The sequence below is a fragment of the Cyprinodon tularosa genome, unplaced genomic scaffold (genome assembly GCF_016077235.1).
Source record: "Cyprinodon tularosa strain WSP-4 unplaced genomic scaffold, ASM1607723v1 ctg2, whole genome shotgun sequence".
Classification (NCBI taxonomy): domain Eukaryota; kingdom Metazoa; phylum Chordata; class Actinopteri; order Cyprinodontiformes; family Cyprinodontidae; genus Cyprinodon; species Cyprinodon tularosa.
Window position 1 is genome coordinate 2,619,911 of NW_024038733.1, and position 277,941 is coordinate 2,897,851.

Genomic DNA, 277,941 nt, shown 5'->3' on the forward strand with positions numbered 1-277,941 from the left:
ACAATAGCCCACTTATTCAGCCCCCTATCATCTCCTTCTCTCTCTCTCCTTGCTGTGGAGTAATGAAAGATTCTGCCCCTTCTTCAAAGAAGTGGAGTTTCCTTCAAAAACAGCTGAGTCAGAGGAGAAACCAGTGAAGGATGAAAAGAAGAGGAGAACAGTAGGGAAGCGAGTGTGGTAATGCAACGCTGCTGGTGTGAGGCCCGGTGGACCACAGTGATTGTGTTCATTCTCGTGCACACGGGAATCATTTTCAGGATCCAGAAATAGGGTCTTGGCTCTAACACACAAATAGCTACAACCTGGTAGGGTTTTAGGTTTCTGATCTGGCAGCATTTTACCTGAGCCTGAAGGGTTATTTTCAAATCACACGTCATACAAAAAAGGTCAGAATGGGATTTAGAGAAGAATTGTTGTTCTCATAGTTTTAATTCCACCTCGCTAAGAAAAAAAAAAAACATGACACTGACTGAAATTTCAAGACAGTTGGCTATTGTAACTGCTATTGTGGGTTCTAGCTGTATTTAGGAGTTGAAATTTGCAGCGGGAAAAATCAGCAAAAAAGTTACTATAAGAAATAACCTTGAGAGAGAAGATTTTCTAACAGTGTGACATCACCCAAATTTACGGAAGCAGATAAACTTCAAGCCAATTCAAAATAGCGTTATTAAAATCAAACAAAAATTGTTATAATTAATTCAGAAATAACCATTCTGACTGTTTGTTCCTCAATAAACCAATGACGCACATGGCACTATTACTCCATTATCAGTAAATATTTTCCCTACTTCCATACTTAAATGAAAATAAATAGATATGTAATGACAACAGTTTGTGAATTATTGGTTTTCAAACTTGCAACCACAATATGCTCAGCTTAGGTGTGAGATAAGTTCTTGCTCTAAGTTGTAGAGCAACTAACCTAGCTCTAAGGGGGGAGGGCCTAGTGATTAGGGCATAGAGCTTGAAATTCTGAGGACATGAGTTCAAAACCCACTTCCAAAGACTGCAACCCTGGCTCTCTGAGGAAGACCCTTAACCCCTGAGCGCCCGACGATGGCAATCCACTGCTCCTCAAGGGGATTGGTTAAATGCAGAGATACATTTCTCCAATGTGAGATCAATAAAGTTCAATTACGGTATTATTAAGTTTCAGCTTTCAAGAGAAACTACAATGCAGTAAGTCCTTGACTTAAAATCCAATATGGCTGCCGTAAATGTAAAACATTATGATGACCACATTGAGAATATAGATTGATGCTCTTCTGCCCTCATGAACTCATTTTGACTAAATAATTTCACTAAATGAACGTGTGAATAGATTTTTTTTTCATGTAAACTTCATTGTGTTTGAAAAGCTTTTGACCATTAATGGCTAATAATTCAGTCAATTAATGCAATCAACATTTTAGGGCAATAGTTCATCTGATGAGCCACAGAACCAAAGAGCCACTTGCAGATCTTCAGATGTAGCAGTTGAAAAACAATAATCCTATCTTAATATGAATAAAGCTAAAAGTGCTGCACTTTTTAAATTATTCTTAAAATTTTATTGTAAAGGTAGCATGTACCATAAACCACTTCTGTGCAAATACCAGTGGTGGAAAGTAACTAAGTACATTTACTTGATTGCTGTACTTAAGTTACTTTTTTTGAGTATCTTTACTTTACTTGAGGGATTTTTTGGGGGGAGTATTTATAACTTTCACACAACTACATTTCAGAGTCATATATTGTACTTTCTACTCCACTAAATTTCAAGGAAGCTGCTAGTTACTTGTTCCTTTTGGCTCAGCTTAGCTTTGTAATCCGCTGCTGTGGTTTTTTTTTCTTGAAATTAAGTTCCAACATGGCAGATAGCAGCCCTAAGGACTGAATTTGGACACCATTGTTTTAGAGATTTGCATCACATTCCACATATGTGAGAAACTCAGGGGAGATATTATTTGTAGTTTATACATTTTATCAAGGTGTTGCCATGTTGCCGAATTGTTGAGAAGAATGATTTTTTTGGTTTGTTTTTAAATAAGAAATAATCACCAGAATAGCAATCCTTCCTTTTTGGGGCATTTGTATGCAGAAGTTCTTTACAGGTGGAGGAGAATTTGTAGCAGAACGGTTCTACGCATCAATACATCAGGTGTTAACTAGGCTCTTTAAAATGACTCTGGCAATTACGCAGAAATGTACTGATATCAGAAAATTTACTATTATTTCTGAATACTTAAGTACTTTTAAATGCATGTACCTATGAATATTTAAGTATTTTCAATAGGGAGTACTTTAACATTTACTTGTAGTTGAGGAAGATTTGACTATGAGTACAATACCGTACCCTTTACTACTATAGAGTACTTTGTCCACCACTGGTAAATACATATCATCATAAGAAATTCATTAAGTATTACCCATGAATTAACCTACGGTAACAGCTATTTTGCAAAAAAAAATCATCAAATGCATATCTAAAAAACATTTCTACCACAACAGCTAAAGGTTGTTTTAAAGTACTAATAGTGACAGAGGAAGTTTCAAATCCATGGTGTTAGAAGAAGCGATCCATTTCTGCTTTTTCTAACCAAACATTTCTGCTGCTTTCCGCAGGGAAGGTGCGACAGCCAATTCTTGACTGGTACAATAAATGAAGTTTGCTTTTCAACAACCCTTAGCCAATTCAGAACAGCACAATTTTTTTTCAGTAACTGATCTCTGATATCTCTCCATTCCTGCCATTAGATCTCCTAATTAAAGATTCTCTGACTCCAGTCCTCTGATTCCCTCACTTCAGCATACCTAAGAGTTGAATGGATTATGTCCTCATGACGTCATCAAGTTACGCAGATGCCTGGTAATGAGCCATTCATTTGACTCCGTTATGTTGGAAAAGGGTTCCAGACCATAGCTCTAAAAGAATGGACTCCCTGGGAGAGTGTTGGCCTAGTGGTTAGAGAAGTGCACTTGTGCTCTCAGAAGGTTGCAAATACCCAGTTTGATTTCCACAGTCTACACTCTGGGTCCCTGAGCAAGACTCTGAGCAAGACTCCTGATTGCTCCCCAGGTGCTGCACAATGGCAGCCCACTGCTCCCCAAGGGGATGGGTTAAGATGCAGAAGTTAATCACTCCACTGTGAGATCAATAAAGTTCAATAATTTATTATTATTTATCATTCTACTTTACAGGTATTTGATCTTATTTGCATCAGCAAGGTAAACATTTACCTTCAACTTACACTTGGACTTTGACCTCACATTTCCATAGACTTGCTGCTCATGTCTGTGATGCTCTCTGACATCAGAAAGACGGACTCTTGCTGACTGGCTTATCTTACATTTTCTTGGCTGTATTTTAGGGAAATATTCTATTGCCTGAATATATACTACTGATTGGCTGGTGCCAACGTGTGCATCAGTTTCACTAAAGAGTTCTTATTTTGATTTCTATAAATAAAGTACGGACCCAAGACCAACTAGTTCTCCAGGACCAGGGTAGTCATTGGAGCTGCATCATTTGTTGCATATCAGTTTTGTGTTATGTTTTGCTTGACTCTACCTTCAGCCAAAAGAGCGAGAAACAGCACAACATTGACCATAAAACAAGGGATTGTTTGTAGATTCATTATTCATCAATGAACCACATCTACTTTAGAATGAAAAATTACTTGTCACATAGACACCAAATGTTGTTTTGTTTTGTTTTTGTTTTTGTTTTGTTTTTTACCAGGTATTGCTTTTGAGAAAGGTTTTGAAAGCGCAGTTCAAAGCTTCCTAAAAAATATTTAATGAATATGTGACTCAATTGATTTTTCCCAATTAGAAATCAAAGTAATTTAAACCACTGCACATGCAAATTCTAGAGCAAGACCTAACAACACCAGCTGGCAGTATCTTCGGTCTAAATAAATAATGTTGATGAACAGAATCACAAATAGCATTTGTGGGTTTAGTGGAAAATATGCTCTTGATGAATAAAAGAAGTTGAGAAGCGGTAACCTCTTGTTATCCCAATGCCAATCAAACTTGCTAATGTGGAACCTCTGGGTTTTTACAGTTTTTTGTACAGACTTGTCCTTTTGGCTGCATCCTTATTCAAGGTTGCCACAGCAAGTCAATACAACTTGCACACAGATTTCGCTTTTTTTCTTTAAGTAAGATTTCCTTCCCTATGTTAACAGGATTCAAACCCACTTTTTTCATAACAGAGTTGCTAACCAGACCTAATTAGATTCTTTCTTCTGGTCAACCTGGGAACAGACACTAGGAAGGAACCAGCTTATTCAGCTAGTGGCACGGATTGTCTCAGCAAGCACCAGCATGTGTAGACCTCAGAGATGTGAAAACCTCCATGAAAAAATAAAATGAAAAAGTGAGCCTTTAAGTCTGACTGCGTTCACACAGACTCCATCAGTTGAGCGTTTCTTTCTCTATTGCAAATATAAGTCATTCTAGTCAATGCTGTAATTTATACTGGCGCTGCAGCATGATGGAAAAACGACATAAACACACACATTTCTAAAGACCACGTGAGCCAGACAGTAAGAGTAAAGTAGATCCAGTGCCTGTAGTGTGGATTTCCACATGGCACAATTTGTTATCAGTGACTGAGCAACACATAACGTAGTCAGTGTGAAGGCAGTGTAAGCTAGTGTCCCCCTGGAATTTGATTTTTCCTTTTGACTCTCAGAACCTGTCTTTCTAAGATACTTTTACCAGAAAATTAGCTCCAAAAAAGGTGAAAGTGGAATATATTATGTGTCCTGAGGCTGACTCCTGCATTACAGCCAGGAAGGAAATGAGGGAGAAGGGGGAATCTCTGACAGTAGGGCAGGCTGGGGGTGTAGAATGAGGCTTGAGATGACTGGCGGAAAGGTCAGAGGTGCGTATGGGGAAATCAGTCTGTGTTTGACAGACTCTAGCTGTAGCTGACATGGAAAGCAGAGTCTCTGAGAGGTGACTGAAAGGCCAAGAGAAAGGCCGTGGTAATTTCTCAAGGGACGGATTTGTTTTCTCGCGGTTACATCACCCAAGCGAGAAATGTAAACATAAACATGCCGTTTTCGTTTTTTTTTTTTTTTTTTTACACACACACCGACACTCAGACTGACTGGGACATACACAAGCAAATAAAAGAACCCCTGTGAGGTCAGGTTGACTGTGTTGGGGCATCCTAAGCTTCACAGTCTCACTTGCTGTTACCACAACCACCACCAACCACTGTACTATACCATGCCCTGCCCCAGCCTTGTCTCCACTGGCGGCTGTCTGTCCTGACCTGCTGCTGCTTCTGGTTCCCTGTGGCAGTGGGGCATGTATGTGGGTGCTGTTCAGTTTGGGAAAGAGCCAGTGGCATCACGTTGGAACCTGCGGTCTTTTTCTCATCTACCTTCTCCCTCATCTTCCATACTGTTCTCGCTCAGTGTGTTTCTCCCCAGCCTGGGGGCTTTGGGGGCCTGTGGGTAGGGGACTTATTCCACCAGCCTGGAGCTTCTGTCAGAGGCTTGTTCCATTTTGCGTCATGGTGTTGACTAAGCGGACCCCACACTTAACTCCCATAGAGTTCTTGGGGTTGGGCGGCAGGGAAGCCGGCACTGGGTTAACGCAGCCCCGTGTTCAGCGTGGTAATCTGATGGTCGTGTTTATTTTATGTACCTCTCCTTTGATGGAGCAGAGAAAGTCTTTGGGCTTTTTGTTTCAGCATTTTCATTGCCAGGTCAGAGGTGCTCGCCGTGGTTAAGCTCAGGAAGAATAATATTTGCCCTTATATTCACTCCAAATAGGCATTTTTCCATATTAGTGTCAGGGATACTCTCCGGGTTACTGCCTTTCACTGATTCAACACGTTAAAAGTAGGGGGGTTAGGGGGAGCACCACACCTCAAAAGTATTGCTCCCTTGAGGAAATAGGAGTGCTTCAGCAGGTTGTCCCCAAGACCTGTTGCTACACCCCCCAAGTGAACACCGTCACGGTAAGGTTAGCCTTGAGAGAGAGCCCATGGCCATAAAAGTCCCAGTAGTGAAGGAAAACACAAGCATAAACACATGAAAACACTCTCCCTCCTGCTTGGCTGCCTCAGGCTCCACCTCAGCTGTAGGCCTTCCAACCTTCCCAGGGGTTCGCTTTGAAAAAAAAAAAGAAGAAAAAAAAAGAAAAACTCCGTCCTTTCTGCCCAGGCCTTTCACTACCTCAAATCAAAGCTCACACACCCACCTATGTGCCTTGTGTCAGCTGTTTCAGATGGGTCGAAAAGCCAAGAAACCGCACCGGGTCGTTATGCGAGGCTCTGACCAAAATATACAAAACAGAGGGAGTCTCCAGATTCACTGGATCCAGTTCTGAGCCTGGTTCCTTTCTGCACAAACACACTGTAAGGAGCAACTGGGTTCTCACACTCTGGCCCTCACCTCGTTGTTCCGCACTTACCGTTTATCCATTAAGCTTTACAACACTGACCTGACCCCTTTCCTTTGAAGATTAATTAAGAAATACTTTTGGGAAAAGGAAGCCCAGACTGTGGCTGGAAGAACTGTTTATCTGTCTCAATTTTGTTGTTATAATTGGCCAACTTTTACCCTGCGATAGTAATACTACAGGAATGAATCAATGTCATTCAAGATTAGACAGCCTGGAGAGCTTTATATGGATAATGTTTCATTTCCCTCTCAGTTGTTCATTATTTATGATCTGAACACAGAAGAGACTGTGCTCAAGCCAGATGTGAATAATAGTTGAACATTCACACACGGGTTGCATAAACAGAAACCAGAGTCCCATCAATGGTCTTCTCTTATCTGAAGGATAATGTTAAATCAAAAGACTTGCACAGGAAGGATTGATTGCCTCTTTCCCTCATCCATAATATCCCATAACACCCTTTCTGTTTTAAAACACTAAGCTATTTTATGGCCCTTGTTGTGACTGTGTGGTATGCATTTACTTCCATGTGAAGGAACCACTGATGTAATCTGGGAAAAACATGAAGGTTAGAAGAATCTTGGCATGTAATCCAATCTATCCTGTTGCAGTTTAGCTGACAGCTGACAGTTTGAAAAACCTCATGCCATCAGCCAGATAAATCTGTAGACTTAGACTGATAAGAATTTTATTCACCAATTAATGTCTGACTGCTTCATTCAAAACTAAATAAACCGTTCTGATTCAAACAAAGTTACAGCAGCTGGTAACACTGATACCTTGTAACTAGAAGGCTCTTGGCTTCAATTGCTGAGCCTGGTGTGTCTCGCATGGCGCGTGCATGTTTTCCTTGTGCCTGCTAGGATTCCCTCTAGGTATTCCAGTTCTCCCACAGTCCAAGATCCTGCCTGTGTTTGATGGTTAATTGGTTACTTTCTACCTCAGATGCGTTGTGTGTGTGTTTACACGCTTGTTTGCCACCCTGTGTCTATTGTATGCATTATCCTCATAAGATGTACGAGCTGTACCATGGTTCCCGCCAAATGACCACTGTAGACAGGCTCCAGCCTGTGATCCCAAAATTAACAATACAACAGAAGGGCAACCCCCTAAGGATGTATGAAAATACTTCTCTTTTTTATTTCTAAATATATAGTGAAGTAAAAATGTTTTTAGTACATTTTAAATTGTTTCCATTTATCATTTTAAATGTCTAATTAATTCCATAATGTGACACTAATTTATGTCCTTGTACTAGATAAATAAATAAATGTTACATATTTTCATGACATATTTATTAATTTCACATGACACTCACATTTATGTATTTTATTATATATTTTAGGTTTCCATATGCCTAAGGGGCCCCATCATGATGATTGTGAAATTATCTCTTGTCCCACCACTTGGTATATCACAGCCCTTCTGAGAGTCACAAACCTCACTTTGGGATACCCTGATCTCATAACATCACAGTTTTGGACAATTTACTGTAGGATCTAAAGTTACTGTTGGGGTTGAGGCTTTTTAAAACAAAACTGAAACGCTGGCTGGAAGAACACTGAACATTAAACCTTTTTATTTGTCTCTCTATATGTTATACGTTTTTTTATTTAGTGTTTATTTATTTATATATATTTTTTTATAATAATTAAAACCATTACTAGGGACAGGGCTTTGGCTATTAACCCCTGTGTATGCTGCATTAGATGCCTGAGGGTAACAATGTTGTATTGTAAATAAATAACCTATAACTTTGACCCTATGTAGATTTAAACCATTCAATCTTGGAAATGCATTTTTTCTTTTTTTAATCTAGAATTTTTTTAGACTTGTTTTTGTTGTATCTTCCTTCTACCTAGTTTAATTTGATTTTTAAAACTCTAACCCTTCCTGATAAGTCTATGTAAAGGTTTCCTCCGGAACTGTGTGGGCTAACCAGGAGACTCTAGACTAAAATCAGATTTGGTAGGTTACAACAGATTGGGAGCTAATCTGGATAAGGCAATGTTTTGGCAATGTTTTGTCCTGTGTAAATAAAGCTTGAAAGCTTACAGAGATGACACAGGGAAGAAGACAGCACAAAAAAAACAAGTCAGTGAGTCACAAAGTGGTACTGTCAGTCAAATCCAGGGATTCACCCATCAGCAATCTCCCTGAGTTGCATGTGCCCTCATGCGGCACAATGTCAATGTTAAGCTGATTAAAAGGGTTTCCTTTACTGTGATGTCTCCCTATATCTGTCCTGTCCCACAAAGTTCATTGAAACTCACCCTTGTTCACATTTTTATTTGCTATCTACTTTGTTTGATCCTACTTTACTGTAAGTCATCTCATGCCCTGTGAACAGGAAACATCCACCACTGTCCCACCTATCTACATCCAGTGATATCGACTGGTTCTCATGTATCATGAGTTCATCCACAGCATAAGTTTCCCTTACAAAGTTTATTGTTATAAAGCCAAACCTCTGTCTATCCAGACTTCCTTCTCCATCCCATTCTTTGTCGTCATCCCTCCTCCCACCCCCTAAATTTTCTATTTGTTCTAAGCTTTTTGTCCAGTCTATTAGAGGGAATTTCCTTCGTATCACTCACAGTGCCATTCCTTACATTCTTGGCATGTTTAGTGCCACTGCTGGGGGTCCAGCCAAATAGAAGGGTGTCTGTAAAGCAAGGCAGGCACTGAGAAGCACAGGCTTCATTCATATGTCTCCTAATGAGGAGCAACAACATGATTGATGAACAGAGAGAGGATGAAGTGCCAAGCTAGAAAACAAAAAGGCTAGACATAAAGAGAGAGCTGCCAGCAGCAGTGATCTGGTCACGCAAACCTTTGGACAAAAATAGAATGATCTAGATAGTTTTCATTTCTGAGCTCTTGAGTCACACAATTTTATTGATATAAGCACACATGTAACGCGTTCCAAAGCCTGGACAGAAGCACTTACGGCTAATTAAGAACAGCTGAGGTCAAAGTGCACCAAAACACCAAAAATAAGAATATGCAGATAAAAAAAAAAAAAAACGTTCATGTCATATCTTTTAGTCGAAGACTTCCGATGAAATAGGGGTTCTCGGACTGCATGATCTTGTGAGTTAACAGAGGTCAAGAAAATACAAACTCTGAGAAATTTTTGTCTAAGGAAGGGCAAGCAGATTATAAGATGGTCCCTAGACCTCTGAGGTGGAGAGGATGATGGTGGCTATGAGGAATGCACATAAACACATTACTTCCATATCTTTCTCTACTTTAAAGATAAGATTGTTTCTCCGAGAAGTATGAGAGACAGATAGTTCTCCAATTTTATAAACAGTTACAGTAACTGTTTTCATTCTGTAAGGGGATACAGAAAAAGAAAACAAACAAAGACACAATAGAATACAAGAAAATCCATCTTTCTCTAACTCTAACTAACTGCCTGTTACAATCTTAAAATCGATGAGTAAAAAAGTCAACCCAATCGCGGTATTTTGCTAACTCTGGTTTGGATCAAATATAGACCAATCCAGGCATGGGTTGATGCAGGGTTTAAAATGGGTGACAACAGTCAAAACGTAGGGCAAGAGAAAATTTAACAGAATTACTCAACAAGTAAAACATGGATAATAAAAAAATCTATCTGGCTTCTATAGTTACCTAATCGTTACAGGATCCTTCAGGGGGCGAGGCGCTAACCTGGGGGGCTAGTAGCTCCCTTCAAAAGTCATTGCTAAGAGGCTCAGTATATCAGAGATTGATCCCTTGCCCATCACAGAGACACTTACATATAGACAAGACAATAAACTGACTGTAAATAGACCTATGAACCACAGTACCTGGAGAGATATGCACACATGCACATGAGGAATAAACATATTCCTGCTCAGAACAAGAACAATGGGTTTAGTGTACTACATTTAAACAGCAACCGTGTGATGCTATCTTGTCAACACTGACCCAGGATTGTTTGTCTCACCTTCCCAAATCTACAGTCATGGAAAAAATCATAAGACCTCCGGTGTTGTTTTGTCATGTGTTCATTGTATTATCAAGGTAACAAAACTAAAAGTTAAAAGTCCCACAGAGACCTATTTTGGATCCCTACATTAGCCTGATTATGTGATGACCCCAGTGTTCTGGAAGACCCCCTGCCTTATTCTGTTAACAAAGAACTTAGCCAACAGTCCTAAATGACTATAGCCCTGTAGTTTTGATACCCAGCATCATGAAGGGTCTAAAGAGACGCCTGTTGACCTACCTGAATAAGTGAACAAGCAGCTATCAGGACCAGCTACAACTCCAGTACTGAAGTTGAGGCAGACCCCAGTCAAGAAGCCAGGAATGGCAAAATTCACCCCTGTGCCTTTTTCTCCAAAGGACTTTCAAACGCAGGAGGATAACATAGGTTAGTGACCACATTAAACTGACAGAGGGTGATTACAAACATGTTAGTCACTAACCTGGTCCTAAAATTCAGTCCGTGGCCAGAAGACGAGGTGGATACAGGCTTGACAGCTGCTGACAAGACGTGTCGAACGCTGCCCAGAGCGTTCCAGACAATGAAGTCCTAAAGACTACAGAACTCACAGGAGATCAGATCCAAGCAGATGAAGGAAGGCAGGAAGGCATTCCAGAGGGCAAAGCCAAAGCCAGTGTGGAAGAGGTTCACAGGAGTGCGGGCCAGAAGATCAGAGATCCGAAGAGGCACCAAAGGGAAAACCAGGTGTAGGGAAACAGGTAGAGTCCAGTAGGACAGACAGGTCCGGCAAACAGATCAGAACGGGAAAAGGCATGCTCAGAGGTCCAAAAGGTCAGGATCAGGCAAACAGGAAACACAATTACACGCTAGAAGACTCTTAGCGAGGGCTCAAATAATCTGCCACTTGTGACTGGAAGCAGGCAGGTCAAATGGAGACTGGACCAGGTGAAACGGTAAGCAGTGATGAGAAACTGGGCTGAGCTAGGCAGGTGAATGGACCAAATAATCAAGTACGTCATCAGTGCCAAGATCATAACAGACCTGTTGCAACAAGATAAGCAAGCCAAGCAATGGCCTTGGGCCCCAATACAATGGCTGGCCTAGTTATGAACTGAATCTAACAACAAACAGTGTAAGCCACATTTAAATTCAGTGACGGCCTTGGAATACACCTCAACGGGGCCCCTTCCACTTGCAACTATCTAATCAGCCAGTGGTATAGGCTCAAGGGCAGGTTTCATCGCAATACTTGTCCACTTCCATATATAGGATTTCAATTGTGATGACAGGGTGGGGGGTTCAGGCAGATCATAACGACGAATCGTCTTTAACAATGCACCTGCAAACATGAATTATCGATCGGGGAGCGATTCGTACCAATGTACGAATGGTTTAATTTAGCATCAGCCAGTCTGGCACTGCAACAACTTGCTAGCTAAGCGCAGCAATAATATGGCTACAGACATAGCTTTTAGCTTTTTTATTTGGTTTTCATGAAGGCAGGCTGCCTAATATTCAACAGTGCAACAGTATTACATTTTTCCGCCAAGAAGCTTTGGTGAAGTTCCTAACTCCTCCTCCTCCTCAGGATGCCTTGCTGATGATAGAGACATTTATTATTTAACATAAATATATATATATATATATATATATATATATATATATATATATATATATATATATATATATATATATATATATATATATATATATATATATATATATATATATATATATATATATATATATATATATCAGGGCTGTCAATTAATTGTTTGATTTGTGATTAATCACATAAGCAAAATTAATTGCGATTTATCTCAGTTTGTACTAGGAATCAAATGAACACAGAATTTCCTTTTTGACATTTTTTTGTTTTAAAAGTAACACTGCTTATTTTGACAGATTAAATAGAATATCTGAGCACTTTCTTATGCTACTTCAAAAAGAATAACATAATTAGAAAAACTTGATAAATTAACTATATGTTTTTTGTTTTACTTTTATAAACCTACAATTTGGTCCCCTTGCAGTTGGTATGAAAGGACAATCGGACTCTAAAGCTCATCAAACTAGAAGAGGTGGGGACGAGATTATTCCTTTAAATTTCTGTAACAACTGTACTCTGGTGCGATAATGCATCTATGTATTATGTGCAAAAATTACCTTCTCAATTGTCAGTATCTGGGCCAGATGAGGAGCTCACGATTTAATATATATATATATATATATATATATATATATATATATATATATATATATATATATATATATATATATATATATATATATATATATATATATATATATATATATATATATATATATATATATATATATATATATATATATATATATATATATCATAAACCAAATTAATAACATAATGGACAACAGTAAACATCCTCTTTTTGAGGCTGTTAAACAAAAGTGTAAGAGGCTTCTCCAAGTCTGCCAAAAGACAGACCACTAAAGAAGAACCTCCCTGACTGCAGTGATCAACATCTGGTTACAATTACAACATTTCTTTTCTTTTTGTTTAATAAAGTATTGTTGAATTTTTATTTTTTGCAAGTTGGTCCTACTGAATGTGTGTGGGCTAGTTTGTAACACTGTGTATAATAATGCTTGATGTTTTTGCTTCTTGTTTATTAAAGAATCAAATCAACCCATAAAGTCTTGATCAAGGTTTGGCTTTGTTAGATCTTTTCATTGCTCATAGGTATGATATAAATTAACCATCTTATCAATTTCCTTTTTTTCCAGTCTAATCAGGACAGAATATCTTTGTCTCTCATTGTCATGCCTTTCAATTTGAGATGCCGTCATTGAAGTAGCATTCACAGACAGGTCATTGTATAGAATAGCATACAGTGAACCTGCCTCTCGTTAAACGGAACAAACAGTTGTTGGGTAATTTCTTGGATTACAATTGGGAACCTCATGTTAGGAACCTAATTCAGTACCAGCGCAATGTACCCATAATCTTTTGTGTCTGTTCTGTTGCACCAAATAAAGCCACAAAATTCACTAGACGTCAGGGTGAACTCGAGGTCCACCTTTTCTGTGTCTGTTCGCAAAGCTGAGCCTTATGAGGAAGGAGCAAAGTCCCATTGAATCCCAAACATGCTCCCAGACTGCAGCAATCGTTTCCCCATACTTACATGTGCCACAACAAAACATTAAAAAAGTGACGGTGTACGGATATGAAATTTCCTCTCCAGTGTTTGCTCTCAGTTATGATGAAATTTACACACTGTATGGCTGACGTACAGGAAGCGGCCACTGGAATGAGTGAGCCCATGTGCTCTGTTATAGGTCATGTTATCTTCTATCACTGTTGTGGGGAGGTTGATTTATGATTGTCACTGTGTAATGAGCGCTAATTTAATGAATGTCTAGTGATGAGGGGGCCCGAAGTGCGTCAGCATTTAGAAAAACAGCCAGAACATGTCAGGTTAAAGGGGCCAGTGGGTTATAAATGGCTTTAAATGCTTAGGTGAACAGTCTGATAGGCGTAAGCATGTGTACAAGTTTTTTTGTTTGCCTTTTGTGTGAGCTAGCAGTTGTCGATCAATTGGCAGACGGGCATCCTCTCAACCCAGCTAAAGCGTGAGATCATGATATGTTGATAAAGTCACTCCATAGGGCAAACTGTGACATCAAACATTTTATTTCTTCCCGCTCTCATCACTTTTTCCCCTTTCGGCTCCTCTGTACCCTCTGTCCCTCCTTCAGCCACTCCCCTTTACTGATTTCCCACGTGTTTGTCAGCAACTCTGCTTCCATACAATAACACAACAACGGGTTCAGTGTGTAGCTGAGTAGACGCACGGCGCGCCGGCCAGTAGCACTCACCCCTGATAGAGAGCACATCACTAGCAGACACACGCAGACGGAGTAACTCACCGCAGAAATGTTGCAAGACAGACAAAGAGTCAGAGAAAGCTCGAATCTCTAGGGGAACTACTGAGTCTGCTGAGGAATGCACCAAATATAGCAGCTTGACTTTCACTCTTCATTACTGTAAGATACACAAAATGTTAAAGGGTAATCATTCTACTTTTGCACAGGATAGAAAACATCCATAGTCCTTGAACACATTTTTTGTCAAATTATAACCACAAGAATTTATGTTTTTTTTTTTTTTTTTTTTTTACTTGGAGTTTATGCAGCAGACCAGAGGAGTGGGAAAAAGTAGAAAGAAAATAAATGGAAAATATATGTTTATATTTACTTTTGTTTTACATTTGAAAAAAATAAGAAGTGTCGCATTTGTTTGCATTCACCCCTTTCTACCTCAATACCCCTAAATATGATCCTGTATACCAACTTCTTTACCCAATTAGAAAACACAGGCAGGTAAGGTAACTGAAGCATTAAAGGCTCTATTCAGATATTACAACAAAAAAAAACTAAATGCACAAAATAGATATTTTTATTTTGGAATAAAGTAATACCTGATAGTGTCTACTTAGTCCTTTGTAAGCCTGAAAATAATTTTTGAACTAGAATCAGCAGACTTAGTTATTGTTGTGAGCTATCTGAAAGCAGTACCATGGAACTATCAACAGTGTTGGATGTAAGGCAAGGCAAGTCAAGGCAAGTTTATTTATACAGGTGCTGGTCATAAAATTAGAATATCATGAAAAAGTAGATTGATTTCAGTAATTCCATTTAAAAAGTGAAAATTGTATATTATATTCATACATTACATACAAACTCATATATTTCAGATGTTTATTTTGTTTAATTTTGATGATTACAAATGACAACAAATGAAAATCTCAAATTCATCATATCAGAAAATTAGAATATTACTGAAGACCAATAAAAACAAAGGATTTATAGAAATGTTGGCCAACTGAAAAGTATGAACATGAAAAGTATGAGCATGTACAGCACTCAGTATTTAGTTGGGCCTCCTTTGGCCTGTATTACTGCAGCAATGCGGCGTGGCATGGAGTCGATCAGTCTGTGGCACTGCTCAGGTGTTATGATAGCCCAGGTTGCTCTAATAGTGGCTTTTAGCTCTTCTGAATTGTTGGGTCTGGTGTATTGCATCTTCTTCTTCACAATACCCCATAGATTTTCTATGGGGTTAAGGTCAGGAGAGTTTGCTGGCCAATTAAGAACAGGGATACCATGGTCCTTCAACCAGGTACTGGTAGCTTTGGCACTGTGTGCAGGTGCCAAGTCCTGTTGGAAAATGAAATCTGCATCTCCAAAAAGTTGGTCAGCTGCAGGAAGCATGAAGTGCTCTAAAACTTCCTGGTATGTGGCTGCGTTGACCCTGGACCTCAGAAAACACAATGGACCAACACCAGCAGATGACATGGCACCCCAAACCATCACTGACTGTGGAAACTTTACACTGGACTTCAAGCAACGTGGATGAAGTGCCTCTCTTCTTTTCCTCCAGACTCTGGGACCTTGATTTCCAAAGGAAATGCAAAATTTACTTTCATCAGAGAACATGACTTTGGACCACTCACCAGCAGTCCAGTCCTGTTTCTCTTTAGCCCAGGCAAGACGCTTCTGACGCTGTCTGTGGTTCAAGAGTGGCTTGACACAAGGAATGCGACAGCAGAAACCCATGTCTTTCATACGTCTGTGTGTGGTGGTTCTTGAAGCACTCACTCCAGCTGCAGTCCACTCTTTGTGAATCTCCCCCACATTTTTGAATGGGTTTTGTTTCACAATCCTCTCCAGGGTGCGGTTATCTCTCTTGCTTGTACACTTTTTTCGACCACATCTTTTCCTTCCCTTCGCCTCTCTATTAATGTGCTTGGACACTGAGCTCTGTGAACAGCCAGCCTCTTTAGCGATGACCTTTTGTGTCTTGCCCTCCTTGTGCAAGGTGTCGATGGTCGTCTTTTGGACAACTGTCAAGTCAGCAGTCTTCCCCATGATTGTGTAGCCTATAGAACTAGACTGAAAGACCATTTAAAGGCTTTTGCAGGTGGTTTGAGTTAATTAGCTGATTAGAGTGTGGCACCAGGGGCCATCAATTTTGAACCTTTTCACAATATTCTAATTTTCTGATATGATGAATTTGAGATTTTCATTTGTTGTCATTTGTAATCATCAAAATTAAACAAAATAAACATCTGAAATATATGAGTTTGTATGTAATGTATGAATATAATATACAAGTTTCACTTTTTAAATGGAATTACTGAAATCAATCTACTTTTTCATGATATTCTAATTTTATGACCAGCACCTGTATAGTAAGTTTCAGTCGCACAACAATTCAAAGTGCTGCACATGAGAAGCTAAAAAAAGGACATTGCAGTGGTGTGAAGGCAAATCAAATAATTAAGAATAAAACAAATAATGAAAATAAGGTAATTATTTAAAAAATTATAATAATAATTGATAAAACACTGAAAGGAAAAGCTGAACTGAAAACTTAACTAATCTTGTTTTGATACAGTCAAAAGCCACTCTTAACAAAGACGTTTTAAATCTCGATGTAAAGCAACTTGAGGTTTCAGCAGTTTTACACTTTTTTGTAAGTTTATTCCAAATCAGTGGAGCATAATAACTAAAACCTTCTTTTCCATGTTCGGTTCTGGTTCGGGGAATGCAGAGCATACTTATTCCAGAAGACCTGAGAGGTCTGGGTGGTTAATACAGTGACAAAAAGTCTGTAATGTGTTTAGTGCTAAGCCATTCAGTTATTTATAGACTAACAGAAGTATTTTAAAGTCTATTCCCTGAGATAGGTTGAGCCAGTGTAACAATTTTAGAAATGTGCTTCACTTTCTTAGCAGAAGTTTTAAGGATATATTTTAATATTTTAATTGCAAACACAAAATATATATTTAGAGAAATTAAAAAGTTAAATTAACCAAAATTAATGTACAATTATGTTTTGAATTAATCTGTATGAAATTGTATAAGATTGTCGAAATTACATGACACATGGACCAATAGTTCATAATAACTTGCCCTTTCATGGGGCGGTTAACAAACCAAGGGAGTAAGCGTGTCAAATGAATTATCATGGTTGGAATACTAGATCAATATTACCGTTCTAATGGTACTGATTGGAACCTGAACAATACTGAATATTATTTGCATTACATACTTTATAATCTTTTCAGTCATTATCGTTAAGATCTATTGCTATCACTGGCATTAGCATGTGTAATGCTAGATACATAAACACAGTAATTTCAATGTAACTGGAGCTGCAGAAATCCCAAACTGAGATAGAAAAATATTTTGAAAGGATATTAAATTGGCAAAAAGATGTCCAATGTTTGGAGAAGGCTATACAAAGAAGATTCTTTGGTGTTGCTTGTGAGAGACTATTTATGGAAAATCAGGATGAAAACACCACCCTCATGGTGACAGATAGAGGTGGCAGCATCATGCTGTGGGGATGCTCTTCTTCAGCATTAACAGGGAAAATGGTCTGAATTGACCTGAAGATGCAGGGTTATTCTGAAGAAGACATGAAGACATAATTGAGGTTACAAAAGTCTTAAGACTGGGAAAGAAGCTCACTTTCAAAAAGAAAAAGACCATAAAGATTCAGACAACGGTATATTAGAAAATATTAAATCAAAAATATTTATTTTTTGGAATGGTTCAATCTAAATCCAGTCTCAAATCTAATTTGAATCTGTGCTAAGACTTAAGATTGATGTTTAATTGGGAACTCTGTCCAATCTGACAGATCTTTGACTGTTTTGTTAAAAGCCACTGAGCAAACAGCCCTGACTCTAGGTGTGCAAAGATAGGACAGAATTCCTAGGAACAGTTTTGCAATTTACTTTTAAAGAGAAAGGAAAAATAAAAGGCTACATACTCTGACATGGGGAAAAGATAAGAAGAAAGAGGGATGCAGACAGGACGCTCAATGACAGGGGAGGAAAAAATGTTTAGAGCAACTGAGAAGGGTGCAGGAGTCGAGAACCAGAGGTCTGAGACTGGCCCGGCCTCTCCAGCGTATTAACACCAGTCTGAGATGGAGGGAGCATACAGGCTGGATGGAAATTGTGTTTGCACAGTAAAAAGTTCCTCTTGCGTGGGTAGCTTTCTTCCAGCCCTCTCCCTCGCTCCTCTTCTCTCTTCCTCTCATACTCCGTCTGTGACTTATGGCTTCAGACTTGTTCATTTAGAGGTTTCCCCCCGCTGGGAGAGCTGCTTGGAAGCAGTGAGAGTTCGAGGGGGAAAGTGAGCAGGTGAGAAACAGAGTCAGGGAGGGGTAGAGGGTTTCGGCTGCCTCTCGCCATCACATGTCTGTGCATACACTCATACACTGTGTTTTGTCACATACCATAGGCTTTGGCTTCCAAACAAAATGAACCTTGTAAATGTGAGCCTAATAGAGAGGCGATTTAAACATTTTTTTTAGCCTCATGCGCTCCCTTTCATCCCTATATCCTGCCCTTCACACGGCTTTGTGAGCTCAGCCAACAGAGGAAACCTGCAGTAATGATGCTGGTTAAGGTCCTCATTTAATAGTCTAATAAAAAGGCACAGAAACAGATGCACAACAGGCATATCTGTCTAAAGAGGCCTGAAAGAAGAAAGAGGCATTTGATTTGCAAGCCCCATCCATTTGGAGTCTTCTGATTAAAATACTTCCCAGAGGAGCAGAATACACTTTTAGAGGGTCTTCATTTAGAGGACATTATTCCTCATGTCGACTTGTGAGAAAGAGACAGTCAGAGACGTCACTTTATTACCCTGCAGCCCAGTCTTGTGTGTCACTATTTCTCCTTCACACCCCCAACCTAATAACACATTCACTTGCTCTCTGACGCAGGTTTGTGGGGGTAAGGGGTCAGGAGGGTTTGATCTCGGTGGACAGTGAGTTAATCTAATGTTACCATGGCAGCCTTCCTAAATCGGACACGCTGCTGCCTCCTGGGAGTGAGCTGTAGAAAATGAACCTGAAGCGGGGACCACAGAATGAGGGGAAGAAGACTCGAGGTTGTGGGGGTCACGGGGAAACTTTTAAGCATGCTGTTATAGCAGAGTAAATATTAACAGTAATAGCTCAGACCTTTGGTTTTCCCTTTGAGCTTAATCTCCGGATTTGTTTACTCAGGCCCTGCTGGAATTCCCTTGAGGAAATGAGGGTGCAACAAAAAATAAAAAATAAATAATGAAGCTGTTGCTACTGCTTCTCCCATAATCCCTTTCTCTAAGGCAGCGGTGCTGCGTCAAGGCCAACGCTTTCAATGTTTGCTCATGACACACTGAGGCAAGCAGAACATGAGACTAAAACCCTAAAATTCACCGGAACATTTTATCATCCACCTGGACGTGGAAATTAAGCCAAAGCAATAAACATTTATTGGAGCAGCATTACTTGAATGGACTGATTTGGTATTTGTTCATGTAATCAGACTGAGGCGGTAATCACACAAGAGCAAACTGTAGAAAAAAAAAAATTCCCGACATAACTAAATACATTTTCAGTGGATCTCTTCCTTGTCAGATAACTAATCAGTTAGGAGCTGCATTAATTTTGAAGCTAAATTGTTACATAATGTTAGGGACATTAACCTTAAGTGAGTCTCCTATGCAATTATAGAAGGTTATAGTAATTTAGTAAGTCCTCTGTCAGATAACCAGGAACCAGGATGTGGAATTCTCAGAAAGGTTGAAGAAATATCGTGCGTATGTCTTGAATCTGCTGTCATGGCTTTATTCTTTCAGGAGTCCAGACTTCCTGAGATCTTTTGAAGTGGTCATAAGTTAATTTAGGGTGAAAATGGTTTTCTTTGAACTTTGACCACATTTTTTTCTGATTTACAGTTCAACAGTGAACATTTCCAGAGCAATGTTTCCTTTTAACTCTCTTAACCCTGACCTTTGAATCATTACTATGACATTAAAAGGGCAGTTTTAGAGTGGATTTTACCACCAGCAGCGTATCACAAAGATGTACACCACTCCAATCTCTTCACACACAATTGAGAATATTAAATACCACACTGTTCGAGAGAAAAAAAGAAATGTTTAGCACAACTGAGACCTATTTACTTAGAGGCTTGACATACAATAAATGGACATGACCTCAGTTGGAGGAGGTCTGAAAACTGGTGTTAGACGAGTCAATATTTGTGAGTTAAGGAGAGCTAATCCGTTATAGAACAGTGGGTTAGGTTTTGCCCCGTGAATCTGCTAAAAACTCTATACAGTGTTGATCTGTGGTAGATGGCATATCTTTTCTATGTTGCATGAGGGACTAACTTGGTCAAAAATTCTGGAATGACAGAACAAGGTGTCCGTCAGGCTTATCCAAAGCGGGGTTGCAAGGGGTGCTGGACTGCTAGTGCCTATCCTGTCTCCGGGTGTCCACGGGTAAGAAGCGGGTTACAACCTGGACTGGTTGCCAATCCATCGCAGGGCAACACAGAGAACAACAGGACAAACAACCATTCACGCACACACCTAAGGAAAATTTAGAGAACACTCATGACTTTGGACTTTGAAGCCAGAGTACCTGCAAAGAACCCATGCATGCACAGGGAGAACATGCAAACTCCATGCAGAAAGACCCCGGGCCAGGGTTTGAGCCTGGAACTTTTTTGCTGCAAGGTAGTAGTGGTACCCACTGCGCCACTGAGCAGCCCATGGTTGTAACAGTCTGGGGAAAAAAATGGAAAGCATTGCAGGACTATACATCCTAGTTTGCATGGTCAAATTTACAATGAGAGTATCATGATCTTAGCACTGATGGCTGGATTTTCCTCTTTTCTCCCATTTACTTTGCTCCGCCCAGCGCTCATTGTCACTCATCAGATCCTCCGTTCCTGTTTTCTATTTAAGCTACCTGATCCCAGCCATTTGTGCTAGATTATTAGAGCTGAGTGTGAGAGTTTTCTAGCCTTCCTGAGAGTTTCTGATTACCTGATCCTGACTAGTTTCTGTCCCTGGACTTCTAAGTTTTGGTTGCCTCTGGTCTGCTCTGTTAGCCTGATCTGTTTATGGCCTGGATTCTGCCAGTTGACCACTTTGGATCTGTTTTCTGACCCCTGCTTGGAAATCCCTTCGGCGCATCTTCAGACTTCTAATGTTCTGGTCTGGAAACCTGTTACTGCTTCGGCTTTGCCTTCAGATTATCCCTCTGGTTTTTCTTGCTCCTCTGCATGCTCTGGCCTCTGCTCGTTATTACTCAGCTTCTCTCCTGGAACTCTGGAAGCGGCTTCCGCAGCAAGCTACAGAGAAACCATTCCTCTGGACTTCAGCTCTTCTTCTGGGCTCAGACTGAACTTTACCAGGTTAGTGACTCACATACTCATTATCGTTTGCCATATGAGTTCTGAAGTCACTAACATGAGTTCACATCTCTACAGAGTATCCAGTGAACCTGCCCCAGGTGACAAGCAGCCCCTTGCTTACTTTTTAATAAACGTGCATTTTGAAATCATCTTGATCTGACTGCTTGAACGCTGGGACCTACGTTCTGACCTTCTTATAGGGAGGTTGGAAAAAGTTGTCGTATCTTCGTGAATCTTCGTGAATGCCGGTGTACAGTCAACAAGTTGTAAGTTGATCTAGGAAAAGCTTAGAACCGTATCATTTGAGAAGGTTGCTGCAGGAGTCTGGGGCACCCGGAATGCTTTGAGCAGCGTCCCAAAGGCAAGAGCTGTGTCTACAATTACAAATGAATTCCCATTTTATTTTTGGTGTAACATGAAACCAGGTGTGCCCCTTATCCCGAATCCTCCTGTGGTACTCATGGGCAGGATCTCCTACCATAGATGTTGGGTGATTTGAATTTCAGAGTTTTATCTTAACTTTTTGTCAACAATGTGGTTCCATCTGCATCTTAGCATGTTAACTATCATTTTCGCGGAGTGTCTAAAATTTGCCCCTATCAGTCCTAAGCCGAAGTCTTCAACTAGGAATAAGCTGATTCAGTAGTCCAAAAAGGGTCAGTAAAGATGCTTCAGGTATAAAGCAGGATGTCTTTAGCTCTATTTAGCCAAGTTTATTTTAATAGATTTCGAAAAGACAAATAAATAAAAAATTAAGTAGCAGGGAAGGGTTACAAATTTTGTTTATAATCTAAACTGCTATTAAAAAAAAAAAAAAAAATTTATCCCTTGGTGCAAACAAATAAATACTTGTGATAAGGTTACCAGTGGACTAACTGGTTGCTAATGAACTGGTAACCCATTTATACTGAAGTTTTTGTTTCTTTAAGTAAGTTTTTTCTGGACTAACTTTGAGGATGCATGGCATGATATAATGACATAAAATGAGTAAAAAAGACTGGTAGAAGCACTGAAGAGAAACCTTTGATACCTCCTTAGAAAGCCTGGAGAAAAATTGATTAGTACTTTTTTAAAAGCCTAAAGGAAAGTCTGGCTTGTTGGAAGACAAACATAAAAAAGTCTGAGCTGGTTTAAGACTTTTATGCAGCCCTTCAACTAAAGCCAAGTGGTTGCTGTGTCAGAGCTAAGCAAAAACATAATTTATCTCTATAATGAGCCTCACTGCCTTGGTGGTAAAACTAGGCTTAACTTTTGGTTTCTTTTTGCAATATAAATCATGGATTATAAAAGAAACATGTATTTAACCCAGACACAATTTTGTCGACCATGTAATGCTACTAATTTATTTTCACTCACAAATTTAACTGAATAAGATTTTTTGAGATCTTTAGCTGAAACAGCACAGACAAATAATAATTTGTGTAAGTATTATTAACATATAGCGAAATGATGAAAAAGTGAGATGTTTTTATGCACTTGTTGCACATCCTCATTCATAGCAAAAAAGAAACCAGAGACCTCTAACTGTTTGCTGTTCTACCAGTAATTGAGACATGATTCAGAGTTTTGCTCAAATCTGAGGTTTGTTAAAGCAGAATGTGTGCATTAACATCCCAGTAATAGGTCTATGAAGAGAGTGAGGCACTCCAGAGATTTAATGTCTGTGTAATGATGTGTGAATACATGCCATGGCGCACAGGAAAGCCAGTGTAAGGCTAGTTGAGGGGAGCTTGTGTGAGTAAAGTTTGTCTGGGAGGGAGGCAGGCAGTGCAGGCCCTGTCACAGGTTCCCCCTTCCTCTCTGATGTCTTTGAGGTCGTAGTCTGAGTGTCTCACTCTGTTTTCTCCTCCAATGGTGGTTTACACAGATTGGTGATGTAATGGTTAGCATATGAAGGCCACACACAAACACACTCTCACACAAAGAAGCACACAAACATCGATGCTCACGCACATCATGCAAACGCTGCACCGCATACCCATAATTACACACATACACTGAATGCACACCCTTTTACACAAACCCTGGATTCCCCCTTTTCCGACAGCCATGCAACGCTATGCACCCTCTCTCACGTGCGCCAATAAACAAAAATGCATGATCTTTTTTTTTTTTTTTTTTTTTGCATGCTGAGAACCAGGCGCACACCATCCCCTGTTAAAAGGGCAGCCGCCTTGCTTCTCTAAAAGTGTGTGAACAACCAGAGCTGCTGGATGGGCCCAACATCAGACCCTTTGCTTCAGAACCACCCAGGAGACCCCCATCATGAGGCAATGAGGGAGAGTGACTAACTTCACTCTTTCTTTTCTTCTTCCCCCAGCTGTGTCTTCAAACACCCCTTTGATGTGGCAAATTAAAAAGAACGAGTGTGTCAATATCTCCCTACGTCCAACCACACTCATCACTTCCTCTCCTTCTGCTCCCACCCTCCGCCGTTTTTTCTCACCGAAGCATTGCCTTGAGAAAGCAGTGCATGACCCTTTTGCACCACAACTTAACCGCCCACTCTTGCCACTGTCCCTTCTTCGAACGGTGTTTGTTTGTCTGTGTAGGCCCGCCACTGGACTGGCAACTCCATGTGTATGTGCATGACTGTACGCACACAAAGCTTACCACCAATTATTTTCTAACCACAACATGAGTGTATGTCTGTGAATGAGGGGTCTCCTGATCCTACACCCAGACTTAAAAAAAAAAATGCTTTTCTTGTTTCTTTTTCTTCTTTTCGGTTCTTTTGTGTATATGTGCATGACTCGTTTGTGATATACGGCACAGTTTGTGTACAGTATGATGTGCTAAGTGTCCCTCTGTGATGACTGGAGACTCATTTTTGCCTCTATGCCACGCTTTACTGCACCTGACTGAGTGTTTCCAGGCTCCTTGCTAGACTTGAGAGGCAAACATGTTTTTTTTTCTTCTTTTTTGCATGTAGAAGGAAGATTGTTTTAGACATTTCTCTTAGGATACAGGTTTTATGGAATCATATAAGTGCATGTTTGAAACATGTGTGGCACATTGACCCCTAAGACCCTAAATGTGTGTGTGTATGTGTCTGGTCGCTCTCCGTTTCTGAGCAACACTGCTCAGAGGGCCCCTCCAGGCGTGGACAACACCTCGCTGCACGCTCTCCTATCCTCCCCTCACTCTTCCATCATCCCTAGGAGATAGATGTTGTAAAGCCTTCAGCGCTGTGGAAAATTCTAATATATTTCCCCTGTTCTGTCTTTTTTTGTCCGTCTTAAATGTTTCAGATCATCAAACAAATTTTATCATGAGAAAAAGATAAGTTCACACAAAAAGCTGTTTGAAAACTATGATTTGTTCCTGGTGGAAGATGCTGACAAGTGACACCAAATCATGAGTTAGCTGTGATTAAAAAAGCTCAGTTCAGATTCTTTAATCGCATCCAGGCTTCATCACCTAACCTGCTCAGTCAAGAAATAAAGTAAATTGGATATGTCTGACAGCATAAGGTAGGCTCAGAGATCCAAAAAAAAAAAAATTATGTATAATGCCCTGATCTATAAAGAAATTTAAGAACAGGTGAAAAACTGTTTTGTTTGCACCCATCAGTTTGGAAAGCGTAACAAATAGTTTTCTGACTCCAGGGATCCATAGGGGGAGCCTAGAAAAACTTGGAACAGTGGTAAAGAGAAGTTTCCTCCTCACCAAAGAGAATTGTGCTTGGGTCCTTGAAGTTCAACTCCCAAGGACTGCCACCCTGGGTCCCTGAGCAAGACCCTTAAGGCTGGTTTATGCTCAGAAAACAGGTCTGCGTGTGTCGCAATTAATGCAGATTATCTTGTTGTCTTATCTTGTTACATTAAGCATAAGAATTATGTATTTTTTTTTTAAAACAACAACAAACAAGCATCATAGTGGATGTGTTGCAGTCGGATGCCATTGTTGAGACTTATCAGACTTCATTGCTAAATAGATGAGAATATTTAGCCAATACTTTAACACTTGGTTCATCCAGAAGGAGAATAATTTATATTTTTAACCTTATTTCACCAAAAAATGTAATGCTATTGGAATTTTTAAAGTTTTTTTTTTTTTATTGATTTTGACACAAACAATTGTTTTTATTGATGGCTAAAAAAAAGAAAATATATATATTTTAAAAAGGCCTATCATTGTTTTGATTTGCTGACCTTACACAGACCATTCCCTTGCATTATCCCTCCATTGTGCAACTTTACTGTAAAGAGGCCTAACTTTCTCATTGCCAGTCATCTCAAAGACATGTATCAGCCTTAGGGGACAATTACTTCCCACACAATTCCAGGTTAGTTTAGATAGCTTAGAGAAATTCATCCTCATTAGACATTTTTTTTCTACTAATTATTTTTGATGCGCTAAAATGTGTAAGTATGGCAAATAATTTAAGAAATCTGTCAGTGCAGCAAATATAGGGCAGCGTGAAGCATAAGAAACAGAAAGGACAGGTAAACTGGAAAGGATACATGAGATAGGCTGATACACATGAAAACAATGGGCTTGTTTCTGCAGTGATAGAGAGGAGCGATTTGGAGATGGGAAGATAATAGAGGGGTAGATTAGGCTGGTGATTGGAGCAAGTAGCGGGATGCGACGGAGGAAGTGCTGTAGATAGGGACCGGGACAGGAGAAAGTGATAGAGGAAAGAAAGAGAGGGAGGAAAAAAAAAAAAAGAAAACAACGGAACAATTTTTTTTCTCAAGTTTCGCAAAAGGGAGACAGGCAGTAGGGAGGGGATAAGGAAATAGAGCCAGAGAGAGGAGGGAGAGGGAGGGGTTGTGTGTGTGGGGGTGTGTGTGTGAGAGTGTGTGTGTGTACGTGTGTGTGTTTTTTATGAATGAAGTGAGTCACTGCCGATGTGTCATAGGCCCGACGTCTTTATAAAGGAAGTTTTAAACAAGCCTAAACACTTCACTGCGCGCAAAAATTGGACTTACAACCATCGCATCCCTCTCTCTGCACTCCAAGTTGCCTCTTCTTTCTAAAATTTTCCCTCCTCTCTGCTCATCCGTCTCCCTGCACAGACTAACAGGGGCTCCTCTTAAACTTTTCTACAAAGTTTGACTTTATTTGTTGAATTCTTATTTTCCATCTCCGTCTGTGTCTGTGTGCGTGCGTCCTTGTGCGCACAGCTTATCCATTTGCGCACCGGTCCACTGACTCCTGACAACTTTTCAGAGAGCCCGGAGCACGTGACAGTCCCCGGACCTCCATTCATTTATTTATTATTTGTATATTTATTTATTTGCTTGTATTTTCTGCCTCTGGACCAGAATCAATATGAAATGTAAGTATTTGTTTTAGTTTTTATTTTTCCAAAATTTTGATGAAAATGCTTTTTTATTGTGTTATCAATTATGTATTATAAATAACTCTTAAAATACAAATTAATAAACATTAAAAGGTCTTCAGTCCTCGGGTTTATTCCATGCGTAAAAGTTGATTTTTTTTTTTTTTTTTTTTTTATCCTGGCTTGGATTCTTGTGGTTCACCTGTAATTATCGCGCAACATTCATCACTTAGTTGCCCTCTAATGCTTTAGTGCTACCTTGTATTTGAACTTGAAAGAAGCAGAAGGGGGGGGGGGGGGGGGGTGAATGAATGACTCTACTGTTAGACTTTGGCTCCGTCTTTCTAATTTACACCATCGAGCTCACCTACCTATCGAGTTACAGGTGTGACAATCGGCGGCATTCATAAGAAGTGATGGAGATATTCTGTGTCAAAGCTTTCTTGGTTTTTTTAATCATTTAATGATGCGCGTTCAAGCCTGTGAAAACAAGACTCTTGAGGACACCTCTTGCCAAGTCTGGGGCCATTGTTTATGTTACTGTGTCTTATCCACCCTCCTCCTCCTCAGAGCTGACAGCCGTGGCCTGAAGTCATTATCATTATGGTGAGATGACAGCGCCTATCCTCTAATTGCTTCCGTTTTTTTTTCCCCTGCACAGTGCTGCTCGACTCCTCATCTTCACTGCTCCTCTCACTACTATTGGCTCAGCTGCCTGTCTTCACTTCAGCTTCACCTGTACCTCACCGGCGCTCTGAGCTGGACAAACTGTCCAATCAGACCAGAAACCTCATGAAGCTCACCCAAGAGCTGCTGGTAAGAGGAGATGTTGGCATCCTCATCCTTGTACTTTTTTCCCACCATGTATCCCCAGAAAAAAAGGGTGTGCAATAAGTCCTATCACCCATATCAACTAAGTTACTGTTTAAAATACCCATCTATTCAGGTCTAAACTCTTCTATTTTGGTCTTTAAAGAGCAAATTCAAAAAATAAAATTCATTTTCCTATAAACTTAAGCAACACTATAGATACACACATTTTCATCACATTTCATCACTTGTGAACAATTTGCTTGTGCAGCAATTACAGAATGCATATTTGTTAAGCAGCAGGAATGTTTTTTTTTTTGGATGAATTTATTTAAAAGACTGTATAACATCTTGGAAATAAAGCAGGCTCTTCATAGTTTTGCAATCACATAAAGATAATTTTGACAACTCAAATACATTCATGTAATATTGCGATATAAAACAAGCACATGTTTTCTAAGCTCCACTCATCTCCTTATGCCCATTCTATCATTCGAGGAAAGGAGAGCTTGCATGAAAATCTGCAAATACTTGCAAAGGAAAACAAAACTATAGTTGTCAACTGAAACTTCCACTGTTTAAGAGTTTTAATTTCTTTGTGAAAATCACAAGTCCAGCGGCCACCTTGTACTTTTGGATAAAACTGACATTTTCCAACTGTAGTACTTATATCATTCACCGGATTGCATAGATATGTGAAGGGCTCTATAAAGCAGATGTTTGAGAAAAATATCAACATTTTTAAAACATGGTGGTCTTAGAAAGCTCTGAACCAATTTTTTTCTTTTGATACAATTTAGTACAATTTTAAAGACCTGCTTATGCAGAAATCTAAGATTGTGTGATGTTACTTTTGAGTAAAAGGCATTCCTGATAAAGGTGCAATTCAACCTATACTATCCAAGGAGCAAGATAGGGGTTTATGGTTTAGACATGAAATAGTTAAACATCTTTCCTTCATTTAAACTCCAAACAGCTGGTAATAGTCCTTTGGCAGATCCAACATCTCTATACTTAACTGATTTTCTTTTTGTTTAAGCCATAAATTACCACTACCTCTTACCCACTTACATTAGTCACTCTTAATATTTCTTTAGTGACTGTAAAATCATTGTCAGCAAGCTTGAAATGTTTTGTTTTTTTTCCCCTTAAAGTATTAAGCTCCTAGAGTTCAGAAGTTAAGATTAAATATGTATAGAATGAAAAGGATCAAATAGAATGTACAATTTGGAAGAGCTAAGTTAAAGTTTATACTTCAGGTTTAGGACAGTTTTGTTCTTTGGGTTGCCCTCCGGATGTGCAACTTAGCTTGCGTATGCCTGATCTATTACTGCTGGATCTTGGTGCTAATGTTGGGCAGCCCCTTGCATCATGTTGCATGCTTGAAACAGTGTTCAGCTGAAAAAAAGCCCTCGTGGGCCTTAAGCTGCTTTCTTTAATCACAGACTTGCAGCATGCTTAAATAATTTGACCGAGTGATCTCACTTTTAATCCACAAGTGGGACACAACCTCTTGCTGCAATCAGAATAAAGGAAGACTAGCAGTGTTGCAATAAGGTGTTAATAAAGATACAAATAGATTGAAAAAAACCTTAATGCCTGCTGATGCTTAATCAGGTTTGAGCTCCACTGTCTTTGAAGTGTGAACAGAGCAGGAGCAGTTTTCTCTTCAACAAAAGGTCCATATCATGTTTTTTTAATCTATGATTGTGGCCTAAATCGTGTTTGTTGACAGTCAAGTGGGTAGGGAAATCAGATCTGAGGCCAGAGTCAGCAGCTGGTGATTGTATATCAACGCTGTGTTTTAACAGGTGAAAAGAAAGCAGGATCTTATCTCTGGATCTCTGGTTGCGCTCCACTGATCCTAAAGCTATTTTTAAAATATGCAAATCTTTAAGCTCCTTTTGTTCAGGGGATAAAATTAAAAATAGCAACATACTCTCTCTAGTTTTGGCGATTAGATAGTTTTCAGATATGTCTGTTCCTTTGCTGTAAAACTACTCTTTAATAAAGGGTATTTGGGGGGAAGGGTTACATAAGATTTGTTAAAAATATATATATATATATATATTTATTCCGGAATTTGCTTTTTTTGTGAAATTCCGTAAAAGTAGGGCAAAGATAGGAGATAAATACAAGGAGAAATAAAGTTTCTCCAAAGAAGAGTTGCAGCTGATGTTTCTAGAGTTCAGCTCTAGATTTCCACTGGACCTATTTGTGTATGTTTGGGCATATTTAGTGGATGAGAACTGACTAATATACAATGTCTCTGTGAGGCTCAGTGTTTGCAAATTTGTGGCTGTAGGTACTGTTAGTAGTTGCTGTACTTGTGGTGTTTTGTTTTGTTTTTTGTTTTTGCTCCTAGTTCCTTACAGCAAAGTGGTTTGATAAAAATCAAAAGAAAGGTTTATCATATTCCCGTATTTGCATTCCGGAAGAAAAAAAAGGCTAGATGCTTGGTTCTGTTGTTAGGTGAGGTCATGTCGGTGGAGGGGAGAGAGAGCAAGAAAAAGTAAGGTCAGAAGGAGAGTTTAGAAGCTGAGAAAGCCAGGGGGTGAGAAAACACAAGATGAAAAGATCAGAGGGCTGACTGGATGATAAACCAGCGTTGTATGCGAGGGCATGATGTTGCTTTGTGCACCTGGTTTGACACAGAGGGAGACAAAACATGGCAAAGAAAACACAAGAGAACCCTTACGAAAGCCTTGATGGAGAGACATGAGGGACAATGAGGCACATTCATCCCTGCAAACATCAACACAAACAACTGCAGGAAAACAAGGGAAACACATCATAGCAGGTTAAGCATTAAGCACACTCAGCCTTGTTTATTCAAAACATTTCTCTGCACTCATCATCCTAATGTTGTTATGTTCCTCTGCTGATTAGAAAATGACTCATGCCACATCACTCATCTTTCTGAATTTGAATCAAGGCTGCATCTTGAATGCTAAAACCCTCTCTTAATGAGGCTCTTAAATACCTGCAGGCAGGGGTTTTATCTCCCTCTGCTGGTCACAATAAGCAAATCATCTGTTGGCTTAGAAAAAGTTTAGAACTAAACTGTAACTGGACATCAAGTGGCACTGCGTCATTCCATCTTTTTATAGCCGTGATCCGGGAGTTTCCCTACAGGCCTGTGTTGTCTGTCTCACTTGGAGTTTTCTTAGTCACCACGTTGTGTTGTTATCCTTGCTGCAGCCGAAAAACATCCTGTGGGTTCAGCTCATTTTCTCCTATTGTTGACATTTTTGGAGGGCTGAAAGTGTGCGAACTCACACTGACCTGTTTGACCCCGTCAGCGAGACCAGCTGCCTTAAGGAAACAAAGATCCAGCAGGGGATCAGGAGTAATGCTTTCCTTATGCCACACTGCATTGTGTGACTATATGTTAAATTGCACTGATTGCCAACGGCTTCCTTGTGTCCTATTATGTCTTTCAGAAGGAGCACGCGTTTGACTCAGACGTGGAGTCGCACAGGTTCAGATCTCTGCCCGAAATGAGCAACAGATCAGCCAATGACCTCAGTAATCTTGAGGTAATGCTCTGATAATTGGTTTGTACCAACGTAGGTGCATGCCTGTGTGGAGAAAGAATGGGAAAGAGGGCATGGCCTATCTTTACCAGTTACGTCTTGCCATGTCCATGCTTCCATACCTAAATTGATCAGTTTTTTGTTTTGTTTTTTCTTTTTCAGCTTAAGCCTACACTCTCTCAGCTCCACGCTGATCTGAAACTCTATGAGCACCACTTTGAGTGGCTCAACAGGGTTTCAAAAAAACACCAACACCCTGCTGTGCCCAAGCTGGTAGAGATGATCAAAGAAATGAGAACTCTCATTAATCTGCTGCACCGTCAGGTAAAAAGCTTGAGTTACTTTTGTGCTGTCTTAGTTTAGGTAAAATCACTTTTTAACACATTAGTGCTTTACTCAGTTATCTCTAATCAGGCATATATTTCACCCCAGATGTAACAAACCCAATAATCCATACATACAAAGTCAAAACAAACACATCAAGATATGAACATGTGATATGATATGAACTAATGGGAAATAGGACAATGTACTGAACAGACTGACTAAGATGTTTTCAATGCTTATTTAAAAGAGCTTTTTTTTTGGTAATTACAAAACAGACACATCACTGTGCTTTGATATTCAGTTCTTCACATAGAACCTTAAAGGAGAAGTTCGGTTTTTTACACTTTAAGCCCATTTTCTGTAGTGTCCAGGATGAAATCGAATGATCGACACCAAAAGTTTGACAATTGCTCCTGTCTCTGCTTTTTGGCTCATTTAGAATCACCCCCTGGCTGCTTTAGAATGGCTTGCATAGAGCATGTCCGATAATGTCCTTAAAACAACCTTAAACGTTCTTTTTTTAAAATATGCTACTCACCGGGTCGTCAGCGCTGTTCAATGACATTCCAAAAAAAGTTTCGTGAAGAAAAAACGTTCCTGTAGTGTTTTATTTAGCATTTTGTAAATCCCATTGAGTTCTGTAGGAATAGTCAATATTCCCCTGCCACCGGAAACTGAAATGGAGCCTGTTTACACAGTTGTAGTCTTTTCGCTTCACTCTGTGTACTCTGACGTCGAGAATCAAGAATCCACCTTTCGTATTCCATTTTCAGAGTTTTTTAAAGTGTTTAACAGAGACGTTAGCACCTCGACGTCGGAGTACGCAGAGTGAAGCGAAAAGACTACAACTGTGTAAACAGGCCCCATTTCCGTTTCCGGTGGCAGGGGAATATTGACTATTCCTACAGAACTCAATGGGATTTACAAAATGCTAAATAAAACACTACAGGAACGTTTTTTCTTCACGAAACTTTTTTTGGGACGTCATTGAACAGCGCTGACGACCCGGTGAGTAGCATATTTTAAAAAAAGAACGTTTAAGGTTGTTTTAAGGACATTATCGGACATGCTCTATGCAAGCCATTCTAAAGCAGCCAGGGGGTGATTCTAAATGAGCCAAAAAGCAGAGACAGGAGCAATTGTCAAACTTTTGGTGTCGATCATTCGATTTCATCCTGGACACTACAGAAAAGGGGCTTAAAGTGTAAAAAAACCGAACTTCTCCTTTAAAGATAACAAAGATTGTCCAGTATTTCACTGGCCTGTCTTAACATTTTGCATCAGTATTTACAGTAAATAAATACTTGCAAATACTGGCAAATATTATTTGCCCGGCTAATAATCCAGTTGATGAAACTTTTTCTGCTTCTCCGAGATGTAACCGAAACTCTCTTGTAAATTATGATTTGAATGATGCTCTACACCAAGGGTGTCAAAAGTGCATCCTGGGGGTAATTTCTGGCCCTTATATTAGTTTTGTGTGATCAAGAATAGCATAACTGTGGGCCAACAGCAAGTGGAGCAGATGCAGATGGTAGTTTAAGATACTCTATAATCTTATCTTCTATCTTTTTTTTTTTTTTTTTTAAAGAAAACCAATTAACATTTTTTTGGATAAATCTTATTTATAGATTTAGTTGTTTTAATTTATTGCTATGTGAGGATTACCTGAGCTGAAATGTATATTTTGTGCAAATTTCATTTCACCCTTTCCTTTAAAAGTATATACACAAAAAAAACAACAACAGCACATCGGTATTTTTTCTTATATGGTTTGATATTTCCCTCCACAGATGCAGAAAATCGAAGCACCAAAGCTGACTAACCCAACACCTTCCCTGCCTCCCCACCTTCCCTATCACTTTGATGTCCTGCAGTCCAGCCACGAGCTCCTCCAGCACTTCAAGCTCTTCTGCGACTGGGCATACAGAGCATTCCTTAGCCTCAAGCCCAAAGCTTCAGCAGTGCAATGATGATCCAAACAGCAGGCAGCTGCAGAACCAGCAGGGTTCATCCTCATTCAAACTGCAAACAGGGCCATGTCAGTGTACAATAAGGCTCAAATCAGTGCTGTGTGTGTGTGCGTCTGTGATGAAAAATGATAGCTGATAAGGATGTGGCCACACTGCAGCATGACCATCAAGATTCCCGTTAAAACAAACTGTCACACCACACAGATCATGTCAAGATTCTCCTGTCTCCCTCCTTATAGCCTTTTCTTTGTAACCATTGTTATTTATGTATTTATTTATTTATTGAATGTTAATAATTTATTTATTTTTTTTATTTATTTGATGGTCTAATGCATCTTTCTAGCCTGTATTTCCTTACTAACGTGAATTTATTCACCAATATTTTGTAGTCTCTCTTCAAATTAGCTTCTATCTATTTCGCAAACCGAAAAAAAAAAAAACTATAAAAGAAAAAAAAACAAAAAAATAAATAACAATAGCACTTTTTCAACCTGCAGCTCTTACATTCTTTTTTGTTTAAACTTTTTCAGTTTTTATTGCATTTGTGTATTTCTTCATCGAGTTGTATTTTAAGTAGATGTAGCATCTTCTACCTTACAGCGGCATTGAAATAAACATTTATGCAGATGATAATATTACCTCTACATAATGGTAAATATACTGCATGATATCTTACCAGCCGATGCCTTAACAAAAATCTTTTGCATCTATTTGAAAAAAAAAATAGTCCAATCATTAACCAAAGAGGCGAAATCTTGCCTTGAAACATGGACAGAGTTTCTATTTTCCAATGGTGACTTGTCATGTACCACAAAAGGAGGCGCCTGTATGAAACATTGTGGTAAAGTCATTTGAATGTGCCCTCTTGCTGAGCACTGATGGTCCTAATTAGAGTCTTTGCACAAACTTGTTGGGATTGGCCTCTTGGATGAGTAAGAAGGCTGATTTTGAACTTGTGCTTTGGGCTAGAATTTTTTATTTTTTTAAAGCACCCAAAGCCTTAAAATACTATGTATTGTGACACTATGTTCTGTACAGGTGTACATAAATGTACAAGAATGTAAATTGTTGTATACAAGTGCTAATGTGTATCATATTGTTTTCAATAAGATATTGGAGATTACCGGTTTTTATCACTATCATTCTTTATTCATTCCTATTCTAGTATTTGTTACAGTATTGACTATTTATTTAAGTGACTTGATGGAACTATTTATTTTGTGCTGCAGTGGAGCAAGTCTCCTTTCCCTTTTGTACTTTTATACAGTTTTTAATCTTATTTGCTTTATTGTACTATCTCGTTTAAGTTATTTCTGTCATATCAGATGCCTTCTCCACACACTGATTGGCCTCAATGTGAAACGTGCCTTGGTGAAATAAATGATAAAGAATGTGCACAGTGGCTTTGACTCATTGGTTTGCATGGCCTGCTTCGACACAAAAAAAGATAACTCATCATAGAGCAGAAAATATTTCAAAGCAAAGCAAAATTTCAGGGAAATGAAACATCAGTATCAAGCAATGGCATCGCTACTCATTGGAAAATAGGAAATTAGTATCCCAGACAAGGAAAACAGAGCAAGAAGTCAGAGATGAAAACAGGAAGCTGATAAACATAACAGCCAATCAGAAGACAACATTTTCATGTTGAGAATTTTCTATTTTTCAGTCACCAATATTGTTATCGCGATTTTCAAATCTTTCACCAAAGCAAATCTCACACTAAACACAGTTCCAATCCTTAGTTTGATTTGATTTTGTCAAAAAATGTTAAGAAATGAATGAGTCATTTTTTTTTAAATTGCCAGTGCCACACTTAGTTTTTATATCTACACCTCATCCCCCCACCCTCCTTTTGAAAGGTTGATGCAGAGAGTAATTTTGGACCGTTTTTCCTCGATATTCTTTCTAGAGCATCCAAAATTCTGGGATCTGCTCTCTTCTTTTCATCTCATCATGATAAATGATGCAAAGGAACCAGGCTTGTTGGTGGAAGAAAGACAATTCATATTGTCATATGGTGACTGTGCAGAATACTCACTAAAATAACATTAATATAGCATAAAACACTAAAATATGTGATGGTAGGCCAGAATACAATTATTTCTGGATTCCCCAGCCCCTCAACTCACTTGTGGCATAACATTTTGGGATTATAAACTAAGCAATTCCCAAACAGGCAACCACTCTGTGCTGCAGGTCTGACATTAAGCATTGAATTTTTTTTATTAGCTTTTTTGCATCCTTCTCATTCACCACTGACAATAAAATTACTTTCTGCATTAATACCAAGGATACACAGTATAACATGGATTAGAAGCTGGACTTTTATTGGCTTCCTAAACCTGCTAAATACTTTATTAAAATTTGATTATTTTTGTTTTGTTTTTTTCAAGATTTGCTATATATGGAAAATTTAATATTTTGCGTTTTAGCATTATTTTTTGCTTAAACTTTGTTAATGATAAGATTGAACTGGACTCCCACTCTACGGATGGATACGTGAGACCAGACTGCGACGCACGAACTACGTTTCCCATAATTCTCCGCGGTGAAGTAACAGTAAATAAAATTTTAATATAGTGTAGAAATGTGTATGAATATAATGAGTGGATTGATATCTGGAACCTGTCTTCTGGGAAATATTCTTTTTTTTTTTTCATGATGCTGCTAATATTATTTTTGTTTTAGAGCTCCTGGCCAATGGTAATCACCCGTCTTTTCACCAAAGTAGCCAATCAGCATAGCCCTTGTTGGAAAGCTGAGTCGGGTGGAGGATTGTGTTAGTTTGCGCTGTGTTTATTGTTAAGGTTGTGTGGATTAGCACTGGGATGCCCGATTTATATATATAACAGTCACACTTTAGCTTTAGGACGAGTTAAAGGGGTGCGGTATGTACCGGTTTAGTACGTATTGTTCTATTCACTAAGCAGTTTAACGTCGTTATTTTTTTTTTCTTCACGGGGAGCCAGATTAGCTTATAAAGCAGGCCACTCATTGCTGTTGTTGATACTGGTAAATGTTTTGTGTACGTGTGTTTTTGACCAGCAGCTGTGTAGGTTGTGCTAGTTCCATTTTATAATCGGTTAAAATCGATTTGTGTGTGCGTAGCTGGAATGTAAGAATCTGTAGAGCGGGAACCGACACGGAGCCGACGGCCCGGAGGAGGGAGGAAGATCAGGAAGGAGGACAGGCTGGGAGCTGAACAATTCAAACATCTGAAAACGACAGGCTCCAGAGTATCCGGTTTCCATGACAGCTGCAGTTTCTCGTTTCTAACACACGACTCTAGGAAATGTGATCATAAAGTCATGAATCCGCTCCCGACTTGATCTCCACTTGTGTCCGAGTTCCCCCCCATCATCTGTCACTGGTTCGATCCGCTTATGGCCAACTCTGTAGCGTTGGTGGTCCAAGCAGAACTCCTGCCGCCCCAGTCCGCTCCTCCCCTCTCCTCATTCCCATCCCTGCTGGGACCAGGAGAGGATGGGGAGGAGGACAGGGATGGAGGGCAGCTGGTGGATGGAAACAAGGGGGTAGTGGAAGGTGGAGAGGAGGTGGTTCTGGATGTTGTTGCTTCGTCTGGATCAGATCTACCTTCCGCTCAGCAGCCCGAGCAGTCAGAACATCCTTTCCAGTGTCTGGACTGTGGGAAGAGCTTCAGGTGGTCATCCAGGTTAACCCACCACCAACGCAGCCACAACAATGAGAGACCATACCGCTGCAACCTCTGCCCCAAGGCCTTTAAAGGCTCCTCTGCTCTTCTCTACCACCAGCGGTACGGCTCCTCAAAGTTTTGCTGGCGTTTAAAATATTTCTGTTTACCAAACCAACTTGACGAAGAATAGTTCTGAAAGGATCTAAAAAGTGTGGATTGCATCTGTGCTTTGTAAAATGACCTTTTTACTGTAATCGCAGTCTTTTTGGAATATTATTCTACCAGCTCCATGCATCTAGAGCCGGAAATTTCTTCTTTTTGAAATAGTTTAAGTTTTGTCAGAATAGCTAGAGAGCACTTGTTATCACATATTAGTTACAATCCATGCTTTAATCTAAAGCATTTTATTGCAGGTCTAGTTTTTAGTCATACCAAAGTATGCAGGAGATTTGACCCCAGGTGTAAGACTCTTTCAGCATCTTTATTAGCTCCATTCATCTTCCCTTAATAAATGTTTTCCCACAGCATGATGCTGCAACTACCATGATTCACCCCCCTGGACACTGTGTTCAGTAGTCACATTTAGCCCTATAGACCAAAAAGTAACGTTTTGCTCTGATCTAAATGGAGCTTTTTCCCCTTATCCAAGCAGAGCACTCTTCTGCAACATGTTGACTTTTAAAAAGTTGCACTGGTTTTAATGTAGGGGTATGATTAAGTTGATACCTATGCATAGCAGATTTTTTTAAAACTTATCTTCTATTTATTAGTAAATTAGAAGAGACTGTAATGTGTTTGATTCACATTCATGCTTATCTATGCTGTAGTTCTAAACAGTTTGACTTGTTTTGAAGGTCTCACTCAGGAGAGAAGCCTTATAAATGTGAGGACTGTGGCAAAGCCTTCAAACGCTCCTCTCTTCTCCAGGTAGGAACATTTTCACTAAAAAGGATTTTTAGATGCAAGAATAATTGCAAAGTTTCACAGCGTCTTTCTGCTCACAGGTCCATCGGAGTATTCACACCGGAGTTCGGGCCTTCTTATGTCCTTACTGCCCGCTAACTTTCAAATGGAGCTCTCACTACCAGTATCATCTGCGGCAGCACACTGGGGAATGCCCATACCCGTGTGACATCTGTCCCAAAGCGTTCAAGAACTCAAGCAGCCTGCGGCGACACAAGAACGTCCATCTCGGCCTAAAGCCTTACACGTGTTCAGTGTGTAGCAAGTGCTTTACTCAGTCCACGAACCTGCGGCAGCACATGAGAATACACACAGGAGAGAGGCCGTATGTCTGCGGCGACTGCGGTCGACGCTTCACGCATTCGTCGAACCTGGCTTTGCACAAGAACTCTCATAATAACGCAGGAGTCAAAGAGGGCAAGAGGGGAGAGGGCCGAGAGAAGGGGAATGAGGTAGTGGAGGTGGTGGTTGGGGCGGAAGAAGTGACATCAACCATGTTGACAGACATGGTGGGTTTCGTGAGCCAGGAGGGAACTGACGGAGTCGGAATGGAAGAAGTGTTCCTGACAACTACCTCCTCTGGTCAGAATCCGAGCCTTCTCCCGCAGCTCACCCTGGCGCCTTCTGGGGAGGACGTGTGCACATCCAGGGCCATTGGGACAGAGGTTCATCTGAGCACCGACAGCGGGGCCAGTGTGCTGTTGTACAGCTGCGGCAGCTGCAGCCACACGTTTGGCACTCGAACGGACCTGGAGCAGCACCAGGCCATCCACATGGTTACTAGTGAACAGGACTCAGCCGGCGAGGCGGGGCATGGGGCTGGGATGGTGGTCGGAGATGGACTTGTGGGAGCTGGACACCTGCTGGCTGACTTTGAAGAGGTAGTGGAGACCACCACTGTGGCTGAAAGTGGACATACGACCGAGGTGCTCCTTGGTTTGGCAGAAAGGGTCGATGGCAGTAACGCTGTAAGTGGGGGAAAAACAAACTCTTCCACTTTGCAACACACATGTCATGTGCACAACAGTTTTTTTCCAGTTACAAGTGCAAGACTGAAACGTATATCATTAGGATTTTATATTATAGAAACAAAGTGCATACTTTGGTTTAGAAAAATGATACAAGACTTTAACTTTATAGAGCAATTCATAAAAATATGGATTGCAGTGTTATATGGAAGAAAAACATCTCATTGGAATCTGCCTTTTTTTTAACACCGAATTTTAAACACTGAATTTTTTTAGACATTGAATTCCTTACATGCAATTTTTATCTGGAAAAAATTCACCTGCAAAAAATTCAGCTGCAAAAATTCCGCTGAGCGCAGATGTTTTGTCACTTGACCAAATGAGCTAATTTCATTTGCTAGAAGCTCCTCGACTCTATCGAGTGTAGATTGCTTTGGCTTGAGTTCACCAGAAGGTCAACACTTTTGCGGCTGAATTTTTGCTGCTGAATTTTTTTCTGGTGAATTTTTACCAGATAAAAATTGCGTGTAAGGAATTCAATGTCTAAAAAAAGTCAGTTTTTAAAATTTGGTGTTAAAAAAATTCAGTGTTTAAAATTCGGTGTTAAAAAAAAAAGGCAGATTTCAATGAGGCTGTTTTTCTTCTATAGTGTTAGTTGTGAAAGATTAGTTTTACTTTATACATTGCATTTTATAGCTTGTGATCATGTCCCTATTTATGGACTTTAGAAGGACATTGCTTTACTTATAGGTATTGCAGTAAAGGGTGTGGATGAAGATGCATGCCAGCACTTTAGATTTTTAGTCATAAAATACTTCCAACTACTATTCCAACTATTTTACATAAGTTGATTTCAGACTCTATGCTGTTAGTTTACTGGATATTGATCTACAGACTTAAGTCGTTCAGTTCAGGTTGATATGTGTTTCTTTGTATGATTTCCTTTGGTATGTCTGCAGAATGTGAGCACAACCCAGGCCCAGTTTGACCTGCTGCAGAGCTTCACAGAGGTGACTCAGAGCTCAGAGGCTGTGCAGCCAGAGGCCAGAACCACATGGGCAGGGTTGTCATGTGGCTACTGCAGTAAGACCTTCAAGACCAGTGCAGGCCTCAATAGACATGTGTCACTGGTGAGAAGGACAGTTATAGCTGTCATTGTTGAACAGTTGGTCAGAAGCCAAGACCAACATTTATCTGTCTTTAAATAAACTTTATCTGCTTGTTTTTTTTTTTCTGCTGTTATTCCTCCAGATGCACCCTCTTCCATCGCAGTCACGCTCCCAGTTCAGCTGCTCCGCCTGTGACCGCTCTTTCCCTCTGCTCTCATCACTCCTCACCCACCAGCACTCCCACACCCCAGAGCAACGCCTCCTGGCCGAAGCGGAGGCAGAGATAGTGTGTCCTCCATCCCTTTCCCTGTCTCTGCCTCTACCCTCCTCCCCCAGCCAGGCTGACAAGCAACATGAGGACCAGAGGGAGATCCATGTCAACATCATCACAGTCGAAGAGGAGACGGAGGAGCACCAGCCCAAACCCGCTAAAGCCCCTAAAAAGGCAGGATCTGGCAAGAGTCTTCCTGCTGGAGGTAGATTTCGTTTCTGTAGAAGCTATTGACAGTTGTTGTGTTAGAAAACACCCCTGCACTAATAATCTCTTTACTCCCTCAAAAACCTTTGTAGAGAGGCCCTACCGCTGTTCGGATTGTGGAAAGGCCTTTAAAGGTTCCTCAGGACTGAAGTACCACATGCGGGATCACACCGGAGAAAGGCCGTATCGCTGCACTGAGTGTGGAAAGAGCTTCAAGAGATCCTCTCTGCTCTCAATCCATCAACGAGTAAGTCTCTTTGTTCGGTCCCCTCAACTTTGCCTAAAAATGACAAAAATAAAGCAAGTTATAGTATTTTCTCTGTTTTTCCTGCTTAATTTTCATAGAACCACAACAATAGAATGGCAGTATGATTTTTATAATATAATGCATTTGTAGGCTCATTTTATAACACACAAGGTCAAAAACAAAGGCATAAACCAACTTGGTGTCAGAAATTAAGAACTGAAAGTGCTCTTTGAATATGAGACCTAAATATATATATTTTTTTTAACAGTGTCCTCTCTGGCAATGTGGCAATAAGAATAATTGTCTTGATGCCAAAAAGAGCCCAACAGATTTTACTTTCACAAGTGTAGCAGTATGGCAATTGCCATATAGCTCCACTTGTTTCATGCATATAAATTGCTTTATTATAATTATGCAGGGAGTTTTACAGTTTATATGGACACTGCAATGTAAATAGAGCAGAAAAACAGAAGAACAAAAGGAAAAAAGAAAGAGAAAAGCTGAAAGAAAGAAGAGAAAGGATGAATATGAGACATAAATAAATAAGAGACCAAAAGGAGAGTTAACAAATTTACAAGGCTGTCGTAGGGAGAAGTCCAGTTTAAAATTAAGGGTCATGAGGTGAGATCAAACATAGCCAGCGAGTCAATGTTTAGCAGGAATTATATTTCGAAATCAGAATGTTTTGGGGGGGTTGTCTTTAGGCTGTAAGTTAAATCTTATTTTTGAAATAAGCTTGTTTAAGTCTTGTCGGCATAAGGTTATAAATACCATTACGTTTTGTGGTGGTGCTTTAGATATTGCCTCAAATCTGTGTTGTTGTTTATTTTTTGTTTTGCTTTGCTGGCTCTGGAGCTCTGACCAAATTTAACACTGCAGATGCTGCTTGCAACAGCTGTAACATCCTTCATGAAGTGGCTACACACCTGACTGTTCCCCTCTGCCAGTGAAATATATATATATATATATATATATATATATATATATATATATATATATATATATATATATATATATATATATATATATATATATAAAATGTATTTTGCCAATTAGATTTCAATTCTGCAGAGTAGCATTTAGAAATTAAAACAAGTGCATGCATACAGCTTGAAGTGATAACACACTTGCTAATGGGAGATGTTTTGTATCTGATTAATTTTTAAAAGACTCATTCACAAAAACACATCAAGAAATATAAGTTTGTCATATTTACAAGCATCTCAGAAGTTCCCTCCTCCACTGAACACATTGAACTAAACTAGATTTAAGTAGCAGTGATGCAGCTTTTAAAACATCCAAACAGGATTACAACTAAATACGTAAGTTGGAACCTTTTAAATATGAGTTTAATGAAAACATTAACTTCTGAATTTATGTGCCCCAGTACAGCGTGCATGTCATTACCGGTAATCTTTAACTGGAGAGTAGAGACTCTTAAAAATTGTCTTTAGCTGACAGTCATCCACCTTGAGCAGCAACGTAGACTATATCTAGAATTCCTCAAGTAGAAAAGTTTTATTTTCACCTGGTTTAGTTTCGTCAAAAATCTTCTTTAAGGAACCTTTTGCTATCCCATTATTAACCGATTAAACGAGAAAATAATCGACAGCTTGATCGATTTGCAAAATAATTGTTACTTGCAGCCCTAGACACAATATAATAATCTATTTTCCTTTAAAAAAAAACAAAAAAGCGAATATTTACATCAAAATAGCCCATATAAAACTTGTCTGCTCTCCTTAATGCATCATTATAGCATGTTTCCACGAGGATGTATGTTGTCACGGGGTATTAGTTTTAGTTTTACAATTTCCCAGCTTACCATCAATTAAACTGAATACATTGTTTTTATAAACAACATGTTTATTAAAACAATTTCATGAGATATATCGCGATATATTTGCGCGCATCTAGGTGATCGTAAAGCCATATGTTCGGAAAAGAAGCATGAGGTGGAGAAAAAAGCTACAGAATTGGAAAATACGAATTTTAAAAACAGTGGCTGGAAAACGAGGAGGACATGGCTGCAACCTGTCGACGGTAAAGATGACAAAGGTTTTTACCATGTTTTATTTATTTTTATATATATACACTATATTGCCAAAAGTATTTGCTCACCTGCCTTGACTCACATATGAGCTTAAGTGACATCCCGTTCCTAATCCATAGGGTTCAATATGACGTCGGTCCACCCTTTGCAGCTAGAACAGCTTCAACTCTTCTGGGAAGGCTGTCCACAAGGTTTAGGAGTGTGTTTATGGGAATTTTTGACCATTCTTCCAGAAGCGCATTTGTGAGGTCGCACACTGATGTTGGACGAGAAGGCCTGGCTCTCAGTCTCCGCTCTAATTCATCCCAAAGGTGTTCTATCGGGTTGAGGTCAGGACTCTGTGCAGGCCAGTCAAGTTCATCCACACCAGACTCTGTCATCCATGTCTTTATGGACCTTGCTTTGTGCACTGGTGCACAGTCATGTTGGAAGAGGAAGGGGCCAGCTCCAAACTGTTCCCACAAAGTTGGGAGCATGGAATTGTCCAAAATGTCTTGGGATGCTGAAGCATTCAGAGTTCCTTTCACTGGAACTAAGGGGCCAAGCCCAGCTCCTGAAAAACAACCCCACACCATAATCCCCCCTCCACCAAACTTTACACTTGGCACAATGCAGTCAGACAAGTACCGTTCTCCTGGCAACCGCCAAACCCAGACCCGTCCATCAGATTGCCAGATGGAGAAGCGCGATTCGTCACTCCAGAGAACGCGTCTCCACTGCTCTAGAGTCCAGTGGCGGCGTGCTTTACACCACCGCATCCGACGCTTTGCATTGCACTTGGTGATGTATGGCTTGGATGCAGCTACTCGACCATGGAAACCCATTCCATGAAGCTCTCTGCGCACTGTTCTTGAGCTAATCTGAAGGCCACATGAAGTTTGGAGGTCTGTAGTGATTGACTCGCAGAAAGTTGGCAACCTCTTCGCACTATGCGCATCCGCTGACCCCGCTCCGTCAGTTTACGTGGCCTACCACTTCGTGGCTGAGTTGCTGTCGTTCCCAAACACTTCCATTTTCTTATAATACAGCTGACAGTTGACTGTGGAATATTTAGGAGCGAGGAAATTTCACGACTGGATTTGTTGCACAGGTGGCATCCTATCACAGTTCCACGCTGGAATTCACTGAGCTCCTGAGAGCGACCCATTCTTTCACAAATGTTTGTAAAAACAGTCTGCATGCCTAGGTGCTTGAATTTATACACCTGTGGCCATGGAAGTGATTGGAACACCTGATTCCAATAATTTGGATGGGTGAGCAAATACTTTTGGCAATATAGTGTATATATATATATATATATATATATATATATATATATATATATATATATATATATATATATATATATATATATATATATATATATATTAGTCGTGGGTACTTGTAGATGGCATTAAAATTGTTTCTAATAGCATTAAAAGAGCATTAGTTATTACATTTTAAATTATTATATTTTAATATTAAATCCTGTACTATATACATACAAACTGTCCTTTTTTTATTATCCTCTAAACATAACAAAACAGATGAAAAATGAAGACTCTCATTCACACTAGAATGTTAGGAAAAACACAGTTTGTTTCCCATCAGACACAAATGCACATTAAACCCAACTATTAGTAAATGTCACAAAATATAATGAACTGTACTGTTCTTATATCAAAAACATATCTCCTGTTATTCCATTTGAACCCTTTTTCAGGTGCACACAGGGGTAAGGGCGTTCCAGTGTCCTCACTGCCCCCTCACCTTCAAATGGAGCTCCCACTACCAGTACCACCTGCGGCAGCACACTGGGGAAAGACCGTATGTATGTAAAGAGTGTGGCAAGTCCTTCAAGAACACCAGCTGCCTGCGGAGGCACAGTCAGATGCACTCTGGGCTCCGGCCTCATACGTGCTCCATCTGCTCCAAGTCTTTCTCCCAGACGTCAAATCTCAAACAGGTCAGTTCACCCAGTATGGAGTTATAAACAGGGATATGCAAAGGTTTTCATGCACCTTGAACCTTTTCACATTTGATCTTTGTTACAACCGTAATCCCCAGTTTATTGTTATGTGATACACCAACGTACATTTTCACAGACACTGTGCCCAGTTATTAGGGAAGAAAGAATTTTGGCCATAAAGCTCTTTGTTTTGTTCTTTATTTAGTTTTTTGCTTGTTTCTAAACTGCAAGCTGTTCTTGTTTTGTTTACAATCATTAGATGCCTTCTATTCTCCAGGCAACAGATGTAAATGAGGAGATGTAACTGAAACTGGATAGAAAAAGGGGGAAAAAAGTCTGCTCCCCTCTTAAAGCTGCCGATATATTGGAATGTGAACACAAAAATATCAAATGTTTTGTTGCCTGTAATTAGGTGTCTCAAATATCATGTGGGAGAGAAAAAAATAAAAAATAAATTAGCTGGCAACACAATTATGAAGCCACCAGGAACAAACGCAACTCTGAGTCCTGTTATTCCATAGCTTCAGCCATGCTGTAGTTCTCAGAACTACCAGGTGTTCAATGATCAAGGTGGCCTTAGTTAGGCAAGCTGAAACCTCACTACACTGAACAAGATGCATACCTTTAAATGAAATAAATTACTAGAGGACAGGTTTTCCAAATGTTTCATTATTTGTTTAAATGTTGGTCAGGAAAAGAGCGAAGAGATGAACTTTGATTCACGCTCCAGCAAAGTGGAGGTTGGGTAGAAAGACTTGCTAGATGGGCTTAAAATCCACTCCTGAACTCACTCTTTGGTTATAGAAGACACAAGGAAAAATAAATCTTTCAAGAACTTGGTTTTCAAGTGATTCATGCATTACATGCATCAAGAAAATAGGAGTACTATGACTCGATGAATGGGGATGCCAGCAGCTCTCTCTGGTTTCTACAAAGGCTTTAAAATTATATTATGGCTCCCTGTTGGGATATGATATTTTATGTATTTATTTCATACTTTTTGTTTACTCTATTTGTTTGTAAGCAAAGTGCTTTTGCGTATATTTGCCATAAGATCAAGCGACTGTAGCTACAATATTGTGCATGCAGTGAGTAAATGAGGAAGCAATGGAGCCACGCTTGTTGGCAATACGCAGCAGAGGGTGTAAGAGAAAGAAGGAAAAGTCCTGGATCCAGTTTGAGAGAGCGCATCCTGAGGGTTGAGTTGAGCTGAAAAAAATGTTATGAACGTTGATGTTCACTGAAATGGAAGTATAAGCAGTGAAAGCATTCGGATTTCATTGCCGACTTGATGGCTGCGGGAGAAGTTACTGCCAGCAGGTGGTGACGTAAAACTGTTTATATCCGCTGATCCTGTCTGGGGCAAAAAATTATTTTTGGGCTCAAAAAGGACTAAGTAAACATTACCAGGAATAAAGGTTAGTGCGTGTATTCTTGTATTTAATTTATTTCTTTTTTTAGAGTCAGTACAGGTTTAGGCACCTTTAAAGATGAAATTGATGAAATGTCACCTTTCCTCATCAACGATGTTGACAACCAGTGGGCTGTCTTTGAATGGCAGATTTATGGTAAAAGATCAGCTCACCTACTACTTAAAAGAAAAATTGAGAATTGAGCGACAACTCAATGAGATGCTGTTAGTGAAGAGAATAACAGATGTATCAGAGACTTTTTTTGTATTTAAAAACTGCAAATTTTGCTCATTTTAAGTAGCTTTTTTTCTAATTACAAAAATGAACAAGAAAGAGTTACAAGTTTTTCTGTTTCTTTTATTACATAAATATATATGTATAGTGATTTTCCTAAGAAATTCAAAACCTCATTTTAATTTACCCAAATAATCAGGTCTTTGGTTTTATTCATATTTAAGATTTACTTGGAGCACTTTTGTTGTTTAATACTCCAAGGAGTCTTTAAAAAATTACAGCCATCCTACCATTTAGTTAAAAACGTAGCACCGTGAGTTTGAACATGGTTTAATAATCTGGGTTATGTCTCTAGCAGCTTTTCACATTTAGAAACTCACATCTTTCATTTCTGCAAAGCAGTTTAACCTCACATAGACTGCATGGATAAGCATTAGTTTGGCAAGTATAGTCACATATGCTCAATGGTTGCTTTGTTTTCAGAGAGAAAAACAGCTCTAATCCTAGAAGGTATCAGCAATATAACTGCTGTTCCAATACTAAAATAACTCTGGTTATAAAGAGATAAAATGTGAAAAAGTTCAGTGTTTTGAACTTTGAGGAACTGCAGATTCTCAGTTATCGAAGCCAAATGTTCTCACTCATCCTAATTACTTTTATGTTCTTCCTTTTTATTATTCCTCTTGGAGCAGCATGAAAGAACGCATTCTGGCGAGAGACCGTTCCAGTGCACACACTGCAGTAAAAGCTTTACACACTCCTCCAACCTGCAGCTCCATCTCCGAACGCACTCCACACGCAAGGACTACAAATGCCCGTTCTGCTCCAAAGCGTTTGTCATGCACTCTTATTTGCAGAGACACATTCGAACCCACGGTAACAGCGTTTCCCTCCCTTGCCCCGGAGGCAGAGGTAAGGACGGCGTGGCTGTGAAGGCCAGCGTGGGCGGAGTCACAACCACCACCACCCTGCTCAATCCCATCACCCTGGAAACCACAGGAAACAACGGCAGCCTGATCGTGTCCCAGCCAGCACTTAACATCCCCCCTAACACCTCCCAGAACTACTTCATGATTCAGACGACGAACGGCCTGCAACTCATCCCTCTGTCGCCTCCTGCTCCTGCTCCTCCCCCTCCTCCTCCTCCACCTCCTCCATCTCAGTCACAAAACTTTCTCCTCCTTCAGTGTCCCGCCACTAATGGCAGCCAGTCCAGGCTGATTCTCCTCCCCACAGCAAACAACCCTCCACCACCTCCAGATCCGCAGTCCTTTCATATCCTTCAAACCGTACAAGCATTCCAGCCCGTCCTTGGCCAAACACAGACTCGGATCCCCCAGTTTCAAACCATATCCCAGCAACAGCAGCACGCCAATATCATTATTACAAACACTACTCCCTCTCAGGTTGCCAATGAGAACCACAGCATCTCGGCCCTGCTGACCAAGCCCATTTTAGGGAAGAGCACACGGACGGCGCGGGGCCGGCGTGGCCGCAAGCCATCGGCTGCTCTGAAGAAAACCACAGCAGCTCCCATAAATCTGAGGGTAGGCGCTGCTGCTCAAGTGGCAAACTCTAACACTGCAGGCGACACTCGTATTACTGCTGATAACACTAATGCAGGCTCGGAGCTGTCCAGCTCTGCTGCCAAAACGCTTGCATCCTCCCCCGCTGTAGCCCTCAAAGCAGCCTCCTCAGAACCACTGCCAAACAGCTCGAACGCAACCGTTTCACTTTCTGCTACCCCTGAAGACATTCCTCCTTCATCTATGAATCAGAACGGTAAAGAGGAAGCTATGGCGGGGAAAGAGTTTCTGCTGTGCTTTGAAAACACAGAGCAACCGAAGGATGGGCTGAATGTAAAGGAGGGTGGGGAGCCGTACGTGTTACAGTTTGAAGGAAGTCCATCAGGGGGGGCGGGAGATCAAGGGATCGATGTAGAGAGGAAGTCTATTGTGTTGCAGTTTAATACAGGCCGACAAGATGAAGGTGAAAAGGGGGGAAATAAGGAGGGGGTTATGACACTTCTGCATGAATGGGGAGAGGGAAAGCACGGTGGGAGTCAGGCAGTTGGGGAGGGGAGTCAGGGGGAGTCGTATGTCCTTCATTTTCACACCGAAGCTCAGGAAAGTTCTCCACCAGGCGCCGCCTTCAACCAAGGACAACACAACGGTCTTGAGCTTTCCTGCGCAGCAACCCAAGCCTTCGTCCCCATCGACGGACAGGAGGTGGTGTTCGACCAGATGGAGCCAGAGGCCGAGCAGAGCGTGCAGATGATAGCGCTGATCGATGGCGAAGAGGAAATGATGGGAGAAGGCGGGGCAGCCTGCAATGCCGCGGCTGAGGACGAGGAAGGGATGAAGAGCATATTCCAGCTGGAAAACGGAGACGAGATCGTTATAATCGAGGTCAGCACCAGCCAGCTGAGAGGTGAGGAGGGGGAGATCTCCCCTAGCAGCCACGTGAAAGGGGAAGGCGTAACGGCCAACATGAAGGAAAAGTCCGCAAAAGAAAACACCTCAGAAGGACAAACACCCGAAGACTCAATAAAAAACTGCACTATATCAAACTCTGGGGAGCTAAAGTTCTCTGAGTGATGATGAGGTCAGTGAGAAGGTGAATGAGCCACTATGTGGGCTGTTTGGTAGCACTTTAGTCATTGGAGGTCTGGAAGTGAGAACGGACATGCAGTTCAAGAATTGTTGTGTGTAATGCCATGGTGCCGCTTTCTAGAAATGTTATACATTTAAATAGGCTAAATCATGGACTTTCTGTTATTCCTAAATGCTTTAGTTAAATTATACTGTCACCGGCAGTTTGTTTAAGTAGGATTTTTGTTAAGTGATGTACATGGGACACTTTCCTCGCAGTGTTAATAGCAAATAGTAACTAATTAATAATAAATTTGTTAATATATTTTGTTTGACTTATTGAACAACAAAAGGAGGACATTATGTTCATGTACAAGTTGACATGAAAAGTGGAGGAGTGGCATGAAAATGTCACTTTATTACTCAAGTTTTTAGATTTTATATTATGATAACTCTGAATTCCCAGTGGCTTTCGAATGCAACGTTGTTTTCCATCTTAAGTAAGGTCTGAAAATGCATGTTTTACATGATTTCAATTGCTATTCAAATTTGTTCTGACTGCAGTTAATAACTGGTAAATCAGCATCACAAGATTTTCCTACAATAAAATTATGTCTTTAGTCATCCCTCATTTCTTCATTTTTTTTTTTTTCATTTTTTTAGGATTTTATTGTGAATGTCAGAAACTAAAGTGCTAAATAGTACAACTAAAGTGAACGAGACAGTTTGAAAAAAAATAGCAGCAGGAAAAAAAACACGTCTTAAATACTTTTTTTTTTAACTAACAAAGATGATGATGATGATTTCTTTAGAAAGGTGAATTTTAAATCATTCTAGATCTGACACATAAAATTTCCAGCTCTTTATTTTTGAAAACTTTGAAATTGACATTTGTTTTGCTATTCCTACATATATTTTATTCATACTGGTCCTCTCTTCAGTATGATTACAAGCACACAGTTAAACTAGCTTAATAAGAGAGGTTACATTTCGTGATATTTAAATGTATCTAATAATTACTTCAAGTGACACTTCAGAAATCAAAACATATTTGTTTTTCTTAAAGAATAAAAAAGAATGATGCAAAATAGGCAGGTTTATGTCCACCCATAGCCAAACCAAACCCCTAAACTCTAACCATAAGCACTAGCCCTCTGTTTGTGTGTCCCATTCAGGGTTGGCCACATTAAGTGCTGTCCCAAACCAACAAGTGGGTAGGGCGAGTGGACCATTCAGCCCTTAAACGGAGAGCAGGGCCGTAACCATGATTTTTGAAATACTAAGGTCAAATATTGCGATAAATCTTACTTGACAAAAAAAACATCCTTATATGGTTTTAAAATATATTTTGGAAATGTGAATATAGAGAATTAAATCACAAGCCCATCAAGGAGGTGTATATGAAAATTTTTATGTTGCTGTTTATACACCCCACCTTCAATCAAAGCAGGAGTGTGACTTAAGTGGGAGTGACCATTGATAGTTAAGGTGTAGAGCTCAGGCAGCGGTTTGGGATTGGGTCCTGCAGTGGATCAACATGAAGACATGGTTCCTGAAATCATCACTGCTTGTGGAAAGTGTAGAATGGACCTCAAGTAATTTTAATTTGATCTTACTCCAAACCAGAGTTACTCTCCTCCCAGACTCTGAAACCTTGATTTTTAGATGTAAAGTTAACTTTTATCAGAAATGCCTGAGCAAAATCCAGTCCTTCTGAGCTCTTTCGTTTCTCTGAAAGTGTTTCAGGAATGGGATGTATACCATGGTACAAGCACCATGGGAACTGTTTTCGGTCCTTGATTTATCTTTTTTTCTTTTATTCAAGCTACAATTCACACTTTCTGTTTTTGTGAATCCCCATCAAGACCACTGTTCAAGAGTCCTCCCAAAGTTTTTATTCCTGCTGTTTCTGTCTTTTCTTTTTGCTGCCAAACTTTTTTCCATCTACTCAACTTTTTGTTGGGATGTTTGAATTAAGCACTTTGTAAACAGAATGCTTTAGCAGTGACCTTCTCTGGCTTACCCTCTTTTAGATACGAGTCAGTTTCTGTCTGTTTGATACATTTCTATTCAGCAGGCTAAAATGTTAGCAATAATATTTATGTTTAGTCCAGGGAACTAGGAGTTTTCGTGAGGTTATACACATTAAAATGAACAGAAATAAATGTATATAAAATTTCAAAATTAATTCGTTTTCTGTCAGAAAGTGTAGTAGCTTTCTTTCAGCCTTCACACTGGATGTGTGCAGCAGCAGACAGAGGAGGGGCAGAGTCTACAAAACTGACCTCCAAACGTAGGAAAGGAATAAGGTAAAGTTTCTGTCCTGAAAACGTTCATAATGAACCAGCATAACATCTGTACAGGAGAGGATTAGTGCCACTGAAAAAATAAAAGTTAACTGATTTTTAATATTTCAGTTTAATATGGGAAAAAAAAGTCAGAATTCTGATTTTTGTTCTCGGATTCTGAGAAAAAAGCCAGAATTCTGCAATTAAAGTCAGAATTCTGAGGAAAAAATAATTCTGAGATTAAAGTCAGAATTCTGATTTTTTCTTATACTGAAATAAATTTTAAAAATAGGTAATTTTATTTTTGCAGTGGCCCTAGTCCTCTTCTGTACATTTGCATTATACGAATTACTTTTTTATATTACTTTTTTATATTATGTTAAGTTTTAGTCCTGAAGATTAAATCAAAGGCTTTAAATTATCTTAACATTAAATGTGATTGTAATACATTATTTCCAGTCTGCTTTATCTAATATTTATAGCCAAGTGTAACGGGTACCGTTTTCAACGGTCTCCCGTATTCCCAGAAGCATCTGCGCACTGCGTACCCTAACGTACGCAAATGGCGTAAATAAACATAGATATGACTTGAACAGAATCGTAAAAACACTAAAGGGCTGTATTCAGAAAAGCGCTCTTTGCGTAAGCAGAGGCAGTTTGGTCATTCATCGAGCACTACACGGACTGTTTATTAAAAGAGGCACATTCGGTGTTTATTGACGGAATCTGGGTAGAATTGGAGGCGCATCGTGCAGAAGGTAAGCAGAGCTTTGGGGACAGAGTTACAGACGAGCTTTACGTTAGCGGCAGCGTTACGGAATAACCATATATGGGTTTGAACCAGCTCATTTAGCCCCCTTGATAGCCGAGGGAAGCTAAAAGCTGCACTAATTCATGATGAAAACACATTAATGGTACCAAATAGATGTAGATAATCCTGCATAATCCCCTTCTCTTCTTTGTTTGAGGATATATAAATTGTGATGCTGTAAATGTTTTCCATACTGTGCAATAACTCAGACTAAAATACTTATTTGAAACTCAATAATTTAAAGTAGAAATGGATAATTGTGTTAACTAGTTAAAATAAAAACAAAACTAAAACTGCAGGTAATAAATGCAAATCACAGTATCATTTTAGTCTTTCCATGTGCATGCTCTTTTTTCATGTCTAAATGTCTTACAGGCTGTCTGCACGTTGTGCATCACACTGCACAGGTAGAAACGGTGGTGCCATCTGCCTGCTGTCAAAACACAAAGAAAGATGGTGAGACTGGAGCTGGACCAGGTGGTGATGAGGAGAATGAAGGAGGATGACATTGAAACGATCAAAGCCCTCGTCAAGGTTAGTTCATTTGCTTTTGTTTATTTATTTTTTTGTATGTTTTCTGTATATATATTTTTTTAACCTAAATCTGTTTCTCTCTAGGAAGGCTGCGAGGGCACAGAGAACCGTCTCATCCTACACATCCTCACACGTCCTCTCTGCCTTTTCATCCTGGCCGTTTTCTCCTCGATCCTGCGGTGTCTCGTCCACTCGTTTATCCTAGCACTTGCTATCCCTGTGTTCCTACTTATCGTTTTTCTAAAGATCACTATGCCACGGTCAACGGGGGTCCTGGGCAGCAGCCGGCCCTACTGGGACTACGTGGGCAGCAGCTACAGAGGCCAACAGGATGAGACACTACAGAATCCTTACTGCAGGATCAGCGGAAAAACACAAGGCACAAAAAAGGTGCTTGTTGCTGTAAAAATATAATTTTACCTGTGTGTGTGTGTGTGTGTGTGTGTGTGTGTGTGTGTGTGTGTGTGTGTGTGTGTGTGTGTGTGTGTGTGTGTGTGTGTGTGTATATATATATATATATATATATATATATATATATATATATATATATATATATATATATAGTTGAATAAGCTCCTCTTGGAAGTGCTTAAAAAACAAGCAGACCAAAGGACTTTTATGGTATGAATACAAAGGAAAGCTATTATCAGATTGAAACAATTTCAGATATTCTCTTCTTTATTTGGCTCATGGATTGTGAGGAAATATGTAGACAAAGCTATATTTTGGGGCTGTTAAACATTTGTAATGGGCAGTTATTAAATTGAGCTAATCTGTCGACATAGAGGAGATTGTTTGTGCTGTAAAAACTACAGATGGCTGTAAAATACATTCACTTAGCAGAGAAACCCGGCTTCAGTTGTTTTGTTAGTTTTTATTAGGATATCATAGGCATCTAACAACTTGTTTTTTGTCCAGCAAAGGCGAAGAATTGGATCTAAAGACAAAGACAAGGAGATCTCATCAGAGAAGATCCCCGCAGAGAGAGAGCAAGCAGCAGGTCAGGTGTGGGTCGCAGACTGCGAGGGGGAGATAGTGGGCTGCATCTTCCGTGAAAGCGAGATGCGGCCGGGCGTCAGGAGGATCTGTAGGCTTGTGACGGGCTGCTGGTATCGCAGAGAGGGCTTGGCTCGACTGTTGGTCCAGAGTCTTGAGCTGAAGGAGAGGGAGGCTGGCGTACATAGGGTGTATGCACACGTCCCCTACCCATCTAAAGTGGGGGAAGCCTTCTTTAGAAAAGTTGGGTATCGGCAACTGGGGGAGGCAGCTGATGAGGAAGAAGACGAAGAGATGAAGAAAGAGACTCCAGAGAGAGGTTTCATGGGGTACCCTCTCACTAAGGTGTTCTACAAAGATTTGTGATGTTGGTAAAGATTCTCAGTCATCCAGGTCATAGTCATTCCAAAAAAAGTTAAAAGTAATTCCACCAGACTTTGTTTCCAAGTTTGAAGACATTTCGCCTCGAATCCAGGAAGCTTTTTCAATACAAAATGTCAGGAATAGCACCGAGTGAGAGGATTTATAGAGTAACTCAACAAAGCCTTGTTTGAGCCTTGTTGAAAACATGCAAATTGGAATGGACGAACGGGTCAACCCCAATGAAATGGGGGTTGTTTGGCTTGTTTTGTTAGCCTGTAATGCACCATAATCATCTAAGTCTCTGAAAGGGGGGTTGTTAAAGTGGGCTTGTTGGCCTGGCTGAATAGGCGAGGTCCTCCGCTCTCCTGTACAGGTGCTGGGGCTGCGATGATAGCGGGAAGGGATTAACTCACGATGTATGTGCTGCCGGATGCTCTGATCTGATCTACCTGCTCACGCTGCACTCTAAAATCCACATCTGTCTCAGCCCCAGAGATAGATGGGACTACTGGGACTCGTCTATCCGGAAGCCAAAGCAGTACAAGAGGAATATGAAGCTTACTAGGGTGAAACGCGCTGCCTTGGCAGTTTTGCAATTTTGTGCTGAAAGCCCTAAAAAGAAAAGGCGGCGACGTATTTGGACAAAGACATGGTTGAGCAAATATGGCTACTACGGTCTGTCAATTTTACAGAAAGAACTTTAAAGCCCTGCTTCTGAGTTTTCATCTGAGAGGAAGAAGAAGAGTCCTTGTTTGCGCATGCCCACTGAGCGATTTGCCGACAACTTTTTTCTTTCTTAACATAGATGGCTTCCTTCATGCCCCTCTCCAACAAAGCCTTGTTTTCAAAACAAAAACAAGGCTTTTTTGAGCTACTGTATGAATCCTCGAACTCAACGCTATTCCTGACTTTTTGTATTAAAAAAGCTTCCTGGATGAGAAGCGTAACATCTTCAAACTCGGAAACAAAGTCCAGTGGATTGTTTTTACATTTTTTTTGGAAAGACTTGTGATTGATGACTGAATGAAGGCAATTAATGTCAAGTTTACTTGTTAACGCTAAGGATATTCATTTACTGTCTAAGTTATTTGATTTTTTAATGATGCAACTGTTTCTCTTTATTTATTCATCTACCACAGACCTTATTAAGTTTAAGACGTTATGTACTGCTACACGTTTGATCAAATAAATTATTCCTATTTCTTAAACTTGTATCCTTGTGTCTGTATAGAGTGTAACGATGAAACATAAAGCATTTGTGTGACTTGAAACTGTAAAGATGTGTAGGTGTTTGTACAGATACTGTAGAGGAAGTATGTGTGGTTTATGTGAATGTGCAGAATTCATCTTTTATCTTGGCGCTTCTCGTCTGATACTGCTCACCTTCACGTACACAAATTGTGACTATGCAATAACAGCAGATGCTCCCTTTTCATTTATAGGTCTTAATATAGGTCTGGTTATAGGTCTGGTTTTGAATTATCCTTCTTAATCTTGTTAATGGTATTCAATGTGGTGGCAGCATCATGCTGTAGAGATGCTGTTCTTAAGCTAACGGAGACAAGCTAATCTGAGTAGGTAAGAGGATGAGGGAGCTAAATCAAACCAATCCTGGAAGGATGCAACAGACTTGAGATTGAGGAGCATATAAATGAGTTTGAGCCAATTTGCAGAAAAGAAAATGATTTTAATATCTGTACATACAAACCTATTAGAAACACACCCAAAAGTTAAACATTCAGGGGGGTTTAATATAAATGCAAGTGCATACTTTTCTATCATCAATTTGTAAAAAAAATTTACCTTTACCTCACAATCGTGGATTGCAATATGCTGGTTTATGAGACACACACACACACACAAAAATATTTCAATTCATTAGAGCTAATTGTAACGTAAGGAAAACAGTTAAAAGTTCAAGAGTTATGAATACTTTTGCAAAGCAATTAGAATCTGACCTTATTTTAATTGCGAATGGATTTTTGCTGAAGCCCTTGATTTTTCAAAGATGTATTAAAGCTTACAAAAATATACATAAGATCTCCTATTAAAGAATAAGTGTGGTTTGAAAGTGCCTGTCAGTTTTGTGAGAGTGAAAATGCAAACCCACCCCACCCCCCGCCTGAGGCTAACCTTAATATGGTTAGCAGCCCTCATGCTTTTCTCATTGCGAATCTACCTTCCTGCTAACCGCACACAATGTCAATGCAGCATCAGTGCACCACCATTTAACACCACAGGATGTTTGTACAATGCAGACATGTATAAGAAGGTGGAATGTAACACCTGGTGTGGAGACAAAAATAGGTTTGAAGTGAAATGCAAACTCATGCATGCTCCATCATGCCTAAAAGGTCCCTAATTATGCTTAATTTACTTTATAAACATAAACAAGTAAGTCATATGTGTCCTGAAGCCTGTGTATTATGTTCACTAATGAAAAAAAAACCTTTCACCTCTATAATTACCTCTGCACTTCTTAGCAAATGTGTGCTGAAAATGCTCTGCCTGAAAAGCATACCTTTGTCATTAGGGAAATGTAATTAGGGGAAAAAAGGTTTCCAAAGTGTTCTGTAGCAGCCCATTGGTCAGCTCCGACCATCATCTTCTCTATTATTCCGTGCTCCTAGGCTTTCTTTAGAAACTTTAGGATCTTTAGGAACTCTGACTGGTGGTGGGTTGATGGGCGTGGTATTTGGGAGGATAGGGGCTCCTTATAACTGTTGTTATCTCAGAATTAACCTTTTAATGAGCATTTTAATGTCAAGCAGCTTAAGTGTTTCTTACAGCTCCCATTTGCCATCATGACCTGCTGCAAAAGGGATTTATGGATGACACCAGCTTCTGGCAACGCTTCTAAAGAATCCTAATTCTCCCTGCATGCGTAAAGGCATTCAGTCCCTTGGTGTTCTTTGGCTTGTAAGCTTAAACCAAATTTTTGCACACCAGAGATTCTCAATAAGGTTCAAGTCAACCGAATTGAACCCTACGTCATGACGTCATGACCGCTGTGCTTTTGTCTAGAATTGGTCTTTGAACCCAGCCTTCGTAGATCATTGTCCTGTTTGGGGATCCAGTGACTCCAGAGGTTGTTCTGTGACATTTTCTCCAGATTGGGTTTATTTCCAAATGTTCTCTGTGCGAGAAAAAAAAAGACACACCATGCTTCACTATACAGCAATTATGTTGTTATTCTCTGTCCTGTTCCTCTGCTTGCAGGCATACAGCTGAGAAGATCAACTTTTATTTCAGAACCCCGTGGAACCACATCCCAAAACCTGGATGGCTTATTTTGATAGCTGTAAATTCAAGCTGAATTATTCAGCTTCTGGGTAGTGGTCCCATTCTGGTATTTTAAGGCGTATATCTCTTCATGTTGTACCTTACTATGAAAACTCAAACACTACTGACCCCTGCCAGCAGGTATTGCTGCATAAGTTCTATAGTTAGCTGAGACTGTTTGACAAAGTCTTTAGTTACTGATTACTTCCTCTTTCTGCTACCACAGTTTAACCACAGTTCCTCCAACTTAAAACTTGAACGCTACACCTTTAAATCTCTCTTAAATCCCTTTTTTTGCAAGGAAATCATGTATTTACTGAACTGTCTTGACATTACGACATCCAATTAAACATTACCACTACATTTAAGGTCTTTTTAACTGATCCATGAAGCCATTGGTTCTGGGCTGAATAATTCTGAGGTGCAGCAATTATAGAAGATGGGATTTGGTGTTGATTAAGATTAAATTAAATTGTTCTTGAACAATTTATGTATTGCAAACCCCTGAGCATTTTTTACATTTTTTTTTTACCAATTTGTATTCGAGGGTTGACTAATTTTAGTTGCAATTATAACCCATTTATTTGTTATATATCTGCTGTTTTTAGCTTTTTGATACTTCTTGTTGTTTCCTCATTTATTTTCAAACTGCAGACACCTGTAAGCTGTGCCTCTACCCGCCTGATCTGTAGCTATTATTGTTGTCAGGAAACAGATGTGAGTTCACACACTGGAAAGAAAGTCTGTTTGTAACTGTGGTCAAATGCGTCTGCACGGTATGGCTGTGTGTGTGCGTGTGTAGGTGTGTGTGTGGTTGTGTGTGCATGCAGGGTGTGGGCGGGTGGGTTTCGGAAACTATGACTTGGCATTTCTTACACTCGCTTTCTCCTCTTCTCAATTCAGGTTAATGCATATGTCTAGCCATCCTGGAGCACTCCTGAAAAAAAAAGTGCATGAGTGGGGTTGGAGGTGCACGCGAGCGTTCACGTGTGACAGAGAGATGACCTTGGTCCATTGCGGTGGACCTCAGAGCTGGGTGGGAAGTGGGTTTACATCCAGTCTGGCATTAAATGAGCTCCTTGAAGTTGAAAAGGTACCAATGCACACAAGTTTAATGTGCGGAAACATTAGGAAACATGCATCGTCAGAGTAATGCAATAAGATGTGAGGTCGCTGAGAGCAGGCAGACGCACATGCATGAATCATTCTAAATTTGGGGGCACCACACAATCGCTGGATAAATTGGATAAATTTGTTCCAGATGATGTATAACATATAGACAGTGTTAATGACATGCCCGCACAGATGAGCTCCAAAAACAGCCACCCTGGGAAACGGTGAATTCCCCAAACCACAGAGTGCACAAGAGGGTGAGGGGAGTCATGGGAAAGCGGGATGCCAGCATGCTGTGCCAACGAGTGAATGAAGGGCTAAGGATCTAAAACAGACTGAGCATAAGAAACACAAGAGCAATAATAGACAGTGTAGTACTGGGCTGGTGAAAACATTTGAAGGTTCAAAGGCAATTTGCAGCTGGTCAGCTGGACGAATGGCCGGTGCAGCAGACACGCAGGATGAGGAGGGCTGATTACAACCCTGCTACTCGGCCTGACACAGTTTGGGAAAACCCAGATCAGTCTGGGGAGACTTGTGTGTGTGTGTGTGTGTCAGGGGTTGCAAGCTAGGTGGAAAATTTTAATGGCAGGAGGGCTAAGTTACAGATCAAGGTGAGGATTTTTCTTTTTTTTTTCCCTCTCTGTGATCTAGGAAAACCTTAGGGTGGAAGTCAGTGGCCGGGGTTTGGAAAATTTTTCAGGGAGTTGGCTCATTTTCTGACATTTGTAAGAAACCAGAGTCTACAAAAAACGTCAAACACTCTTCCAACGTGTGGTCTCAGGGATTATTCAATAAAATCTGGAATGTGTCCGAATGAAATTCTTTTTATCTTGCAGTATAAACAAGATGTGTATGGTAAAAGGTTTATTTCTTTTAGAGATATTATTTAAAAAAAAAATAGAATCTTTATATTGTTTAGATTATTAACATTTTCAAAGGGTTTTTTTCATGCAAAGTTTTAAGATTGAAGCTCATAACTGCTGGAACCCAGAATCCAAATTCTCAAAAGATTCGAAAATTACAGAAGAACAATTAAAATGTTTTATTGTAAGTACAGGAATTTGGTCGGCTCTAAACTATATCCATTCTCTCAACAGTCTATGCATCAATACTTGATCAAGGCTTCTAATACATTAATATCTAAACCACAGCAGAGTGATAAGGATGCACTGAGTACATGGCTCTGTTTCAGTGTAAAGAGGCCAAGGTGATAGTGGCCTTCAGCTTATCTGTAAAAATGGCTCTGGTGTTTCTCGACTTCATCATCACAAAACCCAACAGATTTTCTATGGAGGATATAGAAAATATCAAACTTGTCATAAAATAGTCAGTAGAACAGGTACTGGTAGCTTTGACAGTGTGAGGATATATTAAGCCCCGTTTGCATCAGACTGGTCGTATCATCTTGGCTTGCGCTGCATATTTCCTTTTTACTTCCACAACATTTTCCATCAATGAGTTTGGATAAAATAATCATAGGACAACCAGCTTTTTTAGCAGTGACTTTATATGGCTTATCCTATTTATCCTAAAAACTGTGGGAACCTTGATGCTCAATGCCGGCAGCCTTCTACATGATTGCATCTGCTAGAATATGGCCATTTATAAAAAAAAAAATCGTATTGGTCTTAAGTATTAACAAATCAATAAAGTCTTTTGGACACACATTAGATGAAGATGCCACATAAACTAACATGCTTCTTTAAAATAAATGAATTAAAGCTACAATTACTTAATAGATGTCTGATTTCTCAGTAAGGCACTGGTATGTAACCATTTCTTCTGTATCACATCCCCCCAAACTTACTTTGAAAAATGTCTCCAACCAACCAGAGGCCGCCTTTGCTTTATGCAGGATGTTTATGTTTGGAGGTATAGGTTCTCAGTTCCCTCCTTTTAACCCCCTCAGTGCACACACACACACCAACACACACACTTTCACTCTTTCTCATTTACCTCCATTTAATACCCACGCCTGACAAGTGACAAAGCAAAGCGCGGCTTTTGAAATGATTACAAAGCTAGACAGGTGAGCAAAATAAACGAATTCTTTTTTTTATACTTTGCATTTTTATCTCGGTTTCGTCATTTAGCGTTTGCACACATTTAAAGGGAAAAATAATTGAGGAGATTTTAATACTTTTTCAATGCATTTATGACAAGATCACACTTTGATGCTGATTTTCTGATTCTTAAATAGAGCACAATCAAGGTTTCAGTATTAATAATTGCTAAACAACTGTCTTGGTTTCACTAAAAGTTGTGAAACTGAGAGTAAGAAAAAGTGTTCTTAGTGAATCTTAGCTGTTGTCTCATTGCCCATCACACATATTTAGTTAACCACAGATTTTACATGCCTGCCTTGCTTTAGCTTCTTAGATTAAAGCTTGAATAAGAAACTACTCTCAGTGATTCATTATGGTCCAGATCTTGCAGTGGATTGTACTGTAATAACATTTCTGTAAATTACTGTAACGTTTTTTTTTTTTTTTTTTTTTTTTAATGACATGATGAGTCATTTATATAAGAAAATCTTTTTTGGTGTTAATCCTGACAGGCATTGCATCAGGTAAAAAAAGCAGATTTTCTTCCTATTTTTCGTAGGGCACTGTTACCCAAAAAAAAGTTCATCTATCATTACAAAAACATGCGCTGGGCAAGAGGTCGGTGTGAGACATATCTCTGCTTTGTGGTGAAGAGGCGAGTGGGCCCAGACTCCATATCCTTTGACTTTGGACATCTCCGCAACCGCAATGGCTGCCATGTGGAGGTAAGAAAGGGAAGATGTTGTTCAGGTGTATTGCAAAATGAAGCAGTTGGGTATCCAGGGCTGGACCCATTCATCAGCAAGATGTGAAACAATAAATCAAACTTTTATCACCGCAGCATAATCTCAAATTGAAATATTTCTCCAGAGTTCTACAACATTTATTTAAAATGTCATATTTTTTCAATGTTTAAGATATTCTACCTTTGCAAAAACCAAAAGTTCTGAAAAACAGGTCCACAGCTACAAGCCAAACCAACTTTATTTATAAAGCACTTTAAAAACAACAGATAAGGACCAAACTGCTGAAATATAGGAATGTGTGGTTAAAATACATAAAATAAGAAATAATAAAAGAGTTAAAAGCATAAAGGAATATTTACAGTTGCACTCAAGCATAGCGGCCATAGATAATGATGATCATTTTGTCAGATTTGATTATACAACAGGGTTGAAATTGATTAACTAAAAACCTGACATATTTATACCTGACATGTCATTTATACATTATGTTCATAATAATATAACGTGTTTATGTTTGTGATGGTAGGAGGGAACATTTTCTTTTTGCTTTGAATGTATGAGTAAGAAAGTTAAGTAAGTTACCCAGTAGGGTAAGTTTAGCTGGATTTAGTGGCTATTTTCTTGCAGCCATTACTTCACTTAAAAAGATGAAAACACATCTGGTTTATTTTTAAGTGTATGTTCCCTTGTCTTTCCTATTCTGCCAAGATGCTACAAGAAACAGGCCTCTAGGTCCAATAGCGTATCTTTAGGTAGATGTAAAGTTAGTATTTTGATTCAACATATCCAGCCATACAGGTGCTGGTCATAAAATTAGAATATCATGAAAAAGTAGATTGATTTCAGTAATTCCATTTAAAAAGTGAAACTTGTATATTATATTCATACATTACATACAAACTCATATATTTCAGATGTTTATTTTGTTTAATTTTGATGATTACAAATGACAACAAATGAAAATCTCAAATTCATCATATCAGAAAATTAGAATATTGTGAAAAGGTTCAAAATTGATGGCCCCTGGTGCCACACTCTAATCAGCTAATTAACTCAAACCACCTGCAAAAGCCTTTAAATGGTCTTTCAGTCTAGTTCTATAGGCTACACAATCATGGGGAAGACTGCTGACTTGACAGTTGTCCAAAAGACGACCATCGACACCTTGCACAAGGAGGGCAAGACACAAAAGGTCATCGCTAAAGAGGCTGGCTGTTCACAGAGCTCAGTGTCCAAGCACATTAATAGAGAGGCGAAGGGAAGGAAAAGATGTGGTCGAAAAAAGTGTACAAGCAAGAGAGATAACCGCACCCTGGAGAGGATTGTGAAACAAAACCCATTCAAAAATGTGGGGGAGATTCACAAAGAGTGGACTGCAGCTGGAGTGAGTGCTTCAAGAACCACCACACACAGACGTATGAAAGACATGGGTTTCTGCTGTCGCATTCCTTGTGTCAAGCCACTCTTGAACCACAGACAGCGTCAGAAGCGTCTTGCCTGGGCTAAAGAGAAACAGGACTGGACTGCTGGTGAGTGGTCCAAAGTCATGTTCTCTGATGAAAGTAAATTTTGCATTTCCTTTGGAAATCAAGGTCCCAGAGTTTGGAGGAAAAGAAGAGAGGCACTTCATCCACGTTGCTTGAAGTCCAGTGTAAAGTTTCCACAGTCAGTGATGGTTTGGGGTGCCATGTCATCTGCTGGTGTTGGTCCATTGTGTTTTCTGAGGTCCAGGGTCAACGCAGCCACATACCAGGAAGTTTTAGAGCACTTCATGCTTCCTGCAGCTGACCAACTTTTTGGAGATGCAGATTTCATTTTCCAACAGGACTTGGCACCTGCACACAGTGCCAAAGCTACCAGTACCTGGTTGAAGGACCATGGTATCCCTGTTCTTAATTGGCCAGCAAACTCTCCTGACCTTAACCCCATAGAAAATCTATGGGGTATTGTGAAGAAGAAGATGCAATACACCAGACCCAACAATTCAGAAGAGCTAAAAGCCACTATTAGAGCAACCTGGGCTATCATAACACCTGAGCAGTGCCACAGACTGATCGACTCCATGCCACGCCGCATTGCTGCAGTAATACAGGCCAAAGGAGGCCCAACTAAATACTGAGTGCTGTACATGCTCATACTTTTCATGTTCATACTTTTCAGTTGGCCAACATTTCTATAAATCCTTTGTTTTTATTGGTCTTCAGTAATATTCTAATTTTCTGATATGATGAATTTGAGATTTTCATTTGTTGTCATTTGTAATCATCAGAATTAAACAAAATAAACATCTGAAATATATGAGTTTGTATGTAATGTATGAATATAATATACAAGTTTCACTTTTTAAATGGAATTACTGAAATCAATCTACTTTTTCATGATATTCTAATTTTATGACCAGCACCTGTACATGCAGCTGTGGACAAGAACTTGGAAGACAGGCAGCTTTCACTGAATGGATGCCAGAGCCTACTCTCCAACCTTCCTTGGGCTATAATATTTCGTCTTTTTATAAGCACCTATATTACCTTTCATTTTAATAGAAAACTGTATTCTTAAACAAAAAAAATGTTTTTACTTAAGTCAATACAGAAATGATAAAAGACAAGTAGAGGCTTACATTTGTACTTCTATGTACTTCTTTCGCCCATTCCTGTGAGCACACAGGTCCCCATTCTCCATCTCTCTGCTTGAAAGTCACAGTGCAAACTTTTAAATTCATTCTGGGTCTGAATCTTTTGGCTGAATTACCTCCTCAGCATGCAGGATATTTCTACACAGTCTTCTTAACCATCTTATGACTTATTTCAGGTATGCTGGACCAAGAACACCTCTAAAAGTTCTAGTTTAGGAACTGGAACTGCCCATCCCACATGGCACTGAACGCGCATTCACATTGTGTCTGCATTTAGAGGCCTGTGTGAGGGATGTAGAAGTAAAAAAAATGAGCTGCTAATATAACAATAAATATTTATCATTTTGATTTTCTCATTCTTTACAAAAGATTAGTGTCAACCTATAGATAAACAAACGTCTGTCTGCTTTTTGACGGCCTTTTAATGTTTTTAAATTACAACCACTCTCACGCTGCATCAACACTGCAGCCAATGTTGAAGGCTCAGTAGACAGGTCAGCTTGAGGCAGGGATACCAAGTTTTTGATGGGTAGAGAAATAAATTAGCAGATGATAAATGTGTTGGCAAATAAAAACAAAACAGTAAGATTGTGAGCTAATTATATATGCAAATTATCTTTGTAAATCAGAACAATCTAATACCATTAGTGTTTTTTTGACTGCATCACATTTTTCTTCTTTCTTTTTAAAGAAGTTAATGTATAGTCTCTTTTATGACACAAAAAAGGATTGTGTCAGGCAGCAGTTATTTTATACATTTGTTTCGAAGAATTATTTCAAGGTGGTGACAGAGAAAATGGCTCAAGTTAAGCTTGATTATGTCAAATTGAATATGCTCTAAAAGTTGAGAACATTTTAAAATTTGCTTTAGTAAAATGTATGAATAATATTATTTTGTTCCAAATTGCAATGACAATGTGACCGCAATCAGCTGCAGACGCTACATGAAAGAAAAGCTATGTAGCGGTTAATTGTTTTAATTTATTGTAAGAATGAAAAGGCTTAAAGCTTTGTTTTTAAGATAGTTTGTTGAATTACAGAATGTAGGAATAGGCCTCCATTAACAAAAATAAATTAAAACTGCATTTATGGGGGGACTGGTCACCTTTATTATAAATAATGTAACTGTTGAATTATCTTTTTTTATTCCACTGTGTTTCTGCAGGTGTTGTTTCTACGCTACCTGGGAACTTTGTGCCCCGGCCTGTGGGGTTATGGAGTCACCGGTGAGAAAAAAGTCAGCTACTCCATCACCTGGTTTTGCTCCTGGTCTCCCTGTGCAAACTGCTCCTTCCGACTCGCTCAGTTCCTCAACCAGACCCCAAACCTGCGCCTCAGAATCTTTGTGTCCCGGCTTTATTTCTGCGACTTGGAGGACAGCCGTGAAAGAGAGGGTTTGAGAACACTGAAAAAAGCTGGCGTGCACATCACAGTCATGAGTTACAAAGGTGAGGGATAATTTCAGAGAAACGTGGAAAAATATTTGACTCTACATTTCATGTCATCATATCTATTCTTGGGATAATTTTTTTGTCGCAAAACTCCTTCAGATTACTTCTATTGCTGGCAGACCTTTGTTGCCCGGAATCAAAGCAAGTTCAAGGCTTGGGATGGGCTGCATCAAAACTACATCCGCCTATCAAGGAAACTCAACCGCATTCTTCAGGTTCTACTTTAACACACAGTGTCTATAACTAACAAATCCACATATAAAGTTTAAACTTTAATGCTCTGTTCTTATTTCACAGCCCTGTGAGACAGAAGATTTAAGAGATGCCTTCAGGCTTCTTGGACTGTAAAGTATTTCCCTGAGCCCCTCTGGTACTTTCAGAACCTAAGAATTAGACGTCAGTGTTGGTCTATCACTACAGAAAACTGCAAAACTGAGAACTGAAAAAAACTGAGAAAAAAAAATGCTTTAACGATGTAGCAAGGCTGATGTCGGGTAGCTTCTGCTTGCTTTTTCTATGGCTAAATGAAAATGTAAAAATAAAATAATAACAAACAAAAAAAAAGAGGCAGTTGTGTGTTTGCTGCTCTGCACCTATCTTGGTCTTATTTTTCAATCAATTCCTGCAAAGGTTTTACCTTTTATTTGGTCCAGGATGATTCAAAATACGAAATATTAAATATGTACCATAGATAAATTAGAATAAACAGTTATGGTTGTGTTTGCAATAACAAGGTCATGTTTTCTTCTTTTTTTATTTCAGAGCAGCACCAACAGGAATAAGAAGCTGTTTTGATTGAATCTAAAACTCCAACAAGAAAACTTTAAAGTGTGACCTAGTCAAAGTTTTTAAATAAAAAAAAAATGGTATTCACTGATTTAAAATGAAAAATCAAATCAAAAAATCAAAATCAGAATCAAAAAATGTTCAGGCTTTTGTCTCTTTTACAGTGATTTAAAAAGCTTCACTGCCATCTGATGTTTCTGCTACGGCTCATAACATCAGCTTTTCACAGAAAGCTAAGTTGGTCTGAATAACATATTTCTGTCCTTAAAATGAACTCCATTCGTCTTCTGCTTGTCCCTAAGAGGCATGTTAGGAACAGTGCCTATCTCTGGCAGTCTAGTGAAAAAATGTGGTTTACACCCTGGACAGGTCACCATTCAATCACAGGGCAACAGAAAGACACACAACCATGCACACACATTCTCACAGCTAATTAAGAGACACCAATTAACGCAACAGACATGTTTTTGGACTGTGGGAGGAAGTTGAAGTACCCGAACGGAACCCACCCATATAAAAGGAGAGCATGCCTTCCCCATGCAGAAAAACCCTGGGCAAAGAATTGGATTCAGAACCTTCTTACTGCATGACAACACAGATACAATCCTCACTACTGTGTAGCCTATTAAATCAAATAATTGTTTAAAAACAGTCCTTTGTGTTTAATCAGGTTAGTTTGCTGTATATAAAGGTTATTTTGGAATATGGAACTCTTTAATTTTAAAAGCGGCATAGAATTAATTACTATTGCTCCTTTTAATCAGTTCCTAATAACCAGAGGTGGTTCTACAGGTGCTGGTCATAAAATTAGAATATCATGAAAAAGTAGATTGATTTCAGTAATTCCATTTAAAAAGTGAAACTTGTATATTATATTCATACATTACATACAAACTCATATATTTCAGATGTTTATTTTGTTTAATTTTGATGATTACAAATGACAACAAATGAAAATCTCAAATTCATCATATCAGAAAATTAGAATATTGTGAAAAGGTTCAAAATTGATGGCCCCTGGTGCCACACTCTAATCAGCTAATTAACTCAAACCACCTGCAAAAGCCTTTAAATGGTCTTTCAGTCTAGTTCTATAGGCTACACAATCATGGGGAAGACTGCTGACTTGACAGTTGTCCAAAAGACGACCATCGACACCTTGCACAAGGAGGGCAAGACACAAAAGGTCATCGCTAAAGAGGCTGGCTGTTCACAGAGCTCAGTGTCCAAGCACATTAATAGAGAGGCGAAGGGAAGGAAAAGATGTGGTCGAAAAAAGTGTACAAGCAAGAGAGATAACCGCACCCTGGAGAGGATTGTGAAACAAAACCCATTCAAAAATGTGGGGGAGATTCACAAAGAGTGGACTGCAGCTGGAGTGAGTGCTTCAAGAACCACCACACACAGACGTATGAAAGACATGGGTTTCTGCTGTCGCATTCCTTGTGTCAAGCCACTCTTGAACCACAGACAGCGTCAGAAGCGTCTTGCCTGGGCTAAAGAGAAACAGGACTGGACTGCTGGTGAGTGGTCCAAAGTCATGTTCTCTGATGAAAGTAAATTTTGCATTTCCTTTGGAAATCAAGGTCCCAGAGTCTGGAGGAAAAGAAGAGAGGCACTTCATCCACGTTGCTTGAAGTCCAGTGTAAAGTTTCCACAGTCAGTGATGGTTTGGGGTGCCATGTCATCTGCTGGTGTTGGTCCATTGTGTTTTCTGAGGTCCAGGGTCAACGCAGCCACATACCAGGAAGTTTTAGAGCACTTCATGCTTCCTGCAGCTGACCAACTTTTTGGAGATGCAGATTTCATTTTCCAACAGGACTTGGCACCTGCACACAGTGCCAAAGCTACCAGTACCTGGTTGAAGGACCATGGTATCCCTGTTCTTAATTGGCCAGCAAACTCTCCTGACCTTAACCCCATAGAAAATCTATGGGGTATTGTGAAGAAGAAGATGCAATACACCAGACCCAACAATTCAGAAGAGCTAAAAGCCACTATTAGAGCAACCTGGGCTATCATAACACCTGAGCAGTGCCACAGACTGATCGACTCCATGCCACGCCGCATTGCTGCAGTAATACAGGCCAAAGGAGGCCCAACTAAATACTGAGTGCTGTACATGCTCATACTTTTCATGTTCATACTTTTCAGTTGGCCAACATTTCTATAAATCCTTTGTTTTTATTGGTCTTCAGTAATATTCTAATTTTCTGATATGATGAATTTGAGATTTTCATTTGTTGTCATTTGTAATCATCAAAATTAAACAAAATAAACATCTGAAATATATGAGTTTGTATGTAATGTATGAATATAATATACAAGTTTCACTTTTTAAATGGAATTACTGAAATCAATCTACTTTTTCATGATATTCTAATTTTATGACCAGCACCTGTAGATCAACTTTACCCGGGGGCCCTGGCTGGAGTCAGTGATTTTTCATGGGGGCACAGAATATTTTACCTTGCAGCTAAGATGAATTGTCATGAGATTTATGAATTCACAAACTCCTGAAAATATATCTTACCAGAAGCCAACTGATTCAGTAACCTCATAGGAGAAATGTTTACGACCAATGAAACGCAGTGACAAGTATGGCTTCAATGCATCATCAAGAAGTCGCTTCAGCCTAAATAGCCTCTATTTCTTTATGAAAAATGAGCAAAAGGATGTGATTTTTGCCTTTATGGATGGGAGGATGTTTGCACGTTCCTCCCACCTGGATTTGGTAAGGGTTTGATTTATCTGTTACAGCTGCTACTGCTGATATGATTGGCTTAATGACAGAGATGGCAAAAGTACTCACTTTCCGTACTTGAGTAAAAGTACAGTTACTTGTGTTAAAAAATACTCTGGTAAAAGTGGAAGTACTGATTAAACTTCTTTACTCAAGTAAAAGTAACAAAGTACAGGCTTGTAAATTTACTTAAAGTATAAAAGTAAAAGTAGAAACCACTTTTTTCATGCCGTTGCCTACATTTTAAATGGATGTCTGCCAATAGGACTAGATCTCCGTTGTGTTCATTTTCAATCATCTCGTCGTCCATGCTACTATGCTAACGCCACCGCCACCAAGCTGCAATGATTTGCCGGGAATGAATACCGCCGAATCTGTCGATTCATCTTGTAGTGGTGCGTCAAATGCAACGTAGATTCCCATCCAATTAGATTGAATTTAGTATTGATGATGTTACGGCCCTGGGCCTTGTGGGCTGTAACAATGACGTGAAAAATAATAATGGTAACTCCATTGAAATGATTCAAAACTAAAGTAACGAGCCAATTTTTAAAAATGTAAGGAGTAGAAAGTTCAGATATTTGTGTAAAAATGTAAGGAGTAGAGTGTAAAAAGTCACCATAAAAATAAGTAGTAAAGTAAAGTAAAAAAAGTAAAAAGAAAAAGTATGCTTACTCAAAAATAATATGAGGTGTATTTTTTTTTTAAATACACAACAGTTATGTTTGAATTACAATAATCTTTATAGATATTAAATACATGCTTTCTTTATTATAAATTTTTAGTAGGTATACTTTATGAATTTTTAAATACATGAACCTGATGATTATGTATTTTGAATAAACAGCTTCATTATACAAATGAGAATGCATCACGTAAGATCTTTTGAAAGGTTTGTGTTAAAATTATCTGACACAAATAAATGGGAATTTGTTATGTAATAAAAATGATGTACATATTCAAATTTGGGTTTGTAAGTTTGTTTTTTTATAGTAGACGTTGTTGTAATGTTAGTTATTTTGTATTTTGAACCAAATTGGTGAGTGTGTTTATTTTCCTTTCTTGTGTTATTTTGTCATTAATCTTATTCTTAAAAAAAAAAAAAGTAAAGTGCGTATTTATGAATTAATATTTTGCTCTTTCCGGTGACATCATTTTGCCCATCTTTGCAGACCGTGCTACGGTGGCAGAGCGCAGGGTCGCCTTAAATTGCTGTGCGCAGCTACACCGGATATTACGTGTACGCCGCCGTTAACTCTGAACGGACAACCGCCGTCACCGCCAGCACAACAACCACCACCGGGACGAACCGTGTAACAGTCAAGATGGCGTCCGAGGGTCAGCTTGACTACGAGTCAGTTCTGTGCATTAAACCCGAAGTGAACGTTTACCGTATCCCACCGAGAGCATCCAACCGGGCTGTCAGGTGAGCTGCGAGGGGGAAGAGATGTGGCTGCAGGCCCAGCATCCGTCAGCTGTGGGGAGCTGAACAGAGTAACGGGATTATTATGGAGGTCATAGCTAGTCCGCTGGTTCTTTTTGTAGTTATATGTATACAAGGTCATAACCGACCCATAACTATTAAAACCTAAGATGGGAAAACATCTTATCTTTGCACTGGGGACTGATTTATGTTAAATCAGTTAAATGTTATAGTGTTTTGCCAATATTTGATTTATTTGGGGAGTATAATTGTCTGTCTGACCAAATCAATAAATCATTGTGGAGATCTGGTTCAAGGGCAATTCCCAGGGCATCCTAATGCCACTGATTTAGTGTAAGATGGTCCAAATGAAATAAAGGTGGACATAATTTTATTTTTCGGCTTTAATGACTGGCAGCTAGGTTATTTACCGCTTATTTATGTAGCTGGTGTGGAAACAAACCCCAAACAGCTGCTTCAGAGTCCCATCATCCCTGGTAAACATTTACAAGTATATGTATGGGGACTCCTGACGATCTGTGCCTATCTGCATCTTACAACTGTGTGTATCTCAGGGCTGCTGATTGGAAGCTGGATGCCCCTGATTGGACGGGACGCATGCGCGTGACGGCTCGAGGAAAAGTAGCCTATGTGAAATTGGAGGACAAAGTGTCCGGTGAGAAAAGCAGACAGGACAGCGCTGATGTTTACTGCCACAGCTGTAAATCACTTCACTACTCCACTGTGTATAGTCTCCTGCTTTGCCACCCGCTCTTGGTTACTCATCTTATCCAAGGTTACACAGACTGTGACCAGGCAGGCGGTTTATGCTGAAATACAAAAAAAAGCTTCATCTTCGAATATATGTCTCTTTCTTTTAGTTCGCTCTAAAGGTCAGACCCCTAGAAATGAGCATTTGGTAGCCTCATATCCCTAACGTTCTGTTTGGATTTCTATACATTTGTTTGGACTGTAAATCTTAAATCAGCAAAAAGTAGATCGCAATTGTGAAGTGGAGGGAAACAGATTCTGTGCTTTTTACCAGGTCTATTTTTTTTTAAACAGCTCAGACCCAAAGCGACTGTTAACATTTTTCAAGCTGACAAAAAACTACATCTAGCTCTTTGATCTAAGGAAATCTATTGAAACACTGACTGTATATTTGTAGTTCTTTAATCTTTGTCTCAGATCTTTTGGATCCTGTCATGTCTTTTGGTCCGTCTATCTTTCCCTGATCTTTGGTCCATTTCATCGTTCATGCAGAAGAAGTTCATCTCCATGGTATGATATTACTGTCAACATGGGAATGATGTTTTCAGAGAGATGCTTGCATCTTGACCAAATAGTCCTTCGTTTTGTCTTTTTCATATCAGAGCACATTCTATTTCATGCTTTCTGCATCCTCAGCATTATTCCAGATGGGACAGATTGGTGGAATGGAAAACATATAGTTGTTCTGTCCGCTGATTCTGCCATCTGAGCGGTAAATCAGTCCAGCTCCTCCAGAGTTACCACGGGCCTCTTGGCTGCTTCTCTGGTTACTGTCAGTTTCAGTGTTCACGTCTTGGTAGGTTTGCGATGGTGCCACACTTTTTCCATTTTCAGATGGTGGACAGAAGGGTGCATCAAAGCTCGGAGTTTTGTTTTATAACCTAACCCTGCTTTAAACATCATATGTTTCTCCCTGACCTCTGTGCCGTGTTTCCTTGTCCTCATGCTGCTGTTTATTTACCCATGTTGCCTAACAAACCTCTGAGGCCTTCACAAAACAGATTGATTTATACTTAGATTACATTACAAACAGATGGACTTTCTTTTCTGATTAAGCCAGTTTGTTGCTGCAGATTTGCGTCGTTTTTTGTTTCATGACGCATTTTTCATTTTCTTATTTTGTATCGACATCTTCCTCTATGATAGTACTCTACTTTGTCTTTATCCCATGCATCCTAATCAAAGTCTATAAGGTTGTGGTGATAATAGGAAAAAATTTAGAAAATCGATCAAAAGTGTATGAATACTCTTCCAAATATAGTTCAGTTGCTCTCTTGTTGTTTGTATCCCATTTCAGTTGGGCTTGACATCCTGACATGTTTTTATTATGACCGTGCAGGGGAGCTGTTTGCTCAAGCACCAGTGGAGGAATACCCTGGCATTGCAGTAGAGACAGTCAGTGACTCAAGCCGTTACTTTGTGCTTCGGATTCAGGATGACAACGGTGAGTAAACTGTTTATCGCACGTCTATAAATATTTGAACCATCTTATAATTTTAGAAAACAAGGTCTATGAACTCAGTCGGTGTGGATTTGTACAACACTGCATTCTCCTAAGTTGGTGTGCAGTGTTCTGGAACAACACGGGAAGCAAAACAAGGGGAAAACAAAAGCAACATTTCTGCAAACCTAGATATTAAGGACATCTCCTGTCCATCTGGCTCCCCTCAGTTTTTTTTTTTTTTTTACTCTTGCAAGGCTATTCCAAAACATTAGCTTTTATATTTTTATTTTAGACAGGGGCTTTTCTTTTGTTGATTCCGATGAATGCTTAGTCTCATTGTAATGCTAGTAAATTAAACCCATTAGCTTTCTACCAAGCACATTACCGGTTTGGTTGGGTCCAACGGTTCTGGATCAACAGTGAATCAACACAAAAACAGATATTTTATCTTTTTATTTAGATCACAGTCTGAAGGAAAGTAACCCCACAGCATGATGCTGCATCCACTGTTCCACTGGCACCACACAGTCTGTTGTAGGTGTTTGGTGCTTGTCTTTTTTGGGGAAAACATTACACCCATAGGTGGAACATATGTTTCTGTAGCTCATTCAATGTTGTCGTAAGTCTTATGGAAGTCATCCAAACCAAATTACTGTTTTTTTCTTTCTTGAAATATGTAAATTTTCTGTGACAATTCTTTCTTTATATGCTATGCTGTGGAAGAGATTTTATTTCTTTTAACTCTTCTCCTGCAAGCATGTAGAAACATGGAATTTTCCAATAAACCTACTCAGCTTAACTCTACTAATCAGATTCCCCTTGTTTAATTAGACGTCAGTACTCAAAACAGACTGATATTCAAAAGATGCTTCAGCAAAGTATTTACCCAAATTTATAAGCAAGTAACTGGTGAATAAATAAAAAGAGAAAGAAAAGTATTTGGTGATTTAATTTATACAAGATGTGAAGTGTAAGAGAAATCTAAGTCGAGGACAGCACCTGTTAGTTGACTTCCTGTTTCTGCTCGCTAAAGCATTGCAAGTTCAGTGAGGCCCTCCATCCTCACCATGTCTGTCTGAGATAGACTTGAACTACAGTTACCATGGATAGAATCTCATCATACTAAATGATACAAATCCAACATTTTAAAGGTTTATATTAAACATTGAGGGTAAATCTCAGATAAATGTAAAATTTGGGGGGAAAAAAGGCTTTAAATACTTAACCCTGAAAATTAGCATGTGCTCACATTTTATATTTGATGTAATTTCCTACATTTCTGTTTGTTTTGGTGTTCTATGCTTAACGTTTTTATCTACCTTTATATGCTGGAAGGCCGCAGTGCTTTCATAGGCATCGGGTTTGGAGACCGAGGTGATTCATTCGACTTCAATGTGGCGCTTCAGGATCACTTTAAGTAAGCAGCAGCTCAGCAATGTGGAACTGTAACCATTTCAGCTATGAATGATTACTTTTTAGTGATGTTATTTTTCTGTCTTTTTTTTTTGTCTATTTTTAGGTGGGTAAAACAAGAAAAGGAGTTTACCAAACAGGCTCAGGCTCCAGACTCTGCTCCTAAACTAGATCTAGGCTTCAAAGAGGGACAAACCATTACTTTAAACATTGGGGTACCTTCACTTTTTTGCGTTATGATTAAGTTTGAAATGTCCAAACTTTGTTTACAGTGGTGTGTTTTTTTGATGTTTTGTTTTGCATTACTTTTCAAAAAAGTGATGCTTTATAAATAGGTTTCCATCTAAAACTCAAATGGGTTTCTTGTTTATCTTTGGAGGCTTTTGAAATCCATACTGCTACGAACGTACATTAACACCATCCATGAATCATGTCATTATCTAGCAATCGAAGAAAAAGGACCGGTCTCGTCCGCAGAGTTCAGGTGGCCTTGGTTTCCTTCCCCCTCCACCTGGAGGCAAGCTTGCCCCGCCACCTTCATCCAGAACTACCAACCTTAACACGCAGCCAGCAGCAGGGGGAGCCGACACTGGTGGGTATTTATTCTCCTAATGCGTGACAACTCAGAGAGGCAATCCTGAAGGGCCTTTAGTTATCAAAAATTTCATGTACGACAATCTCAAAATGGTTCCTTGTGTTTCTTTGTAGTTTTGTTCAACAAATTTTTAATAATTAGGGGAAAACATCCTGACAGGATGTTGCACATCGTCCTTCATAATTACTGGCACCTCATATTAAAACTTATGTAAAGCATTTGGATTTTATACTAGTAGTAAAATTTCTCACTGGAAAAAAAACTGTACTTTAAGTACTTTTTTCAGTAGGGTAAAAATGTCAATCTTGGCTAATACTTACTTTAACAAAAGCTTCGGACACCTATTCTCATCCCCAAACAATCCTTCAAAATCAATATACCTAAACAAGATTTTTTATTCTTTCTTTTATATCTTTAAGTGATCGGGATTTATTTCAGGAGAATATTAACAGTGATTATAAATAGGCTATATTTACAATCTGAGTAAATGTTTTAATTCAGTTTAGTTTATTTATATAGCCCAATTCACAATATATGTCATCTCAAGACACTTTACAGAGACAATTCAACCAGGTCATACAGTCAGATTGGTTCAAAGTTTTCGAGTTTTCTAAGGAAAACCAGCTGATTGCATGGACTCATTTACTCGAAAGCAATCCATCACATCAAGCATGCTTGTAGTGACATTGGAGAGGAAACTCCCTTTTGACAGAAAGAAACCTCCAGCAGATCCAGGCTCTTTGTGAGCGGCCATCTGCCGAGGCCGACTGGGTTTCAAGGAGACAGAAGCAGAGATACAAAAGGCAACTGTTTACCGCGCATCTCCAGCTCCAACATCTAAAAACAAAGGTGTTGAAGGCAGCTGCATAGCTAATATGTCTTTCCAGGATGGTGTCACAGCCAAACAGAAACAGAGCGTATGAAGCTACTATGAGAAAAAGAGACACCATAACGTTACAGATTGAACTAACAAATACTGCAGAGTGGGAGAATAGAGATGGAATGATGAAAAGGGGTCCCTATGTCCTCCAGCAGTCTAAGCCTATAGCAGCATAGTGATAGAGATACCTCAGGATAACCTGAGCCACTCTTAACTTTAGGTTTTATCAAAAATAGAAGTTTTAAGCCTCCCCTAAAAGTAGACGGGTGTCTGCATCACGGACTAAAACAGGTAATTTATTCCACAGGAGAGGAGCCTAATAAATAAAAGATCTGCCTCCCATTCTACTTAGAAATACTAGGAACCACTAATAAACCTGCAGATTGAGAGCAAAGTGCTCTGTTAGGGATGTAAGGAATGATCAGATACCTTTTACATTTCTTTAGAACTCTGGCTGCAACATCTTGGATCAGCTAAAGGCTTTTAACTACAGTTTGCAGACTTTGTGATTGTAAAGAATTACAATAGTCCAGCCTTGAAGTAACAAATGCATGGACTAGTTTCTCAACATCACTCCTGGATATTTTAAAGCTTTAAATATCTAAAACTGCAACATCTAAAGCTCTTTGCAGGAGAACACCAGTAAAGAGTCTCACCTTGGGGGGTCATATACAGGTGCTGGTCATAAAATTAGAATATCATGAAAAAGTAGATTGATTTCAGTAATTCCATTTAAAAAGTGAAACTTGTATATTATATTCATACATTACATACAAACTCATATATTTCAGATGTTTATTTTGTTTAATTTTGATGATTACAAATGACAACAAATGAAAATCTCAAATTCATCATATCAGAAAATTAGAATATTGTGAAAAGGTTCAAAATTGATGGCCCCTGGTGCCACACTCTAATCAGCTAATTAACTCAAACCACCTGCAAAAGCCTTTAAATGGTCTTTCAGTCTAGTTCTATAGGCTACACAATCATGGGGAAGACTGCTGACTTGACAGTTGTCCAAAAGACGACCATCGACACCTTGCACAAGGAGGGCAAGACACAAAAGGTCATCGCTAAAGAGGCTGGCTGTTCACAGAGCTCAGTGTCCAAGCACATTAATAGAGAGGCGAAGGGAAGGAAAAGATGTGGTCGAAAAAAGTGTACAAGCAAGAGAGATAACCGCACCCTGGAGAGGATTGTGAAACAAAACCCATTCAAAAATGTGGGGGAGATTCACAAAGAGTGGACTGCAGCTGGAGTGAGTGCTTCAAGAACCACCACACACAGACGTATGAAAGAGATGGGTTTCTGCTGTCGCATTCCTTGTGTCAAGCCACTCTTGAACCACAGACAGCGTCAGAAGCGTCTTGCCTGGGCTAAAGAGAAACAGGACTGGACTGCTGGTGAGTGGTCCAAAGTCATGTTCTCTGATGAAAGTAAATTTTGCATTTCCTTTGGAAATCAAGGTCCCAGAGTCTGGAGGAAAAGAAGAGAGGCACTTCATCCATGTTGCTTGAAGTCCAGTGTAAAGTTTCCACAGTCAGTGATGGTTTGGGGTGCCATGTCATCTGCTGGTGTTGGTCCATTGTGTTTTCTGAGGTCCAGGGTCAACGCAGCCACATACCAGGAAGTTTTAGAGCACTTCATGCTTCCTGCAGCTGACCAACTTTTTGGAGATGCAGATTTCATTTTCCAACAGGACTTGGCACCTGCACACAGTGCCAAAGCTACCAGTACCTGGTTGAAGGACCATGGTATCCCTGTTCTTAATTGGCCAGCAAACTCTCCTGACCTTAACCCCATAGAAAATCTATGGGGTATTGTGAAGAAGAAGATGCAATACACCAGACCCAACAATTCAGAAGAGCTAAAAGCCACTATTAGAGCAACCTGGGCTATCATAACACCTGAGCAGTGCCACAGACTGATCGACTCCATGCCACGCCGCATTGCTGCAGTAATACAGGCCAAAGGAGGCCCAACTAAATACTGAGTGCTGTACATGCTCATACTTTTCATGTTCATACTTTTCAGTTGGCCAACATTTCTATAAATCCTTTGTTTTTATTGGTCTTCAGTAATATTCTAATTTTCTGATATGATGAATTTGAGATTTTCATTTGTTGTCATTTGTAATCATCAAAATTAAACAAAATAAACATCTGAAATATATGAGTTTGTATGTAATGTATGAATATAATATACAAGTTTCACTTTTTAAATGGAATTACTGAAATCAATCTACTTTTTCATGATATTCTAATTTTATGACCAGCACCTGTATTTGTAACAGCCTTTAAGAACTGTCTACAGGTGCACTTTGTTCTTGTGGGGTTAAAACATTTTTTCTCTCCTACCATCGCAAATGTAAATGTGTAGAGTTTACAATACTCTTCCAGGGCTTTAAATAGAGTTGCATGCTTTTGACGGAAGTGATACAGGGTAAACTCAGCCACATTAATGGTCTCCATTGTGTCTGGTATAAAAACTACCTGTAAAAAAGAATCTCATCCATACTCTCAGGTTCAGTGGAGGAAATGTGATGCCACTTAATTTCAATTAAAGATCAAGAAAATGGAACATTGTTGGGTCCTTCTGTAGGTAATGATGCAAATGAACACAGATATGTCTCACAAAGAATCAGTCTTCTGACATGGCTGTTAAAGCTACCATATCTAAATCCTAGAGAAAGTGAGTATCTTTAGACACAATATTAAGAGGATCAAACAATCCTCTCTATGAATGTTCTAACATGATCAAATGTCAAATATTGACAGGAAGGACGCTAATAGGTGTTTAACTCTGGTGACCTTGTAGCTTAGGTCTGGGTTCTGCAACCTGCAGCTCCAGACCAACATGTTGATCTTTGACTACTTTGCAGTTGGTCCTGGCAAATATGACCCCAATAATTATAGAAACAAAGGATTGTTTAAAATAAAATTTACCCTCAGAACTAAATAAAAATTATATTTCACCATGGTTCCTTAAGCTAATTCAATATTCTACAACTTAAGCATTTGATATGGGGTGTAACTAGTTTTTGATAATTTACCATGATAGAAAAAATACTCACTTGACCCAAAAAAGAAACACCTTTAGATCTTTTTTAACCTGTTCTAAAGATGACATTATAACATTAATTTTAAAGTAAACAACTCCTTTCATGAATAAAATGTTTTAAGGTTTGTGAAATTATCTAATTATACTTTTTCCCAATAGATCCCGGTGCTTCTGACAGATTTTCTTTAAAGGGGACAGGGACAAAAAAGGCCCACTGGCTTTAGAGGTTACCTTCCTCTGGCTGTAGAGGAAAGTTGGGCCTCTCTCTACAGTCAATTAGATCTGAATGTCGTCACATTGGAGGGTTTTCCAACCCTATAGTGGATGTGTTGGAGCAGCTTTGCTCCAGAAAAACAAAATTAAACTCAAATTTCCTCTGTTACTTAATCAAACGTTTTAACTGCTGCAGCACTTATAAAGAAAACAAGATGACATAGAGTCAGAAAATAGGGGAAAGGTTGGGTGACCAGGGAGGAGAAACAAAAATACTTCTTTATCATGCTGATTTATTTTCACCAGTCTATAAATGTGTTTAAATCAAAGTCAGGATCTTAAGGCTTTTCACAAATCTTGTCACCACATTTGCCATTTATGTTCAGTTCACCTCACTTAAAAGTGATTAAATATGCCTCATAAATCGTCTAATACTTCAGTATTTTACAGCTTGCAGCTCTGTTTCCACATTGTGAAGCAGAGGTATATGGGAGTGATTATATAAATGGGTGTAGCACTTCAAAATACAGCCTGATATAAAAACTTTCTTTTCTTTTCTTGTTTTGCTTCATTTCCTGTGGAGCACTTGCACCTACAGCCTTCAGTACCATAGAAACGGTAAAGGCTGACCCACAGGAGGATCAACCAAAAAAGACTGATGTGTGAATGAATAAATAACAAAATGTTTGGAATCTAAATTTAATAAGTAGTGTCGTCTCTCACATGTGTTCAGGTCTTTTGAAGCACAGCTGCATCGGTACCAAAATCACAGTTTCGAGGCCAAGCTTTATTCTCTGGTTTTGATGTGCCAAGATTTAAAGATGCCTCTCCTTAGAGAAATCTGCAGCCATCTGAATGTAATTAAAGTGAATGGAATTTTGGTTTTGGTACTCGAGACATTTGAAATATTCAACAGAACCCGGAGGACCTTTTCCTTATCAAAGATTTCCGTGCTGCAGAAAACAGCTTCTAATATGGTGTGCGGTTGCTTTTTTTTTTCCAGCATAAAGTGGAAAGTGCAGGGACTCATAGCTTCTAAGCTCCAAAGTTGGATTAATCTTTGTTGTGTTTGGGTGGTGGCTAGGATCTTAAAAGCTATGCACATTAACAAGTAAAAACCCTAACCCATTGAGGGAAGTGGTTTAGATATAGAAAAAGTGTTCATACCCATTAAACTTTCACTTAAACTTTTTATGTAAAAAGAACCTGTCAATGTATTTTAGAGCCATGTAATAGACTAATAAAAACTACCTGATATTTGTTTAACCTGATTTTCAACATTTCTGTCACAAAAGGAAATCTATAGTGTGCATTTCTATTTAGCCCAGAGTCAATACTTTTCTAGACGCCTTTTAAGGCCTTCACAGAACCTCATCTCCAATGTTAGTTCAAATAATAAGATGTTGCTGGTGGTTGTAATAGGAAAAAGTTAAATGTTTTTATTATTTAGTTTAAAAAAAACACTTTTTAAATATAATTTCTTTCCCCAATTTGTTCCTTCTTTGCCACTGGCCTACAGGACAACAGATGAAAACTAGCCTTTGGCTAACTCTGAAATGTTACAGGTGTGCTGTTGTGCTGGATTGATGTAAATAAGCATAAAATAAGGCAGAAAATCTGCTTATTTTTGGAGCTAATGTCCATTTTTTTGTTTCTTTCATATCCCCAGGTTGCTTGCTAGATCTTGACTCCAGTAACTCCAACTCAGTGTCTCCATCCAACCCGACGTCGACAGCCAACAATGACCTGTGGGGAGACTTTGACTCTGTGACCCAGAAGTGAGGAGTTGTCCGTCCTGCTCTTCGCTTTTTTTTTTTTTTTTTTACTGTAAAATTATGCAGCACTTTTTGCAAGTTGGTTTTCCCCAGCCTGGGGTCCTGTATCTCTCCCTGCCAAGCAGGGTAACCTTCCCTTGTTTGGTTCGCTCCTGAATTCCTCGCTGCAGTCTTAAGCAGGCCATTTAAATAGATTTTTCTGGTTGATATAGATTTTACCCCCTGTTACTTCCAGTAGTTTTTTTTTTTTTTGCTTTTTAGTAAAGATAATAGGAATATCAAGGAAGGCATATCGACATCTAATTACCTGAAGTAACCTTGTATATGGAGAATTTTTCTTTAAACTTTATATTGCCAGTATTGTAGTTGTCATTGGTGGTTTTGCTTTAATGTATTGTAGCTTGATTCTTTTCCAGGTCTCCAGCCGTGGGACGGAATATATGCACTGAATAACAGCTGACTCTTTCTGTGTAGTTATTGATTCATAAAAATGTGCATCCAATGGAGGGATCTTCTAAGGTTGGATTGAGATTATTGAAAAGTTTATCACAGAATGGATTCGCTTGAGAGAACTCTGTCAAGCCGCTGCTGATTTACGGTGTGGTCTTTGTATCCTGCGCTCCCCGCTCCGCTCTTGCGGCCGTGCAGCTGTTAAACACCAACTCCAGTGGGGATGCGTTGTTTTAGCTATAAATCAAGATGCAGGGGAAGTGCTGGGTGGGAGGGGGTGTTAGGAAAAGGAACAGAGGCAATGTATACTCTTATTTTCACCCTCGAGGGGAAAGAGATTATTTTTCAATGTTATGTCATTTCCATTAAGCACAGCTGGTGAAGCTGTGACTTTCAAGTCATGACCTCTCTAAAGTTCGTCAACAGGTCTGATTCTGACCAGTTTAGTCAGTACAGGGAAGGAGTTACTACAGAGGGTTCATTCTATTTAAATGTAAAGGTATTTATGCAGGGCTGCAGGGAAAACAGCATAAAGAACCAAGCTAATATGTCTTTAGCAGTGTTTGGTTGTGAAACTGAGCTGGACTATGTTTCTCTGATATCACAAGTATTGTGTCTGATGTGCAATGACAAGTGGCGTGGTGATGGGCGTACACCGGAGCGCACCATAAATGTGTCTAAATTATATGTATTTATCATAAATGTTACTTGTTGTTTAAACTGTAAAGTGTATAAAAAGAATATGCAAAGGAGTAAAATAAAAAACAGAAATAAAAGCCATTATAACCACAGCATTTTTTTCTTAAGTGAACAAATCCAAGTGTTTGTTTTTTTTAAGTGTGTGATTTATTGCTTAAACTTTTGTTCATATGACTGGATTGTCAGTAAGTAACTTTACAGTCACAAGTTTTACTTAGTTTTATCTAACATAAAATGACTCAAGCAGTTGCAGGCCCATTACTACAGTACTTTCAAAGGAATATAAACTACAGAAACCCCAAAAGACTCATTAAAAGCATCTCTAGCATTCACAGAAAATGAAAAGGTTCATACATGAATAAATGATTCATACACGATTGAGCACTCATGACTGTACGAGAGACAGGAAAGAGAGACTGGGAAGAAAAAAAAAAAAGGATCCCAGCCACTGAGCACTGCATTTATAGTTTTGTGACCCTCCCTGGATGCATAATCCTCGCTGACAGAGAAAGTCACCTATCTGAGCTCCATCAGGCCTTGTTTGTCCAGGTTTTGGGGTTGTTTCGACGACTGCGGCAGCGCTTTCCAGAAGAAGACCTTGCAATACGTCTGGGCCACCCAGACAACTCTCTGCACAGTTCAGCTGTTAAAAAACAAACAGACAGGGTTTTATATACTGGACACTATTATGTCAAATAATACATGGAAGTGGAAATCTAAATCAGTCTTTTGTTTTTCTTTAAGTGCATTCTTTTCTTAAATTGAGGAAGTAACTGAGACACTTTGCCAATGGAACAAGACAATTTACATTTAAAATAAGAAAAAACAGCTGCATTGTCTTATTTCAAGTCCATATTATCTAATTATCTTATTTTAAGAGTAAAAAAACTCATTCCATTGGCAAATCGTCTAATTTACCTTCTCAAATTAAGGGTTCATACACTTAAAGTCATTTTTTTTATTTCTTGTCTTTAAAAGTTGCAGAATTTGTTTTTAGTGTTTTCCAGGTCTGGAAAATAATCTTTTTAAGAATTTAGGCTTAATTCCCTAACAGGTTAACAGTTATTTACTGTTTTTTGTTTCTTCTCTAATATTCTTCCTTTTTCTTGCTTTTTACTTGTTAGAATGTTAAATTAAAAATACTTTAAATGAAGATTGTCTTACCTTTCAGATATTCCTCCTCATGGCACACTGTCCTCATGCAGATCTCATTGTTGATCACATATATGCGTGGAAGGCTATCTCAGCATCATAATTAAACATAAACACAGTGTTTAGTTTGAAAAGTGTCTGACAGCTTTGACAGTATCTGGGAATTGTATGCATAATTTCCAATATAGTTTTACAATGAATAAAATCTTCAGAGCAAAGCTAAACATTGCCCTGTGATCTAGCATTTTAAGCAACACTCACTAGCCACTTCATTAAGTACACCTTTTCAAACGCTTGTTTACACAAATCAGGAAATAAATGCATTTAGGAATCTAGAAATGGTAAATATTTAAGTGACTTTAAATGTGGTAGTTGGTGGCAGAGAGGCTGTATGCAGTACTTTAGAAACTGCGGATCTACTGGGATTTTCACAAAAATCAACTTGGTGTCAGTTGTATTGTATTGACATACATCCTACTAGTGTCAGAGTGGAATGGATGGACTGGTTCCTGATGATTATGATACAACATATGTGCAAATAACCGCTTACTGAAACCAAGCTGAGGAGAGAACTGTCTCTGAATGTGAAACATATCAAAGCAGGAAGCTTATTGACAGCAGAAGAATATGAAACTGAGGGGACGATCCATGCTGTTTGTCTCTTCAACATGCTTATGGTAAAACTGGAAAAGGTGTAATCAGCTTGCTGGTGATGGTATAATGATATGGGAGATATTTTCTTGGCACAGTAAAGGCTCTTCAGCTCTAACGAGGCGTCATTTAAACACCACAGCCTGCCTGAGTTTAACTCCAATTTCCATTTTCATTACAAATCCTTTACATTGTAGGAGAATGCACTGTGAGTCCAAACTTAAATCACATCCAACTGGTTGTTTTGGACGTGTTAAAAGAGTGCAGAAGTTATAGGATACATCTAGTTGCAGTTATAATGGTAAACTGGGTCACCCCTGAGACTGATACAGAACCAAAGGAAATGCTCTCAGGAAAAATATGTTTTTTTTTTCCAGTTTCCTGCAAACAGTGTGGCCATAAATTAAATGTAAATATGTCAAGCTAATGGTTCCTATAAATTCATAAAAAGCCAAAACATTATTTCAGTACAATAGAAAACTTTTAGACCACAATATCTTTAAGTTTATCTTCCACACTGCTAGGCCTTCTTATAATCTCTAAGTGTCTTAATAAAGGGCTCTCCATACTTTAAACAAGGGCATATAACGTTTTATTTCAGCTTTGGCTGCCTTTTTCACTTTTATTTCCAAAGGTCAGTCAAAAACAAAGCGCCAATACATAAACTGAGTCTATCAAGCTCATTGATACAGAAAAAAAGTATGTGTATGTGTCAAACTGTTATATTTAGTACTTTTCTTGAATCAAACAGGAATCAATTTTAGTGAAAGACCTTGGGTAGCTTTATCCAGACTCAGATTAGAAGCATTTGTCTAATAAACACTTCAGAGATCCGATTTATTTACTACAAGAAAAAAAAGAGAGAAATGCACCTACAGGCTGAGAATAACACCTTGATGTACCTTTAGAAAACTGAGAAATATCAATTGAGACTGCTTTATAAGATTGCATGAACATCTGGGTGCCTGGAACCCATATATAAAGATATTAGTGAGGACTAAAGCAACTTTGAGAACTTCTTGAAATGAAACTGTTGCCAAAAGGGGAATTTTAGATCACCTGTAGAGACAAAGTCTGCCAAGACATGTCTTGATGGGTCTGTGTACTGAGTACATCCTGGTGCAAGGATACATCTCCTCCCTGCAATCTGTGCGAAAATAAATAAAATCAGACTAAAAAGGACAACAGCATGTCTAAAGGTAAGGCAGTGTGGGCTAGGATTTTTAATATTTAAAATAATCAATGTAATTTCTAAGAGAATGAAGAAACATGGGATTAGAGAAGTTCATGAAAACAATAGAAACATAGAAGTAATATATAAGATAAAAAAAAACACATAATCCAAATTAATCATGGGTAAATAGCAGACATGTGAGCATAAATTATTTAACTGAGAGCAAAACCAACGTTGAATTCTTTACAGCATTTACTGGAAATTTTAGACAAAAACTGAAAAATGTGGTCTGCAAAATTATTCAGACCCCTTGAGTTAATACTTTGTTGCGCCACCCTGTGCTGTGATTACGGCTGCAAGTCGCTTCAGCTATGTCTGCATCAGTTTTGCACATCAAAGACTGACATTTTGCCCATTCTTCCTTGCAAAAGAGCTGTAGCTCAGTCAGGTTGGATGGAGAGTTTCAGTCTTGATTAGACTTTGACTTGGCCAGTCTAATACCTGGATATGTTTATTTGTGAACCATCCCATTGTAGATTTTACTTTGTTTTGGATCATTGTCTTGTTAGAAGACAAATCTCCATCCCAGTCTCAAGTCTTTTGCGGACTCCAACAGGTTTCCTTCCAGAGTTGTCCTGTATTTGGCTCCATCCATCTTCCCATCAGTTTTAACCATCTTCCCTGTCCCTGCTGAAGAAAAGCAGGCCTAAACCATGATGCTGCCACCACCATGTTTGGCAGCGGGGATGGTGTTTTTAGGGTGATGAGCTGTGTTGCTTTTACTCCAAACCAAACGTTTTGCATTGTTGCCAAAAAGTTTGATTTTGGTTTCATCTGACCAGAGCACCTTCTTCCACATGTTTGCTGTGTCTCCAGATGGCTTGTGGCAAACTTTAAGCAAGACTTTTTAATGGATATCTTTAAGTATGTCTTTCTTCCATAAAGGCCAGATTTGTGCAATATACCACTGATTATTGTCCTATAGACAGAGTCTCCCACCTCAGCTGTAGATCTCTGACATTCATCCAGAGGGTTTATGGGGCTCTTTGCTGCATCTCTGATCATTCTTCTCCTGGTTTGAGCTGAAAGTTTGGAGTGATGTCCAGGTCTTTATAGATTTGCAGCAGGCTGATACGCCCTCCATTTCAATATTATGGCTTGCACAGTACTCCTTGGGATGGTAAAACCTTGGAAATCTTTTTGTATCCAAATCTGACTTTTAAACTTCTCCACACCTGTCTGCTGTGTTCCTTATTCTTCATGATGCTCTCTGTGCTTTTATCAGACCTATGATACTATCACAGAGCAGGTGCATTAATACATAGGTGAATTCCATTTATCAGATCCCACCTAAACTTCTGGATAGTTTGCTGCACTTAAACTAAAGGGGACGATTCAATTTGCATGCTGCCCTTCCTCAGATATATTTTTTTTTTTTTAAGTTTAAAATATCTAATTATATTTCGTTCCAGTTCATGATTGTGTCTCACTTGTTGATTCTTCCCCAAAAAATAGCAATTTTATATATTTATGTCTGAAGCCTGAAATGTGGCAAAAGGTTGAAATTTCCAAGGAGGCAGAATACTTTTGCACGGTACTCTATATAAGCCTTAATTTTTCTGTACAATAAACCCTTAATGCTGGCTTACTTTTTAAATATACCTTATAACAGACTGTGGATGTTTATGTCTGAGTCCATAAGATCAATTTGGTTTCTGGAAGCCCTATTAGTAGTTAATTTCACTAAATGTGATGGTTGATCTGTAATTATGCATTTTTGTGGCCAGTTACAAAAAGCTTAACAAAGTTCTGACCCATCGCTTTTTCATATATGGTCATGGTGTATGTACGAGATTTGGTTCATGATGGGGACATTAGTATCATAAATTAGAATCATAAATTATGATACAGTAAATTAATGTAAGAACTGTAAATATACAGTCATATGTTTTTATTACTATTTTTTATGTATTTATTACTGTTATAAAGGCTGCTATTTAAAAAAAATGTCTTTTTGTTTACACTTGTGTATACAAAATGACATATAAATTAAATAAATCTAAGTATATGTGAAGAGATGTAATATTTCAAAGTATAAACTATATTGACGTGTTATAATGTTGATATTTAATGCAAGCGTCCCAAGAATAAAGCCCTGAGGAGCTTCACACAACATTTTTATGTATACAGATGCAAAATTTCTTCATATCACATTTACCTCTGTACAAGGCACTTTCAATAGTTTATTTCATAGCATGTGTATTTAGCTATGGGTAAATTTATCAGTGACAAGGAAGAAATAGTAAGCACTAGAGTCTGGGCCTTGTAATCAGGTGACCAGGCTTATTTGCAGAACCAGAGGTCCTTAAAAAACACCTTGTTCAGTTTACGAATCAGTATGTTGTTAGTTTCAAACCACTGAGGTTTGGTTTGCTCCTGAGAACTTTTATCTCTACAGTCTTGGTGATGTTGAAAATATGACTAGATGCCACTGAAGAGATATTTTTAAATCAAATGTGTCAATTTGATGGTAAACTGGCTTTCAAACAGTCTTTTTGATAAGTAATAGGTTTGATTTTGGCTCAAAAATACTTATTTTTAAGACATCAGGTTTAAGCTTCCCTAAAGAAGAGATCAGAGGCCCAACCTTCAATCACTTACTAGATGGTAACGCGGTACTCTCAAGTGGTTCTGAAAACAAGGAAAGAAAACATGTTTAGACATTGAAAACATCCTACAGCTGAGAGATTTTACTTGTCTGGATCAAGAGTGTGACTTATGAGGAAAAGGTCATTACCGGTCTGCTGGGCTTGGACTACAGCTGTAAGTGCTGTGGAACAGAAACCAAAGGAGGGAAATGTTTCACAGGATGCGAAAACAAACACGCGTCGACTCAGCCGTTATTAAACAGGATGATTAGTGTGTTCGTTTTGGCAGAATTTACCGTGGAAAACGCAGAGGAGCAGGACCACTGGGAAGCTGCCCATTCCTTAAACTTGTGAGAGGTGAGCTTTACAAGCTGGAGGAAGAGGAAAAGTGTCAGGATGATTTCACATGGTGGAACTACTCAATATCCTCACTATGATGTTTATGTTTCCTCCAATTCCAGTCTTGTGTGAATGCTCCCCACATTCTGAGCCACGGTAATGTTTTCCTTGAAGGCTTTCCTTTGGCAAAAAACACAGATGTGCTGCAGAGAGCCATGTTTTTGGAAGTTATCATAGCTGTAAAAGTGCCTGATGTCATTTTCCTACATTTATTTAATCTGGTATTTATTTGAGGCTTGTAAACAGCCTGATAAAGTAGCAGTGGAGCAGCTAAAGAAAACACCTCACCTCTTTAAATGTATTTTTCCTTCTTTGCTTGACTCCTCGATCTGCTTTCCTCCCTCCCTCCTCTCTCGTCTAGCATCATTCCATGTGCAATGTGTCAGAGGAACTTTTGAGTCCAAGTTGTGAGTCTTCTCAGAAGAATGTGATATTTTTTTTCTTTCGTGTGCCCTGTTTGAGCGCCCCACCACCCCTCCTCTTCTACAGTCTCACATTCTTTCCCAGCTTCCTTTCTTTTCAGAAAACATGTCACTGCTTCCCAACTTTACTGTCGTTACTCGCCAATCTCAGCAGGACATTTTTTAAACTCATTTCTCTGCAGCATTTTGGCTTTTGTAGAACCCTATTTTTCATTTTTGCATTTTTGAGCATTGCAATTGATCATACATAGCACAGCTTAAATGTCTGCGATAAAGGGTACAAGACAAGCCTTCTCCTAATACTGTTTTGCTCCTAAAAAAAACAGATGGATAATTCTTCCAGTCAATGTTTTCGGTAATCTGATGATGCTGCTGAGTGGGTTTTTCCTGCATAATGTGAAAGATATTTTTGTGGAAAAATAGTTAACTCGTACTCACAACTTTTGCTGTCCTCCACAACTGCTTTCTGTTTTTATGGATCTTTTGTCTTCTCCACTCTCCCCTCCTTCCATCTCCTTCACCCTCCTCCTCTTCAGTTTCTCCTCCTACTCCTTCACATCAAAAGAATCAACTTTTCATATTTTTTTGCACCACAGTCTCATTATAACTTAAAGCTTTGAGTTTTTTCATCTTTATATGGTTCCAGAAACTTTTGGAAACTTTAATGGTTGCAGAGAAATGAATATTGATTTTACTTATCTAAAAATCATCACGTCCTGGTAAAAATAAAATGTTACTAATTTCTCACATCCCTCAAAAATATATTATATGACATATTAAGCCTATTTTTTATTTCATTTTTTTACGCCTTCTGCTTTAGGCCAATTATAATTAGCAAATTTGCAAAATGCAGATTTTTTTAAGGTAAATTAATCATGGACTTTTCAGATTTAAAGAGTCCAATCTAAATGAAGCATTCAATTTCTCAGTTTTTGGGAGAACAAGGTTTAACTAGAAATTGTTTTAGATGCTGTGGATGTGCTTTTAGTATTTTACAGCGCGTGGAACAGCTGAGGTGGAATGAAGGCATGGAATCTGAGATTAATTAACAGAGGAATTAACTTTAAACATAAGAAAAGATCAACAGAGATCTAAAAGAAATACATCAGAAAAAGTGCAAAAAGAATAAAGACAAAGACCATTCATTCCTTCTGATAACTCAATGCTACCACATGCATGTTTTTAGCTGGTTTTGTTGATCTCAAGATGTAACAATATATATATTATGGCAAAACGGGAAATCTAGCTTCATCACAACACAAGACATCTCTGAAAGTAAAGGTCTATATTACTCTGTGTTTGCAAACTTTGAGAAATGTCTTAGTTCTTGCTCAGTGTAAAAGGACTGAAACTGTTTGAGCGGAAACAAATGCTCAGATCTACAACAGACATATTTTCCTATGATTCTTAGCTGGAGATTTTTTTTTTTTTTTATTCTAAATCTTTAGCTCATTATTCTGCTGCAGAATAAAAATTGAAAGGTTCTGTCACCAAAAGCTTAAACATTATCCTTGGCACCATCCAGTATTGTATATCCAGCTGTATGTGGATCTTTTTCATTAACTACTCACCATTCTGTAAACCCAATTGATTCTTTTGTACGGTAAATTATATATTGTGTGCACCTCTTCAGTTACAGTACACCAGGGGCTGAATTTGTTTTTAAAGGTATGCTGTAAAAGAAATATGTGTCAGATAATGAACAATGATTTGTTTAAAAATTAATGAAAGAAAAAATATTCAGAGAAAGATAAATTCCAAATACTTGGCAGAGCATCTGGTCTAAGTTTGTGGTACTTTGCACGAACAGCAGGTGGAGCAATGCACACAGATATCAGATTTTTACTTTTAGCACTTGACTGTTTAATTTTGCTAAGCTATAAAGGAAAAGGAAAGATAAAACAGGCTTTCGCACAATTAGCAGCTCTTTAAGACAGAAAGATCTGTTTTTTGCATCACCAAAGTTTTTCCTTAAATTCTTTTTTTATTTTTAACTACTAAAACACCAATGTGCTAGTTAACATATTAAGCTAATTTAAGGTGTGTTTGGAAAGTTTACATATTCAGAAGTTTCTGTGACTCTATTTTCAATCTTGTTTGTACTGGTAAAAATATCTGAATCTTGTCACAATCTGTAATTTATTTCGATATTTCCAATGATCATCTGAACCTCCTCTGTGGATATAACTCTTTATCCACAGCATATCAGGGCCACAATGTGGTTAGAACACAAGCTGAATTAATCAAAAAATGGGTCAGCCTGCCGTCAGCATAAGCCCCTCTAAGCATCAGGCAGGAGGACTCTTTATCAGTGCAAACTGAGCATCTGCATAATATGTATCCGAGTAAGACATTAATATTATTATTTATTGGCTTCAATCTATTAGTGTCACTTGAATAAATTTAATTACAATTTAGATTTTTTAACATCTAAAACAATTTGGGAAGCTCGTGTGAAGATCAAATGGCGAGGTCACGTTTTTCACTTAAATCCATGCATGTCTGCACAAAATGGAAAAAAAAATTAAAATAAATCAAGTTTGCCTGAGTTATAAACATGTAAAAGATAAAAGGAAAAAATTTGAAAGAAACATTTGATTAAAATCCTGCAAACATTTAACTTATAACTAAAACCTTTTGTTTCCAACTGTGCCACCAAGCTTTCAATCATTGAAATGATTGGGAAACCTTGTTGAGTGCACCATAGTTCAAGAACACATGCAATTGTTAGAGAAACAATATTTTCCCTTCTTCTCTGTGGGGTGCATTTTTGTGTTTATACAGGAGTTAGCTCAAGAACTTTAAGCAGCAAAGACCTTTTTTATTAATATTATTTTAGTCTCAGTGGAATAATTTTAAACACCCTCATTCATTTCTGTTGAAGGATCGGCATGTTGCTTACTAAAACACTCCGGCGGAAATGATACTGTGATATAGTTCATTTCAAGACTGTTTCTGATCCATCATAAGCCGCGATAAGTTTCTCTGTCACCAGCTCATGCCTTCTGGAATGTCCTCATCGTGAGTGTACAAATAAAAGGAAACCTCAGAGCCCTGATAGTGGTACAGACATTTCAATTTTAATCTCAGCGCTTAGAGAAATTTTTACTACCACTTAAAAATGTTCACATATTGTCACATAGCATTGTATTTCATGAGGATTTTATCAGATGTTCATAAACAAAATAGTTCAGAATTGTGAAATGAAAGGAGATTATACTAAAAAAGTTTTCAAAAAAGATCAGGCTCAGTAAGACTATAAATTGCATCTTTAAAGGTCAACTATCAAGTCCAAAAATAATAATTTTAACACACAAATATGTTTTGATCTAAACCATGTCATGTAGCTCAGGATGAATGTTTCATTCTCCTCCAGGAAAGTAAACCTTCACCTCGGTCTCACATTTTTTTTACAACCTCCATATTCCCCATATTTTCTTGAAGGTTTTTTTTCCAGGATAGGGCATCATCTTAGCTTCCCCCATCCCTGCTGAAAAAAGGAATCTACACAGCATGTTCTATCCGCCTCCATAAATCTCCACATGGAATGGTGTGGAGAGATGTGCCATGATAGTTTTTTAACCACTCATGAGGTTTTGCGTGTTAATTTTCTTCCTATTGACTAGAACATCTACATGTTTGAGGTTTTCTTTACAAAGCAAACTGCAAATGAAACTTATTGCTGCAAATTATATGAAGAGTTTAAAACTCATCTGAGAAAGGCCTCTTTTCAAACCATTGTGAATAAATGACTATGTCTATCAATTATATGTTGAAACAAGCTTTTAAGGTGACGATTCATGAAGTGATGAAAGTTAAAGACCACAGTTTATGATCTTTTGTCTCAGGGTCCTCTCATTTTGAAACACTGCTTTTCGCTGGGACAATTACAGGTGCAGTGGAGGGAAACCTGATCTGACTGGCTTCAGAGGACTCCACCAATATAAATATTGCCACACATACCCCTAAAGCCTGGGACAAAATCGCTGTCACTGGCTCCTGTTCTCTAGCTGGTTGGCTTAAGAGGGACACACTCATCATTCCCCCTTGACATATTGGGGCCACGCTGACTGTGGGGAGAGCGCCTGTTGGGGGGCTCTAACAAGGTCGAATGGGTGAGGCCGATGACAGCTTGACGGATTGGGGCAAACTAAGCAAAAGAGAGGTGCCAGGAGGAGTAGATGGCTTAAACATCCTGGTCTGGTCACGGTGCCTCTGCGTGAGAAATTAAAGGAACTGAGATGAGCTAAAGAAATAAAACAGTAAATGAGGCAGGTAATATAGCTAGGATAGATAAAACAAACATGCCAGACTGTAAAAAGGTGATAATTTCCCCCACTTGTTTATTAGTTGGATGGTATTTCAGGTTGCATGCCAGCTCTGCATACATCTTAGCCTGCCTCATATTCGCCCTGACACTATTCACTTCCTCCTCTTCTCTTCCACAGCCCTTACATCCAGTTCAGTTTAATGTAGTGCTGAGTTACACAGAACTTTAAATTAACCTGAGAACTAATCACCTCTACTTTTAACCAGTAATTAGCATTTTTCAGCTGTCTGTTTCTCTAGTTTTGTATTGTGACAGATTGGGGACCTATAAAGTATGAAACAAATAACTCTTGATGGCTCTGGTGTTGCCTGCTTTCAGAGTTGAGTTTCATACATCTGCTAAAATCTTGTTTTGCTGCGTTGATGAGCCATCAATCTGACTCCAGTATCAGTATCTGTGTTGCAGTGCCATTCTCAAGAAGGATTATGTTATTAGATTTCTGCCGAAACATCTGTTCCCTTCAGCATCATTTTCAATCTAGTTTTATTTGTATCTTCCATAGCCTACTACTGTGTTGAACTTCTAAATTTCACATAGGACTGTCATTTATATCATCCAAACTATTATGAATTACATGTTGCATTTAAAGCTTAAGAGTTGAGCTTTAAATGCAACATCTAAAGTGTTCCTAGTGGCAAGAGTCTTGCTGACATTACAAATGTAAATGCAAGTGTCTTGGATGTCCAGTTAGGATAGTGTGTCCAACATATTTACAGACTTGAAAGCACATCTGAATGTAAACCGAGCCACGTTTCCCCAACATGGGATTTCAATGTGAGCTCCAGAAGTCCACGTGCCGAGCTGTCCTTGTTTCTCATCATTCCTGCGACTCGCTGTCCTTTCTGGAGTCCAGCAGATTTGCACCTTGATCAGCATCTTAGCGCTGGCTCTCTGCAGTCTCTGATGTCTGCAGCATGTGTTTCCACTTGTCAGGCCATGCTCCTCCTTTTACTCCACGGCTGAGCGTCACACGAGCCACTTTCTGTCTCTGTTTTCCCACAAAACAAGGCGTCCATTACAGAGGCCATTAATAAGGAAGGTGTATCCCTCAACTTTGTCATGTTACATACTTAAATGTAAATTTGTTTTATAAAGTTATGAGATAGACCAACCCCCATTAATAAATTGATTATCTCTAAAAAAAATAAAAAAATAAAACAGTGTATTTAATTGCCTTCAGTTGTTATTAAACACATTTGATCTATGCCCAATTTTACCTTTGTACAAAGTCAGTTGTCCGTTGATGAGATTTGACAGAACAAGTGTGAATAAACATGATCATGAAACCAGCAAAAAAAAAATAATCAAACCAAAAAGGTTAGGAGGAATCTTGTTGAGAGGTTTAAATCAAGGCTGTTATAGAACATCATTGCAAACTTGTCACATTCTGGTGTTTCAGTTAAAACTGCAGATAAAAGCTCATGATCAGCACATTGAGTATTTGTTAAAAGTCTGAGGCTGGTAAAATATAACAACGGATGGGGAAATATGAGGATAAACTGAAGATCAGATGAGGATTGACAACAACCTGCAGGCTTAAGTAATAAGGAAAACAGGTGCCTGCTGCAGAACATATGAGGAACCACGGATGCATAGAATGAATTAGCAGAAGGCTCTGTTTGGGGGAGAAATTATTAAACTGGGATAAACCAGGAAAACAGAAGAAAGCCAATCCAGCAATATAAAAATAATGACCTGAAAAAGTTAGGACAAAATCAACTAAATAGACTAAGAATACCAAAGAGAAATAAACATCAACAAAAAAACATCTTAAAAAGGCAGCAAGCTCCCATGAGGACCAGGATTTGAACTCCATTACAGTCTCCAGTGGCTGTTTGAAAGATGGATATCGATGAGGTAATGAATCGAATTGTGGTGAAAACAATGTAATATGATGTTGTTGAAAATAAAAAACGTTTAACTTTGGTTTTGTACCATATTCCTGCACCGCTGCCACCTTCCCCCTCCTATCTCACCCGACTCTTCAGCGACTGATGTGCTGGCGAGTTTAGAGCCTTTAAACAGATAAATATAATATTATATTAGATACTTTCACAGTAAAGACGCTTAAAGATCTCAGTAGGAAGGTGCCGCATTGCCTGAATGTCAACCCTGCACGATTTGCACAAATATACAGTGTCTAGATAGTGAGCTAGATATATCTCAGTATGCTTTGCCAGAGCTCTCCTCGCAAAGCATCATGGGATTTGTTGTGGCGGTGAAAAAATAAAAAAGATGGCACCATGTAGGCAGCTGTAGTCATGTGACCAACTAGGAGCGGAAAGTAGTTATTATCTGTCCAAAAGGCTAGGTAACTGATTTCACTATATAGACCCAGCTTTATAGTGAATGAGGGGTGGACGAAGACTTTCGGACACAGTCTCAGTTGCATCGACTTCTGTCTGAATGGGGAAAGTGGGAAGTGATGTATGCCTTACAGCACTCTTCACATTTATGGTGGTCTTATGTGGCAGAGTTACTGCCACCCTCCTCAATGTTGCTTAGTGCCGGTCAAAATGATAAAGGCCCCCTCAGGCCATGACAGAGGTGTCATTCAACTAGTTGTAAGTCAACATATAATGACTGAAGTTATGAAAATATTTAATGAGGGTTAAAAATTACCTAGTGTTGGTTTACATGATGCAACATACATGCAGCGGAAGGTGGATTTACAATATTAACTTAGATGGTGATTTATAAATGCATCTTAAAACATTTTGATTGTTGTAGAATAAAACATATTTAAACAACGATGCTGTATTATGCTGTACTTGATGTTTATCATGTTAAATTTTATACCTTAAAAGCCAAGGTTGTAAAATGATCACAGGATGTTATCTCACTGGACAAAATATTTATTTATTCTGTGCCAAGAACAATGGTGCACAGCTTGAAGGAATGAGATGATGGTTATGAGCATAAAGTAGGTCAGAGGGTAAAGTGAAAGAAACCAAAGAAATCTACTTGGAAAAACAAGAAGGAACAAAAAAAAAGGAATATATACAGAAAACTTGAGATTAAAACTAAAAAGAAGTTAAATGATTTAACAGCGATTAGAGTAATCTGCTGCTAGTATTCAGGCACTTGGCACTTGGCGCCAAGAAAGCCAGCTTCAAGGATTTGGAGGCCTCCAATGTGCAGATAGTCAGAGAAGTGATGATGTGCACACCGTGTGAATGAACGGTCCGGAGATCTATATATAAATCCATCTGGAGTGGCCCTTACCAGGGGTTAGCAGAGACCACTGGCATACACACTGCATATTAACAGTTGCTACCAACAGGGATCCACTCCAAATTGAAATGGCGATATTGTTCACATTACAAAGTGGAAATTAGGGCCAAATTTCATTCTGTTCCTTCTAAAGAAGGTCTAAGCCCTTATTCCATTTGGTGCCCAAATCATATGCATGTTCAGTGAAAGCCAATATTGAAGCATGACAAATGTAGGATTAGCAATAGTACAGGTAATTCCTTTACTGAGTCAAAAGTTTGGGTTTCAAATAGCCTGTTTGTTTTATTCATATTTTGATTAAATATGAAAAAATGTCATTAATAAAGGCAGGACAAGAGGACAAGAGGTTGAATAAACTGAAATGTGTTTCACCTCTTTTGTACAGGTAGTGTGAATCATGTTTGCAACATGCAGATTTGGATGGAGAGCATGATGGTAATACTATCACATTATATTGTTGACTCCAATTTTAGATGTGCCTCCCCTGTTGAGCTGCACCTGTTGCTTTATCAAATCCAATATTACATCAATGTCTGCTGATGTGCTCCTCTGGGGTTGGTAGATTTGAGCTATTTATGTTTAATCCATATCTAAAAACAGCAATTTGGTTAATTTTATGTGGGCTCATAGAAGCATTTGCCTGTAGCAAGAGGGTCCCAAGTTCAAATCCCAATTAAGGCTTCGCAGCTTGACCTATGCCCTTCCCTGCATCCAAGGAGTCTAAATTATCATACAGTTTTACTTACAAAATATGCTCCTGATTTGTCTTGTGAAATATCTAAACCATCAGACTCTCTGATTTTGTCAGACTAAAACCAACTAGTTTCATACACTTTATTGGGATTTTATGTTCAAAACTGAACAGAAAGTAATGCTGAAAAGTCAAATTCACAGGATTTTAAACTGTTACAAAATATTCTATGTGCATAAAAAAGGTTTGAGGCTCATTTAAATTCAGAACCGTATGCTCCAGTAGCCCATTTAAATTTGGTTTTAAATTAGTTTTTTGATGGATTTAGTTTTTAAAGGGGCATAGCCATGTTATGTGACATCTTTTAAGTATATTCGCTGATAGCTTGTTTTAGTCCAAGATCCAGTGTAAAAAAAAAAAAAACAAAGGTTTCAAGTCCTAAAAAGCATTCAGAAAACAGAAGGTTTGGTGTTTACATAAAAGTATAGAGAGGATGTTCTTTTTCTGGGTGGATCATCAAAATAAGTGGTCCTCCTCTTTGTCAATCATTCTGGTTATGCATTCACGTAAGGCCGTCCTATTTGCTCGTACCCATTTTCACCTAACCCTATGCCGAGAAATATCTGGCTGCCGAGAATTACCTCCCCTCTCGCACACTGATGAGAAAACTGATTGAAATATGAATGAAAGGGGAACCTTTAAACATATTCTCAATGTTTTCATAGTTCTTATGCATGGATGCCCTAAAATCTTAGAGTTTTGGTGGAGAAGGTTGTTCACTTTAAAGATTGTGTTACCTGAGCAATGGATCTTCGAAGCTCTTCAAAAGCCAATCTCTCCCTTCTGGCTTCTTTTTTTTAAATAATGTAATGGTGCAAAGTTAAACAAAATATCTAAAATGTGTCATGATCTTGTCGAAGATGACTGGCCTGATTACTCATTTAATTCACCTGCCTAGCTCCATCCAGTTCTCATACTCTTCTTCTGATCCACCTGCTTCAGCCTCTATTTAACCAGACTTCGGCCAGTCATGTGTGCCAGATTACTCAAGCCTTTGGTGAGAGTTCTCTAGTGTACCCGAGTGTTTCTGATGCCTGATCCCGGCCTATTCTGCCTCTGGACTTCTGAGCCTACATGTCCCCGTTCTTATCTATATTTCTGACCTATCCTCAGACTCCTACTGGATTCTGCCTGTGTACCGAACCTGGAACTGATTCCTGACACCGTCCTGGATTTCCCTCCAGTACCTCTTCAAATTTCGGATCTCCTGGCTCTGAATCCTAAACACGTTCTCGACATCTGCTTTGGCTTCGCCCTCTGAATTATCATGCCTTCAGCCATCTGCTCGGTTCTGATCTCCTGCCTGTTCTCTGACCTCTGGGACTTCAGTGTCCGGGACTCTCTGAACGGCACCCGCATTGTCATGTTGACAGCTGACTGGCTGAATCAACCTTGTTCTCAGGGAATGGACTGAACTGCAAGACCAGTTTAATGTATCACACATTCATTATCATCTTCCGTCACTACCCTGTGTTCTTCTATTGCAGAGGTTCCTGCCTTAAGCTGGCATACACTGTACAATTTTTTGCCCTTTTCGGACCAATTCTCCAGTCATAAGAGAATTTTTCAATCGGACAGACTTTCAGCCTGATTATGCGTCGTGTGTCAGTATACAGGGGCTAACGATGGGCGATCAGCCACTCACGACCACCTCCTGATCAGGAATCATGGAGTCGGAAGAAATCAAACGTGTTTGAAATTCAGTCGGTCGTCATGGACAAATTGCTCAGTGCGCATGCGCAAACACAGATTTTTCTTCTTCCTTTCAGATGGAAAAAACAGAAGCATGGTGGGGGTGCGAATGAAATGGAGTTCCTTCTGTAAAATTGACAGACCGTAGTGGCCACGTCTGCTTAGCCATGTCTTTGTCCAAATACGTTGTTGCCTTTTCTTTTGGGCTTTCTTTGGGCACACAAAATTTCACAAATTGCCAAGGCAGCTCGTTTCACTCTAGTAAGCTTTATATTTCTCTTCTACTCGTTTAGCTTCCGGATAGATGAGTCTGAGTAGTGCAATCTCACTGCTGAGCTGAGTCTGACATGGTTTTTAGACGCACAGTGTGAGCAGGTAGATCGCATCAGACTGTCGGGTCGCACAGTGTGAGAACATACATCGTGAGCTGTGAACTTTTAGACACTGAGGTTTTGTCGTACAGTGTGAGCTGTAGCTGCGTGCAACGATCGTAAAATCGTACAGTGTATTCCCGGCTTTAGACGCCGATGCTGTTCTCTACAATTCTGTCTTAAATAAAACATTTTGTGAAACCTAACTGTCAAACTGCCTTAAAAACTTGGCCCGTTTGTTCTGAGCCTGACAAAATGTGGTTGTTTATGATGAGTAGAACATGAAGGATTACAGAGATTCATTTTGGCTCACCTCATTGAATGTTAGTAAGCAGGACAAATGAACTGTTCAGACCTCAAATTTTTCATAATTTATTCGCCATGGCACACTAAAACTCACCAACATATGTATATAAAACAATGAAAGTGAAACCTTGAAGGATATTTACAGACATGTAAAAAGCAGAACCTTATACATTTGAGTTGCAGCAATATCTACAAAATAGAAAATAAAGCTTATCTCTCTCCTCTTCCCTCTCTGAGCAGCTCCTCCTCCACACCTCCTCTTTCTCTTACTTTCCTGGCCTCCTTCTCAGCCTCCATTTCCCTCCTCTGTTCTTCTCTTGCTGTCTCCATGAGCCAAGGCCCTCCCAGGTAGCTCAAGATCTCCTCTGGGCTTGCTCTGTGTTTGGGAGTGGGGTGTAGGAGCTCCTTTAATAGAGTCATCACTAGCGGGCTGAGGCCCTCAAATTGTGAGGGAGGAGGGTTGCTTCTTTGCTTTTGCTCCATGATTTGATAACTATCAGCCTCCTCTTCAACATATTGTGCTTTGTCCTCTTTTTCAGCCTCATGGTCAAACCACTCCTTGTATTTGCGGTAGCCAGGGTCATCGTGCGTGCTCTCTTCCCAGGGGAAGCAACCAGTCAGCAGGCAGTAGATGAGCACGCCAAGGGCCCAGCTGTCAATACTGGGCTGCACTGTTATCCAGATGTCCTCAATCTCCATCTCCTCCTCGATCCCCTCCTGCAGCCTCCTCTCCATCTCCTTCTCTACCTTCTTGGCAGCCTCCACCTCGGGGGTGCAGAAAGGAGACTCGTACCACACCCCTCGGACCGTGGTGCCAACAGCCCGTGTGAGGCCGAAGTCACCCAGTTTGACCCATCGACAGGAGCTGTCACAGAGGAAGATGTTCTCGGGCTTGATATCACGATGGACGAAGCCTAGGGAGTGGAGGTGTGTGACAGCTCCACTCAGCTGGGACATCACCCTCTGGACGCAGTTCTCATTCACCCCAACCTAAACCAGACAGAGTGTCCTGATCAGTGCATATAGAAACAGTCCTTTAATAAGCCTGGGGCCACAATCCTCACATTTTATATAACTATATGGTTTATAGATAACTATATGATTTATTTATAGAAGATGAAAAATTTCCCTGTACAAAAAAAAATAAAATATAAGCTTTGTTTGTACTCCCAATATTTATTAACAGAAACCAAAGATCTAGGAATTTCCATATAGACAAGTTTCTGTGTATATTTAACAAAAAAGTTCTTTACAAAACTGTCTAAATCAGTGCTAATGAGCACTTCTCCTTTCTATTTTGATTTATTTGATAAGGACAACTATATACATTTTAAATTTCATATAATATGGCACTTATGGCTGTCCTTAAAGAACGTATAAATCAAATTTGCATTTTTACTTTGTTGGGATCAAGAGTGACCATCATTTGCTTCACACCTATTTTCTTTGAGTTGAGATGATCAGATTGGTGATTATGGCCTTTGGAGTCTTGGTCCATACGTGTTCAGTGGTAGAATTTGTATAGCTATTGGTACAAGCGAAAACACACTGTTGTGTACTCCAATCAATAGTATCCAAAAATGCGAAGTGCTTTGTGATGCAACCACGTATTTTCCATGTGGTCAACCTAAGGAGTACCTGTTTATTCGTGCTGTTAAATCAACATCTTAATATTACACATGTATGAGGGGAAATGATTATCTCGACAAAGGAGAAGTACTCAATAACTTTAGACAGATATATCAAAAATATTTAACAGAAAGAGGATTTTTGTTTTCATAGAAAATGTTTTGGGTCTTAGGCTTGAATTCATTACAGTACAATAAACATTACAAAAAAAATCTTGATTTCTCACAACAAGTTTTGTTGGAGCTCTTCAGCGCGGTTTTTCTGATTATCAAACTGCGTCACTAAAAAAGTTTGTGACGCACTTGGAAATCGCTGCTGAGCTTCAAACTCACCTTATGCAGGCTGCACAAGGTCTTATCAGCTGTCTGCTGTGTTACTGGCAGAGGCACAAACACAGAAATAGGTGTACTGGGGGCTGTTATCAACTTTGTCTCAAGTTTAAACTTGCAGAATAAAGAGCTCAGAGCAAGTGGATCAGCCGAGAAACCGCTATGACCCCTACAGGCAGCTGCTGCTTCACATCTTTTGCCATGTAGATGTCATTAAGCAGTTTTATTGTCCGGTAGAGATCAATTACTCTGCCTCTGTGTATTTTCATGGAGACATTTAAAGCAACAGCAATGAAAACCAGAGATTTGAGGCTTCAGACTTACCTCTGACACAACAACGCTGTAAAGATCACCGTACAGACAGGCTTGCTGGGCGAAGACATAGTAGGACGGTGTGGAGAAGAAGATGCCGAGGGCCCTCGTCAGAGAAGGATGGGTGCAGTAAGCGAGGGAGAGGTTGTATTCCCGCAGGAAAGAGGTGAGTAAGGTGGACTTTCGAGGAAAGAACTTCAGAGCCATTGGAGTTCCTAATGGGAATTAGAGGAACATTAAAGGTTTTGGGTTGAAGTGAACTATTTAAAACCTATCATCTTTCATGGGCTGCAAGTGCTGCCCGTGACTGACACAGTTAACAACTTTAATCCCCTCTTGGACCGACTTTTGCTTCACAGCTTTGCTCCAGCTGCTGAAACTCTATCCTGGAGAATGTATCAAAGCTCTTCATTACAGTGACAGAAGCAGTAAAGGTTAAATGAGCTCCTGCAAAAGCCGAACACACACATTTAGTGTCTTGATTAGAGAAGAAGAACTTGAGATGCACCCTATAGTTTACACTTTTTATAAGTTGTGACCCACATATTTAAGTTGTGCACTGACCTCTCTTCCTGTGCAATGCCAACATGACCTTTCCATACGATCCCTCTCCCAGGAGCTTCAGCACCTTGAAATGGTTCGACACCTTCAGGGTGGGCAGGGACTGCGCTGACAGGAAGCATAGCTCGTCGAGTTCCTTGGCTGCCTCAGCCTACGTGGTTTCGTGCAAACAGACACACAAATTCAGATTTTGTGTCAGTGCTTTGGGCATCAGGCTTTCATTCTGTAGCATCAAGAGAAAGTAGATCTGCACTCTGACTAGCATATGATGATAGATAACTTAAGAAATATTAAGTGTGACTGTAAGGCTGCACTTTCAGGGGTGTCACCTGAACCTACAACATGACAGGATCTGAAAAATATAAGTCTAATGTATCTAATTTATTGCAAATTAGAATTGCATTAATTTCTCTGGTTGCAGTCTTATACTGATAGCTGGAAAAAGGATCCCAATTTAGCATTTGGCAAAGATTACTGGAACATGTTGCTTTTTTATGGCTTTCTGCTAATCTGGCTTGATCTTCTCTGATGTTTACAGTAAATAGAACTAATTCCTGACATGTCTGATCGGGACAATTAGACCATTTGGCACCGTCATTCATCAGTCTTTGTCTATGATGTCCTGTCCCCAATGATTTCCTTTGAAGTAGAGCACCCATGACATAAACCGGCAAACTATGATGGGTGTCAACAGTTAGACATCCAGCTTAACACAAACGATGAGGCGATCAAAGATGAACAGCATATTTTAACTTGTGACCTTTTACATGTTGTGTAACTAAGCGACAAATCTGAAATAAACTGCTGCGAATATAGCTACTGAAATTATTATTGTCCAGGTATCATTCTGTAAATCCTCCTTTAGATTAATCAGAGCAATAAAGGCAGATGGATTAGAAGATCAGATGATAATACAAAGAACCTCAAAGGTGTAAACACATCCGATTTCTAAGAAACATCTCAAAGAATAACTTGCTCTCTGTAAAGGAAAAAAAAATTTCTAAGATTTCCATATTTTGTCATGTAAGAACCATGCATTTATGTGTGGACTTTGACTAGACCATTCTAACACAAAAACTGCTACGATCTATATCATCTAAAAATAGATCTACTGGTTTGTTTGTGGTTATTGACCTGTTGGAGGGAGAACTTATGGCCTTATCTCAATATTTCCCTTCCTGTAATTAGGTTTGTTCATCAGACATACATTTTCATCCAGTTAGAGAGAGATGCTCAACAGAAATTTTGATATGATCAAAGGAATCACTAGGTCAGAAAAACAGAACTTTTATCTCTTTGTCGAGGTAAAAAGAAAAGCGCATTTATGCAAATAAATACTGGTATGTAAAAATTGTATGTATGTATGTAAATGAAATCATGATCAAACTGAAACACATTCTCGAGTGAATCGATTTTAGACCTTATCAAACTGTTAACAAGAACTGCAGCTGTCTACTCATCAAATTTGTCATACATTTGATATCTCCCATATGACAACAACAACAAAAAAATACTATACTTAGTTTTTTCGTTTTTCTTTCCTTTATTGTCTAGTTGGATGACTTATGGCTTTGTTATTTGAATCAGTGCAGAATCCGTATGAAGATTTCCCAGGAGAACTTTAGCTATGATCATTTATCAGATGCTTATTTTTCTGTAACCTTTGTCTCCAATTAACAGGTGCTGAATGGTTCTAATACTATTCTTGATAGAGCTTATACATTTAACATTTAAAGAAATGTTAAATGCTTTAAAGAAACAGACACTTCTTCTCACACTCTTCCAAATGTTTAAATTACAGTAGTATTAATTCATAGCTTTTTTTCCTTTTCCCCATTCTGATCATGTTCCATGGTTATCTATTATCATTAGGGGATTATCGTATTCATTATTTATGTTCTTTTGCATATTTGAAATAAATGTTTTAAATAAAAAGTAAGCATATAACACCTGAGCTATTGGAATACCTGGATGAATAAAGCACATCTGCTTCAAACCCTTTTTTTTTTTGCAGTTAATAGCACTTTGTAAACATATGCAGCTTCAGCTCTATTCGCATTTAAAAATATGCACATAAGACAAAATATCAAAACATTATGGATATGCATACATTATGAAAAATGTTAAATATTTTGCATTAGTATTAATTAAAGACTGTTAGTGTCAGGTTGCTATTTAACTCAATAGGCAATCTTAAATACTCACTGTCATTTTCGGTTTTGCTGGAGGGTCTCTGTTCAGTTTGTCTTGACTGTTTTCATCATCGATTCGAAACTTTTCTATCTTCTCTGTTCAATGCTGTTTATGAGAAGAACATTTGCTGCTAAACTGACATTTAAACTGGAATTTAAGGTTGTAATTCAGGCTTTGCTCCGTTGATCCAGACAGCTGCTTTGCAGAAACGCTCTTAGATGTTTATGGAAACCCAGACATTGGCTATGTGCATCCTCCCTGGGGACACAAACACACTAAACTCTCCCTCCCTCTCTCCCACTTTCTCCTCTCTCTCTCTCTCTCTCTCTCTCTCTCTCTCTCTCTCTCTCTCTCTCTCTCTCTCTCTCTCTCTCTCTCTCTCTCTCTCTCTCTCTCTCTCTCTCTCTCTCTTTTCCCATCCTAGTGCCAAGACTCACCCCGCGTCTGTTATTCTGGCAAAGACGCGCGAATCAGCTGCAAGGTATTTCAAACCTTTCCCTCACAGTCCATTCGAACCACCCCCCACCTCACCAATCTCACCCCCCCACCCCAAAATGTGCATCAGTTTGTCCGTGGTCTTAAGCACCCTCTCCTTTATTTTCCTCCTGTTCAGCTGTCACTCATTTTGAACCTCTGCTCTCCTACTTAGCTTCCACGTCTCTTTACCAACTTCTCAGTGTGTTAAAGTTAAACTACCCCTGCTGCCTAGAATTCCTCTTTTAATCAACAGGTATGCTGGAATGGTTGGAATAGGCCATCAAACTGTTTATTTGATCCCCTAATAATTACAGGGATTACAATATAAAATGACAACCTTTTCAACAATTGCTGCACATAGAAACGGGTACTTGAGGAACGATGACCACAACATAGAACTCATGCACTAACCCTTTTTTTAATGAACACAATCTCTGCTCTCCTTTCTACAAGTAGAACTTAAATACACTTTTTTCAAAAAAAAAAGTCTCAAAATCCTCATGCATTGATCAAAGTTTCATGACTGTCTCAAAATCCCAAAAGCAACTTTGAACACGACTCATCAAATTCATGGGCATGGCTAGAATAGAATAGAATAAAATAGAATAGAATAAAATAGAATAGAATAGAATAGAAAATCCCTTTATTGTCCCAAATCGGTAAATTATAGTGTTACAGCAGCAATGGTTAAAGTAGAAGTGCTCACACAATGTGCACCGAAGAAAAGTGAAGGAAAAATAACAGATAGGAAAATAAAACAGAGCATTGTACTGTAGAGTGTTCTACAATATAATACTCTGTATTTGGAGAATAAAAATCAGTAACAGCTGTGGACATGTTTACAGTAATGGGTATGTGAAAAATAGCAGCAACAGAGATGATGAAATGACAGCAGCATGTTATCTTACTGACTAAGACAGAAACTGGGCAAAAATCAGCATGAATTTAACAACGTATTGAGGTTGTTGGGAACAGCAATGGTTATAAAGTCTTACAGCTGCTGGGAGGAAGGATCTGTGAGGATGCTCCCTGGTGCATTCGTCTGTCACTTTCCAGTTCAGCAACAGCTTCATGCATAAGGTGGTAGACATTATCCAACAGAGATGTTGGAAATGTCAATGGAGGCCACATTGGCGTGTATGGATGAATAGTGCATAGTTGTTGTCTTTTTTGTTTTGCTGTTACCACATGTTCTGTAAACTTCATTTTTACTATGCACAGCACTATGTACAACTTTTTGTTGGTTTGATGTAGTTTTCTGTGGGGAAAATAAGAGGTAAACTAGGGTAAACTGTTTGGCATAGTCTAAGTTTGCAGGTATAAAAATATGATGTAAAACATGTTGCAATATATTTATGTACTATTTGTAAAAACTGTAACACTTTAGAGAAACAGGCCTAATGTAGTGTTTTCTGTTCACCATTGTGTCGCACTGAGCTCATTAGGGATTAAATTGTTCTGATAACTGTTTATTCATTTGATTTCTGCTGTGTGTCATTTCAAACAAAATGGGATTCTGGGAGGATTTCATATTGTTTTGAAAGTGAAGTTTGATTTGTCAAAAGAATTGAAGGGTTTTGAAGATTTTACGTATTTTTTTTAATGGCGTGTAGAGCTCTTAGAACATGAGGCATGTTTTGCTTTAGAATTAAAAAGTACCTTTTTAAATCAATAATATAAAATAGATCAGAACACGAAGTCAAAGGAAACAACAATAAACATTTATATGATTATATCCATTTATTTCTCTGTCACTGTGCTTCTTGAAAATCAAATCAAAGCAAATCAGATCAACTCAGGATAGTTTTGAATTATAAACGACAAAATGCAAGCACAAGTATTTCCCAATAATTCATCCAGCAGGAGCATCTGTTGTAAGTCAATAACTGGATGCAATCAACTGGATTTCATTGATGGAAACTTTTAACCAACCTGACTGTATTTTCCCTGTAAAGTTATTTGAGATGACAAATTGTAAATTGATGTAAATTATACATGTGTACATTTTTATGATCTCTTTCTCTAATCTTTTCTTCACCTTTGTACATTTTGCCATAAATTTTGTTTGCTTTTATTACATTTTCTCTGCATTTTATTGCTTGTCATCACAGACTGACATTTCTAACAGCTGAAGCTGTAAAACCCAGCTTGAAACTCCGCTGCCACTGCATTCCCACTTGTTAGTACTAGCTGCAGCTCCTATTGCTTTAACACCCTCCTCTTCTTTCCATCTACCCCAGTATAGGTCAGTTATACATACATGCTACAGCACTATTATTGCCTCCAGCTTGACGTCTGTATATTATGTAACCCAAATACAGGCTGTTATCACAAGAGGCTGTCTCTGCTCTGGTTTCTAACAGCATGTCTGTGTGTGTGCATGTTCTTGCTTGCACTGTAGGGCCTTTTGGCCCCTGTTGTGACAACCAGCTTTTACTGCTCCAAAACTAAACCCTATCTTTCCCAAATAATACAAGCTGACCCGAACACAGATGCTTTCATTCATGAATTCTGACACTTGTACTAATTATATCAGTATATAGACTGTGCGCAGATGGGTAATGAGGCACAGAGGGATTTCCACATTTCCCTGAAGAATAGTCTTTGTTGTCTTTAATAGAAGGTTACATAATCGGCAGTTTGTTATACTTTTGTAACACAAGTGTTGCAGAATGTAATGCACGCAATGGTTTTGAGTGCTTCCCATAATGTAATAACGTTTAAAGACACCATCCCAATTTCCATTATTAAGCAAATCAAAGAGCCATAGAACTTGGTCACAGTATCTTCAGAGAAGGTCTTACCATTACCATTGTAGGTATGCTTTCTTTACTGTTGTTGATATGGTGTAAAATTTTTACCATTGTTGGCATAAATCACTACTGGAATTATAGAAAACAAGAGTTACTATGTGATCACTTATCTACTCGGGTAACACAATTGTGATTTTGCTTATTTGTTCTCAGTACCAAAAACATTATTATTGTTTTTAACTGCATTCCTCATACAATTTTGTGTTATAAATAGGGTTGCACTGATACCACAACTGGCCGGGGCCTAAAGCAGGACTAAAATGGTGATATCGGTATTGGAGAGTACCAAGAAATAGGACACTGATACCATTTTGAGAGCCAAAAGTTTATTCAACTATTGTCACCCATTCCAGGTAGGGATTAAAAAGTTCTACTTTGTATTAGTCTTTTTCCTGTTTCACAAAGGTAGGCAGCAGCTTGACAAATCCATGATGGCAATTATTTTACATCCAAGTGGTATGCAGTTCTTCATATATACACAAACACGTCACTTTCAAACAGATGGTATCGGTATCGGCTGATCCTGCACAGCCAGGTATTGGGTATCGGTATCAGGGCAAAAAAAATGGCATCGGCGCGACACTAGTTATAAGCTGCTGTTAAATTAAGGGAAAAAAAACAAGTAGCTGGAAATAGATATGTTTACCATGAATGAGCATCAACATGGGATTATAATACGTTTTCTTCATCCCACCCCCTTTCAGGCCTTGCATTTTTTGGCATTCACTTGTGTGTTCCAACATATGTAATTGCCTGAAATACAATAAAAAAAAAAAAAAAGTAGAGTTCAACTGTCATAAAGAGTTTAGAACTATCAAGGTTATCATCCAACAGAAACTGGCTCAAAATGTGGCATGCAGTTGATCAAAATAAGGATCAAACAGACAGAAAATCCTCCCATACACTTAGCTTCTCCTAGCTGCCCTCTGGGAAGAGGCTTTGCAGCATTCGATGCAGGTTCCATCAGATTCCCAAACAGCTTCTTCCCCACCACCATCAGCCAGCTGAACTGTTGAAAGAAACTTTACATCATATCACAGACTCTGCATCACAATGATATAACAACAAACCAAAACACTGGTTTACAGCCCATGTATTTAATGCTCTGAACTTACATATCAATGTGTTTTTTTGCATCATGTTTTTCTCCCACACTGTTTCCATATGATCACTTTAGGATTATGCACTTTAGGAAATGGAAATGTCATGAAAGCTGTAAAAAACGAAATTTTGTTTTGTATTATATAAATGACAATAAAAGTTTAAGTCTAAAACCAGTACCACATTTGTACAATTTGTACATTGTCAGGAATCCAGTTTTTGTGGGTTGTTTCTGTGTTTCCTTTTCTCCTCCACCAGGTGGTGCCCCGTCCTCATTGGGCCTCCCTGCACACCTGCAGCTCGTTGCCTCATTACATGAGGACTCTTACCCCCGGCTCACACCGACTCCGGTCTTACCGGTGCGGTGCGGTGGGTGCGGCGCTGCAGTGATTCCAAGTCATTAAAAAGACGTAAACCTCTCTCACCGGCTGCTGAGCTGTCCAGCTGCGGTTAACGAGACTCTCCGGCGCTGCAGAAAATTCAGCAAGAAAGCTATATATCCTTATTTAGGCTGTGTTATCGCGTGAAGTTACGTGAACTCAAGTGAACTTCTGTTAAATCTCCAGACCTGTTGCCGGAGCCGCAGAGCCGCACCGCACCGTAGTCAAAAGGGCAGTGTGAGAGGGGGTGTGCGGGAGTTGCGGTCTCCGTCGGCTCGGTAACTGCACCGGAGCCAGTGTGAGCAAGGGGTAAAGCTGCTGACTGCCGCTACCTTCCCCAAACTGTTTGCCAGCTTGGGTAAGTCATCCTGCAAACTGGATGTTTGGGACCTTCACTCCCCTGGAAGGATCAACTGAGCCTCAAACTGAGCTGGGAGTTTAAACTGGAGGTTTGGATCCACTTTTGCCCAAGAGGTCGTTTGAGTTTCACACCGAGCAAGGGATTCATCTGCACCACAGTCCGTTCAAGTTCCGCAGGAAATCTGAGTGGCAGTCAGCTTCTCCGTTCACCAGGGAACAACCGCAGCCTGAGTAAACCCTGTCCGCCCACCATCAAACAAGACAGTCACTGGAACATCACACACAGACTGGATTCAATAAAATACACCTTTTTCTGGAAACGTGAGTCTGCAACCTATTCCTCCTCTTCAAGTCAAAGAATCTGATTTTCCACTGAGCCTGAACTAACTGCAGTGTCTTCCCCTCACCTTTCAGTTCCGGTTGAGCAGTGTTCAGAGCAGCACTGAACTAATCTCATCATACTAAATAAACCCGTAAAACTTTTCCCTGGTCTCTCTGTTTGGTCTTCTGCATTTGGGTCTGATCTTTAATTAAATCATGACATACATAAATACAAGAAATGAAAACCAGAGAAAAAAAAAGATGCATACAGTTTCTTAATCTTAGAAAGAAAATTAGACTAAACTTTTCCCTATAGATTAGTTAGAATAAAGAAAATTGTATATATTGCTGGTAAAATTACTATTGAACTTGTCACCATTTTTCATAGTAAACATATTTCTAAAGTTTCTACTGGCATGACATACACCAGGTGATGGCAACTCAAATAATGCAAACACTGAAATCAGAACAAGTTACGTAATCTGTAATAGTATGAAATGACAAAGGGAAAAGTACTGATCACACATAGAAGGTGGATTGAACCAAAGTCTGGTTATGAATATTATTAATTTCAAGTTTCAGCACTTTTGACTGTTTCAGTACTAATTTCTCAGATTAGATGGAATTCTGTCTCTGAAGCGACTCCTTTCATACAGGAGAGGCAGAGAGTAAGAAGGGAATACCTTACAGTGCCTCTGTGACAAAGCTGAAGAGGACTTGTCAAAATGATTGCATTGTCTGTGTCTGAAACAGAATTGAATCTGATTTACAGTTATTTGCCTGTCAAGGCACGCTGCATTTCTTTGCAAGAATAAGCATTCAGCATTAACAACTTTAACAAACAGAATTGCTGGATAAAAATAGAGTCTGTAGTCCAGATGTAGACCAGCTGTCCATGTTGTTTTTGTTGCAGGGCTTACAGTGAATGACTATTCTGAGGAATCAGGCTCTTCTGGTTTCATCTAAAAATCTAAGTAACTGAACACTGCCTCTTTCTGGATGGATTTAGCTATTGCGTTTCTCATCACAACCCTGAGATGAGTTATCCAGGATATTTTGGTTGGATTTTAATTATATTTTCAACAACACAACAGATCTTTGTGATTTGGTTCTACATACACATATTTAGTTTGCGGAAGAAAACACTGAGGATGTTCTGTTTTTTAAGGGGCTTTCTTTCTGCATTTATGACAAGAGTTTGTTTAAACAGTAGCTCAAATTAAATAATGTATAACTTGTAAGTACAGGCGACTCACTAGCTTTGAACCACGAAGTTCTTTCAGACCTGAAACATAACATAATGAAAAGTCTTGTATCAGAAACTTAAGTTTGATGTATTTCTTTATTGAACTTAAGAAACTTAAAAACAAAAGATGAATTCTTAACTTCATCATACGACTGTGATGCTCCTAAGGCTCGCAGCTTCTGCTCTGTACTTCTTCATGTGTCCTGACAGTTCTACATCAAACCAAAAGCCCATCAAAATGCACCACAGTATCTAAATAAACATCTATATAACTAAATACATTCCTATATTACTAAATATGAATAAAATACTTCTTACATTCTTATATTGACTAAAATTCTGCAGACATTAAAATGGCTCTAACATAACTGTAATACACTTAAATAATTTCAAAGATTCTTTATTTTAATATGTTTGTTTTTTCAAACAGACATGTTATATTTTATGGCAACGATATCATTTACCACACAAAATATTTTCTAGAAAATTAAGTTCTGCAAAACCCAATTAAGGTCACCATGGTGAAGTATTTGACTTTTCAGTTATAATCAGTCAAGATAGAGCAACCAATTTTCATAACAGCTGTTTAAAGGTTAACAAATGAATCACAGATTGCCTTAAAGCTACAGTGTGTAATAATTACAGGGATATACAGTCAGAAATGTAACATATTATACATAACTATGTTATTTTATCATCAACTACGAGCTCAGCCTCTTAACCTTAATATTTGCGTTGCCTTAGAATTTGTTATTTATAATTACATAGGAGCGGGTCTCGCAACCATGGAGGCAGACATCTTTGCGCTACGGCAGCGCAGAGCCAACAAACTAGCGATTGCGAGATCGCCAAAATGTCACAACGATGTAGAAAAAATAACGGGTATATTTATTATCTTAAGTCTACATGAAATCTATACCCTACACAGACTAATGAAATACTATCTGTAAAATTATCTATGTAAACAAACCTCATCACTTGAGAAGGTAGGGGATGCGGACGTCGTGGAAGACATTTTGTCCCGTAACGCTCGCCGTACTGTTGGGGGGGAGGAGCGGTGGGGGTGAGATGTTCATGTTGCTGCAGTATGACCGCTAGATGTCGCTAAAAGTTACACACTGTAGCTTTAAATGAAAAAAAATAATAATAATAAAAAAAAACATTTGTCTCAGTTACAGCATCAAACATTATTGAAAAAAATAAAAATCAAACAGGTTATCGCAGCAATCACATTTACGACTCCTTCGTAGCAATCTAAACTTTAGTTTTTATTTTTAACATAATGGGTTTTCCTGTATTTTGCAATTTTATTGCATGATTAATGCAAAGCCTACCAAAAGCACAGGCTTCATTGTTTCTTGTGCACATCCACATTCAACTACATCACATTATGAGCTGGAGGTGCCACAGTTTAGCAGTGAGGATAGGGTATCCAGACTTAAGATTTCTTATCAGTCATACCTCACGAAGCTGGATGGAGAAAGCAGAGGTAAAACCAAGGCAAAAATATCAAGACAAAACTTGAAAAGCGCCTCAGAGAAGAAAAAGAGAAATTGTGTAAATGCCTGGACCTCTGTGGTGCCAGTGATCATCAGAGCACTATGGACAGCAACCCTGAAACTGAGAAAGTGGGTTCAGCTGGTTTCAGGAATAACCTTTAAAATCCTCATCCAGACAAAAAAGCAAACTCTAGGAACATATGCAGTACGGCATAGAACCAGAAATCTTGCGGCCCAATGTAGGACAAGGGCAGAGCATATAAAGTACCTGTACAAAGCATTTGTCCACTTCATATTTTCTTCTTTCTTCTTCTGACTTTGTTTTATTTTTTTATCACATGTAAAATGTGTTACATCATCCAGCAAATTTTAATATAAGACAAAGATAACATGAGTTTTGCTTTGATCATTCACTGTCTGAAAGCTGCACAAAATGAAATTTCGTTTTGTATACACTCTGTATACAAAATGACAATAAAGGTTCTCTAAGTCTAAGAGTTGACTCAATACATTTAGAAAATTGCATTCTGAGATCCGTAATAACCAAAATATTTACAGGAAATGTTATTTCAGGTCTTAAACTTTAACCTGATTTCGAATAATAATAGAGAAGTTACAGGGCTGGGCTTGCATCATCGCTGGTGTCAAAGGGATAAAATGAGCCACGGTTGACATTTCCAGTGGGCTCTCATCCCTCAGTGATATTAGTAAAACATGTGTCATGCTAAGTTAAATTCAATTCAGTTTATTTATATAGCGTTAATTTACAACATGTCATCTCAATGCACTTTACAATTCAACCAGATCAACCAATCAAATTAATTTGAAGTTTTCTATCTGAGGAAAACCAGTTGACTGCATCAACTCGAAGGCAATCCTTACACCTAGCATGCGTGTAGCGAAAGTGGAGAAGAAAAACTCCCTTTTAACAGGAAGAAACCTCCAGCAGAACCAGGCTCAGTGTGAGCGGTCATCTGCAAAGGCTGACTGGTTGGTGTCTATCTGATACGGTATGTCATTATTTGGTGTATAGTCCTTATGTTAAAAGTGTGCCTACAGGTGCCCGTAATATCATCAAAGACCCCTCACACCCCCACCATGGACTGTTGTCCCTGCTGCCCTCTGGAAAGAGGTTCCGCAGCATCCGCTGCAGATCCACCAGGTTCTGCAACAGCTTCTTCCCCACTGCCATCAGACTGTTGAACCTTTGATCCACAAACCTAACTCTGCACCTATTGCACATTATCGGGCATCAATGCTGCTGAACGTTTAACTTTTAGCCCTTTAATTGTTCATCTCATTTCTATTCTCAATAACGCATTTTTTGCACAAATGCCTATATGCACTGAACCACTGCAACTTGCACACTGTCTCTTATCCTCTGCACTGTTCACACTTTGACCACTGCTGCACTTTTTGTATAACTCGTGCCATTTGAAATATCAATGCAACGTTCATAAGCTGTATGTAACGCAATTTCGTTCTGTATGCACTCTGTGCATACAAAATGACAAATAAAGAAGTCTAAGTCTAAGTCTAAGGTTCTTTCGGCCACAGTAATATATACGTGTTTCACTTTATCAAACTTTGCCGTCAAGAAGTGTAACTGTATTATCTGTTGTCTATTTTGGCTGTCCTGTATTTTCCATTTTCTCCTAACCTGTGACTTAGTGAAGATGATAACTTTTATCCTGACTGCCAGGGACAGAGCTACACTGCAAAAACGATCTAGGAATAAGTAAAAAATTTCTTAAATTAAGTGTATTCACCCTTAATTTGAGCAGGTAAATGAGATAGTTTGCCAATGGAATGAGCAATTTTACTCTTGAAATAAGATAATTAGATAAAATGCACTTGAAATAAGACAATGCAATTGTGTTTTCTTATTTTAAGTGTAAATTCTCTTGTTCCATTGGCAAAATGTCTCTTTTACCTCCTCAATTCAAGAACAAATGCACTTATTTTAATAAAAAATGACTTAGCTAGATTTAAATTTTTTGCAGTGTAGGGGTGGCCATGGCCACCCTTAGCCAATCATTGGCCACCCCTGTGGCCACCCCTACCATTTTTTTCTCTCAAGTCGAATACTCAAAACAATTTAATTTTATATTTATTAACAATTACTTGACAAATAAAAACACTGTGGTTGAATATGCACATCAATATACCAACATTAGAGATTATTAGTACAGAATTCATGCTCTTTCAGAACTAGATTTTGTGTTATATGCCATAAAGAGAAAATTATGTGTCTCTGCAAGTCATCGAAGAGTCTTCAGTGAAATCATAGATACTTTAAACCAGGGGTTCTTAACCTTTTCGACCTTGAGGCCCAATTTTTATAGTACAAAGTGGCCCGGGGACCATTATATATTGACACTGTACAGTTTGATTTGTATTCAATAATAAACCAAATCCACTTATTGCTTAACAAGCAAAAAAATTGTCTAATAAAATGACATGATGAAAGGGGATCATCACAAAAACTTTTATTAAACGTTTACATAATTCGTGGACCAAATCAAGCTATGATAAAAAAAAAAAAATTCAAGGATCAATTCAGGCTTTTTAATCATAATAAAAAAAGACCAATAGTAGGATTTTTACTTTAAATTAATAAAATAAATTATATATAAGTATAAATAAATCATGAAATTGATAAAAAGGGGGTGATAAAATAAATGCATTCAAATAATATAAATCTATAAATATAAATAAACTAAATGAAATTAAAGTGCAAATGAAACTATAGCCTTATAATCTGCAAAGCCATTGTAAAATTGCTTCAGCAGTCTCCATTTTTGCATGGCAGAACCAGAAGAATCTTTATATCTGTGACAAATGAACAATGACACAAATAATAACAATTAACAATAATACAACTCCCTTTTATCTTCACCTCTTAATGAGACACTTGGGCCTGCCTCTGAGACATAATCAGATCCAGTCTGGGTGGAATCGGAGAAAGGCTCACTCTCAGAGTAGCCTCCAGAGTTGCTCTGAGTCTGTTTCGGGCTTTGGTCTTAGTTGTGGCCACAATGGAGAATCCTGATTCACACAGGTTACGTAGTTGTGAATGGGAGAAGGAGTTGGAGCATTACCGCCACCGCATGGTCGAAAGCTGCACGCAGTCCCACGGCCCTTGCGGCCCACAGGTGCAAAACTGAAAGATTTTTGCGGCCCACAAGGGCCCAACTTTGGGCCGCGGCCTTATGGTTAAGAATCACTGCTTTAAACAACTATTTTAATAAAAACCTATTACATTATCAATTTATGTAGATATTAGTACTTGTAAATATCAATTTAATGCAGAAGGATATTGATAAAAGTAGGTAAGTAATGACGATGGAAAAGATGTCTGCTCCAGAACTCAAACCTGAAAGAATTTTATCCAATATACCTTTTATCTAGACAGATGTTTAAATATATGTATCTATTAGTTAGCAAAGGCTGTAGGAAACTATAGTTTGTCTTTATTTAGAAATATGGACGTTGTGCTTGTTCCTGTTGGAACTTGAGATTATTAGAGTATATAAAATAAAAAAATAAAAAAAAACTGTGTAGATTGATCCTGAGGTTCTGGTGCCTATCCACTTTTGCCCCCCCCCCTCAGTATACATTGGTTATTTCCTGGCCACCCTTATAAAATGTTTCTGGCTATGCCTCTGCCGACTGCTTCAACTAATCTGACTTTTGAGGTATATGTTAGAATCAATATATTGTATTATGGGTAGAAAAAAAAATCTATCTATAATTACATCAGAAACATACATGTTTATTATATTTAAAATCCTAGGTATAAATAAAGATATTCCTAACCAAATTTATTTATTTAAGCTCATTCATTCTTTTCTAACAAAACTGCTTTTAAGCTCCTCATATTAAAAAAGAGAACAAAAACTAAATGAAAAAAATTACAAATGGGTTTTTTTCGTCCTTCAAAGATTAATATTATTTGCAAACCTAGTTAAAATACGTTCAATCATTTTAAAGAGTTTAACAGTCGCGTGTTTCACGGTTATAATGTTACGTTACAATCGTTTAATTTGAAGGTGTCCTTTCTTTTCCTTTGCTTTGTCTGTTTTTTTTAAATGACACTAAATTATTCATGAGCCCCACTACCGTCGCAGGCGAACCCAGCGACAGGAGGCGCGGTCTTTCCTGTAGGCGAGAACGGAAGCGGAAATTCGGCCATCTCCTCGTACACTCTGGCTTCAACAGGGTCAGTACATACTTTATTTATGGATTTATTGTGCTGTGTTGCGAACAGTCCGCGTGGTGTTGTGTTTTGGGTAAAAATAGTCATCACTATCTTAAACCCGGACGTGTTTCTGCCATCTAAAACCCGTTCAGAGAAGCAGTTAAGCTGCCAAATGTATACTAGCATTCGAGGCTAGCTAGATAGCTAGCAGCCACTGATTTCTTCATCAGTCAAACTGACAGGTAACCTTAACCCTTGTAACTAGAGGGGAATAATTCAGTCTCATGAATGAGATTCCTATTGTTGTTCTATGCTACGTTGCCTACTTATTAGGACATTTTCTGTTCCGTCTTGTAAATTGTGTTTCACTTAAAAAGCTAGTGTATGGTAAGAAACTGCTAGTGTACAGTTTCGGTTAGCTTTGGGGAAAGAGTTGCTTGCTTCGGCTATCGTTAGGGTGGTTTCTTTAACTTTCTCCTATCAGTTGAAGACTCTTTAGGTGCAGTGATTGTCGTTTAATGCGAGTTTATGACCGTGGAGTACATGCTTGTTGCCAGGTCTTGCTAAAATGATCAGCTGTTTTACTGATAGCTAACATTTCGTTAGCCTCCCAACTTGATAGGTGTGACAGGAGCAAGTGCAGTTGAATGACTGGGCGACCAACGGTTGCTTCCCTTATCTCCGAGTAAGTTTAATGGGTGGGGGGGTGCTATGATAGGTGATATATTGGTGTTGAGGCAAGAACACTTTTTAGGCTTAACTTTAATGCGTGGCTTTTTAAATATTATAAATTAAATGTTTCTAGAAATATCGGTTTTTCTAGGCATTATTACATAATCATAACTAACCTCAATTTTGCAGTATTATTCAAAGGAAATATTTCTGTAATAGGGATGGATGTCCTCAAAATTAACAATTAGGGCAGTACAACATGCACAAGATTGAGCATCAATGTAGTGTCAGATAAGGTTGAAATCAAAACTTATGAGGAGTGATGAGGGGGGGAATATTCTTTATTAACCTACAGTGGGAACATTGAGCTATGCTAGTAGCATAGTTGCATGCAAAGAAAAGCTTGCAGAATTATACACAGACAGAAATATAAAAAGAGAAGATTAGAGACCATACAACAAGAGCGACTTTGCTTTGCAGCCTTCCAAAAAAATAAAATACCTGGGCTGTAGACAAGGCAATATTTAATATGTTGTTGTTTTTTTTTTTTTTTTGTTTATTTATTTATCAATTTTTTTTTTTTTTTACCTGTGGTTGAAAAGTATCTTAGTGACATTTGTTAATTGTTGAAGATCAGTAAAAACCACATTGGCACATCGCTGGTTTAAGTATTTCCCTTGCATTTAAGGTCACTGTGGAAGTAATGTATCGGATGATGCTTTGGATCAGAACTGAGGTGTTTTGTCAGTAGATAATGCAACTGTTACACTTTGTTAAGATGGAAATCCTGTATTTGAGTTATTACCATCTATTTGCATGGGCCACTAATAAATTTGACATCTATGTTTGCAGTGAACCTTAAGTCAACATTTACACTTGATTTTTATTGCAAATTATGTTGTCATAGCAACATTAAGTAATATTACCCCATATCTTATGCTTCCTATATATCATGCAGCCTTTTTAACATTGTACCAACTATATACAGCATTCTATAGAGTAAAGATCTGTTAATATTAGTTTTTAATGGCCAGTACCAGATGTTTAAAAGGAAAGAATAAAACAACAGATTAATTATTTTCTATTGTTAATTTTATTTCTTCTAAGCTTGTCCACATTATTTTCCTCATGCTGTATTTTACCTACGAGAAACTAGAAGTGGAATTCAAGATGGCGGCCCGGTGAAGACCAGATTGGCAAATTTTGAACATTTGAGTGAAGTTTCCCTGGGAAAATTGGGGCATACCAAAAGCTGTAAATCCCAAAAAGAGGGTCTACAATTTCTAATATTTTTAGTAAATGGTGCACATTGTACACAATGTATCTAAAACCCTTCCTGGCAGCAAATAACTTGTTATTATAAAATTTGAGTATCTACCAAATATCAACAGCTGCACAGAGGAAGGATTTTACTTTGATTAAAATTGATAAAATGCACATAGTCACCATGCTATTCATTTGTGATTTATTTAACTAATTTTAGTATAACTATCTTGATTTTTTAATTTGAAAACAGGGATAAACGATAGCTTACTTGTTCAGAAGAGAGTAAATGTTTTGTTTTGTTTTGTTTTTTCTTTTTCCTATTTTAGGAGACTAAAACACAGAGGCTGTGATCATTTAGTATATGTGGTGAGAGTGGTTAATTTCCTGTTTTTTGGTTCTCCATTTTCTATTTTAAATCAAATTATGTGCTTAGCATTAGTTTATTTTCAACTGTATTATCTGAAATGAAACGTCTTTTGCAAAGTAATCACTACGGAGTGCAAGTACTGTAGGAATTATTAGCGGAGTCTTAAAAAAATCTGTAGCTTTGAATTTGGAAATGTGCAGGGACCTTGCTGGGATGATGTTTTGACATGCAATTTGTGTTGAGAGTTTTCTGTAAAATATTGTAAATATTTTTCTGTCAACAAAACCTCAATATCAACTGACCAGGATACTGCTTCTCTTTAATACCACCAGAATCAAGAACTGCTTTTTACCAGAAGTGGAAGGGACTGCTTTCACTTTCCTTAGAGCATCTCCAGGCTATAGAAATATTAGCTATAGTAATATTTACCTTTGAAGGCAAACAAAACAAAGAACAGCGTTTTGAATGATTGAAAATACAGATGTAAGTTAGACTAGATAAACCAGATGCAGAAACCAGTTCTCACTATAAATCCAGTCAGAAAAATGAGTTGGTTTCCTCTTACTATGGATTGTTTTTTATAAAGAATTAGGCAAAGGTCATACTTTCAAATGTGTACCTTAGTTGAGTCCTCTGTGGATCAGTTAAGGACCTATAGATAACCTAACAATAACACAGCAGGCTACTATTCAAAGGGCTCCGTCATGCATTTGTAAGGTTCTGATGACCTGGTTTCAGAACTGATTTTGACGAGATTAGAAACTAGACTCCATCCTTTGAGACTTTAAAGCACTTATTGGAAACAAGCCTGTTTATGTTGCTCACTGAACATCTGTATAAGTAATGTACCACCTTATAAATCAACCAAATTTGACTTTTTTTTTTTTTTTTTTTGAGCTCCGTTTCTTTTGGAGTTAAGACTTTAATTTACACAAAAAGAAAAAAATTGATTTAGAGGGTCTGCTGTTAATGCAGCATATTGAGGCAGAGCATGGCTGTTTTTTATTCTTGTATTTACCTGTATCTCTATTGAAAACCCATTCATTTATGTTGTAATTTCCTGTCTGAATAGAGTTAGTAGATGTGAAATAAAGGGGTGTGTATGCTCTGGTTGAGAGCTCAGTGCTTAAGTGTAGTTGATGTAATCTGATAGTTACTGAAGGTGTCCGGGACAGTGCTGACGTCTGACTGGGACACAAAGGACATGTTATGTCTCTTATTATGGATTAAAATGCGTATATTAACTTTGTTATAGAGCTTCAAGAGTCTCTAAACTGATTTTACAGCAATGTTTTTATGTCTAGTTATGTAGGGTGCTCTTAAATTTTGATTTATTTGATTTCCTACTTTGTATGCAGCAAGCAGAATTTAAGACTAAACCATGTATCTGATAGGATATTTCTTACTCCAAAAGCCAAACTTACAAACCTATTTAACTACAGATAATATGAAGGTTTTTTTGAGAAAGTAGTAGGTCTAAACATCCTCTTGCTATCTGTTAGTGAGATTTTGTAGAGCTTAGTCTTCATGTGTTTTGGTTCATTTGTGTCAGAGTGCAGCAAAATAACAAGGTTTTCCTGGAATATGAAGGAAGAGAAAGAACAGCTTTGTACTTTGGTTACCTGGCAATGCTTGCCTGCATAATTATAAGACGATGTTCATTAAATTACTAGATTGAAGAGGGTAGAGGGAGCAGCTGAAGACACTATTTGTTTTATCCTTACACAGCGTTACTAAAAACATTCCTGAAGATATTCTGAATATATTGCAAGGAAAATTAAGACTAAAAGAGAGACTTAAGAAGGTCTTTTCATTTATTGTAGTTTTCCCACTGTTCTTTCTCTCCCTGTTTGATGAGAATCTGCAGATAGTGCCAATGCAAGGATGCACCTGGTCAGCACCAATTGTTCAGCTTTTCTTGAAAGCAATATTGTATAAACAATGTTCAGGAGTTGGTGTGTGATGGGCCATTATGCTGCAGATATAACTCATTTTGTCTCATTAAACCATCAGCAGGATAAAAGCTGTGATTATTATGATCAATATAAAAGTTTTCACCCGTTTGGCAAATAGTAAAAGAACATTATTTGAACCACTTGGAAATTTCTCTCCTTTTTATCAAATTCCAACCAAATCTCTTTTGTAACAAGGTAACACAAAGCACTGCAGCGTTTCCGCGGGTCATTAAAAGTCATTAGATTATAATTTTTTTAATTAAGGCCTTAATTGGCATTAAAAATCATTAAATGTGATTATTGTGACATTAAAAATGCTTTATTAAAAAAAAACATTTATAAAAACAAATTCGTAAGATATATCAGATATAAGTGGTTCAGTATGTTTGCGTGGAACTGCTTCCGGCTGACCGTAAAGTTGTATATTTGGAAAAGAAGCTCAAGGCGGAGAAAAAGCTAGAGAATAGGAAAATGCAAATTTCTACAAAGTGGCTGGGAAAAGAGGAATTCAGGACATGGTTGCAGCCTGTATACTGTAAAGATGAGGAAGGATTGTGCCGTGTTTATATATATATCTATATAGATATATATCTATATAGATATATATATATATATATCTATATAGATATATATATATATATATATCTATATATATATATATACACTATATTGCCAAAAGTATTTGCTCACCTGCCTTGACTCACATATGAGCTTAAGTGACATCCCGTTCCTAATCCATAGGGTTCAATATGACGTCGGTCCACCCTTTGCAGCTAGAACAGCTTCAACTCTTCTGGGAAGGCTGTCCACAAGGTTTAGGAGTGTGTTTATGGGAATTTTTGACCATTCTTCCAGAAGCGCATTTGTGAGGTTGCACACTGATGTTGGACGAGAAGGCCTGGCTCTCAGTCTCCGCTCTAATTCATCCCAAAGGTGTTCTATCGGGTTGAGGTCAGGACTCTGTGCAGGCCAGTCAAGTTCATCCACACCAGACTCTGTCATCCATGTCTTTATGGACCTTGCTTTGTGCACTGGTGCACAGTCATGTTGGAAGAGGAAGGGGCCAGCTCCAAACTGTTCCCACAAAGTTGGGAGCATGGAATTGTCCAAAATGTCTTGGGATGCTGAAGCATTCAGAGTTCCTTTCACTGGAACTAAGGGGCCAAGCCCAGCTCCTGAAAAACAACCCCACACCATAATCCCCCCTCCAACAAACTTTACACTTGGCACAATGCAGTCAGACAAGTACCGTTCTCCTAGCAACCGCCAAACCCAGACCCGTCCATCAGATTGCCAGATGGAGAAGCGCGATTCGTCACTCCAGAGAACGCGTCTCCACTGCTCTAGAGTCCAGTGGCGGCGTGCTTTACACCACCGCATCCGACGCTTTGCATTGCACTTGGTGATGTATGGCTTGGATGCAGCTGCTCGACCATGGAAACCCATTCCATGAAGCTCTCTGCGCACTGTTCTTGAGCTACATGAAGTTTGGAGGTCTGTAGTGATTGACTCTGCAGAAAGTTGGCGACCTCTTCGCACTATGCGCGTCAGCATCCGCTGACCCCGCTCCGTCAGTTTACGTGGCCTACCACTTCGTGGCTGAGTTGCTGTCGTTCCCAAACACTTCCATTTTCTTATAATACAGCTGACAGTTGACTGTGGAATATTTAGGAGCGAGGAAATTTCACGACTGGATTTGTTGCACAGGTGGCATCCTATCACAGTTCCACGCTGGAATTCACTGAGCTCCTGAGAGCGACCCATTCTTTCACAAATGTTTGTAAAAACAGTCTGCATGCCTAGGTGCTTGAATTTATACACCTGTGGCCATGGAAGTGATTGGAACACCTGATTCCAATAATTTGGATGGGTGAGCAAATACTTTTGGCAATATAGTGTATATATATATATATATATAGAGAGAGATATATATATATATATATAGAGAGAGAGATATATAGATATATATATATATAGATAGGCTATATGATAGTCATGGGTACTTCTTGAAGTCATTAAAATTATTTCAAAGAGCATTAAAAAGTATTAAATTAGAATTACTCATTCCTGTATAAACCCTGCAATGCATAGTGAAAGTGAATGGCAAAGGAAATTTCTTTTCAGAATTTGTTTTTAAATGAAAACGTAGTTTAGTGTAGGTACCATATGTTTTCAGTCCCATTTACCAATAAACTCTTAAATGAAATCCTCTAACTAATTGGCGTGACGCCACCTATCAGTTAGTCATAGAGGCTCACCAGCAACTGACCAATCAGTGATCTCTCCATGTCCTGGGAAGGAGCGAGTCTCCCCTGCAGGAGGGCACTCCGACAACATTACCAGGATTTTGTATTAGAAAGAGTAGCAGACACAGGAATTCTGTTTATATATTATGTAATAAAGGCTTAATGTTGTCAGATCAGAGACACATTAGCCAAAATATTTGGAGGGTGGAACACATTTAATTCTGCTTCAGAAAGAAGTCGTTCAAAATTTTTAATATCAACAGCATGAGCAGCTCAACAGGAGGGTTATTAACGGCAAGTATCAGTTGTTCATCTGTATGAAGATAAACAATTCTTCAGCTTTTGTCATCATAACATTGTTTGCTTATGTTAAGCTCCATTGTGTAGTTAATTGCGAACATGTGGGGTAATTTACTATATGGAAAGCAAAGCAAATACTGACATAGTCTGATTATATATGTGATCAAAACATGTTTTATTTTCACCCTCCTCTTGTTTATGCACTATATTCACTCCCCTGCTTTTGTAAATGTAAAAGGGGTTGGACACAACTTCACTCAGAACCAATTTGACCGCATTCATTATTATTCCGTCTTTGTTTATGGAAAGTGTTTGCTTTGGAATACCTTTATTGACTTGATGTGGAAAGAAAATGCCAATTGCCTTAATGTTTTCTTATCAGACAATAGGCCTTATTAAAGGTATCTGGGGACATTGTGCTTCGTTCTGGATCTGTAAAAACTAGTTTGTGGTAGTTTGGTTTTCACTAGCTTGTATTTCCATTAAGGTGCAGCAATTCCTAAGTTGGTGTCACGTCAATTCTTTATGATTTACCCATTTATAAAAAAGATCCCAACTGGATGTATTTAATCTCAGCGCAAATGGAGATGTCCTGTGGAGGCTCTGACGCTTAGTAGGATACATTAGTAAATTAATGTCTTGATTAAAAAAAGAGGTGGTCCCCAGATAAATTAGGGATTACCATTTAAACTGGTTATAGAATAATATACCAAGCTCAAAGAGCATTGTTTCCCCTCTATTCTGATGGAGGAAGGTTTGTAACACAGCTTTAAATTTATGAAGCCCTAATAATCTCTACTGCAAGTATAACAGGGGAGGGGAGAAAAAAAAATCAACCAAAGGAACTTCAGTAAATTTCTGATCTACACTGAAAATATTGTGTGTGGCAAAAAAAAAACTATAACTGTGCACATAGTGGTAGAAGCATCATGCTGGGGGAAGGACTCGATTTTTCCAATGACAGAATACTTGTCAGTTATAATGAGAAAAGTGGACGAACAAAATATTGAGCAAGTCAGGAAAACTATCCATTAGCAGATGGGGAAATATTGACAATGGGAGCAAGGATTACCTCACTGCAAGAGAGCAACCATTAATGTACAGTTAGACCAGAAGAATGGTTTAGATCCAAGCATCGTTGTAGGTTACAATAACCCTGTCAAAACTAGATCTAAACCGTATTGAGTAGCTGTAGTATTGTTTGAAAGCTCTTTCTGATTTATTCAGCCTTTTTATTCTGACGGGGCATACGTTTTCTGCAATAAACAAACTGAAATTTTATTGTATAGCTTTGAAAAAACGCCAATCAGTCTGGCTCTTTGTGCAAATGTATGCTGCTCTTTACAATTTATGCTTATAAAAATATTTAATCTTGAATCATTTTTAACAGTTCTGCACCACTTGTCAATCCCTTCACTATTAATTACCTACAATCCCAGAAGAATACATCCTCTTGTTTTCTGGTTTCCATTTCTCTGTCTAAATGTGCTCTCTTCCTTGAGGTACATTGGTTTCTGGCCATTTGCAGGGGATGCAGTGATAAGGAGTATTATTACCTGTTGTTAAATAAATAGATACATGGACTTGGCAACAGCGTTCAAAGTTCAGATACAGGTGCTGGTCATAAAATTAGAATATCATGAAAAAGTAGATTGATTTCAGTAATTCCATTTAAAAAGTGAAACTTGTATATTATATTCATACATTACATACAAACTCATATATTTCAGATGTTTATTTTGTTTAATTTTGATGATTACAAATGACAACAAATGAAAATCTCAAATTCATCATATCAGAAAATTAGAATATTACTGAAGACCAATAAAAACAAAGGATTTATAGAAATGTTGGCCAACTGAAAAGTATGAACATGAAAAGTATGAGCATGTACAGCACTCAGTATTTAGTTGGGCCTCCTTTGGCCTGTATTACTGCAGCAATGCGGCGTGGCATGGAGTCGATCAGTCTGTGGCACTGCTCAGGTGTTATGATAGCCCAGGTTGCTCTAATAGTGGCTTTTAGCTCTTCTGAATTGTTGGGTCTGGTGTATTGCATCTTCTTCTTCACAATACCCCATAGATTTTCTATGGGGTTAAGGTCAGGAGAGTTTGCTGGCCAATTAAGAACAGGGATACCATGGTCCTTCAACCAGGTACTGGTAGCTTTGGCACTGTGTGCAGGTGCCAAGTCCTGTTGGAAAATGAAATCTGCATCTCCAAAAAGTTGGTCAGATGCAGGAAGCATGAAGTGCTCTAAAACTTCCTGGTATGTGGCTGTGTTGACCCTGGACCTCAGAAAACACAATGGACCAACACCAGCAGATGACATGGCACCCCAAACCATCACTGACTGTGGAAACTTTACACTGGACTTCAAGCAACGTGGATGAAGTGCCTCTCTTCTTTTCCTCCAGACTCTGGGACCTTGATTTCCAAAGGAAATGCAAAATTTACTTTCATCAGAGAACATGACTTTGGACCACTCACCAGCAGTCCAGTCCTGTTTCTCTTTAGCCCAGGCAAGACGCTTCTGACGCTGTCTGTGGTTCAAGAGTGGCTTGACACAAGGAATGCGACAGCAGAAACCTATGTCTTTCATACGTCTGTGTGTGGTGGTTCTTGAAGCACTCACTCCAGCTGCAGTCCACTCTTTGTGAATCTCCCCCACATTTTTGAATGGGGTTTGTTTCACAATCCTCTCCAGGGTGCGGTTATCTCTCTTGCTTGTACACTTTTTTCGACCACATCTTTTCCTTCCCTTCGCCTCTCTATTAATGTGCTTGGACACTGAGCTCTGTGAACAGCCAGCCTCTTTAGCGATGACCTTTTGTGTCTTGCCCTCCTTGTGCAAGGTGTCGATGGTCGTCTTTTGGACAACTGTCAAGTCAGCAGTCTTCCCCATGATTGTGTAGCCTATAGAACTAGACTGAAAGACCATTTAAAGGCTTTTGCAGGTGGTTTGAGTTAATTAGCTGATTAGAGTGTGGCACCAGGGGCCATCAATTTTGAACCTTTTCACAATATTCTAATTTTCTGATATGATGAATTTGAGATTTTCATTTGTTGTCATTTGTAATCATCAAAATTAAACAAAATAAACATCTGAAATATATGAGTTTGTATGTAATGTATGAATATAATATACAAGTTTCACTTTTTAAATGGAATTACTGAAATCAATCTACTTTTTCATGATATTCTAATTTTATGACCAGCACCTGTACTTATCAGACTGACTGAAGCCCACAGTGTTATGTAGTTATATAGTTTTACTACATAACACTGTACAAGGAGTGAACAACTACACCTCTAAATACTTTTAATCCCTTACAGATTGAATCTATCTACAGTTAAAAAATATATTGTATACCAGTTTTAATGGCTATACAGTTAATTGAGCTCTGAATGCCTATGTAGCTTTCATAAATATCTCTAACCTGGTCTGAAGTACCTGGTTTATGAATGGTGGGGTAAATTGGAACACCCAACCACCAGGTGGCAATGTAATGGTTTTAATTATTGGTATGTGTGGAATATGTAGAAATAGGCATTGAATTTATACAGCTGTGTGGAGATTTCTAGCAAAAATCATGGTAATGTATTTTCTTTTGATTTGCTTTCCCTACTGAAATATAATTAGCTTGTTTTATGTTTTTTCTCAAATAGTCAATAGTTGAGAGAAATCTGTAAGCAACTACTTCAGTAAATGTTATCTCTCCGTGTCAGTTTCCACTTCATGTTAACTGAAACCTTGTGACTTTCCTGTTTGTGTGGCTGACAATTAAGACATTTATCTCCTCATCTGAAACAGAATATAAGAAATCCTTCTTTCTCTGTTGACCATGTGGGGGTCAGGAACACATCATGTGATATTTCAAGCTGACTATGTGCTTTGTATTCTTAAGTGGGTATTTTAAGGTGGTTTTAATACTGTTTGTCCTGTGTATATATCTAGGGTCTTTTTGTTTTTTTTAAACTTTTTTTGTTCTCCATCTCTTTCTGCAGTTTCCATCGTCCACCGTCTTTGGTTCTCAGACCAAATGTTGCCACGGGAAGAAAAAGATAAACCGAGACAAAACTCTCCATGAATGAGTGGTGGACGAGGTTAAGAAACAGAGGTTTACCAAGAGGAACACCCTTTCTTTCATACTTGAGTAACAGATGTATGTCGCCGTTTGTTATGTTAACGTCATAAACTAAAAGAAAGTCTAATACAAATCTCTACTTTTCTTTGAATATGCCCATCTGAAGTTCTGCCCATGTCCCTACCTCTTTCACTTGTTTAAGTTTCCTTTATATTTTAAATCCTGGATGTATCTGTGCAGATTGATCCAGAAGTCTGCGGCTAGAAAGTTGCCATGTCGACCTCTTCGCTGCGGCGACAAGTAAAGAACATCGTCCACAACTATTCAGAGGCTGAAATCAAGGTTATACTCTTCTCATTTTTTTTTTGTGTATATTTTTTTTATACTGCATATAATATAAATACAAAATTCATGGATCAGACATTTGAGTGAAGGTCGCTAAAGATTTACCTCCTATTGTTCTGTTTTTCAGGTTAGAGAGGCAACGTCCAATGACCCATGGGGCCCCAGCAGCTCTCTCATGTCAGAGATAGCAGATCTGACCTACAATGTTGTGGCTTTCTCAGAAATCATGAGCATGGTTTGGAAACGACTGAACGACCATGGAAAGAACTGGAGACATGTTTACAAGGTATGTAGCTTTTGCTTAGTTTGAGCAATACTGTCCAGGTGGCTACGGTTCAGAAGTGTTTGAAATCAAGTCTCTCTGCCATTGGATATGCAAGGGTTAAACCAAATCCCTTGACTAGTGTCATATTGTCAGAGACTGACAGTATTCTGTCCACCTATCAATTGATTGTTGTGTGAGTTATGCCCGTAGCCCCTCGCAAACTGAGCTATATCATTACTCTATTGACCATCCTTAGAGATAGGTGCATAAATGGTGCGCTCTGTTTCAGTTGTATGGGCCTGTTGAAAAGTGAAAACACTAAAGACCAGAACACACCAGTTGCGTAGGACTTTAATCTCCCAATTCAATTTTTTTCCCATGTCACACAGAGAGGCTGCTTTTTTTATATTTTATTTTATTTTTTCTTATTTTATTCTTACTTGCTTTGATTCTGTTTTATTTTCCTATATTTTAATCATGTAAAGCACTTTGCATTGTCTTTGTACTGAATTGTGCTATACAAATACATTTGCCTTGGCTTGCCTTACAACAAGGCAGGGTGGGCAGATCTGCGCAATTTTTTTTTCACTTTGGTCTCTGTGCTACACAAATTAAAACAATTTCCCACGTTTGACTTGGACAGATTAAGAAAAGTCATAAAAAAAATAAAAAAAACACACTGGCGCATTATATAAATGAAACCAAGTCTGTGCAGCATCTCATATCAGATTACATAGAGAATGTTCATATGGCTATATTAAAATAGCCTGGGTGCCATTCCGAACTTAGTCCCGCCCACAACGTTTGAGGTCGGGAAGTTCGGTCTGGCATTGCTCAACAGTAGCGCGAGTATGCTAGCACAATATCTGGCGGGCCAATCAAATTGTCAGGGCGGGCTTTATACGATGATGGACAGATGATCAACAGTAACATAATCAACCACGTGACCAAAGCGCGCTTGGGTGACAACAACAATGGCTGCCGCTGGAGAGTTGAGGTGTGTAGATTCTGCTATTAGGTCTGTTCTAGAAGATATTGACAGCAAATTAATTTTAAAAGAGGAACAGAGAAACGCGATCAAGGCTCATCTTCTTATTATAGGTGTGCAACTGCACGCTTTGATTTTTGTTGACAACAACTATGCGTCGCTTAACATACGTCACGCACTCCGTTGCTCTTATTGGTTGCAGGTCTATCCAATTGAGTGCAGAGGCATTTTTTTCCCGGGTTCGTTCAAAACACGCCCCATAATCGCAGCTCTATGGAGCAGTATCAGACTCATATTCTGACTAGAATTGAGTAGGACTACGTCAGGGTAATATTAAAACAGGGTTCCTGTGGATCCTTAAAGTCTTAAAAGGTATTGAATTCTTCAATATAAAACAAAGGTCTTAATTGGTATTAAAATGTCTTAAATCAGTATTTCATAGGCCTTGAAACTATTAATATATAAAACATCAAAATAATTAACAATAATTTTTTTTTTTTACATGAACGGAATGGCTCGTTTTAACCATTATTAGTTTCATGCCATTAGTGGAAAAAATAAAAAGGATGTTGCGACCGGACCTTAGGATGATGCGCCACTAACATTTTAACATTTTCTGCATGGCTAAAGCCGAGCATGCGATTTATTTATTTATTTTTTCAATCGTTCTACGCAGCTGCAGCTCACACTGCTCAAACTGTAAGACGAAACCCTGCGGTTTCGTCTTACAGTGTGAGTTCACAGTTGAGTTCACAGTTCCACAGTGAGATGGAGCTACTCTGACACGTCTATCCGAAAGCCAAGTAGTAAAGAGGAATATCAAGCTCATTAGAGTTAACCGTGGTGCCTTGGCAATTTGTGCGCTGAAAGACCTGAGAAGAAAATGCGGCGACGTATTTGGACAAAGACTTGGCTGAGCAAAAGTGGCTACTACGGTCTGTCAATTTTACAGAAAGAACTCCATTTCACCCACACCCCGGCCATGCTTCAGTGTTTTCATCTGAAAGGAGGACGAAGAAGAAGAATCCTGGTTTGCGCTTGCCCACTGAGTGATTTGCCCACGACGGTTGACTGAAAATCAAAAACGTTTGATTTGCTCCCGACCTCACGATTCTTGATCGGGAGGTGGTCGTGAGAGGCTGGTTGCCCCTCGTAACCCCTTGTACACTACACGACATATGATCAGGCTGAAAAATCGCATTGTGTAAGCCTGTCTTAAACCAGCTCCACTGAATGTATATGAGGCACGGTGTATTTTGTGCAAGAAATCATTTAAGCTCAACACAACAGGAGTCAATGCAGTGAAGTCACACATGCAAAGCGTGAAACAAAGCGTCAAACTCAAGTTACAGAGAAGCAGCAGTTATTTCTCCATTCTGTTCAACCCTTCTCTCTGCAATGCCTCACAGCCATCTCAGACATTATCAACAGCACGAGAGGCACCAGTTCTCTGGATAATGTTTGGTGGTACGCCTACAATAAGATGGTGATACAATGAGAGCAGGGGTATTGTGGACTTTTAGTAGGGAACAAAACAAAACAATTCAGATCAGTAGTTGTTAAAAATATGTCTTTATTTGAGCGTTTTTACTTTTATTTCCATAAGAAATTTTTTTCAAAATTTGAAAAATTTCTACTGGGCCTGAAAGTAATGGTTTATGTTAAAATAAACATTTTGGGTAAATCTGTCACAACGAGGTTTTTCTTGTGTATTGTGGAGTTGGTCTTAACTTTTTATTTGAAGTGGCATTGAAAAGTCTTAAAAAGTCTGGAATCTAACATCTACTTCACAGCAACAAACACAGCAGGAAGCCCCCCCCCCCCCCCCCCCCCCCCCCCCTGCGTAAAATCGGTTTGAATGTGATCATCCCCATTAACTTTCAATGAGCTCTAAACTTTCACTTGTTTGTACTGATCTGATCTACTTTGGGTTTGTCACAGGAAGCTATATAAACAGCTCTCGAAATGTGTTTTTGTTTGTCCAAAGGATTAAATGAAACAACTTTGGTACAATCAGCTCTGTTTTCTTCCTTTTTACCAAAGGTTTGGCTCGCTCCTGCTCTGTTAAAGCCTCAATCAACATCTCTTTGTTTTAAACACCTAATTGTATTATAGCATTTCATCTTTTCTCACCAAACATTACAGCTTTTTAGTCATGGGGTAGAATAGATTAAAATGCTCCTATTTGTCCCTCAGTGGGGGATTTCATTTGTGTGACTATATGGGAGAACAACAAAAGAGCATGCAGGTGCACATAAAAAATAAGACATAAAAATGGAATGTAAAATAGACTGAATGTTGAGTGATGTTAAATTCACATGGTAAGAAAACTATGGTTATAAAGAAAATGTAAATTTACCAAAATGTACAAGTTAATATCAAAATGTCAAAATTTGCATAGCATGCTTTTGCATATTTGTAATATACTTAATACTTGAATTAAATTATATGGAAACCTGTGCAAAGCAGGACTGGATACTTTTAGGTTCATTGGGATCCTATAATATAATGTTTTGTTTCTTTAAAGGTATATTGAAGGATTTTCTAGATTTTTTTTAAAAGACTCGCCCTCTCCACTTAAAAAAAAAAAATGTGCACATGCACAACCCTGTATCCGCTCCCAGGAAGGAATGCCTATTAAACACATGCAAGAGCATGCACAAGCCAATTTCTCCTCATGCACACTCTGTTTGCTCATACAGCTTACTTTCCAAAAGACCTTCAATTTTCCCACTATGTCAGACTCGCCACCAGTAAGTGAAAATGGGGACAAGCACATAGGGCGGCCTTACAGAAACATATTACCAGGATGATTGACAATTAGGAGGACCACTTATTATGATGATCCACCCAAAAAAAGAACATCCTCCACTATACCTTTAAGAATTTAGAATATAGCTTTGGCAAAATATGATGGTACTTTCTACTGTCATACTTTTGTTTTTTTTTATTTATTGAAGATACCATTTGGATGTCCTCAAATGCCTTCACCTTTAAACATAAAGTTTATCAAATATGCTTTTTCCTCCTGATGTATCTTAATTTTGGCTTTCCACTTTTTTCTAACTTACCAAAAAGTGTTTAGAGATATGAGGTATTATCTGAGAATAAAGCACCTGTTTTAGTTTCTACTCGTTCTCTTTCTGGAGAAAGTTCATCAGGTGATCTTAATGGCTTTTTTTTTATCATCTGTCAGGCTATGACTCTTATGGAGTATCTGATCAAGACGGGTTCAGAGCGTGTCGCCCAGCAGTGTCGAGAAAACATTTATGCAGTCCAGACCCTGAAGGATTTCCAGTACATAGACCGGGACGGCAAAGACCAGGTAACCAAACAAGACCGTGTTTTTTGTTTTGTTTTTCCAAACCTGAAAAGAAAGTTGACATGTTTGACCAATTTGATGTCCTTTTGTTGAATGTAGGCAAACATTGACTTGCCTCTTGATTCATTAAAGGACAATTTGCATTAAAGTGTTTCTGACCTCTTACACAACCTGATACAGCCAGATGTTGGTAATAAATTATTTAGTGAAGTTAATGAGTTATTACACTAACAACACAGTTTACAGTGTCGCCAATGTACTAAGCAAAAGGTCTCTACCTGCCCACCATTTATGTAGTTTTTTTTTTTTTACAATAGTAACAGACGAACACAGTTGATTGCATAACTGTGAGGTACGAGGAAGAACATCAGTGGTCTTCAAATTGTTTAACTTATATTCATGTACAATGGATTTGTAAATATGACAACTTCCCTCTGACAAAAACGTGAATTCAAGATTGGACCATTAAATTTGGATGCATGACAAATGCATATTTTGATTAATTTAATTTGACTTAATGAAAATCCTACGTTTATTTTGGACAGAACTTTGACGTTGGCATTTCACTAAATACTATACTCTGATCTGAACCATTAGGTGAATATTTAGGGTGGTTATGCTGCTAAAATAAGAACCTGTGCCCCAGTCTTATAGTTTTAAAAGCATCTCACTGGTTTTCCTCCATGACTGCCTAGTTTGTAGCTCAAGACATGAACCCTTACAGTCTTCCTGTCCTAGGCAAGAAAAGTCTCAAAATGTTATTAATCTATGTTTTGTGCTTGCATGACTATTGTCCAATTTACCTGAAAAACACTGTGTAAAATTATTTAAAACCTGTCATATTTTTTTTACTCTTTTTTGCGTCCAGGGTCTGAATGTAAGGGAGAAGGCTAAACAGCTGGTGACCTTGTTAAAAGATGAAGAAAAACTCAGAGAAGAGAGGATCCATGCCCTTAAAACCAAAGAGAAAATGGCACAGACCACCAGTGGTGAGATAACTGAGAACAGACGCCGATACGTCCGTCTCAGAACAGGGGTTTGTTTTATTCATGATTAGTTGTCTGTGCTGCAGCCTCCTCAGCCCCCTCAGCACCCAGCCTAGGGGGCAGCATATCTATGGGCTCGCATTCTGGAGATCCTGACCAGGCATGGCCTCAAAGCACTGGAGAGGAAGACCTACAGCTTCAGTTGGCATTGGCCATGAGTAAAGAAGAGGCAGAGCAGGTAAATGAATGGATCCATCCTGGCCAGAAGGGGTACTTTATGTTGTGCTTTTTTTTTGGTTCCGGTCACATTTAAGGATGAGCAGTATTCACAGAGGAATATTAAGGATCTTATTTCCTTTAACAGTATACATAGCTTTGCTCTCACTATTTAACTGCTGACCTCCCTCAGACTAACGCGGACCCTCTGGAGGATGCAGAGCTTCGCTATGCTATCACTCTCAGCAAAGAGATGCAACAACAGGTCAGGGGGTAGAGAATGAGTGGAAGGCCAATCATCAACTATTTGTCTTTCTGTCATCAAAAATTTTGACTCAAAACTAAATACTGATTAATTGATGCTAATATGATTTTTGGCATTTTCCTGCCTGAATATTTTTCAATCAGACCATTATAATTCTAGTGAGGTGATTGAGTTTGCATTTTATTGCTGTTTCTTTTAAATTGCTTGGACTCACAGAACACATGAAGATACCTGATTTCATCCATCAAATGCATTCAGTGCTGTGTGATTGAACCTTAAATATTGTCCCTTTTATTGCTTTTTTTTGTTACACTTAAATGTTTCAAACAAATTTTAAATTAGACTCAAATAAATGGAAAATCCAGTTTCAAATTTATGTTAAAGATTAGCAATGGGAGAAGGCAAAAAAACACCATCCTGGCCCTATGAGGAAAAGTAAACGCCTCGAAAGCCAATAAAAGTTTTTGCCTCAGTATATGCAGCGAGATGGGCCTTTGTTATTTTGATCACCACTAGCTTTAACCTTAGAACTGTTTTTATTGTGCTGAATTCTGACCTTAACTTAAGCGATTTAGGCCTGCAGTGTTTTAGATGTTGTTCAGGGTTATTTTCAATACTCCTGAATGAGGAGACTGGTTACCCCCCCAGAAGATATCTGGGAGTTTTGTTTCTTACTGTTTTAAAATTCTAACAAGGATTGACAACTTACAGATTAACATAATTTGGTCTACTTCGTGTTGTTAGACAGATTCACTTAAAGTGACTTCCTGACCTTTCTAATGGACAGGCTTTATTAAGGCCTAGATGTAGCTCGTCCTATTGAAGTTAAAATGGTGATTAATCACTTAATTCATATTCCAAAAAAGAGAAGAGGCGTATATTTACACAAAATACCTGACTGGTGTGGATAGAATATTTTGCTCTTTAACTGTTTAAAATTGTGTCCTGTTTTTACTGCTTCAATGTTAAAATAAACTCGATCTGAAACATTTAAATGTGACAAACAAGAGGAAATCTCTGAAGGACAAACTTCTTTTCACAGCTCTGCATATCAAATATCGACTTTTAAATCATTGATCAACAGTGATCAAAGTAATAAATGTGCATGACAGACACAAATGATATAACCTATGAGTGGGTTTTAAGTTGATTACTCTTTCTTCCCTCTTGCCCTCTGTGACAGCATGTATCTAACTGTTGGACTGATTTGAAACAAAGCTTATGTCTCGCTACACTTTTTCTAGGTTGTTAATTTCTCTTTGAGTTTGTTTTTTTTGTGCAACAACAATGTCTGATCTCTTAGAGTGGGTAAAGTATAAAGATACTCCAATGGATTTATAAAAGCCTTACATTGCTTTTTGAGATATTTACATTATTAAGGGTATTTCTTGGTTTCACTGATATTCAGCCAACCATGTAATGCAGTGGCTGGAAAGATGGCATTAGGTAGAAATGTATCTAGATTGTTATTGAATGATAATGGTTACATTTTCACGTTTTTCTTCTGTGAGCTGATAGCCTGAATCTTTTAGACTCTACTTTGTACAGTCAGTCCCTGACCAAGTGCAGCACAAGTATAATGATGGTGAAAAATATCCACTGTGAGATTAATAAAGTCTATCTTATCCTATAACTGTACTGAAGTTGACATATTCTTATAAAACTAGCTGCATCTAATAAGATGTCTAAAATAGTCTGTAGATTACTTCTGCGTCTTAATCGTTTTTATGATTTTGATGCTCATGAGATGGAGGCACCATTGGGTTGTTTGCTTAGGATTTCTTTACATAAGTTCAAATTTCTTTTTTTCAATTTTTTTTTATTGTAAACTGATCTGTTATTTGATCTGATTTGTTATTTCAGTTTCTAACATTAGCCTGTGATTGGCAGGAGGAGAGGCTTCGGAGAGGTGATGACCTGAGACTGCAGATGGCCATAGAGGAGAGCAAGAGGGAGAAACCAAAACCAGAAGAGGTCTGAGTTAACATGGCGATATGCTGCTAAGTATAGTTTTAACCTGAGTTGAATCAATTCATGATATTAGCTGTGATTTATTAATTATAATTCATAGCATAGTTATTACCTGGAGTATTCCGAAGAGTGCGTTTATGTATATCTCAAAGGTTTGTTAAAATCATCAGTGAACAAACTGCTATATAAAGAGCAAGAAACACAGCAGACAAATCAGGGATAACATTGTAGAGATATTTAGTGCTGGCTAACATTGTAAAACAATATCACACACTTTTACACACATCAGTGGTCTGCTAGGTCTATTTTATCAGGAGGAAAGCACAACTAGAAACCACAAACACATTCTAGGTAAGCTAAATTGAAAAGGGCAAAGGTTTTAATCTAAGAAGCGACCTAGAGGCCCATGATGACTCTGAAGAACTTCAGGAGATTCACAGCTCTTGTGGGAAAACACTTAGGCAGGTCTTAGCTATCTAATTGTTTCATAACAACTAGAAGAAGTACAAAATCTGCTGTCAAATCAAAGGTCAGAAGTTGCCAAACTCTGTGTAGTTCATACATTTTTGATACCTTATACTTTTTAAAAATAATCATCATCAAATCTTGTTTAGCCTAAAGGGCCTTATTCCGAGTTGGTTGTTAGGTTGGACAAAACTACTGAGATAAACTTGTTGTAAGCCACATTTTCAGCATTAACCTGAGCAACATAGTAATAATAATACCACTAATCTATTTTCTTTTTGTTGTTCAGGGTTCTCTAATGGAGCTGAGTGCAGTGGACCCCTGGGGAGCTCCAGCTAATGCCACTGTGAGCTCTGCTGGCCCTTCACCGCCTCTCACACTTTCCGGCCCCTCAGCCTCTGGTCCATGGGGTGCAGCTCCCACAGATCCATGGGGAGTAGCTTCACCCACATCCCCTACAAGCACTGACCCCTGGGGTGGAGGAGCTGCACCCTCTATAGCTCCACCTCCTGACCCCTGGGGGGAGTCGTCCCATAAAGTTAACAACGTCGACCCCTGGGGAAACTCAGGTAAGCTGCCGCAGCTCTAGTTTGTTGTCAGATCTGCTCAGTAGTTGAACAGATGGACGTCAAACCGTCAAACAGAAGTCTGTTTCTTGCTGAAAGAGGATGTGAATACCCAAGACCTTTGCTTATTGTCATTCGAAACTCTATGATCTCTTTTCAAAACCGTGTGTATTGGCATCCAGTCATGTCATTATCTTGTCATCTATCTAAGGGTAAATTCAGCCACAGGAACCATTTCCAAGGACCAATGTCTTTATGTGGTGTCCTTCCCTCTGCCTCTTATTTAATCTGCGTGGGAACATCAAGTTAAACAGTCCATTGAGGTGTAGTCAGTTTTAAGACTGTGTTGAAGCCTCAGGGTGGGACTTTAAGGTGGAGGGGTCCTAAACATTTCTAATTGGTTAAATTGTCTCAGCATTTGGTTTCTTACTTTCTGCCTCAGGCATCTCAATTACAGGTTATAATGTCTCTTAATGGGAAGTCTTCCAAAACATTTTTATCCAAAGGAAACATTGTAAATGCAAATGACCAATCCATTAATGTAACTTCAATCTGCTTGGGAGACAAATCTCAGTAGCTTTAGATTAAGAGAATAAAAACATTAAATCGGACAAAGGTATTCCTTGGAAGTTAGGATTCCGAAGCTCACGTGAAATAACTTAAAACTCGGATAGTTATAACCTGTAATAGATTTAATGCCAAACCTATAAAAAGTAGACTTGCACCAATCAGGATTTTTGGGGCAATCAAAGAAAATCGATATCTGCTGATGGACGATAGCAACATTAAATCCATAAATTCTTCAACTGCTGTCTCGGGTACATTGACATTTTTATTTTTAGGAATCAAAATTATAGGAGATTAGAAAATATCATGAATGGACCACTGTTTTAGTAAAGGAGGCAGCGGAGACAAGCTTTCACACCAAAAATGAAAGATGGAGAAGATAATGTTGATAAATCATGAATCAGGAATCCTCTTAACAGGTTTTAGGTGGCTTATAAAAACAGGGTTCGTACGGGTGCTGGAAATCCTTGAAAACGCTTAAATTTTGACGTTGTGTTTTTGAGGTTTGAAAAGTGCTTATATTTTGGATGATATGCTAGAAAATGCTTGAAATTCTAACTATTTCTTTCGCAACAAATACCTATCTAACTGAATCGTGTGTTTATTAAATGGAGAAATAAAATGTTGGAGAGCACGAAAATGAAACCTGCTCGCTTATGTGTGACTGCGATCTGCCACTCTATTTCCATGTGTGACTCCGTCCCCATGAAACCACTACTGCACCGTGCCGGGAGGTTGTCGTTTCAATGAATGTTGGCTGGAAGATGCAAAATACAAATTATGGATTAAACGGGAACAACCCCCACGAGTTGCCTCTTGTAAAGTCTGCAAAAAAGATGTGCAGCTTTTCACAATGGGCGAGTCTGCGCTGTCGAGTCACATGAAGGGCAAGTCATAGACTTTTAAGTAAGCCAACTGAAGTAGCCTAGTAAACGTTAACGTTAGCGCCTATTTGTTTACGCTAGTAACTGCTAGCTAGGAATTCACAGGCTAAGTTACTGAGTGACTGAGAGTACGGTGTGATAATGTAATGTTAGTATTGCAGTGTTTCCCGCAGCACTATCTTGGCTCCAAACTCACGCTACCGCCTCGCTAATGTTCCAAAAATTTTAATTCATTGCCAGGCCCAGACCTTAAAACAGCATTGATAACTCTACGGCTGATAATACTGAATTGCGATACCCTCTGGTTGGTTATATTACTACGCCATGGCAGAGGAGTAATTTTGTTTGATCATCCTAGGAGAAGTGTGGGGGGGGGGGGGGGGGGGGGGGGGGACGTGTTCATCGTCTTCATCGTGGAAAAAGAGCGGGGATCTAGGTGAAAAAAGGGTCCCAGCGTTCTCAGGCACCTTGCTCCTCTAGCTGGTCCATCTTCACGAGTTGTTTTCCGCAATCGCAGTCATACAAACAAAACAAGCCGGTAAGGTACCAAACAGGAGATACGGGTAGAGTAGAGCGGATGTAGTGCTCCCTCTCCATGTTCTCACCCTGAATGGACCAAGCGTAGGAGGAAGATGTGTCTGCTAAAAAGAAAATTCATCAACAGCACGACTGTTCTTAACGACTGGCTGGTCACTGGTCAGGGCTATCACATAATAATCGGCCGATTTCCGAGCTCTGCAAGTTTACTGAAAATTTAAATGCTCCTTTTAGCAAAAAGATTAACTGATTTAATTTGATAGATTTATAGCAGTTGTTGTTCATCTTACGCAGCTTTTATCCAGGTTTTTGTTATTTATCAAGACTTGCATGCAGTCATGGTCTATATATAAATATAGCTCAGAATCATCAGCCTAAAAATTGATATAAGATAATAAAAATGTAGCCATATTAGAAGCTTCGTTGTTTTGCCCACTGAAGCTAACCTTTCTAAATGACTGTAGTTTGTTCCAATGCTGCTCTGTGCAGCATGTAGTCCCATGGTTATGTGGAGGACTAACTCTTCTAAGCTGAACGTTTGTCCAATTTACCCTGGATGTTAGGCCTGTGTTGAATTTTGATGTTCAGGGTATATTTGGTTGAACGGCCCCTACATGCTTTCATTTTGTGTGAAGGAAAGAAGGCATGCTAAATCCTTCCTCCATCTGTGTCTAAACCAGGGATTTTTATCCTCTTGTTTCCGTTCAGGGCTGTTTGTCTCTCACATTGTCTCTTCTGTTGCCCTTTTCCATTTTTGGCTTTGTAAAAATTTGAGGTTTCTTCCAGCCATCTCTCCCTCACCTCTACAGAGCTTCTATGGAGTTAAATTGTCATGATAAGCAGCAGCAAGAACAGCTGACCTCCTCTTCCTTATTCAGGAAGTTTGTAGGATCGGAGAGGTTAGGGAGAGAGCAGTGCTTCTGTTTGAACCCAGCTCAGCTTTCATCTCCCTCCATGCTGTGTTCTACCATCAAGGTGTTGCGTTAACCCAACCCTCCCCTGCATCTCCTCTCCTCCCCTTCCCTGTAGCTGTGACCCCACCCAGTGCCGACCCCTGGGGCTCCCCTGTGCCACCCAGCACATCCTCCTCCGGGGGACCGGTGGACCCCTGGGCAAGGGATGGGCCTGCCTCTGACCCTATCACCTCTGACATCTGGAGTGGCACCGCCAAACACACTAATGGCACAGGTACATTCACAACTAAACCTACATTCATCCACAAACACTCAGGTACTGATTCCAGTTTTCCAGATTTTACATCACCCAACATTTGTCTCACATTTCATCAACTTTTGTGTGTAAGTCTCCAGCTTGCTTTTTTGTTATGTGTCCCATTCACACACTCCCCTCTTCACCTTCTCTCTCTCAGGGGATCCGGAGAGAAGAGGCTCTTCAACAACAGGATGCGACGGCACAGGCTCTCCGGTTCCCTTTGACTTGTCGTCACTCGGCTCTTCACTTCCTGTTCGTAAAACTCCAGAGTCCTTCCTCGGCCCCAACGCAGCGCTCGTCGATCTGGATTCCTTGGTGTCGTCTAAACCCAAACCGAAACAGCCGCCGCCTCCTTCCATCTCGTCGTCTTCATCAAACAACCCCTTTCTTCAGAACACAGGTGAGATATCATTTGCACTACAGGCACATCTAAAGAATACTGAGGAAGTTCACGGCATCCAGCTCAGCTCTGCAGCAAATACACACCCATTGTACTCAGGGGTTAGTGGCCACTGTCCAGCAAAATTCAACATTATTCTATTTTAGCCAGATACAGTTAATTTACAGAAATAAAACTGCACCAATAGGAAAGGGAATGATTACTAGATTTGTATTTTAAATGATTTGTTTAAGACAGACTACAGTTCATTAAAAACTTCACTATATTAACATTAAACATAACATCCATGAACATAGAGAACAACTAAGGTAAAGAAACGGGAGAAACCCAAAGAGTTTACATAAAATATAAAACCTACTGTTTGGATCATTTTAGAAGCTGAGGTTCTAAATGAGCAAAATAAGATAAATGACCTAAAGATATTCTTAGACATTAAGTAACAGACAACTAGATAAAAAGTTTCTCAATGTGAATCCAGGATAATAATTGAGGACCAATCTCACCTTCCAGACACACGTTCTAGTTCAGTCTGATGTCATGATCGCTGCTCAGATCATGACAGAGTTTGCATCTGTGCTAAAAATGTCAGATTTCTGAGTTGCATATTGTCGAAAGGAAGCCCAATCAACAGGTTTTTAAAAATAAGAAACATAGCTATTTATGAATTCAGCATGTGTTCCTTATTAGTGATATCTTTGCATACCTTTTAGATTTAATGTAATTTTTGAGTAAAGCAGATATGCACTTTAGGTTTTAATTAATGTATTTATTAAATAAGTTTTTAGGGCTTGTTTGTTTATTTTCTTTCTTTAAGAGACTTTTTCTATGAGTGAACTGTAGATAAAGATGAGATTTTATTATTGTAGGATAAAAAGTATTTTACTTATTTTTTTGCCCAAGCAGACATATAAGAATATAAGAGAAGACTGTTTTATATCTGAAGTATACCCCTATTCTGTCAGCTCCTTCATTAATAATTAACTTCATTTCTGTTAACTACATTAATTTTAAGAATTGAGAATTTCTTAGACTAAAGAGATTTAACCGACCAATGTTATTTTTTTGTTTTTGTCTAAGGCTCGTCTCCTGCACCTGGCATGGCAGTGACCCCAGGCAGCACTATTTCCAGCAGGGGAGTTTCACCAACACCAGTCTCTTCAAACCCCTTCGGTGTGGCCCCACCCATGACCTCCATCTCCCCCCAGCCCTCGTCTTTAGGCCTGAGCAGCCTGCGTACTAGTCCTGTGCCTCCCAATCCTATGCTGGGCATGGTCCAACCAGGAATGGGCCTGGGGCCAATGAGTGTAGGGATGGGGGCTCCTGGGATGGGGCTGGGCATGATGCAGGCCAGCCCGATGGGTATGCCCTTCAGCGGGCTCTCTCCAATGGGACCCCCGGTCCCTACTCTTCTGGGATCCGGAGCCATGCCACCCCCTCAGCAGATTTTGGGGGGGCCCACAGGAGCAGGGGGAATGATGGGAGCAGGAGGATCTATTGGAGGTGGAGGGACGACGGGAGCGAGCACCAACCCGTTCCTGCTTTGAGAAAGCGTCACCACTATTTTGCTCACCTTTCTGCCTCAGCTGTCGGACCTGCTTCCCCCTTTCATTCACCACCCTCCCCCACTCCTCAACACTTTGTGTCCAAAAAGAAAAATGTCTACCTTAAAAAGAACAAAAATCTAGATTAATTTTCCTTCAAACCTGTCATTTCATTTCAAATCAACTTTCCACTTTTTTGTTCTTTTCATTTCAAATGTTTGTTAATTTGAGATATTTATTTTCAGTCTGCTTCTGTTCTGCATTTCCTGTTTCTGTCCAGTCCTGTGTAGAGATGGCGAGAGCAGCGTCACTCTCTACTCCTCATACTATTGCACACGAGGGGGGGGTTGAAGGAAGAGGCCACACAGCAACTAACGAACTGTACAGAAAAACTGTCGTACTCGGCCCTTCCTCTTCCCTCTGCTTCTAGAACGAAGACAAACACTGAATCACTCAATCAGAACAAGTGCATAAAGTATGATTTTCTTTTTTTTTTTTTTTAAGGAACTCCCAGCCTGATTCACAGCCTGAAAATCCTGCATTAACATTTCGGTCACAATGTGGTCAAACCGTTTCAACAAGTTCACTTTTAACTTAATGTTGAGTGTAATTTATTTTATTTTTTTCCAATAGCTGGGAACAAATAAACAAGGAAGCTCATGCAATGATGCCATCTAAATCAGATGCTTATTTTTTTTCCCCCTACTGTTGTAGAAAACTTTTTAAAGAAAAAAAAAAGAAAGCTCTGACATTTGTTGGTCGTTTAGCAGGAACAAAAAAAAAAAAACTTGAATGTGTGCGTTTGCGGCTTTGTGCGAATGAGAACGCAGATGCGTATTTATCAGCGTGCAGACGCCTGGTTGTGTTTGTTTCAGTACTTAGTCCTTTTTCTCCTTGTGTCCGATCTCATTTCAGGGACTCGATGTAAAAAAAAAAAATAAACATTTCTTAAATTATCACCAGTGATGATATGTAAGGTTGTATTTTAAATGAGGTGTTTTATGGGTCATGTGATTTCTTTCTGCCAATCTTTCTTGTTGATCACCTATTTCATCTGAGATACCTGGAATTCAGGTGTCTCAAAGCAAACACTGTCCTCATGTTTAACACCCAATCTTATTTTTTTTCTTTGTAAAGAGATCAGCAGATGCTTCTTGAAAGAGACAATTATTTCATTGAGTGAAAGGAGACAACAGGGACATGAACACGTGCTCCATACTGCTCTTTTAATTTAGCTGAATGAATTTATTTTATATCAAGAGAAGTATCTTTTATTGGGTAAGTTTGACTTTTGTGTGGTGTCAACTGTGAACATTCACATTTGAAAAGAAAAATGGAGAGAAAAAAATCTAAAGAAATTTATGAAATAAAACGAAAACAAGGAATGTGTGCGACTCTTTCATGATTTATGTATATTGGAGAAAAAAGGTTTGGTAACGGCGTACATCTTGCCAGTTACCAACAATGATACGCTATAGAATGAATATTACGGCCTTAAGATTTAAAAAGATAGACATCAAACTCTTAAGATTCAGTCATTAATGAGGAACCTGATCCCAGACACGCTGTCAGAGAAACAGGAAGTGAAGTTTTCTCTGAAATATTAGATTTTTTTTTTTGTGCTCCAAACAAGGAAGCGGGTCTCAAAGTATGAGGGAATCCCAGTCGAAGTCGTCCTGGAACTCCTCACTGTTGCTGTGCAGATTCTTCAGCGGAGGACGCTGCCGCGGCGTTGCAGGCTGAGGCTGGATCCCTGCTCAGACAAAAAAAACAAACATTAAGTTTTAGACCAAAATGGAAGTGGGAGATATTTTGTAAAATATTTTCGGAGTAACTTCTCCTTTTGAATTGTATAAGCTGCCAGTTAAAAAAAAAAAAAACTAGAAGCCAAATTTGAAATCTGAATGACCCAACTTAAACACATGCTGATAAAGTCTATTTGATTCTGTTCAATAAATATTATTTACAGCTAATACAAAACTCATGCAGTTTATCAGAAAAGTTTTCATAGAAATCTTTCATGAAAGAAACAACTTCATGCAAAATGTTACGGAGCTAATGGCTGTCGTACCCAACCATGGCCTCTATAAAAAGGGTTGTTTAAGGATATGTAAAGGAAAGCTCTCTGTTTATATCTTTAAGCTTTTGTCTTCCCGTTTCTTTCTTGAGCAGAGATCACTCGCTTTTACAGAATGGTATTCTTACTCAGACCAGAGATTGCACGGATAGAATGGACCATCAGGCTCGCCGTTATCAGCAGCCCCAAATAACGGTTAAAGAAGCATTTTATACAAGTCCAGTATCACATCAAACATGATTTTACACGAGGAGACTTCAACAGTTCCAACAATATCAATAATATAGTGTTCTTGGATCAAGGACAATGCTCCCATTCCATTCCCAAATCTATGCTACGTACATAATGATAACTTTATCTTGACGGAAAAAGCTGTCCTAATAAAATAAACTGCTTGGGAAAACAGTCTTCACACTTAATAGGCAGGTAATATTAGGGTTTAACAAGCACATACATAGATCATTATAAAAAGTTAAGTCAGAAGGAAATCATATAAACAGCTGCACACAGAAATAAAAGCATAGTTATCGTTTGTGCAACATTGGAGTTTGCATAGCTGGGTAAGAGATATTATCCTAAGTGTAGTGTGTCCATTCTTTGCATATTTATAACAATATTTGGCCGGTCACAGACTAACTTCCCTTAATTACTAAACCGTGTGTTTTTCCTTGAAGATGGAGAAACTATAGATTCCTGATAGCAGCTGGGACATAAAGAAATACTTAGCCAAAACACTGACGACATAGAAACATCTTTTTCATAAATTGAAAGAAAGAACTTATATTATAAATGGGGAAGATTTTTATGAAACAAAAATTTTATTCTATAAAAAAAAGAATGTAAAACATAAAAAGCTAAAGACATTTACCTTTATAATGTAAATAAGTTTATTAAAAAGTAAGATGTTAAAAATAAATGTTTAAATGATTGAAATAAAGCAGTTTGATGCCAAAGGAGGACAATTTAGTGAGTGATTTACAGCAATTACACATTGAGGACAAAAGGTAATAAAGGATGAATATAAAGCATTACGTTGCCCCTAAAGTCGATTTAAAATGCCTGTCACTCACCAGCTGCATTTGCAGGGTTCGTCAGATGTGGCCTCTGTTGGCCGGTTCCCTGCATAGGTGGGGGCCTCCGGGGCAGCTGTGTTCCATTGGTGGGAGGGAGAGCGGTAGGGTAGGGAAGGGGAGAGGGGTGAGTGAGGCTGGTGAGGGTGGGGGGTGGGTTGGATGTCAGCGGCGATGGCTGGAGGGAATGAGGGGCTCCGAGGGTAACTGGAGAGTTCTGTCCAGGGCTAATCATGCCTTTCTGGGAAAAAAAGCGGTTCAGAGAATCGCAGAGGGACGTGAAGAGCCCTGGATCGAGGGCCCAGTCGCAGAGCTCGGCCTGCTTCATGCTCTCCAGCAGGTCTGAGAAAGAAAATAAAGGTACTTTTGTTAAACACATGCTGGTGGTGAAATTACTAAGGAAACAATCTTTAATAAAAACTAAAACATTTATACAAAATCTAAGAATTGGATTTACTGTTTATGAAAGAAATGTCCTAAAGGGATCCTTCATACAGATGAAAAAAAAAATAAAAAATCACATATCCTGCTAGATTTCAACAAAACCATTTACTTCCTCTTCTGCTTTCTAAAAATAGGAAACCTATATGGGTGAAGAACGTGACTAATACTCTGAAATGTGTAAATCCAATTTGAACTATTTAGGCACTTTTGATGTAAATAATATGCAGAACAGATGGCATGATTTGTAAAATCATTCCAACCCACAACTAAACATTAATTATGAAGCCAAAGGTAAAGCAACACCATCCAATAGAATCAGATATTTGGAAAAATCAACTGAAATTACTGAGCTGCCAAGTCATTTCAAATCTTTGACATACATTGTAAATATTTCACACATCCATCATAATAATATGGAATAGTATAAAAAGTTTGTTTTATTTCAACCATTCCATCCAAAATGTATCCAGAAATTTGATCCAACTGAGAGGATTTCCATGTAGTGTACAGAATATTTCCAGAGCTGCATTGCATCAGTGAGAATTAATTTCGGTTTCTTTCATATCGTCCTGTAAATACAGCACAGATTCTCTAAGGATTTAGCTGAGGCCAGTCCAGCCCAGTGATGGAGCCTGACGCGTGACATGTGGACATGTTCCAAGTCTGTCTATTCAAATTAAATCAGAATCTTCATACAGACTGTATGTAAGTAGTTTTGTTCTAATATGTTGCTAAAAGCGCTATACTGACTCTGGAGTTGACAAAAAATGCAGAGGACCAACGCCAGCAGATCATATGGTTCCCTTAATCATCAGTGACTGTGGAAACTTTACCGTGGACCTCAAGCTACACAGGTTGCCCTTCAACAGACCCCAGGACTTTGATTTCCAAATAAAGTAAAAACAGTTCAGTTTCTTCTTTCTGTAGCCCAAATAAAACACCTCTGATTTTGTGGCTTGATGCAGGGAAAGAATCAGTTTGGTGCCTTCTCAATCCATTCTATAATTATTGTTGTTTGTCCAGCACTTTTTTTTCCACTATTGTTTTTCCTTCCACCAACCTTTACATTAGTATACCTGTATACTAATGTATACCTGGTATACTGTGGTGTTTTAGGAGCAAATACTAATTTAAAAATCTTCTTCATTATTTAACTTACCTGTGAAAGATGTTCAATGAGTGTCTCATGAACTAGTTTCCCTTTTTTTTACGGTTTTTTAGGTGTAAGCTATTATCATCATAATGAACAAAATGAAGATGATGCAGGGTGTGATTATTACTAATATGTAAAATATGTATTTTAATTACGCTTTAATTTATGTGAGGGTGTTGTGTCTGTCGTTTATAATACATTTGATTTCAAATATCCAAAAACTTCTGTTATATGGAAGGGTTTTTGTAAATTTAGAATATTTGGTGAAGTAACCCTTTTTTTTTAAGCAGACAGATGAGCAGCACAGACCTGGGTGACTAGAGAGGTCTATGTTTGCCCAGTCTAGATTGGTGGCAATGCGGAAGCTCTCCTTCAGTGAATCTGGGTTACTGAACCAATCGGCGGGCACCGCTGCAAGGGGAGAAGCGAGGGAAGATTTAAAAAGGGAAGATACTCTCTGGTTTTGTCATGTTCATCAAGTAGAGCATTTCTGGGTCAAGATATTGGAGTGAGACTCACTGAGTTGTGAAATGCGCTCTGACTCTGCAGGGTGTGGAGCTTGCACAGCTGCTGCACCTGCTACAGTTGGTGGACCTGCAACAGGCGGTGCACCTGCAACAGGTGGTTGAGCAGCAACAGGTCGTGGACCTGCTGCAGGTGGTGCAGACAGTGCAGATGGGGGGTGAGGGGAGAACGGTGGCAGCGTTGGAGTGTGTAGAGGTGTAGTGTCATTACTTGGACCAAGAGGAAGAGCACCGTCCGCTTCAGGGAAAAGAAAACAAAATTATTCCTCAGAGACTCTCACAGGTTTTATGTTTGTGCAACAGGCCTGCAAACTTACAGATGGAGCCTCCCCTCTCGCGCATCGTCTTGAAGAGGGACTTAAATGAAGCATACAGATCTGGTATGTTCAAATCCTCAAAGGAGAAGCGCAGATGAGGATCAGTGGAGTGCCCTGAAGCAGCGGTAGGGGGGGCAACAGTTGTGCAGGAGGAGCTGGGACCAGACAATGTGGAAACGTTTGTCGAGTTGGAAGTGCAGGAAAAAGTGGAAACAGGTAGAGGATTTGAGCTGGCAGGAAAGGACATGGCAGTGCTGGAATAGGAGGGAGGAGCTGTAGCAGCTGCAGGAAGGGAAAAGGTGGAGCTAGGTGGGTGAGGAGGAGGAAAAGAGTTGATGGATGACATGGGGGCCGCTGGCGGGAGCTCAGCTGATTGGGAGACAGATAGATGAGAGGCAGGGAGAACAGAGACATGGGCTGACATGTAGGGTGACGGTTGCTGTGAAGACGAACATGAAACTTTTATGTAACACCTGCCGAACTTGGCTGTAATATGAGAAGAGGTAGCGTGAGCGTACCTTGTGTGGGGGAGGTGATGGGGGCTGCTGGATTGGTCCAACCGGAGAGGTATTAAACTGCAAGTCCTGATGGGAAGCAGGCTGGTGGCAGGGAGAGGGTCCGCTCACCATCGCTGTCTTTACAGGTGGAGGAACCTGTAAGAGCGCAGGATCAAATCATAGTCTCTAAGAAGAGGGAATCCCAGAGGAATGCAGCATTGCAGCTTTATGCACAGAAAGAAAACGACAAACACAACAACAGTTGAGTTCAGTCGGTGCTCACCTCCTGCTACACCCACGCTCTGAATTCAGAGCACAAAGAGGTGACTAATCCCTAAAACCTGTTCACTAGCACATAGTCTTTCCCACAGAAGCAAGCACAGAAAATGATATGAAACCTCATGAAATGTTCCGGTAGTAAAGCATACTTAAAAAGGAGGAAAAGGCATTTGAATTAAATATATAGTTGTAGTTGTTTTATCATCTGGGATTAACTCATCCAAAAAACCCAAAACTATTTTCCCCCTTTTTATGGTTAAAATGAACCCATAGATTAGAGACATTTGGAGGATTATGAGAATTCCCCAAGTGTGTCACAGTGGGAGATCCCAGAAAAACCACATCAGGCGTTCAGATCAGATACCGGGTCCACTCAGGACCGGTACAGCGGCTTCACCCCGACCTTCTCCCAGATGATGGAGCTCACCACCATCTCTCAGACTGAACCCTGCCATCTCTATCTCCTCTCATCCACTTGCATCCCTGACCCATATCTCAGGCCCATAATGTAGGTGCGGGCCAGAACAGACACAGACCAGTAAATTGAGAGCTTTGGTAACTTTGCAAACTGCAGCAGCACCAGATTCCCTGCAGATGAATCCCCCAATCTGTAAACAGCTGCTACATCCAACCAGTACATGAAACACCGTGCTGGGTTAAGGCAGCTCTCCACTGAGCACTTAGTCATTGAGACTTTAAAAAATACAACAACAAAAAAATCTCTTGCCTAAAGTGAAAAACTGAATGAGTCTTTCTTTAATTGGTTAGGTGAATCAACAAAACTAGAAATGAACAACTCTATAATCAGTGATCATCGGGATTTCCCAAGGAAATCGGTGTGACTCTTTGGACAATCAGGTAAAAATATTTGTTAAATGTCCCTTTTCTTCATCTTTTGATTCCAACCAAATCTTTTAAAGTGGTCTTAATCCGTAGTTCTAGCATAAAATATTCTCCAGTGTTGTCTCCTCAAAATTCAGCAAAATAAAAAGAAAGCAAATAACCCCTTCCTGTCCAACACAACATCTTTATTCATTCTTCATTTTTTGCTTTATCTGAATACCTGTGCAGCTTCCCCACAGATAGACAGACTCAGATTGAGCTAAAACAGTAGAAACATGAAAAGACCTAATGAAGCACAGAGAGCAGAGAGAGAACACCTTAAATCATGACAGAAAAAAAAATAAAAAACAGTATATATATATATATATAGGATGGTTTGTTTGTTTTTTTGTAAACAATATATAAACAATAGGTCTGCATAACTTGTGATTCAATATCTATTATTTTAACACTATTCCAGGTATTGGTTAAAGAAAAATACCTTATAAGTGTTTTGTGTGGGCCTCCAAAAAGTGTTAACTCATTTAATCAGTGGAGGAAGCTTTATATCACATCCCAATAAAAAAATACTTTACAAAAATCATCCCCCTGTAATTGACTTCGGCAAGAATTAATTAGAACCCTACATGCTTAAGCTCCTCTTCCTCCTCATCCTCAGGGTAGGGGCGCTTTGGTGCTCTAGTGGGACTCATAGATTCTGGAGGTCCATCCATTGTCCAATAGGAGCCCTATAATAAATACAGAAATTTGGTCTTTTTCTTCATTTTTTTTTATAACATGTATTCTATCTGTATGATGCATTTTCAATCAGAAGCATTAGGCAACAACATCAAAGTGTAGAAGTAGCCCACCTTGCCAGGGTCGTTCTGTGGCCGAGGAACTTTCCTGAAGCATTTGTTCAGGGACAGATTGTGTCTGATGGAGTTCTGTTAAGATTAAAATCAGGTTATGTCTAATACAGTTATTACAAAGTTATACCTCAGTATGATGTTGTTGGTACAGCTTGCCTTCCATCCTCGGCCTGCCCTGCTGTAGTAAGGGAAAGTGTTGCTTATCCAGGTGTAGATGTCATTTAAGCTCAGCTTCCTCTCTGGTGCAGCTGCTATCGCCATGGCTATGAGGGTGGCGTAGCTGTGGGGGGGTTTTCCTTTACAGCTTGATGGAGAGGGGCTCTGCACTGACGGTACAAAGTCCCCCCTCTCCCTCCCTTTGTCTCTCTTTTTCTCCCCTCCTCTCTCTTTCCCAGAACGCAGGCTGCTGATTCCTAGATTGGGCAGCCAGTCAATGCTGGTGAGACTGGAGTTCAAGTCAGAAGACATCTTTTTTTTTTCTTATTTCCTCTTCTGCCCAGGATCTGGAGAAGCAGAACATAAAGTAATGGATCAACATGCTCTATAAAGTCTTTTGCAAAGTGACTAGGCTCTGAGGAAATTCTCGTCGGCCGTAACAGACTTGAGTGCTCTGTTCATATACTTCCAGCCAGCTTCTCTTACAAAATAGTTTAGCTCATACTCAGCACACACTCTGCTGTTCCAGGAACTTTCCATCAACAAGCAAAGACATGGAAGAAAGACGCCAACATGCAAGTATGCCACCTCCAACCCTGCTTGTTTTGTTTAAAGGAAGCAGGCTGACTTTTCTCACCTTTCTGTGGTCAGTCGAGGCCCAGGGCCTTGAAAAGTTAAATATTTTATGCTGTCATCAGCTGTGCACGTCTGCTGTCAAACTTTCACCTTCCCTCCACCTTCAGATCTCTCTCCTCAGCACGGCGTTGGCGCCCAGGCATCCGATCCCACCTTCAGTTTATCAAAGTTTTTTGTAACTTTATGGAAATATACACAAAATACTAATCGGAGAGCTTCCTTTTTCTCTTTCTCTGTCCTTCCCCTCCCTTTCTGACTTCACCAGAAAGACGTCACTCCCTCCTCCCACGGTGTGAGCTCACTCTCTGCTCCCGCCTCTGGGAGAAAGTCCAACCTCCAAGGCCCTGTCAGGTTTGCATTGCAAAGAAACACGTGAATTTTCCACCACACTAAGTCAACATATCTCATCTCTATGCATGTTGGGGGGGTTGGGGAGAACAAGGCGAACAGAAAACCACAGGAGTCAAGTTTATAGGTAAAAGTCGTGCTTTATTAGAGCCACTGTGGTGAGAGCGGAGGGCTTATACAGTGTAGCACAATGACAGGAGGCAATCTCTCTACAGAGCACTGAAGAAGGAGAGGAGGCCGGTGTCAGGAGATGGCTGGGACAGGAGCTTCTGGATCTGTCAACAAAAATCAGCAGTTGTTGGTTAAACAGTCAGATATTCAGCAGGGGGTCAAATCCAGTCCTTGGGGCCCGGGGTCCTGCAACTTTTGGAAGTCTACCTCCAGCAAACCTGAATCCAAGTGTGTGGGCAAGTTCTTCCTGCTCAGAAACTATTTCAAAACATGATACAAGACCGTAAGGACCAGAGTTTGACACATGTGGTCTAAAGACACACCAAAAGTGATTATACTTTTAAATGGCATACGATTTAAATATACAAAAAAGCTTGGTAAAATCCAATAGTTTTAGGGGTTTACTTGTCAGGGGATGATAAAAAGATCAGGCCTCTTAACCTGGTTGTAAAACAATCAAATCATCAACCTTGAGTGTAAATGACAAACAAAAAACACCAAATATATCATATATCATTTATGATGCACTGTAAAAACATATTCCTTCCATATATATCAGTCACTTTTAGCAACAATTAATAGATGTACTTTTCTGTAGGATATTTATCAGTTTTTTTTAGTTTCTTCTGGAAAAATCTAATTCTGTTTAAATAACGTTTCGTTGCTTTAACCAGTTTTTAGCTGCCAGAGCAATGACCTGTCATTCGACTCTAGAATAAACCAGCCGCTCATGGTTGAACCCATAACTGCCCAGGTTGTGTGTTTGCAATACATTCCATGATCACGTCGCCGCCATACCTGCAGCTTTTTGCTAATATTCTGTTAGGATTTTTTCAAAAACACCAATTTGAAAAATGGCCAAAAAATACACTTTGGTCACACCTGCCAACAAAAGATGTGAGTTTTCATTGGCCTTCTTTAAGAGAGATGCTTTTTTCAAGTCATGCTTGTTTCAATTTTTTCAAATGTGCCGTCCTAAACTCTAACAACATACATGCTTTACAAGGCCTATAGGTCTGAAATAAGACTCCTCAGAAGAAATCTCCCTGTTATTAATGTTTTCTACCCCAACTAAAGTTTTCCACAGTTAAATCTCACTATGGGCATTGAACTGAATGGCCATGCAACCCTTCAAATGTAGCAACTGTTCTTACAGGTCGTGCTGATGCCTTTCCATCTTGGCACTTTTTAACATACCTTCTTTCTCCACATAACCAATTTTTGGAAAATTACTTTGTTTTTTCACCAATCCACCCTTTGAGCGTCTGTACCTCAGAGTGACATCAGTTCATCACTTTTTTGATCATAGGCGTTTCCTCATAACTGATAAACTAACTAACAGCTATGCAACCAGCTGCTAACTTTTACTCTTGCTATATTTGTTGTGAAACATCATGATTTTACAACATTTAGCCCAGCTTGTATCTCGTCGTCCTTTAAATTAAGTTCACCTCCCAGAGAGGATTACTGAAATAAAAGTTTTTTTTTTTAAAGCACTATATTTCATTTGTATTTATTTAAATCATGAAACTAAAGGGGAGAGGAAACCAATTAATTAGATTTGATGGCGGGAAAGAAAGCAAAAAATAAATATGGTAGATTAGATTTCTGAGCCATACAGCCCAGTCCGATTAGAAGATGGATGCTACTTACTACAATCCAATAAGAGTAAAAGCAGCTGGGGTCTCACCTGTGTCTTTTAAACTTGATTAATTTGAATCTCTAGTCTACAGTTATGCAGTTTATCTTATATTTCTTTCATGACTTAACATTTAAACACCCTTAAAAGCCCTACACTCACCAATTTAAATTATTTTTTCAGAGATCCTGTAGTACAAACTTAACATAAATCTGCCCTTTCTGGTGAAAATCAAAACTCACAGTTTACTGTATTTTCCTCTACATGGAAGTCAAAACATTTGTTTAGGAGTTGAGAAAGCTTCCTGGAGAGGTGGCGAAACGTCTTCAAATCTTGGAAACCAAGTCCAGTGGATATTTTCGAAATTTACGGAAATTTGTTTAGATTATTTTTGTTTAGTCTTAGACATTTGATTTTCACTGGTGTGTTGTTGTTTTTTTTTTTAAATGGACTTTATACCAACTATCCCCATTCATTTAATTTATAGTTCTACACCCAGATATGTGAATTAAATGTGTAGAATATTGAGGATGTCATTTGTTTTTAAATGTGTTAGAGGAATGAATTATACGTTGACAAGGCAACAGAGAGCAGAAGAAACCAGGACCTCCTTAAAGTTGGGGTGTTTGGCATCTTGAACGAGCTGCAGGAGGACGGCCTCTGTGGTGGTAAGGTAAGCTCCACTTTGCTTCAGTCGGGACAAAGCAAACAGCCGGTCTGTCTGGCTGAGAAGTGAAACATGAAAATTTTACAGTAAACTGTGAATATACAGACTATAACTGGAATAAAGTAAAATAGATGTATACCTTCTGGAGGACACAGCATCAGCCACAATGTGAACCTCCATTCCCTTCTCAAGAAGGTCATATGTTGTACACTGAGCAAAAAAGAAAGGATGGAAGAATTACTCATCTTTACTCTGACTAAAGTGAAAACAGGTCTAAAATTGGCAGACCAAATTTGACATAAAAACAAAAATATGATTTACCGCGATGCAGGCATGTGCCTCTATCCCACACAGAATGGCTTGCTTAGGGCTCCCGAGGGCCTGCAACTCCTTCTGCACTTCCTCTATCATCATAGTGAATGAGGTTTTAGCATGAGCGGTCAGACCCTCGGCCCCAAGCTCCGGCACAGTGGGTCCCAAACCTTTAGGGTACTGCTCTGTCAAAATGGCCGGGATTCCCAGAATACGACCGGCCTGCAGACGCAGACTGAGTTTAGACACGACAAGTGACTACCACTTCACAGCTAAACTGCTGATAGATTAGGAATAACCTGAAGGACTCTGGCTGCGTTGCTGACAATGTTGGTGAACTGGAAGATGTTGGGTCTGAACTTTTCCTGCATGTCACACAGGAAGAGAACAGCATCCTTGGTGGAGAGCCTGCCGATGTTCGCCACTGCAACGAGCACATCAAGGTCCCACTGAGACAATACTTTGTAAAAACACCTTTTCCCTCAACTACACTTATATCTTATTTAGGTCTGGAATGTGAATAGGCCATTTTACATCAATTTATGCTAAACGATCTAAAGCTAATCGACAGAGCGCCAGATTAGTATCATGCAAGTTTGCACTAATTTACACAGTATGAATTAACCAAAAATGTATATACTGTTAAAAAATTTCTACATTTTTCTTACGTTTATATTAAAAATGTCCTCAAAATCTAAACTATTCCGTTGTAACTCATGCTGTGTGCGCCTAGAGGAGCACAAACATCCAGTTTCAAGTCTTTTACAGCTCGTAACACTTTTGTTTATAGAATTTACTATATTTTCTTCCATTAGTTAATTCACTTATCCTGATCCTGCTAATGAGAAACAATCCTCCATGAGACTACGACCACCATATTTTTCAAAATTAGGGGGTTTCACAACCTTCTCCACACATCCATACCTGAACTGCCTGCTTTGTTCCACAGTTTTTGTGTTATTTTGAAGAAATTCATGAATCTTAAAAAAAAAAAACACTCTTTTCTGGTTTGGGAGGATTTTGGTTTGCAAAATCAATTTCTAAAAGTCATATCAAATTGTCTAGTTTCGATATGGCAACAAGTGCAAATAATTAGGGATAATTTACAAATTGATTAATCTCTACATTCTTTTTTTCTATTAATTGAATAATAAACAGACAAAGCTTCCTTAAAGAAGACTTTTTTTTTTTTTTTAATTAAACCAGGTGAAACTAAAACCTTTCCACTTGAGGAGTTCTGATTAGAGCATAGTGACAGATCAAGAGTATTTTTTTTTATCTTAAATGTAAAATGTTTATATATTTTTAGGTTTTGGTAGAACTGCTCCAACTTGGTTGTTCTGTCAGCAAAGGCTGGTTTTAGAAGCTCCAGTTAAAGATGAATTGATTACTAAATTATTTAACAATTATTTCAATAATCGATAAATGACAATGAATCCGATTAATCGTTCACGCCTAAAAATAATCAATACAATTTCAAGGTACTTTCTCTAACACATTCAGGTTTTGAAAGATATTACCACAAACATAAGAGGAACGCAAGGTCGAACTTCATAATCTGAACAAATTAACCATGAAATAACTGCACATTCTTGCTCTGGTAAAGTAAATGAATATAACTTTAGGTTTTCTCCGTGTCTGTGCAACCCCCCCACACACACACAAAAAAGAAACAAAAAGCAGCTAGTTTGCAGAAGTTGTTTATCAAAAGTAACGTAACTTACTGTTGTCCAGATGTGAGCAGGAGGAATGGGTGACAGGTTCAAGGGGACAATATGAACATCAACTACCAGGTTAAAGAGTTATTTCCCATGTGACGCGTCCTGGAGAGAAATGTTTACTTATTAGTTGCAAGTCAAACATGGGGAAACGACTGGGTAAAAACAGCAGAAAACACTAACCGAACAATGGAAAAAGTTTTTTTTTTACTAAAAACAAAGACAGTACATTAAGATAGTAAGCTGGAAGCTCGGAATTATTTTGCCCGGAATAAGAGTCTTTATAAACCCCGCCTTCCAAAGAACATTAGCCAATCAAATTGCGCGTTGCATACACCTACGTCTCTTTGCTCCAATAGCAGGACGGTTTGTTCTTAAGTCGGTTTTTAGCTTTAGTGAGTGGAAGGCAGTGAGCTTTTCAGCTAAAGATGTCTGACAATGCAGAGTCTCCAACAGAGACACAAAAAGAAGAGCTACAGTCACCGTCAGAAATTTCCGCGACTAGTGAAGAGAAGAAAAAAAGTAAGAGAGCGTCATATTGCTGACTTGTTTTTGACATCTTGGGCTAATGCTAAAGGAAGTATCTTTGGGGTGGTTGTAAATCGACAGTGATTTTGACCAATATGATGCACCGCTGCTGCTGTTGGGCCAATCGTACTCTTCAAAGAAGTCACGTGATATGAGTTCAGGAAGAAAGCTAATGCTATTGCTAAAAACTGAAAACGCAAAACAATCACTTTTATTTGTTAAAAAAGTGTACTTTAAATCGATTTATTTATAGGTTCATATATATATATATATATATATATATATATATTTCTGAAGTGAATATTATGTTTCCTCCTCTATTTACATGGTGAAAAGTGACACAATGATAACAAATGCTTCACAAGTCTGTATTGAAACATATGAGTTTTTTACAATATACATACAAAATACTAAAAATGTATAGGAAGTGGAGACAACGACAATACATGCACTTCACATTATCTCAACAGATGGCTGCAGCACTGACTAATGATCTGTGCCTGTGCCAATACAAAAAAGTACACTTAACAGCCAAACATATCGGCTGTTCAATCTACTGGTCTGCCTCCAAATAATACCTTTTAAATGCCTTTAAATTGTGCCTCAATTCATGTTTTTAGGTCATTTATGTTTTAGGTAATCAGTTATAGACCATATATTAGATTAACCCAAAAATATTTGTTCCCTCTGGATTTCAGGGGTTAACCTGAATAAAGTTGCCTCAGATGCAACCTTGGAGTTTCCAAACTGAACTATTGTTCTGTAAACTTTTTTCAAATAATCTTTAGTGAGCGGAGGAAGTGTTTTTTCTTATTGTTTTCCAAATTACCTGCTCCACCTAATCTTATTACCTTCCACTGAGAAGTTTTATTGTAAACATGCTGATCGTCAAATAAATATAAACGCTCAGGCTCTTGGTTTATTAATTTATATTGCTGTTAGATCAGACTTCAGTCTACAGTTTCTTTCTTGTCACTTGTAGATATTAATAAGGGGTTTTGTAATTTATTATATTTATTTTGCTGCATAAATACATCAAATAGTAGAAATTAAAATGATTCCAATGATTTAAATATTATGAGAATATTGGGATGAGTTGTTAACTTCTGATTGCTAGACATGTGAATGATAAATGTGCTTCTGTAAATATTTGTCTCCTTTACACCACTGTAAAGAAGTTGACTTTCACCCCACGAATAGAGAATGGGTGTCCACTTTTAAGTCTCTTGCCTAAGCATAGAGAAAATCACTGGCCACCAAAGACCTGTAACACATTCTTAGTGTGTACCTGGTGAATGTGGAAAGATGGCAGCCAACGAAGGAGACGAGATAGATGATTATTGTAATTTTCTGTAAGGCTGTAGAATTACACCAATTTACTGAAGGTATGCTCTTCAAAAGACAACTTTCCACTTTTACAGGGACCTCTGGCATAGATGTGGGGGAAAAGAAAGAACAACTTTTGATTTGATTATCTTATGCTCCACTAACATCATGTAACTGAAGAGCTGTTTTGTGTTTTCTTTTATTTTCCCCTGAGTGCTATAAGTAAAACAAAAAATTCTTGAAATTTGAATTCTACAATTTATGATCACAGTATCTCTGGGAGGTAAAATCAATATGTCATAAAGGCCCCTTCTTTGTGAAATACAAAGAACCTGACGTTAAAGGGTTTCTCTTTGCAAGTCAGTTAATGGCAGCAGAAAGAGGCTTGCATAAGCTTGTACATATCTAAAGGCAGAGCAATGCGGGGAACAAGTGTTTTAAAGAAGTGAAACTTTGACAGAGAGGTCCACAAACACTTCCAAAAACTTTGCAGCTTTATGCAACTTTAATAAAATATTAATTTATCTTCTTTCCATCTTGGTCAAACAACACACTCAAAAGATGTTGATGGTCTTATTTGTAATTTTTGAAAATGTTCTCCCTGGTTTCCTTAATTGAAAAAATGAGTAATAGGTGTCTAAGGCCACTTTGAAAATGAAGAAATATACCTTTTGATCGTTTCACCACATCCACTGGAGATGAAGTTGCACATCAATTGATGTTGCTTTAGAAAAGTCCTGCTTGTGTGTGAAGATGGTAAAGGCTTAAGCAGTGACTCTACTCCATATTCCTAAACACGGCACACCAATGCTGGAGTCCTAGCTCGCTGCATGTCCTTCTCTTCTTTCTCTCAATCCCAATTCCTTTCTGCCTACTTAAAAAAAAGAGAATAAAAATAAAGGCCATTAGTGCCTAAAAACTCTTTATAGGAGCATTAAGCAATAGTTTTCTTATTTTGGATCGTAAGAACTCAAAAATGTAATTTTTTGATTCAGTTTTTCTGTCAGAAAAGCAGTTAATGGTCATAATGTTTAATGTGTGCATAAAAACAGAGGCGGTATATCTGTTGGTTCTAAAGTCATGATCTATGTGGTGTTGAAATTAAGTTATTCTCCTCTTTTTTTCTTGTGATTTAATGAAATTTTCTCAGTGCTTTTCACAGGAAGATAGTGTGGTAATAGGAGCTGTTTTCAATTTTTGTTTTTTCTTTTTCCCATTTTTTGCAGTTGATGTATTGCTGAAGGCTGTGGGAGACGCTCCTATAATGAAGACAAAGAAGTGGGCAGTGGACAGAGGGAGGACAGTGCAGTCTCTGGCTCAGTTCATTTCTCGCTTCCTCAAACTCGATGCCAATGAACAACTGGTGAGGACACATTTTCATCAATAGATTTGGAATATCAATGTTAACGAATTGACCACCTCTGTTTTGTGAAGTCCCGCCTGAGGGCCGTCTGCTTTATTTTTCAGTTTATTTATGTCCACCAGTCGTTTGCACCATCACCAGATCAAGAAGTGGGTGTCCTCTTTGATGTGAGTTTATGAACAATTAAACTTTATCTTTAATGTTTTTTGTTTTAAGTGGGGCCTTTTTTCTTTAACTTTTTTTAATAGTTTTTATATAAATCAAACAAACATTTTACACGGTCAAATACTTAATTGTAGTTCTGAAGATCATTACAGCATCAAAAAATAATTTTACTCTATTGAGATTCTTTTTCTGTCATAGCGGTTTGGTTTTTGGGAGGAAACTACTCAAACAATGACAAAACCATGTATTTGCAGCTTCCGATAGTGTAAATATTTACTTTCCTATAAGGAACTTCCAGCCCTCTAGTGTTAAAACATACAGGCACAATGCTTCCTGCATTTCACTTCACTTGCATGATATGACCAGCAGAGGGCGCATGAAGAGGCAACCCAATTGAACCAAAGCTTTAAATCCTTCGAGTCTGTGCTTCATTAGGTGACAGAAAACACACAGGAAATGCTGATTGTTCCTTTTAGCTTCACATATTTTCTTCTCATAGATTCTTTACTTTTCACCTGCCTGCCATTGTTGAATGTTAAAAATATATTTTTCTCTCTCTTTCTCTCCCAGTGTTTCGGCAGCGATGGGAAGCTCGTTCTACATTACTGTAAATCTCAAGCCTGGGGTTAATTGACTTAATGTTTAATGAATTTCTTTAACAAAATGTCTTTTGCTTTTTGTATGCTTCTCATTCTGCCATTTTTTGTCTTTAAGTTTGCGTGTACATTCACTGTAAATAAATGATTGTAAATGTCTGTTTTTTTGTTATTTCCTGCAGAATTGAACGTTGATTCTTCTCATTCGGTTTGAGGCTTTCAGCGCAATATAAAACTATTTGCACTCCATAGTTTTCCTCTGGTTTTGCTTTAGTGTCACTGAAATATTTCAGGTCATTATACAAATTTTAACATGAGAAATATTTTACAACCGTATATAAAATGCAAGAAGCTGTTTTTAAACTGGGATTCCATTTATCAGGGGCTCTTTGAAAAAAGATAATAAATATTGTATATAAATCTAACTATATATTAACTTGCTGTGATAAATCATGAATTAAATTATGTATTGGTTTCTGTTTTTGGAAAACAGTGTTTAATTTTCTACTGTCAGATGTGCAGTTTGAAGGATCATCAAAAAAAAAAAAAGTTCTTGACAACAGGAAATAGATTATAGACCTGTTTGTGCTCAAATACCCTCTGCTGTGGCTAAATTAAAACCATGTTTTCACCAAGAAAAAAAAAAAACATTTATTGCATGTGCTTAACAGCTGTTGTTCCTGACAACTTTACATGACCAGGTATTAGTTTAGGTTGCAGTTGCTTTTGTAGTTTTTCTGCTATTGAAAATCATTTCATGTTCTTAAACTCCCCAAGCCATTGCCCCCCTCAACTCCGACCTGCACTGTCGGTCACTTTACACCTGTTTTGCACTATTACCCCCCCCCCCCACACACACACACACACACACACAATCTGTGCCAGTACTGTTTACATGTCCTTTTCCTTTTAATATATTTATATATTTTTTTTTATTTTTCATTTTTTTATTTTTTTTATTTTACGGTAGCTGATATGGAAGTCCCAAAATCTCATTGTATCCGTTGCAGAATATAATGACAAAGGCTTTTTGACTTTGACTTTAAACTAAAACACAAGATATCTATCAGGCGGGAACATTTTGTTTTCACTTTACTGTAAATTAAAACTTTCATTTGTGAATCTGAAGCACCTCTGAGGTTGAACCGATATGAAGAGAGGGGGCACCATAGCAACAGATGGACACGGAGGGATTATATAAGTCAGGAAGCGTATGTGACATAAATTCACAAGAAAGAGAGTAGATTGGCATGGAGGCAGATGCTCTGTCTCTCCTCCAGTTCACATCTCTGTCCACCCACTGGGCAGGAGGCTTAACAGGAGAGCACAGTGGAGCTGGGGAGGTAAGGATCACTGATGGTCCGAAGGAAAACAACTGAGGCTGTAAATGAAGAATGTGACAGGCTGTTCACCGTGGAGGATTTAAGTTTAAATTCCTAAGGAGCTTTTTGATGAACTCTTTAATGGGAAGGATCAAAGAAGTGACGGATTAAGTTTTTTTCTTTTTTTTATTCCACAATATTTTGTATAAAGTACTCAAAAAGATTTGGGGTAAGTATAAGTAAGACATCTTTCAAAATAACATGTCTTAATTATCTTTCAAAATGGTGGGGTATTTAAATATTGCATGCAAAAAAAAAATACAAGAGCAATGTGCCTACAATAAAACAAAAAAAATTATCTATTAGTCTTCTCTTAGATACATAGCAAAGCTTAACTTTGCATGCAACGCTGCAGAGAATTTACTTGCAGCCATTAATTGCAAAGCAGAATTTGATGCAATTTTAAGACAAAATTGCAAAAATGTATTTTGTTTCAAGTTTGTTACTCTTACCTATTGCTCAAGTCTTTAAAAATAACAGGAACCCTTTTTTGTTAGGTTTTAGCTGCTTCTTATCAATAAATCACAAAGTGAAGGTTAGCTTCTATAAATACATAACTTTTGCCTGACAATTGTTCAGTCATTTGGCTTAGCATGTTGTTTTATTTCTAAAATGCCTAGCTTCAGTTAAACTTCTGCTTTCTGTTGCAGGCATGTTAATAACCCTTAAATCTTTGTAGCTTTTGTCATGTACCAGCCACAAACATCTGCATATTTTCTTGGGATGTTATGCAACAAACAAACACAAAGTTGTGCAATTATTGTTAAGAGGAAGAAAAAGGAAAGCTTTGTTCAGTGTGGCATTAATATATTTTCGATTCCTTATTTGTTGAACTCCATTTTTTATAGTAGAAATTAGATTAGATTAGATTAGATTAGATGAGCTTTATTGATCTCACAGCGGAGAAATTCACTTGTCACATATTGGCATAGAAGTCAAAGAAGGTGCAAACAAGGAGGAAAAAGGTGCATTAAGAATAAACAATAAACAATATATATACAGTATATCCAGGTATATACAGTATATCAAGATAAATAGGATTAAGGTGCAAGTGTACATGTATCGCACACAATGAAAAACAAAATAGAAATTAGAAATAAAAAATCATTTATATTGTCTCTCTTCTAGCATTTGAACAGCTTATACATCGAGATTGGATCTAGCAGGAGTTTTTAAGTCGTCTTCCATGTGCTCAGGTGGATATAGGTGTACACTTTGACTCCTATGTCTTGTATTTATCTCCATCCATCTTCCCATCAACTCTGAGCAGCTTCCCAAGTGTAGTGCTTTGCAGGGTTCTTCTATGTGCTCCCGTCTCCCCTCGCTAGCTTTGGGGAAACTGAAGCAGGGACTTGTTTCATCTTTCTTCAAACAATTCCTCAATATTCCCACATTTCCACAGATGCAAGATTTGTGAGACATGATTCACATTGATGTCAGACAATTCTCTCAGCTGGGATGGTTTTCTCTGATGCTTCTTCTGTGCTGTCTGTTACAAAAAAGCCAGCAAAACATCGGTGTTACATAAAAAGAATAAAATAAAAAGGAAACTTACAAAAAATATAGAAATATTGTACTACTTATAGCATTTATTGATGCATTGTTTTATGTTACATGCTGGGACCCTGCTACAATAGAGCATTATTAAGTGCTTAAGTGTTTCATTGGACTGCTTTTTTACACAGCATAACCAGATCATAGACGATTAACTGATGCTAAATGTAACTTTTCTTTTACTATTTTCTTCCTTTTCAGGAACTGTGGACTGACAGGGAGGCCCTGCTTGAGAGACAACGGGGTTAAACTGTTAAGCACTCTTAAATAAAACTAACCGAGAGAATAAAGCTGATTTCTTAGGATTATAGGGCAAAGGGGCATTTAAATCTGTGCGTCATCTATAGAGTCACTAAAACGTCAATATTTGGTGTGGTCCTAAAAATCCAACTAGAGCCACCTAAGGATGCACAATGATATTAGCCAGGGCTGAGTCACTTTGCAAAAGCTTCTTATGAACCATTAAAGGAGTTGCTGTTGTTTTTGCTAAGATAGTGCCTGAAAGAGCATTCATCAAGGATAGATGTTGCCACAAGCCTACTTAGCTTGTGGAATGTATTACGTAATGTTAAATTCCCCTTTGCCTTTCTCATGTTGCCCAGTTACTGATCTAATACCACCTCAGACAGAAGTTAAGATTAGGGGATTTCTGGAGTTATCAGTTCCCCAAAACTCCAATGAAAAAAATTATATTTCTCTGTCTATGCGTCAGCCTCACAGCCTCTCGTTCTACTTGTGATTCTATTTAGTAAATCCCAGTCCCTCTCCTGGCTCAGTTTATTCTTCTGCTACATTAGATTTATCATTGCTTCCTGTTTAAAGCTGGGAGACTAACTCTTCAAAATCACACCAAAGCATCTGCCCCAATCTAAATGATTCTTCCATCACTCCACTTATTCCCTGTCTCCTGCTTGCCTTAAACCCCTCTGTGTTGTATCCCACCACCCCTGCCTCCCTCCTCTGTCTCGTGGCCATGCTCGAGCGTCTGTCCCGCCGTTCGCGATCCGTTCTCTCCCTGACATTAACCTCTTTGGCTCTGACCCTCTCCATCCTGGCTCTCTGCACCTCATACTGGTGTGAGGGCACTCACAAGGTGGTCAAGCCTCTCTGCCTGTCACCTGTCAAAATGAAGAACTGTGGTCAGAACAACAGTGAGCCTTACACAACAGGTATGCTGTTTTCGTACATGCTTTTTTTATTTTTGTGTTGATCATTTCAGTGTGTGCTGCATTTTTTTTATAGAGCTAGAAGATTTTATGGAGCTTTAATGTGCTGCTTATAAAAAACTGGTTCCAGTCCCCGTGTTTGCTTCTGAATGTTTCAACTTAATTTTCTTTCACACTAATGAAAAAGCTTGTGTTGGATTATTGGAACCTAGTGAGAAATGGGTCATCCAATTGTAAAATGATACCAAAATGGCATCCAATTCTTTATTTTGGAACAATTACCTCTGAGATAGCCGAATGACCTTCTCACATTACCAACCATAATTCTTGCTAGATGCTATGGACATTTTACCTAAATAGTGGTGGAAGTATATATAGTCTGTGTATCTGAGAATAATTTAGACCCAATGTGCATTAGAGAATTTTTACAATGTATTTAAACTTGTTTTCTCCATTACCAAAATTATCATGGATTGTGAACGACTTCTTTGATGACGTATGTAAACCTTTTGCAGCATTCGGAAAATGAAACGTTTAAAATGTAAAATAATACGTTATATAAAGTAGTTATTAATTATTCTTACAACTACTGATACGTAGTTTCATAAGAACTTCAAAAACTATATTCAATATAAAACCACTGGTAAATACTAACTTTATTGGTTCAAAGTGTGGATGTTAAAAGCAGGTCAAAACTAAAGTTGTCTCAAATGAGTTAACTAAAAACATAACAGTGTATAATTAAAAGTGAAGAATGATGAGTTTCTTTATTTTCCTTGAAGCAAACAGACTTGTTCACTGATTTTTTGTTTTTGGCCTAATATTTTTTAGGCTATTCACTGGTAACTGGGCTGCACAGTGGTGCAGCTTGTAGCAGTGTTGCCTTGCACAGGAAGTTTCTGGGTTTGATCCCTGGCCCAGGGTCTTTCTGCAGGCAGTTTGCATGGTCTCTCTGTGCATGCATGGGTTTTGTCTGGGTACTCTGGCTTCCTCCCACAGTCTAAAAACATGACTATTAATTGACATCTCTAAATTTCATTAGGTGTGTTAAGTTACATCTTTGACTTTTAAAGTACAGTGGAGGACTTTCGCATTTTTTGAAAAGACCCGCCCATGCACATGCACAACCCTGCACCTGCTCCCTAATGTACGCCTATTAAACGCATGTAGAATATGCACATACAAGCTTGGTTTCCAAAACAAGATTTGCACATTTCCAGTATGTCTGACTCACCACCGGTAAGTGAAAGTGGGGATGAGCACGTAGGACAGCCTTACGTAAACATATCACCAGAATGATGACAATTGGGAGAACCACTTATTTTGATTTTCCACCCGGGAAAAAAAACATCCTCCACTATACCTTTAAATGACATCACATCCAACTTCTGAGGTTTGCTTACTCAGTGACTTGGTGATCACAGTAAACTGAAATTTCATATTGCATATTAAGAATGGGCAAAAAAATATGGAAACTCTCCAAACATTTCTGTTTCTGAATGGAGATGAGAGGTTCAGAAGGGAACCTCCAACATCTCTCTCCCCATCACACTCCTATGCTCAACCCTGTGTAGAAATTGACAATTCTTGTTTTTAATCTCTGCTGTCAGAGGATGAGTTCCTGGGTGGAATTAACCAGGGTTTAGTATTAATCTCTGAGGTGTGATGATGCTCTCTAAACACTTATTTTTCCACTGAGGACTTTGTATTTAAGCCTGATCCACAATGAGATTACTTTGATCACTACTTGTTTTATTTGTATAGAGAGATCTGACTTTATTGACGCACACTGTTATGAAAACGGCTTTAAAAAAGCTACTGGGATATTGAAAAATTTACTGACTTACTGACATACGAATGCATTATTCAGAGTGATGCATGTATAATTGCAAAAGGTACATATATTTTGAGGTGTATATTTGTTATTCTGACAGAAGAGCTATGAGGGGTTTGTGGGACTTTGGGTGTTGAATGGGTCTTGAGAAGCCTTACAACTATTCCCGGGTGTAATCCTGATGAGAGTGTTTAGGTATTTGTGAGTGCCAGGAATGTTTTAAGGGCAAGCCGCTCAGACAAGCAAAGCACAAACTGTGTCTTCATCCTATCTACATCATTCAATTGTTGTAGATGTGCTCCTTTATGACTGCTTGGTAGCGCTTGGTTTGAAAACCTTAAGGTCTTGCCTTTGCTATTAGCAGATGCATTGGTTCTGCTAGCATCTTCAAGTGGCCTAAAGTACTGTAAGTTTACAGAAAAGGTACAAAATCCTCTAAGTCTGTCATTGAGTCAGAGGTCATACCTGAATGGCAAAAATGTGATCTGCTCTATTAGGGTTGGAGGTAAATCTCTACCTCAAGCAAATTAGTTCAGGTATCTTGGTGTTTTGTTCAAGAGTGATGATATGATGGAATATGAAATAAAAAGATGGACTAGGGCCTTAGCTGAAGCAATGCAGGATTTAATCCCATCTATGGTGGCTAAGAAAGGGAGTCCCAAAGAAAAGTTCATGATTAACTGGTCTGTCTAGATTCAGATCTCACAAATTTCTTCAGTACCAGCAGTGGTCTTGGAAAACTTTTAGATTTGCCAGATTTCCCTTGACAACGTGTCTTAGAGGAAATAATTGTCTGGATTTCCCCCCTTGGATAGACGGAGGACAATTGATGGATGGATGTGTTGATTGCTATAGCACAATGTCAGTTTAATCCAACAGTTAACTTTCCTCATACATTTGCTTTTTATCTATTCAGTTAACTAAGATCAAAATCACAATGCCCTTATTTCATTGTACACCTGCTTGCTGACATACACCTGAAAAGTTAGGAGTATCATGTTCAATTTTCCATGAGTTGAAAAGGTATCATATCTGTTGACAAGGTTCAAATATAAGCCTAAAATGCTAATCCTCACTTATTTTCTGTCAAACAGAGAGCCCCACGCAAAACCCTTTCAACCGCACACTGTCTCCAGACAGAAGAGAAGAGCTAGCCAAGATCAGACAAAGGCAGCTGGCCAATGCAGTACACTACATCTGGGAGACAGGAGAGGACAAGTTTGCCTTCAGATACTTCCATACTGGCTTCTGGGAAAGCTGTGAGAAGCAGAATGATGGTGAGACCAAGATTAACCCCTTCAGCCGGTCATAATGGCGGTCATAAAAAGGGAAAATATATTATAGATATTAGCTGTTGAAAATCTCAATGTCTTACGTCTGAATCGTACATTTTGGCAGGAGAGGTATGTCGCAGTTTCATCGACTTAACTCCAGGGGAAACACAAGGTGAGTTGTGTAATAGAAATTTCTTTCATGTAATCTCCACAGCTTTATCTAATCCTTCTTTACAATGATCATATATGTTTCCACATATTTCAGGAGTTCTTTGGCTGTCGGTCATTTCTGAGTTTACATATATTGGCCTGCTGGGGATGGGCTTCCTACTGATGTGCCTGGAGGTTATGTGCTCCCATAAAGAGATGCACGCACTAAAAATCAATGCCTTCGCTGCAATTTGTACTGTGCTGTCAGGTGAGCTTATGGTTTAACTTAAGGTGCCAAAAACATTTGTCTTGGAATAAATTTGTCTTTTGTTAACGGAAGATTACTTCAACCTGAAAATGAAAAAAAAAACAACCTTTAATTTCTGTTTTTGTATTTAGTGTCCAAAATAATAATCGGTTGCTAAAATCTAATCAAGCAATCGACAAAAAAACACAGTAATTGGCACCTTTACTATTCCAAACAATGTGAAGCATTTTTTTTATACTTTGCTTTTTTAGTTTCTAAAAAAAAATTTAATCTTGAGCTGAATATATAATGAGGTTCACACAATAATACGACGCATTTCTCTCACTTTAAAGTGGGAAAGACAAGAGATTAATTTAATAGATCTTTTGATAGTCATAGAGCAGGAAAGGGCTTCAAGAAAATAGCTACATTCATGTTTGCTAATATTGCCAGTCAGAGTATTAATAGAAATGTTGAAACTTCTGAAGCGGTGGCAAACAATCGTGGAAAATGTCTCACATTTATCTTACTATTAAGGCAATGATGGTGCAGGAGATAAAATAATCTCTAAAGTTCCTCTTGGTCTTAGGGTCACCAAGTCCTCATGTCCATTTGGAACTTTCACTGTGCCAAATTCATTATCAGGTTAAACCCTTAGTTATCATACAATCAGGACCCTAGTTTGTTAAAACCATCTGTTCTGACAGCATAAAAATCATGAGATTTAGTTAAGTTATTGAGTCATTGCTGAGATATTTCAAATGCAGGTGGATGGATCCTGTAACCATGGCATACAGGTGTTTATGTTAGAGCTTGTGACCCACATGCAGAGGAATTTTATTGACTTTCCATTGGTGCCTGGGTGGTCAAATCGTGCAGACTACAGTGTTGATTGTATACTAACACAATACCAGATTATTATTCTATTGCCTCCTGTCTCGCTGCACCAAAAAAGTGAAAGGCAGATATGCAATTAGTAAGGGATATAAGACTGACATTTTCTGCAACTACGTGGGTGTTGTGTTAAAAAACAAATGTAGCAAAAGCTCCTCATATTCAATGTTAAATATGGTGTAAGTTCTGTGATGCTGTGGGCCTTTTTCTCTACTAAAGGAAAACTAATAATCTTTGTTTTTAATTCAAGGTCATAGTACCGCCACTAAGGATGATTTCCTATACAATATAGTATTTTGCATATCTTGGGTGCTTCTGGGTGCAAATGACATTTTTCTCTTTTTTCTCTAGGTCTTCTTGGGATGGTAGCACATATGATGTTCACTACAGTATTTCAGATGACAGTCATTGTGGGCCCTAAAGACTGGAGGCCTCAGTCCTGGGACTACGGCTGGTCGTTTGCGTATGTCACTACTTAAAAACAGAATTGAAACAAAAATTTATCGAACACTCGAAAGTTTTTCTTTTCTCCTTACTGTTCAAACTGTACTTTTTCAGCCTTGCCTGGGTATCCTTTAGTTGCTGCATGGGGGCTGCTGTTGTCACACTCAATTCTTACACAAAGACCATCATTGAGATCCGTCGCAGGCAAAGACTCCGCTTGGACGAAGCAAGAGCCGCCGCTCGGGCCCCACCCTACGACGAGGTGGTTCCAGGAGGAGGGCTGTACTCAGTTAGCGGCCTGCTACACTGTCCAGATGGGATGATTGACGTGGCGTGGGCGCCGAATGGCAGTGTGGTTGGAGTGGGAAACGGGGATGTACCGACACTGGTTCTAGTGGGAGGCTGTGGCCCAGAGGGGTGTGAGGACTGTGAGCGAGAGAGAGACAAGATGGGGGAGGCCATGGATCGAATTGATTCACCCTGTTAGAAGGACAAGTTATGCACACAAACTAAAAGGGCTAAAACAAACTGCATCATTACAGTGATAAGGGAAGCTGGCGTGTTTTGACTTGCTGTTCTATTGCTGGTGAAGATTCTCAGTCATCCAGATCATAGTCATTCAAAAAGTTAAAAACAAACCACTGGACTTTTTTTTCCAAGTTTGAAGATGTTTCGTTTCCCATCCAGAAAGCTTTCTCAATGTCAAATGTCTGGAGTAGCGTTGAGCTCCAGGCTTTATAGAGTAATCTAACAAAAGCCTTTTGTTCTCTTAGAAAGCAGATATCTGAGTCAAAGGTAGAAACAGAAGTTAAGTGCAGGGGTTATTTTAAGATAATGACTACTTTCAAAACAAAGGGCATGCTAGGCTTCTTGCATTATCATTTGCACTCAGAAGCACCACTTCTATCAGTCTGCATCAACCTATGATATGAGCTAAGTGATTAGCTTATCACACAGGGACAGATTGAGAGCGTACAGCTGCAGTAGACTTCTCTCAGTTCCTGAGGATTTACCTGCCTCAAAGACATGCTTGATAAGTTGTTAAGTTTGGTTAACAAACAAAGCTAGGATGCTGCTTCAGAGGCAAGAACTGAAAAGGGGAAGTAATGCAATATCATGCAGCTCTAAGCTGTTTTAAGGAGTTTTTTTTCGACATATTCAAAACTAATTCCTTGCAGACTTAAAATCAACCAGTATGAGTCACCAAACTTGCAAACTGAAAATGAGTACCACTCTGTTAACACGTCCTAATGTGGAAGACTTTAATGCACACATTGGTCAAACTTGCAAACCAATCTGCATGTTTTATGCTTCTGTGCCTAAAATAGCAAAGCAAATGTATATTTCTACATGTAAAATGCACAAATACCTAACTTTGTCATTTATACTTTTAAGATATCAATTTTATGTCAAGCTTTTATTGTTCTCATACAGACTATCTAATAATTAATCTGCTTGGATATTAAATGTTTCATTTTCCAAGTCTGCTTTATGTGGTTATGACAAACCTGTGAGGAAATAATGAACTTTTACACCAAAAAAGCTACCAAATACAGTTTCTGTGTGAAGATAAGCAGACAGGCCCGCAGAGATAAAATGATTACAGAGGTTTTGGAAAAGTCTGCTCTCATGTTGAACAGAAGATTATGTGTAAACCATTAATCCTGAGTTGGATGGAACGGAGGAGGAGCAGAGAGGAGACATGCCGAAGGGACCGAATGGAGCGAGTCGTTGGGGGTCAGAATGAAGGTTGGAAAGACATTTTGGCACACCTTCAGAAGGAGACTGTGTGGATTTTAGCCTCAGTTTCACCATAGCGTCACATGCAGGAAGATTTATGGGTGTGTGCTTGCCATTCAACAAAAGATTATATAGGCATTAATTCACAAAGCTAGATAAAATGACCTAAATGTACCTTTAATATCTGTAGGTTACACTTTTGAGATAATCCAGGATTAACTGCTGGGGATTATACAATTGAAAACAAAAAAAAAAATAAAATAAATAGGAAAAAACTAAAGCGCCATTTTTGTCAGTCACAAGAGTAATAGTATAAAGTAAGTTCTGGGTCAAAAAGGAAATTAAAGGGACAGATAGATAAATTGATTTCCAAACAACAGATGTATGAGAAAACCTTTAATTTATTGTTCAGTGAATAAAGCACAACACATAGGAGCTAAAACCTCAATTAAGGTATTTAAAGTCTGTAAAAAAGTGATAATAAGCTAAGGTTTTTTTGAGTTTCTAATAAGTTATTCTGCAGACCCCAATTTTAAAACACAAATTTACCAATTATACAAGATAACTAATGCATACTGCTATTTTTTACTGCATTAGTTCATGTGTAGGTTTGATATTTGTTTGGGCTGTTCTATAACTTTTTTCTACGGGATTCTATTATGTTAAAATGTATTCACAAACAGTTAAACAACAAGAAAAAAAATTAAAAATGGCTTTAAAGTTACAGTGGAGACAAAACAGAAACTTGTATTTACACAGACGGAAGAATGAAGTTAACGGCAACGTCTGATACGAGGAGGAGAAAGTAGGTGGTGTAGAGGAGCTCCAGGAAGGTCAGAAAGGGAGAAAAGGTAAAGTAGGAGAGACTTCAGTGTTTAACAGGTTCGTACTGGATGAGACGCATTGCATTCTCGTTTTCAATCACTCCCTTGATGAACTCTCCTTCAGCCAGTCGCTCTGAGGTGGACGAGAAAAAAGAGGAAGAAAACAGTGAAAGAGATAAATCCCCTCTTATCTGTTGTAATCGTGAGAGAGACAGTTGCAACAACGATAGCATTAGTTACGGTTTGGCACGACAAAAGGTTTAAGGTTTATAGTTTAAGTGTGGATGTAATCCATGTAGCTTTACATCTGATTTTCTTTACTAATTATATATTGAAATATTCTGCTTTACATGAGTTTAAGGAAGAAATTACAGCCAGTAATGTCTTTAAGGTTATATTTATTTATTTATTTTTTTTAATGCAAAATAATTCTTCCAGTAAGCTGAACAACATTTTTTTTTCTTGTAAAAGACATTCCTTTATTGCACATGAAAGGGCCCCATTAAATATCAGGTACTCTTTTAAAATGGAAAAATGGCACAAAAATAAGTGTTTTATTTTAGTACAATATAAATATTTATATTTTAGTTATGTGTTATGATCCAAAATAGGAAAAAAAATGTAACTTTAAAAAAATCTAATGTAAAGTCTGAAATACTTTCTGCAAAAAAAAAATGAAAATATTTAATATAAATGTATTAGAAAAATTATGTGCTTCGTTTTTAAATCTTAAAAGATAAGATAAAATTTCCACATGAACTAGACATAAAAGTAATTTAATTTATCTGAAACATCTATTATTATTCAAAGAACGGATTCTGTGCACAGTCTATCTTTTCAGATTTATAAAGAATAATTTTAAAACACTGTAAATATATATTAAAATGTGTAACCAAATATATTTTAATACTTTCTATTATTTACTTTGACTGTAGCTATTTCCTAAAAAAAAATGTATATAACATTAACAAATTCATCATGTTTTTTTTTTTTACATAAATATTTTATAGATTTTAAAGTAAAAGTGTATCATACAAAACTTTTTTTGTTGTTTTTTGTTTATAAAGTAACATAAAAACTGATATTCTACTGTTGCCTTAATCAAACATTTACTGGTTCAAAACATTATGTTTGCCACTCTAGAAGATTTGGTCATAGTTCATAAAAATGTAAAGATTTAAGCCTTGGTTTCAGCTTTGATATATTACCTATTCATAGCAAAATAGAAGAATTAAAACTCAACCTATTCCTAAAACTATTTGCAATTCTTCTTCATTCATCGTTGGTTTTTACTTTATTTTATTTTCAGCTATGTGAATCTAGATAACATTACAATTTCGGTAAGCATTTTATATCTTGAAATAATTATGATTATAACAAATATTTTTCCTGAAAAGGAAAACAGAAAAAATGTAACAAAACAGCTGTGTGACAGCTACTCGAGTTAATTATGCTAAATATAGATTTTATTTTCTCATAGAACAACCCTTGTAAATAGACACTTGAACATTTGTGTTACTTTAACTTAGAGGAAATTAATCAAATAAAAATTTTCCATTCTGACCTGGTCATCAGATATATATATGTTTAATGTTGATCAAAACAGGATTACTCTTATTTTAAGGTAACAAATGTGTCCAAATGCAGAGCAAAACCTTTGAAAGCTGAGGTAATAAAGCATAGAGACATGTGGGGTGCTCTCACTCTGGTCGTCAGAGTGCATGTGGCCACGCTCACCATTGTCTTTCTTGTTGAAATACGCCCACAGCTTGTTAGCTCTCTTCTCGGGTGTATTCTCATCCTCCGGTAGCATCTTCTGCTCCTCCTCAGGGATCAGCTTAAATATGGCCTAAGAGGGGGGTTGGGTGGAAAAACAAAAACAACACAGGATGAAAATGCTGCCACATTCTTTCTTAGCTTTACTGGACATGTTAAAAGCACAGAAATTAACTAAGCAAGAAGCATTTAACAGTGAAAGCTTTGAAGGAGCATCTAATCAAACCAGTTAGACCATCAAACTCTTGCTGGTTTAAAGTCCAAATTTTCTTTAATATCATCACCAGTCTATTTACAGCAGATTTATGGAACATTTTTATAGAAATTGTAAAATTTTCAGATTGTGTTGAAATTATGACTTGGTCCCCAATTTAACAGTGCACTCTAGTCAAGTTGCAATGAGTCAGGCTGAAAGGGGGCTGAAAATGGCTAAAACTCTGTTTACTTCAGGTTCAGTCCCATAAGTGTGTGTCCCACTTAGAGAGGATGCACTCGTCTCCAACATTTAAGACACCTAGATTAACATGGATTAAAGCCAAGACTCAAGCTGCAAGCCAAAGAACCACGAAGTCGACTCTTTCTCTTACTGCGCTTTACATCACTCTTGTTCCACTGATCTTGTGGTCTGTATAGTGCAAATGCTGTAGCTAGACTATACATAATCTAATTATCTCCATCTAGATAACAAGGTTGTGAGGATGCAGTCATTTATAAACATAGAACGAAGCGGTGCCAAAGCTGCTTATCAACCTCGAATGAAGCCTGATGTATATGTCAGATACTTTGCAAAGCTAAGGCCTTAGTTTCATCTTTAAATTCATCTATGCTAAATCCAGATTTAAAAATCAAAGTGTATGTAAAATGGAGGATAGTCTCCAACAATTGACATGTATTTTTTCAATTTAAGAAAGACTTGAAAATAATCTGTTGTCAAAGGCTATTTCTTTGTTTTGTTAGTGCTTTCTTTAAGGCTAGTTGAGTCTTGTGACTGTAAAAAAATACAAAAATTTCACATAAAGACTGTAAACATAACCTTATGTTGGACTAAGGCCAGTTGGCCAGAAGAGAAATCCCATTACAATTCAAGCTGGATTCTCGGCTGATCTTCCTAAACCTCTTACAAATCTTTATCATTTGTCTTAAAACAGAATATGCGGCCTTCATAAGACTGATTCTATCAAAACAATGCACAGTATTTAGCTTTGTAATGCAGAGTCCGACACCTTTCTAGTAAAAGATTAGACCAAAGTTGACTGATAGTCTCCTTATGAGGGATAGAGCTCAAAAACACTCCCTTCTCTTCTGACCGACTCTGCCCCTCATGTCTGACGGCTAAACCAATAATCACAGAGATTTTTGCAGGAGATCAAAATGACAGGCTAATTGAAATGGCAATCAGGGCTGAGACCTACATACAACGACAAGGGTCTCTAATTTCCATTTAAAGACAGCAACAGTTGAAATGATCTAAAAAGAAGATGAGAGAAAAGCAGTAATTTGAACCATATGATGCAGCAATAACAAGTTTAGATTTAATAAGCACAACATGAAAAAATGTTAATCTCATAAGCCTCACAAGACAAATGCTTGACCGTGGGGTTGGATTACATCTTGCCAGTTAATCTTTATATGTCACGATTTGTCATGAAAAAGACAATCTGTTCAAATCTATCTATATGCCTTCATATAGTTGCTACATTGGAAACAGTAACAGCTATATGTAGGAATATATAGTTGTTACTCAAACAACTTAGAACTCCTGGATGACATTTATTTGACAACCAATAAGAGAGAACATTAAAAAGGCGGTGATGCTTTGCTCTAGCTGAAACACTGGTCATATTTAGATGATTCCAGTTTTCCTAGAATAATAACGCTTAAACCTTTGACGTTGGTGTTTTCCAGAACCCCCCTCACCTGGCAGATTTCCTTAACCTCTGTCTTGTTGATGTACCCGTTTTTGTCCACGTCGAACAAAGAGAAAGCCCACTCCAGCTTCCTGGTGGTCTTCCCGCTGGAGGTCATGTGCAAGGCAATGATATACTCCTTGAAGTCCAACGTGCCATCATCGTTGGTGTCGAAGGAGCGGAACACATGCCGCGCGTAGCTCTTGGCGTCAGCCTCAGGGAAGAACCGAGCATAGATTTCCTCAAACTCTTCTGGTGAGATTCTCCCCGTGGGACACTGCTTCTGAAAATTCTCGTACCACTGGCAGATTTCCATCTCTGTGAATTTTGTGGTTAGCTTCAGGTCCTCCAGGATCTCCTTCGATATCGCGCTGCTGGTGGTATTTCCCATGGCAGTTGCTTTTAGACGCTTGGTAGGTTTATGTGCTTGAGACTTCCGTCCTAGATAGTTGTTCTTCCCTGTTCCAAGAAGCTATCAAAAATATTTGTGATCACTGGTTTGGTTTCCTTGAAGCCAAATGCCCAACAGAGGCCTAAAAGACACTGTAGATATGCCATGGTGTTAGAATAAAAAAACAGGGATTATTTGCAATCTCTCAACATTTTAAATAGCACTACAGAGTTGATCAATGCTGTACTGGAAATCTTACCTGGGGTTTGTGTGAGTAGCAGATAATGGCTGAAGAACCGACTGTCTGGACTGTTGAACAGTAAGAGGTAAGGATGGTAGAGGGAAACACCCCTAGAGGAGGTGACTAGGTTAATTCTGTTAATGAGGGATTTAAAGTGGATGAGTGTTTGACCAAAGTGAACCCACTATCCTAATGATCTCTGTTAGATCTGGAAATCTAGAAGGATCTACACTGAAAAAAAATAATGCAACCATTTTTATGCATTTACTTAATAATATTTAGTTACTTTAAGCAGGGAAGGACATAAAACAATTGTGTTAAAGTAACTGAGTATGATTAAGTAGATCCCAAAAGCGGTTGCATTATTTTTTTCAGTGTATAACATCCAGGGAACTTTAATGTGATGCCATGTTTTTTTAAACTTAACAGCGCAAAGTATCGTCTCAATCTTGCAAAGACATTGAGGGTATTGTCATGCCTTTTACATAATATAATTAACAGATTTAGAAAATCAGAAGGAACTTAATGTATAGAGGACAAGGTTTAAATAAAACAGTCCTTAATAGTTGTTTATTTCTTTCGACTTAATAGCAGGTTCTATAGCAACATAGCAGCCAAAAGAAAATGAACATATACTGGGATTCCAACCCAGCCTGGGTGCCTTCTTAATTATTCACATCACCTGCCCCATATACATGGGCATTTTCACTTTTTCCCTCCTTTACTTATTTCTTTAGCTCAGGAACACTTCAGAAAATGTAGTTTGGTTGGTTGAGTTTTAATACATCTAAATGTTTTTAAAGTTTAAACTTTGCAAAGCGAATGCAGCTTCCCTGTAAATTGCTAGTTGCATATTGAAAAACAGTGCTGAGGTCTAATAAACAATCAATTATTTCAATTTCCAAAATCCGCTTTGTTCTGTTCAGGCACCCAGTAATGCCAGGTGCCTATTTTGACTGCAGTTAAACTCAACTCCATCATATAAACACTTACTCCAACAACCAGTTTTACATAGAAAGGTTTGGGTTGATATTCGAAACTATGAGTTACTTGCTGCAAGGAATCCAATGCATTGAATTAAATAGACAAGACTGTACATAACCCCTATGTTATGTTAGGTAATAAATGTTTGATTAGTGTACACAGCAAGAAATTGTTTTCAGATAAGTTTAATATGCCAAGGTAGTCATGTACATTTAGCTTGAAATAATGAAAACCCTTTAACTTATATTTCTGTCTCCAAAAAGAAAACTGCAATACATGTTAATTGTGATTTTATATGATGCTCTAACACACAGTTTGGCATTGCTGTAAAATTCGAAAAACTGTATATAAAGCTAAAAAAACAAATGATAAAAACATCCAGAATGAGTAATATGAATGTGTATTTACCCCCTTTAAAAGTGATACCCCCAAATGAAACCCTGGAGTAATATAATTTAAAAACAGACTTTAACTTTAAATTTAGTGTTAAGTTTAAATGAAGCCCTTAGAGATTTTTTTAGAGAACATTAGTGAACAGAAAACATCACGAAAATAGACAACAGACAGGTTAGTGATAAAGATATAGAGGAATTTCGGGCAGATTTATGTTATAAAACAATACAGAAATCACTACATTGCAAAAATATTTTAAATCTAAATAAATAATTTCATCTTAAAATAAGTGATTTTTTTTCTTGAATTGAGGAAATAAATTTACATTTAAAATAAGAAAAAAATAATTCAATCGTCTTATTTCAAGTAGATATTATCTAATTAGAGTAGAAAAAATCCAATTCCATTGGCAAATTAACCTTTTTGCCTACTCAATTTAAGGGTAAATAAACTTAATTTAAGAAATGTTGACTTATTTCTATCCCAAAAAATACCTCACAAACCTACAAAGACATGGCAGCCACTTAAACTGTAAGAGCTTTAATCAAAGCAGCTCCCATGTCCTCCAAATTAACTCTAGAGGAGCTGCAAAATGCAACCAAAGTAAAACATAAATCTGGCTAATAATATGTGGTAAAATTTGATAATTAATACTCATATACGTTCTTCTTTTAACATAACTGATCCTGAGATATTTTCAAAAGAATCATAGGCAAAATTTTGATTTTTGTCTTGCATGTGAAAATATCCCCACAGTAAGACACAGTGATGGCAGCAGTATGCATCGCTTATTAAGACATAAGACAATTACATAGAATATCAATAAATTAGGTTGATGATTAAGATTTAGTGTGGTGAAATGAAAAATATTTTTGAGTATGTTTTGTTCCATCTGGTATTTGTCTAACAAATGTATTTTTAACTAAATAAATCATATGTTAAAGGAAAAATAAGTCTCTTTATTTTTTCTAAAATGATTTAGAACTTACCAGGAAAAAGGTGATTTAATTTTCAAACCGGAGAATATTTTTTAATATATTTAAATTATTTACATAATCCGAAGGCTGCTGGATAACATTTAAAAAGAAGATTTAAAAAAAGATACACCTTTTAGATTTAACATTTAGGTTCTCTGCCTGCTGTTTTCAAATACATATCTTTTAAAAAATTTGGTAATTTTCTGCTTTGAGATTTTTTAATTATTGCATATAATGTATGTCTCTTTATCATCATGTTCCTAGGTTAAAGAGGAGATTCTTCATAAGTTAAAAGCACTTGGGTGCATACGGACCCTCAGGCAATATTTCACGTTCCTTGCCATCTTGTATGCCTTTTCAGAAAACATGCTTTCTAATTACACCCAACTATCTGTCCAGTCAGTTTGACTCTCTGGCTCAAAGCTAACTCAAATCCCACCTACATCCTTCAAATTACCATCAGTGCTCTCAACGTCCTTCCTGTCCTTCGTGAGCAACTATGGCGCCTTTTTTAGACTGAGCTGTCTGTCTCCATGTTGGATTTACTTCAGTGAGCTGGATGCATGAATTTGATCCCTGACTTTCTCCTCTTTAAAATTACATTTGAGGTGGCTGCATAGCAAATCATGTTACATTCCCTACAAAAGATAAACCTGTAACTGAGTGCAAATTCTTTTTTTGTGTGTTTTTTGGGGCCAATATTTGCATGCAACACATTTTTATTAGATGTCTTGATGACGTTTAAGGGGAAAGCCTTCTTAGACACATTAAACAACAGTTTGTGTGAAATATTTTTAATAGACAATCCCAGTTATTGATTCAAGTGTAACTTAAACTAAAGGTTGGTGAGTCCTGTATTGCATTACAAAAGTCTATCGATAAACTTTAAGTATCCCTACCCAGAATGCAATGGTTTTTGATCAAGAAGGATATGTTTTTCAAGAAGAATATGCCAACTGAGACCATCTATTGGATTACTCCTGCTCTGCCCTCTACCCTTAGCCAATTACCATCATCCTGCTTGGCCGTGGGGCTACGTCCAAAAGAATTACCTCCCCCCGACACAAAACAATCCCTAACATGTGACCTGAACTATAGAATGAGCTAATTGCCAGTTCTAAAACAGGCAAAGATTTGTGCTACTTTTAAAACGTTTTTCCAACCATGAGGATACATGCATCATTTAGGATATACCTGCAGCTTGGATCCTAGAGGATGTAATTCTCACAATGAGTAGAAAAGGTCGTACAACTGCTCTTCAAATCTAGTTTTTTTTAACAATAAAAATAAACACATTATGCTAATTTTGCAAGTTGCGCATGTTAGTGGGGGGGTGTGAGTGTGTGTGTAAATTGCGCTTGTAAGAGTTTTTAAGGAGTGGACGTCAATCTGAGAACACCTAAGAAGATCTATTTGGCTCATGGCAACAACCTTATTGGCTGGGCAGGATTATACCCTATTAATGGACTCTGTTGAGCTTTACTTGTGCTACATTATCAACGGTGAAATGTCAGTCTGAAATTTGTATTATTCTTTCTGGATCTCTTTTTACGTGGCTTTAAGCAGGATATTGTTTTAGGGATTTAGTTTAGACGGTAGATCATATAATAAGAAATGATTTGTTTGACAACACTGTTTGGACTGATGTATACTCCCAACACTTGGAAAGACCAGGAAGTTGTGTTAAGGTCTAAACCAGGGGTCACCAATCTTTATAAAAATGAGAGATTCTTCATAGTTATTGACTCAAAGGATGGGCTACAAATACTGACCTATGAACTGGAGGAGTCTACATTCACCTAAACTTCATAGATAATAAACATATTACTATTGTTTCTTTTCATTTCTAATTTAAGTTTAAATATTGTTTTTTTTTTTATCCTTATAAATGGTTAAATGTTCTAAATTAATGATATCGTGAAAGGCTCTAGAAATTATAAAAAATAAGAGCAGCAGCATCAAATAAAAATGTCAGACTCCTTCTGTGTTCAGAAGAGGCTGAGGGCACCACATGTGGTCCTTAAGGGCCCCTTGGTGACCCCTGGTCTAAACCATGTAATTTACATCCAACTTCAGTTTGTTTGGATTGACTTGAACTACTAAGAGTAACAAATGGAAGTCTGAGAAGAAATATTAACCAAGACCCACTTTCTCCTTCGACACTTCAGAGGAGTTTTAGATGTTTTGTAAAAACACACAACTAGTGGCATAAGAAGCAGAGGGTGAATGCTGGGCTGGACAATGGTTTGGGAAAAGAAAACTTCTTTCTTAACCAATACAATGCCCTGGTCGGACACAACGCAGACCTTAAGCTGAAAGAAAAGGAAAAAGAGGAAGGGAGTTGTTTCTAAATAAATATCTGTTAATGGGTTGTAATGACGGGTAATGACAGACGAGAGCTTCCTTGTAAAACAAGGAAGGAGAGGAATAAACAAACTATGGCTACAATCTTGATAACTTTGTCTACAGTTTAGTCCAAGAACCCAAGTAGGCAACATTTGCAAGGACTTGAGCATCTGCTCCCATTGTTACATCTCCCAGTTAAGAGAGAACATCGGCAGCAACCACAGGCTTTAATACATTTACAATATTTGTGGTATTAAATCTATTGGAACCTTACCTCTGAACTTCTATTGACTTCTCCTGGTTCAACACTGAGGTAAGCAGTAATCTGCTTTTCCTTCACAAGACAATTTACCAGATCATCTAAGATTACAACTTTAACATGGTATCTGGATTTTAAACATATAAAGTATGTTAATGTTTAAATCAGGGTTTTCAGTTCTTTTTATTTTGTTTGGATGGTCAGCTAAAACTATTTCATGAAAACAAATGCAAGGCTGGAATTAAAGCTTGGCATATTTAGTTATGGAGTAGTATTAGACATTAAAGTTTGAGATGTATTCCAGACAACAAACATCTCAAAGGAATGTCACATATGTATGTTCATGAAATGCTGCAAAAGCAGAAGTGAGGGATAAATATTTACTGTGTGTAATTTATTTTACGTTGGGAAAAAAAAAATCTATTTAAACAGGCAGAATACATCATCCAAAAAGACCTTTAATTTCTTGCTACAACCAACCAAATCTTATTCCATTTTTATTGATTTGATGTAGTATATTAATGCAAACTGAGCTTTATTTTTATGGAGGTTAAGGTCAATTATACATGGTTTCTAACTTTTAGATGAATATTTTGATTATTCACCAGAGTCCCCATGATTTAGTGGTTTAAGTCATTGACTTGAATATTGGGGACCTGGTTGTGTCATAAGAGCATCAATCATAGAAGGAAATATGGAGCCCATTGTATCTCTGGAGGATCTGCAGAAACTGAAAGGCTAGTTAGCAGAATCTGTTGACTGAAAGACATTCATTGTGAAGAAAATATTCTTCCCATGTGCAGTTTGTCACAATTTGGGGAAATGCAAGCAGAAACTGTGGAGAGAAATTTCATACAAAATTACTTTGCTACATTTTTAACAGGACTCTGGGTTGTTTTATAGGTGAAGGAAAAAGGAGGAAGTTTCACTGAGATCCATCTCATCTGATTACAAAGCTGATAAGAAAACAGCAATGGCAGCCAAGATGGAGACCCTTGATCCTTCAACTTTGCCAGATGTTACCTCAGCAGCTTCCTACCGGTGTCGGCCTGAAACAGTTACTTTCTCCAGCGGAGTCGTCTCAGTGGCAGGCATCACTGTGGTAACTGGTGGAGTGGAACTCTCTTGTAGATCCTGTATCCTGGCCTTTGGTTTTTGGGGAACTCTGATCGGACTCAGCTGCTTGGCTGTGGCGATCTGGGACCAGCTGGGTAGGTTCCAAAACGAGAACTTTACCTTGCTAGGACTTGGGCTGGTCATACTTGTTCTCAGTTTTTCGATGGTGGCCATCGTGCTGGTGTTTCACCTCCTGACAAAGAAGAAGAGAGGAATCAGAAGAGAGGAGGGAAGAGAAGGAAAACAAGTTCTTGTACAAGAAGGTCAAGTGATTAAAAAGGTCACTGTATAAATGAGCACTACTGACAGAAACAGAAGTGAACGTAGCACCTGTTTAGATCACCACTACACAATATTTGGTATAAGGGATGAATAAAAAGGGGCACCTTATGCTTCATAAGAAGACAGTTTTAGAGCATTTTACCCCACATTGGCAAAACTTCAGATCTGTCTCTCCTTTTAAATTTAAAGAAGAATCTTAAGTGGTGCCTCTAGCTTTTTCAATCCTGGCTTTTTTCATTCAGAGGTGGTCCAGTGGATCACTGTAAAGAGGCTGAAGAAAAAAAAATACTCTCTTTTTTCACAGACTTGATGTAAGATTCACAAATCACTTGGTGTCAATTGACAATTGAATTGAATATTTATTCCTTGTTGATTAATTAGATTAGTTCAAATTCAGTGTTATCAGATAAAGACAGTGCAAAGCCATATTTGCTTGACAGGTGGGGAGTGTTTGCCTAGTGGTTAGAGCAGGGTGCTTGTGCTCTGAGAAGGTTGCAAGTACCCGGTTTGATCCCCACAACCTGCACTCTGGGTCCCTGAGCAATACCCTTAACCCCACACTGCTCCCTGGGCGCCACACAGTGGCAGCCCACTGCTCCCCAAGGGGATGGGTCAAATGCAGAAAGTGAATTTCTCCAGTGTGAGATCAATAAAGTTAAATTATTATTAGGTTGTGGTGCCTAATCCCCATTGAATGAACATATGGATAAACAATACAAAAGTTATTGGCTGAAACAGATGAGTTTTTTCTCCCCAACTGCTCCTGCCTCTAAACTACACCCTGGGCACTGAGCCACATTGCCCAAAACAACCTTCCCATGTAAATATTTTGTGTGTTTTCCTATTATACTCACATTTTTTGAAGATGGCTCACTAATAATTAAAAAATATGGATAGCATTTGTGTTCAATATGTTTATCAAAAATTTGTATTGATAAAATTACCTTCAATACTTTACTCCGCCTGCCTCTGCTGTACCATTCTTGTTTTCTTTGAAAGAATCAGATTTATATTAGCTTCTCAGTCGTTATCCATAAAATATGCTGCTGACAGGTCATCAAATATAGAAGGCAATAAGTTAAATGTTAAAAATTCAAGCTTGTTTTTTAACCTTTGTTCTAAAATGTGTTTTATGGCCTTCAACTAATGTTGTTTTTTATAATCCTCACTCTCATTTATAGGCAGTAAAAGGTATAGTGGAGGATGCTATTTTTCCAGGTGGATCATCAAAATAAGTGGTCCTCCTAATTGTCAATCATTCTGGTAATATGTTTATGTAAGGCTGTCCTATGTGCTCGTCCCCATTTTCACTTACTGGTGGTGAGTCTGACATAGTGGAAAATTCTTATCTTCTTTTGGAAAGTAAGCTTGTATGAGCTGTAAACAGCAACTTTTAAACAGAGCGTGCACAAGGAGAAATGGGCTTTTGAATGCTCTTAATAAGTGTTCCCTCTCAGGAGCGAATACAGGATTGTGCATGTGCATTTTTTTTTTTTTTTTTTTTAAGAGGAGAGGGCGGGTCTTTTAAAAAAATCACCAAAATCTTCCACTATACCTTTAAGGACTGTTGATTCTGAGTTGTAGATTTTATCATCATCTATACTGAATACACAAAAGTTCTGGGCAAAGGACTGAGACACAATGCAAAAAGGTTATATATCCATGTTTAACAAATGAAAACATTAGATAATATATCACGGGTGTATCATTTTACTAAAGCAGTAAAGATATTAGTGATGAAGTTTCATTATGAGGTATGTGTGACCATTAGCCCACATTAATTTGCTTGCTAAAGACGACAACTCAAGATGTCTGTAACTATGTCTAAAAACTTTAATAAAATATATTACATAATAATTTGTTGTATTTTTCACTGTGAACATCTATAAATAGAATATATATGTATATATATATATATATATATATATATATATATATATATATATATATATATATATATATATATATATATATATATATATAATGATGATGATCATACTTTGGGGTGCCTACCTTTTTACTGTTTTTTTAACCTTTCACTTCAACTGTAGTGGTGATATTAGCTAAAGAAGAATTTCCAGAAAGACCCTGGCTGGGATTCAAACCAAGGACCCTTTTGCTGCAGTGCAACGGTGCTAATAATTTAAGCATTATGGAATCCAGTTCAGTCCAAATGAGAGAACAGCATGGAGACGAATGCAGTTGATAAATTCATGTCAGGTGGTAAAATGAATATCGAGATCAGCGTTGCAAAATAATGGTGCTTTTTACTTTGCTTGCAAAGAAGGCTGTCCAAAGGCCATCCTGAAATTTGATATTCTATTGTTCTGTCTCTTAAAAAATGAGAGAGAAACATTATTTCAAATACAAATGATTGTTAATAAAACAATCACTATTAAGCTGATGAAGATTCTCAGTCATCCAGGTCATAGTCATTCCGTAAAAGTTTAAAAAAACAATCCACTGGACTTGATTTCCAAATCTTGGAAATCAAGTCCAGTGGATTGTTTTTTTTTTTTTAAATAACTTTATGGAATCACTATTAATGGTCAATTTAGGTATTTGGTAAAAATATATATATATTTTTTTTTACCCTAACTTGTGTAATTGCTTTAATGGTAGTATCTAATGTGATATCAATAAAGTTCAAATTTGTTTTTATTATCATATTTTCACTATTTGCATACTGGAGTAAAACTTGCTCTGGCAGTTATATTCACAAATAATTTCTTGGCTGTTCTATCCACCTCTGGTTATAATTTGAGTAAAAGATGAAAAAACTGATATAACTACACATTGAGGTGATATGGACAAAAAGTTGGGAAAGAAAAGGATTGAATAGAAACCTCAAAGATCAAGGAAGAGAAAGTCAGATGAAAATAATAAATGTGTTGTTGTCTCCCCCTGGCGGAGGTAAAAGGAATGTCACTCGGACACATTCCTTTCCTTGTTTGATGTGTTTCTTCACCGCCTTTCGTTTTGCTGATTTTACGGAGACATTAAGCGTATTGTAATAAAGGCTATTTTACACAAAAGGCTACAATACTCGGAGACACCCGTACCAAATTTGCTGTAGTTTATCTTGACATTTATCTAGTACTGCTCTCACTTCCAACGTGGTAAACAGTAACATACTCCTTTAAAGCCCTAACACGAGAATAGTCGCTTATGTTCACGTATACGTGATATGTTCGCATGCGACTTGTAAAGATCACCTGACTACCCCCTGTAACCTCTTAAAGTCACGTGTCATCGTTCAAGTTTCAGGAAGAATTTTTTTTTGCTTCCGAAAACAAAACTACGCACGTCCCGCCTCTTCTCTAACCACATTGGCTACTGTCCATAATATCAAAGCCCTGATTGGTTTGTTGAAAAACAAGTCAGCGCACGTCAAAATTGGACAACAACCCTTTCCTTAAAACTGGTTTCAGTAATTGACACCTTTTTCGAAGAAAAACTTTGCAAAACTGAGAGATATTCGTTTTCTTAAGTGAAAGTAAGTACAGAATCGGCGGTTAAGGTACGTCTATAGCTACTGAATATGTTAGCAACACGGCTAATTTTTCTTTTTCTTTTGCTGAAGTGACAACTTTGTAAACTTGCTGCCAACGGTCCTGAAGGTGTCCACTGTCAGTCACTTGATTTATTCACACAGAATGGCAAAGGGTGTCGGACATTTAGACTGGGGTCATTTATTTCCTTATTTTGATAACTAGTCATTTCTGCAGCTTTTACTGGATCCAACCAGTTATTTACGCACCGTTTGCTTTTAAATATAATCTCGAACAGTTCTGGATGATAGATATGTAAAATCCAAGTGGCTGTCTAGATAGTGTATGTGTGTGTATATATATATATATATATATATATATATATATATATATATATATATGTATATGTGTGTGTGTGTGTGTGTGTGTGTGTGTGTGTGTGTGTGTGTGTGTGTGTGTGTGTGTGTGTGTATAAAACCCACAATTCTCAGTATATAATAGTGCTTATATATATTGACTTATATTCTTACAATATTTTTATTGTCAGAACTTTAATACTCAAAAAAAGTATTGATACTCAAATTCTATGTCTGGATATGACACTAGGTTAGCATGGTATCGATACTTATTAATACAAGTGCTGTTTGCATATTTTTTGCTGTTGTTAATTTTAGATTTCTAGATTATTTGAATATTAAAAAAAATATAATGCAACAACCAACCTTAAAATATTGTTAAACTGTGATATTTGGGTGATTTATTTGCACACTTATTTAATTAACAGAATCTGTTCATGTTCAATGTTAAGAATGAAAAGGTGAGATTTCATGCCTTAAATGTCTTGTCCTTTCTATTAGCCTTGGTACCAGAAATCACAAAGAGTATCCAATTTTGGAATTTTTGTATCGTAACAACCCTATATAAGACTGCATGTTTCAGTTTTGGGTTCTGATCTCAGTTTAGATCTGTTCACTCACCTAACCACCCTTTCTTAAAAGAGATGATGAGAAGATTAAAACAATAATAATGTATCTCTTGTCAGATAAAATACTGCTACTAAATAAAGTTTTTTTTTTGTTTTTTTTTTACAATAGATGTAAAAAGAGAAAGGGGAGCAAACAAAAGCACATACAAAACAAAAAAAATGCTTTTCTAAAAAGGCTCATGTTTATACCAAGAAAGAGAAAAGTGTCACCCTGAAAATAGTTCAGAGTTGGCTCACTGAAGTGATTATCCAATTTGCAGATTCAGGCATCCTGCATCACAAAGTGCTGCAGTGCAGACAGTAGGCACACCTGCATCTACAGACCCCTGGCTAGCACTACTCCATGTCGAGACCCTCACCAGCATCTGTGTTTTTAGATTTTTTTTAACAAAAATCACTAGAAAACAATGAAAGAACCCTCTAAAATATTCTTTGTAACTATACACTGTGATTGTTAAATTATGCTTCCTATATAATTATCTAGCAATAAAGTGGCTTTGGTTGATGTTGAGCCCTATGGTTGCAATTCTTCAGTTTTTTTACAAGTTGACTCAATCAAAATATAGAGAAAAAGTAATCAGTTTCCTTTCTTCTTTTTAGGATGGGCTCTGAAACATTTTCTTACACCATGGAAGCTCAAAAGTGTAGCAGCAGTTTGCAGGCAGCAGTCTAAGAGGATGCTGCGCTTCCTAGCTACCAACAAGAGTAAAGCTGTGAAGAATGGGTGGTGCCGGTGTTGGCAGAAATGTCAGAGAGCTAGCTAGACTAGTTATATTAGTTGAGGGGGAAAGGCATTCAAACACTTTTCTCAGAGTTTGAGAAATTGTTTGTGTGGAATTTGGAGGACATTTTGATAGTAAACTATACAGTATTAAAAAAGAACAAAGAAGCTGATGGACTGCAGAGAAAAAGTGCTGTGTGGGACTGGGGAGGTGGAGCTGGACCCAAACATTGTCAGTGAGGAGGCAGGAAAACTTTATGCAGAACTTCAAGTAAGTTTTTTTATTTTCTGTCCTCTGTAAATTTTTTACTATCAATGCAAATGTAAGTAAAATGTCATTTGCATGTGGCTAAACATGTTGGCTCTCTCTTCTTTGCAACACCATAGACTGTTATTGAGACCTATGGGGAAGGTGTGGTGGAGTCCCTGGTGCCCACATTTGTGTGGGTCCTGGAGGGGCTGGCCAACTTTAAAAACCAGCTGAGGGAAAGGGAGGAGGAGGCAGAGAGGGAGAAAGCCGAGCGAGAGGAGCTGCTGGAGAGATACCAAGCAGAGAAAGCTCTGAGGAAAGAAAGTCAGGAGGTTGGACTTGATACAAAATCCATTAATTGATTGATTAGATTTATTCAGGTGGGCTATTAACTGCTTGATATTTAGGGTTGTCCTTGCAAAGAAACAAAGCTTTTTAAATCTCACCAAATTACCAAAAACTTGTGCAAAAATGACAAATATAAGGTTTCATTTTCTTGTTTTTCTGAGTTGTTAAATATGGGTTTCCTTTAGAAATATCTAGAATTGGATGACCAGTTCGAACAAGAGAGGAGAGCCATGAGGGGGAGGGAGAAGGAGAGGGAGATGCGAGAGAGAGCTCTGGAGAAGAAGGCAAGACAGCAGGCTGATCAAGGTGAGTTTTTTTTTTTTTTGGTATAAAAAATGAAGGCTGTGTTCACAATGTCTTTTTTAACTAAGGAAACATCAGTAAAAGACTCAATGGCCAATATTTATGTAAAGCCAAGCAGAAGCCATTTCTTGAATTATCAAGTGTGTGTATTGACTCACATTTTCTGCAACTCCAAGTAGGGTTGTCAAAAGTATCGATACTCAAAAAAAGTATCGATACTGAAACGTTGTATCCGGATACAATACTCATTTTCAAAAGTATCGATACAGTGCTACCACCAGTGGCACCTAAACAGTCATTCATCTTATGCGCAGATCAGAGGAAAATGCACTTTCTGAACACTGTGTTATTGAATAATTTTGTGCACTTTTCGGTTTCAGACTTTTTTTGTAACAGGTGCAGCTGCTGAGAATTATTTTTGTTTTTTAACCGGTTTGGCTAGTGTCATTATGTGTGCAAAGCATAGCCAAGGAAGGAACACTTAATTTTAATTTTATAAGTTTTTTATCAAGCTTGCTTAATATTGTGCACAGCAAACAACCTCAAAATATTGTTTATTGTATTTATTTATCTATTTATTGTATTTTGTTTATTAATGAAAAAAATTTCTGTTGAATTTTGGAGTCTTTGTTTTTATCCTTGTGGTATCGAAAATGACATCGAGTATCGAATATTTTACTTAGTACCGGTATCGAGTTGAAAAGTTTAGTATCGTGACAACCCTAACTCCAAGTCATAAAAGAATGTGTATTCATATGGAGCAGATTTTCTTTTATCCCTCAAATATTCCTGGTTTGAATTTGTCTCAAATATGTTACAAGAAAGTTGGATAAAGTCTTTATCTTATTCTAAATTGAAATAGACCTAAATTGGTCTGAGTTGTAATTGTGTGTATGAATGGGTTTTACAATCTGTCCAGGGCGTACTCTTATCTGTTTTCCATTGAGCATTATACAAGGACACTAGCCCCCCTGTGACCCTACATTGAAAATTGATATAAAATTATGGATTAAACATATATTTTAGGCAGCATCCCAATTTCTTTTGGCTTTAAAGACATTAAAAACTTTGTCTTCTTTTCTTCCAGTGGTGGCCTTGGAGGAGCAAAAGGCAAACCTTTCTAGAGAGCTGAATACGCTGAGAAATGCTCACAACAAGGTCAGATACTCTTTTGCAGCCCATACATCAGCAATGCTTAACAGAAATTTATAAATAGTCTTTAGGGGTGAAGATTGTTTATTACTTTTATAGATTTGTTTAAAATCTTGTTCTTATGAGGCAGAGTCTAGCACTGATATTTAAAAATATACTGTGAGTAAACAACTCCAATTCAAAGAAAATTCCTCATTCATGCTGTTTTATCATATCAAGCTAAGATACACCTGTAGATGGTGTCGCATCAGACATATCAGCAGCACTTCCCTCAAGTTTTCTTCAAATCATACCTCCATTTCTAAACCTCAATGATACTAGGTTCAGAAATGAATTGGTTTCAGGTTTTTATGTGTTTCTATACATATATGTATGTGACATACACAAAAGGAGAAATATAAACTAGCATAAGAAGAATAATTCATAACATTCAAGTCTGGTATCAGTGTGGTTAAAGGCCTACCTGATCCTCAGAGCCCTTAATATCAGTTTACTCAGTGTTTCGCAACCCTGGTCCTTACAACCAACTGTAAATGAGTCACTAACATTCTTCTGCTGCACTTTGTGAGATGCTGAGGAGCTGGATCAGACGGACTGAAAACACTAAAGACACAAACCCAGAGGGCTAGTATGTAGAATAATGCTCTGGCCACCATTGGAGGTTTGGTGTTTTCTGTACAGAGTTACTGTGTGTGTACATTCTGTCTCCAAGTTGGAAATTGGAAAGTTTCTTCTTGGTGTATCTTGTCAAAATTGCACAAAGGAAGTTGCCAGCATTGGAGTGTCTCGGTTCAAACTTGGAATATTTTTTAAAACAAATTATGACACAATAGAGAGAAAAAAAATATGGCAAATATTAAATATTAAAGTTCTTGTAACAAGTTCCCTAAAAGTTTGATCTGCTACTATTTATTGCTATTAATAGCATCTGATTAAATTTGTTCAATCAATACACAGGGGATCTATTAATTTTTCAGCCACAGCTCTAGTGGGTGCAATTATCCTCCAACTACTTCTGGCCTCTTCATCTTTCTGCAAGACAATACGTCCAACTGCAGATTGCGTGACCTATGTGATGCAAAAAAAACAAAAAAACTTTCCATTGCAGGTTTGCAAAATGTAAAATTTTTTAATACGACTGAAAAATCACCTCATCAAAGAATAAACTTACTTTTTTTTTTTTATGTGAGTTTTTTAAAAACTGTAGTGTTTCTGTTTAGCAAATTTATTTTCGTGATTCCAATTTGACCGCAAATCAAAACCTATCTAGTGAATGTAAAAAAAAATATATAAATAAAAGAAAATATTCCCAAACCAGCAAAGTTAAGCCAAGATGAAAGCCTTTTAAACATCTGGCCAAGGTGCAATTTGTAGTTTGTTAGTTTTTTCAATAAAACATCGGTCTGTCTGCAAAGTTACATTGCAATCTTTTTAGATGTATTTTACTACTTGATAGCATTCTGCCTCAGATGAACAATGCTGATTTAACAATTATTCCTAATTGTGTTTAACTTGGGAACTTGAGTTCAGTTCAGTTTATATTTGTACCACCATTGAACGTAGGTATGTCTTCTTTCTAACATGTCATTCATGTTCTCTCCTTAGTTGACCAACTTGTATCGGGAACTTCTGGATAAAAGGAAGGACTCTGAAAGGGATTCTCCTCTAAGGTTGTTTACAGCTCTGTTTTCTTGAAAGCCAGTGTAGTGTGCTCAGTGTCATTTGCAGGAAACATATGAATAATCCATGATAGCAGCTTTATCACCACGTAAAGGCTTCACTACTACAAGCTTATCTATATATAAAATTATACTATTGTTTCTGCTTTCAGTTTTTTTTACATTTACTCCATTTTGCTTATAGGAATCACATTCATTCCAAGAACACAGACTCTCCATCTCAGCAATTGTTATCTGCTCCCATTGTTAATGAGAAGGTGAGTATGCAACAACTTAGAGAGGTATTCACACCCCTTGACTCTCTGATATATTTGATTATTATGTTAAAGATTAACCCAAGGAATGAAAACAACTCGTTTTTTTTTGTTTGTTTTTTTGTTTTTTTACAAATAGTCTTCAGTCACCCTGAATCTTTACTTTTTTTTTAATGCATTTTCAGCTGCAAGTCCCTTGAAAGTTTGGCTCATCTTTTGACTGAAATCTTTACCTTTTATTCTTCTTCACAAAATAGCTAATGGTCAGTCACTGCCTTAGAATGCAACCTGCTTTAAACTTCTCTGTAACTTTCCGTCTGTCCTGTCTTATCTGCCCCTTCCCAAAGCTGTTCTCCAGTGTCCTCTATGAAAGCTCCAAGGTTTTACAGAGCAGTCTTAAGATTTATTTTACACACAAAGGGAATTCTATTATTGCTTTTAAGACTTCTGAAAGTGACAGGTTATGCTTTATTTTATTTAGTGCTATTCAGTAAAATGGGGTTAGAAATAATGGTGTGCCACATTTTTCAGAGTCTTATAAGTATATTCATATCCATTGTTTACGCTCTGAGCTGGTTGTAGCTAACTGTTGTTTCTTGCTGCTTTGTCTCAGATTGTTCAGAGACCACATTCAAACTCTGGTCCACCTGTTCTTGAAGCTTTAGTGACTAAGGAAGAAAAAGTAATTGATTTTACTGTAAAACCTGCTACGGATCAGTTTGTCATCGACATAATAAGCTCAACACCTGAGCTGACACGGTTTCACGGCTGTGTAAAAGCAAGGTAACCCTAAACAATGAGTTGGTTAATGAGCCTATGGGATTTGAGCAGAGAGCCTCAGAGGCATGTGATTATTAGTCAAAAAACATTTCTCTCTCCTTGACTTACTGTCCTGGATAGCACCCCTGCAAAATCTCAAACCGACGAGACGCTGAAAGATGAAGTAGAGAGGAGCCTGGTGGATGAGATGGGTAACTTGGATGAGCTGCAGGTGGGAGAGATAAAGAGAGAAGAAAAGGAGGAAAAGAACCAGGAGGAGGAGGAAAAAGGGGATGAGATGGATGAGGAGGACAGCGTGGAGTGGGACCTCCGCAACACAGACTCTGTGTTCTCCGAACTGTCAGAACTGAGTCGAGATTATTTAGAGAGCGTTGACCAAGGCACCAGCATTAGAGGTAATCATGTTTTTTTTTTTTCATTTTTAAAAGCTTCACTATATTTTACTGTGCATTTGGGATGAGAAACAAATAATGCTAACATAAAAGTAGCATTTTTCGTGGGGGGGGGGGTGGATTACAGTTGGATGTAGGCATTAGAGCTGACACTGTTACCTCAGTTACCTTAAAGAGCAGATTGCAGGTTAGAACTTTCACTTTTATCATTCTAGAAAAATATATAAGAAAATATACTTAAATATGAACTATTCAGGCTTTCTTTTATTTAAAACGGGCACCAAAAGTGACGTAAAGTTGGGGAGTCCACTTAGCTTTACACCAGTAAGCAATGGATAGTAATGCTAGTCCAGACAATAAGAGTTTAAATGTGTACAACTTGACATATGATGGGACAGAACCCTGTAACTATGAGCCTGTTGGACGTCTAAGGCTATGTTCACACTGCATCCTGAAGCGACCCAAATCCGATTTTTTTTTTTCCCCATATGTGAGTTGGATCTGATCTTTTCATGGCAGTCTGAACGACACAGATCCGATTTTTTTCCAATCCGACCCAGGCCACTTGGCTATGTGGTCCTGAATCCGATACGAATCTGATCTTTTCAAATCCAACCTGTGTCTGAACGGCCAGGTCGGATGAATCCAACCTGAACGCCATTAATACCCGACAAAGGCCACTATTCTGCATCTTGCTACACAGAAGCAGCAAGAAAAACAACCGTGGGAGATGATGATGCGGAGAGCAGTATTTATGTTTAACCATGTGAAAAGATTGAGTTTTTATGGTTGGAAAAGACAGCTAGATGCGCGCCGGTACTACCATCTATGTTTACTTCCATAAACACAGAGCACGCTGGCCTGTGACGTCATTGCATCCTCTACTGCGCATGCGGGACAGTTGCATTCTATGACTGCAGTTCACACAGGAGATCACATACAAGTCGCATATATTTGGAAATATGAAAGGCAACGCAAAAAACATCGGATTTCACAAAAATATCAGAATTGAGCATCAAGGCCTGCAGTGTGAACGTAGCCTAAGAGAGCAGAGAGAGCGGGTGGAGAATTAATGGCCAAAGAATAGCAGCCTGGAGTTAGTGGAGGCATTTCTCAATGGTAGTTTAGTCCAGCAATATCCTGCTATTTTTCTTGACCACAAACATACTACTGAGAAATTTTTCTATAGTGATCTGTTTTTAGAAGTAGAAAAAAGACCAAAGCGCAGAATCTCAGGTAACAAGCAGTAGGAAACACTAGCTGCCAGTATGCCATGTCCGCTGCTTTTTGTCCAAACTGCCGCCACACAGAAAATATCTGGTTTTCTTTCATTTATTTAAAGTTTCTCCCTCATTCATATCTATCCCAATCAGCCGTCCACTAGCAGGTGTGTGTGGGATCTCCTGTTTATTGAGCTGTCTGTGCTAGTAAGATTTGCAACCGTGGAACAGCAGTGGCATCTCAGTCCCTCTGAGGGGACAAGTTTTATACATTTCAGCCGAGTTTGTTCGTCCTCCACAAACGCAATACTTTGGTTATGTTTATGATCAATAAACAATCTCAAAATTCTACCCAACTCAAAAACACGTAGACTCTACATGATAACTACCTATCCTCCACACAGAGCCGACTGTTTGACTTCCTGATGTGACGTCAAATCACGTGACTTGTTTAAAAAATAATTCACTTTGTTACAGTAGCCAAAGCACTAAATCTTAATAAACGTTTACTTATGTATACTAAACTTGACACACAGATTATAGGCATTCCACAGCTTGCTGTTATCAGAGTTTTGCTTCAAAATGTGTTGTTTCCTTTGTCTCTTTAGGCAGTGGCGATCAGTTTGAGGAGATTCTTGCCCAGTTTGAGGAATTGAAAGTCCTCTAGTGAGTTCCACATTTACATACATTGTGTTCACAGTTGCTTTGGTATGATTTTTTTTTTTTAAAGTATTTTCAGATTTTCTCTCACATGGGTTAATTGCTTCTCTACAAACACTTGTTACAGAGCAAAAGGAGAACTGCTAGCTTTGCCATTCAACCAACATTTTCACATCAACAAATCCATCTATTGGTGCATTTATGGCAACGTTTTCAGAGCAGAAAAAGAAATCCTGCAAATGGCTTGGTATCTTGAGAAAAAAAAAGAAAATATTTGTATTATCTTTCAGATTTCTCAAAGGGTTTTTATATTCCTCTAACTGTCAAGAGGTGCTCATGCAAAGAGTTTTTTTTATCTTCTTTGCTGCTCCCATGTCCTTTTCCTTCTTTGACTCTTTCTTAATTACACCCACTCCTATTTTCTTCATTATTTTTTCTGTATTTGGAGGCAACCTTAATATCTCCCTTTAATATGCAAACTAACAGCCTGACCCAGTAAGACGTGCTGATCCGCCTGCAGCCATGTCTGCCCTTGGGCTGGTTCGGCTTGACAGACCAGCCAATTGGGAATCCTTCTAAACCGGGACACTCCAATCGGCCTTCATTAGTTGCTCTCAGCTGACCGGTCAGCAGCATGTGTGTTCACCTCTTTGCAAGTGGAGTTAGTTAATAGAATTATTCTTCCTATTTACATTGGTCTTTAAAAACAATGCTCAGTTCTTTATTATTTTTTTTTACAAATAGCCACTTTAGGGGTGATATGGGATACTCGTAGATAAAATATGATACAAAAGTTTAAAAGAAATACAATTTAACTGCTTTTTACTTCTTATACTTAGTCAATGGTACATCTTTAAAATCAAATTCACCACACAGGAACCTACCCTTTTTTCTGACTGACTTGTGCTCTTTGGAACAGACGTGTCAAAAGTTATGTGTTCTAAAAATAATTTCTATTTCATGTAGGATACTTTGTAAGGTTGGGCTTTTAGACAAATCTATCGACAATCCAGAACTAGAGAGAGGCAGTTTCTTTTTTTAAAGTGGGTTTACGGTCAGCTCCATCTGCAACATTGATTATAACAAAAAGAAGAAAAAAAAATCTCCTCCAGTAAAGCTGTGTGTTTTTCATAAAATAAAAAAATCTCTGCTCAAGTTTTCAGTTTTTTAAAGTATTGGCATGTATGTTGCAATACGATACATGCGTCATGATACAGTATTAATCACCATATTGTATTATCACTACCATAACAGCCGTTCAAAATGGCCCTTCCCAGTCAAACACCAGCCAAATGGCAGCCTACTCCCCTGCGACTCCATCCTTTCACTAAATTACAGGGTCTGACCAGGAGTTGAGGCTTCTCTTCAGATCTTAATGTCCATAAATCATGACAGAAAGATTATTTTAGTACAAAGGTTGATGTTTAAAAAGGAAATTTGGGGAATTTTTAATGGCTGCTACTGTGTATATATATATATATATATATATTGTGATATTTTACCCAGCTATCAAAATTAAATATATAGATAAAAAAGCAAGCTGTATATGTTCTTCAAAATCCATGTTTGGAGTTTGAGTCAGTCTGTCTTCTACCATGGCTGCCTTAACTACAAAAATACAGCACACAGCAAAGGTGCTCCACAGCGCCATCTACCAGAGTGGCAGTACAGAGGTAGCCCATTTTCCCTCACAGGTTTAGATAATTTTATTTCTTTTTTTAAATCGATATTCGAACCTGAAACATTGACATTTTATCAGGCAGCCGGAAATCACAATATATTGCCAAATCGATTTCTTCCCAGTTTTCAGTCTCTTTGATATTGCCCATTCAGATAAACAAATGAATAACAATCAAAAAACGTTAATGTCTCATAACATAGTCAGAAGAACTGGATAAGAGGAAACTATTTCCACTTGATGGAACATAAATTTCTGACAAGAAAACAGACATGTTTGCCTTATTGGGTTTTAGCAGTGTTCACAGCTCGTTAACAATATTAACCTACACGAATATATCGTTAATGGTCATTTGTTGAGCTGACAAATATTGGTAGGAAAAATGTTAAATAGCACCAAAACTTAATACTTTGGTCCAAATTGATACAGCAAAGATGCCATAGAGTGAAAAAGAGCTAATCTGACAAAATTTATTTTCTGTTCTGCTTATTTAGAAGCCAAGTTTTGTGTCATGTTTAAAGTCTTGAGAGCATACTTACTTTCACAGCCTCAAGCATTTTCTGTGCCAGTTTCCAAATAATCCCATAAAAGTCTAATCTGAATTGTCTGTCTTTAGTGAGTCAGTTGAAGCTGCTCGTAAGGCTCTGATATCCCGGGTGGTCGAGCTGACCGACGATCGCTCTGCCCTCAACCTGGAAGTGGCGACACTTCAGGAAACGGTGGCACATGTGGAGGGACGGCTGAAGGAGAAGGAGGAGGAAATCAGGAGGTGCAGAATGCGCTATAGATGTTTCACTTATTTCCGAACATGTTTGACCTTCAGCTTGTTTTACTGAAACATACTCTATCCTCTTTGATCACTGTCTCTTATAGACTCAGGACAGAGCTGGACAGGTGCCAGCCTGAGGATGCTGATGTAAAGAAATATCTTGTATTCAGTAAATATGCATTGTAAATTATGATCCTTTTTTTTAAATAAAATCTTTGATCCTTTTCCATTGCAGGCTAGTGTGCCCACAACCATGCGTCCCTTCTCTCGCTCCGAAATGGCCCGTGTGGTCATGGAGAAGAACCAGTATAAGCAGCGTCTGTTTGAGCTACAGGAGGCTCTGAGACACAGTCAGACAATCAGGTGATTTCATTTTTCTTTTTTCTTTTTTTTTTTTACTGAATTCAAAGCTTTAATAAACAGTTTACATATCTGTATGCAGACTTCATCCTGTTCCTCTATGAAAACCTTTTTTTTTCTCTCTTTTTAGAGCAACAAAAGTGGAGAAGCTTACAGAGGAGAGAAGATCCAGTATTTGGAAAAAGTAATATCCATCTATCTGCTTTTACTGGTTTAATGTATTTATTGAAACATTTTATACACCCATAATTTTATCACCTGAAGTGCAGCTTCATCCAAGAGTTTGATATCAATAACCTGGCAGACATGATCCCCACGTTTTCAATCTGCATTGCTTTAATGAAATCACACAAATATCCCTCAGATAGCCAAATCAGCCTTTTCCTAAGCTGTGATTGTGGTAAAATATGACAGTAATATGCGGTATGGAAAACTGAAGGAAATAAATTTTTATTACGTGATATGTGTCCCACCCTCAAGGCTAATTTTTAACCTATTAAGATGGATAAGATGGCGGTCAAGTTTAGTTCTACACACTATTAACCTGGGACAGTTGTGTGTAAAACGTACGGAAGCCGAGAGCGGCCGTGTCCCTCAGATACTTTTTCACGGTGGTTTTCTCGAGAAAACAAATTAATTTTCTCCCTATCTAAAGATAAGGAAAGCCGTTTTCTTGTGATAACAAGATGATAGTTTTCTCATTAGAAAGCCCTCGTCTCGTGATAACGAGATGATTGATGTGTGTTAAAACTGATTACTTCTTTCAATACCACAAAAGAGGGAGAGGATCTTTGTGCTTTATTTCAAGTCATGGCAGCCTATGTGTAATTCTGTAAATAATCCGAAGTTGTTGGTTAGACCTATGACCCCGGCGCCTTAGCTTCTGGTGTTTTCTGAACAGCCCCAGTGTTACGCCTGTAACAGGTATAAGATGCATTAACTCCCACAATTAATTAAAAAATATTCCGATTTCTTTCTGCTGTAATCCATGCAATCCAATCATCCTCCATGACCTGACAATTAATGAAAAGAAATAGAAAACTAAAAAAAATATTATTTGCACACACAAGGTACCGTGACTGCAAAACTACGGGCACAGCAGGCATGGATGGAATGGGAATCCAGGGCTGTTGGCTAGCCTAATTTATAACTCATACAGGTTAATCATCTCGTTATCTCGAGAAATCAGTAACTGTTTTCCTGTGATAATAAGATAATTATCTTGTTATGTGGAGAAAAAAATTACTTGTTAAGCCGTGATAATGAGGTAGTTATGTCGTTTTCTCTAGAAGGCAAAGGAAAAAATCTAAAGTTGAGTACGACCGCTCTCGGCCTCAGTAAAAATGCACAAATACAGTGAAAATTACTTGCAAGCAAGGTTACTTTAAAAATAGATATGCAGATCTTTTTTTTAACCATACACCATCACCAGTCAGACAATTGAGTAATTTGTTTACACTTTGAAAGACTGCAAAGACTGAATTTGGGTAATACACTCTGTCAATATAGGATCACCATGTGCAAAAACAGAAGCGCACACTAAATGCATTTATAAAATATTGTTAAGGATCATCACAAAATGTGGAGCTGTCAGAAATTTAGGCTTTCCAACAACTGCTTCTTAAAGCTTGAAGTCTAAAACTGAAGGTATAACAAAACTATTAATTCGAATCACTATGTGGTTACAGGTTGTGTTGTGTTTCTGATACTGATGTTTCTTTATTGGATTTTATTTTCCCTTTTATTCTCTTTGCATTTAGGTTCAACCGCTTGTTTGGCCTCACCAAGCAGCCACTGGTACCTCCTCCCACTTCTAAATTTGTCCAACCAGCTTCCTCGTCACTTAACCGCTCCCCTCTGGGGTCTCCACAGCTACCAACCATTAACAAAACCCAGGCTGAGTAAGCACATTTTTTAAATTTTATTTGCATTATTCCAGAGACAAATTTATATCAGGTGTCTATCTCCAGTTGTCATTACATATACCCCATAAACGTCACAAGTCCAACCCAAAGATGCACAGGAAAAACAACCATCAATATACTGAAGAGCAGTTTGAAGTTACCAGTTAACTTAACAGTCATGAATTTTTACTGGAAGCATGAGTATATTTAGTGACTTACAGAAGCGTTCAGCAGTTTTAAGCTCATGTTTATCACTTTTCCAAGTGATGGACAACATTTTCAAATCTATTATCTTCTGTCATTGGCACAGGTTCAAAGCTCTAAAGAATAAAAACAACCCAACTTGCTGAAGTCTGTTTAGCCTTCCTGTTTTCCTGCTGAAAGTTTTGCTCTCCCTTTTAGCCCTTTCCTTTTAGAGGTTTTCCACATCTTTGTGCTTTATTTAGCTCAGTTTAGAAATACCTCACTAATAATGAAAAAAGCAAAGTTGGGGCTTGATCACTCATTAACAGCATCTCCATTAAAGAGTTTAGCTGATAATGCAGCCTGGTAGCTCTTACACATCCTGAAGAAGGATATCTTCTGCATCTCTGTATTTGTGCTATATGTAAATTTTTTTTAAGAATGTGAGATTTTACTTGTCAAGAGATCAGAACCATGCAGCATTTTCTTCAGATCTGCTGCTCCCGCTGGTGTTTCACCACGTGCGCGAAGGAGGGAACTGTACAGAGACATCCGCTCCAACGTTTGGGAAAGCCTAGGAAAGCGGCACATACACGGCTGGAGCTTGCCACTGGCAAACACTCGGGTACTCCTCAGACTGCCTTATGAGCATCTGTTGCTCTCCTAACTGCCTAATCATAATGCTAGCACTTAAAATCCAGGTAGTTAGATGTGCGCTTTAACTGTAGGATTAAATGTGATTATTTCAGGAGTCAGGGGAGCCTGTATCAGAGCCTAAAGATGTACCTGTTCTGATCCAACTCAGACTCTTGGACCAAAGAGACTCCACTGCTAAGGTAAACCCACAAAAATTTACATCACACTTTTGGAATAAAAATACCTTCTGACTTCATTTTGTTTTCCTTTCTCCAGCTCAATTGCGCTGTTGCAGTCACTCCTGATATCTCTGGAGAAGCCACAGTAAGTCTGCCAACATCCTGGTTAAATGCAACCCCAGTCATCGTCTAATGATACATCATCACTCTGTCATAACTAACGTCACAAACACAAACTGAGTCATGTTTCCACGCTGTGCATCCGCCCTGCTCTGCTCAGTGTTCTGTTTGGGTTGTTTCGGGTCCTGCATCCTGCAGTGAAATCACAGTGATTGACCCAGCACGGTCCAACACAGTACTGGACCATTTCAGCCTCCCTCCCACTGCCCCCGTCCTCTGCATCTGTGCCGTGCCCCCCATAGGTCAGTCCTGGATCATTTGGCTGCTGCTGTTTTGCTTGAGTTTTATTAGGACTCCATTTATCACCAAATGTTCGCTCAGTTTCCTTTGACACAATCTTGCTGGTTTTATTTTTTCAGAAGACACAGCAGGAACTGTGTGGATTGGAACACAGGAAGGAAGGTAGCATCAACTGAAAAAAGCAGATATGTTCCACATGTAACACATTATAACGGCCTTTTGAAGAAGTTTTTTTTTTTTTTTTCACCATCTTTTCTTTGTGTTGTAGTATCCAAATATATCCAGCTTTGGCAAACCGAAGGCGCTGTGTACAAACTGTGTCTCTCTTAGAGGGTGTATATTCACTCACGTGAGTACATGCTGCTCTTTATTTGTACATTAGCATCTCTTTAAAGATTGTATTCAAAAGGGGTCTACTCTGTGTCAACTTGACCTCACAGGTTCTCCAACAATCAGGTTATTGCCGGATTAGCTGATGGTAGTCTGGCATTTTTTTCTCAAACTGCAGGTAATCTGTGTATTGGTTTTGCATATTTTATGGAATTAAAGTTTATTGATGGAAATCATGAAATGTATTGCCCTTCAATCCACAGACGGATGGAATCTGCAACCTCACTCTGTGATGCCTCTTGGAGCAAATCATCTGCAGCCCATCCGCTGCTGCCTCGCAAAAGGTGCTCGTCTATGGGTTGGATACTGGAATAAAGTCCATATTGTAGACACTGAAAACAAGAAAGTAGAGGTAAGAAACAATAATTTTCTCTTGTAGGAAACTGAGTTTCTTCTTAGGTTTTAAAGATAATCTAGGTAAATATTTTCCAGGGTTGGGAATGTAAATAAAACCCATCCTCAACAGATAAACAGTATCTGAAAGAGATCTGTATTGGAAGTAGAAAACATCAACAGTAAAAGTCCTGACACGCAACCAGAGAGGCATCAGGTTTTCAGCGAATAGTTCTTAGGGAGTCAGCTTTGTTTTTTTGGTTTTGATGTTTCAAAAAGTTCTCTGAAGACGGTCAAAATGTGAGGAAATGAATCTGTTTTCCCGAATCATTATTCTGATCTTGTATGTCTATTGAGTAAAGATGCTGATGTTTTTTAATAGTCTGATGAATAGGATGCTCACTGTTGTCCATAATCTTCTTCACTTTACAAAGAACTCTTTGTGAAATCATCTCGAGAGGTCCTAGAGGAGTTCCTAGAACAGAGACAACCTTCTGTATCAGCTTTTGGCGCTTTTTATTCTTTTCTCTGATGCTGTTACCCCAGCACTGTAGCATCTCAAAATATTCAAATCTTTAACAGTAGACATGGCAAAAAAATGCTTTACTGTTCTTTACTACAATCAATCCCTTGCCTCTGCATCATCTTTTTGCTTTGTATCTTTAGTAATGAGCTAAAAGTCTTTCAGGTGTGAAAGATTCCTAGCCATCACGCTAATCCTAGGCTCCATGCACAGATTATCCTTCAGGGTTCTTGCCAGGCCTTTTTAAAATGTTGATATGGTTTCCAGTAAAAAGGAAAAAACAAAATAGTTATAATACAATACAGTGAGGTTTGGGTTCCTTATTTAACTATTTACTAACTTTATTTTCTGGGTTTAGAAATATTTTTATGCTTAAATTATATTCAAAGGTCAGAGTTAAGTAGCTTGAAAAAAGAAGATCATTCAATTTCAAACCAGGTTATCAGTGGAGTAAAATGAATAAACGTATCATAAGTGTGAAGAAAATTGTCTTTGAAACAAGGGATGATTCAGGAATCCTGCACAGTATTCTGCATGTATATTCCAACATGCTCTTTTGGATTTGCAATCATTATTTTTCATGTTTCTGCACAGCAAGTCTTTTCCGTATCAGAGTGCATGGAACAGCAGGTGCGTTTCCTGTGTGCTGGGGGGAGTGGAGTTTGGACGTCCTGCAGACTTGACCCAGTTATAAGACTGTTTGATTGGTCAACTGGAAGGCCACTGCAAGAAGTTGACTTTACATCTGTGGTCACTAAAACATTAGGTACTCGTACTATTTTTTGTTTGGGATTTTTATGTAAACTTTGCAAATGTTTTCTCGTTATAAGGCAGCAGTTTTCTAGTTTTAATTTCTGATTTAAAAACTTTTAATTTGCCTTTTCTTTTTGTCACATCTGTTTGTTTAGGCCAGTCCTACGTGACACTCTCACCACTCCAGATTTCCTCCCTCTCCATCATCTCTGGTCGTCTCTGGGTGGGCACCGGGGGCGGTGCCATTTTCTCCATCCCCCTGTCAATAAGTATGTGAAATCAAAAACATTTAACACAGTTAGAAATGGACTCAAGTGTTAACAAAAAAACTGTCTACAGCATCAGAGGAAGTTTCCATCCCGTACTGTTCCACTGCATCAGTCCAGCTCTCTTACCATGGACACAGACAAGCTGTCCAATTCATCATTCCTGCACCTGGTAAGATATAAGAAGCTAATACTGCAGCCTAGCATGCTTTCTTTCAAGGCATCTTTGTGGCTTGCCTGATCTTCAAATCAAGACACTAAATTATGTTTCTGTTCGAAAATTATTGCAGAATCTTTTCGGTACATTCGGTACACAAAAACAGTTTTTTTTTATGGTTCTTATTTTTTTAGTCTGGTAAGTTTTCTCTGAAGTTTTATTTATGTGTGAACCTGTATGCTTTCATTGTCTGTGATTGTTCATGGTTTACATTTTGCTGGTTCCAATAATGGCAACAGTAGTTGCCTTTTACTGTCAGTTACATTTCTGAACTCCTCTTAGCTTTCTACCAATTATCTGGTGATGTTTACATAAGGCCGTCCCATGTGCTCATCCCATTTTCCACTTACTGGTGGTGATTCTGACATAGTGGAAAAATTGCAAATCTTCTTTTGGAAGGTAAGCTTGTATGAGCGATGCAAACAGCAACTCTTAAACAGAGTGCCTTTTCAAAAATTCGCAAAAACCTTCCACTATACCTTTAACTGTACACTGTCTTCTCATGTGAGTCACAACACTGATTATTTGAACCTGTCTTGCATTAGTCAAGTGAGGCGTCCTTTTGGTGAAACTCATTAACAGCTTGACATCTTTTGCAAAAAAAGTTGGGTGAATCTCGTCCGAATAGAGAGCAGTTATAATGAGTCAAATTCCTTGCTTTTGTGATATTCAGGATTTTCGGTTTCAGAACAGGTGACATCAACAAGGTAACTTAACTATGACTTAATTCAGCACACAGTTCAGGGTGAGCACAGGCATAAGCCCTGATCAATGGAAGGTGGATAATATGATTCACCATGGCAACAGGAGGAAATGAGAAGCCTTGAATTGACCCTAATGTGAGGAAATAAATGTATCACCAAATGTTTTTGGAACTTTCCTGTCTGCTAAGGCCCAATGAAAAATGGTATTAAACAAAACCTAAGCTGTTCAGTGATTAGAGGGGGGGAAAATTAATTTTGAACACTCCTATTCCAGTCTGGATTCAGATCACCATGTCCCCCACAGCAGGTAGGGACACTCCCCACTCCACCAGTAGAACACCCTGACGTCATAAACACATAGTTAATCTGAAGGGCATCAGTGCTGCATAGTAATGGTTTGATTTAATGATTACATCCCAGACAGTTAACCTTTAGCATAAAAATGGATTGAAGCACAAAGAACCTGTCCTCGTGTAATTTGAGGGATCTTTGGTTGAAATGCATTGAAATATATTATTGACCGTGGCAAAAACTGTGATGTTAAAACATCAATGAATCTCAAATTAAAATGCTTCTAATCCCATTGAACATAATGAGCTTTTGCTCTCTAACCTCTACAACTCACTGTAGATGTTACTCCTCCAGTTAAAGACATGGCATCTCTCATACTTTCCTCATCTCGGGTCTCATCTGAAATGAATGATGCACTTAGGATAAGTTAAACTAACCCTGTTACTGACCACAGTGGGTTTATGCAGTGACCTATGGTATAAACTTGACTCTGGAAAAAAGCTATCTGGATTTCTGAAACAATAAATTCAGGAAATGCATTTATTTTCCCATCAGTCCCCTTAAGTTTTCTTACAATTAAAAGTTAAACACTTCCTAAATGAAATGACTTATAGAGTCTGTTAATATCCTTTTTCCTGGGATAATGCAATGAACCTTTTCTGCTTATGTCCTAAGGCTGTTTGATCACCTCTCCTGACAGCAGCCATGTAACTACTGCTCTGCACATCCTCAGTGGAGGGGAGGGCTACATTAATTTCCGAATTGGTGAGTTAAATTTTACAACCGACTCATTAATAAGAGGTATAATCAATACTGAAACACTGCTTAACAAATGTAACATTTCAGGAGATGATGCAAGCGATGAATCGAATGAGGTGTCTCAGACGACACCACAGCGGTCTGAACGTAGTCACATGATCATCTGGCAGATTCCAACCCCCTCAGTGCCCAGCCCTGCTCTCTGACTGTTCAGCTCACAAATCGCCGTTTGATGGATGAGGTGAAAGAGACATTTACAGTACCAGAAGGGACAATAGTGGAACTAAATGAACAAAAATCTCACTGTAGCAACAATAAAAGGATGTTTTCAGATACGTATTTTATATTTTTACATCCTATACCTTGCTTGTTTCCTTTGCTTTGATTATTGTGTCTGCCTCTCTATATTTTTTTTTTCTGTTTGGTCAGTTATGAGCTTAATATGTTGTATCCATCTGATGGACTTTTGCACAAACAATGATCCTGCAGATCTTTGGTTTTCTTCATCTGTGGATGATCGAGCTGAACTTGATGTGGTTGCTGTTAAAGGTGCTGTCTTCATAACTTTAACAACATACTGGAAACGGGTTTACTTCTTTAAGCACAAAGACAATCAATTCATACTATTTTAGATGCTGCATTCAAACTGGGGATTTAAAGTACGGTGTCTATTCTACATGTGATGGAATTAGTATTAGCTTTAATCCCAGTACTCTTAGGTTTTCCTGCAGTGGTTCAAACTTGCATAAAACCTTATAAATGTCTCTGTAAAATGTCTTTTTGAATCTCTTCTCAAAAATTATTTATTTATCTTAGATTTTTGCCTAATAATAAAAATGTTTAATGTCTAAAAGTTTCTCTTAAATCAGGAAGAGATACTCTTTAATGTTTATGTATAGTATTCATGTGGCATTACAAGTTTGAGCAAGTGTGTCAGTCACAGAGGCCCCTTACTTTTCTTGGAAAGACTTAAGTTTGTGTTCTCAATAAACCTTATACAGATTTTGATCATAAAAATCGTCTTGGTCATTTTGAATTATCTTATGTTCCCATGCTAACGCATATACACGTTCCTCACAAATGAGAATATTGTGGAGAAAAAAAAAAAATGAAATTTGTCCAGCAGTGATTCAGCAAAACTACTTTATGTATGTTACATCAAGACTGGCAATCGTAATTCTTTCAGGAAGGAATCAGGAAGGATTTTAACACAATATTAGTAAAAGCCTTCAGTTTATCCAAAATGCTGAAACCGATGTTCTAACAAACTTTTAAAAAGAGGTAATATTTATTCTAATATTTCTTCCCTTCATTTTGCTTTCTGTTAATTCCCAAGTTGAATTTAAAGTTCTCCTTTTTTAGTAATCAGGCTCCTCTCCTGTGGAACCAACTACCAGTTTTAATCCGAGTGGTACACACTCTATCTACTTTAAAACTAAGATTATAACTTTCCTGTTTAATAACTCCTATAGTTAGAGTAGCTCAGGTTATCCTGAGTTATCCCTATAGTGGCCATCTATGGTGCTAGTTTACTATCACCTTATTTAACAAGGAAACTTCATGGATCCCTGCTTTTATGTTGCATTTGTGTGTCTGACTCTGTCTTCTTGAACCCTCAGTCAGCCTCGGCAAAAGGCGCTCACACTGACCCTGGTTATGCTGGAGGTTTCTTCCTGTTAAAGGGGAGTTTTTCCTCCCCACTGTCGTGTGTGTGTGTGTGTGTGTGTGTGTGTGTGAGGTCGGTGTGAGAGATTGCTGCAAATTCAGTGACCTAATGTAATCATGGGGGTTTCCTTAGATGGAGAACTTTTAACCAATCTTTCTGGATGATTTGATTGAATTGACCCTTTAAAGATTACGTGTTGGTAATTACTGCTGTATGAATAAACTGATTTGAATTTAATGATAAACTTGATTCAATTAAGGTAAAATGCATCAATGGATTAAAACTCAGAAAATTGCCATATTACCTGTGCCCATATATATATATATATATATATACAGTATATATATAATCTCCAAACTTATATAGACTTGTTCAGCAGACACACAAGCATTAGATAACCCAAAGGCTTGAGAGGGTCGTGACCCAGAACTCTTTTAATAGTCTTAGGAGGGGAAAGAAAAACACTACACTCAGTTGTCTAGTCTGCTTTTCAGGTGAAAGATCATTTGAATATTTACTTTTTTAAATCAAGGGCCCAGAGTCTGGGGGAAGAGTAGAGATGAACATATTCCAGTTTGAATTCTGATTAAAGTTTCTAGAGTCATGAAGATACAGAAAGCAATGAATCTGCTGGTGTTTACTGAGCTCCAAAGACAATCTATGGAGTATTGTCAAAAGGAAAATGAGAAACGCCTAACCCCACCCTGGAGGGGACTCAAAGGCCAATATTAAGGCAACCTTGGCCTCATGCCACCATGAACTGATCCAGTAATGTTTACCAGGAGCACCAACTAGATATTTAGTGCATGAGATTCATAGTATATTGACAGCATGTACTTATAGTAAGCAATTTTATGATGGTCTTAATTAATATTTTGATTTTCCCAAAGGAAGAATTTGGGGTTTTCATCTGCTGTAAGCCATGGTCATGGAAATTAACAGAAATATTTGATAGCTTTGCTTTTTACTTGATTTACTAAAATAAATTTTTGTTGATCTGATGCCTTGAGATGCACCATGCACCTATATAATATTACTAAATAAATTTCATAGAGAAGCTAAAAATAATAATAAACTTTATTCAGTGTGGTACTTTTCTCCAGAAAGTATTCTCAGTGCGATAATTTTTATGTCCAAAGAGTATTTAGGAAGTAGATCATTTACACATACACAGAAGAAACAGATTCCGTTTATAAAAACATTAATTGCAAAAACTTTTTTTTTTATTCAAAAATGACATGAAGGTAAAGCCATAAAGCATGAACCTTTCTTCCAAGTAATTGGTTAAAAAAAAATAAAATAAACAGACTTAAGATGGACTGCTGCGCGTCCTTGGGAGCCGTATCCTTCGGCTGAGAGTGCGGGCCAGTCTGTCCACAGCAGATCCCATATTGCCATCCAGGTTTTTTTGTAAATGCAGACCTTCGATGTTGCCGCTATACCAAAGCACCCAGCCAGCCATGGAAAACAGCACCAGCAGAGCTCCGGAGTACACCAGCAGGTCCCCAAAGTCTTTGCCTTTGATCTCTAGTGAAGCGAAGACGCCCAGGAGCAGGAACGTCACACCCAGCACATCCATCACCACGGCAAACACCAGAGCCAGCTTACAGTGGGACAACCCGTCATACTTCTGTACCATGGTCAAACTGATTGAGAAGAAGGGAACAGGATTATGTGTCAAGTTAGTTGCTCACACTCATAGCCACATCACTAAGATTATTAGAAAAAAAAAAACACCTGGTCTTATCCTGAAAACCCACACATCTCAAAAACTTGTAACCCTGTTAAAGATGTGTAATATAAAACTCTATGCATTAGGCCTTTACAGCATCAGCTAAATCTAATGCCCCTAAAACTGAGAAAAATCCAGTTTCTGATGACATTTATCCAGTAAGGAAGAAATGCACTTTTGGGATTTAAAATCCACTGCACTGTTAAAAGCACTGCAACTGCTTAATCTGGCTCTTCACTGCTCACCTTATGCTTCATGATTGCTTAATCTAACAGACTTTTGGTTGAATCTCCTTGTTTTTCAAAAGGTTTTTATACAGGCCCACAGCATTATAGATCTGCCACTTTACTTAACAGTGGGTATAATGCACAGTCTTTTGTCAGAGCCACCTGATGTTCTTTTTCTAAAGAAACTGCTATATTTTTGTTGATGTTCTGTTTTCTCCTCTGAAGGTGTTTTACTTGTATCAACAATTTGACATTCTTTTATTTTAGTGAGAAATTGTGCTGCTTCAAAAAAATTGTTTTGTTAATCAGTGAAACATCTGAGGATACTACGCCAAGAAATGACACCAAAAAAAAAACGCTTGGGGTTGTTAAACATAACCTAAATAGAAACGCTAATTAAATGGTGTCATTGTACATGAAAATTGTATAGCTGAATGGACACTACTACAATAATTGGTTGTAAAAATTACACAGAATAAGATGTGTTGATTTATGGGTGGGGCTGCTTGCAGTGAGTAGCACTTCTGCCTTGCAGCAAGAAGGACTCAGGTTTGATTCCCGGCTCAGGGTCTTTCCGCATGGAGTTTGCATATTCTCCCTTATCATGCCTGGGTTCTCACCGGGTACCACGGTTTCCTACCACAGTCCAAAAACATGACTGGTTAACTGGCTTCGCTAAATTCTTTGTTAGGTGTGAGTGTGTGCGTGAATGGTTGTTTGTCTCTGTGTTGCCCTGCGATGGACCCTGTCCAGGGTGCACCCCGCCTCTCGCCCGTAGACAACTAGAGATGGGCACCAACACCCCTCTCCACCCCGCCTGGGATAAGCATGACGGAAAATGGAATGATGGATGGATTTATAGGTGTAGAACAGTAATAATAAAAGCAATAGGGGGTCAAGCTGTTAAAAAACACAATAAAAAAAAACTGAAAAAGGTAAAAAAAAAAAGTTTTAAAAGTAAAACTCCTCTGAAGTATTACAGAATAAAAAGATGAAATTTATTGGTACCTGAAAATGGGTCACAAAAAACATTTAAACTATCTTATTTGTTTATTCATTGATTGACTGATCTTTGATTCAGTTCAGGATAAGCTTCTGCCTACAGAAGTTATTGACAACAACATTTAGGTATGGTTTGGGGGGCTGGGGTTACTAAGGGACCACAAAAAATAATAATACCATGATCGAAAAAAACAAAAAAAACAAGCAGTATCTGAATATTAAGACCAGTGTCTTAATATTAATATATTAAATATTAAAACCTTTGTGTATCAGGCCACTTCTGCATGAAATGTTTCCTGAGGTCTGGGCTTCAGTCAAACAGGTGCCACACCTGTCCTGGTGGCTCGCTGTTTATCACTTTCTTTGTTTGAACGTCAACTATACAACAAAACCTTCTTTTGTATATTTCAGTTGTTCATCGGGAAAGATAATTCACCTACCTCGTTGTTGGGCAGACGAAAGCTTACAGTTTATCGAAGTATTTTTGGATCCAGATCGTATGTTGTTAAACCCCTCCGCTTCACGTAATCCTCTTTATGAAACCTGACACCCTGTCACCTGTTTAACCTGTCCTGCAGTTTTATCAACAACATCAATACTAAACGGAACCACAGGGCTTCCTCCCCCGCTTGTTTGAAAGGTTTTCGATACCTTCTTCAAACAAACATCCTTGTTAAAGCACATCAAAATAACGCACATTTATTAGTTAAAATACTATAGTAATAACGAAATAAAAGCGCAAGAGATGGTCAATTTTGATCTTCGAATGATAGTTATAAAAATCGATATAAAAAAAAAAACTCCATTTGTCTGTAGTAAAAAAAAAAAAAAAAAAAAAAAAATTGGTTAATATATATATATATATATATATATATATATATATATATATATATATATATATATATATATATATATATATATATATATATATATATATATATATATATATATATATATACATAAAAATCAATAAATAAATAAAATGAAAAAAATATAAAACATATATAAATAAATAAATGAATAAAGTGAAAAAAAAAATATATATATAGCAGAAAAGGTGTATAAATCTTAAAATTAATCTAGCTTCCTTTTTTATTTTGCTGTCCTTTGTCGAGTGACTATCCTAAGATTTAGCTGTTTACAACCTAACAACTTTTTGAGCTTTTTCATGATTTTTAACCGTCACTTAATGGCCGGAAATGACATCACAGTGTGCTTAAAAAAAAAAAAAGCTGTTGTTATTGTTAGCTTGTTAGCTAGCAGATGAACGGCTGAAATGGAGATATGACTGAGTAATAACTGCTTATTACATATGCACCGTTAAGTTATAACAAAACCAAAAGTGGTATGTACCAGATTCTGTGGTAGACATTTAAAGCATGACGATTTTATTATTGCTTTAATGGCGGAAATTAAAGTACTTATTGTGCATAAAAAAAGGAGATTGTGATTATATATTTGGGTCACATGTTTCTTTTGGAATGAAGCTAGCTTCACAAAAAGCTAACGTTGTGATGAGCTAATTTCTTTCTTCGAGCCGATTCAGGTTTACACTTTACAAACATCTCATCTGTATTTGATCATATTTGCATAACCAAATTTAATTCGATCTAGTTCGATAGGTTCCCTCTGCACAAAAGAACGCAACATCTGAAAGCATCTTCTTCGTCACCGTTTTGGAAATACTTCTGCAGTTATTAACATATAAATCAGAAAACCAGCTTATGTGCATCATATGTACTTATGACTTGTTGACATCATTTTAGTTAAATGTAACGTTTGTCTGTGGCAGATGGAGGACGGTAACAGGAATAACACGGCAGCTTCCACATCCAAGAGCCATGCATCTCTACACCTGCAGAGTAAGGTCTCACTTAATGCAATGTAGCAGTTCATTTTGTTAGTCATTACCTAAGTGAGTATATAATATGAAGAAGCAGAAAAAACACCCCAACTTTTATGTAGCTATGAATGTTCTAATTGTTGGCATCCCCGGGATCTACAGAATTTGTTGCTGGAGTCTAATTCTCATTGTAAACTATATGCACCATAATAAATCCAGTTCAGGACAAAAGCGAAACTTTGAAAATCTGAAATTGAGATCAAATTCCCAGATATGATGGATAAGATGTGACTTACCCTTAAACCCAACTTTTAGTCACAACAGGGTCAATTTAGTCTTTCTATTTCTATTGAAAAATTTAAAGGACAGAAACAGTTACAATGCCTGCAACATGACCCGGTACTTTATTCATATCTTTTTAAGCTGGTTCCGAAAGTCCTATTTGATACTTTTACATCTTAGCATTTCAGAAATAGTAATTATTTTAGACTTGCATACTGTACCTTTGGATTAATGCAAACAGTAGAATTGTTTGGTTTTTACTAAAAGGAAAAAATATCGTATTGATATAACATTAAAATAACTCTTCCTGAAATTGTACATTTTCGCCGTTTTAAGAGGAAAACCACAATCTGGTATTAAAAACTCAAAAATAGCACATGAACACATTTTTTAAATATATTTGTCACCTTTGTAAATTTCTTCACTGTATTTAGGAGCTTTTTAAGCATCAATTTGAGACTTAAGCTTTCTTCTGCCTCCTTTATTTCTGCCACATCTAGCTGGATTTTCTTAAATTGATCATGAATGTATTATACAAAGAACTCATGCAAAGAAATTATTACATCTGTTTCACTTTTAATTATTTTTCATAATGATAAGTAGAAGCAATGAAAATGCCATCCTGCAATTCTTCCCTTATCAATACTTTTATGCAGGAAACGGTTTACATATAGAAAGACATTATGCATCAATAAGAAATAATGAAAACAATTTTTTTTTTTTTAAACAGTAAATGCTGACAAACTGCTAAATCTTTATTCTCCTCCCTTTTCCTTCTTGGACTTCTTGTCTGTTGAATGATTGATGAAGATTAAATAAGAGTAAAATCTGAATTCTGTATCACCCAACATGCATCAGATACATTAGTTAAAAAATAGGGAATAGGGGGCATCAATAGGCTTTAGACTGCAGTATTATAATGTTTTTCAATTACAAGTTATATGATTTTGTCATTTCTCAGCTCCAAAAAATGAGGACACCTATGAAATTGCCATTCCATTTGAAGAGAACAACTTTGAGCAGCAGGGATTTTTCAACCAGAGTGATCAGAATTTTGATGGTAAAAGTCTTAAAATATATAAAACAGTTGCTGTCATCTGTCACAGTTGAGTTGCTTTTCTCTAGTGCAGCACTTTTGAACTTTGGAGCTGCTCTTGTCATCCTTAGAACCACCCTCCACCTCCGGGCCATCTACGGTCAGCAACTCATATATGGTGATTACCAACCTGCGGACCCAGCTCCAGATCTCTCTGGAGAAAAACTCCTGGCTTCAGAAGAGAATCGAGGACCTGGAAGAGGAGAGGGACTTCCTTCGGTGCCAGTTGGACCGCTTTATCTTTTCCACAAAGAGCCAGGGAACAGAACAGGGTCAGAGTCACTACAATAATGGTGAGGACAGTCATAGTTACACCCTGAGAAGTTGTTTACTGAGAAACTTTGCTGAAGTGGTAAAAGACGTGATAATATAAATTTCCCTCCTCGTGTTTGCTCCCATCAGGGTATGAATCTAGACGATTCAACTGGAGGGCAAGAAGAGAGGAAGACCGTTCCGCTGGTAAATATTCACCCATGCATTTTAATTTCACCATATGGCAATGATGAATTATTGTATTTTTACAATCACTAAAATGTGTGTCATTTTGTATTTTTGGTTTTCATCCCTCTTAATAGAACAACAGAAGACGGACCCGCAGCATTTCCCTCAGCGTCAGTTTATCCAGCGAAGGCCTGGTCCTCCCACTATGGTCCCTTCCAAAAACCCTGTCTCTAGTCAGATACCCACTCAGCTCTCCAATATGAATGCCTTGTTCAACACAACACAATCCCAGGCTCTTTTACAAAGCCATAGTCATGCCTCTCCAAGTACAACAGCCAGTGGCAGCAACAGCAAAAACAACAATTCTGCAAGATCCTCTTTGAATGACCTGAGTAGACACAGTGGCCCAGGTAATACAAATTAGATAAAGGTTCAAAGTTTGAAATTTGAAGGCCAGAATTGTGAATTTTACACCAAGATATCATTTCATAATGGAAAAAAGATAACTTGCAAACCATAAATCCCCATAATTCAACCTTATACCTTTTTGACTATGTTTGGCAGCAACTATTGTATTGTATTACCTTGATAATAATGTCATGGTGTCATACATGTGTCTTTTGCCTCCTGGGTTTTGTAAAGCGGATTACTTTTTGGCCTTTACAGATTCCCTCTCACTGTTGGGAGAATCTGATGAGTTCTTGGAGCAGGAAGGCTTCATCGAGGAGGAGGAAATGATCTCAGGGGAAGATGTCATGTCAGAGGCAATTAACACCAACAGGCACCAGTTAAAGAGGAGGCGACTCTTCCAAGCTCCACGAGAGCGACAGAGAGGTGAGGAAGAGAAAAAAAAAAAAAAGGAAGAAAGATCCAGAAAGAACACTAATGGCTGTCATTTAAGAATCCACTGCTGCTAAAGACATTTTTTCTTTCTTTTTTATTTGCAGTCAAAGATGCAGCAGGGGTGCTTTTCCGCTATAAGAAGATTCTCCTTACATACCAGCGGCTCAAAAATATGTCTAAAGCCTTCCAAATCCACGGGGTCGACCGCAACACAGTCGCCTCCACCACGCCCATCGCTGAGCTGCTGCTCGTGGCACCAGAGAAGGTGGCCGAGGTGGGAGAGTTTGATCCTTCCAAAGAGAAGCTGCTGGACTACGCCCGGCGCTGCTACATCGCCCTTGATGACGAGACGCTTAGCAGAGTGCAGGCGTTAAAGAAAAATAACCTTTTGCTGCCCATCTCGTATAGGTTTAGGCACTGAGGGGAGAAAGGGAAATTATTGGATTTCTCCTTGAAACAGAAGGCAGAAGTGAAAGGAAATAAAAAGCTAACTCCTTCCTAATGCACATGGAAGCTGCAACTGACACTTTTCAATGCATAGAAACACACCACATTCTATCAGTTATAAACACAATTTACACCCATTTACATTTGACAGACCTTAACCAACATCATTAATGAGTTTTTTTTTTTTTTTAGGGAATAGAGACAATGCTACCTGCCAGCACATGTGTCGTTCTAACTTTAGAACTGATATTTCTACAATCATACAGGACTGTGTTTAAACACTTTTGCTTGTGCTGTGGTTTGAAAATACTTTTTCCTAGCAAGTTGTTTTACTTGATGGCAGAAATTCAGACACTGCTTTCCATTAATGTGGGTTCTCAAAGCCTAAATATCCAAATATATATCACTTTTATTTGTATGCAGCTTTGACACAACCCTATAAGTGTTCGAACCTCAGATGAAGAGGAATTTTTTATTTATTTATGGTATACTTTATACAGGGCTGCTCAGTGGAATAGTGGGTAACACTGCTGCATATATATATATATATATATATATATATATATATATATATATATATATATATATATATATATATATATATATATATATATATATATATATGTGTATATATATATATATATAGGACTGGGGTTCGATTTGCGGCCTTTATGCATGGAGTTTGCATGTTCTCCCTGAGCATGCGTGGGTTCTCTCCAAGTACTCCGGCTTCCTCCCACAGTCCAAAAAAAACATGACTGTTAGGTTAATTGGCTTCTCTAAATTCTCCCGGGGTCTAAGTGTGTGTGAAAATGGTTGTTTTTCCTGTTTGTCTCCGTGTTGCACTGCGATGGACTGGCGACCTGTCCAGGATGTACACCGCCTCTCGCCCGTAGACAGCTGGAGATAGGCACCAGCACCCCTCGCGACCCAGTTTGGGATAAGCTTGATGGAAAATGGATGGATGGATACTTTATACAACATAGCATGTTCATATTTCATACCATGTTTATGTGATGTTTCTTTACTGTGGGAACATTTATCATCATTTTACTTGCCTAAAAGAATTTATAAGCTCCTACGTAAGACAAAACTTTAGATTTCATTTTAGTTCCACATATTTGAAAATGGGAACTTGTAAAAGAAAGAAACCACAATTTGATAATCTATAGAAACAAATTAGAACCTTTGGTGCTGGAGCCCGAGCAATTAATCACTGTTTTTTATTGTCAAATAGATTTAATTTGGACCCATGCCTACTTTCCTCCACTACTCCATTACTTTGGTTCTTCACAGCTTAACAAACAATTTTTGTAAATGTCTATGTTACTGTAAATGCCACCTTTTACTTCTGATATTAGGAATCTTTTAATGTGTTGTGATATTAGCACATTTTTATAAACTACTTGACAGGATTAACGCTTGTAGAAACAGTTAAAAATCATCAGCTACAATGGCTCACAGAGGAACTGTGCACCACAACACATGCATGGAAACAGACTGTTCGCCATCTGTTATCCGTCTGATTTGGCTGATCAGAACAGGCTGATTGTAATGTACAATATAAAATACAGTTATTCTTACGGACTACTATGTAGGATTTTGTTGTACAGTGGAAAATAATTACTGTGTAACAAAAAGAAAGTGTTAGTCTGATGGGGGAAAAAAGCTCCTGGCAATATGGCTGCAGATTTAAAATTCCCGCCTTTTAACAGTGTTGAAAACATTTCTTTCTGAAACTGTCCTATCAACGTATTAACAGCATGATTCAAATGGCAGCGAAGCAGTTAAAGAAAAAAACAATTTTGTACATTTCAAGACTAACTTCACCAATATGCGATGATGATTTATTACCAGATACTGTTGATATAAGTGCAATAAACTATGATTTTCTTTTTTACTTACATTTCTCTTTGTTTGATTGTTACGAATTTCATATAATTGTTTTCTGTGTTTCTATAGATTGAAAAAAAGTGATGTACCGTTTGTTCATATTTAAGGCTGTACTGATGCTGGGTGAGAGATTAAAAACCGCTTTGGCAAATTAAAAATTTCATAACTACAGTAATCTCTCAATATTTAGATTTTTCTTCTGAAGAGCCAGACTTTTTTGTTAGCTTGTAAAACGGTCTTGATAAATTGGCAATTTACAAATGGCATTAGGATCCAGGCAGAGGTGTTGTGGTTGAACTTGTACTGCTTCCTCAATTGCTATAGATATCAGACAAGGGATGGTTCAACTCCTCGGGCCTGTGTCAGGAAGGTGATTTGAATGTCTGAAGAAAAACTAATTACAGTATCAGAAGGTTCTGTCTCCTCACTACATTTACGTATTGAGATCTAATGTAGACTAAGTTACAAAAACAAGCATCAGAATGGTGATAATTCAATTCATTGATACAGAACCAATTCACAACACATCTGAGTTACACATTATTAAGTCAATTCCATTAAGTCAAACTGAGCATGCATTTATTGTCAGTGACTTCCTTTTCTCAAGAACCAGGCTCAGTGTGAAATGCCTTCATGACAGAAGACCCAGAACTACTCTAGTAAAACTTTATTGTCAGTAGTTGCTTGTTTTCTCTTGGTGAGGGAGTTGATGTACATCACCATCTGGTACGCTGGTGCTACCGCCAAGGACAACGGCAGACTGCAGAGTGCCATCCAGTCTGCAGAGAAGGTGATTGGCTTCCATCTCTCCAGGATCTGTACGCCTCCAGGACTCTGAGGCCTGCAGGGAAGATTGTGGCTGATCCCTCGCACCCAAGCCACCATCTATTTTAGACACTTTCTTCTGGAAGGAGGCGGTGGTCCATTAGGACCAAAACCTCCCACCACAAGAACAGTTTCTTCCCATCCGCAACCCTTATCAACAAGGCTCCGAGACCACCATGACACTAATACTGCTTCTCTACACCAACGTAGCATCTCCAGACCTCCTGGTTTACATTAACGCACAGCCTACTGTGTATATAGTATATAGCTATATACTATAGTATATTGTATGTTTTATAGTGTATATAACTGTCATGTATTGTGTAGAATACTGGAAACGGCCATTTTGAATGACTGCTAATGCATATTTTGTATATCTACTTTATCTGCATCATTAACATCAAGTCAAATTCTTTGTAAGTGCAAACCTATTTGGCAATAATTCAAATTCAGATTCTGTTTTTTTTTTTGCTGCTTCAAAGAGAGAATAGGTAGACAAGCTCTGAGAAAATTTTCTTCATATGAGAAGAGATTAAAATGATTTTAAACAGGACATAGTTATCAGACCAGTAAGTCTGAGGATATCAGAATTTCACACAATGAAGTCCAGATGGGGGAGAATGAATTGCAGAAAATAGATTTTTTGAAAAGAAATCACAAGAAGAAAAACACACAACAAAAGCAACAAATCCGTCCTACTATGTCAGCAGTTCAAGGACTGCTGGTAATATTATAGAGAGGGGTATTCTGGAAAGTGTTGGGCTGTCTATTATCAATTGATCATAATCTTGTTGTTGGCCATGTCCATCCATTTACAATGGACACAAGATTGAAAACTATTGAAACATAAACCTAATTCTTTCCAGTTTAATGGCTAATTGTGTTTTGTTTCTATTTATAAAACTGTTTAACTGTATTCTTGCCATGCAACAAATAGAGGACGAACAAGAAAAATGTTTTAATCTTCGCTTTTATTCTGACTGGATTACTGCTTGTAATCTGAGTGGAAACCTCGCAGTCATCAACTTCCGGTGTCAGGGGCTGTCTGGGAGACGGAGCAGAAAAAGCGGGCATACAGAAACCTTTATTGTTTTGTCCAGGGTTAAACGCCCTTAAAGCTTTCTTTTTTTATTTAGAAAGTCAAACAGCTTCCGTTTGTAAAACGTTAATCCACCGGGAATCGCATTTGCTCGGGAAATAATCTCATTCATTCGTCCGTAGCAGCAGGCCCATTCTTCTGGACTTTGCTACAAGCTAGTGTGCTAACATTAGCAGGCTAATCTGGACGAGCACGTTTTTCTTTCTCAAGCATCCATGTCTGTTACGTTGTAAATACACACCACGGTGCTTATGTGTGTACTTGTGATTAATTATTGGTGATTCGTCGCAAAATAAAATACTTATTAAAGCCGACTCGTCGAAGCTAAATAGAGCTAACCGCTTGCATTTAAAAGTGTAGCTCGCTTTGTTGCTAGCTTTAGCTAGCCACTAAACAACGCAGTCTCAGAGAGTCTAGCAGGCTTCCGCCCAGAGATGTCGGACTACGACGAGTTCGAGAGACAACTGTCTGAAAACAAACAAGGTAAATACATCGCACATACATAACCAGAAGGAGGAAATATTTGTTTTATAGATTTAAACATCCTCCATCAGTATTACAATAATGGATGCGTCTATTTACAGGACGCTGAAAGGCTTTTCATTGTCACGCAGTTAAAAAGCCACTTTAAGTGTAAAGCAGCTCCACCATTTCTCTTAAACTAGTTTTATTCACTTTTAATTATTTTCCAAAAGGAGCCTTTTAAAAACTGAATTTCAGTGTTTTTTTTTTTACTTATCTCACACGCACCGTATATTAACCTCACACTAGCACGCATTAGCTGCAGTTCAGTTAATGAACCTATCCTTTTTTATTTTCATATCACATTTAACGTATGCAAAAACATGTTGGTCATATGTTTCATGTTTATTCTTCGAAAAATTATTTAATCTTTCTTTTTTTATATTGTTTCCAGATCTGGAGAGTTTGAGAACTTGATCGTATTTGCAGATTTATTTCCATTTCCAGTTAACGCAGAAGTTTTTATATTGATGATTTATATTCAATTTACATCTCATTCTTATTTGCTTACCACTCTGGGTTTATTATATTTAGGTAGGTATTTTGGCAAAAAGTGAAGTCAATATAATTGTATCTCTAAGACCTGTAGAAAACATTCCACGTGCTTCTAAGACCATGTGTTTGCAGGTAGGTTACAGTTTAAGACAATTATGGTCTTACACTGCTGAAAGTATGATGGAGGAACTTTAAGATTGCTTGTATTAAAAGTCTGCCTCATTATTGTAGAATATAATAATACTGTACCATTTAACAAAGATACTCTGCTCATATTGTTCTTCAGTTTGAAGTTTAAAACTATTTTAACTGCTAGTTTGGTGGTTCAGCACACCCCTTTGTATTAAATCGATATTTAATATTTAGTTTAAAGTTAGCTGGTATAAGGAACTAAGAGAAAGTTTAGTTCGATTGCTAAAAAAAAGGTCTTCTTCGGCTCTGTTATGTATGGTGGTATATCAGATTATAAGCTACCATCCAATATGTAATTTTGACAGTGTCATTTAAATCTTTGTAACTCTTACAAAGATTTGCAATTTTGAAATAAAATAAGAATGTTGATTTAGCTTTAGAAATATCCCACCAGGAAGGCCAAATGGTTATCAGAGGGGCGTTATATCACTTTGTTTGTGACAACATTCACAGTTATGTTATGATTCTACGGGAATTTTGAGCATTATAAATGTTCATAATCAGTTTTATTTATAACATGAGAGATTTTCCTTCTAGCCTTCAACAAATAAAACCTAATTATAGCCTTTTTAACATAGAAATATTTCTATAGGCAGGTTTTGATTCACTTCTAAAGTGAGTTAAAGTCCTCAGATTGTTGGCTGTCTTTCCTGTTCAAATGTAACGCAGACATGTTGGTTTACAACCGCTCATTCCCACAGCTGAAAGGGACAAAGAGAACCGCCACCACCGCCGCTCCTCGTCCCGCAGCCGCAGCAGAGAGAGGAAAAGGAGGAGCAGAGACAGGGACAGACGCAGCAGGGACCGCCGTGGAGACAGTAAGGAGCGGAGACACAGGCGCAGGTTGGTATCAGCGTTTGGTGACACCATAGGATTTCTGTTTTATTAACTCTACACCTGCTTTGGTGTGAATGTTGATCAGATTGACCTACTCAAACGTCGAAGGTATTAAGGAAACATGGGAAACAGTGGCGCTTGGTTAGATTTGCTAAAAAAGAAAACACCCAAACCAACAACTGGTGTCTTTAACCCTTTGAATATTAAATTATCATGAGGATCTTATAACCAATAAATTCTTAAACATTTCCACAGTATTAGATTATTTACCTGTTAAGTGGTGTAGAAGATATTAGCTGTTGTTGGAACATGTCGTTTTCTGCATTTTTAATGTTAAACCTTTTTTCTTTTTTGTTTTGCTTTGGGAAGTTTTTCACGCAGCTGTAAGTTCAAGTTTGGTTGAACAGCATCTGTCATACAGGGGACAAAAATCCATCTGTTGTGAAAGATGCAATGATCAAATTTATTTACAAGTTTTTCCATGAGGGTTTTTATGCTCCTATTGCTGAAACAATCAAAATTAATGTCATTAATCCAATTCTGTAATAATCGACACCTAATTTTGTAATCGATTAATCATTAACTGGAGTATAGTCACAAAACTTGCCTTTAACTGACAGAGCAACCCACTTGGAGAAGCAATTATACCAACATAATTATATATATATATATATATATATATATATATATATATATATATATACATTTTGCATGTAAGTAAAAAAAAAAAAGCTGTCAGTATGCTCTATCCCGAACTCCTCAAGTGAAAAAGTTTTAGTTTCACCTGGTTTAATTTCGTAAAATGTCTTCTTTGGCTCTCTGATTATTAATCTAAAAAAATAATACAGATTAATCGATCTGCAAAATTATTGTTAGTTGCAGCCCTCTCCTGTTGGTAATCTTGTTACTATTTTTTATTTTTATTTTTTATTGATACTGCAGTGCAAAACAGTTGTGATAATTGTGTGTCAGCAGGTTTACCTTTAGGTTCCATTTTGTAAATCAGAAAATTAAGACTATTGAGTCATAATTTACGGGGATCTACAAAAAGGGCACGGGTTGATATTTTAAGCTCCTAAACCAAGAGAAGTGATTGTTGTGCCTCGGTGAGCAGAAAACTGCCCATACAACTCTTGTTGCAGATATGACAAGATTGTGTTTGCTCCTCTTTCATGGGGGAATGAAATTTGCATTTAGCTTAAGAAAAAGGGCCTCATATACTTTAACTCTTAGCTAAAAAAAAATCCTGCACCTCATGTTGGCGGTCATGTTGAGCATTTTCTCAACTGTTTTCTTTCAGGTGATTATAAGATCTTGTATTCAAGTGTTAAGTTCTGGTGAATGGCAGGGTTAATAGGACTGGAATTTTGTGATGTGTAAATGTTAACAGTTGATTTGATGTTAAGAGAAATGTCAATCCCTTCCAATGTCATTTCAGCTCACCATCCAGCTACCCTCAGGACAAAGCTGGAAGGTAATACAGCAAACTAAGACAAAGCTGTTTTGTGAATTGATGCAACAATTGTCTATTTACAGACATTTTACAGTTTTAAAAGTAATTGACCAGATGGGGGTCTGCTACCACTCCTTTTTGTTTTATTGTCAGTATATGTTTTAATGGATGCTAATTCTGATTTTGTATATTTCAGAAAATACAAACTAATGCTGCTGTAGTGGTCTCTTGGTTACTCTACAGAAAGTTTAGTTCAATTTGATAATGTTTGTAATGGTCTGCCTCCTGTTTTCCCTACAGCCGTTCTCCCCATCGTGAGAAGAAGAAGAAGGTGAAGAAGTACTGGGATGTCCCTCCACCTGGTTTTGAACATATTACTCCCATGCAGTACAAAGCCATGCAAGGTGCCTCTTTCCCTCAATCCATATATATTTCATCTTCTTAGTTAAACTTACTGTCAGTCTGGATGAAAAAAGCAAAGTTTATTCAGTAGTAGTACAATATAAATAGTATTTTACAATATTTTCCTCCCTATTTTCTTCCAAGTTGAGTAGTTGTACCCTTCTGTCCCTTTTTTTTTTTTTTTTTTTTAATCCATAAAGCCATTCATTGATAACGGGATTTTAAAACGGATTATTCTAAAACTGTTGTAGGAACACTTGAATGCAAACATGGATGAAATGATGACATGGAGAAATGTGTGTAGATTTTAAAACACTTTATTTATTTCCAAGCCGCCGGGCAAATCCCAGCCACAGCCCTCCTGCCTACCATGACCCCAGATGGCCTGGCTGTTACTCCCACCCCTGTCCCCGTGGTGGGCAGTCAGATGACCCGTCAAGCTCGCCGTCTCTATGTGGGCAACATCCCATTTGGCATTACAGAGGTGAAAACTTCCTCCCAACAATGCATTTTTAAAGCATTTGCCTTTTAAATAAAATTGAAACATTGGATGGATTATTTGATCGTCTCTCTCTCTCCCATGCAGGAGTCTATGATGGACTTTTTTAATGCCCAGATGCGTTTGGGGGGTCTCACTCAGGCCCCTGGAAATCCTGTCCTTGCTGTACAGATCAACCAGGATAAGAACTTTGCCTTCCTGGAGGTGAGATCATTCTACAGGGACCATCATTTGTGATTACTTCATATAAACCAACCCCGGTTTGTTGATGTTACTTTTTAGTTCAATCACCTGTAATTATGTCTGTGCAGTTCCGTTCAGTGGATGAAACAACGCAGGCGATGGCCTTTGATGGCATCATCTTTCAAGGCCAGAGTCTCAAAATCCGTCGTCCCCATGATTACCAGCCCCTGCCTGGCATGAGCGAGAACCCCAGTGTCTATGTGCCGGGTACACAGACAATTAATGGTTTTTAACCTCAGTTGCTTGTCACAATTCATAATATTCATTAAAATTACATCAGTATTGCAGTGATCCGTAACCTTCTGATTTGATGTATTCTGCTCTAATCCTTGTACATGATGCAGGTGTGGTGTCCACAGTGGTGCCAGATTCGGCTCACAAGCTCTTCATAGGGGGTTTGCCGAACTACCTGAATGATGACCAGGTTTGTGTTTTGCCTTTAAACTGATTATTTCCTGTTTTTTTTAACACATCTGTTTTTTTGTTTAGCATTCACAAGCCTTGAAAAGTTAGAGATTAACTACATCCAAGATTCTAGTCAAAGATGATGGAAACATGAGGACTTAGTGTAATGTCTTTGATATATTTGATCTCTAACCAACACATCTGTCTTCCAGGTGAAGGAGCTGTTGACATCATTTGGCCCTCTGAAGGCTTTCAACCTGGTGAAAGACAGTGCCACAGGACTATCTAAAGGATATGCTTTCTGTGAATATGTTGATGTCAACTTGAATGATCAGGTAACTGATCCCCGAAACAGAAAATGTACATCAGTGATCTGTTTGTCAGGAGAATATGAGTAATCGTTGGTATCCTTGTAGGCTATTGCTGGACTCAACGGCATGCAGTTGGGTGACAAGAAGCTCCTGGTGCAAAGAGCCAGCGTGGGATCCAAAAACGCCACTCTGGTGAGTTTTCAGCTGCTTGACAGATGACAGCAGGGGGGTGGGAGGATAGAGGCTGTTTCAAGTCAAATAAAGACAATTTTATGTTTTACAAGGTATCTTCTTCAGCTGCTCATCTTTCAAAAATGGCAGCTAGTAAATGCGAAAGTCATTCATTATTTATGAGTTGTTGTTTTTTTTTTTTTTGGTAAGGTTTTGTGTTTAGATGATGAGGAATAAACCAGAGTCCTAGTAGAAAAAAATCACGATAATGCTACCTAAATTCATTAGAGAAAAACTTCTGATCCATGTATAACTTTTACAACAAAAATCAAGGCATTATCTTTGTATAAAAGATTTCATCCAATTAATTCCCAAACAGTTTTGAATCCATTTTTTTGTGGTAGTGAATTATTTTATTACAATGCATGTATCAGGACCCCTTATTCTGAATTGTACTTTCTTTGCCTTACTTTTCCCAAGTCTGACCTCCTGTCTGACTTAGCAGATCTACCAAAATGTAGGGATTCTGCTCTGTTATCTTTCAAAGGAAGGAATCTCAATCATGCTTCAGGGAAATGGTTCCAACCAAATCAGCTGCATTGACTAGAATGAATTTTGACTTGCTAATAAGTTTATGAACCCAGATTTACACTGAAACCAGTGCGCTGGGAAAACAAATGGGCGCTGCTCTTTTGAGCTTGTTTTATTTGGTGCCCTCCTTCTGTTTAGCAGAATAATAATTGAAATGCTTCATTGTAGGATGTTCAAAGAATAATGAAGGTTATAAATTCTGCAGTAATATTTCTCCAAAGCAACTATTTATTATGTTTAACAAAAAATAAAAACCCCAAAACACACCTGAAATTCTAAACATGGGGAACTGTTTCTTCCACAGGGAAGTTGAGTCATGTTCAGTTTTCATGGCTTCAGAATGATTGGGCAACATATGAAAATTGCATCCCTTAGCTCAAAATGTAGGGCAGGTTTTCAGATTGGTTGCAGTTAAGCAGAGTGAGCATCTCTTTTTACGCTGCCTATTCAGATGAAGTGGCTGTTATCACCAACATGTTTATTACATACAATCAAATTAAATAAAATATTTTTTTCTCTAAAAACAGGAAATTTACATTTTACTCATTTTATTTCAAAGTACTCTGCTCCATCCAGTATTCCAAGTATTTTCTCTTCATAGTCCTTGCTAACCTGTACATCCAGTCTGCAGGTAGTGTTCTATTTTTTTTTTTTTTTTTTTTTTTTGTGAAAATCTTTAATAGTGAACATACTGGTGTTCAAATATGCAACGGAAGGGATTTGCATGATTCAATTTAGGTTATTTATGTAGTGCCAATTCACAACAAATGTCATCTCAAGGCACTTTACAGTTCACCAGATGATACAGTCACAATGATTCAAAGTTTTCTATCTAAGGAAAACCTGTTGATTGCATCGACTCATTTACTTGAATGCAATCCCTCACACTAAGAATGCTTGTAGCGTCGGTGGAGAGGAAAAAAAAACTCCCTTTTAGTTTTCGAGCCAGCTCCCATGTCAGAGAATAAAGAGAGCACATCCAGTCAGTCAGAGAAATAGGACTACACTGAAAAACAGGCTGATCTTAAACATGATGACCTGAAAGCTGTCATGAATTAAATATGCTTCACACTTGATTGTTGCTGATTAGACAGGCTTTCTGTATGATTATGGCCAGCTGATTTAAATAAATGTTGCTTTTTTTCTCCCCTTGCAGACAACCATAAACCAGACACCTGTGACGCTGCAGGTACCAGGCTTAAACAGCTCTGTCACTCAGATGGGCGGCCTGCCCACTGAAGTTCTCTGTCTGATGAACATGGTGGCCCCGGAGGAGCTCCTGGATGATGAAGAATATGAGGAGATTGTGGAGGACGTCAGGGAAGAGTGTAGCAAGTATGGCCAAGTAAAGAGCATCGAAATACCCCGACCAGTGGACGGCTTGGAGGTGCCTGGGACTGGCAAGGTAGGCAAACCTCAATGTTGGAATGTTTCTCACATTGCAGCTACAAACTTTTAGAAATTGTATTTGGATTGTTTTCTTCAATACTCTTACTTTAAAAGTATAGTTTTGAGATGATTTTATTTAGTACCGAAGTGGGCTTAATATATACAGTGAGGAAAATAAGTATTTGAACCCCCTGCTATTTTGCAAGTTCTCCCACTTAGAAATCATGGAGGGGTCTCAAATTTTCATCATAGGTGCATGTCTATTGGGAGAGACATAATAAAAAAAAAAACACAAAACCCTGTAATCATTATATATGATATATTTTTTTTTTTACTTTTTATTTGTCTGATACAACCGCAAATAATTATTTGAACACGTATATCAGCTAGATTTCTGACCCTCAAAGACCTGTTAGTCTACCTTCAAAATGTCCACCTCCACTCACACACATAAATTAGATGCCACTTGAGGTGTTAACTGCATAAAGACGCCTGTACACCCCATACAATAAGAGTCCAACTACTAATATTGCCAAGACCAAAAAGCTGTCCAAATGAAAGAAGTTAAACATGACTGTCAGTCTCCCTCGGACTGGAGCTCCATGCAACATCTCCCCTCGTGGGGCCTAATGATCCTAAGAAAGATGAGGAATCAGCCCAGAACTACACGGGAGGAGCTGGTCAATGACCTGAAAAGAGCTGAGACCACCGTTTCCAAGGTTACTGTTGGTAATGCACTAAACCATCATGCATGGCACGGAAGGTTCCCCTGCTTAGACAAGCACATGTCAAGGCCCATCTTAAGTTTACCAATGACCATTTGGATGATCCAGAGGAGTCATGGGACAAAGTCATGTGGTCAGATTAGTTAAAAATGTTGGTCTTTTTGGTCATAATTTCACTTACTGTGTTTGGAGGAAGAAGAATGATAAGTGCCATCCAAAGAACACCATCCCTACTGTGAAGCATGGGGGTGTTAGCATCATGCTTTGGGGGTGTTTTTCTGCACATTGGGCAGGGCGATTGCCCTGTATTAAGGAAAGGATGATTGGGGCCATGCATTGTGAGATTTTGGGGAACAACCTCCTTCCCTCAGTTAGTGCATTGAAGATGGGTCGAGGCTGGTTCTTTCAACATGACAATGACCTGAAGCAAGCAGCCAGGATAACCACGGAGTGGCTCTGGAAGAAGCATATCAAGGTTCTGGCGTGGCATAGCTAGTTTCCAGACCTAAACCCAATAGAGAATCTTTGGAGGGAGCTCAAACTATGTGTTTCTCAGTGACAGCCCAGAAACATGACCGATGTAGAGAGGATCTGTGTGGAGGGGTGGGCCAACATCCCTCCTGCAGTGTGTGGAAATGTGGTGGAAAAAACGACAGGAAACGTTTGACATCGGTAATTGCAAACAAAGGTTACTGTACCAAATATTAACCTTGATTTTCTCGGGTGTTGAAATTAATATTTGCAGCTGTATAATACAAATAAGTAATTAAAAAAAATCATACATTGTGATTTCTGGAATTCCTGGATCTCACAATTAAAAATTTAAATACTTATTTTCTTCACTGTTAGCGTGGATAATTGTTTTGTTTTTGATTTTTTATGGGGTTGTTGCATGATGCAGTGTTATAACAATCAAGGTAGTATTATTTTGTTTTTGGTAAATTATGGTGCTTTCTGTCCTCTGACTTTGCTTTGTTTTCTTTTTCCAGATCTTTGTGGAGTTTACTTCAGTTTTTGATTCCCAGAAAGCTATGCAGGGGCTGACTGGAAGAAAGTTTGCCAACAGGGTGGTCGTGACAAAATACTGCGATCCAGATGCTTATCACCGCCGGGACTTCTGGTAGATGTGATGGAGGGTAAAAAAAAGAAAAAAAGGGGTGGGGGGTGGGGGGGTCTTAATATTAAAGAAATTGCCCATTTCCAGACTAGCCCTTGGAATAATTTGGTTGAGCAACATTTCAGGTAGATTTCTTTTTTTTTTTTTTTTTTTTTTTTTTTTTTTACTTTTAATCACTTGACAAATGACTTCCACAATATCTGGTTCATAGTTTGAGAGTTACATGACATGTTCAGATGTTAAACTGTATTTGCCATTTTATCGGAAGAAGAATGGAGTTTATTCAGCATACATAACGCAGGGCTAGGTTTGGGTGCTAGTGGCGTAGCTGGGTGGGGGGATTCCATAAAGATTTTTGAGAAAATTGTGTATTAACAAGGGCCAGGAATTGGGGTTTGCAGTTTTTTTTTATACTTTGTCAGACCTAGGTGTCAGTTTTGAAAAGAGGGAGGGTACACCACACTCTAAAGCTTTGTATTTAAATGGAGTGAACCTGTTTTAAGTAAAGTCAAAGGAGCTGCCGTACAGAATGAGTAGACAATTCTGATCGAGAGGCGTATAGGTGAAATAAATGAGCGCGTGTTTGAACCAGGAATAAAACAGCAGACGAAGGGCATATTCAGTTGATTTAATGTAGATACACGGTAGCTTTAACATCCACCTCTGTCATTATCGTTAGAGAGGAGACCTTTTTTTTTTCCCCTTCAGGTATCTTGTTCCTCCATTTGATCAAACTGCTACCCCTCTGTCTGATTGGACTCTATCTGAATGTCAGCTGTAATTGTTCTGATACTGTGCGTAGCTTCTCTGATTCAAGCTGTATTATCACCTTTTATTAAAGCTGCAAAGTAACACTGCTGAAAGAAAAAAAATTAAAACGATTCTATTTTCTTTCTTTCTTTTTTTTTCTCTTTAACTACTTGCCCAGATTTTGTGAAACAGCTCATAAACATTTGACCTTGATTCAGAGTAAGATAGAACTGAGGAAGACTGGGAGAGAAAAACGGCTTTATAATCAGTGGGGAAACATCTCATCTTTACCAGCAGGCCTTAATGTTATTAAATGTTAATTGACATTGGAGAGAAACTTGGCTTGCCCCTCTTTCAGTGACCATATATTTTCATACGTGTCACTCTTTTGTACCTTCAGTACAGCTCAGTGTTTCTTTTCAAAATTGGTTTGGATCTAAAATGTGTTTGTGTAACATCTCCACCTAATTTGAAAAGAGCAAATACACGTGTAACTAGTATCAAAGGCTCACGTCCTGAAGAATAAAACCAAATCCACCTTTTTCTTTTGACTGTCCTCAGATTTGATAAATTAGTAAATTGATGGGCCATCACTAATCCTTTTCTATACATTTAGGCCTTTTAGAGATGAATGAATCCCCTTTAAGCACAGAATATTCATCGCTCCTCTGCTCTACTTCAGTATAGATGTTACAGCCAGCTGTGTGCGCCAAACAAAAACTAATTTCTATCACCTCCCCAGTCCTTTTCCATTCACTTCTCAAGGACCACCTTTTGCACTGTACAGGCTCGATGATAAACTTTCATTTGATACTTATTGCTCCGCAAGATGTCGCTTAAGAGTGTGTCAGAATAACACTTTTGAGATGTTACTCCTTACTTTTTTCAGAATCTTGTCTGTCTGTTATTTTTTTTCCCTCTAAAAACAAAAATGTGATTTCTTAAATGATTTAAACCTATAAAAGAGCAGCATCTAGTTTGTACAAGCAGTCTTTTGTTTGTCCAGTTTGTTTTCCAATGTTGATTAAAAGCTGAATTTACATGACTGTTGGCTTTTCTTCTTATTGTGCTCCCCCACAGTCTGGTCAGTGTTAGAAGACATTTGGACATAATTATTGATCCCCTCGTTTTATGAAAAAACCTACAATGGTCAAACAAATAACATGTACCTGACAAAAGTAATGATAAAAGTCTGAAAATTAACAAATTAAAGTCAGACATTGCCTATAACTATTCTCTAACAGAATTATCTTCTGTTCTAATAACTTAAAACTGAATGAAAATAATGGTAGGAATGTAAGCCTGAATGATCTCATTTAAAGTTTGGGTTTATGACTTTTAATTTTAGACTTATTGTATCCATGCAGTCAGGAGAGTTTAAAAATGCTTCATTTAAAAGCAAAAGTTCATTAAGTTATCTAATTGTTTCCCAAGTTGGAGTCTAGGAATAGATTAAAGAACTATAACTGTGTACTTGGTTCCAGGAATGCAAAACTAAAAATACAGCACCTGATCTATCTATGGGAGACTTGAGGTAAAAGCTGGGGAATACTAGATCGATTTTATGGATAAACAAAAATTTATTGCTGAACCCTTAATTTAGTCTTTGTTTGAAAATCATTGTAGTTTAACACTAGATGTCCCAGAGATTTTCAGTTTCCTGCAAGCCCCCCTCCCCTCTGCAAGTTTGTGTATTCACTCTGCCTTGCTAACTGTCTCTATTGTAATGCAAATAACCTGTGATATGACCAGCCCTTCTACATTAAGACTGGATAAAGGCTGAAACAAACTGGCATCAAGACCATGTTCCAAGCACTTTTCAGTACCTGCCCCTGCAACATCATACCTTTTTGCAGGAATATATTTATATGTCATATCTAAATCTTTTATTTAGGCAAACCTATTGAACAACCAGATATCATAGTGGTCCTAGTTCCTGAGCTGAGAACAAGTCATAACCATGCTTTTCCAACAAGGCAAGGCAGAGCCTATTTCTATTGTCCATTCACCAACAGACTCATTCATATTGCAAAGCTCACTATATGAAAGAAAGAATAATTGTATTTTGTCTTGTCTCGCCTTTTTATGTCATTCAAAATTTAATCTTAGAGAATGACAAACAGTATGCCTTTAGTATTGGAGTAACATATATGTCACAAAAGGAACAGCCCTAGTCTCTTCATCTCACAATGCTGTCTCATGTGTTCTTCCTTTATTGCCTTTTCTTGCATACAAATGTTACAAAGTTCATTTGCAAGTAGCAGAATTAACTTTGGTGGACTCTCTTTGGTCCCTGTGCACGGCTTGTACAACACATGCTCGTCTGTTGCAGCCAAGGTTGTACGCCAAGCCAAGCTTGAAATCTCAATAACTCTGAGTCGATCTGCTGGGCCTATTTATTCTGGGAGCTATACTTCCCACCCACAACCTTTACATTTCCCCCTGCCGCCAGATTGGAATTTGCGCTGGAAACGGGTTTCCAGCACAAAACCGGCTTTCCGCTGGAAATCATGAGCGGATGATGTTTGCTTGTTTGCCCTTTAGTAAATAGGGCAGATGGTCATTGTTGTATAAATATTCTTGTCAGCTGATGGAGATGTTTTCATTGTACAGATCAGTTGGGGGGACTGGAGCCCAATTCCCACCCCAAACAGCTCAGTTTTGAAAAACAACAGACAAAAGGTATAGCCTCAGAAAGTTTTTTTTTTATTTCAGATAAAGAAAAACAGTCTACATATGGATAAAGCACTAAATATAATGTGGAAAAATGTAAAATGCAATTGTCCCATCTAGCAGTTTCCACATTCCCATGGCGAGCCTTTCCTACATTTGCCACAGGTAAATTTGCCGCAGTGGACACAATGTTCAGTACTTCTGTTGTTATTGCAGAGTATGCGCACCTGGCATTGAGTCTTTTTCTGCTGGGAAACTCTCATCTCACGACGTAGCTGTTTTTGCTCTTCCTCTTGTGTCTTTTCCTGCAGGAGCCTGTTTTTGAGTTCCTCTGAAAGCTCCAGCATGAACAGTCGACGACTTTCTTTGGATCCTGTACACGCTGTGTACAAAACAAGTGCATTTGTGGCGGCCATGTCAAGCAGGTTATAAAACACAGCCATAGGCCACCTCCGTGTTCCTGCAAGCACAGAGTAGTTGCACAGTTTCTGGTCCATAATATCAACACCACATTTGAGATGGTTGTAATCAACCACAGTGTTTGGTTTTTGTTTTTGAATGTCCACAATTTCCACTCTGTGATGCATGGTACTCAGAAGACAGACAGATTTCTTTTTTTTTTTGTCGCATACACAGTCAGCAAGGCACTTCCAGATTTGAAGACCTGCGTGGAGTGCAACTGGCGCCCCGAGGTTTCCTTTGCAGTTGCTGGTAGCTCCCGACGAATTTTGTTGATGGTGCCAAGCAGAGTTGTATTTCGCTGAAGGAGCCTGTTAGCCAAAGACAGAGAGGTGAAGAAATTGTCCATAGCTACAGTCCTTCCCTTGTCCAAAAATGGTTCTATCAATTTCAGAACAACGTTCTCTGACAACCTCTCTCCTTTTGGACGAGTGGGATCCTTTCCCAAGTAAGGGATGGCATTACACATGTATTTTGTGTCCAGATCTGCTGCAATCCAAAACTTGATTCCAAACTTGTCAGGCTTGGATGCAATGTACTGCAAAAAGGGGCACCGAACCTCGGACGGAAACAGCTGCTCATCCACAGTAACATGCTGTCCTGGACTGTAGGACGACACACAGTTCTGAACAAACCACATCCAGATGTCAGAAATTGCTGCAAATTTGTCATTGTGTATGCGTTCCTTGCGGGTGTCCTTGTTGTCAAAACGAAGGTACCGTCTTATTTAAAAAAAACGGTTACGAGGCATTATGGGTTTGATATCTGCGTTTCCGAATTTATTGGCCCACATGTGTCGCATGGGACCAATGTAACCCATGGCAGCCCTTCGAAAAAGGATTGCGAGGAAAGCCATCAGCTCGTAGACACTCATCTGCCAGCTGGGGTTTGTTCTGAGGGCCTCGTGGACTGTGCAGTCTCTGATGGTCAGCAACATGTTCATATCCAACAAACACAGGACGCTGCGAAGGCGCCTTGTGATTTTGCGTTTCGCATAATCTGTTGGCCCTCCTGATCCATTGAAGGCAGTCTGTGGGGTTTCAGGAACAGAAAAGTCTTCAACTTTCCAGTGGGACCAAACAGTGCCATCTTTCGCCTTCTCTGTGGATCCAGGCATTGTGCCAACATCAGCAGTTTTTTATTCTTTGTAAGGAGGGGAGTTGCCGCGCACTGTGTCTTCCTCTTCATCTGATGTAGCCTCAGTGTTTGAACTGTCCTGCTCAATCATATAATTGACCACTCGGCCCCTGGTGCGTCTTTGGAGGGGAGGATTTGCTGGTGCGAAAGCAGTCGCATTCTCATATGAATCATCCTCTTCACTTGAAGAATCGGTTGCGCCGTTTTCATTCTGAAATGCTAAGTCTCCAACAGATCCACCATCAGATTCGTAGCCTGGCATGCTCTGAAGCATGGCTAAAGCCTCTTGAGCGTTCATCCTTCTTGGTCGCCTTGGTTGTGCCATGGTGAATTCCGGGTGAATTCTGAGTCTGTGTGCTGTGCCTGCTTTATTTATCCCACAGAAATTCTGTAAATTACTCAACTCCTTGAAAAAGCTCATTTAAAACACAAAGGGAGGCAACTTTAACAAAGAAACCCCAGCACACCAGCTGAAGTCACCAAACCACATTCCTACATTTGCATTTGATTTGAAAATGGAGCACCAGAGGAGAGCCGTTAACACCTTTGGGGGAATACTTGATACAAACTAGGTGCAGACTAAAGTCTACATTTTGGGACTTCTAGTGAAAGCAGCGATGATGTGACAAAACCCAGCATAATTTATTTAGAATATTTTGTATACAATGACAAATTTCATCTAAAAACAAACTGAAAGTGCTTTGTTATACTGTATTGTTGGACACTGCTGGACATAAGCAGCATCCTGTTGACACTTATTAGTCTTGGTATTTGGACAGTTCTGAATGAATCAAAATGTGTGCCAAATAATGCACAGTTTAGGTTTTTTGACTGGAACCCAAGCATCGGATTACTTCTCACACAAAGGTATGACTGGTTAATTTTTTTCCTTAGTAGCAGAAAATGTGAAAACTGCATTTTGTCATTGCTTGTTGAATTTTGGCTAGAATAAGCTTTGGTTCTATAAAACAAAACCTAAAAAGAAATCTTTAAAGTGCAAATAGGGTTTTCCACAGATGGTTTTTCGTATTTTAATGTTCTCAAGCATATAACCAACCCTAGATGGAAGCAGTGAATAGATAGGTCTGATGTTTAACTCCTGAATCATCTTTTCATAAGTAAGCACATAGAAATATTTTAAACCTTTCCTCCCATTCGACGTTATTGTATACTTTTTTTCCCCTATATTATCCTACATTTATTACATCGGTCAAAGCAAGAGGACATTTTTTGGCAACCTTTCCTGTTTAATACTACACTTTTCCCCATTATTAAGTTGATGAAGCTTGTTTATTTTTTATCTAACATCCTAAAATGTAATTGTAAAATTTTTAGCCAAAATAAATGCAATACATAAACTCTTAACGTTTGTTCTGACAGCCGTATGACATTTGACATAGGGTTGATGTGCAGACATAAGAGCTAATTCAAATGCTTGTTTGAACATTATTATTGTTTCATAATAAATTGACAGTTCTAATTTGAATAAAAGGTAACTTCACCAAAGCTAACAAGAAGTGTTTAAATCCCAATGAAGTAATGACATGAAATTACACCACATCTGGTAGATTAGGTCTTTATTTAATATGAATGTTACAAATTAAAAAACTATCTGCTCATTAGGAACCTTGGATACTAAATTCTAATATAGTCATATTGTGGATGATCAAAATTCAGTTTTGGCGTCTGCATAATCTGTTGCCTTTCATATCCATAGATCACCTTATGTTGGAACTTAATGGGGCATTAAGGTCTTTTAATGTTCAGGGAGTCCTGTTAGGTCCTGGTAAGGCGATAGACTGGTGAGGAGAACTGGCTGCTGCTGTGTGACCAGAGGAACAGAATTTTGCAGAATGCTGACACTGATCAGTGCTTTTTTTAAATTTTTATTTAACCGACAGTCTTGCAGTCATTTAATCTTATCACCACCATTGTTTCTCAATGCTGCCAAATTGTGGAGCTGGTGCGTTTGTTTTGCATTGTGAAGGCTAAGATCAATTGTTAGTATTATGCCTTCCTATTAATATTTCTCTGGCCTTCAGCTGACATTTTTTATTTTTTATTCTAAGGACACATTCTCAGCCAGCGGTAATGAAGGCCACGAGAAGCACCCTGACTTATACAATAGGGAGTTCATGTAAAACAGCTAAAGTAAAGCAGCAATGCTCTGACACGGAGTAATGGCCTGTGTCAGGTCTATACCACCCATCTTCATCCGCATGGCTGCACTCCACTGCACTAAACCCAGAGGCATGGTCTGTTATGCAGCACTCTCTGCCCGGCTGCTCCCTAAGGATGCTGCTGGAGCGTCAACCCTTTATGCAGCTGAAGCTATACTTACAAGAGCTCACATGTAAAACTTGATCATGCCTTACCTAAACACAGGGAGACTCCACTTATCATTGGAGCCATTACATCTTACTTAATATCAACCCTTCTCACATCCTAGTGCTGCAGTGATTGCTGTAAAGTCGTAGTCGCCCTCTAGTGGTGAATGTGTGGATCTGTGGGTGATCATTGGCATTCTGGAGAGAGCTTCCTCATTGATCTTCATTCAGAAAAATAGAACACCGCCGCAGCGGGAGTGCAATACTGGAGCAGGATGCAGTATCTGTGAGCAATATCCTGTATTTATTCTACACACGGGGGTTAAACCCTGCAAATCATCTTTTAGAGGGAGGGTCTCTGCACCAGTTAAACACATCTTATGCTTTTTATGGTATATTTTTTTGGATGTGGAGATTTAAGGCTGAGATAAATGTAGGTGTTTAGGCTTCCATGCATGCTACCTCACAGTTACAGAGACGTAGCATCATTTTAACAGAGTACAAACAGATTGTCAGGAAAGAAATGTATCATCAGTACAACACACACCAATACCATTACATATACATATATATATTATGTATAGTGCATTTTCCCCCACTCAACCTGTGGGGTTTTTTTTCCTCCGAGTTTGGATCGTCTACCAGAGGCCTTGGAGTTTGACGGGTTCTGTATGGTTCCTTAGCTGTTCCTAGGACTTTGCTCCTCTGGACGGGGATCTCAGATGCTGTACCTGGAATCTGCTGGATCCACCCTCCCAGTGGCCTGATAACCAAGTACCATTGTTGCCTTTCCCTTCCACATCCTCTCTAGCCATTGGTGGTTCTAGACAGGGGCCAGGAGGGGCCCGTGCCCCTGTAACACTACCTCTGACCCCTGTAATGGCTACTCAAGGACGTAATATTAAATACAATTCCTATGAATTTATGAACTGGTACATAACGTATAAAAGGTCCCTTGGATATATTTCATATTTTTACCTTCACAATTATTTCAATAATGATTTCAAAATAAAGGTGATGCACTTTTAGCTTCAGTCTTACTGAGTCGGGCTGTGTCCGAACATCTGCCCTAACCCCTATATTGCTCAATAAATATACAGAGCCGGGACTATATAGTGGACTTTATGGTGAACTCAGTTAACTGACCGTTGGAAGAGATGAGCTCTCCTTTTTTCTCCCCGTTGGTCACATGACCCCTCCTCCCTGTAGGCTGCCTGCTCTATCTTTGTTTTTTGTTGCTGCTGTCGGGTAGCGACACTGGGCCGCTGTGACAACAAATCCCATAATGCTTTGCTAGGAGAGCTCTCGCAAAGCATTCCAGGGTATATCTTCTTGTCTAATGACCATAGCTGATCACTACTTTTCGAGGTGCTTTGTGGGGAATTTCAAGTGCACTACCTTTTCCTCCACTAGACGTTTCGGACACTCATCTAAAATGGCGTAACCACTATATATGGATTAATGTTTTAGGAGTGCACTGATTGCAGTTTTCTGGTCGACAATCGATCTTTAAAGAGTCGACCAATACCAATATTCTCTTTATAACAGTTGTTATAGAACCACAATACACCTTTGATGTTTCAATCTTATTTTAGAAAATAAGATTGAAAGAAAATGAATAAAATGCTTTAACTACCTCAAAATAACACTCTGAAATCTAAATGAAATACTTAGTGCATTGATAGAGACTGATTTTTAGACCTTTGCAGAGATAGATGCCAATGTCCCATATCTTGGGTCTCCAGACTCACGCTCGGCTCTTTGGTTCCCCTGTTTTTGGTTTCGTGCTTTCGCTCTGTGTCCCCATGAAGAAGCAGGTCCCACTCTGCCCCTCCTGTTAAATTCGGCAGAAAACCTACACCTGATCTTCGATAGTAGCAGCTCTTGCTAAGGTACCATATATTGTATCTTTCTTGGCTGCTCTTCTCTTTACTACATTGGGATTTGTTGCCCTGATGTGATGAAAAGGAAAATGGTTCAAGGTGCAAGAATATGTTTTAAAAGCCTTTCAGTATTTTATGGATAAAATATTATAATGCAAGACATTGTGTTAATTCATGTCTGGGTTTAGGTTGGGCTCAATTCTTTGGGTGTTAAATGTTATTTATTTTATGGGTGAAATATTCTTGGCAATTTAGCTAAGCCAAAGGTAATTATGGCTGGCATTGTAATGTGTGCCCAGTGTGCCCATGAGGACACACATAAATTATTCAGAGTGTTGAAGCATCAATCAGAGCTGCGGACAAAAGTCTGAGAGTGATGTAGAGACAAGATTGCTCACATCAGCATGCTGTAGATTATTGATGGCTTCTGGCTGTCTGTGGACACTTTCCATCCATCCCACATGATGGAGGAGCAGCAGGACTCTGAATTTAGGTGTTTCAAAGAAACGACACGTGCTATGTGAATTAGCAGATGGCTCTCCTCTTGGTTAATAGATTAATTACAGCTGTCACGGGTTGAACATATGTGACCTCTCTTAGGAAACTCAATCTAAAAACTGCACTGGGGCTCTGTGCAATGTAAAGTGTAGTAAATATAGTCTGATTTAAAATACTTTAATGTTTGTAACTCAACCAGGTGCCATTGGTGATAAAAAAAAAAACCTTCAGCTTTCAAAGTTTTCTATGAAATTTAATCATTTAAACCATGAATTGTTGTGCTCCTCCAGGAAGATTTATAAAATAGAAAATCAGTCTGTATTAGAAGGGCTTGTCTAAGACTTTGGATTGAAAAATCACATCTGTGACATCATCTATCAAATTCAATTAATTTCTACTACCAAATTAGGATCTATATTTAACAAAAAAGTGTGTACGTATATAAACCAGGTCTACAAAATACACATAATTCTTCTTAGCACAAGGATTAATTGAGAATTTATAGGTTTCTATGACAATTCTGTCCCTGCTTACATTTGGATAAAATATTAATTTTATTAGCTCTGTTTGCCTCTCAGATGTTACAAAGTATAAAGGTATAAAGGTATAGTGGAGGATGTTCTTTTTCCGGGTGGATCATCAAAATAAGTGTTACTCCAAATTGTCAATCATTCTCGTGATATGTTTATGGTTTTCACTTACCTGTGGTGAGTCTGACATAGTGGAAAAATGGCAAATCTTCTTTTAGAAAGTAAGCTTGTATGAGTGATGCAAAAAGCAACCTTTAAACAGAGCATGCACGAGGAGAAATGGGTTTGTGCAGGCTCTCGCATGCGTTTAATAGGTGTTACCTCTCTGGAGTGGGCACAGAGTTGCACATGTGCAATTTTTTTTTAAGGTGGAGAGGGCGGGTCTTTTCAAAAATTTGCAAAGATCCTCCATTATACCTTTAATCTGACTTTTCTTTATTGTATTTCAGGGAAAAAGAAAGGGGGGTTTTGGAAACTGCTGGATAATCTAAAAGCTAATAGCATCAGAAGGACAAAATCTCTATCAAAACAGGAAGTTGTAGCAGAAACAAGAGCTTGCCAAAGGTTCCTAGGTCCTCACCGAATGTGTAACCTCTGGCACTGGGGGCAACATACTATGCTTTTAAGGTCTATGTTATCATGTCATCATCACAAATTTGTAATATACCTACATTTAGATATTTTTTTAACAAATAGAAAGTTTTAAAAAGATTTAATTTGGCAACTACTTGAAGGCAAATAACTTATATATATATTATATTATATATATAATATATATATATATATAATATATATATATATATATATAAGTTATTAGTTATTTATATCTATATACATGAATGCAAATTCAGGCGTTGAGGAGTAAAAAAATATATATTTTCTATTTTATATTTAGGGAAAATTGTCAAACATATGTGGCCTATCTGTGGATACCCAAATGTGTGATGGTGTCTGAGAGACAGAACCTGTGTAAATTAAGAGTCCTGTCTCAAAACAACTTATGTTTTTGTCATAGAAAATTTGTCAAGGGATATAATCCAAGCAGGATGATGACAGTCCGCATTATCAGAGGTACACTTTTTATTTGAGGATAATCAGACAAACTCAAGGGTCAGTTCTTCGGACCTTAAAAATCCAGTGAGCCAGCTGAGGTGAGTAGCAGAACAACAAGTTCCTGGAGATGAAAGGTCAAATTGTGGAGGTGTGTGTCACTACTTAGAGTTTGATAGTTTAGGATGAGACAGGTGGTTTTTTTTCGCTGTCACAGCCTACAGCTGGGTTTGTCCTTTTCCTCGGATTGTGTCCTGTTCTGTTCCTCTCCCCGACTCACTTTCAGTTTGCATCCTTTCTCAGTCCCAACCCCCATCCCTCAGAGCTCGCTGGCTGCAGGGGTTGGCCTTCCTCTCTCTCTATGTGTGCCACGTATGTAACCTAAACTGTGGAACTGCCAGGCAGGACTGGGCCCTGCGAAAACCACTCCAGTAGGCTTTTAAACTCACAGGATTTGGTCACTATTTAGTTTAGCCATTGTTACATCAGCTTGAATTTTTTCTTCAAATCTCCCCCCCCTTTCCTTTTCTTCTTCCAATTGCTTTTTCCCATAATCCTTGCCTTGTCTCCACGTCAGTGTGCTGTGTAGCTGCCCGTCTCACATAAAAAGAGGCTCCTCCCATCCTCTGACTTAATGTCATTAACAGGTGGCTGTCAAAAATAGACACATACACACAGACACACACAGACAGCAGGGCGGTTGCAGACACGCTTGCAGGACCTTCAACATGACAGCAGACCACCCTGCAGCACCTCTCCTAACAGATTTGAAATTTCAAACATGTATGGAGTATGAACAGGGTGCCTTTCAGACTGAACATGAGCTGCAAGCAGAGTCGGTAGGCCAAAACAGCAGCAACACATCAATACTGCTAACCAACCAGGCTGCAGCTCCAAATCCAGCGTACACCCACTTTCCATACCTCCTCTGTACCTCCCTCCCTCCCTTCCCTTCCCTTCCACCCCCTTCCCCTCTTTCACTACCTCTCGCATCACCACTCAGCCCTTCTATTAGGTTTCAGGCGTCCCTTCTTCCTGAACTGAACAACAAACACGCACCAAACAGGTCAGATTTATTCTTCTTTTCATTCACATGCTTAAGTCCGGTGTCACTCTGTGGTGCCCACGCATCACACAAATCGGTGGAGAGAGGATTCCTGATTTTCAACCCTTGTTTGCACAAGCTATTTCTCTGCACAATTTCTATAGAAGTAAATGTACCAGAACAAGTTTAAGCATTGCTTGGGAGAATTGACTGTTATAAAGCCATTATTTCTTTGCATTAGAGAAGATGGCATCTGAATATCGGTGGTTAATAAGATTGTAATATGATCAAAATTTGTAATCCAGCAGCACTAACTCAGCTATCATTAGCTTTATATATTCTCTTTTACTGTCAGTGTTGAAATGTGTCCTAATTGCTTCAGATGTTTGTTGCTACTTATCTTGGCTCCTACTCCACATGTGTAGTTAAAAATGTGTTTCTGTGTGCAAAACTATTTTAAATGTAAATAAAATCAGAACTCAAACCTCAGTAAAAACTGCGCAGAAAAAATATCAGATGTAAGAAAAAAAATGTCCTGAATGAATGAAATAATATTTTATAAACTGAAAAATTAGTTCAAATAATACTTCTGCATGAACCCAGAAAGCAGATGTTTGCATGTGTCTGATCAATTTATACAGACTGATGAACTTTAAATCCGTCCAAACTCTTTCTGTTTTGGGTACCCTTACTTATTTTAAGATGTTTATATAAACTCAGATTACCATGCCTTTTGCACATTTTGGGAAAGCCCTGCTGTGACGTAAAGGCTGTATACTCTGCTTTATCTGGGTTTGAGTTAAAAGAGGTTCACCTTGAAGAATTTCATTGTAACACATCTGACATGCTGCTTCCTCATCTGCCATCATGGAAATGTTGAACAAAATCAGTTAAGGTATCAGAGTGAGAAAAATTGGACCTCTAAAAGTCTGGTTCCTCCTTAACTACAGTTTCCATATGCCTGGAGAAAAGACATTAATCTGTTCACACAATTACATGCAGGTTTAAATACTATGGGAATGATCAACTTTCTGAGTGTTCACAAAGAAGACAAGAACAAAGAAAAATAAAAGACAAAAGTATTGTTGGGAGGGGCTGGAAAGGGGTGTGCTTCGAGGCACCTTATAAACCCGATAAAGTTTTTGTCCAGAGTAGCCAAACAGAGAAAGAACGTAGTGTTAATTAGCAAACATAGTTTATTTATGTAATCCTACCCATCTTAAAACAGGATATGTTTGTGAGGAAGAAAAAAACACACTATTTCTTTTTTTTTGTATATAAAGTTTTTTGAAACTGACTCCTTAAATCAAGATAAAGACTTTGAATTTATAATTGACCTTGGATTTTTCCTCTTTGCCATGTGTCCATCTTATATGAGATATGGAAAGACATTGAAGTATTATATTAATATATACTGATAAACAGAAAAAATAAAATAAAAACAGAAAAAAATCTGTATGGAACAGTTTGATGCCAGTGTACGAATACAGCTAATTCTGTTTTGTCAAATTTAATTAATTTTAATGATTTTCTTGTTTCATTCAGACGAAACAGAAAAGTATAAAAGTTCAAATGTACATTTTCTCTTATTTATGGGAAAAAATATATATATTTGGTTCATTTTTTAAAACTAGATGACAGAGTTAATTCTTTTACTAGACCAATTGGAGGAAATTAAAACTGCAATCATTCAAAGTTGAAAAAAACAACAACAAATCCATCCATCCATCCATCCATCCATCCATCCATCCATCCATCCATCCATCCATCCATCCATCCATCCATCCATCCATCCATCCATCCATCCATCCATCCATCCATCCATCCATCCATCCATCCATCCATCCATCCATCCATCCATCCATCCATCAGGGTTGTAGGGGCTGGTGTTTACCTCTAGTAGTCCTTTTCTAACCTGTGACTCTAACCTGAGCCTTTTTTTTTAAAGCTGTATACGACTTGTAATTTTTCAGTTTATTTAGGTAATAGTTCCATTAAGATCCATTTGTCTTGATATTCTTATTGTATTATTGTAGTCTTTTTTATATATATATATATATAATTATTTTTATCGGAGCCAAAAGAGGAAATAACAATAAAAAATTACAGTCAAACAGTTTCAGCCCCCTTTTTTTTATACCCAACAAGAAAGAAAAAGGAAAAAGAGGACAGCCAACCTCAAAATAAATGTATTATTCTAGTGTTATAATTTTTGACCATATTCCTAACTTCAACTGTTAGAAAGTACGACTTTTTTTAAACACATTTTTTCTTTAAATCTTCTTCCCTGGGCTATTCTTTCCTTGCAAACATGAATCCCTTTATTTAAAATGCTTTGTTTTTGTTTTCTATTTGCTAAATATATTGACCTGAAACATATGCTGGTTAGTGCCTGGCATTGGCAACATATTGATCTCAACGTTTATGCCATTTAGAAAATCATTTTGTTGTTATATAATCTCTTAATGTTGTGTAAGCTGATGTTATGACCACTAGTCCTGCTTTTAGAAGTTGGTGGCAATGAAATATTTTTTTTTTGATAAATGAATTTAGATTAAAAAAAAAAAAAACACATTGAGATTGCCAGTAAGTGAGATCAGCACTGTACAGTGCTTTGTAAAATCATTGTTTGCATTTTGCTTTGATTTATGTTAAAGTTAAGTAGCACATAATTGTGTAGCAGAAAGAAAACAATGCGTGATTATTTTTTTCTCTCAGAAAAAAACTGTGACAATAGTTTGTATATAAACCATTTAACTATGACACCCATGAGTTAAATCCCTTCCAACAGTTTAAGGCCTTTCTATAAAGGCCTCAGATGTTTGTTTATTTGCTCATTTTGAATAATGAACAAACAGAAGGATGAAAGCCAAGAAACTCACCATCCATCCGTTGATCCATGTGACTATCGTCTCTACCTGCTTCTTTTTTCAGGGGCAAGGGGGTTTGAACCAATCCCCGGTAATCTCTGAGGTGAAATAAGCCTTAAACAGGTTGCCTGTTTACCTCAGGTCATCACATAGAAATGTGCAACAAACAATCATGCACACAGACTCTTATCTAAGGCTAATTAAGAGACACCAACTGCAGAACGCCTCCCACGGCCCAGTTTTGTTTTTGGACTCCAGGGGCCTGTTTCAGAAAGGAGGTTAAGTGAAAACTCTGAGTTTGTTAACCCTGAAATGAGGGAAACTCTGGGTTTTCTGTTTCAGAAAGGGAGGTAAGTTAAACCTGAGAAAGTAGAGTAAGTCAAGCCCGTTTCTGAAAGAGAGGTAACTTATACTCAGAGTCAGTTACCATGGGAATTTACTCTGTGAACCTAACCTGGTCGGGAGCAGGTTTTCTTCAGAAAATCCAGAGTTTATTTTGGTCTCCTCCCCTGTTTTAAAGAGGAAGTGGTGTTTAAACACCTCATTGATTCTTTGGGACATACAGTATTCATTGCACACATTTCAGTCACGTAGAGCGCATCAAAGGGAATGAAATGGCATGTCCTTTTATGGATGATCCTGTTTGTAAAGCCAGGTAGCTACTCTACTCCCATGATGTGCTCAAGGCTTACCTGCTTGAAGTATGTTTTTATATTTCATTTTCAGCTGCTGCCATGTTCTTTTGATGCCTGCAGGATTGCACCTATCCATGAAAACTAAATTAGGTTTAATAAAATACTGTTCTTCCAGTTTCACCTCTGATATTATAACAGTTGGGTAAGTTACTCTAAAATAGTTCTTAATTACTAACTACAAATTTTATCTTCAACAAGTCTAATTAGATTAATGTAATAATTACTGTCTCTAGAAAGTATTGGTCTACTTACTAATTTGTTTTACTTACTTATTAATTACTTTCTAAATCCCAAATCAACCTCAACCACTTGAACAATACAAGGAGAGACAAGAAACTGCACTTCTAATGCTTTCAAATAAACAATATTCAATTGCATGAATTAATCTTAAATTGACCAAAGTGTGTAACTAGAGGGAGAAAGTTCAAATCAAAATATACCTTTTAAAATTTGATATTAAATCCACTATTGTTTTATAGTCTTTAATTTAATTACAGTATTTATATGACTTATGTAACTTAATTCATTACACCCAACACTGTATAAAAGTAATTAAAATGTAAACTTACGCATTGACTCTAGCAGCTATTTTCACCCAAGCTAACTCTCTCTCCTTTGCCGCTGCAGCCGTGTTGCTTTTTTTTTTAAATACATGTTCAAATTCTGCATATGCTTGCATAAGCACATCCAGTTCTGCTGGTGAGAAATATGCACACCTTTTTTTGTCTGACGCTGTTGCCATGGTGACTCGTAATATCTGTGCTCCATTGATAATGGCTTTTTATAGTTGTGGTGCACGCGCTTTACTCAGAGTCAGTCAATTTAGAGTTGATTGAACTAACTCATTTCAGCTGTTCTGAAACCCAAAACTCAGAGTTTCCAATCTCAGGATAAGTCAACTCAAGTTGACTCAGTTCAAGTTTTAACTCAGAGTTGGTTGAACTTCCTTATTGAAACAGGCCCCAGGAGTCCAGAGTACCAGGAGTGAACCACTCATATATGACACAAAATAAACTTAAAATTACAAAAATCTTTTATTGCATTAGATTAGTTTTGCACCAATACCGATACCAGTATCGGGCGGGGACCCGATACTGCACAAAAAGGATTGTATTGGAATGGCTAGTAATGACAAATAGGGCACCAATACCATTTTGAGAGCCAAAGGTTTATTCAACTATTGTCACCCATTCCAGGTAGGCAATAAAAAGTTCTACTGGATTCACTTTGTATTAGTCTTTTTCCTGCTTCACAAAGGTGGGCAGCAGCTTGACAAAGCCATGGTGGCAATTATTCTACATGCAAGTAGTATGCAGTTCTTCATATATACAGACACACATCAATTTCAAACAGATGGTATTGATATGGTATTGGTGTCGGCCAATACTGCACAGCCAGGTATCGGGTATCGTTATCGGGGCTAAAAAATGTCGTCGCTGCAACACTACTTTAGATCTTCATCAACTGATTATTCTTTTAACTCACTGTTTTGTATCATCACATCAGTTTGAATATTTAGTAGTAAAAAAGAAGCAAATGGGAACCAGCATGTGAAAAGGCTGAATGTTGACCCTCAGCATATACATTTTGCATGCGACAGACCATACTGGTATGATACCCCTAAATACTGTACATGGAGGACTTTCAGTGAGACGGTTCACATGTTGTGTTGACTATTTAAAACCGCTGATGGTGTCATGGCAGTGCTCCGAATTAAGTGATCCAACAACTGCGAAAGAGGCCTGATGGTGCTGGCCCCCTGCCTCAACTCTGAGACCTGTTGGACGAGGCAGTGTTGTTAATTACTGCAGCCCCCTTTCTGTCAGAGGGCTCAGGCTTAAATTATCACCTCTAATGCACCCTGGTGCATGGCAGGGACACCTTGCTGCCCTGTTGTTTGAATTGCTAACCCTGTTCACTCATACTAAAGAACAGCTTAATATTGTAAAATGAAAGAATATTCATAATCCTGAACTTTTCAAATGTTAGGAAAATGAAACATGCTTCTAAATCTAAATAGTGTGACATGCACTGTTATTCAGCCCCCACAATTATATATAATTAATATACAGTTAATCCCCTTTAATCTAATACTCCTAAATCCATGTTGCTTTGAGAAGTCCCCTTATTACTAAATTTAGTCTTCACCTGTGGTTATTTTAATCTCAGTTTAAATCTGTTTGTTCTGTGAAGGCTTTAGAGGTTTAATAAAAGAAGTGTGTACGGGAAAACTAACCCTTCTCTTTATCCTTAATGCACCATCCAGTGGCGCTAACAACATTACGCAGTAGAAAGGCTTATCTTTAGGAGAAACACTAAAGTTGGTCAAAGTTAAAGTGGAGAGGGATATGGGCTAACTGGAGAAAAAAAACAAAAAAAACAGAGAATCTGCAAGAGACCTGTATATGGATGAAACATAAAAGTTGATTTTCACACATAATATTTAACTAAGCTTAATTTACTTTTTAAAGCATGTTGCAGGTGCAGAAATACTCCAAGAAAGGAGCAGGAATTCTCTCAGAAGTGTTTCACAGAAACTAAATCTCTAAATAAATATAAATGCATACAACAGTATTCAGATTTTTTATTATGAAAAACCACAAATTATTTTCCTTCCTCTTTATAGCTGTTTTCTATTTAGTGAAATTACATGAACCTATTAAAATCCAGTGATAAAATGAGACAGAACTCTTTTAATATGATGTCAAGGAACTGTAAATGAGCTCTGGATGTTACCTGCAGAGAAATGTTGAGTATTTGCCAGAAAAAACAATGGAGACTGTGGGGTATTTGTAGCAACCCCCTTTTTCCCCTCAGATCAGAGTAAATCTATGTCTAAACTGCTGATAGTGCTTGGGGAGAAACTTTGCAAAGGAAATAAAAGATCTCTCTCACCTTGACATAACCCAAACCAACCTTGCTAACTCAGCCACATCAATTGTTTCTTCACCTAAAGCTGAATCTGGCTCTGAGATGAATGCCATGTGGTTTATCTGTGTGGTAGCTAAGAGGATATCATGGCTTTTAGGGAGGGAGTATTGTAGCGGCTGATAAAGCTGGTGGAAATCAAATAATATGTTGGTGATAAAAGGATTTAGCTTTGATGAAGCATATGCTGGCTGAACTTTCAACTCTGTTTTATCTCTGTGTTTCAGAGGATTGGATAAAAAAATCCCAGACTGGCTCTCCTGGTCCTCTCCTACGTCTCATCCCATCATATTGTTACCTTACTGCATCCGCCCCCAACATCACTCAAGATCTATTCATAGCTCTTTGTGTCTAATTTCAGCATCCAGCCCACTTTTTCTTTTTTTTCTAACTAAATTTCTCACAGTTTTTGCTCAATTCACTCATCCAGAAGAGCCCAGCTGTGTCTCACAGTGTCACAACCATCAGTATCGAACCAACTTGATAGCGAATCCCTTATTTGTTCTTCTCCTCTTCCTCTCTGATCTTTGCTGCTCCTCGCCTTTGCCAATATGTGGTCCAACTTCTTTGTACAGCAAGAAGAAGAGGGTCGTATGGGGGTGGCAGGGGGCACTCAGGGCGGGGGTATGGCTGGAATGAAGGTTCATAGAGGACAAAGGAGGATAAACAAGATGAGTGACAGCCAAGAGGGTAAGATCAAGCTGGTGTTCTTCGTGGCGATCATCGGGGTGACCCTGACGGTGTTGGGCATGGGCACAGAGTTCTGGGTGGAGCTGGCCCAGCCGAAAAATTATAGCGGCAACCAGACCTGCCAGATGGCCCACTACGGCCTCTGGAAAGGCTGCATCCGCACCCTGTGGGTGTCCGACATAGATCCTGAGAGGACGAGCTGCGGTCCTGCAGAACTACCTGGAGGTGAGATCTATTTTGTGTACTTCTGTCTTCATTGTGATGAAGCAGGGTCTAACACAGAGTGGATTTTTTTGGTGTCATGCATGCTTTAAGGATGCAGAAATTAGATGTATCCGAGTCTGAAAACGGGAATTAAAAGATGATTTATCAAGGAAATGGTAAGTTACAGACACTTTTAACCATACATATACCATTAGAGTATAGGTATATTTTAATTTTCTAATAAAAGTCTTTATAAATAGATAATATCTTAAGCAATGTAAGACAATTTTATCTTAACAAAATTTTCTTAAAATAAAATAGAATCCAGAAAATGATTAACCGATATATTTTGTTACATTTTACTCTTTTTTCTGTAGATCATTGTTCTGCCTCCCTCCATTATACAAAGGCATGTATGTAAAACAGCGAACAAGATGAATCTAGGTCATCATATGCAAAATATACACAACTGGAATCATTAATGACATAAAAACTCAAAACAGTAAAATATAACAACAGTTACGGTATACAACATTTATTTTTGGATCTGTTGGTAACACTAACAGATTTTGGGCTGTAATTATTAAAATTTGGGGCTTTTTCTTTTCTTATCTTCAGTGGCACTGATACACATAAGCAATATAGGAGGTCTCTTAATGTGTCTTTATGAAACGTAATCTCACTATCAAAGTATAATCTCAGATTAAAGCCCCCAAGGTTTATTGCTATTGAGCTATTAAGAAATTAAATAAGGTTTGGTTTTAAAGTGATGTTTAAAGCTTTGACGATCTCATTGAACACTGTTCAATTCATCACTCAACAACAGGAATAATTTGGCATTGTTTGTAGTGCAAAAAATATCTAGATATAACCATCCCTTTGAACTGACTGGAAACCATCAATGATAAAAGCATCCAAGCGGGCTATGTTGTGCTGCAAAGATCCACAGATCAGGTTGACATCGTTATCCATACAAAAAGAATATGTATCCATGTATATGAGGCTCATCCTGGACCCCCACAATGGCACATGGTGGTGGCAAAATTATACTATGGGATTCTCATAATCAGCAGTGATAGAGGGGTTCTGATGACAAGGTGGACAGAGCTAAATACAAGGAAATCCTGTAAGAGGAAATTTTAGAGGCATTTAAAATAGAGAACTAGTGGTGGTTCACCTTATAGGAGGAAACCTACCCTGGACCGAAAAACTAAAGAGTCCTAGTTAAGATCATAGAGAAATTAAAATCAACCGAGGCTGATTAAGTTTTGAAAACTACTGACCACCCTATTTAAATAAACTTGAGCTTTGACCTTAGATATTCAAAAGTGTGTTGGTTTCCAAAACTGACAGAGACATAATCCTAGAAAGAATTTAATAATGGAGATTCAGGTATGAATGTAAAGCAGTTTTTTCAGATTCATACCTGATACCAATTTATAAGAGTTGTACCACTTTGTATTTGTCCATTATGTAAAATGCAAGACATCCAGTGCAATAACTATATATATAAATATCCATCTATATAAATACGCATGTAAAAACCCTGTGCAATAGCTCTGTATAATAATCGTGCTATAAAAGAAGAAAAGCTGTCATATGTGGATGCATTGTATATACTGTATATATCCCATGCATCTTTTTCTTCCTTTGGCACATTCTTCTTCTCCTTTGACTATTTGAGCTGATGTAATGATAAAATTTCTCCACTGTGAGATCAATAAATCTATCAATCAATCAAAAGTAGATATATACCAGTATGCTGCAAGTCTGTGACTCTTTCTCTCTCTTTTTCTTTATATGTATATATATATAATTATATATATATTCATGTATGTGTGTGTGTAGTCACTGTATAGAATTGTCAAGTCCTATTATACGCTAGGTGATAAAGACCACAGGTTTCTTGTTTTGACAGACATCCATGTTTACTGTAGTGACGGGTCTCTTAAATAGTACTTTATACAACTTGACCGTGGCTGAGTTCTCCAGAGATTATTTGCACAGTGACCTATTTCTGTCCAATAGGTTAGTTTAGAGATGGAGAGAGGCATTTACTGAGAGACCTCCTGGATTCAATGACACTCTAAGGGAATTTCTCCAGATGAAAAAAAAAAAAATTCTTCACAGAGATCAAAATATAGTAATGAAGTTGGCTTATACTTATCAGCCTGTCAGGGAAAGTTTACTCTAGAGTGTATGATACGGAGACTTTAACCGATTCTTTAACCCCAGAGGATTCAGGAGGACCAGTGTTGTTTTAGCAATGGAGCAATGGACTTGATATTTACCTTGCACAAATGCCGACCACAATTTAGATTTAGCCCAAACAGTCCACACCTATTTTGTAGATGTTTAAAAGGCTGAAAAAAGCATTGATCTTCGGCATGCTCTTGAGGTAGTTTACCATCACGTGTGAAGCATTAATGATGAGTACCAGCTTCTATTAATCTAGTGGTTCTTAATCCAAGCATAGTGTCTCTATTTTGCCTTATGTGTCAGAGATCTGCATAGTGTCAGGGAGTCAGTTCAGTTAGTTAAATTTCTTGTTTACAAGTGATGGTACCATAGGATGGAATAGGAAATTAAAGGGGCATAGTCTGGTGAAGATTCTCCATCATCCAGGTCATAGTTTTTTAACATTTCTGGAAGGGGCATAGTCATGTTACACTATATGACTATAAAAAAGACCACTAACCAGTGGATCATGATAAAACAAGGTAATATATACCAAGCTGCCATCATGATCGTGTTTACAGTCATTTTTTAATCTAAATAGAATCCCGGCACCGAGCGCAATGATTAGACATAAATAGGCATGCATCATCTGCTGCCAGAACCACAGAACTGATGCAGCTACTTCATAGAGACCAACTGTCCTACAGTGCCCTGTGGTTGCAGCATACGTTGTAGTATAAAGTGTCATACACTAATATAAAAATTAAGTAGGAATAACTGGAAGTGTCAATGTTGTGGCTGAGCTCATTTATCGGATCCTGGCTGCCTGTTAAAGCTTCTAAAGTTCCATGGTTACAACAAGTGTAGGTCCACATCTACTGTTTTGAATCTACTGCAGTAAAGCAGCAGCTCGGTATAGTCTAAGACCTACTTGACCTAAATTCTTACCAATCCTCCCCAGAGCCTCCTAGAAGAATATCACATAAAAGAAAAACAAAACCACTTAAAAATTCCCTCTCTTACTAAACACAAACAATAAAAAAGGATCAAGGTAAGTAATATTTCAAAGAAAAAAGTAGGATGCATATGATGGTAAACTCAGGAGCAGAATCAGAACTTGTTGAAGGGGCTGTGAAAAAATATATTCTCCCTTACAGATTTATCAGTCATTTATTTCTTTTGATATCAAATAAATACAACATAAGTAATTGTAAAATTTGTATTTCAGTATAGATTAGGTCATATATTAAGAATAAAGCAATTCAAATAATAAATAGTATTCAGTCATGAAAATCTGACTAATCAGGGGTTAGATTTTACTTGCCAAAATCAGGTTTGAGACTTCAGCAAACGGTAATAAGAGCTATTGTTCATTCATGCACTAAAATATATTTATTTGTAACAACTAAAATTATTACAAGAACAAATTGGTAACTCATTCGAGAGGTCACAAAAAAACCCTAAAACACTGCTGACCACATCTACCTCAGTTGGTTTAAAGGGCTATATCATGCAAAATCAAAATTTTTAAACTTTTAAGTATTTATTATGCTATTCCTTCATAGAATTATTCACAACGTGGTATTCCATATAATTCCATAAATAGTGCAGCCCCTCCCTGTCCCATAAATAAGAAGAGCCATCACAGTTCTGCATTGGAAATTGTTTACCATCCCCCTTCAAGAAGCACCAGAGATGGGAAGTAACGAAGTACAAATACTTCGTTACTGTACTCAAGTAGATTTTTCTGATATTTTTACTTTACTTTACTACTTATTTTTATGGTGACTTTTTACTTCTACTCCTTACATTTGTACACAAATATCTGTACTTTCTACTCCTTACATTTTAAAAAATTGGCTCATTACTTTAGTTTTGAATCATTTCAATGGAGTTACCGTTATTATTTTTCACGTCATCAATACCAAATTCAATCTAATTCGATGGGAATCTACGTTGCATTGGACACACCACTACAAGATGAATCGACAGATTTGGCGGTATTCATTCATCCATTTAAAATGTAGGCAACGGCATGAAAAAAGTGGTTCTACTTTTACTTTTATACTTTAAGTAAATTTACAAGCCTGTACTTTGTTACTTTTACTTGAGTAAAGAAGTTTAATCAGTACTTCCACTTTTACCAGAGTATTTTTTAACGCAAGTATCTGTACTTTTACTCAAGTACGAAAAGTGAGTACCGGTACTTTTGCCATCTCTGAGAAGCACCTACCTTGACCTGTTCCTGTAATGTAAACGGTACAGTAAATTCGTTGTGAGGCATCGAATGACTGAGATAAAGTTGCTCTTTTAGCAGCTAATCTGCACGGGGGAGCAACTTCTCTTTTCTATCAAAGTGGCAAAAATCTGTTTGTTTTCCTTGGGATCTCGGACATTGTTCATCTTTCATAAGTGGTGTGATTCTGGTCATTAAATGGGGTGGCACCAAAGGCATTATTTGGTCCAAAGAACCACAGAGAAAGAAAAGCAAAGCCTTGGCTTATATTTACCAAAACAAGACTTTTTGGAAAATATTTTGTGAACTGTGGAGACAAAAGGTTGAATTTTTTGGAAAGTCTGTGTCCAGTGATATCCGGCTTTTAACCTAACATTGCCTGACATATGCATCATATATCAGTCAATCACTTTTGTTTGCTTTAACATAATGAGAAAAAAACTAAGTGTCCAACTGTCAATGAATGACCTAAAGCTCAAGCCCACCTCTGAATCACTCAGGAGCTGTTAAAGTCACCTAGTTAAAGTGTGGACCGACAACAATTTGAGATTCCTTGACAGTTCTATAAAAAATCTCATTGCAAGTTATCTAAAAAAATATAGAGCAATAACTTTTTGAGATAGGACAACACTGTTTTGCCTAGCCCTTTTAAACAAAAATATGCTATGGATCACTGGCTGTTTCTTGCCAGTAGATCTGACTCCAAGATGGTTTGTCGGGGGACATGAGAAGCCAGGATGCTTCTGAAAATCTCATTCTCACGTCCTTCCACAGTTTACCCATTCCGCCTGTCACAGATGGCTGCGAGCTCATCACATTTTGTAGAAGAACAACTGTTTTCACCATCCCTGCCTTTTCCCTCTCGTATTAGTGTTTACACGCCTCTGGCTTCCGTCCCGGCCTGCTGCTGATGTTGCGTCTATCATCTTAAGACCGGCGATCCATCTTTGTTGCCCGCTGGACCAGAAAAGTGACGGCTCAATAATTACAGTCTCAGCAGGGGGTTGCAGGAGGAGAAAAAAAACAAGCTGACTGTGTGAAGCGTAATGCGTTACAGAATCCGTGGCCTGATAAATGCCGGATCAGTTTCAGAACTAGCACGTGAGCTGAATTTGTGTTTGTGTGCAGGAGAATTGCTTGTACAGTCATCTCTGACCACATGATATGTTTTTTTTCTGTGGTTTTGAAATTGTCACTATGTGCTTGTGAAGCCAAGTGGAATGTGACTACTTCACAGTTTTTGTCTAAATATAGGTTGTGTGTGTGTGTTGGGGGGGCCGGTAGGTGCAGGAAGAGACTGACAAATAGAGAGGGAGAATGTGTGTCTAATGCAGTATTAAGCAACCCCTCTGTGTTTCCTCTCCCTCCTGACTTCTCCTCCTTCCTTCACCTCCTTCTCCATCTGAGGCTCTCCTCTCTCCTTGCCTTCACTCACCACCCCTCCATCTGTTTAAAACATACTCCGCCATATTGGTTTGCATTCTATCCTTTGAACCCTTCTTCTTTCTTTTCTTTCCTTCCCTCCGCAGCCACATCTTCCCATCATAATCTCCACCATTCTCTCCATCTTCCTCCCTCTCCCATTTATTCTCAGTGAGAGACAGCAGTGTTTTGCTGTCTCTCACCATCTCTGGCTGCACCATATGTGCACTGCTATGAATGTGCGTGCGTTTGCATAGGGATGTGTGTGTGTGTCTCTGCGTTTTCAAGCTCGACTCTTGGTTATAAATAGCAATGATGCCTGGAAGGACAGAGTGCATGGATGCGTATGGTAGGCACATCAGAGGAGACCAGCAGCCATCCAAAGCTCTGTGTGTGTCTTTGTCTTATCTTCTCTTTGTATCCACAGAATCCAACTGCACCTACTTCAAGTTCTTCACCTCTGGAGAGAACGCGGTCATATTCAAGAAGACGACTAACAGGAGTGAGATGTGTTGTCTTACCTGTTTCTTTTCTTGCACACAAACAACTTACACCTACCGTCCAATAAAGTTGCCCGATGTGGTGCTCACAGGACCGTACCCGCTGTGTTTGTCTTAGCCCATTAATTTCCACAGCCGCCCATTTTCTAAAGTAAGCTACACACTATCAGACTGATTAATGTGTTTGCTGTGCTGCCCAGGGAAGGACTTATTATAGTGAGGTTTTCAGATTAGTTGGCCGACACTTCATTGTTGTGCCACACTGAGCATTGGTCACCTTTATTGATGGTTAAATTGTTTGTTTCAAAGGAGCAGGAAAACCTTGTTTACTCCTGAAACTAGATATTAACATTAACAGGATAAGATGAAATATTTTTTTTTATATGATATGAAATCATATTAAATAATTCCTGCTTTAAGTCTTTTGGATTTTGCTAAAATTGTTCATAAATAATAAGTGATGATTTTGTGATAATCCTAATCATTTTCTTTAAATAGGTTTACATACATAAAAAGGTATTGTGCATAAATTTTTTTTTTGTGGAAAGCTCAGGTAATGATGCCGCAGCTATCGTAAATTCTAGAAGATGAAGCAGAGTTCATCTTTATTGTCATTACACTGTCATAAGAACAAAGCAACGAAATTCACATGTCTTGCCCAGGGACCCAGAGTGGCAGTCCGTGGTAGTGGGGCTACCCACTAGGACACCGCTCCCCCATTCTGATCCTGATTTTCAGCATTTTCATCAGATTAGGACCCACCTGACACCATGGGAGAATCAAAATCCGCCAATGTATGAGGGAGAGAAATGTGGACCTCTATAAGTCTGGTTCGTCCTTGGAGAAAATGGATTGCCTTGTTGTGTTCAAACTATTATATGCAAGTCTAAACAGTATAGGGATGCCCATCTGTCTCACTGTTCATGGAGGAGCAAGACTCTATGTCCTAGAGATTAAGGCCTTTTGGTTGGGAATCCATGAATAGGCAAAATATCCTATGAAGACTCTACCTAAAGCTGGAAAACAAGAGTCATTTTCCACAGTGAAACAGTACCGACTAGAAAAGGAAGACTGCAGCTTTTAATTTAATCATGAAGAAAGTCCTTAATTTTAGAGAGATATAGCCCTACTGTTGTTTGATACAACTAGAATTAAAGAGTCTGCACATTTTTTCAACCCCTCCCCCATGCACATATTTACCTGTAAAACTCAAGGCTTTATAAGGCCGGTGGCTAGAATTAAGGATGCAGTATGTTACTTATTCTTAAAGAGCTCTAGTCACATACCGACTTTTTAATTTCTGTACCAGACGCTCATCTGGTTTCGTACAAAGGCTTTCCAATTAAATGATGGCTCTTTGATGACTTTAATATTCAATAATTAGCTTTTTTTTTCTTTTTTTGCTAAATTTGTTTTTTTGCATACATACGTTACGTATAGCACAAGACCAGAGGTACGATAGTGCACATGCACACAATGAGTAAAAAAGTAATTCAACCTGGCAACTTTCACCGGAGGAGTGAAAAGAAATAACAAAAGTCCAGGTGAATTGTTGTAATTCAATTCTTGTGAATTGATGCTAAGAAGGAACAAGACACATCTGACATTTATTGCTTTGATTTAACAATAACAGTGTTTTTTTTAAATGTTTTTGATATAATGACTGAGTAGCTTTAACTTAAACAAAAAGAAAAACAATTAGCTTTTGTCTGTGCAAAATATGAGAACAGAATGGTTAAAGGTCAAAACATCACAATTAGTAATATATTTTTGACTCAGTTGAACTTTAGCATTTATTTAAGAGGTTCTTTTTTTAAACACCCTCACAGTGGACAACACTGCATTGCTTTGTAACAGCCTTCTCAGGATAGATGGAGAAAAGAACTGAAAGAATATCATGGTTAATGCTCTACTGGAGGTCTTGTGATCTTGGTGTTCATAAGAGAGAAACTATTGATTTAGTTCAAATTCTGTTATTGAATTTACCATCTTCACTTCTGATGTTGTGCTTCCTTAAGGTACTGTTAGCTTAACTCCCTCAGAGATGCTCTCTGTCAATCTTACAAGGATATATCCTTCTAGATACTGGCTGATAATAATGACATGACATCCCCCCTCAAAGAAAGAAATCTTTTATGCAGACACCTTCATCTAATGGTTCTAAACACCAAAGAAAAATGATTAAATATGAAAAAAAATTCATAATTCATGCTCCACCGTGTGAGTTCTACGCACTCATCCTAATAATATTCCAGAAAACATACCATCTGAAAGCAAAAAAACACTTTACTGACCCACATATTACCAGTTAAAAGCATTAGTATTACCAGCTGATTCCCATGCAAAAGATTTAAAAAAAAAGCTGCCTCCCTTTATTGGTTTTTTAGCTGCTTTTAATAAATAACCTGTTGTTGGCAACAAAAGAGAAACTATTTAGTTATATGGCTGCTATGCTTATGTTTTGAGGTAAAGATGTAGATGGATCATTTTGGACTCCTTGGTGTAATAATTGCAGAAATATGAGTTCTCAGTGTAATGTGTTAAAGGTTACTTAGTAACAGGCCCATATGAAAGAAAATAGGAACTTTCAAATATGATGATTGGAATTGATTCTGAATATTTATATATAGTTCTCTGCAGAATCATACTTTTAACTGGCTTTAAATTAAAAACAATTTTACAAAACACACTTGATGTAATTTCTCTCTGCTTGTTTCACAGTTGGCATCCTAAATAGTCTCTCTACTGTCCTTTACAGATTTGAATCTGGCAGCAGCTATCTTGGCACTTTTGAGCCTGACCATGATGGTGATGGGCTCCATCTGTATCGCCATGTCACTCAGCAAAGGAGTGCCCTTCTTTCTCAAACCAGCATCCTTCTGCTTCATTCTGTCAGGTGAAATACAACTTCCCTGTGTCGTTTGGAAATTGCAATTAGGGTTCCCTAAGTGGAACTGGGAACACAAACATCTTAACAATTCACCTATTTGTGTTAATCACATAAAAACTCTACAAAATGCTAAAATAGTAGCTTTCAAAATGTGGTGGTTGAAGTGGTATAATGACTTTTGGAGGTGAAAATTTTTATTTATTTCAAGCTGAAACGTTAACTATTCCCGTTTCATTGCTCTTTCCATCTTGTGCAGGTTTTCTGGTTCTCCTGTCGGTGTTGGTTTTCCATCAGTCTGTGCTGGCTTTGCTGTCCAGCGACCACTCCGTACCTCTTCATCATGAGCTGTCCTGGTCTGTTGCGTGTGTCGGCTCAGCTGGAGCCATCCTCATTTTCGGAGGTGTCCTTTTCTTAATCCTTGCTCTTCCTTTTAGTCCTTGGCAAAAATGCTTTCCACACAAGGATAGCACCACCTAGCCCTAAAATATCAATTAGGCAAACAGTATCTTTAATAATCTTTGAGAACACCAAATTCCAACAGCTGTGACTTTAAGCTTGAGCTTGGTACATAATTTAAAGAAAAGAAACACTAGGTCTTAACAGAATATGAGAAGACGAAGGAGCAACACATAACACACAGGAAGGCCTTTAGAGTTAGATTTCATGGTAACCTTTATGTCAGTAATGTCTAGTGATGTAGATGGAACAACTCTTTTAGAATTTAAGTCAAATCACAAATAAACCATAGGTCTCTGCATGCAAAAGCTGTAAAACTGCAAATAAATCTTCTATTTTTTAATAATATGCTTTTCTGTTTGATTTATTTTAAAGTTTGTTAATATTTCTCTCTTGTGTTATGAATAATTAACATTTCAAGCTTGCATCTAAATGATACATTTTTGGAATTATGAAAAAACTAAACTTTTACCAGGTGACTTTAACCCGAACACTTACATGTGTAAAAATACTGAAATCAGTTGTGATTTTTAGACAGGTTGTTCTATTAAAATTTTGAAATGCAACATAAACTGGCAGAAAGAGCAGTGGGCTGCCATTGTGCAGCGCCCAGGGAGCAGTATGAGGTTAAGGGTCTTGCTCAGGGACCCAGAGTGTCAGTCTGTGTGAGTGGGGTTTTGAACTCAGATCCTCTAGATTCTGAGTTCTATTCTAGAACCTCCAATCCTTTAGTTGTTAAACCTTTGCCTCTCTACTTTTTGAAGGATATTTGCCCTTTTCAAACCTCAGATATCTAGTTTGGTCATCTCTAAACTGTCAACATCCCCAGGTCTGGGTGTCCATGCAAGTTTACTCTGAAAGTGAACAACAAGGTCCAAGAAATAGTCTACCGGTAACCCCCTAAAATATCACAGAGGAAGCTCTGGTAGGCTCTTGCTACTGTTGGTGTGGAAGTGCATGCTTCTGCAACCAGAAAGAAGGTGCTTAAATTCAACTTTAATGAAAGATGGTCAAGGAAAATGCCTTTTTTGTCACTGGACTGCAGCAGTTAATTTGATATTGCTGCAGGGAAGTCTGTCTTTAAAAAAAAATCTTTGTTCTGTTTTCCGGTAGCCCGGTAGTTGTATTCTGCTCCACTGTTGATGTTGTAGGGGGTGAAAATGTATTTTTGATAGTCATTAGTATTTATACATCTCTGGCCTTGCAACCTGCAACTTCTTCAGCAAACATCTCCTTGCAGAATTTCACATTTACTTAATAAGGACTTCTTGGCATCCCTTCAAGAAGTGAATCTTAATAAGATAACTACACTTATTTATGTTCATTTGTGTTAAAGCACTTACTCTAGCAAGAGAAGCAGCCATGTTTTGCAACATAAAATTTTGACAGTCTAAGGTTATTTTGTGCAGGGCACACAACACCGGATCTTAAACTTCTATATTATTTAATTGGTCCTATCCTGACTTTCCAATAGCCTTATAGCCAGATGCACAGAGCTCAAACACTATCATGAGGGTTTTTAACCTCAGAAACAAAGAAAAAAAACTTTATGAAGCAGGAGAACCTCAATGAAACATTATATGAGCTGAATCATTAATGGAGTTTACAAAAACAAGGAACAAACAATCAACTGTTGCTCATTCACGCCTTTTCAGCTCCTCCTCGATCATAATGGTCGTTCCAAAGTGCAGAAATTGTTGAAGCCAATTAGTATTTAATTTGGAGGTATGCTTTCTTTCGATTTTACTCAAATATTGACACCAAGTTTTATTTTCTCCTGATCTCATCTATTTTGTTAAGTGCATGAGTTGTATCTAAAGCAAACAAAACACAGCTGCCATTTCAGCTGAGATGTTACCCCCCCTCTCCCAAATGTAATGACCATCACTGTGGCTAAGCTAATCAGATTTAATCTAATCACACCGCAGAACAAGTCTCACGAAAAGGTGATCTTTGTCCCTGTTTGATTGTGCAACGTGTAATTGAGCTTTTTCTGATGATTCAAATAATGTCTTCTTCTATGCTGAGTGGCCTTTAAGTACATGTCAGTTCAGGACTGTTGTTTTTCATGAAAATCAGTTCTTCATATAGGAGACTGGCTTTGTTAGTGAATTTGCATAATAAAAATTATTAAGTAGTTTCCTGTTATTAGCCTTTGATTTTAAACTGTGTATCATTACGTACTTTTAGCATACAGTATGCACAACTTTATTTGCAACATTGTTTACTATATTTTTTTCTGAGAAACAGTTAATGTTATTTTTTTTATTCTAGCATAGCATTTCTGTTCACTGTTGACATATTTAAAGTATCTGTTTTGGTCATTATTAAATAAAATTGACATAAAATAAAGGCCTCTTTATTTTGTGCAGGAATTTTATTCTGTTTGCTCTAGTATCCGACTTTCACTCATTTTCAACACAATCATCAGCAGCACCTAACCTCTTAGCCAAATGAACCTGTTCCACAGTCAAAAAAAGAAACAAAAACAAAAACTTATTTAATTAGGCTGAAGCTCATTAAAATGCATTACAATGCAGAGGATTGGAAAACCTTGAATTTGAACCACATGCCTACACCTCTTGCTGGTGCTCCAACCCAGACCTCAATGCGTCACGTTCCCAGAGGTCTCTAGGAGAGGCCAGTGGGTGACCTTGTCTCCTCACCGCTCTGCCAAGATGCCATTATTCTACGCCCGCATAGAAACAACTGACTGAACATCTTAGAGACACCTAATAAGCCCACCAGCATCCAACCCCATTAGAAGAGAGGAGACGCATGACAGTCAATCATGAGCCATACTGACATTCTGAAAGCAGGTTGAAAAAAATGGCTTTGGTCGTTTTTTTGCAAATAGAAAAAAAACCATGTGAATTCAAAACACATTAAATTATTTAAATGGAAATTAAAAGGCAAGAAACTGTTGTTGTTGTTGTTTATTTCAACAAACCAAATAAAAAAAAGAGATAAGTAGTGTTTCTGCCACTCTGTGTATCAGATTTCTAAAACATATCAGCCCCAGTTCTTAAATTTCCCCTTGCAGTCAGACTGCAGAGGGTATGATAATAGCAGGCCATTATCATACCCTCAGGATAACTAATCCTCAAAATCCAGGAGAACTGCTTGGAATTTCAGGCTGCTTGTGAAATATGTGACACCTCTTCTTCTCTCCCTTAATGTGTTATCATCCAGTAATTTAAGAGGAGCCATCTCTCAGTCTCTTGCCAGTCATTACTGCACCGAGGTCAAAATACACCAGCAGGAGTGACCAGAGCAGAGCTTAAGAGCAGTTTCTCATGATTTATACAAAAGTAGACATAAAGTATGTGACTGTTCGGAAAAAAAAAGAGAAAAGTGCTATGGCATGGTAGGTGTCAAAGAAGTACACAAAGGTAATTTCAGGTGATTCTCTCACAATGCCTCTCTGCTAACAACCACCCATCTGGCACTATCCATGTATTTGCACATTTAAAGAGCCGCAGGCATGACAGGGAAGGTCAAAGTCATACCGCACAAAAGTTTAGACCTTGAGTTTAAACTCTCCTGCAAATACAAAACTGTATGAAAGCCCAACTGTAGAGTGCAAGTAGATATTCAGACCTTATAAATGGGTCTATCTTGGTTAAATAAAGTTTAAATTAAAACCAATTAATAATTAATTCATAAAAATTTAAAATCTCAGTATAAATACATCCAATCTGGGAGGCCATCACTGAGAAAATTTGTAAGCACCTAGTGTAATGAAATTCAAGAAACACAGCAGAAAACTCAGCAAAATTGAACTTTCATTACAACATAGAAATCTTTAATCCATGGTATTGACTATTATCCCAGTGTAGCATCATTACAGGATGGAAAGTAAAGACAAGGAAGCCAGGTAGAGTGAAACAAAAGGCACGAATTGGAAGGAATAACTGTTGACAACCAACTATCAATAAGCACAGGATTTATTTTTAGAGTATGCAAAATACAGGATCATTACTTATTTATCATAAACTCTTAAAGCTTGTACACTGTATATTCATACAGATTATTAATTGATAATATTTTTTAAATAAAAGATGGAATATAGTATGAAATATTCAGTTCTTTGTTTGCTAAAAAAATATAGATTCATTGTAAGCACCATATCTTAAAGAAAATTGCTGCACTACCATTTCTTTCTTTTGTTAGCATGGGGCTTGCAGAGGTCAGCTGCTGTTGATCTGAGAGCAGATATTTCTTTTGCTTGATATGTGATAGACTATTTGGTATTTAAGTGCTCAGATCACCTACAAAGAAAAAAAATAAGGTGGTGTAATAATCTCCTTATGTCTGTCTACTTTGTTCTGCTTAAACATACAGGATTATATTTAGAATAAATGGCACATAGAAAATACAATGACATTTATGTTCTGCTACATTATCAGTTAAGTAATTGATATGCAAGTATTTCCTGCTGAGAACAGAAACACAGACATATAAGATCACTAATTCTAGAAATGAAATGACTAAATCCTGAAAAGAGGCTATTTATTATGAAATTATGTCCTTGTTTGTGATTTAGCAGTTGTCATTTCATTTATGGGCATTTATCGAAACTTTGGCAGCAATTGTCGCCATGCAGTCAAATAAAACAGTTGGGTCTGATCTTCAAAAGGTTTGCGTGCCTTAAAACGTGCAAATGCAAGAGCCTGTGGAAACCTTTTTTTGTGTCTTTGCCTTTATCAATATGCAGAAGATATTGTAACGACCACACCGGAAAAATTCATGGGTGGAGGATATGCAAATTTAAACATTTATTAAGGGCAAAGAGATTTTCCAAATCAAAAACGGCACAATGGCTGCAGTTTTTGTATCGTTTTTTAGTAGGCCTACTTCTGAAAGTAGGGTGTAAACTGACACGCAATATCTGTTGGCATTGCTGCCACAATGGAGGCACTGTTACAATAACAGAGGATAACATATTTTGTGTGCATGCAAACTTACTTGGACCATGAAAACCAACAGAATATTTATTTGATATTGATAAAGAAAAAAAGTCTACATTGCCTGACACCAATCAATGCAGCGGAAGGGCAGACAATCTTTATACAAATAAACCAAATTGACAAGATTACTTATTACTTATTTTGGCACGTTTTAAAAAAACACAATTCCAAAAGAGCTTGCAAAATGGCATAGTGTTGTCTTTGCTTCTGCTCATGACGGGAATGTCTTTTTTCCTCGATTTAATATAACTGTGCATGAAGCATGTTTGTATTACTTTCTACTCCTTTACATCTGTCATAGTGCTGTACTTTAAGATAAGTTACATAGGGGAACTATAAATATGTTTAGGTATTATCATATAATAAAATAATAATAATAATTTTCTCCATCTCCATAGCTTTGAACCTCATCTTTCTTTTATGAACACTCAAACTGCCTGAAAAGCACACAATATGCTCATTTCAATGGGTGGAACCAAATTGGATTTCCCATCTTCACATTTGCAAAGCACCTCTTATTCTGAATCTTTGAAGATCAGGCCCTTTAAGTTTTATTGGTAACATCACAATAAATTAATGTTGTGATTGTGTGGATCTAAAAACATATTTCAATGTTCTCAATGCTGCAGTGCCTCTTTTATGCATTCTGTCTTCAGATTATGCAGCTTAACCAGCCTCAGAAAATATGAGATATCGCCGCAAACAGAAATTCCTTTGATATTTTTTATATCAAAATGTCTAACTTGACACTAGCAGCTTCAGCTTTAAATAAACCACCTATTTCTCCTGCTGAAAATGTTAGTTAACCCATTGACTGCTCATGTCCCCTCTGCAGGACATATGTGGTGCCTCCAAATTTTCAGCCTTATACTGCCACAAAAATCCTACTGTTTACTATTGCAATGGTTTGATTGCAGGCTAGACCCTCCCAATGGTTAAAGAACAGCAGCTAATTCAATGTATGCTTTTTAAGACCTATCCTAAAATCTTTTTGGTGATTTAGGCATCACAAATTAACAGATCAAAGCAGTTCAATGGAGCGATGGCCTAACATTAGCAGGTTAGCTTTTTGTTTATAAGATGATTCATTGATAATTCCACTGGTGAGTACAGTTGTCTTCAATCATAACCTATGAAAAAATTTTCTCCTGGAAGATAATCAGCTATTTATTTTAAATGTGATAAATTCGAACAAGTTTTTCAGTTATTTTGTTGCACACATCTAAAAACACGTGACGCAGACAAACCAGGAGCTGCAGGTATGCAGTCTAACACCCTCAATTTCATTTTAAAGGATCACAAACAACCACACTTTCACGTAACACACAAATTGTTTTGTTAAATGAATTGTTAGCCTTTAATAAGGTTTTGCTATCAGTGCAGTGTAAATAAAGGCTGGGATTTTATTGAAAAATGACCGTGCAAAACACCCTGCATAGATGTAAAGTCATGCATGTTAATTCACCACTGCACAGTGGAAAATATATTTTCAATAAAAAAGAACAGAAGACAAAAGTCTGTGAATATGTCTGTTATCATTTTTTTCTTTATAAATCTCGTGCAATACAGTGTCTGAGTTTATCACACATTTAGATAAACCATAATTATTTGTCTGGATATATCTATTCTCAACTACATACTATTCATATTGCCCACATAAATGCTGTTTGTGTGCAGTTTTGACAGCCTTTTAAAATTATTTTTCTTAAAGGAAAACAAACAAATTAAAAACATATAGATTCTGGAAGCATGTGGTTATCATTTATTTTCTTAATTTCATCATGTAGCGGGTGTATCCCAGGTTTCCACCCGGATCTGTGGTCCCTGGGAAATAGCAGAGATTAGCAGAGTGGTGGGAGGGTAGAGGAGCTCACATGTGTTTACATTCTCATCAACAGCAACAGTTCACACTCAGGAGTCGGCAGTTACACGGGAAGCACAGTGAAAAGATTCTTTGGGGAGGTTTGTCTCTGTTAAGGAACTTTTAGTAAAGATGCGATTAGAAGAAAAAGAAAAAACAAAAACCTGATTAAATATGGACAGATCAGAGGGAAAAGTCTGATTGAACCCACATGTCTATCATTCTGCTTTAACCAAATGCTTGAACTCTGGTCCCTAAATATGCATAAATTACAATGTACATGTAGTTTTTTTCAGAAAGTTTCCTCTATAGTCTGTGTTCGAACCATTTTAACCCACATAGATATTTTTTTTTTTTCTGTGACTGAAAATGATTATTTGCATGTGTCACTTTGGGACTTTTTTATACAAAAAAGTATTATTTTTTTTCTTCTCAGGAAGCAGTCTTAAACTGATCTGTACAAATATGTTATTTTGCTTATTTTTTCCCCTCCAATGGGGGTTTCTGTTAATGCCCAAGAACAAACATCTTCAACACAATAAAGCTACAAGTACTAACTGCTAACACTGATTAGAATGGAAATAAGACAAACAGAGGCCCATAGAAAACCCAAACCCACATTAACAATAGTTTTTCGGCTGCCTCAGTTGCTCATGTTATGCTTGCATTTCTTTTAGCATTTGTATTTGGAAGACAATTTACAGTATTCACATCTGACTTCTTTGATAAAGGAAAACTCTACATAATGGGAGTTAAAAAAATAAAACAGGCTCTCATTCTCCAACATTTTGTGCACAGTCATTCTTTAAACACGGCTACACACAGCTCACTGTCAGCTTTCAGTGGCTCTGCATGGAAGAATTCACAGTAAAAGTCATAAAGATCTAAAAAATTAAAATGGAAAGAAAACGACACCATGAAAATTTAATATTTCATTCCAAACTAGTGTTTGCGAAGACAGCTAGCCCGTAATAACACCGAGAATAATCACAACAACAATTTACATTAATGATGCTCTGGTTAAATTAGCAGTACTATTGCACAAAAATTATGTGAAAGGTTTTCATAGTAGCCCAAGGTTAATTGCATTTGATCATTAATAAAATAAATCATTTCTATCACACTGAAATATCAAAATAGTTTATTTTGTGAAAGTTCATTGTTGTTGTTATTATCAATCTGTTATTACTCTTCTTTTTTCGTTCTGTGAAATCGAGTTGACTAAATAACAGTGAACAAGGAGGATAGTTATCTGCTATCCTATTATTTTTCTATGTTCCCTCATTCAGTATCCCACCACTTTTCTTCTCATCACCCTCTACACAGGGGTTGTCTTCCTATTAAGAGTGTTAGAGTTGCTCTCCCTGTCTCCCTTCAGTCTGTCCAGAGTCCCCATCCCTCGCTCCCTGTCCACTGTGGAAGATGTGAATGGTGGGGGAGCAACAGAGTTAGCCATTGGTGCATTGGAGTTGGAAGTGTTGGAAGGGTTATGTGACTTGAGTGAAGGCAGCGTTCCGCTCATCATGACTCCCCCTCCTCCGCCTCCATCTTTTGGGAAGCAGTTGTGGAGCTGGTAGAGTGTGGCCCTGTCCACAGTGCCATACATAGGAGGCAATCCAGCCAGTTTGGGGTCGCGAGAAAGAGTGTAGAGAGAGATGTCTCCTCCAGCCAGGGCCGTGTGCGAACGAGAGTGCGGGTTGGGCAGAGTGGAAACGGAAATGGGGCCTTGGGAGAGCAGTGCAGAGGGGGGCAGGCCAAAGTTCTTCCCTCCGCCTCCCCCAACTGGCGAAGGGTCTCGGGAGCGGGACGGGTCAGTGGAGCGGGAGGATGAGCGGGAGCGGCGGCGGAAGCGGTAGCTGGGCAAGCGAAGCATGGCGTGCGTCGTGCTTTTAAAGATGTCGGTGCGAGAGCGGCAGCGGAGCTCTTTGTTCTTCTCAATGTAGATGTTGACGGCAAGCACTCCAACCATCTCAGCCATGATAAAAGACAAGCCCCCGAAGTAGAAGGACCAACCATAGGAATACTGCCATTTCTTATCTTCATCTTTCTTCGGTGAGATGTCTCCTAGTGCAGCCGAGATGTAGACGATCACACCAATTATATTACTCAAACCTGTAATGGCGAAAACAAAGAATGTCTCAATTATAAAAAAAATGGTTCTCAACAGTGACAATTTTATAATGCAATGAGAATATAAACTCTTATTACGGAAGAGACATATAGTTAAAAGGATTATCAATACATTTGTCTTCCAACTTCTTGTCATAGGATCACATGTTCAGCAGGCAAACCCAGATATATCTGCTAAGCGACACTCTCCTTCTCATTATAAAGGATCCCAATGTTTTCCTAGGCTACATGCGATAAATATAGTCCACCCAGTGGGTTCAGGTTCTGCCCTGGAGCCTTTCCAAATTCAGCATGGCTGGATAACCTCCAAACAGGGGCAGAAGCCTCCTGTGATGTCTTACCAGCTGAGCTGATTGCTTCTGATGCAGCATCTTCATGTTGAGTTCTTCTTTAATCGTTAGTTCAGACTCTCTGTGAAGGAAACTCATTTCTGCCACCCCTGTCGGGCTTGTCATTTCTGTCATGATCCATATGTCATGACCATAGGGAAGGGTTGAAACAAATATTGGTCAGAAAAACTAGAACCTTGCCTTCTTTCTGAGTTCTAAGGCTTTACGATCCCAGCAAGACCACAACCTCTACAAAAAGCAAAAATGAGATTCCCAAACCATAGATAATCCTCTTCATGATTGAGTCATAAGATCCTATCCATGAAAATCCTGAACAGGATTGGTGAAAAGGAGACGAATCTGCCAGAGATCAAATCATACTGGGTCCCCCCAAGGATAAGATTTTGAGAGCCCAGAAGTGTGATCCCTTGATAGGATGAAGACATTCTTGGTAGTCTTTCTTAAAGCCACCACCAGAACCCCAATTTGCTACTCCCCATTTGTTGTCATAATCCTCCATGAGATACAGATTCTGAATTCAGAAATGTCATAAAGGTTTTTAGAACCTCTTTGAGACCAGCCTCCTTGAACCTCCAGTCAGCCTTGTGCCAAGGCCCCACTAAGCTTAGTTCTGCTTAAGGATTTTTCCTGATAACAGAGAGTTTTTCTTTCCCTCTGTCACTGCATGCATGCTTAGTTTGAGGGATTGCTGCAGACTCAACTACAAAATGCAAGCATATGCAACCTACTGTTCTGAATTGGCACTGTGTAAATAAACTGAAGTGAACTGAATAGACAACCCCCTCAATTCCCTTTCCATGCCTAAGTTTTTGCTTCTGAAAATATAGAAGCAGCAGTTCCTGGGATCTTGTACCTGTCATCTGTTTCAGGAAAAACCCAAGACAACAAAGTCCTAAAAGTATCATTTCAAAATACTACAATTTTATGTTGCATGCTATCATGGTAGCCAGCATCTTTTGGCTAATCGGATGTATGTGCAAACGAATGAAAGCATTGATTTTCATGTAAATTACTTTAATTTACTTTGATCGACATTTACTGCAAGCTCATCATAAAAATATTCCTCCATTACCTGCAGCTACAAAAAGGATTCCTGCCCCAAGAATGATGTTCCTTTTGCTTTTATAGAAACGACTAGCAGCAATGCAAACTCCACCCATCAGCAGCAGGATGGCACTAAGGATTGGGAAGATGTTGGAAGCTCTTACAACCCCTAAAAAAGAAAAGAGAAATAATGGTGAGCAGCAAACATGATAAAGATGACAGATAAAAGTCTTTAGTCTTATAGAAAAAAATAAATAAAACTTTTATGCTCATGTATGTGTCAGGGTTAAATAAACAGCATCAATATTTTATTTTAGGGGAAAACAATTGGTAAGTGGTTTCTTCAGGTCAGTTTTACTATAGTTCAAAATAACAATTTCTGGATTCATTGAGCACACTTTGCTGCTTACAAAATTATGATGACCATGTTTTGATTGGTTATTGACCACACCGTTAATAATTAAAGCTTGTTGTACACTTCAAGTTTTTTGAAGCTCGGACAGCCTTATCTGTGGAGTTAAATAGAGCCTTTTTCTTGCACTGTCAGAGAACAGCTGTGCTATTGGTTGGGATTTGGGAGATGTTAAATAGATTTCAAGTCATATATTCCCCCCTTATATTATGTTCAGTGCCCTATAGAATGATCTGTTACATAATCGACAGCTAGAGGATAAGCTGGAAGAGAGAGTGAGAAATTTGCATGATACTTCTTCTTAGTACTAGAAAGCATTTATTCAAAACCTCTACTTATTGATCTCTATCACCACCTTCCCAATCTGAAAAATGACTCCTCTGACATCGTACTGCTGCTGTGTATTTCTTTTGTGGGTGACGTAAGCTACAGTAGATGGGACTTCCTTTCAGTTGGGTAGCTGGGTTCCTCACATAGTAAAAACACTCAAGAAGTGAATACGAGTAGCTTTGATAAGTATTACCTTTAACAAGCTTTTGTTTGAAAATCAACTCTTACCTTTTCATACAGACCTACTGTATACTTGTCAGGAATTTTCCTTTGAGATGAAAATCTGAAAACTATTTTGTTGTATTTTATTTGGCCAAAATGTCTTGGAAAAGCTCGAGAAGTTGCTTAATTAACCATTTAATCCCAACATAAAAATAACAAATAACTCAAGAACCGTGTAAGAAGGACAGATAGATTTTTTCATAGCACAGGAAAAGCAATGTCAGGATAATAACTTTTCATTTTTAGTAAAAAAATATTTAATTTTCCACCAAAGCATCTCTCTCAGTAGGAGGGAAGATATTTAAGCCTGTTTCAGTAAAATCCTTATTGAAAAAAACCTCTCAATTATCATGATAAGCGGGAGCAACTCTTATGATCTTGTTAATGACAATATAAGGATAATGCTAAATAATGAACACAGTTAATTCAATAAGCTATAACAATATGTAAGAATAAATAATCTTTTTAACCAAGGGTTCATGCGACCTTTCATTTTTAAGTTTGATCTCAAGATTCTACTAAACCAGTGCTATTGCCACCAATACTTTGTAAAAATGTCCTTTTCCTAACAGTTGCCCAATTGAAAAATAGCTGCTTAGTCAAAAAAAGAAGAATAGTGTAAAGACAGTAACACGTGCAACTTCAAATGTTTAGAAAGGAAATCTTACGTTAAGAAAGAAGTTTCTAAGAACTTCATCTGGTAATCGCTTTTATTATTAACAGAAAATCATTACTTGTTGGCCCTTAGAAAATAAAGAAAAAAGTTAATAAATGAGATGCCTCCATCAATCAGACATAAAAACAATATAGAAAATCCAAAACAGTAATTTGATTTCACTAGACATCCATTTAGTAACAAAGAAGTAGGTTTAATTTATTAGAATACACACATTTATTTTAAATAAATAAATAAATATGGACTGAAAGACCACTATTACAAATTTAGGAAAGCCTTCAAAAATCCTATGAAAGACAATTAACTAAATGTAGCATGGAACAAAAAAGAAATATATATATTTGCTGAAATAACTTCCTAAACAATTAGTGAGTTGGTGATTACTAAAATAATCAAGTTAGTAGACAAACTTGATTAGATTAGTCTACTAACCTAATCAACATTTACATTAAGTATTCAAATCTACACACTAGTCTGAATTAAAATCTTCTCATGTTGGCTTTAGCTCCTTCTTTAGGCTTAGCTAACCATAAACACAAACAGAATCATACACACACATTAACACTCTCTCTCATCTAGGACAACTAGGCCACTGGAGAGAAAATGCCACCTAAATGCCAGCAAAATGCCTCTGCAGCATTGTAAACAGAGCAAAGGCTTTATGCATGCACAGGCTCACATGTAGCATATCACAGAGCAGAAAGACATGACTGCAGGGCACTGAGTGCGAACTAGGGCACCCCATCTCCCTTGCCTTTCAACACACTGTCATATGTTTGTTTGTGTGCTTCTTTGGGACATAATCTTCTGAGGAAAAAGTGCTTTAAAGCCCAATTTCTCCACTTAATACACTACTTTTTTGCACATATCTTTCACATTATCTATATCTGATACAAGAGACGTATAGTGCAAACAGGCTGCTGACTGCATTTTGATCAATCTTATAGCTTAGCCCTAAACTGTTATTGATCATGTTTCATTTGCCTAAGCATAAGTAAGTGAAGGGGAAATACTAAAACATAAAATCCTGTAATATTATTCAGAGTATGTGTTGTTTTTAAGGTCCTCATATTCTTGATACAGCATGTAATCCAAAACCAAAGTGATGAAACATGCAATTTTGACAAGATGCTATTTTTCCCAGAAGCCAATTATTACACTGACCTACCCTTAATATTAATAGATACGGTACAGGGGTGAAATGTCACTTCTTTGAGTAAAAAAACAAAAAACAAAGTTTCTTCATTATTAGCCAGCTTAATATAACAGCAAGGCATGCCTTTAGTTTCACCTTTACTTTCACCTAATAAGCTTCAAAAAGTAATTAAACCATTTAGATAGAGTGGCATAAGATTAAGCAATGCTGCAATCTAATTATTCCAGGGACATTTTAGTTGTGGTTAGGTCACCTCTGTAGCAGTGATGAACATTTGCTGTCTACATGGCTTATGTGTGCTACGACTTTGATCTGATGGAATGCCAAAAAAAAAGGGTCTAGCAGCAAAATTATTCATGGTGGAGGAAATTATCGAGGAAAGAAGACCCAAAGCGAGCTACTTTCAGTTTAAATGAGGAAAACATTTACATTTCAGTTTAAAATTCTGTGAGAAAACAGAGAAGTTAGAAATTTGGCGAGAGTAAAGACTGCAGAAATGAACAGGAAGGCTAAATAGAATTGATCAGAGTTGGTCTGATTTATTCTTTTCTGTTTGGCCCACAATTCAGGCAATGTTAGGCTAAATGTGCTAATTAATAATATATTATTTTAACGGCAGTTTGAAATAGCCCCATACATATTCATGTTATAATTGTTTTAAAACCGTAAAACCCTCTTTGAGTTACTGATCTCTTTCTGATACATGAGTATTGACTTACGTAGGACGTACTCTGCTCCATCATGGTCAAAGTCTGCATCCTCTGGGAAATGATTTATCTGAGAGCACACTCCTCTTTTCACTCCTGGGAAATAAGGGAAGAAAAATGTGACCTTAGTCCTGCTAATGCAAAAAACCTATAACCGTAGTCTTAACGATTTGCATATAGCACACCTCAGCATTTTAGAGAACTCATACTAGTTACAGGAACTGCTTTCAGAGATAGAAGGGGTTAGTAAAAAAATCTTTATGTTTGCAAACACACAGTCCGACAGATAACTACCCAAGTCTTGCATGAAGACAGTTACTGATGGATTATGAGACAGAAGTGATGAAATGATCGAACAAAGAGACACAAATGAAGGGAAACTGACAGATTTGAGACGAGCTGATCTGTTTTTCATTGATCTTTTATTTCCACTGGCTAGTCTGAAAAACCAACAAAAAGCAGACGTAGGTACAAAGGAGCGTGAATTCAGTTAGCTCGCATTATCAGATCCTGCCCCAAAACAGCAAAAGTATTCCTACCAATGTTTACATCTTATCATATTATGTGTAATGTAGAAATTTTCTCACTAATAAAAACCTGAGTATTGTGGTGTTAACTGAGGGTGAATAAACCAATGACCTCCATCTTCCCACAAACTCCGATGGGTTTCAGTTTTTAACATACAGTACAGTAAGTTGCTGCCATCGCCAAATCTAGAAACTTAACTAGAATAGAATTTAACTTTATTGTCATTACATTGTCACAAGTAAAAAGCAATGAAATTCACTCGCATTTAACCCCTCCTTTTAGGGAGCAGTGCGCTGCCATCATCCAGCGCAAAGGGAGCAGTGTGGGGGTTAAGGGTCTTGTTCAGGGACTCAGAGTGGCAGTTCGAGGGAGTGGGGCTTGAACTCAGAGCCTCTGGGATCCAAACGCAATGCCCTAACCACTAGGCCACCACTCCCCTTGCCTGTGATATGCAGGATTAAACCCATCGACATATCGACAGTCCATAAAAAAATATAATTGCTTTTTCCGTCTCTATTAACAGATCTACATAAGAACCTTTTAAGTTTAAGAAACATAAAAAATTGATTTTCTCTATTATTCTAATAGACAATATGCTTCTACTAGTTTCAGTCATTCCCTATATGTGCTAGTGATTCCTCATACAGGCTGATTGCATAGTTTTTAACAAAAGAGATCATGATGCTTTTGAAACCATCTACTCTTAAATCTACTTATGACATAGCCTCTGGAAAGTCTACAGTTTTTATGTTTATTCCTCTGGCTGACATGATGTCCTCCTCTGAAAGTTCTTTGGGTTTGGTTTGTAACAAATCTTTATGAAAATGATCTGCCCGTTGTGAGCCTGGATTTTTAGTCCCTTCATAATATTGACAAATCTTACAAGCTCATATTGACAAGTTTCAGAGTCATTTACTGTTTATTTCTGCCACCAAGCTAATTCTGGTATCATTTCTAGTTGAACAAGGTTAATGCTTTTTTTTTTAAACTCTTGGTAGCAGTGGCTTTAAAATGGGTACAGTCTTGTTCATTTCTCATAAAAGGTGGTTTATCAATTCCTTATCCTGTTGTGAAACTGACCTGTGTAAATGGCCTAATGTTACAATGAGCACATTTTGTTTAATCTAATGTTAGTAGAGGGGGTTATAATGGTGATAAGCTCAGAGGCTTATCAGTACATACAAGTTGCCTGTGTGATTATACAAAAACAATTCGAATTGGTATACAAGACGGCAGATATTCAACCAAGCTAGTGTCTGAATGATTCTTGCCAAAAATGCTGGGATGGTGGTTATGGAGGATGGAGAGGTGGAGACTGTAGGCTGCACCTGCACAGCTGGAACTGACCGGTAATGCTGCCACTTAACTGCCATCTTTGCCAAAGAGTTTACCAAAAGTCATCCAACACGACTTTTATCATTCTTGAGCATGTAGACACTTAAATACACATGGGTCAGAGTTGGCGCCAAGGTCCGCATAGTCCACAAGTTTGTCTAGAGCTGTTGCTTAGTTTTAGATCACAACTGTTGGATGGAAAGCTGTGTACAAACATTTCAAGGCCTGTTTTGTGCGTACTCAGGCTTGATAAATTAGACCCCTGGGCTGTTTCTCAGTGGTGCAATTTGGAGAGACAAAGATTCCACAATGCTTGTCATTGTCATTGATAGTTTAGGGTGCCATGTCATGTCAACTGCTGGTGTTTTCTGAAGTCCAAAGTAAACACAGACATCTACCAGGAACTTTTAAATGACTTCATACCTCCTTTTGCTGGAAAGCTTTATGGGGAGACTGATTTAATTTTGAGCAGTACTTGGCACTTGCTCACACTGTTAGTGCCAATACTGGATTTAATGATCATGGTGTCATTGTGCTTGATTGAACAGCAAATGGTCTGACCTAAAGCTTATATATGATCTAGAAAGTATTGTTGATAGGAAGACTCTAGTCCCAACCATGCAGATCATCCAGGGGGACTGCTATCAAACCACAGACTCATGGCCTCTATGCTACATTGCATTGATGCTGTAATTCACAGAAAAAACAACCATCAACTGTTCATAGAAATACATTTTAGTCAGGCATTATTTTGATAAAAAAAATATGTTTTTTTATCTTTATGTGCTACTATTCTAAGAACTCGAATTTTAGAGTTTCCTTTAGCTGTAAGCCACTACCAGAAATAAATGTTTGAAATAAATTACTCTGTTTTCTTTTTTAGATTAATTACTGAAATAAATTTACTTTACAAAAAGATTTCATTCAAATTCATAGATGAGAAAAATTGGGTAGTTCTCATTTTCACCCCACTATTAGAAACCTATAAATGAAGGAGAGTAGAACAGGACATCTTCCTTCCACAGACATAAATCTTTTAAAGCGATCCTGTCCCGCATTTCCACCACAGCTACACCTCACTGCATCACTGCACGACCACTGAGCATCTGTCTCTGCTGAATACTCCACAGACATCAAGGATACTTGACCTCCAATCTGTGCCAAAGCACGGTCAGCTTTACTGCACTGCAATGTGAGAGAAAGGACTGAATGGCAGAGGAAATTATGGAGAGGAAAACAGGAGAAGCGGTGAAAGATGAAATGTAATGTTTAGAGAGTGAGACAAAGCATGGAGAAGCAAGAAACTGGGAGAGTGGGGTAATGAAAGATGAGGGTGGGGGTTGCACTGCAGCAAAGCTGCAAGGGCTTGAGCTTATCTCTAATTGGCTGCTTTGCTATCAGGAAGCTTAGCAATGAGGACAAATTAGCTTTGTACAATGACCAAACTCAAAATGAGTTGGAGATGCTTTGAAAGAAGAGCAAAAGGATTTTTATGGGACCAGGAAGGCTTCTGGATGTGAGGGAAGGCACAGTTCTCTAAGATCACTTCAACCTTTTGACTGTAGCTGCTTTACTGTTAACTCCATCCCTGCCTTCATTGTTGAGCTCCAGCCAGGCACTTGTATGTATAATAAATTAGCAGCTTGTGCTGCTGTAATAAGCTGCAGATCGAGAGGTGGTTTGCTGCCAGTTTTTGTATCAACTGACTCTTTTAAATCCAAAATCAGTGAGTGAGCAGAGCCTTTTGAATCAGAAGAAGAGTGCAATAAATGCAGACTGAATCAAAGACGATGAGTAATAGATTGTTTTGAGAGGAGGTTACGCTTCAGTGTCATGTAATTAGAATGCAATTATGCAAAAAATAGTTTTCTTGTAACTCTGGCACCATGCAACAAAGACAAATGAAAACTGTTTATCATTGTGAGACTACTATTTTCTAAGATGCTTCCATGACTTCAACTTATTTTTTGAGTTTAATCCCTCTTTGCAGAAACAAATAGAATCAAAGAGGGAAAACTATGGTAATTGAAAATTCTTTTTCTACATTAAATCATTTACATCTGAAAGAAATGTGAAATTTCAAAAAGTTATCCAATGTTTTTAAGAACAGAGATGCATCAGTCATTTTGTAACAGATTGTAACTGGATACTTAAATTAATTTTCTTTTGGAAATAAGAACTGAAATGAGTTGGTTCATTGTTGCTGGCAAGGCAAGAAGTGTGTACAGTACAAACCATAATCCTACACCACACAAGTAGTAGTGGTAGAAAACACAGCTGTTTCCAACATCTCAAACGTCTCTTTCTGTCATTCAAGATTGACAGTAATTTCTTTCCAAGAATCAAAATCTATTGATCATGGTGATATTTATGGGCCTAATAACAAGATGCCTCTAGATGTTATGTTTGCAAACTCTTGCTAGTAAAAGCTGCCGCTTGTCCCCCTTTTTTTTTCTTTTCATAAGCAACTCTTCAAGTAAAGATTTTTCTTGGTGTGAAAATTCAGGCTGCCTGGACACAGTACATAGGGAATAGGAGCTGGTCACTTGGACCTTGTGGATGCGTTAAACATAAACCGGTCTTAAGTTTAGAACTTAGACCTGTAACGTCCTTTTCCACTGACTCCAATGGGCCTAGCTCTAACAAATCCTTCCATTTTTAGAATGTTTCCATCATTGCGTTTTTAGTGCCGTTACAGCCTTTTTTCCTCCCTTCTCATCTTTAATTGCATCAACTCCTTAGCAGGACCGAATAAGACCAGTAATGGTCCTGGAAAAGCAGTAATGGATATATTTGAAAACCAGTTGGAGGAAGTAGAGCTAGGTCAAGCGGAGCTGATGGAAACCCTAACCTAACCTTAAAAAGTTAATAAAAATGTGTACCTGGTTTGAAGATCTTAAAAATGTGAGAAACAGCAAAGCAAAAACAAATCAAACTGCATGTGGATGGATGGTATTACTTGGGTGATAAATACCTACTTTAAGTTTTTCATTTAATTTAAGTTTATCGTATCTGTTTTTGCTTATATTGTCCAGCAAACCTAATTAACCAAAAACTAAAATAACACCAGATTCTACCTTTCAACACCAATTTCTTACTTTACCTTCCAAGCAGCATATTCTCCACAGCCCCGAGTGGGTGAGTGCCCCGGGGTCCTTCTTGTCCTTGTTGTGGGGATCGTCCTGGGTGACATTGGCTGTGCTGTTGCAGATAAGGGCACGGGAATACAGCCAGTAGTCCGTCCCTATGGCCACCGTCATCAGGCCGAAGGCAGCGAATGCCCCCACGGTGGTGAGAAGGATCTGGATCCCCTTCTCACACACCATGCCTTGAGGAGAAGTTAGGGAGAGGATGGAAAGAGTGGACATTCAAAGATGCAGCTAGGGAACAGACACGTATGTGTTGAGCAGGAGAGGATTTACAGTATTTGACACCGGAGTTAAGCTGAAAAAGCAGCGGGTAGGGTGATAAGCAGGCGGCTGATATGAGAAGTGAGATGATGAGACGAGAAAGGACAAGAGATGGAGGCAGGTGTGGGAGGTGTGAGAGTGGACCATATGATGCGTCCTTGGAGAAGAGTTTAATGACTCTGCTGACTTTGCTTAACAAGACTGAATTGATGCGGAGCAGAGCAGATCACACACCCTCCCAAACTCTGTCTACTACATATTCATGACCAGGACAGTTCTCCACATCACATTCAGCAGAGCTGGAGAGGAATGCTTAAACACACGCACAAAAGATTAGTTATTTTTGACATTATTTCATAGGTGGTTGCTATCCGGGGGTTATGTTCAACGAACCAACTTCTGAGCATGCACTGATAGCATACAGTACTCAGTTACTGCATGCATGCCATTCTGGATTATGCAAGCATGCTTTATAAAGTAAACCACCGTTTTACCGGAACCATCTTTTACAATTAAATCGTTTCACTTGATGCAGATAAAAAATGTCTATGAAGGAAAAAACGCAGCATGCAGACTGACCCCTACCTGACGGCGAGTTTCTATCCTTCGACTCAATTTTGAAATCTTTTTTTTCCTCGTCAGTGAAGAACTTGCTGCCCCCTCGATCCGGACAGCATCCATCGACTGTTTTCACCTGCTCACTCTCTCCTTTTTGCGCTTGTTTTTCCTCTTTTGCCTCTCTCACTGTTACCCCAGTTGCCTTTTCTCCTTTTTGTTTGTTCTTTGCCCGAAAAACTGAAGCTTGTGGGGGTTGTGGACAGTCACCCCGCTTTGTCTGTCCTCTGTTAGCAGAAAACTCGCAGCAGAATACCCATGGTCACTTCTCCTTTGTATCTGCTTTTGCAAAACAAAACAAAAAACACAAAACATTAAGTTAATGCTAAATATTTTTACATATTAAGCATAATTCATAAACGAGTTTATCACTAACTTATATTACAAGGTCAGGTACTTTATAAACAATATGAATTATGATATTTATCCAAATTGGGTATGTTTTCTTTCCAGCGGCTAAAATAATTTAACTGTAATGACTTAAAAGTTTCAACACAACATAAATTCAGAATTTATTTTTTTAGATAGCTGATGTTTAAAATATATCTTTTATCTTAAAATTAATTTTTTTTAATTATATTTATTTTAAAAGTGCACATAAGACATTTAGACATTTCTATTCATAACAAAATGGGAAACCTAACAACTAATATCTGTTACCTTAAGATTACAAAAGGTGTTGCAGAACTGGAGAGCTCCTTCAGTGACACTTCAGTGACAGACTGCTGCATCCTAAATGCCCTGGAGAGCGTTATCACAGATCCTTCCTCCCAGCAGCTGTAAGACTCTATAACCACCACTGTTCCCAAAAAACCACCATAAGTTGTTACATTCATGCTGATTTTGCACAGTTTCTACCATTGCCAGTTAAATAACATGCTGCTGTCATTTTGCACTTCTCTCATATTGCTGCTATTTTCAAATATCCATTACTGTAAAAATGTCCATAGCTGTATCTTAGTTATTTATTCTCCAGATGCACAGTTTTTATATTGTCAAAACACTTTAGAGTACAGTATTTTATTGTTTATCCTTTTAACTCTTCAGTATTATTTTATTCTTATAAATTTTCTACGATCTTTATTTGTGTGACAATTTTTTCTATAATCTTTTTGCTGCTGTAACACTAGAATTTTCCCATTGTGGGACAATAAATGGGTTTTCTATTGTATTGTATTGTTATGTATTGTATTGTATTCTTTTCTTTTGTCATAATAAAGGTCTAATTGGTCAAATATATAAATCAAAAAGTTTTTTTATAAACAACAGGTAAACATACATGAAGTAAAGTAGCATATTTAGGAAAATGGTTTATTATGAATTTTCTGGTAAGAATAGTGAGAACTTCAAGTGACAAAGACTTTATAAACCAATGCAAACCTAAGAATTACTGTAAAATGTAATAAAGAATGCAGTTTTTGGTGATGATTTATCAAGACACAGCAACAATTTATTCCTAATAAAATGTAGAAATCATAAACAGGTTTATCAGACCCGGGTCACATGATAACATCATTATTCTGTATTTTTAGCAGTCTGATTAGTTTAGTCTGATCAGAGCAGTGGAAGAGGCCCTAAAATAATGTGAATTTAGCTACTCCAATCTGTTGAAACTAGCCTACAAGGAGAAGACATTCAAAATATCTGCTAATCAAAAAGAAAAGTGCAAAATGCTGAAAGGAGTCTCCAAAAAATGTTCACTATAGCATGCTGCCAGAGATGCTGATGTAAAAGTGCTAGATGCACAATCAGACACAAACTGTACAAGATTAGCTTTCACGTTAGGTGTGGATGAAGAAAACGTTTCCTGTCTGAGAAAAACATGATGTCCAAACTCTAGTTCCCAAAGA

At 38.2% G+C, this 277,941-nt stretch overlaps 18 protein-coding genes across 27 annotated transcripts; 12 read left to right on the top strand and 6 right to left on the bottom strand.

Annotated features, from left to right (window-relative positions):
* The first annotated feature begins 26,546 nt into the window (after positions 1–26,546).
* On the top strand, positions 26,547–34,946 carry il11a (interleukin 11a). Its single transcript, XM_038284231.1, has 5 exons — positions 26,547–26,908; positions 27,573–27,727; positions 31,165–31,260; positions 31,420–31,581; positions 33,378–34,946. The coding sequence occupies exons 1-5, from the start codon at positions 26,902–26,904 to the stop codon at positions 33,555–33,557; spliced, it is 600 nt and encodes a 199-aa protein (XP_038140159.1). The 5' UTR covers positions 26,547–26,901; the 3' UTR covers positions 33,558–34,946.
* Positions 34,947–36,312: 1,366 nt separating this feature from the next.
* Positions 36,313–49,849, top strand: znf628 (zinc finger protein 628). The gene is made up of 8 exons (XM_038284307.1): positions 36,313–37,335; positions 38,070–38,142; positions 38,220–39,146; positions 40,106–40,276; positions 40,398–40,731; positions 40,826–40,980; positions 44,736–44,978; positions 47,320–49,849. Exons 1-8 carry the CDS (start codon positions 36,944–36,946, stop codon positions 49,222–49,224), a joined length of 4,200 nt encoding a protein of 1,399 aa, XP_038140235.1. The 5' UTR covers positions 36,313–36,943; the 3' UTR covers positions 49,225–49,849.
* Positions 49,850–52,075: 2,226 nt separating this feature from the next.
* On the top strand, positions 52,076–54,847 carry nat14 (N-acetyltransferase 14 (GCN5-related, putative)). 2 transcript variants are annotated; one of them, XM_038284399.1, is made up of 4 exons: positions 52,076–52,264; positions 52,725–52,851; positions 52,936–53,241; positions 53,770–54,847. In XM_038284399.1, the coding sequence occupies exons 2-4, from the start codon at positions 52,771–52,773 to the stop codon at positions 54,211–54,213; spliced, it is 831 nt and encodes a 276-aa protein (XP_038140327.1). In that variant the 5' UTR covers positions 52,076–52,264; positions 52,725–52,770; the 3' UTR covers positions 54,214–54,847. The 2 variants fall into 2 exon arrangements, with proteins under 2 accessions (XP_038140327.1, XP_038140326.1); XM_038284398.1 differs by having other exon boundaries at positions 52,078–52,264; positions 52,693–52,851.
* A 5,445-nt stretch (positions 54,848–60,292) lies between these two features.
* Positions 60,293–66,034, top strand: aicda (activation-induced cytidine deaminase). Its single transcript, XM_038284557.1, has 5 exons — positions 60,293–60,637; positions 61,213–61,378; positions 65,200–65,482; positions 65,585–65,700; positions 65,783–66,034. Exons 1-5 carry the CDS (start codon positions 60,618–60,620, stop codon positions 65,831–65,833), a joined length of 636 nt encoding a protein of 211 aa, XP_038140485.1. The 5' UTR covers positions 60,293–60,617; the 3' UTR covers positions 65,834–66,034.
* A 4,213-nt stretch (positions 66,035–70,247) lies between these two features.
* Positions 70,248–81,832, top strand: LOC119783124 (adaptin ear-binding coat-associated protein 1-like). The gene is made up of 7 exons (XM_038284471.1): positions 70,248–70,440; positions 71,013–71,113; positions 72,548–72,652; positions 73,988–74,069; positions 74,172–74,280; positions 74,510–74,657; positions 80,486–81,832. Exons 1-7 carry the CDS (start codon positions 70,340–70,342, stop codon positions 80,596–80,598), a joined length of 759 nt encoding a protein of 252 aa, XP_038140399.1. The 5' UTR covers positions 70,248–70,339; the 3' UTR covers positions 80,599–81,832.
* A 36-nt stretch (positions 81,833–81,868) lies between these two features.
* On the bottom strand, positions 81,869–88,726 carry mfap5 (microfibril associated protein 5). Of its 2 annotated transcripts, none has more exons than XM_038284472.1 (7): positions 88,625–88,726; positions 87,662–87,736; positions 87,515–87,547; positions 87,379–87,408; positions 84,603–84,690; positions 82,905–82,978; positions 81,869–82,383 (listed from the first exon to the last, which is right to left on the bottom strand). In XM_038284472.1, the coding sequence occupies exons 2-7, from the start codon at positions 87,702–87,704 to the stop codon at positions 82,271–82,273; spliced, it is 381 nt and encodes a 126-aa protein (XP_038140400.1). In that variant the 5' UTR covers positions 87,705–87,736; positions 88,625–88,726; the 3' UTR covers positions 81,869–82,270. The 2 variants fall into 2 exon arrangements, with proteins under 2 accessions (XP_038140400.1, XP_038140401.1); XM_038284473.1 differs by lacking the exon at positions 88,625–88,726 and adding an exon at positions 88,053–88,177.
* A 10,197-nt stretch (positions 88,727–98,923) lies between these two features.
* Positions 98,924–104,181, bottom strand: sbk3 (SH3 domain binding kinase family, member 3). The gene is made up of 4 exons (XM_038284199.1): positions 103,907–104,181; positions 101,705–101,852; positions 101,153–101,355; positions 98,924–99,860 (listed from the first exon to the last, which is right to left on the bottom strand). The coding sequence occupies exons 1-4, from the start codon at positions 103,910–103,912 to the stop codon at positions 99,081–99,083; spliced, it is 1,137 nt and encodes a 378-aa protein (XP_038140127.1). The 5' UTR covers positions 103,913–104,181; the 3' UTR covers positions 98,924–99,080.
* A 12,039-nt stretch (positions 104,182–116,220) lies between these two features.
* epn1 (epsin 1) lies at positions 116,221–141,858 on the top strand. Of its 2 annotated transcripts, XM_038284526.1 has the most exons (13): positions 116,221–116,313; positions 127,106–127,263; positions 127,426–127,527; positions 127,658–127,816; positions 131,980–132,108; positions 132,974–133,094; positions 133,178–133,329; positions 133,501–133,572; positions 135,463–135,546; positions 136,298–136,577; positions 139,592–139,750; positions 139,932–140,174; positions 141,252–141,858. In XM_038284526.1, the coding sequence occupies exons 3-13, from the start codon at positions 127,459–127,461 to the stop codon at positions 141,716–141,718; spliced, it is 1,935 nt and encodes a 644-aa protein (XP_038140454.1). In that variant the 5' UTR covers positions 116,221–116,313; positions 127,106–127,263; positions 127,426–127,458; the 3' UTR covers positions 141,719–141,858. The 2 variants fall into 2 exon arrangements, with proteins under 2 accessions (XP_038140454.1, XP_038140455.1); XM_038284527.1 differs by lacking the exon at positions 133,501–133,572.
* Positions 141,859–142,927: 1,069 nt separating this feature from the next.
* foxj2 (forkhead box J2) lies at positions 142,928–150,895 on the bottom strand. Its single transcript, XM_038284528.1, has 10 exons — positions 150,564–150,895; positions 149,927–150,273; positions 149,771–149,845; positions 149,546–149,647; positions 147,819–147,953; positions 147,301–147,739; positions 146,979–147,221; positions 146,769–146,870; positions 144,863–145,204; positions 142,928–143,468 (listed from the first exon to the last, which is right to left on the bottom strand). The coding sequence occupies exons 2-10, from the start codon at positions 150,236–150,238 to the stop codon at positions 143,359–143,361; spliced, it is 1,860 nt and encodes a 619-aa protein (XP_038140456.1). The 5' UTR covers positions 150,239–150,273; positions 150,564–150,895; the 3' UTR covers positions 142,928–143,358.
* Positions 150,896–151,030: 135 nt separating this feature from the next.
* isoc2 (isochorismatase domain containing 2) lies at positions 151,031–155,749 on the bottom strand. Its single transcript, XM_038284529.1, has 7 exons — positions 155,601–155,749; positions 155,424–155,522; positions 153,999–154,123; positions 153,709–153,921; positions 153,527–153,597; positions 153,328–153,445; positions 151,031–151,185 (listed from the first exon to the last, which is right to left on the bottom strand). Coding segments are annotated over exons 2-7 (594 nt in total). The 5' UTR covers positions 155,425–155,522; positions 155,601–155,749; the 3' UTR covers positions 151,031–151,119.
* Positions 155,750–155,777: 28 nt separating this feature from the next.
* On the top strand, positions 155,778–159,599 carry atg12 (ATG12 autophagy related 12 homolog (S. cerevisiae)). Its single transcript, XM_038284530.1, has 4 exons — positions 155,778–155,939; positions 158,498–158,634; positions 158,739–158,801; positions 159,370–159,599. Exons 1-4 carry the CDS (start codon positions 155,846–155,848, stop codon positions 159,427–159,429), a joined length of 354 nt encoding a protein of 117 aa, XP_038140458.1. The 5' UTR covers positions 155,778–155,845; the 3' UTR covers positions 159,430–159,599.
* Positions 159,600–160,570: 971 nt separating this feature from the next.
* Positions 160,571–169,822, top strand: si:ch211-149k23.9 (germ cell-specific gene 1-like protein). Its single transcript, XM_038284502.1, has 7 exons — positions 160,571–160,946; positions 162,533–163,500; positions 166,426–166,608; positions 166,730–166,777; positions 166,871–167,023; positions 168,248–168,359; positions 168,455–169,822. The coding sequence occupies exons 2-7, from the start codon at positions 163,305–163,307 to the stop codon at positions 168,825–168,827; spliced, it is 1,065 nt and encodes a 354-aa protein (XP_038140430.1). The 5' UTR covers positions 160,571–160,946; positions 162,533–163,304; the 3' UTR covers positions 168,828–169,822.
* A 639-nt stretch (positions 169,823–170,461) lies between these two features.
* On the bottom strand, positions 170,462–175,393 carry rcvrn2 (recoverin 2). Its single transcript, XM_038284503.1, has 4 exons — positions 175,238–175,393; positions 174,598–175,130; positions 172,642–172,753; positions 170,462–171,037 (listed from the first exon to the last, which is right to left on the bottom strand). The coding sequence occupies exons 2-4, from the start codon at positions 174,976–174,978 to the stop codon at positions 170,949–170,951; spliced, it is 582 nt and encodes a 193-aa protein (XP_038140431.1). The 5' UTR covers positions 174,979–175,130; positions 175,238–175,393; the 3' UTR covers positions 170,462–170,948.
* A 9,547-nt stretch (positions 175,394–184,940) lies between these two features.
* Positions 184,941–204,686, top strand: si:dkey-17m8.1 (C-Jun-amino-terminal kinase-interacting protein 4). Of its 2 annotated transcripts, none has more exons than XM_038284428.1 (28): positions 184,941–185,072; positions 186,653–187,044; positions 187,161–187,355; positions 187,557–187,677; positions 188,762–188,832; positions 190,432–190,496; positions 190,690–190,762; positions 191,373–191,542; positions 191,660–191,934; positions 193,760–193,817; positions 196,106–196,258; positions 196,363–196,405; positions 196,494–196,621; positions 196,749–196,802; positions 198,379–198,519; positions 199,198–199,330; positions 199,455–199,541; positions 199,618–199,665; positions 199,801–199,942; positions 200,060–200,102; positions 200,209–200,289; positions 200,381–200,448; positions 200,534–200,682; positions 201,781–201,952; positions 202,095–202,208; positions 202,279–202,377; positions 204,093–204,182; positions 204,264–204,686. In XM_038284428.1, the coding sequence occupies exons 2-28, from the start codon at positions 186,946–186,948 to the stop codon at positions 204,380–204,382; spliced, it is 2,991 nt and encodes a 996-aa protein (XP_038140356.1). In that variant the 5' UTR covers positions 184,941–185,072; positions 186,653–186,945; the 3' UTR covers positions 204,383–204,686. The 2 variants fall into 2 exon arrangements, with proteins under 2 accessions (XP_038140356.1, XP_038140355.1); XM_038284427.1 differs by having other exon boundaries at positions 184,947–185,096.
* A 5,344-nt stretch (positions 204,687–210,030) lies between these two features.
* Positions 210,031–214,294, top strand: ccdc106a (coiled-coil domain containing 106a). 2 transcript variants are annotated; one of them, XM_038284400.1, is made up of 8 exons: positions 210,031–210,148; positions 210,596–210,665; positions 211,890–211,988; positions 212,096–212,317; positions 212,427–212,483; positions 212,600–212,875; positions 213,132–213,299; positions 213,413–214,294. In XM_038284400.1, exons 2-8 carry the CDS (start codon positions 210,596–210,598, stop codon positions 213,727–213,729), a joined length of 1,209 nt encoding a protein of 402 aa, XP_038140328.1. In that variant the 5' UTR covers positions 210,031–210,148; the 3' UTR covers positions 213,730–214,294. The 2 variants fall into 2 exon arrangements, with proteins under 2 accessions (XP_038140328.1, XP_038140329.1); XM_038284401.1 differs by having other exon boundaries at positions 210,038–210,095.
* A 3,192-nt stretch (positions 214,295–217,486) lies between these two features.
* On the top strand, positions 217,487–226,961 carry u2af2a (U2 small nuclear RNA auxiliary factor 2a). 4 transcript variants are annotated; one of them, XM_038284270.1, is made up of 12 exons: positions 217,487–218,055; positions 219,483–219,624; positions 221,057–221,092; positions 221,372–221,475; positions 221,806–221,957; positions 222,060–222,176; positions 222,284–222,440; positions 222,560–222,639; positions 222,833–222,955; positions 223,037–223,123; positions 224,850–225,098; positions 226,797–226,961. In XM_038284270.1, exons 1-12 carry the CDS (start codon positions 218,007–218,009, stop codon positions 226,929–226,931), a joined length of 1,431 nt encoding a protein of 476 aa, XP_038140198.1. In that variant the 5' UTR covers positions 217,487–218,006; the 3' UTR covers positions 226,932–226,961. The 4 variants fall into 4 exon arrangements, with proteins under 4 accessions (XP_038140198.1, XP_038140199.1, XP_038140200.1 ...); XM_038284271.1 differs by having other exon boundaries at positions 222,284–222,422; positions 226,797–226,931; XM_038284272.1 differs by lacking the exon at positions 221,057–221,092 and having other exon boundaries at positions 226,797–226,931.
* A 12,212-nt stretch (positions 226,962–239,173) lies between these two features.
* On the top strand, positions 239,174–256,693 carry cacng6b (calcium channel, voltage-dependent, gamma subunit 6b). Of its 2 annotated transcripts, XM_038284423.1 has the most exons (5): positions 239,174–239,297; positions 245,997–246,684; positions 252,927–253,001; positions 255,758–255,895; positions 256,146–256,366. In XM_038284423.1, exons 2-5 carry the CDS (start codon positions 246,321–246,323, stop codon positions 256,364–256,366), a joined length of 798 nt encoding a protein of 265 aa, XP_038140351.1. In that variant the 5' UTR covers positions 239,174–239,297; positions 245,997–246,320. The 2 variants fall into 2 exon arrangements, with proteins under 2 accessions (XP_038140351.1, XP_038140352.1); XM_038284424.1 differs by lacking the exon at positions 239,174–239,297 and having other exon boundaries at positions 246,321–246,684; positions 256,146–256,693.
* Positions 256,694–262,845: 6,152 nt separating this feature from the next.
* Positions 262,846–276,352, bottom strand: cacng8b (calcium channel, voltage-dependent, gamma subunit 8b). The gene is made up of 5 exons (XM_038284429.1): positions 276,062–276,352; positions 275,170–275,394; positions 270,216–270,299; positions 266,729–266,869; positions 262,846–265,288 (listed from the first exon to the last, which is right to left on the bottom strand). Exons 2-5 carry the CDS (start codon positions 275,390–275,392, stop codon positions 264,495–264,497), a joined length of 1,242 nt encoding a protein of 413 aa, XP_038140357.1. The 5' UTR covers positions 275,393–275,394; positions 276,062–276,352; the 3' UTR covers positions 262,846–264,494.
* Positions 276,353–277,941: the final 1,589 nt, after the last annotated feature.

What these genes read in the sequence shown, in the direction of transcription:
- il11a (XM_038284231.1), top strand. An exon ending in AGCTCACCCAAGAGCTGCTG is followed by an intron (nt 27,728 to 31,164) that starts GTAAGAGGAGAT and finishes TATGTCTTTCAG; the next exon opens with AAGGAGCACGCGTTTGACTC. An exon ending in ATGACCTCAGTAATCTTGAG is followed by an intron (nt 31,261 to 31,419) that starts GTAATGCTCTGA and finishes TTTCTTTTTCAG; the next exon opens with CTTAAGCCTACACTCTCTCA.
- znf628 (XM_038284307.1), top strand. Translation starts at nt 36,944, where the DNA reads ATGGCCAACTCTGTAGCGTTGGTGGTCCAAGCAGAACTCCTGCCGCCC. An exon ending in AACGCTCCTCTCTTCTCCAG is followed by an intron (nt 38,143 to 38,219) that starts GTAGGAACATTT and finishes TTCTGCTCACAG; the next exon opens with GTCCATCGGAGTATTCACAC. An exon ending in TGCTCTCAATCCATCAACGA is followed by an intron (nt 40,981 to 44,735) that starts GTAAGTCTCTTT and finishes ACCCTTTTTCAG; the next exon opens with GTGCACACAGGGGTAAGGGC.
- nat14 (XM_038284399.1), top strand. Translation starts at nt 52,771, where the DNA reads ATGGTGAGACTGGAGCTGGACCAGGTGGTGATGAGGAGAATGAAGGAG. An exon ending in CGATCAAAGCCCTCGTCAAG is followed by an intron (nt 52,852 to 52,935) that starts GTTAGTTCATTT and finishes GTTTCTCTCTAG; the next exon opens with GAAGGCTGCGAGGGCACAGA. An exon ending in AAACACAAGGCACAAAAAAG is followed by an intron (nt 53,242 to 53,769) that starts GTGCTTGTTGCT and finishes TTTTTTGTCCAG; the next exon opens with CAAAGGCGAAGAATTGGATC.
- aicda (XM_038284557.1), top strand. Translation starts at nt 60,618, where the DNA reads ATGATTACAAAGCTAGACAG. An exon ending in ATGATTACAAAGCTAGACAG is followed by an intron (nt 60,638 to 61,212) that starts GTGAGCAAAATA and finishes TATTTTTCGTAG; the next exon opens with GGCACTGTTACCCAAAAAAA. An exon ending in GCAATGGCTGCCATGTGGAG is followed by an intron (nt 61,379 to 65,199) that starts GTAAGAAAGGGA and finishes GTGTTTCTGCAG; the next exon opens with GTGTTGTTTCTACGCTACCT.
- LOC119783124 (XM_038284471.1), top strand. Translation starts at nt 70,340, where the DNA reads ATGGCGTCCGAGGGTCAGCTTGACTACGAGTCAGTTCTGTGCATTAAA. An exon ending in TCGGATTCAGGATGACAACG is followed by an intron (nt 72,653 to 73,987) that starts GTGAGTAAACTG and finishes ATATGCTGGAAG; the next exon opens with GCCGCAGTGCTTTCATAGGC. An exon ending in AGCAGGGGGAGCCGACACTG is followed by an intron (nt 74,658 to 80,485) that starts GTGGGTATTTAT and finishes TCATATCCCCAG; the next exon opens with GTTGCTTGCTAGATCTTGAC.
- mfap5 (XM_038284472.1), bottom strand. Translation starts at nt 87,704, where the DNA reads ATGGGCAGCTTCCCAGTGGTCCTGCTCCTCTGCGTTTTCCACG. An exon ending in GAGTACCGCGTTACCATCTA is followed by an intron (nt 84,691 to 87,378) that starts GTAAGTGATTGA and finishes ATTTTCGCACAG; the next exon opens with ATTGCAGGGAGGAGATGTAT. An exon ending in TGAGGAGGAATATCTGAAAG is followed by an intron (nt 82,384 to 82,904) that starts GTAAGACAATCT and finishes GTTTTTTAACAG; the next exon opens with CTGAACTGTGCAGAGAGTTG.
- sbk3 (XM_038284199.1), bottom strand. An exon ending in GGCATTGCACAGGAAGAGAG is followed by an intron (nt 101,356 to 101,704) that starts GTCAGTGCACAA and finishes AATTCCCATTAG; the next exon opens with GAACTCCAATGGCTCTGAAG. An exon ending in ACAGCGTTGTTGTGTCAGAG is followed by an intron (nt 99,861 to 101,152) that starts GTAAGTCTGAAG and finishes TGTCTGGTTTAG; the next exon opens with GTTGGGGTGAATGAGAACTG.
- epn1 (XM_038284526.1), top strand. Translation starts at nt 127,459, where the DNA reads ATGTCGACCTCTTCGCTGCGGCGACAAGTAAAGAACATCGTCCACAAC. An exon ending in CGACCCCTGGGGAAACTCAG is followed by an intron (nt 136,578 to 139,591) that starts GTAAGCTGCCGC and finishes CCTTCCCTGTAG; the next exon opens with CTGTGACCCCACCCAGTGCC. An exon ending in CCCCTTTCTTCAGAACACAG is followed by an intron (nt 140,175 to 141,251) that starts GTGAGATATCAT and finishes TTTTTGTCTAAG; the next exon opens with GCTCGTCTCCTGCACCTGGC.
- foxj2 (XM_038284528.1), bottom strand. Translation starts at nt 150,238, where the DNA reads ATGTCTTCTGACTTGAACTCCAGTCTCACCAGCATTGACTGGCTGCCC. An exon ending in GGGCAGGCCGAGGATGGAAG is followed by an intron (nt 149,846 to 149,926) that starts GCAAGCTGTACC and finishes TAATCTTAACAG; the next exon opens with AACTCCATCAGACACAATCT. An exon ending in AGAGCGCATTTCACAACTCA is followed by an intron (nt 146,871 to 146,978) that starts GTGAGTCTCACT and finishes CTCCCCTTGCAG; the next exon opens with CGGTGCCCGCCGATTGGTTC.
- isoc2 (XM_038284529.1), bottom strand. An exon ending in AGGCACATGCCTGCATCGCG is followed by an intron (nt 153,598 to 153,708) that starts GTAAATCATATT and finishes TTTTTTGCTCAG; the next exon opens with TGTACAACATATGACCTTCT. An exon ending in GATGCTGTGTCCTCCAGAAG is followed by an intron (nt 153,446 to 153,526) that starts GTATACATCTAT and finishes TTCACTTCTCAG; the next exon opens with CCAGACAGACCGGCTGTTTG.
- atg12 (XM_038284530.1), top strand. Translation starts at nt 155,846, where the DNA reads ATGTCTGACAATGCAGAGTCTCCAACAGAGACACAAAAAGAAGAGCTA. An exon ending in TAGTGAAGAGAAGAAAAAAA is followed by an intron (nt 155,940 to 158,497) that starts GTAAGAGAGCGT and finishes CATTTTTTGCAG; the next exon opens with TTGATGTATTGCTGAAGGCT. An exon ending in TCGATGCCAATGAACAACTG is followed by an intron (nt 158,635 to 158,738) that starts GTGAGGACACAT and finishes TTTATTTTTCAG; the next exon opens with TTTATTTATGTCCACCAGTC.
- si:ch211-149k23.9 (XM_038284502.1), top strand. Translation starts at nt 163,305, where the DNA reads ATGCTCGAGCGTCTGTCCCGCCGTTCGCGATCCGTTCTCTCCCTGACA. An exon ending in CTGTGAGAAGCAGAATGATG is followed by an intron (nt 166,609 to 166,729) that starts GTGAGACCAAGA and finishes ACATTTTGGCAG; the next exon opens with GAGAGGTATGTCGCAGTTTC. An exon ending in AACTCCAGGGGAAACACAAG is followed by an intron (nt 166,778 to 166,870) that starts GTGAGTTGTGTA and finishes CACATATTTCAG; the next exon opens with GAGTTCTTTGGCTGTCGGTC.
- rcvrn2 (XM_038284503.1), bottom strand. Translation starts at nt 174,978, where the DNA reads ATGGGAAATACCACCAGCAGCGCGATATCGAAGGAGATCCTGGAGGAC. An exon ending in AGGTTAAGGAAATCTGCCAG is followed by an intron (nt 172,754 to 174,597) that starts GTGAGGGGGGTT and finishes CCCCCCTCTTAG; the next exon opens with GCCATATTTAAGCTGATCCC. An exon ending in TTTCAACAAGAAAGACAATG is followed by an intron (nt 171,038 to 172,641) that starts GTGAGCGTGGCC and finishes CGTCCACCTCAG; the next exon opens with AGCGACTGGCTGAAGGAGAG.
- si:dkey-17m8.1 (XM_038284428.1), top strand. Translation starts at nt 186,946, where the DNA reads ATGGACTGCAGAGAAAAAGTGCTGTGTGGGACTGGGGAGGTGGAGCTG. An exon ending in TGCCACTGGCAAACACTCGG is followed by an intron (nt 199,331 to 199,454) that starts GTACTCCTCAGA and finishes TGATTATTTCAG; the next exon opens with GAGTCAGGGGAGCCTGTATC. An exon ending in AAAGAGACTCCACTGCTAAG is followed by an intron (nt 199,542 to 199,617) that starts GTAAACCCACAA and finishes TCCTTTCTCCAG; the next exon opens with CTCAATTGCGCTGTTGCAGT.
- ccdc106a (XM_038284400.1), top strand. Translation starts at nt 210,596, where the DNA reads ATGGAGGACGGTAACAGGAATAACACGGCAGCTTCCACATCCAAGAGC. An exon ending in TGCATCTCTACACCTGCAGA is followed by an intron (nt 210,666 to 211,889) that starts GTAAGGTCTCAC and finishes GTCATTTCTCAG; the next exon opens with CTCCAAAAAATGAGGACACC. An exon ending in TCCACGAGAGCGACAGAGAG is followed by an intron (nt 213,300 to 213,412) that starts GTGAGGAAGAGA and finishes TTTTATTTGCAG; the next exon opens with TCAAAGATGCAGCAGGGGTG.
- u2af2a (XM_038284270.1), top strand. Translation starts at nt 218,007, where the DNA reads ATGTCGGACTACGACGAGTTCGAGAGACAACTGTCTGAAAACAAACAA. An exon ending in AGAACTTTGCCTTCCTGGAG is followed by an intron (nt 222,177 to 222,283) that starts GTGAGATCATTC and finishes ATGTCTGTGCAG; the next exon opens with TTCCGTTCAGTGGATGAAAC. An exon ending in AGGTGCCTGGGACTGGCAAG is followed by an intron (nt 225,099 to 226,796) that starts GTAGGCAAACCT and finishes TTCTTTTTCCAG; the next exon opens with ATCTTTGTGGAGTTTACTTC.
- cacng6b (XM_038284423.1), top strand. Translation starts at nt 246,321, where the DNA reads ATGTGGTCCAACTTCTTTGTACAGCAAGAAGAAGAGGGTCGTATGGGG. An exon ending in TCCTGCAGAACTACCTGGAG is followed by an intron (nt 246,685 to 252,926) that starts GTGAGATCTATT and finishes TTGTATCCACAG; the next exon opens with AATCCAACTGCACCTACTTC. An exon ending in CTTCTGCTTCATTCTGTCAG is followed by an intron (nt 255,896 to 256,145) that starts GTGAAATACAAC and finishes CATCTTGTGCAG; the next exon opens with GTTTTCTGGTTCTCCTGTCG.
- cacng8b (XM_038284429.1), bottom strand. Translation starts at nt 275,392, where the DNA reads ATGGTGTGTGAGAAGGGGATCCAGATCCTTCTCACCACCGTGGGGGCA. An exon ending in GAGAATATGCTGCTTGGAAG is followed by an intron (nt 270,300 to 275,169) that starts GTAAAGTAAGAA and finishes CTTATTTCCCAG; the next exon opens with GAGTGAAAAGAGGAGTGTGC. An exon ending in AATCCTTTTTGTAGCTGCAG is followed by an intron (nt 265,289 to 266,728) that starts GTAATGGAGGAA and finishes TCGCCATTACAG; the next exon opens with GTTTGAGTAATATAATTGGT.